General features: G+C 44.3%; 1 protein-coding gene across 1 annotated transcript; it reads left to right on the top strand.

The window, feature by feature from the left end:
* The first annotated feature begins 60,562 nt into the window (after positions 1-60,562).
* On the top strand, positions 60,563-250,720 carry NSG2 (neuronal vesicle trafficking associated 2). The gene is made up of 5 exons (XM_086931572.1): positions 60,563-60,714; positions 62,560-62,710; positions 109,586-109,705; positions 219,959-220,069; positions 246,270-250,720. The coding sequence occupies exons 2-5, from the start codon at positions 62,582-62,584 to the stop codon at positions 246,456-246,458; spliced, it is 549 nt and encodes a 182-aa protein (XP_086787698.1). The 5' UTR covers positions 60,563-60,714; positions 62,560-62,581; the 3' UTR covers positions 246,459-250,720.
* The last annotated feature ends 37,638 nt before the right edge of the window (positions 250,721-288,358 follow it).

Below are 288,358 nucleotides of genomic sequence, written 5' to 3'. Positions count from 1 at the left end.
AGCATGAGCTAAAGACATTCCTTTGATCCAGTAGGAACATAGAAAATATTTTGCACATTTATTTCCATACATTTATCAGTATCCTAATTGATTGCTAGGTGGGCATTTTTCATTCTAAACATTTCAGTAAGCAGGTATGTATAAGGTATAAGCAGGAGTACAAAGGGAACAGAGCATTGGGTCATAATTAACACAGATAGCAGGAGAGAGTAATGACTATTATCACAAACAGAATTATCAATTTTCTAGCCCTAAGCAAAACGCAAATCCTAGAACCATCTAGTAAAAACATTTTCAGGGCTCCTACGCATTTCAGTGACCATCCATTTCAATTTCAGAATAACCAACAGCACATATCTAATAAAAACATTTTCAGTAGACTTTTCCAGTGTTCCTTTTATGAGGGCTAGAACATTAATCAATGTATTCAAAAACATCCCTGGCTCCAAGGGACCAGGAGGACCACACAGGGTCATAGACATTAGGACGAGGAGCCGCTAAGGGCTGCTCCTCCTCAAAAATAGAACGTCCAAAGAGGTACATTATTATCACAAAAAAAGAAGAAGTCCTTGGTAAATTGAAGCTGCTGTACAATCAGCCAGAGGGGAGTCTTCTCCCTGTGTCCGTTTGAGCCTCACAGGCAGGCTCTTGTTGTTTCCACGGTGGAGCTGCACAACTCACAACTCAAGAATCACGGCCCAGTTTCAAGGAAAAAGTTTCTTCTTTCATAATAGGGCAATCACCCCCCCCCCCAGGGCAAATGCCCTCAGTGATCCTGTCCAGTGTCTCAGGCAGTGCATCAGTTTTCTTCACTTCAATCTAACAGGCACCAGAGACACAGCACCTGTAACCTAAACACAAGTCCTTCCCTAACTCCTATATTACTCTGATGGTGCACTGCTCTTTTGTTGGGGCCACACATTGCCTCCAGTGTGCCCAGGTATCTCTTGATCAACAAACAAAGGTGCAAACTTGCATTTACTTTGGGACCAGGATTCGGAGGCCTGATGCTAAGATCTCTGAAGCAACCCTTGTTTCAAAAGGGGTCCCCTCAAGCAAAGCCTCCTTGCCATTCTGGTCAGTCGGTGACTCTCTTTTTTTTTATATATATTTTTTTTATTCAGCTTGAAGACAAAAAATGACAGATAGTATTTAAGTTTACATGGATGTCGATATAAATAAAACATTGTAGAAATCATATATAGCTTGATACAGCCAAAAGGAAAGAAAGAGAGAGAGACAAGCAAGTACAATAAATCATTAACACAAACAATTCTTCTGTTTCAATTATTCAGCCATTGCGTAAATGGAGCCCATATTTGTGACCCCCGCCTCCTCCTGCCCCCATCAAGTACACAGCTGATTCTAAATTGTGGAGGGCTAGAATCCTTGCTCTCCAATTCGCAAAAGTGGGGGCGGCGGGATTAATCCAATCAGATGTGATACATGTACGTAATAGTGACAGGGCAAAAAATATTAGGTGCCGAAGTGTAACTTGTTCTAGCCAACGGAGCATCGATCTTACAGCCCAATATTACTAATTCAGGAGATAGGACCACAGGAATTTTAAGACTTAGGTTAATAAATGCTTGGATGTCTTGAAGGAATAAATCAAGTTTGGGGCAGGTAAAGAACATATGGACATCATTTGCTGCTACTAACCCACAACGTGGGCAGATATGACCACCCCTTCCACCCCATTTGGAAATTTTGGCGGGAGTGTAGTAAAGGTCATATAAAGCCATATAGCTTTGGGAACGTAAGCTCCCTGAGATTAGCACCGTATTTGATATAAGCATGGGCGGAAAATCCGTTTCGCTCGCGGATTTTGCGGATTTTCGGTAAATTCGCAATCCGCGAGATTCGCGAATCTCCCGCAAAATCCGCAAATCCGCGAGCAGCGGATTTTATGGCTTGCTCGCACTGTTCGCGTGAGTTCGCGGCTTCCCAGTACAACTTCGCGCCCCGCGAATAAGCGCAAAATTGCAGAAATACGATCTTAGCAAAACTGAAACTACTTACCAGGTTCAAAAGTTCAGGCTCATCATTAGTAGCCATTTCCTGTAGTGCTTCCTGAGGGGCCCCTCCAGAGTTCAGTTGCCAGTTGCAACTATTATGTGACCCTGCTCTGAACCTCAGAATAGTTACACATATGCCACAAAGGTCCTGAATTACAGCTAAGGGAGACAAGCAGGAGCCAGGCTGGAAGTTCAAATCCATTAATCAGCCCCTAACTCTGTGCTTCTGCCCCGAGTGGTCGCTCCCCTGCCTCTCCACCGTGTAGCGGTATCGTTAACCCACGCTGCTTCTACCTTTATTTAATTATCGGACCCACGCTGCTTCTGGCTTTATTTAATTATTGGACCCACGCTGATTGTGCCTTTTATTTAATTATTTGACCCACGCTGCTTGTGCCTTCTATTTAATTGTTTGACCCACGCTGCTTCTGCCTTTTAATTAACTGCTTTAAACGTCGCTGGCATATTTGCTTGTACTGCCATTCATTTACTTGTTGTATGCTCGCTAGCTTATTTGCACTGCCATTTACCGTAATTAATTGTTCAACCTCGCCGCTTGCCTGCCGGTTTCACTGTACTGAGCTGCATTGCTTCACTGTGCCTGCATTGTGTGATCCTCGCCTGCTTGCACCATCGTTTTCTTGCCAAAGTCATAGCGCGAGACCCCCCAGCGCCCTGCTCGAATCCCCCCTCCATTTTGGAGCTGTTGTTGTTGTGCTTCGTGTTGACCCTAGCCCGCCCCGCCTCCCAGCCGAGCCGCCCTCGCCCCTCCCCCTTCCCACCATCCATATATGACAGCAGCCCAAACGCGCAGCGTTCACGCGCAGCGACCGCGCCCAATCCGCGCCGAAGGTGCGCCAAAGGTAAGCCCGTCTACGCCCGTCCGCGCCTGGACCGCGCCCAGCGCCAGACCCCCTGCCCCTCGCGCTGCCCAGCCCCCCCGCGTCACCTACGATGCCGCCACCCTCCTAGCCCTCAACCCCGGCCGTCCCCCCAACTGCGTCCAAGCCGCTCCTGGACACACCCATGGACCTTTCTCCTGCTACTCCTGCAAATTTAGCGGCACCTACAACATCTCCGCTACGACCACAACACAGATTCCCGACCCCAACCACCTAAAATGCATCCTTCTCAACACCCGCTCGGTCCACAGGCACGCCATTGACCTTTGGAACCTACTAGACACCATCTCTCCTGACGTCGCCTTCCTAACGGAAACATGGATGAACGCCTCCTCCGCCCCTGACATCGCCATCGCTATCCCTGATGACTATAAGATCACACGCAAGGACCGCACCGACCATACAGGAGGTGGAATCGCTATCGTCCATAAGAAATCAATCCGCATCTCAACCAGCTCGGACGCCAACCTCGCCAACTCCGAACACCTTCACTTCCAGATCCACATCGACCCCAAGACCACACTCAGAGGCACCCTCCTCTACAGACCACCAGGACCCCGCGCAAAATTCAGTGAAGACATCACGGACTTCATCACCCCACACGCGCTCCCCTCCAAAGACTACATCCTTCTGGGAGACCTCAACTTCCACCTTGAAAAGATCAACGACCGCAACACCGCCACCCTCTTGGACAACCTAGCCAACCTCGGACTTAAACAACTGGTCACTTCCCCCACCCACATCGCAGGCCACACACTCGACCCCATCTTCACCTCCAGCAATCATGTCTCCTTCAGCCACACTACGGATCTCCTCTGGACTGACCACAGCTGCGTTCACTTCACCTACAACAAGCCGAAACCCATCATCCACCTCCAACCAACTCTACAAAGAAACTGGAACAAAATCACCACGGAGCAGATCTCCACATCGCTCCTTCAAACCTCCCCAGCCCTCTCTTCTAACGCCAACGAAGCCGCCTCCAACCTCACCCTTTGGTTATCCAACACCGCCGACACCTTAGCACCACTGAAAAAACGTCAACACAAACTTGGCATCAAGAAGGCCTCATGGTTCAACGATGACCTCAAGAAGTCCAAGAAACTGTGCCGCTCCCTTGAAAAGGCCTGGAAAAAAGACCCATCCACCAGCAACAAGGACGCCTTCAAAAGCGCCACCCGTACTCACCACCAACTGATCCGAAAAGCCAAGAAAACAGCATTCAAGGATCGACTTGACAACAACGCCCACAACAGCAAGGAACTTTTCAACATCGTCAAGGAATTTTCCAACCCCTCGGCCAACTCCAACGACATCACCCCCTCTCAAACCCTCTGCGATTCCCTAGCCTCTTTTTTCCACAACAAGATTGCTGACATCCACAACAGCTTTGACAACCAACCCGGAAGCCAACCCACCCTACCATCAGCTGACCATCTTCCCCCCGTTAACACCCTTAACGCCTGGAACCCAATCTCCACTGAGGACACCATCCGCCTGATGAATTCCATCCACTCTGGATCCCCCACAGACCCATGCCCTCACCACATCTTCAACAAAGCAGACTCCGTCATAGCTCCGCACCTCCGAGACGTCATCAACTGCTCCTTCAACTCCGCTACCTTCCCAGAAGACTGGAAACACGCTGAACTCACCGCCCTTCTGAAAAAACCAACAGCAGACCCCACCGAACTCAAAAACTACCGCCCCATCTCGCTTCTTCCATTCCCGGCCAAAGTCATCGAGAAAGCTGTCAACAACCAGCTCGCCGCCTTCCTCGAAGCCAACAAATCACTCGACCCCTCACAATCTGGCTTCCGAGCCAAACACAGCACTGAGACCGCCCTCATCGCAGCAACAGACGACATTCGAACTCTACTGGACAATGGAGACACAGTCGCCCTCATCCTCCTCGACCTCTCTGCAGCATTCGATACAGTCTGCCACAGCACCCTTTTACAACGCCTCAGAAACATCGGAATCCAAGGAAAGGCACTGGAATGGATCACCTCGTTCCTCACCGGAAGAACCCAGAGAGTCCGCCTCCCACCATTCAAGTCCGAGGCCTCTGAAATCATCTGCGGCGTACCACAAGGATCCTCTCTCAGTCCCACCCTCTTCAACGTATACATGAGCCCCCTCGCGGCCATCGCACGCCAACACAACCTCAACATCATCTCTTATGCGGATGACACTCAACTGATCCTTTCTCTCACCAATGACCCCAGCACCGCCAAAACTAACCTACACGAAGGAATGAAAGAAGTCGCCGAATGGATGAAACAAAGCCGTCTGAAACTGAACTCAGACAAAACAGAAGTCCTCATCTTAGGTAAATCCCCCTCTGCATGGGACGACTCCTGGTGGCCGGAAGCCCTCGGAAATGCACCCATCCCGACAAACCACGCACGGAACCTTAGCGTCATCCTGGATTCTTCACTCTCAATGAACAGACAAGTCAGCGCCGTATCCTCTTCCTGCTTTAACATTCTTCGCATGCTCAGAAAAACATTTCGCTGGATCCCCACCGAAACAAGAAAAACAGTCACCCACGCTCTAGTCACGAGCCGACTGGACTACGGAAACACCCTCTACGCAGGTACCACCGCTAAACTCCAGAAGAAACTACAACGAATCCAAAACGCCTCAGCCAGGCTCATATTAGACATCCCACGCAACGAACACATCTCTGGTCACCTTAAAGACCTCCACTGGCTACCCGTCAATAAGAGGATTACTTTCCGACTGCTTACCCACGCACACAAATCACTCTACGACATCGGACCAGATTGCCTCAACTCTCGACTGCCCTTCTACACCCCCTCCCGCCAACTTCGCTCTTCCAGCCAAGCCTTCGCCACTGTACCTCGCATCAACAAGACCACCATGGGAGGCAGATCCTTCTCATACCTAGCTGCCAAAACATGGAACTCACTCCCCACTTACCTTCGCCTCACCCAGAATCACCTAGCGTTCAGAAAGCAGCTTAAAACGTGGATATTTGACAAATAATCCTCCTCCCCTTCCTAAGCTCCTTGAAACCCTCTGGGTATGTAGTGCGCTATATAAATTTTATGACTTGACTTGACTTGACTATTGTCAGTTGGGGCAGGGCAGGTGTTGTAACTAATTTTGCAACAATGAAAGCACTTAGCAAGTGCAAAAGATCACTAATCAGGAAGCACTAAGGAAGCAGGTGCCAGCTAAAAAAATATTCTGTGACACATTAATCAGCCCCAAATTAATTCAGGTCACTTGAGGCAGGGAAGGTGTGCTTGCTTTGCCACAATAATGTACACTGACTGGACAACCAGAGGGTGCTGTGATGAAACAGAGGGTGGCATGGGTGGGCCAGAGGGTGGCATGAGTAGTCAGAGAGTGGCAGTGGTGACAGAGAGTGGCAGTGATGAAGAAGAGTGTCCCAAACAGGCTGGACACGTAGAAACAACAAGTTCGCGAAACTTGCGACCCGACAGGTAAGTTCGCGTTTGCGAAATTGTACAAAACCCTCGCGAACTGGCAGAAACCCGCGCGAACACACACAAAAAAAAATCCGCAAATTCGTGAGAATTCGCGGATTTTGCGAATTGCGAGTTCGCAAATCCGCAAAATTCGCGAACGCGAGATTTGCAAAATTCGCCCATGCTTAATTTGATAGCTCTAGTGCCTGGGAGATATCTAGGCCTGCCTTACCTAGCTTATTCTCCCATTTGATATTATGGAGAGATAGATCATCAGGGAGGCCTAAGAGTAAATGTTGGTAAAGTGGTCCGATTCGTGCCCGCTTCCAAATCAAGGCCTAAATGTAGGTAATAGCAAATTACAGAATGGTAAATACCGAATTTTACCGATTCGGTATTTACTATTCGGTAATTGCTATGTAGGTAAAAAATTCGGTAAAGATACCGAATCGGTAAGATTCGGTAATTACCAATTCGGTAATTACCGAATCGGTATTTGCCATTGATTCCTATGGGCCTTGAAGCCCATAGGATTCAATAGCAAATACCGATTCTCTAATTACTGAATCGGTAAAATTACCAATTTTACAAGGGGAACAGGGTGTCACTTTGACACCCTGTTGCACCCCTGTCACTGGCTTGTGTGCCATGTGACACACATACATGCCCTTAGGGCATGTCTGTGTGCCACATGGCATAGGTGTACATGCACAGATGTGCATGTACACTGGAATTCGTTATTTACCATGTAATAGTATTACATGGTAAATATCAAATCGGTAATGACCTGTGGCACTGTTTCCAGTGCTACCTACATCTGTATTTACCAATTTGGTAAATTTACTGATTCGGTATTTTACAGAATCGGTAAATTTACCGAATCAGTAATTATATCGATTCTGTGAATTAAATGCCACCTGCATGTCAATTCCCAAATACCAGGCACGTAACAGCTGAATTCGGCCGTTACCGACCGGTAATTGGCGACCTACATCGGGCCCCAAATCCATAAGTGTATTCTTAACAAACAGAGTTGGAGTTTTACTCGCAAGTTTATCTAGATAGCATTGGACCTGTAGGTATTTAAAAAATTCATGCGTATCTAGGGCAAACTTATCTTTTAGAAAAAGAAAGGAGGCCATACTCCACTCATGAGTTAAATCCCCTAAAACAGTAATACCATGCAGCCTCCAACAAATTGCGATTTGGTCTTGAAAAATGGAGGGTAGCAGTCTAGCTGCTGCAAGAGGGGTAAAAAAAACTAATGTTAGGAATTAACCATTTCCGCCGTACCTTCCTCCAAACTGAATACATAGAGACAATGACTTTGAATTGAGTTTTTTTTATAATAACTGGGTTTGAGAACCGACAGCAGAATCCCCTTGGCATCCTCTCCTAGACCGATCTAAAAAATGGAAGGTCTACAGCATGCTGGAATTACTGCTCTATCACCAAAGAGTGGTACAGCAAAGTGTTGAAGAAGGGCTGTCCAATTATAAAGCAGAAGATTAGGAACCGACCACCCTCCCCTATCCAGTGGCAATTGCATCCATTTCGCCACCCTGCGGGGCTGATGATAACCCCATAAAGACCTACTGCAAGATCTTTCTGCATGGGCAAGGCTAGACTGGGCAAACTCTAGCGGAATGGTCCTAAATATATAGAGGAACTTTGGTAAAATCAGCATTTTTAACACATTCTGCCTTCCGAACAGAGATAGGTGTAGATTATCTAATCTATGTGAAGTGGAATCAACTGTATCTATGATAGGTAAGATGTTCATGTCAGGTAACTTATCTACTGCAGCTGTAATTCTTATCCTTAAATACATTGCACTTGAAACCACTGGTGCATCAGACGAACCCATGGCAGTGGTTTGGACCACCTGGGCTTTCTGTGTGTTAAGCTTGTGGCCCGAGCAGTGGCCGTACTGTTCCGCTAAGTTCTTAATTGCAGGAAAGGAGACTGTCACATCAATTGTTAATACAATGATATCATCGGCATATGCCAAAGCTTTAAATTCATATGTATTAATCCCAACCGGGGAAAGCTCAAGTCTACTTAGAAACAGGTCTATGTACAGTGCGAATAGCATGGGCGAGCAGGGACAACCCTGCCTAGTACCCCTGCTAATTTCAAAGGGTCTGGAAACCAAGCCCGAAATAGATAGAGCTGCTTGAGGTGTAATATAAAGTGACTGCAAGGCATGAACAAAGTTTGAGAAGAACCCCTTCCAAAGCAGAACTTTCCATAGAAACCCCCAGGCAACTCTGTCAAACTCCTATTCGGCGTCTAACAGGATTGCACCAAGGGGGGATCCCGTGGTTTGAGCCCAGTCCAGAAGTGCTATAACAAGGCGGACATGGTCCGCCGTGCCCCTACCGGGAATAAACCCATGTTATCGAATAGAAACTAATGGGGATATCACTGACACTAATCTGGTAGCCAAGATCTTTGCGAAAACCTTGCTATCGGTGTTAATCAATGATATCGGACCAAATGAAGCAGGGTCCAACTCCGGTTTATCCTTTTTTTTAAAGAGAATAGTGGTCGTGTGACGCCAAGAGTCTGGTATAGAGCCCAGTTGCGCATCTCTAAGGATTGTTAAAAAGTCCTCCCGAATCTCGGACCAGAATATGATATAGAACTCCAATGGAATAGAGTCCGGGCCTGACGTCTTACCCTTGGCCAAAGAGTTCAATGCCAATTCGACCTCCTCCCATTGTATTGGTGCAGCGAGAATAGTATTCTGGTAATCTGTTACCTTGAGTATTGAGCTCATGTACAAAAGTACCGAACTCATGATCTAAATTAAAATCACTAGGTCCCTCGGTATAGAGAGAGCCGTAAAACTCAGAGAAAACATTCAGGACCACTTGTGGAGTATCGTGAATATAGCCCTGAGAGTCCTGAATCTTAACAATGCGGTTAACCAGGGCTCGCTGCAGAAGTCATTTAGCTAGTACCCTGCCTGCTTTTTCCCCAAACTCAAACATCATCGAGCGGTACTGTAGATATTTGGCAGCGAGGTCCTGCCCAAAGAATTCAAGCAAGGAAGCCTTAATGCGCGCAACTTGTCCTTGACTTTGAACTATCGCCTTAATGCGCATGTCTGTCCTTGATCGCGCTCGTGAGCTGGACCTCTGCGAGACGTAATTTGCCAATACGCTCATTAATTTGCTCTTGAATTTGCCTCTGACGGGAGAATGAGAAGCTCTTTGTCTCACCTCGAATCGCTGCCTTAAGTGTGTCCCAAACGATATTGCTAGGGGCTGACTATCTCTTAATGTTTAAAAATTCAGATTTCCAGGGTCTCATGTGATCTAGATATAATTGTTCCGATAAGAGCTTTCTCTCAAAAGTCCATGGTCTAGGAACCTTCTTGATGCAATTTAGAGTACAGCTTATAATCAACGGATTATGATCTGATATGATGAGGGGTGAAATCGAAATTAATGTGGTGTTGACGAGTTGATCAGGTAAAAATACATAATCCAAACGTACCATTTTATTGTGAGGAGCTGAAAAATATGTGTAGCCATCTAAATGCTTATGATGATAAACCAAAGATCCGCCATGCAGTGCTCCTGAATCAGAGCTTGCAGTGCCCTAAATACTCTAGGTTTCTTGCGCACATAGTTTGGCCCCTTTAAGATTAAAGTCAGCTAAAAGATTAATATTAAAATCGCCACAAATACATATGGGATGAGGCCACAGAGCAAGTTCTACATTTAAATGATGGAGGACTGTAGGATCATCCACATTCGAGCTATATACAGTGCCGCTAATCAAGGGTTTACCATTAATCAAAAGTTCAGAAATAGCCCATCGACCCCCATTATCTTGAGTGGTTCTCATACAAGATCCCATCCCTCACCTGACTAATATTGCCACCCCTCTTATCATTGAGGACTGTCGGGAGTACCCTATTAAATCGAATCCAGGAATTTTTAAATCCTCTCGATTGTTCCAGGGGACATGAGTTTCCTGTTAACACAGTACCTCTAGATGTAAATCCTGAATAACTCTAGAAAATAACGCTCTTTTCTTCCCATTATTCAGACCACAGACATTCCATGATGCTATGCGAATTTTACCCAACGCCATTTATTCTTTTGTACACAGAGATCTGATAATAACTGTAATAATCAGAATGACACTCTGAGAAAGAACATTTTTCAAGCTTATTTTTTGATGCGGCCCCAAACCACCCCCCAGCCCGGTAGCCACCCCACCCAACCCAACCCCCCCCTCAGACCACCACCACCCCCAGAAGAGACAATAGGACCAAAGTTCCCATGATGGAGGAGCTGGTAGGAGTCACTAACCCCCCCCAGAATTGCTGCCAAGTTAACCATGCTAGAGGACATGCCCTAGGATATGTCCGAAAATCTAATAAAAAGCATCACATATCAAAAACATATCATCCCCATGATAGAGCAGTGCCCCCACTAATAATTCAGAAAAAGGCGAAAACTGGCTAGAGACTAAAATCCATACAAATGTAGCTTACTAGGCTGAATCCAAAAAGGCCTCGGCCAGAATTTCTGACTCAAAAGATTTTGTCTGGCCTTGATAGATAATTTTGAGTTTGGAAGGGAAAAGTAAAAATACCTGCGCCCCTTTAGATTGAAAGGGGGCAATTCGCTGGTGGAGCTGCCACCTCCACTCAACCATAGCTGGGCAAAAATTGGCAAGCCTTCCCCGTTCTTTGTCTATCGGGTCTGGCTAGATCGTAAATCTTTTCTCTAGCTAAAAAATTTTGCAAACAAATTAAAATAGCACGGGGTCTATTGTCCGTTTGACCAGTTCGCTGTTTAGGTTTAAACGGGAACCGATGGACATGTTGTATTTCTAATTGCCAGTCCTATTCCTTAACCTCTGGAAAAGCCTCAGAGAGTATCCAATCCTTCGATCCCCTCGGGAACCCCTCAGATTCTTAGATTGTTTCTCGAGCCCTAATTTTGATGTCCGCTAATTTCCACTGGACGTCATCCCTATGGGATTGAAGTAAATCTACAGTAGTCTTCTGGGTGACCATATCGTCTTGAAGAGTGGAAATCCGAGTTTCTACTTCGACTACCCTAGTTGTAATGTCCGCACAGGTTTTAATCACTCTGTGGAGAGAGTTTTGGACCCTACGGCATGCCCCCTGTGCTCGGGCGCTTTCTTGTCGGGTCTCCTCACGGTGTGCCATTATTGTCTGGTATATGATTGTGAGTGTCATTTCCCCCAGGGATGGGCCTGAGCTGGAGTCAGAGCCATTAGTAGCATAATCAGGGGGATTACCTTGTGGCCCAGCCTGTGCCAAAAATGAATAGTCCCAATCTAGGGAGCCGTTGTTGGAATCTTGAGGTGCTTTTCGGAACGGATCTGCAGATTCATAAAATGAGTTTAAAAAAAGAAAGAAAGAAAGACATGGTGCATTGCAATTATAGAAAGATTACATAAGTTACATTACCTTAATTTTTTGTTTTAAAATACTTAATGAGAATAATGAATAAAATGAATGTATAAACTTGCATTAGCAGGGGACATGTGTACTTCACTCATAAATAGTACACCGACTTTAAACACAGGATTACAGTTCAGATAATATATGTTAGAAATACTGACGCTAATTACTAGTACAGAAAGAGTAGTAATTTAACTTTTTCAGTAGCTCAGTATATATCTTTCAGTGTCAGAAACATTTATAAAACACTCACTGGAGGATGTCATCAGTGAGGTCATCAGTTATGTCATTTGAGATGTCATCAGTGATGCCATCAGTGTATGTAATATGGGAGGTCATAAGCAGTGTTTTACAGGGGGCGTAAGTTATAATTATCCCAGGTAACTATAACTGCTGAATTTATATGGTTTTGTGCGTGTAAAATCTGAACCTAAGTACAACGTCCCTGTAACCTTTCCCTAACGAAAAATCATCATGCATTTTCCTTAGACTTCTTTAAGAAGCAGTACCGAAATAACTGCCGTGTGGAATTACACCAGATTTGTCAGGAAGCTAGATCTTGGTTCATAGATTGTGCTTTTTGTCATTTAGTGAAAATTTAGTGTACGTTTTTGATAAATTAAGGTTCACAAATATGTGTATATCTGGACAGTTGGATGTGAATGAGTCTCTCGAGAGTCTTGCTGAAGCACCAGCTTAAAAATAGACCATTCTGATAGGCCCGGAAACTTATTTCCCTTTGGCCAATTCGCTCCCATGGGAGTCAGACTCCAATGGGGTTGAGCGCTCTGATTGGCTGCCAGCAACATCAGAAAAATGTTGCTGCCAGCCATTACATGACTTTGGGAAATAGTCCCCTGTTCTGAACTTTAAAAAAAAAAATATATATATATATATATATATATATATATAAGGAGGCAGGTTAGAGATATCCTACCCCCATAGGTGCCAAGAGGGACCACCCTGTGTCCAAAATAGAGAAGAAAAAAACCCAGCAAATGTTGCTGCGGTTCAATGGAGTGCTCCCTCTGGATCAGAAAATAAAATGGTGGCCTGGGGCCACATTCTTCAATTAAGGATGGGGGGGCACAATACCCCTCTCTGAGCTCTTTTAGGCCCTTGGCACCCCACCCACTGGAGCCCAATTTACTTTTGAGGGGAAGGGGCATGCAGCACCTCTCCCTGAGCTGTGTTCAGTCCCGGGGACCCCACAATTTCACTATTTCGGGTTGGGGGCATGCAGCCCCCTCCCCAAGGCGTATTCAGCCCTGGGTACCCAATCCCCAGGGCCTACAACATTTTTTAAGGGGAGGGGGGCTATTGGGCACCCCTCCACGCACCTTTAATAGCCCTGGCGACCCCATTCTCCATTGGCATGATTTTCAAAAACAAAGGGAGGGGAGCTGCGTGGACCACTCCCTCAACCTTTAACAGCTCTGAGGACCCCATCCTCTGGGGCCTACTCACTTGCTGCGTCCCAGATAGCCAACCTCTGGCACACAGTGATTTCCCTGCCCACACCAGCATGGGCAGGGAAACTTATGCTTGCACCCGTCTGCTGCCAGTGGGTTGGAGATTTAAAAATGCAGGGGTTGAATACGGCTCGGGACGCAGGTCGTGAGTCCCCACCCCTTTGAAATAAGTTACAGCCTTGTGGGAAGGGTTTCCTGGAACAACAATAGAGTTGGGGAAGGGGTCATGCAGATTTTCCCCTCTTTAACTAAATAAATATATATATATGATGTATGTCTATACATTCCCCAAGTCACTGATCCTCGGGGTTGGTACCCAACAACCACAGTGTGTATGCAGGTGAGGCGCCTATATGAATTTCAATCACTACTTCTCTCTAGTGAAGATGTGCACTCCAGTGCATAACGGATGAAAGTGCACTCTTATTCGTAAAGAAATTTATTAATCCGGTGCACACTCCTAAATACCAACAACCTTCTTGGAGTGAGGTAGTGATTGAAATATCTATACATATCTCTCTCTCTCTCTTTCTCTCTCTCTCTCTCTCTCTCTATATATATATATATATATATATATATATATATATATATATATATATATATATATATATATATATATATATATATATATTCACTGAAAAAACATAGAAAAACCATATGTTTTAGGGGTGTTATAGTTAGTTGGACATTTCACTCGTACAGAACCATTGAAATTCCAATCCAATCCAAAAATTCTTTATTTCGGTCATTTAGACCATAAAAGATGCAATAAAAACATACAACATTAAAAGACATTCATTTATATAAACAACATTTCATAGAGATTCATTTCCTTGGGAGTCTATTCATGAGTTGGAGTAGCATTACAGTTCATATGAATATTCAGTCTTTTAATAGTTTTTTCCTTATCTGCCACATGGCCATTATGAATTTGGCAACTGCAAAGACTATGTGGGGCACAGCACTTGTTTTCAATATTCTGTACGAGTACTGGTGGCTCCTTATGCCCAAGTTCCTACATAGAGGCGCAAGCCAATATTTCCTTGGTCTATTGTAAGCTGGGCAGAAGAACAGAACATGAATTTCCTCCTCGTCATGAATATAGCACCCTGGACAGATTTTATCATCCCTCTTTGTCCATTTACAGGTAAAGGTTTTAATAGGCATGGTGCCTAACCTCCATTGGATAAACAATTTTCGTGCTAAAACAGGAAAAATAATGTCCATAAAACCTTCAAATTGATAGGAATTTTTGGAATCCAAGAATCGGTCGGTTAAAATGCCATTATTAGGTGCAGATACCAGAGTAGCTAAACTTTTCTCCTTGTATATTTCCACAAGTCTTTTACAGGAGACTCTTTGGCAGCCTTATTCAGGGACCTCCCATAACTCAGGGATTCTCAAGCGATACAGTTCTTTCTTTATAAAGGCCAACCAAGGGATTCTGTCACGCTGGTTCAAGTTCATTACATGAATGAGGTCTTGCCTATAGTGTGCGAGCTCACTTGTGGTCCAGAGCCTGTGCCAGAATCTTAGTGGCCTTTAAATCCAGATCCTCAGCTATGGAGGGGAGACCTACATCTAGTCTCAGAGGGAGCAAAAGTGTGCCACGGGGAGGGCTAGGAGACGTCTGAGGAAATTATTTTCTACACTAACAAGTTCTGTCCCTGCTTTGTGCCCCCATAGCTCACTACCATAAGAAGCGGCCGCTTTAGCCTGGGTTTTATACATTTCTACTGCCGGACTAATTGGTTTAAAAGTAGAAGTGTTTGCGACCTTCAAAATTGCCCCCGACAATTGGGACAGCTTTAGCCTGGATCTTGCTATTTGGGGTTCCCAAGATAAATTCTCGTGTATTGTTACACCCAAATACTGGAAAGTTTTCACCCTTTCCAGTCTTGCTGAACCCAGTGATGGGTTGGGTCTAGTTTTAGGGGAGGGGTTGAATATCATGAATTTGGTCTTTTCTGTATTGACCTCTAGACCATGTTGTCTACAGAAAAGGCCAAATCCATCTAGAATCCGTTGGATCCCCATTGGGGATTTGGAAAGCAGGAGGGTATCGTCGGCAAACATGATAGCCGGTACCCTCCTGCCTTCCAAAAGAGGAGCGTCATTGTCCCTAACATTGTCAAGATGGGATATGACACTGTTGACGAAGAGGCAAAACAGAGTTGGCACCAAGACACAACCCTGTCTTACCCCTCTAAGAACTGGGAACCTAGATGACAACGCTCCATCCCTCCCACACCTGACCTGTGCAAAATTGTTGGCGTGGAGCCTGACTAAGGCATGTAATAGATGGGTAGGAACACCCAGCTCCTTTAGGACCTCCCACAATTTCTTGCGGGGGACCAGGTCAAAGGCTGACCTCAGGTCCACTAACACCATGTACAGCCTCCCCCCCTCAATCCTCACAGTTTTCCAGTAAAGGAGAACGAGGCAGAAAATCTGGTCCATGGTGGACGTGTTTTTGCTGAAGCCAGCCTGGAGGGGACTCAGAATTTCATTTTCCTCCATCCAGTCTAGAAGGCGGTCCAAGAGAAGGCGGGAAAATAGATTTTGGGGGACATCTATAAGGCTGATCGGCCTGTAGTTGGCTGGGGGAAGAGGAGAAACCTTTTTGAAAATCGGCACTATCTCCGCCCCCAGCCAAGTACAGGGGATCTCCGTACCTCCCGCGATGGAATTGAAAAGAATGAGGAGGTACGGGCCCCATATCTCTGGATGATGTCTAAAGAGGTCACCGGGCAATCTGTCAAGTCCCGGGGCCTTCCCCTTCGCCAGTCTCTCTATTGCACTGACCACCTCGCCGTGGGTAAATTCCAATCCAGCTACAGTGTTGGATGTAACATCAGAGGCCACATCATTGGCAGATTCAGAGGTGTCTTGGTACAATTTGCCAAAGTGGTCTTCCCAAACAGAAGATGCAATGTTTGGCTCCACTGCAGCTTTGGGTTCACCTGTGCCAGTGTTAACCAAAGACCAAAATGTTCTAGAATCCCTCGCTTCTAACGCTAGGGAAAGGTCCTGCCATCTGTTCCAATCCCATTCCAACCTTGCCAGTGTCATCGCTTCCCTATATTTCCACCTCAGCTTGGCGACCTTACCCGTATCAGAACCTGCTTTTATTGTAGCTATTAGCTCAGACTTGATCTTTTTATAGGAAGAATTGTACCAGGTTGAGGTTCTGGTCTTTTTTTTCCGTGGGACTACCACTGGGTAGAAAACCTCGCCTAGAGCTCCCACTAGGTCTACATGGATTTGGGCCAATTTCTCGTTAAAGTCTGGTGGTCTAGGCTGGTTAATTGATTCATCCATTTCTTTTAGCGTGGGGAGTGCCAATTCATAGATTTTACTGATGCTCTCTTCTGAGTTTGCCAGTTTCCCCCATTTTACCCTACGTCTATTGGAGCTAAGAACCAGATTCCCTGGATCTTCACTGGGATTGGCGGAAAGTGACCCAACCGCAGGTGAAGGGTGCACCATATCTAACAAAAGTGCGTTGTGGTCACTGTCTGTTCTTACAATTACCCTAAAATCCTGGACCCTGGACCACAGACCAATGTCCACAAAAATATAATCCAACCTCGATTCATGGTCCTTCCTATTGAAGGTACACAATGAAGGGATGTCAGAGGGAGTGCGTCCATTACAGGCCCTTAGCACAAAATGTAATGTTAGGGACACGATTTACACTGCGAGAGGGGACCAAGATTTAGGGTGGGGGGATTGACATGGCGGAACACCCCAAAAGTCATCTTCAGCAGCAAGGGCACCATCCTTTAAACCGTCCAGTGGTTCCAAATGACAATTAAGATCTCCGCCTATCATTATCTTGAAATCAGCGGGGAGTTGACCCAGAAATGACGAAAGATCTTCTAGTGTAGGTGATTCCTTGGCCGCACTGACTGGGCAAGAGTATACATTAATAATTGCCAGATTTAAAGCATTGGGCCACTTGAGTAGAACACACTGTATGTCATGCGAGAACGTAGGTACATTCTCCGCAATACACCCAATGTTACTGGCTACCCAGACCGCCAAACCACCTGAGGGCCTCCCCTTACCACTCCACCTGGCTTTGATTTCAAAAACTGCATATCCTGCTCTACACAGGGGTTCCCTAGCCCATGTCTCTTGGAAGAGACAGATATCGCTGCTGCCTTCTAGCGAGTCCCAATCATTTGTGTGTAGTTTGTTAACAATGCCCGCCACATTCCAGGACAAAACTTTCAAGGTTTCGACCGGAAGATTTAATCCCTGCCCCCCAGGTTTCTCTAGTTCAGTGTCCGATGATGGAACTACGCGCCCTTGCAATGATGTTCCCAAGATGGATAAGACAGTGGATGTTAAGTTAGGACCAGGTGGGACTACGGATGTTAGGTTGTGACCAGGTCGACTATGGGGTAAGTTACTTGTTTGTCCCTGGGAGCTAGTAGGAGTTATGTTTTTCCCAGGGGATGCATCAATTTCTCGGATGGTGACATCAATATCGCCTACAGATTAACTAGCGATACTTCGATTACATCGTGAGGATGCACCCTTTTGAAGTCAATCGACCTGATCAAGGCAACTGAATCTGTTGGGGTGTACGTAGTTGCCATAAGCAGGGATAACATTACGGGTGGGCCTATATCTTGACCCATCAACAGCAAAACCCACCCTTGTCCAACCATCGTCCCTCCTCATAGCCAGATCACGTACATTAGGGTAGAAATATGACAAGGGAACCAATTCTATGGAGGTATTTCCTGAACTCCCAAGCCAGTTACAGATGTAGGTAGCAACCTGGGGACTCTTAAAGCTTACAATTATGCAATCCCCCACTCTTTTCTTAGCGGTATACCCAACCCATGGAACCCTTCTAACCATAAGAACTTCTCCTCTTAGATTGGGTGGTAAAGGCCTTTGTATATTTAACCAGCTGATCACCTTATTACGTAGGGAGTCGTAGGATTCGACCACGTCGTTGGAAAGCTCTGGGACCCCCATCAGAATCACAGTATAGGCTGCCGCCTCCGGGGGGAGGTTAACTGCTTTCCGTCGGTTGCTGGAACTAGCTGACCGATTTGGGCAGTTAGCTGTTTCATTTGGTGGTCTCTCCTGGCTAGGTAAGCTGGCCGTAGAGGGAAGCTTTGACCTCCTAATGGTTGGTACTGGAGGCAGTTGTCTAGGAAGGGGTACAGGAGCTGGTTGTGGCACCGGGGCTATGCTAGGGTTTTCCCGGAGGGAGCTATTGGTAGATAAGGGGCCACAGTTGTTGTAACAATAGGAGAGTAAGAAGACCCGGCATTATCCCCATGGGCTCTATGTGTGCTTACTCTTGGCCCTAGCTGATCGCCACCACTAGCACTTAGTCTTTCTATAGCTAGAAGTCTAGCCTCTATAGAGTCTAATTTGAGGGAAAGAGGATCCAAGAGGCTTTTGAAAATACCAGTGAGTGAGCAGGTGATGTGCTCTGAGGTGTTGAGAACATCCCCACCAAAAATGAAAGGGCCGGTGTAAGCGGGTATAAGAGTGCGAGGTGGGGTGCTTGCCGTTTCCAAATCGTTCCCCGTTACGGATGTTCCAGGGGCAACCAGGCTATCCTCGGTAGTGTTCACTATAGGGTCAACTTTAGCCCTTTTGGCGCCTTTGGACTTCCTAGATCTTTTCCTTTTCGGGGCAGCATCTTCTCTGTGGCCCATGTATTCAGTTAATGTAAGACCATCCCCCTGAGCCCTAGATGATACTAACTCAACAGTGGGGGGGTTCCACCTCATCAGTGTTGCGTAGTGAGTCTCTGTCCCTATATGAGTTTGATGGTGTCCTTAGCTGTTGAAGAACAGACTCTATGGTTTGGTCAATACTGTCCATGAGTGGTAAGTGCGTGGCATCAAGAAATAATGGTGACCTAGCATTAGATGATGACCCTGGTGTAGCCAGATGTGAATTTTCTATACCCTCCGCAATTTGCTTTTCCAACACAGTGAGACCCTTATTAACCACTATGTTTGCCTTAGCTAGAAAGTTATCCAAAGTACCTGAGACCATGGAAGTTGCCTTGCTTCTAGTTTCTCTAGTGGCCATTTTGTTAACTCCAAGCTTCTGGGCAGCCAGGCAAGACGGTAAAAGTACCTGGGAGTAGGGCGTTAGGGGGGTAGCCCGGTCCGGTCTCAACCGTTCTCTAACGGCCTCAGCCCGGCGCCCGCCCGCGTGCGTCCCGCGATGCGGGAGCAAAAGACTAGTATTGTACTTTCCGGACAGTGGGCGTGGAGGCGTGTTGGCGGAGCGGGAAGAGAACCCAGGTGCGGCCGATTAAGGTGTTGCTTGGCCCCCTGGTCCTCGCAGTCCCGATGCGCGCCCGTCAGAAGATCCCACTGCCTTGGTCCAGTAACTGCAGGCAGAGCGGCAAAACGGAAAAACTGCAAAGTCCCAGTGCCTCCAATGTACTTCCACGAACAGCCCAGTAATTATGCAAAAACAAGCAGCAGAGTCTGCAGCCTCGAGCGGCACCCGGGTAGCGCGGGCCGCGAGGCGCTGTTAAAGGCGTGTGGGCGGAGCGGGAAGAGAACCCAGGTGCGGCCGATTAAGGTGTTGCTTGGCCCCCTGGTCCTCACAGTCCCGCTGCGCGCCCGTCAGAAGATCCCACTGCCTTGGTCCAGTAACTGCGGGCAGAGCGGCAAAACGGCAAAACTGCAAAGCCCCAGTGCCTCCAATGTACTTCCACGAGCAGCCCAGTAATTATGCGAAAACAAGCAGCAGAGTCTGCAGCCTCGAGCGGCACCATGTCATGAATGATGTAATATGTGACATCATCAGCAGCGGATTAAAGGGCGGGCGAGTTATAGTTAGTACTACTAACTATAACGTGGGAATTTCAATGGTTTTGTACGAGTGAAATGTCCAACTAACGATAACACCCCTAAAACCTACTTTTTTTTGTGAATTTCTAAGGTTTTTTAAATGCTAATTCCTAACTATAACAGGCCTCAAACCTATGTTTTTTTCTGGGAATTTCAAAGGTTTTTTAAACGCTAATTCCTAACTATAACCTGCCTGAAACCTGTGTTTTTTTCAGTGAATTTCAAAGGTTTTGTAAATGACAATTTTTAAATATATTTATTGTTATTTTATAAAAACAAATATACTGATTTTCTAAATTTTTTTAAACTTTATTTTCAGATATTTTATTTTTTAAATTACATTATAATTACATTATACATTACATTACAAAATATACTTTCTCAGAATGAATTACTTTAGTTTAAATACTTTGCAAATAGGCAATAGACTTTTAAATACAGTAGTCACAATTGTTGCAATGGGAAACTCAATTTCATACACAATGCAACATTGAGCTCAATGTGAATTTCTAGTTAAATGTAATTAATTACTTTTTGGATTACTTTTCTAATCACATGGCTGGATCCTAAATTCAGTCCTGAGACATCACCTGTAAACAGTTGAGTAAAAGCATTTTGGTACAGTAGTGATTTTTAAGGAATTTTATTGTATTTCAAAAGATGACACCAATGTTATCCTACGGGAGGAAATTCACTTATCAGGTAAGTAGTGTTAACGTTACTTTTTCTTACTCCGTGGTGGATCCTGGTTCCAGCATGGGTGCATCTCCTGTAAACAGACGAAAGAATGCGTTTAAGTCAACAGGCAATTTTTAAGGAATATTTTTTGTTTGTGAAAATAGACACTTAGAAACTTTTCTGGTGAAAACCACACAATGGATTCCTAGGTAAGGAAATACAAGTTACTGGTAAGTAAGGTTAGAATTACTTTTCAGGATCAGTACTGGGCTCAAAGAAGCAGCACTGAGGTCACTCCTGATAACAGGCGAGTAAATCACAATTCGTAGTTCTGCTGATTTTATAAGTTCAAAAACTCCACACTTAAAAGAATTTCCAAGTGAAACCACTAAATGTTCGCCTATGGAAGGAAATTCAAGTTACTGGTAAGTATGGTTAGAATTACTTTTCATGGTCAGTGCTGGGCTAAAAGATGCAATTGCAAAAACAACAAGTGATGGACCGAATGTGGATCAATGTCACACACTCCCCCAGTCAAAAGATCTGGGCCCAAATCCATCGTTTTTTTGCACTCCACACCACCCTGGGTTAGACAATGGCGATATGCAAATCAGCTCTGACCCTGTTGCCCGATGGGAACAGTCCAGTCCGAACTACAAAAGCCATGTCCTTCCCAGAACGGAATCAAGCATCCGAGGACCGGACCGGTTTCGAGGTAACACCTCTCATCAGCCCGGCTAGCTTGACTCCAAGTGGTGTGGAGTGCCTGGGACCCACGTCTGGGCATCCCCAGCGCACTTAGGGCAGCAATTGCAAAAACAACAAGTGATGGACCGAATGTGGATCAATGTCACACACTCCCCCAGTCAAAAGATCTGGGCCCAAATCCATCGTTTTTTTGCACTCCACACCACCCTGGGTTAGACAATGGCGATATGCAAATCAGCTCTGACCCTGTTGCCCCATGGGAACAGTCCAGTCCGAACTACAAAAGCCATGTCCTTCCCAGAACGGAATCAAGCATTCGAGGACCCGACCGGTTTCGAGGTAACACCTCTCATCAGCCCGGCTAGCCTGACTCCAAGTGGTGTGGAGTGCCTGGGACCCACGTCTGGGCATCCCCAGCGCACTTAGGGCAGCAATTGCAAAAACAACAAGTGATGGACCGAATGTGGATCAATGTCACACACTCCCCCAGTCAAAAGATCTGGGCCCAAATCCATCGTTTTTTTGCACTCCACACCACCCTGGGTTAGACAATGGCGATATGCAAATCAGCTCTGACCCTGTTGCCCCATGGGAACAGTCCAGTCCGAACTACAAAAGCCATGTCCTTCCCAGAACGGAATCAAGCATCGGAGGACCGGACCGGTTTCGAGGTAACACCTCTCATCAGCCCGGCTAGCTTAACTCCAGTGGTGTGGAGTGCCTGGGACCCACGTCTGGGCATCCCCAGCGCACTTAGGGCAGCAATTGCAAAAACAACAAGTGATGGACCGAATGTGGATCAATGTCACACACTCCCCCAGTCAAAAGATCTAGGCCCAAATCCATTGTTTTTTTGCACTCCACACCACGCTGGGTTAGACAATGGCGATATGCAAATCAGCTCTGACCCTGTTGCCCCATGGGAGCAGTCCAGTCCGAACTACAAAAGCCATGTCCTTCCCAGAACGGAATCAAGCATCCGAGGACCGGACCGGTTTCGAGGTAACACCTCTCATCAGCCCGGCTAGCTTGACTCCAAGTGGTGTGGAGTGCCTGGGACCCACGTCTGGGCATCCCCAGCGCACTTAGGGCAGCAATTGCAAAAACAACAAGTGATGGACCGAATGTGGATCAATGTCACACACTCCCCCAGTCAAAAGATCTGGGCCCAAATCCATCGTTTTTTGCACTCCACACCACCCTGGGTTAGACAATGGCGATATGAAAATCAGCTCTGACCCTGTTGCCCCATGGGAACAGTCCAGTCCGAACTACAAAAGCCATGTCCTTCCCAGAACGGAATCAAGCATCCGAGGACCGGACCGGTTTCGAGGTAACACCTCTCATCAGCCCGGCTAGCTTGACTCCAAGTGGTGTGGAGTGCCTGGGACCCACGTCTGGGCATCCCCAGCGCACTTAGGGCAGCAATTGCAAACGCAACAAGTGATGGACCGAATGTGGATCAATGTCACACACTCCCCCAGTCAAAAGATCTGGGCCCAAATCCATAGTTTTTTTGCACTCCACACCACCCTGGGTTAGACAATGGCGATATGCAAATCAGCTCTGACCCTGTTGCCCCATGGGAACAGTCCAGTCCGAACCACAAAAGCCATGTCCTTCCCAGAACGGAATCAAGCATCCGAGGACCGGACCGGTTTCGAGGTAACACCTCTCATCAGCCCGGCTAGCTTGACTCCAAGTGCTGTGGAGTGCCTGGGACCCACGTCTGGGCATCCCCAGCGCACTCAGGGCAGCAATTGCAAAAACAACAAGTGATGGACCGAATGTGGATCAATGTCACACACTCCCCCAGTCAAAAGATCTGGGCCCAAATCCATCGTTTTTTTGCACTCCACACCACCCTGGGTTAGACAATGGCGATATGCAAATCAGCTCTGACCCTGTTGCCCCATGGGAACAGTCCAGTCCGAACTACAAAAGCCATGTCCTTCCCAGAACGGAATCAAGCATCCGAGGACCGGACCGGTTTCGAGGTAACACCTCTCATCAGCCCGGCTAGCTTGACTCCAAGTGGTGTGGAGTGCCTGGGACCCACGTCTGGGCATCCCCAGCGCACTTAGGGCAGCAATTGCAAAAACAACAAGTGATGGACCGAATGTGGATCAATGTCACACACTCCCCCAGTCAAAAGATCCGGGCCCAAATCCATCGTTTTTTTTCACTCCACACCACCCTGGGTTAGACAATGGCGATATGCAAATCAGCTCTGACCCTGTTGCCCCATGGGAACAGTCCAATCCGAACTACAAAAGCCATATCCTTCTCAGAACGGAATCAAGCATCCAAGGACCGGACCGGTTTCGAGGTAACACCTTTCATCAGCCCGGCTAGCTTGACTCCAAGTGGTGTGGAGTGCCTGGGACCCATGTCTGGGCATCCCCAGCGCACTTAGGGCAGCAATTGCAAAAACAAAAAGTGATGGACCGAATGTGGATCAATGTCACACACTCCCCCAGTCAAAAGATCTGGGCCCAAATCCATCGTTTTTTTGCACTCCACACCTCCCTGGGTTAGACAATGGCGATATGCAAATCAGCTCTGACCCTGTTGCCCCATGGGAACAGTCCAGTCCGAACTACAAAAGCCATGTCCTTCCCAGAACGGAATCAAGCATCCGAGGACCGGACCAGTTTCGAGGTAACACCTCTCATCAGCCCGGCTAGCTTGACTCCAAGTGGTGTGGAGTGCCTGGGACCCACGTCTAGGCATCCCCAGCGCACTTAGGGCAGCAATTGCAAAAACAACAAGTGATGGACCGAATGTGGATCAATGTCACACACTCCCCCAGTCAAAAGATCTGGGCCCAAATCCATCGTTTTTTTGCACTCCACACCACCCTGGGTTAGACAATGGCGATATGCAAATCAGCTCTGACCCTGTTGCCCCATGGGAACAGTCCAGTCCGAACTACAAAAGCCATGTCCTTCCCAGAACGGAATCAAGCATCCGAGGACCGGACCGGTTTCGAGGTAACACCTCTCATCAGCCCGGCTAGCTTGACTCCAAGTGGTGTGGAGCGCCTGGGACCCACGTCTGGGCATCCCCAGCGCACTTAGGGCAGCAATTGCAAAAACAACAAGTGATGGACCGAATGTGGATCAATGTCACACACTCCCCCAGTCAAAAGATCTGGGCCCAAATCCATGGTTTTTTTGCACTCCACAGTGCCAAAAAACGATGGATTTGGGCCCAGATCTTTTGACTGGGTTGAATGTGTGACATTGATCCACATTCGGTCCATCGCCTGTTTTGTTTGCAATTGCCGCCATAAGTGTGCTGGGGATGCTCAGACGTGGGTCCCAGGCACTCCACACCACTGGAGTCAAGCTAGCCGGGCTGATGAGAGGTGTTACCTCGAAACCGGTCCGGTCCTCGGATGCTTGATTCCGTTCTGGGAAGGACATGGCTTTTGTAGTTCGGACTGGACTGTTCCCATGGGGCACAGGGTCAGAGCTGATTTGCATATCGCCATTGTCTAACCCAGGGTGGTGTGGAGTGCAAAAAAACGATGGATTTGGGCCCAGATCTTTTGACTGGGTTGAATGTGTGACATTGATCCACATTCGGTCCATCGCCTGTTTTGTTTGCAATTGCCGCCATAAGTGTGCTGGGGATGCTCAGACATGGATCCCAGGCACTCCACACCACTGGGGTCAAGCTAGCCGGGCTGATGAGAGGTGTTACCTCGAAACCGGTCCAGTCCTCGGATGCTCGATTCCGTTCTGGGAAGGACATGGCTTTTGTAGTTCGGACTGGACTGTTCCCATGGGGCACAGGGTCAGAGCTGATTTGCATATCGCCATTGTCTAACCCAGGGTGGTGTGGAGTGCAAGAAAATGATGGATTTGGGCCCAGATCTTTTGACTGGGTTGAATGTGTGACATTGATCCACATTCGGTCCATCGCCTGTTTTGTTTGCAATTGCCGCCATAAGTGTGCTGGGGATGCTCAGACGTGGGTCCCAGGCACTCCACACCACTGGAGTCAAGCTAGCTGGGCTGATGAGAGGTGTTACCTCGAAACCGGTCCGGTCCTCGGATGCTTGATTCCGTTCTGGGAAGGACATGGCTTTTGTAGTTCGGACTGGACTGTTCCCATGGGGCACAGGGTCAGAGCTGATTTGCATATCGCCATTGTCTAACCCAGGGTGGTGTGGAGGGCAAAAAAATGATGGATTTGGGCCCAGATCTTTTGACTGGGTTGAATGTGTGACATTGATCCACATTCGGTCCATCGCCTGTTTTGTTTGCAATTGCCGCCATAAGTGTGCTGAGGATGCTCAGACGTGGGTCCCAGGCACTCCACACCACTGGAGTCAAGCTAGCCGGGCTGATGAGAGGTGTTACCTTGAAACCGGTCCGGTCCTCGGATGCTTGATTCATTTCTGGGAAGGACATGGCTTTTGTAGTTCGGACTGGACTGTTCCCATGGGGCACAGGGTCAGAGCTGATTTGCATATCGCCATTGTCTAACCCAGGGTGGTGTGGAGTGCAAAAAAACGATGGATTTGGGCCCAGATCTTTTGACTGGGTTGAATGTTAGACATTGATCCACATTCGGTCCATCGCCTGTTTTGTTTGCAATTGCCGCCATAAGTGTGCTGAGGATGCTCAGACGTGGGTCCCAGGCACTCCACACCACTGGAGTCTAGCTAGCCGGGCTGATGAGAGGTGTTACCTCGAAACCGGTCCGGTCCTCGGATGCTTGATTCCGTTCTGGGAAGGACATGGCTTTTGTAGTTCGGACTGGACTGTTCCCATGGGGCACAGGGTCAGAGCTGATTTGCATATTGCCATTGTCTAACCCAGGGTGGTGTGGAGTGCAAAAAACGATGGATTTGGGCCCAGATCTTTTGACTGGGTTGAATGTGTGACATTGATCCACATTCGGTGCATCGCCTGTTTTGTTTGCAATTGCCGCCATAAGTGTGCTGGGGATGCTCAGACGTGGGTCCCAGGCACTCCACACCACTGGAGTCAAGCTAGCCGGGCTGATGAGAGGTGTTACCTCGAAACCGGTCCGGTCCTCGCATGCTTGATTCCGTTCTGGGAAGGACATGGCTTTTGTAGTTCGGACTGGACTGTTCCCATGGGGCACAGGGTCAGAGCTGATTTGCATATCGCCATTGTCTAACCCAGGGTGGTGTGGAGTGCAAAAAAACGATGGATTTGGGCCCAGATCTTTTGACTGGGTTGAATGTGTGACATTGATCCACATTCGGTCCATCGCCTGTTTTGTTTGCAATTGCCGCCATAAGTGTGCTGGGGATGCTCAGACGTGGGTCCCAGGCACTCCACACCACTGGAGTCAAGCTAGCCGGGCTGATGAGAGGTGTTACCTCGAAACCGGTCCGGTCCTCGGATGCTTGATTCCGTTCTGGGAAGGACATGGCTTTTGTAGTTCGGACTGGACTGTTCCCATGGGGCACAGGGTCAGAGCTGATTTGCATATCGCCATTGTCTAACCCAGGGTGGTGTGGAGTGCAAAAAAACGATGGATTTGGGCCCAGATCTTTTGACTGGGTTGAATGTGTGACATTGATCCACATTCGGTCCATCGCCTGTTTTGTTTGCAATTGCCGCCATAAGTGTGCTGGGGATGCTCAGACGTGGGTCCCAGGCACTCCACACCACTGGAGTCAAGCTAGCCGGGCTGATGAGAGGTGTTACCTCAAAACCGGTCCGGTCCTCGGATGCTTGATTCCGTTCTGGGAAGGACATGGCTTTTGTAGTTCGGACTGGACTGTTCCCATGGGGCACAGGGTCAGAGCTGATTTGCATATCGCCATTGTCTAACCCAGGGTGGTGTGGAGTGCAAAAACACGATGGATTTGGGCCCAGATCTTTTGACTGGGTTGAATGTGTGACATTGATCCACATTCGGTCCATCGCCTGTTTTGTTTGCAATTGCCGGGCTAAAAGATGCAGCACTAGGTTCTCTCCTGATAACAGGTGAGTAAATCAGAATTCGTAGTTCGGCTGATTTTACAGGAATATTTGTACGTTTCAAAAATCAACACTTTTCTACTGCAAACCACACAATGGATTCCTACGGAAGAAAATACAAGTTACTGTAAGTACACTTAGAATTACTTTTCAGGGTCAGTGCTGGGCTAAAAGATGCCACACTGCGTTCTCTCCTGATAACAGGTGAGCAAATCGGAATTCGTAGTTCGGCTGATTTTACAGGAACATTTGTACAATGGTGAAGGAAGGGGGCGGGGCCTGAGGTGACATGTGTACAAACACGCTCTGTGGCGCGTTTTAAGTTGCAGGATTAAGTGCCCTTGAATCCTGAGGTCCCCTGGGGGCCAACTAACCCACCCGATACCTCTAGTATGCGACAGGGGGCTGCGATGCAGAAAGGGATCCTGAGGCCACGCCCCTTTTTACAACACTCTGCAACGCTGCTATATGTTAGTGTGTGAAAGTTTTCATAAATGGATATGTACTGCATAATTGTCTAAAGAATGCATTTGTCATATATGATGAATGCATAACTGCAGAACTATAAGGAAGTGTTGTACCATGAAACTGGAACTCTTTAGCTACAGTGTGCTCAGCTACTTCCGAAGGACACACAGATGCAACATATGCACATAAATATGTTGAAAGTCTGTTGTTACCTCTCCACTGCTGCTTAAACTGCACGCATGTGGTGGGTGATACAGGCACCCTTGCACCATGGTGTAAGAATTAAGCATGGGCGAATTTTGAGAATCTGGCGTTCGCAAATTTGCGTATTTGCGAACTCGCAATCCGCAAAATCAGCGAATTCTCGCGAATTTGCGGATTTTGTTTTGTGTTCGCAAGGGTTTCTGCCAGTTCACGAGGGTTTTGTACCAGTTCCCAATTGCGAACTTACTTGTCGGCTCGCAACGGTCGCGACTATGTTGTTTCTACATCTGGTTCATCATCACAGGTTCCCATCACCCTCTGTTTCACCACTGCCACCCTCTGTTTCACCCATGTCACCCTCGGGTACATCAATGCCACCCTCTGGTTCATCATCACTGTAGATTATGGGGGGGAAAAGCAAGCACACCTGCCCTGCTTCAACTGACATGAATTAATTTGGGGTTGATTTATTAATGTGTCACTGTTTTAAAATTCCAGTCTGGCACCTGCTTCCTTATCTGTAATTTGCTTTCTGTTGCAGTGCAACTTTTTTTCCAGGACCTTTGTGGCCTACTTGTAGCTATTCTATGAGCCTGCTGTGAGGGTCAAGTCAAGTCAAGTCAAGTCATAAAATTTGTATAGCGCACTACATACCCAGAGGGTTTCAAGGCGCTTAGGAGGAGGAGGATTATTGTCAAATATCCACGTTTTAAGCTGCTTTCTGAACGCTAGGTGGTTCTGGGTGAGGCGGAGGTAAGCGGGGAGTGAGTTCCATGTTTTAGCAGCCAGGTAAGAAAAGGATCTGCCTCCCATGGTGGTCTTGTTGATGCGAGGTACAGTGGCGAGGGCTTGGTCGGAAGAGCGTAGTTGGCGGGAGGGGGTGTAGAAGGACAGTCGAGAGTTGAGGCAGTCTGGTCCGATGTCGTAAAGTGATTTGTGTGCGTGGGTGAGCAGTCGGAAAGTGATCCTCTTATTGACGGGTAGCCAGTGGAGGTCTTTAAGGTGACCAGAGATGTGTTCGTTGCGTGGGATGTCTAGTATGAGCCTGGCTGAGGCGTTTTGGATTCGTTGGAGTTTCTTCTGGAGTTTAGCGGTGGTACCTGCGTAGAGGGTGTTTCCGTAGTCCAGTCGGCTCGTGACCAGGGCGTGAGTGACTGTTTTCCTAGTTTCGGAGGGGATCCAGCGAAATGTTTTTCTGAGCATGCGAAGAATGTTGAAGCAGGAAGAGGATACGGCGTTGACTTGTTTGTTCATTGAGAGTGAAGAGTCCAGAATGACGCCAAGGTTCCGTGCGTGGTCTGTCGGGATGGGTGCTTTTCCGAGGGCTTCCGGCCACCAGCAGAGGGGGATGTGCCTAGGATGAGGACTTCTGTTTTGTCTGAGTTCAGTTTCAGACGGCTTTGTTTCATCCATTCGGCGACTTCTTTCATTCCTTCGTGCAGGTTAGCTTTGGCGGCGCTGGGGTCATTGGTGAGGGAATGGATCAGTTGAGTGTCGTCCGCGTAAGAGATGATGTTGAGGTTGTGTTGGCGGGCGATGGCCGCGAGGGGGCTCATGTATACGTTGAAGAGGGTGGGACTGAGTGAGGATCCTTGAGGTACGCCGCAGATGACTTCAGAGGCCTCGGACTTGAATGGAGGAAGGCGGACTCTCTGGGTTCTACCGGTGAGGAACGAGGTGATCCATTCCAGTGCTTTTCCTTGGATTCCGATGTTATTGAGGCGTTGTAGAAGGGTGCTGTGGCAGACTGTATCGAATGCTGCAGAGAGGACGAGGAGGATGAGGGCGACTGTGTCTCCATTGTCCAGTAGAGTTCGAATGTCATCTGTTGCTGCGATGAGGGCGGTCTCGGTACTATGTTTTGTTCGGAAGCCAGATTGTGAGGGGTCGAGGGATTTGTTGGCTTCGAGGAAGGTGGCGAGCTGGTTGTTGACGGCTTTCTCGATGACTTTGGCCGGGAATGGAAGAAGCGAGATGGGGCGGTAATTTTTGAGTTCGGTGGGGTCCGCTGTTGGTTTTTTCAGAAGGGCGGTGAGTTCAGCGTGTTTCCAATCTTCAGGGAAGGTAGCGGAGTTGAAGGAGCAGTTGATGACGTCTCGGAGGTGCGGTGCTATGACGGAGTCTGCTTTGTTGAAGATGTGGTGATGGCATGGGTCTGTGGGGGATCCTGAGTGGATGGAGTTCATCAGGCGGATGGTGTCCTCAGTGGAGATTGGCTTCCAGTCGTTAAGGGTGTTCACGGGGGGAGGATGGATAGCAGACGGTAGGGTGGGTTGGTTTCCGGGTTGGTTGTCAAAGCTGTTGTGGATGTCTGCAATCTTGTTGTGGAAAAAAGAGGCTAGGGAGTCGCAGAGGGTTTGAGAGGGGGTGATGTCGTTGGAGTTGGCCGAGGGATTGGAAAATTCCTTGACGATGTTGAAAAGTTCCTTGCTGTTGTGAGCGTTGTTGTCGAGTCGATCCTTGAGTGCTGCTTTCTTGGCTTTTCGGATTAGTTGGTGGTGAGTGCGGGTGGCGTTTTTGAAGGCGTCCTTGGTGCTGGTGGTTGGGTCTTTTTTCCAGGCCTTTTCAAGGGAGCGCAGGAGTTTCTTGGACTTCTTGAGATCATCGTTGAACCATGAGGCCTTCTTGCTGCCAGGTTTGTTTTGATGTTTTTTTCAGAGGTGCTAAGGTGTCCGCGGTGTTGGATAACCATAGGGTAAGATTAGCGGCGGCTTCGTTGGCGTTGGAGGAGGGGGCTGGGGTGTGTTGAAGGAGCGATGCGGAGATTTGGTCCGTGGTGATTTTGTTCCAGTTCCTTTTCAAGGTAGGTTGGAGGTGGATGCTGGGTTTTGGTTTGTTGTAGTTGAAGTGAACGCATCTGTGGTCAGTCCAGATGAGGTCCGTAGTGTGGCTGAAGGAGACATGGTTGCTGGAGGTGAAGATGGGGTCGAGTGTGTGACCTGCGATGTGGGTGGGGGAAGTGACCAGTTGTTTAAGTCCGAGGTTGGTGAGGTTGTCCACGAGGGTGGCGGTGTTGCGGTCGTTGATCTTATCGAAGTGAAAGTTGAGGTCTCCCAGAAGGATGTATTCTTTGGAGGGGAGCGCGTGTGGAGTGATGAAGTCCGTGATGTCTTCACTGAATTTTGCGCGGGGTCCTGGTGGCCTGTAAAGGAGGGTGCCTCTGAGTGTGGTCTTGGGGTCGATGTGGATCTGGAAGTGAAGGTGTTCGGAATTGGCGAGGTTGGCGTCAGAGCTGGTTGAGATGCGGATAGATTTCTTATGGACTATAGCGATTCCTCCTCCTGTGTGGCTGGTGCGGTCCTTGCGTGTGATCTTATATTCATCAGGGATGGCAATGGTGATGTCTGGTGCTGAGGAAGCATTCATCCATGTTTCCGTAAGGAAGGCGATGTCCGGAGAGATGGTGTCTAGTAGGTTCCATAGGTCGATGGCGTGCCTGTGGACTGATCGGGTGTTGAGAAGGATACAATGTAGGTGGTTGGGGTCGGGTATCTGTGGTGAGGTTGTAGCGGAGATGTTGTCGGTGCCGATGAATTTGCAGGAGTAGCAGGAGAAAGGTCCATGGGTGTGTCCAGGAGCGGCTTGGACGCAGTTGGGAGCGCGACCAGGGTTAAGGGCTAGGAGGGTGGCGGCATCGTAGGTAATGCGGGAGGGCTGGGCAGCGTGAGGGGCAGGGGGTCTGGCGCTGGGCGCGGTCCAGGCGCGGACGGGCGTAGACGGGCTTACCTTTGGCGCACCTTCGGCGCGGCCGTAGCGCGTGGACGCTGCGCGTGGAGGCATTGGCCATAAATGGATGGTGGAGGGGGCGGAGCGTGGGAGGGTCAGCAGCTGGGAGGCGGTAGCGGGGAGGAGGGGCAGGGAAAACAACAACAGCAAACAAGATGGAGGTCAGAGGGGAGGCGAGGCAGGGGCAGTAGGTCGCCAGCGAAAATTAATACAATAATGCACGTTGCTGCCAGGTGGGCCAATACAGTTAAATGCAGTGCAGGGCGGGCGGCGCTACAATCACATGCGCTGAGAGCTATGAGATTATAAAAAACACTGCGCAAATTGGTGAAATGCAGGCGAGCAGATTTTAAACACAGCGCAAATTAGTCTAATGCAGGCGATACCACTAAATTAAAGAATGCAGGCGATACCGTGAAGTTGATTCAGCAGTGCGATCCCCAGGAAGATAGCAGCAGTACAGGGAGAGGAGCAAGGAGGGAGCAACCGGTCAGGAGCGAGTCCGGGCGGTCACAGGGGCTGAAAGGACGAGGTAGGTTCTGTGAACGTGGGTGGGAGGGTCAGCAGCTGGGAGGCGGTAGCGGGGAGGAGGGGCAGGGAAAACAACAACAGCAAACAAGATGGAGGTCAGAGGGGAGGCGAGGCAGGGGCAGTAGGTCACCAGCGAAAATTAATACAATAATGCACGTTGCTGCCAGGTGGGCCAATACAGTTAAATGCAGTGCAGGGCGGGCGGCGCTACAATCACATGCGCTGAGAGCTATGAGATTATAAAAACACTGCGCAAATTGGTGAAATGCAGGCGAGCAGATTTTAAACACAGCGCAAATTAGTCTAATGCAGGCGATACCACTAAATTAAAGAATGCAGGCGATACCGTGAAGTTGATTCAGCAGTGCGATCCCCAGGAAGATAGCAGCAGTACAGGGAGAGGAGCAAGGAGGGAGCAACCGGTCAGGAGCGAGTCCGGGCGGTCACAGGGGCTGAAAGGACGAGGTAGGCTCTGTGAACGTGGGTGGGAGGGTCAGCAGCTGGGAGGCGGTAGCGGGGAGGAGGGGCAGGGAAAACAACAACAGCAAACAAGATGGAGGTCAGAGGGGAGGCGAGGCAGGGGCAGTAGGTCGCCAGCGAAAATTAATACGATAATGCACGTTGCTGCCAGGTTGGCCAATACAGTTAAATGCAGTGCAGGGCGGGCGGCGCTACAATCACATGCGCTGAGAGCTATGAGATTATAAAAACACTGCGCAAATTGGTGAAATGCAGGCGAGCAGATTTTAAACACAGCGCAAATTAGTCTAATGCAGGCAATACCACTAAATTAAAGAATGCAGGCGATACCGTGAAGTTGATTCAGCAGTGCGATCCCCAGGAAGATAGCAGCAGTACAGGGAGAGGAGCAAGGAGGGAGCAACCGGTCAGGAGCGAGTCCGGGCGGTCACAGGGGCTGAAAGGACGAGGTAGGCTCTGTGAACGTGGGTGGGAGGGTCAGCAGCTGGGAGGCGGTAGCGGGGAGGAGGGGCAGGAAAAACAACAACAGCAAACAAGATGAAGGTCAGAGGGGAGGCGAGGCAGGGGCAGTAGGTCGCCAGCGAAAATTAATACAATAATGCACGTTGCTGCCAGGTGGGCCAATACAGTTAAATGCAGTGCAGGGCGGGCGGCGCTACAATCACATGCGCTGAGAGCTATGAGATTATAAAAACACTGCGCAAATTGGTGAAATGCAGGCGAGCAGATTTTAAACACAGCGCAAATTAGTCTAATGCAGGCGATACCACTAAATTAAAGAATGCAGGCGATACCGTGAAGTTGATTCAGCAGAGCGATCCCCAGGAAGATAGCAGCAGTACAGGGAGAGGAGCAAGGAGGGAGCAACCGGTCAGGAGCGAGTCCGGGCGGTCACAGGGGCTGAAAGGACGAGGTAGGCTCTGTGAACGTGGGTGGGAGGGTCAGCAGCTGGGAGGCGGTAGCGGGGAGGAGGGGCAGGGAAAACAACAACAGCAAACAAGATGGAGGTCAGAGGGGAGGCGAGGCAGGGGCAGTAGGTCGCCAGCGAAAATTAATACAATAATGCACGTTGCTGCCAGGTGGGCCAATACAGTTAAATGCAGTGCAGGGCGGGCGGCGCTACAATCACATGCGCTGAGAGCTATGAGATTATAAAAACACTGCGCAAATTGGTGAAATGCAGGCGAGCAGATTTTAAACACAGCGCAAATTAGTCTAATGCAGGCGATACCACTAAATTAAAGAATGCAGGCGATACCGTGAAGTTGATTCAGCAGTGCGATCCCCAGGAAGATAGCAGCAGTACAGGGAGAGGAGCAAGGAGGGAGCAACCGGTCAGGAGCGAGTCCGGGCGGTCACAGGGGCTGAAAGGACGAGGTAGGCTCTGTGAACGTGGGTGGGAGGGTCAGCAGCTGGGAGGCGGTAGCGGGGAGGAGGGGCAGGGAAAACAACAACAGCAAACAAGATGGAGGTCAGAGGGGAGGCGAGGCAGGGGCAGTAGGTCGCCAGCGAAAATTAATGCAATAATGCACGTTGCTGCCAGGTGGGCCAATACAGTTAAATGCAGTGCAGGGCGGGCGGCGCTACAATCACATACGCTGAGAGCTATGAGATTATAAAAACACTGCGCAAATTGGTGAAATGCAGGCGAGCAGATTTTAAACACAGCGCAAATTAGTCTAATGCAGGCGATACCACTAAATTAAAGAATGCAGGCGATACAGTGAAGTTGATTCAGCAGTGCGATCCCCCGGAAGATAGCAGCAGTACAGGGAGAGGAGCAAGGAGGGAGCAACCGGTCAGGAGCGAGTCCGGTCAGAGCAGGGTCATACAATTGTTGCAACTAGCAACTGAACTCTGGAGGGGCCCCAGTCAGGAAGCACTACAGGGAATGGTTACTATTACTAATGATGAGTTTGAACTTTTGCACCTGCTGAGTGCTTTCAGTTTTGCAAAATTCGTTTTTCTGCAGAACAGCAACTGTAATGCCCCAAACAAACGTAGGCAACTGAATTCTGGAGGGGGCCCTCAGGAAGTACTACAGGGAATGGTTACTAATGATGAGTGAACTTTTGCACCTGCTGAGTGCTTTCTGCAGAACAGCAACTGTAATGCCCCAAACAAACTTACTTATGAAAGTTGATTTCTAATCCAAAAGTGATCCAAAGAGAGTCAAAAAGCCTCAAATTCAAAAAAGTGCAGGCAAATGTCAACCTGAGGAGTTATTCTGATAAAAATCATGATTTTCAGAAGGTCTATGCTGCTTGCTAGTGGATTTCCTGTGCAGAATTGCACATTTTGTAATTTTGCGAGTGCGAGATTGTTGCTGCCCGCCGCAGCTACATGTTGGCAATTGCGAACTCTCGCGATGCGTCACCAAACTCCTGCGGGATCCCGCAGCAAGATCCAAAATGGCGCAGCACTTGCAAAATATCGAGAAAAACAACTCGGCAAACGCTGAATGACGGTAAGTGAACGCCGCACGCCGCAAAATTGTATCACCAAGAAATAAAAATCCGCTGCGTGCGAATTTGCGGATTTTCGGTAAATTTGCAAGCGTTCGCGGATTGCGAATTTACCGAAAATCCGCAAAATCCGCGAGCGGAACGGATTTTCCGCCCATGCTTAGTAAGAATATCTGTCTCGTGTAGAGTTTCTTTTTGTGCAGGAAGACACACCTTCCTGCACAAAAACAATCAGTAAAGGCATTTTTCTCCTACAATGTATACTGCTCATTGTAGCGTATATTTGAATGAAAAAAACGAGGACAAATAAAAATCCATAAGACCTTGCTTTTCGAATAACCAAAGCTGCACAAATCCCCCCCCACAAACTCCCCATGGGCCTGGAAACCCTCACGGGTGTGTAGTGCGCTCTATACATCCCTAATTGATTGATTCATACACCACCACAGTGTGTGTTTGAGTGTTATCAACAGGCCCTGCCATTCGTTTGGCTGTCTGTAACTCTTAAGGGTAGGGAAATCAAGAGTGGTACCTTCTTTAATATACACAAAATCTCTGAGATTGGTTTGGTTTGGCTTCACCTCTGAGACCTACTTTCAAGGTACTGGTGAACTACCAGTAGTTCCCAAGCTACTAGTTGGAGACCCCTGGTATGGCTAGTGAGTGGGGAATTGTAGTCCTGAAGCACAAATGTGAAGGTCATTACACCACTACATGCATAATGCATAGCACTTTAAAGCACTCCATTCCCTAAAGCCTGCCTCACTACATGAGTACATGCTTACTGAGGGAATGATTACATTAATATAAGTAAAGCCACTGAGTGAATTCTTAATTGGTTCACTTTTACTTTACTGAATGAATTACTACATGGTACAAAAAGAGTGATTTTCAAATTGCAACAGCAGTCACACTATGTATATAGATACCGACTGGGAAATTGTAGGCCTGAAGCACAAATGTGAAGGTGGTTGCACAACTACATGCATAATGCATAGGAGTTTGAAGCACTGCATACCCTAAAGCCTGGCTTACTGCAAGAGAATATATACTTATGTAACTGCAAACACATCAACTAACCAAATAAATTTCTCTCAATTTTCCAAATGGACACTGATTCATAGTGTTATTCTACACAAATAACAGTATCACTTGCAGTGTATAAAGAACGATTAAAAATATTACATAAATAAATGTATTAAAACTTGTAGTAATAGAATTAAATAAATTAATACTCAGATATAAATTAGAATACTCAAAGTTTAAAAGAGAGTATCGCTTGCACGGGATGTAGGAAAAATAGGGTTTTAGGGTAATGAAGAATATTAAAAATAGTTTTACAAAAAAAGGGAAGTTACTAGAATAATAAATCGAAAAAAAGGGAATGAATGTTAATACTCGTATTAAAAAAAAGTAACCTATAGAAATGCTTTAATAAGAAAAATGACTTTAAATAAAGCATTTTAGAAATTAAATGAAAGTTAAAAAGTATGGAAAGAGGCCCGTTTATATAAACACGTGACACATTAAAACAGTGCAAATGAGAACACCTGTCAACTGAAAAACGTGACTTGTAAGTGGGAGGAGCAATACATTGATCCCATAAACTGTTAAGTAACCAAAAAAGTATATAAATCACACCCGTGGGATAATTAGTTTTGTTTCAGGGAATCAATACGGGCGAAGAAACTACAAGCAAGATAATGATTCGGGACTGCAGAAGCATCTAGACAATATCTTTCATTTCCTCAGAGGGAACATATTGTTAATGTATATTTAAAAATACATAAAACATTATGTCCCCTCCAGAGCCGTTGGATGAATTTCGATGGAGAAAGGAAAGAATATCGAAGAGCAGTAAATTATCTTAATGGTTATATATTTTATATATTTAAGAAAGAAAGAAAAAATATTTACATGATTATAGAATGTGGTATGATTACATTTAAATAGAATATAACAAGTTCAGTAAAAATCCATTACAAGAAATATAGGGTATTTAAGGAATTACTATGTGCAAAGTAATAATTAGGAGCGATGTCATAATCTTCCATTTATCTTCCATTTCCACAGAGGGATCATATTGTTAATGTATATTTTAATTTATATTTAACTTTATGATCCTTCAACTGGAGTTGGATGACTTACAACCGAGTATTTTTTTTTTTTAGTATGCAAGTATTTCCTAATGATTGAAAAATGTAGTATAAATAAGCTTTCGAGAAAATACTTTGCAATAAAGGAGAATACTCTTTATCTTCTAGAGTGAAAATGGGTTAAAAGTATTTATATTGAGTAGTGCTTTTACCAATTTTCACTTGTGAAGAACAGGAGGATTATCTTCGCAAGCACTTTTTTTCAACAAAATAATATAATTGTGTCTTCAAATGTTAATGTGAATATTAATTCTTTCAATTTTTAAAAACGATTGTAAAATGTAATAATGACATGACATGTACATAAAAAAAGAAAGATGAAGTAGTGAGGGAGTGTTTGTCGTAGCACTTCTATTCAACTTTATTTGAAAGTAAAAAAAGTCCTAACATTTAAAAAAAGATGATAGGGCAACACTTATATAATGTAAACTTAAGAAATGAGTGCTTATGATAAAATAAAAGAAATGTGGTCCAACGCGTGATACCAATGAATGAAAAAAAATGTGCATTTAACCCATGTGATGAATATAAAAGACTCAATTAAAATATTTTGAAAACTTGTGCATTTTTATTTCAAGGATTCTTTGAAGAATTATAAATGTAATGAAAGGACAAATTATTCCACACAATACAAAATATAATAATATTTTTAAATACCTTTACAGTCAACAAACTTGTAAGCAGAGTACACAGTTTAAGTTAAAACACCCTACCACAACTAGTTTTTGAAACTCTTTGTAAAATAAAGTGTGTCACAAAATGGGCTACATACATGGTGAGTGTATCATAACGTGAAATAGAAATAACAAGCCAATCAACATTAGGATCAGGAAGGTAGACTTAACCACACAACAGCCAATAAATGTTTTTCAAAATCTGCGCAAGGAAAGGGATTGGTCTCTAATACGTCTTCTTACAATGCTTCACAACCAATCAAAAAGAGGTGTTGAAAGTTTCTCTTTTTAACATACGAGCAAATCAGATAACCTTGCAAGTACACACAGCAAGAGGCAATTATTAAAGATGACTTGCTTTCGCAAGACCCCGAAAGACTTCTTCCAGACTAAGTATGCACTTCACTGCCAGACCCCATTTAATGATTATCCAGGCTCTCAAGCCTAAACACATCACAAATCCTCTCTCATCACTTTCTCTTCTTTTTAGTGTATTGTGCGAGGCAGACTGGTGACCCTATGCCTAGAGCCCTCGAAGGCCTTGGAGACTGCCACGCCCCATGGCCAGTTGCTACCATGTCCCGGGGTGCCTATCCACAGGACACTGCTGTTTGCTATGAGAGGGCGTGAGTCTCGCGCCTTCCGCCCTCCCATAGCAAACTTAGGGCTCCATTAGGATGGCGGGCGGGCTTTGCCCGCCCGCCACCCTATCGATAAACAGGACCACCCGGCTTAAGGGCGGGGTCCCGACGCCAGCATTAGGATGTGCCCGCCACAGTGACGGGCACATCCTGCATTTCTAGCATTGTGGCGGGCGGTGCTCTCAGCACCGCCCGCCACAATGCTAGAAATGCATTTCAGCATTTGCATTAACAAAGTGGTAGGCACATCGCGGTGCCTGCCACTTTGTTAAGGCAAATGAAGGGGGGTACCACAGGTACCCCCCATGTGCAATCCCACAGGGGCCTCCCAGAGTGAAGACCGCATGCCTTTCCGTGGCGGCATCGCCACCACGGAAAGGCATCACCCTCAGCCCATCATAATATGGATGGCGGTATCTGCTTGACACCTCCACCATATTAATCATTTTCCGCCCCGGCCGCAATGCGACCGGGGCGGAAAAGTGGCGGGCGGTGTTTTGCTCCGCCGTGGTCCCCCCGCCATTCTAATATGGCAGGGGGGAATACAGGGAAGGATGGCGGGCGGATTGCCCCCACCAGGCTGGCGGTGGCTACCGCCAGCCTGGTGGGGGCAATCCGCCCGTCATCCTAATGGACCCCTTAGTTTGCATTTTGAAAGACACAACAGTGAAATCTGTTCTCAGTTTCAAAATCCAAACCAGATTGCTTTTCCACATGCAAGATAGCATCTCCCCATGCTGAAAAGCAATGCCGGCTCCCGAAGAACGCGGGAAGCCAGCGGGAGCGTGGGGGCATTGTTTCTCCCCCCACGGTCCCCAACATTTTTTATAAGACCCGGTGGATAGTGTCCCCGGGAATATTATAACTGATAGTGACTACTTTTTTACTGTAAAATTAAAAGTTGCGCACCCACCTCAGTGCAGCCCACTGGTGTGCACGCGCTGGATGCACAACTCATAATCTGTAGGGTGCGCGACTCCAGCACCTTTGGAGCACAACTTCTATGTGTTTGGGAGCCGGCAGTGCTTTTCCACATGGAGACCTACTAACATGCAGCTCGCCATGTAGAAAAGCAATCTCATTTACATTTTAAAAGAGAGAAAAGATTTCCTTGCTATGGGAGGGCGGGAGACACCCCAGGACACTGCAGGAACTGGCCCTCCCACAATATATAAAGCCCGGGCAGTGGTGGTCCCTGGGACTTTCAACCCCTTGCAGCCCCCCCCCCCCACATTCATTTTTTTTTTAGCCCCAGCAGTGCGGTCCCCTGGTGTACTCGCGCTGCATGCACAACTAATAATCTGTTGCGCTCAGCCCACCAGCATGGGGCCCTGAACCGATCGTGTGCCCTGTTGTTTCCCTGTGTCCTTGCAATTAGGGTCCAGGGGAAGCCCTCCCTCCCTGGGCATCTCAGGGATGGTGCCTGGAGGCCCACGGGAGAGAGACGCTTCCCCTAGTCCCAATTGCAAGGAGACCCATTCAGAGATACTGCCGGAGGCCCATTGTACAGGATTTTAGCACCCACATATTATTTAACTCTCAGCCCACAAGCAATTCTTACACCTATCAGGCTGGAGGTGTGAGAATTGCTTGTGGGCTGATAGTTAAAACTATAGGGGTGCTAAAATCCTGTACAATGGGCCTCCTGCGGTGTCTCTGAATGCTTTGCAAGGGGTCACTTCAATAAATTAGAGGGGCCTCATGCATTCCCTTTTGGCCCAGGGCCTTGCAAATCATAGAACCGCTCCTCCTGTACGGTGCGCGACTCCAACGCCTTTGGTGCACATGGGAACCGACATTGCTTTTCCACATGGAAACCTGCTAACATGCGGCTCGCCATGTGGAAAAGCAATCTCATTTACATTCTGAAAGAGAGGAAATATTTCCTTGCTATGGGAGAGCATGATAGATACCCCAGGACACTGCAGGAGCCAGCCCTCCCACAATACATAATACCCCGGGAAATGGTGGTCCCCGGGGCTTTGGAGACCTTACAGCCCCCCCCCAGCCATTTTTTTTGTAGCCCCAGGGGTAACGGGCCCTCGAGTGCTGCAGGATGGGGGCACGCAGTCCCCCTCCCACAATACATGAAGCCCCAGGAAGTGGTGGTCCCCGGGCTTTGGAGACCTTACAGCCCACCCCTGGCCATTTTTTTGTAGCCCTGGGGGTAACAGGATCCTCAAGTGCTCCAGGTAGGGGGTCACGCAGTCACCCTCCCACAATACATAATGCCTCGGTGGTCATGGTCTGCGCGGCTTTGGGGACCTTGGACCCCTCCCCCCACCATTTGTTTGTTTATACCCGGGGGAGTGTCAATCCCCGGGGCTGGAGAGCCCCTCTGGGCCCCCATAAAATGTAATAATTTTGCTCCCGTTATTTAGCCCCCCCAAGGTCTAATTATAAGGGTCCCCCATAAAATTTAATAATTTTGCACCTGGTATTTACTCCCCCAGGGTCTAATTATAAAAAAAGCTCTGTTATATTTTGTCAATATTACAGCAGAGTCCTCGCACCCTACACAGAGCTGCCGATTTTTTTTTTTTTATGTGGGCCCTGGGGGTCCTTCTGGGACCCCCAAGCAGGTCTAGAGAGTAAAATTATTTCTACCCTGCCCCCTTTCTCTGTTTTGCACACATATTCCACTCACTTCCTCAGCCTCGCTTCTACTGAGGCACAAAATGGCTGCCAACAGTTCCTTGTTTTGAATGTTTACAACCACTTGACAGCCAATTAGCATTGAGCGCGTGATCGGGACGGTGCGCTTATGCTACGATGCCAATCATCGCACAATCCTTGGATCCACCGCGCCCATAGATATATATGTACATTTAAATGTAATTTTCTCATAAACTACTGAACAGATTTACACCAAATAAGCAAAAGGCAGGAGTCTGAACCAAGGACTACCTCTTAGCCTGCTGGGAGTTTGACCACAGGGCCTTTGGGCAGGCCAAGCTGTGTGTCCAAACCTCTGCTGCCCACAGCCAAAGCTATGCGCCGCATGGAGTTAGCTGCCTGCAGGGAGTTGGAAGCAGGCCCTGGCTGCAACATAGGCCCTGTGGGTAACTCCACCCCATGCACAAGCAAATGCCATGCACAGCATGGGGTTGGCTGCCTATAGGGAGGAGGACACTGGGCCTGGCTGCTAGTCAGGCCCTGCAGCCAAACCCATGCCACGCACGACATAAGGCTGCATGCAGCATAAAGTTGGCTGGCTGCTGGGGGGGTTTGTGTTTGCCTCCAGGTGGGTTGGCAGGCCCTTTTGCTAACCCTCTGCTGTGAATGGCCAGAGGTCGTGCGCAGTGTGGGGTTGGCAGCCTGTAGCGGGTTTTCCACAGTGCCTGGTCGTTTCAGGGCATCTCAGGGATGGTGTCTGGAGGCCTACGGGAGAGAGACGCTTCCCCTAGTCCCAATTGCAAGGAGACCCATTCAGAGATACTGCTGGAGGCCCATTGTACAGGATTTTAGCACCCACACAGTGTTAACTCTCAGCCCACAAGCAATTCTTACACCTATCAGGCTGGAGGTGTGAGAATTGCTTGTGGGCTGATAGTTAAAACTATAGAGGCGCTAAAAAAGCCCTTGATGTATTCCAGCCACTAAGATAAAAAATAGATTAAAAGGAAATCAATACCTTGGCTTATTGCCCACCTGCCTTCTTGAAAAAAGAATATAAAAAATTAGAAAGGAAATGGAGGATAACCTAAAAAAGTCATTTTAAAATAAACTACCAGACAGCTATAAGGCATTACCATGTAAAAATGTAAAAGTCTCCGGCAGATTACTATGAAGACAAAATCAGCTAGACGTCCTATGCACCAAGGGAACTTTTTAATGTTGTTAAATCCCTTACTACTCCAAATAATGAAAGCCCCCTCCCACCCCCTATCACAGCTTGCTGCATTGGGATGGCTGCCTTTTTTAAAGAGCAAAATAACTGATATCTATTGGTCACTACAAATAATCTCTATTTTCCCACTATTGTTGTGGAAATGGACACACACAATTTCCCCCTATGTGTTTAGCATCCTTCCCCTCCATCAGCGAGAACGGCTGTCTTGCATTAATCAGCAAGGTTAATCCAGGCTTCCTACTGGACCCTACTCCTCTCCACATATTGTCTCAAGGAATGGAAGTAATTTTTCCTACTTTATTGGAACATCTCAATCTCTCTCTCTCCACTGAAGTCGTACCTTTGAAGTCAATCATGCAGTAGTTAAGCCCTTGCTAAAAAAAAACCTCACCTACACCCCACTTGTCCAGGAAATTATAGACCAATTTTCCTGCTCCCTGTGTTTGGGAAGATGTTGAAAAATATGTCAACCAAACTCTTTCGGCCTATATCAAACATCACTCAGATGGGATTCTGCCAAAACACAGCATGGAAACGGCCCGACTAAGCAGTAACGGAGGAGCGAAAAATTATGTTAATTCAGGGAGGAACCACTGCTGTCATTCTACTGGTTTTTAATTCACTACATGATACAGTTGACCATGTGATACTTACTAATAGACGGAGTGAAGCAGGAATTCAGAATCCTGCGCATAAATGGCTTACCTAATTTCTGAATGATAGATCATTCGAAATCTGTGAGCACTCCTGTTTCTCTGATGTCCTGCCACTGAAGTGTGGGGTGCCCACACTTTTTAGCATGTATTTGCTCCCTTTGGAGGATATGGTGCAGGAATTTAGACTATCAATAGTCTCTTACACCGACGACACATAACTGCTTTATCCCTCTCACCTGGTAAAAGGTCACTTTAACACCAGTTGTCCTCCTACCTAGAAAATGTGTCCAGATGGATGGTGAACTAAGCCTAAAATTGAATAGGTACAAAACAAAACAAATGATCCTTGGGAACAAACTGGCCCCTCAATCGTCGATCGATTGGCCTGAATGTTTGAGCAATCCTCTCACCCTCGCCATCCCCATAAAAAGTCTTGAAATGTGGTTAGATAATTCCCTTTCATGGATGAACTGGCAATAAAGTTTCTTGTTCCCCACTTTGGTACTCTCAGAGCGTTACATAAAATCCTAGCTCTTATCCTAAGTGTTTTCTAGAACAATTGTGGCCCAATCCTTGCTTTTGTCCCAGTTTGACTACGGCAGCTCACTTTACATAGGTTCCTCAAAATATGTCATATTGAGGCTACAGGTGGTCCACAATTCTGCTGAAAGGACTCTATAAAAGATCCCTGAATTTTCTTTGGTTAAGGAGGCTGTCGCCTCACTACATTGACATTCCATTGAAGTGAAGATAACATTCAAAACACTTTGCTTGGCATATAGAGGGGTCAACTTCAAAGGTCCCCCTATGATCAGGACTTTCTGACCCCCTACCTGCCCTCCAGGACTCTAAGGCCCACCTCAGGATGACTCCTGAAAGTTCCCAGAATTCACAAATCCCGGTAAGGTTGAAGGTCCTTCTCACATCGTTCCTATAATATGGAATTTGTTTGCCTATAGAGTTAAGAAGCCTAGACAACTAGCCTCAATTCAGAAAAATGCTAAAAGGCTTGACTCTTCCCTGATTCATTTTCTCCCTGCAGCCATTCCCCAAAGACACTTTCCGAGAAAATTGGTGTTTAAAATGACATGTTAGATTTGGTTATAATATTTTACTTTACATTTTAAAAATCTGAGAATTTCACTGAAATAAACAAAGGTTAAAGGGATGTTATAGTTAGAAGAAAATGGCAGTTAAAGTCTTACATCTTAAATTCAACTAAACACGGAAATTCACCAGTTATAGTTAACTGAAGTAACTATAACACACACCCTTGCCAGGCACTGATTATTAACTCACACATGACATCAGACATCACATGGTCTATGACATCATTGATAACATCAATGAGGCATCTGAAATGACATAATTGATGACAAAATTGGGAATTGCCAGGGAGCTAAAAAGGAACTTGGCTAGTGTTGGCGCATATGACCTTGCAAAGGATGATTTGTTGCTCAGAATAAGGGATGAAAAATGAAAGCGAGAGGGATAGGCACTTAGCGCTACAAAGAGTTAAATCACATTACATTAATGATATAGAAACAGGAATGTGTACTGAATAATATATTTGTTATGCCATTCTCTAATGGTAGAGTTGCTTTTTTATGAAATGTGGAAATATTCAATTGACTACTTTTAATTGACATTTAAGTGATCTCTTTTACAGATGAATTATTTTATATTTTCTCTTTTCTTTACCATTTTCTCACTTCCTTTTTTCTGATAACCCCGCAGATGATCATCACTAATTTATTTTAGTGTCAGCACCAAGTAGAAGAAAAAAGTTTATGGTATATCCCTCTGGAAGATAAGTTGCTAAATATGATGGCTATAACAGTGCCTTTCTGACTGGAGTATTTATAAAATTGGACTGCAGCATATGGGCTGTATGAATTGAGGTGATTGGAGCTGTGCATGGCTGCATTTACGTATGATAACTAAGTATTACTTTATGTTAAAAAAAAGCTATAAATTCACTAAAAAAACAAAGGTTATAGAACCATTATAGTTAGGCGTGATAAAAAGAACAGTTTTCGTTAAAAAAAGTATCAATTCACTGAAAAAACAAAGGTTAAAATAACGTTATAGTTAAGTGAATTTGTGAATGACAACATTAATGTTTTGAACTAAAAAACATAGAAATTCACCACTAACTCTAACTTACACCCCTGCCATGCACTGCTTCTGAGCTCACATATGATACACACATATAAGCTGCAGGTGACCTGGATAACCCACACCTGTGGAAGCTGAAAACCTTGTGCAAGGAGAGGAATCTCAGGATAGGCAACAGGGCGACCAAAGCTGATTTCCAGAGAGTACTTAGGGTTCTTAAAAAAAGCCAGGTTACCCAAAGCCACTTCTGAAAAAGAAGAAGGGGGAGAATACAACATCCCTCCATTGGAGAAAGTTGATGAAAAGAACAATTTGTCCCAAGGCAATCCTGCAAAGCCACCTTCTGTTGCTGTAAAGGGAGCACAGCCAACACCAACCAGTCTGAAAAGCCTCACAGAGAGATAGAAGAGCAAATAACAATACTGGCTCTGGAGGAAAAAACGATTGGCCCATGAGAAAAGAGAAGCGGCCCCAGAGGAGAGGAGGGGCAAGCTGGACCTAAAGCCCATAAAAGATGTTAGTAGTGAAAAAGAGGTATCTGCAGGGGTCACATGACACAAGCTTGGTCAAATGGAATTGTGCCATTTTTCGTGGTTTGGGACTACAGAGATAAGAGGTTTGCCTTCTTGGAGAGAAGATAACTCTTAGGATGAGAAAGGTGGGCACCCAGCACTAGAAACCCTTACTATAGGAGTTGTTTCTAGTCAGTGTGAGGTATAGGCTCCTAGCTATATATAAAAAATGTAGCTGGGTTTTACCCCCACATGAATGATGCCCTAGTCTGAAAATTCGGCCTAACCCCAGAGGAGTATGTGAAGAAATTAGGGGATGCCCACAAAGACTCACACCAGTCCTGGGTAGACATTGTGGATATATCAGTAAAGGCAGCAGAAGGTTGGTTAAAGGGCAATGCAGTTAAAACATATGATGGCAACAGAGCACATTTTAACTAATTGGACTTCAGCGAAGTTCTACTGGCATGTAGTAAATTCTAGGCTTTCTAGCCCAAGAGAGCTGAGTAAGAAAGCTGATGGGTAGGTATGCACTAGAATGCTCAAGAAGTCTCTGGGAGTGATCTTGAGAAATGGGGTCTGGAGCTCGACATGGGAAAGAGGGGAAGACTAATGGCAACAAGAAGGCCTGCAAAAGTCTGCCAAAGAGGTGTAGTCCTGTGACCATCCAAGTTCAAGGGGAAGGGGTATCAGGGAAATAATTTTGACCCTTCCAGGGTTGGAGTGTCAGTAGTGTAGGCACAAGAGAGGAGCTCCTATTTGTCAAAAGATTCCCCTAAAAGTAGGCAATCATCAGCAATTGCTAGTATAGGGACTGGGATGGAAGTTTGCACTGAACGGCACTTCAGGAGAGTCAAGGGAGCCTGGAGCCTAGAATAATGGTTCAGGCCCCTACCAACAAGAGGAAGTACAAAACCCCTGGAAAACCAGACTCCCAAGTTCCCAGGGCCCAGAAGGAGTCCGTTCTTGGGGGAGGGTCTGGGACCTAAAGCCGAAATGGCCCACCAGAGACCTGCTAGTGTTTGCAGAATTGCAAGGGCCAGGTGAACCCAACTGGGAGGAGTTTTGCCAAGGGGAGAAGACTTGTCCTACTCTTGAGGACCTTCAGCAGCAGGCTGGAGTTCAACAGAAAGGGGATGTTAGTAGACTCCACATGGTCTATTAGGAGGATAGTGTTTTTATAGAGAGGCAAAGGACCCCCAAACCTGAAGTAACTCAAAGACTGATAGCCCTAACAACAGTACAAGGTATTCCTTCTCAATTTGGCCCATGACATTCATTTGGCTGTGCATCTAGCGCAGACCAAGACCTGGACTAGGTTAGTCAACCATTTCTACTGGCTCCAGATGTCAGAGTAAGTGAAGGATTTCTGTCACTCCTGCTACCCCTGTCAAGTCAGTGGCAAGACAAGGGCACTGCCAAGGGGTCCATTAATTCCCCTATCTGTGGTTGGGACACTTTTTGAGAGGTTGGGGATTGATACTGTGGGTCCCCTACAGTCTCCAACTGACTGCTTCTGGCAACAGGTTCATCCCGATGGTGTTGGACCATACCACTAGATCTCCCATGTCAATACGCTTTAGAACAGTGACAGCACCCACATTGACCCGAGCCATACTTGGTGTCTTCACTGCAGTAGAGTTTCCTAAGGAAGTAGTATCGGATAAGGGACCAAACTTCATGTCTGCTTACCTGAAGGCAATGTGGGATGAGTGTAGGGCAATCTACAAGTTTACCACCCCTTATCACCCCCAGACCAATGGTTTAGGTGAGACATGTAGACACTGATGACAGCTTACCTATTGAGAGACAAATCTACAGGTTGTCTGATGAGGTAAAGGTGTTTATCAAAGATGAAGTTGCTAAGATGTGGGAGCTGGGGGTGACTGGGCCTTTTAGAACCCCTTAGTCCAGTTAGTGATGCTGGTACTCAGACCTAACACAAAAGATGAGAGACCAGAGTGAAGGGTTTGTGTTAATTACAGAGTCCTCACTGCAGTAAACAAAACTGATGATTACCCCATCCCAAGAGCTGATGAACTCATGGATAAACTTGAGGCTGCCAAATACCTGAGCACCTTTGACCTCACTTTAGGGTATTGGTAACAGAGGAAGCCTAAGAGAGGCCTGCATTGTCTACCCCAGAGGGCTACTTTTAGTTGTGTGATGGACTTTGGTGTGAGGAATGCCCTTGCCACCTTCCTATGGTTGGTGAGCAGAGTTCTGTCTGGGCTGGAGGCATTAAGTAAAGCTTATCTCGATGATATTGTTGTATTTAGCTCCACCTGGCAGGACTACCTCACTCAACAGAAGGAAGCGCTTCAGGCCGAGGGGAAGACAGGCAAGCAAGTGCCAAATATGGAATGGGACTCTTATGTACCTAAGCCGCCTTGTAGGTAGAGGCCAAGTACAATCTGACAGTGCCAAACCCGGGTCACAGCCTTTCTTGGCCTGACTGGGCACTCAAGGACGTTTGTAAAAGGGCATGGCACTATTGGACTTTGAGATAACTCACCTCTAAGAAACAGCCTAAGAACGTTATTTGGACTCTAGAGGGTCAGGAGGCATTTGACACTCAAAGAAGCAATGACCTTAGCACCTGTCCTGAAAATCATCTGACTATAGTAGAGAGTTCATTGTCCAGGCAGATGCTTCTGAACATGGGATGGGGCAGTGTTGGCAAAAGTAAATTATGAGGGCCCGGATCAATCAGTTGTTTTTATTAATAGGTGAATCCTCCCCAGACAGCAGTGTTGGACTGCAATTGAGAGGGAAGCTTTTGCTGTAGTTTGGCCCCTGAAGAAACTCAGGTGAGAGTTCAAACTGACCGCAGGCCTCTAAGGTGCCTATTGCCGATGAGAGGGAAAATCCCCAAACTGTTGAGGCTGTTCATCTCCCTTCCTACAGTTTATGAACTTTACAGTGGAACACAGGCCAGGGAATAACCATGCCGATGCATATAGCCTCTCCAGATTTTCCCTCTTAGATGATGAGACCTACCAGGGTGTGGGTTAGTGTCTTGTCACCTTTCATCTGGAGGGGACCATGTAAGAAAGTGTCTTTTTTTGTTTGAGCAAACCTCAAATGTTTCCACTGATGCTGCTGGTTCCCTGCAGATGAAGCCCCCTTACATATTCTCTGACCCCCTCAAAGTGAATATACAATTTACCAATCCCTGATTGTCTTCTTCAACTTACTGTGAGAAAAGTGGTGTATTATGTGGTGTGGTTGTCTAAGCTCACCATACAATGCACTCACAATACTGACTTACATACGGTCAGGCTCATTTGTAAAACCTGCAGCTCATACCTGAGTACATGTCGCTTCAAACAATCAGATTTAAACAAAGGACTAGTGTAAATAATTTAGAAGTGCCAAAACAATGAAATACGAATTTCACACAACGCAAAAGAAATCTGACACCAACTTATTAAAATAGATTTTGTCTTTATGAATTGTTAGACACTAAAATGAACAATATTGACTGGAGGGTTCTGGAGATATAGATTTTTAAGTAAAACGTAAATCACCATTTTTCATTAAATGTAAACAAGCGGATGGGTGGCTAATTATGCTGGACGTACCTCAGGACTGTGCCCAAAGCTCTGACCCAATGAAGAAGGGTTCCAACATCTTGGATTTGGAAAGAGAGATGTACTGTGGGATTTTTAAGTGCCAACCCCACAGGAAGTGATGCAAGAGTGGGTAGGCTAGCCCCATGGGAATTGTAGCTCCATTGTCTAAGGAGATTCTTATATTGGAAATTTTATTTTACTCTAGTTCTTTCTTTGAAATACAAAGTACTTTAAAATATTTAGAAAACAGTAACTTTCCCAGCTCAGGTGTTTTACATATGGTATATTTTGTGAGCAATAATTATGTATCTCAAAAACACACTTTTATTTTATTTAAAATGTGCATACGTTCCTTAATCAAAATACTCCATGATACTAATGGGGGTTTGTCATGATAAATATTTAATCAGGATTCCATTAATAACATGCAATTAAATAAAGTAGCATTTGCTTACGTTTACCCTCATGTACTGTCGAAAAACGTTGATCATTTAATATTTTCATGTGTCTTCTCCAATAATTTTAAAAACATACTGACAAAAATGTTGTACTTTGCCTCACAAAAGTAATGAAATGCAATTCTAAATATATTTTAAGTAATTGATTTATATATGAAAACACATATTTTATGTGGAAACAAGACTGCATGTTGTGTAAAACAAGATATTCTGCTACTTTCAGTAACTTTGTGTCATAGTGATGTTCCTTAGGTGTGACATGGGTGTTACATTGCTGCATCCAAGGTTTGAAATTGCAATGTGTATCCAATAAAAAATTCCCACAACTTACAATCTGACTAATAGCCATGTTTAACAGACTTTTTATGTAACTTAATTCATATATGGTTTGTTCAATGTTGTCTCTTTGCAGATTACAGACAGGATGTCCCTCTTATTACAAATTCCTCTCTTACTGCACTTATAATACCATTTATATAAGTTTTCAAACATTTCTGAGGCAGGGTCTTTAGGCAGTAATATCAAACAGGAATTATTCTTGTTTTCAGAAAAGAAAACCTACCTGACATAAACAGTTTAATTTAAAATAGGAATCTTTTAATTCGTTTTTTCAAAAACTAAGAGCCTGATTTAGATCTTGCTGGATGATTACTCCATCACAATGGTGATGGATATCATTTCCATCGAACTATACATCCTATAATATCCTATGGTATTTATATCTCGGCGGATAGGATATCCGTCACCGTTGTAATGGAGTAATCTGTATGCCAAGATCAAAATCAGGCCCTAAATTGGTTGCCACATGTGTATGTTCACCCCTGTGATAGTTGTATGATTTATGGCAAAACACTTTCCAGCCAACATATGGTTGATTGTTATTTGTATGCTATTTTGTGAAAAGTTGGTCAAAAATCTATACATTTTGATAATCTGTACATACTTACATAATCTGGTTGTATGCTTAGTATTATTAAAGTGGCTATACTTGTATCATAATATCAAGAGTACATATTTAGGTGGTATATTTATTATTACTATAAGATGATACGTTTATGTGGCCACATGTATACATATAAAAAAAATCATTATTGAAATGGTCTTAACTGTACTGTACTTTTTGCTGCTGCCAATAAAGCTGCCTATGGTTTACTATCCGTTTACTTCTAATCATCATATTGTATATGCTTAAATATTCAAGGCTCACACTTCCAGTTAATTGGTTGTAGGCACATCAAAAAGATGTTACCATGTAAACATTAATTCTATGGCCCTTGACCTGTCTTTTTAGTATTATTTTTGGTACTAGACTATTTGTTAAAAAAAGTAATAGAAAATGGTACACTGAACCTATGTGCGGAGTTTTACCTTTGCCTGTACAATACATATGTGTGAGGATAGGTTTTCAGTGATTGCAGAGTCTCCGCACACGTAAGTACACGTTGTTTCTCTAAACGTGGGAGGGAATGGTGAGCGGATAGAAAAAGGGGCAAACTTACTACTAAAGGGAAAGGGTTTATGGTAGAATAAAAGCAGTATCAGTATACACAGGGAAAGTTTTATATTATGACATTAATCAGCCACAAAAAAGAGTAAGCCAATTGCTATTCACAGGGGTAGGAGAAATGTAACTCAGTCTTTTCCTTATTTTCCACTGTGTTTTTTTCAAATACTACAACATTTTCACAATTGTAAGTTACTTACCTTTGTGATTTGGGGGCCATATCCTAGGTGATGTCAAATGTGTGTTGCTAGCATATGCATAAACATTATAATTAATATTTCCTTTAAAAAGAGCTAACCTATAAGATTATATAACTCTGATATCTGAATGTGAGGTACTTGTGTAATGTGAACATTTATAAAGATTTTCTTTCCCTTCCATATTTTGACATTTTCACGTTTGTTTTGCTGTTTATTTCACATATGGCTTCTTGATCAAGAAAAGCTTATGCAGGTTTGGGGGCGAATTTAGTCTCAAGAATAGATGAGGTAATGTGCCCCTTGCATAATCAAATTTGTTATGAAATTGAGCATCATTAAAGAAGTCCTAAGATCCAAAAAGGCACCAGATAAGGGAAAGTTACAACCCATGAAGGTTTATTAGTTAATTTGACAGTGTAATACAGAAAGCAAAAATAATAGTTTGTCAAAATGCATAGTAAATCAATATTGGGAATGAGCATATGGATCAATTAAATATACCAAGGGGTCTGACATTAGTCAAGTGTCAGAGCCAAATATTCTAAGCCAGAGACACATTAGGAAACATCACTGCCTAAAGGCAGGGAAAATCAGACCTGGCTCACCTCTAAAAAGAACCTTTAAATAGAAAAATGCATAGCAAAAATCAGCATAAGGTGGTTTTCTGGCAGAATATCAAGAACAAAAATATTGTGAAGCCAATATGTTGTAACAAAAATATTGAGGATAATATTATCAAGAAGGTAAGTGTAAATAGGTAAGTATAGATTTACTGGCATATTTATGAAGGTTTTGCATTGCCCTTGCACCACTCACGGGGTCACGAGAATGGTGCAAAATGTAAGTTGGATTGATCAAGCCATGCAAGGTCACCTTCCATGGCCCTACATGGCTTGATGAATCCAGAGGAATGCAACACAGTGCAAAATGTTGCTTTGTGTTACCCTGCCCTGGGAAGCCATTCCATTAGTGTAGCATGCGTGTTCTCATGCATCCAACCATGGATTTTGGTGCATTCCCAGATTTACCTACACTGGTTAAACGTGGAAATGCATCAGAATGCTAAGCCTTCCCATGGGAGGTGTAAAGAGGAGAAATGTCTTTCTTTTTCTTCATTAGTTTCTCTTTCTATATGTGCTGCATTTTGCAGCATACATAGAAACTAGAAAATGCCTGTCAGGGTTGTTTTTGTGCAGGAAGGTGTCCCTTCCTGCACAAAAACAATCCTGCTTATAACGCAGTCACCCTTGCACCATGATGCAAGGCGGCCTGCATTGGCGGTAGGCAGCATATTCTGCATCAACACTGGGAAATGACAGGAATGCGCCATATAATGTTGCGTGCTGCGCATTCCTGCCCTTTCCCTATCATGTAGCACAGCAAGATGACTTGCTGTGCTGGTTGATATTTTCATAAATATGGCTGTTATTGTTATTACCTTCACATCCATGCATCTTCAAGATATATATCTAGACTTTGTGTTTGGATTGGAGGTTTAACACCATCGCTGCTAATGGTTTTCCCCTCCTGTGCTGATTGATTGGTAAATCCCATTGTTCATGACGAGCTCAGCTCGTCATCAGCACAGCTCAACCGTGCCTCATGACGAGCTGAGCTCGTCATGAGCATCGAAGGGGTTAAGAATGCTCCCACCAGGCGTGCGCAAACACAAGTTTCCTTGCTTGCGCTGGTGCAGGCAGGGAAGCTACTGTGTCCCTGGGGCGGGATCCCTGGAAGACAGTGGGCCTGGTAGCAGTCTGGAACCGCCCGACCTTAGGTCGGCGGTTCCAACCGGGGTATTACGATGTGACAGGTCGCAAACATGCATTTAACAATGAAATCTTGTGTGGCGGGCAGAAAAGGCCCGCTACACAAGCTTCCTTTGTAAAATGCATGTTTGAAAACATTCCTGCACCCTGTGACAGACACTTCATGGTGGCCTGCCACACGGTGCAGGGTTATTTTGGTGCCCCTATAGGGGAGGGTTTAGGGGAAGGGGGCCCAGCTAAGAGCCACCAAAAACACTTTCTGACAGCCTTTCCATGTCCAAAAGGCTGACGTGAATGGGCCTTTGGAAACTGTCATCATAATCCTGATGTCAGAGCCAAGCCTGGCTCTGCTGTCATTAGAGGATTATGGTGTTTTCCGAAGCACTGACAGGCTCCTTGAGCTCATGGGAAACGCTCCAGACAGTCCCTCCGCCTGATGCCTCCATCCGCCATATCATTATGTGGCAGACGGAGATCAATGTCAGTCGGTTGTGGTCCACCCGACATCGTAATTGGGCCCAGTATGTGAGCCGATCCCATGGGATAGAGTGCCCAGAAACATAAATGACTTGGTGGGGGCACATGGCCCCTTCCCTTTTAAAACATTTATCAGCCTTTGGGAAAAGAAGTCCCTGAGGCCTTTTAAAGGCTCGGGAAGGGAGGTTGTGTGGTCCTTTCTCCTTTTTTTCAAGTGTGGCCTTGGATTGGGTTCCCTGGGGCCTCTACTGTCTAAGAGAGGCCCTGAAATTATGTAAAGTGACCCCAGGAGATGGTGTCCCTGGTGACTTTCAAGGCTTAGGTTGGGAGGCTGCATTGCCCGTCTCCCCTTTTGTGCCGTTCAATATTGGCTCGAAAAGGGGGGCTGTGTGCCCCCTTCTCTCAATTAAACAATGCGGCCCAGGGCTACCATTATTTCTTTTTTACGTTCTTGCGGAAGTCTAGCAGGATTGCAGTAAAAGATGCCATTTTAAAAAAAAAGTTTGACCTGGGGGCTAGGGCAAAATCTGATATTGCTGGCAGCCAATCAGAGCACCTACTCCTGCGGGAGGGAATTGACCCTAGGAAAATAGAGCTTCCTGGACCAATCAGAACACTTCCATTTTTTATTGGCTCTCCTGCAAGAGTCTCTTGAGCCTCCTGTGGACCCAACCATCCAGATATACAATTTTTTTGTATCTTAATTTCTCAAAAACTACTAAACGGATTTACACCAAATCACGAAAAGGACAATCTGTGGACCATGATCTAGTTTCCTACTAAGTTTGGTGTAATTCTATTTAGCAATTTTTGCTGCAGTACTTCTTAAAGATGTCTACAGAAAATGAATGGGGATTTTGCATTTTGCGACCCCCTTTTTTTCTCAGCCCCCGCTTGATAGTGTACCCCAAAACTTTCCTTGCACAAACTAATCAAAAAGTAGCACCTTTTATCAAAGTTTTGTGGAGATTCCTTAAATGGGGCTAAAGTTATTAGCAACACAAAAAATGCTTTTCCTATGGAACAGCCAACCTAACTACACCTACCCAACTGAGTAAGAGATATGTTTGTGTGTGTGCATGTGTGTGGGTGTGTGATATGCATATGGGTTAAGCATTGTAAAGATTTGCTTACTTATAGAAACATACCTTCACAAGATTTGTGTTCACGATATTCTTATGACAGTATTTTGGCTACACAATATTTTCGCTTTGATAATTTGGTCACTCACCAAATGAATATTAATACAACCTTTTTTTGAACTATTATTATTAGATGTGTCAGTACAAATCTCTTTACCTAAAAACACTGACAAATTCATATTATGATTAAGGGGCCCTGTTTCCGTTTTTACATATTTTTACAGATAAATACTGTTAGGGGGATGATCCCCGGGTACGGCTCGGGTTACGACATTTACCTATGATTAGGGGAACACCAACACCCGACAATTTTCCCTTCGAGAGAGGAACAACCAGAAACAAAGTGCATGGTAGTACATCACGTAGGTCAGCCACACCTACCACTCGTCTCTTGCCACAGCGAGGCGAGAGGGTGGAAAAAGGTGGAGCTCACCCCGGAACTAGTGGTTTACAACCACTGAAAAGGGACATTGACCAGGGAGGATGGTCTTGGACCCGAGGAGGAGTTGGGAGTCAAGTGCAGAGACGAGAGGACTGGAGAAGCGAGAAGAGGAACGAAGCCGGAGTGGAAGAAGCCGAAGACGGGAACGGAACCGAAACGGAGGAACCAGAAGACTGCTGGAGTGAAGAGTGGTGGTGTCCACCGGAGGAGGTTGTGGAGTGGCTGCAACTCAGGAGAGTTGCGGCGGGCCGGTGAGTGACTGGGCTCAAGGGGAAGCATGGGTGGACATTCGGGAGGAGGGTAGACGACTGTTGTGGGGCGGGTAGAAGGGGGTCTTGTTTTGATAACGGGCACAAACTCCCTTTATTTGAGACGGATATCCCTGCACATTCTTTTGCCTTAATTAAGTATGTTTTCTGAACCCGCTCACACGATACTTAGACAGGATTCTCCCAGCTTCCTTGAGCGTGTAAAAGGCAAAGCATTGGTCTGACAGGAACCAGCTCGCCACCTCTAAAATTCCGAGAAATGCTTGGGCGAACACATTACTTTCTAAAACGCTACAGAGAGCACATGATAACACTGATGATGGTGAAGGTGATGGGTAGAATAACTCTGATGGCTACCATTTTCTCCCTCTCCCTCTATAAGCCTCCGGTAGGAATCAACAGCGACGGACGAGCCAAGGCAGACACCGTTGAGCAGCAGTTCAGAGGAGGAAGAAGAGGAGCAGACTCTGTTCAGTTTCCCAACTAAGACAGAAGACTCATTATCCGAAGGACGAAGAGAGACCATCCCTGTAGTAAAACCTAAGAGCATCCTTCCTGGCAATAAAACTCTATCACTTAGAAAGTATATTCAGCCTCCGCGTCTGAATAGCCGACCTGCCCTCCCTCAAATACAGACAGAAATAATGTGTTTTCTGTCTGCATTTATCTTTAAAAATGGGTTAAATACAGACAATTGTGCTGCTTTTTAGTGAGTCTCCGTGCTATCTTTCATGCATTATAACCCAACTGCTGAGCAAATGGACAACAATGGAAATTAAAAAACAGGAGGAAATTTCTTTAAATAATGGCGTATGTCAATATACATTTGTGGTATAATGCTAGTATTTACCAGTGGATGTATAGTTATGTAATATTTGGTAGCTTATATAGCAAAAACAAGACAGACATCAAAGTATTTGTGTGCGTCAATCAGTTAAATATATATGGAAAAGTACAGTTTTACACCTTCATTTATATGCAGGGCACAAAATAAATATAAATAAATACAAATAAAATGGCCAAAAAAATATGGATAAATACAGACTGAATTGTTCCAAAAATAAATACCATAAAACCAGGAGCCCTAATTATGATTAGACCTACAGTGGCACAGGTGCAATATCCTTGAATTTATTACATTTAAAAAAGTAAAAAAGTCCACAAGAGTTCTTCAAGAATAGCAGTCCTACTCTAAATGATTATTCAATCATCACAATTCCACTTTTCTTTATTTATAATACAATTTCTATCGTTTTCATCTTTTTGCATTGCGAGTCTTTCAAATCCTTCATCTCATCATAAATTCAAACCTTTATGTTCTCCATCTCTTCCATTTTAACATCACATCTTTTCCTTTTATTTGATAATGTTGTTGATACACTCTTTACACACACCCACAATTTGAATCCCATTTAAAGAAAATTACCTGAAGACATTTTAGCAAATGAATGAGCTCAATTATATTTAAAGAAATAATAATTATTGGTTAATATTTTCCTAAGAAAAGCCTCCCATACTATCAAAACATTCACAAACCTACACAAAACCATTTCCAACCTGAATGAACCACACACCAACTGATTCCCATAACACACATTCTTCAAGAGCCTTTGCCTCATGCAAAATATTAGGTTATTTAGTTATTTACTTATTTAAGAGTCTTATATAGCGCTGGAAAGACCCGAAGGTATCAGATCGAGTTACAACATTTATCATGATGCAATCGGACACACATTATTTCAATAAGTAGCATTGTCTCATGTTAAATCATGTTAAGGCTTGAAGGGGCTCATAGGAGTGAATCAAAAGGTGGGCAATATACATGCCTTCTTGTTGAAGTGTCTATATTCCTCGCCCGGTGAGATTCCTGTGGCAGAGGAGTTCTGTCTCGATGGGTGGAAGCAATCAATTTGGAAGAGTTCGGGTGAAGAAGGGGTCTTTGAACTGGTTTTTGGAGTTTATGAAGAAGGGGTTAGTCCTGATATGGACTGGGATTGAGTTCCAAATTTTAGGCGCATTTCCAGAGGAGCGTGATAAGGTTTTTGTTTGTGAGTTTTGGGATGAGTAGTGTGTTAGTGCTCCTGAGATTCCTTGTCTGGCCTGCCTTTTTGAGTTTGGAAGACAGGTGGGCAGGTTTACCTGTGTGAAGAGCTTTGTGTGTGAGCCATGCAGTTCAGAAGTTGGAACACTCTTCAATTGGGAGCGCTTTTAGTTCTCTTAGAGAGGGAGAGATGTGGTTGTATTTCTTCACTCCGGTCACTATACTGGCAGCTGCATTTAGAATTGTTCTGACAGGAGCTAAGTGAGATTTTCCGGTGCCTGGGAGGGTTGCATTCCCGTAGTCCAATCTGGACAGAACCAAAGATTTTGTGGCCTGTTTAAGGTCTTTGGGAGGGATGAAGGGTTTGATTTTGTTGAGTAATTTTAGATTGTAGAATGCTTTCTTTGCAGTGCTCTTAATATGTTTGCTCATGTTTAGACGGGGGTCCAGTGTGATTCCCAGGGATTTTATAGAGTCGGCCAGGGTAAGATGGCAATTAAGAGCATTAACGGATTTTATCTATTCTGTGACTTGATGGGTCTGCTCTTTGTTGGATATGAGAAGGATTTCCTTCTTATCCTGGTTGAGTTTTAGGTGGTTCTGAGTTAGACTTCCCTTAGAGTGTCATTTAGTCTCTGTATGTCTCCAATTGACGATGTTTCTAGGTAGATCTGGGTATCGACTGCATAGAAGTGGGAGAGGATGTTGGCTTTTTTTAGTATGGCCATGAAGGGCTCCATATAGATGTTGAACAGTGATGGAGAGAGAACTGATCCATGTGGGACACCCCTGGGTATGGGGAGTAGGTCGGATGTGAACTTGATAACATTTATTTGTTGAGAACGGTTCTGTAGGAAGGAGGTAAACCATTGTAGGACCACCCCGTCCACTCCAATCCTTTCTCAGAGTGCATTTATGAGCAGTTTGTGGTCAACTGTATCGAAGGCTGCTGATAGGTCAAGCAGTATGAGTAAGCAGCATCGGTCTGCATCGACTGATTTGTAGACAGCATCTATGACATTCAGGATCGCTGTCTCTGTGCTGCATCCTTTTCTGAAGCCTGATTGGTGAGTATCCATAAGGTTGTTGCTGTCAATGGGTTGGTTAAGTTGGAGGAAAACACATCTTTCCAGGATTTTGGCTGAGAAGGGGAGATTGGAGACAGACCTGCCGTTATTGGGATTGTTTGGGTCTGTGTTCCAATGTTCTCATTGAAAAGCTTTCTATAATCAGTAATGAAAGTGCAACATCGTTGGACCCTCACAGATGACAAACTCCTTCTACTTTTGCAAGACTAATATTGAACGCAAAGCAGTCCTGTATAGTTATTGCATGCACAGCAATAAGTTCCTAATTAATTGTAGTTGGGGCTCCAACAGTGATAGAGGTCAAGCGATCCACCAAAGTAGACAATTTCCTAATTTTCACTTCAGTCTAAGCCACACGAATAAGATGAACAAAAAAAACTCCAAAATCATCCATCAGTACTTCTACAAAACCACTCTTTCCAAAGATATTTTATTGTTTTTTACAATTCAAAATAAAATAGACCTATGCTTCGATCTGTTAAGATCCATATCACTCCTTTCATCTCTTCTCATTAATAAGGTACATACATGGAAAGAGCAAAGCAAGATAGCTGTTTCCCACCCAATTGCATGGAAAGTTAAAATAGGCAATACTACCACAAACAGAAAAAATTCCTTTCAATATTGGTTCTTCACATATCAAAAGCACATCATAAATTACATAACTCAAATTACACATATTCTTACCAACAACGTTAACTGGCTCAGCACTCTGATATCCCTCACACACCATACATGTTACTCCTTTCTTTTCTTGTTCCACTCTCAGCCTAGGATGCCTTCTTGAATATCTGAATTTATATTTAGACTCTTCTTCTAATTCTGTCTCTCGTTTATTTCCAATTTCTGCTAATTCTCACCTTTTTCTCATTATACACTGTTATAAAATCACATTCCACCTCACTCAATGTGCAACACAATCGTTGTTAGTCATATAAGGATTAGGGTTAGAATGCATATTGGATCTTAAATTAGTGTCTTCTCCTAATATGTTTAGATATCCAGGAGACTAACCAATACCTCAATCCCCTCTACGAGGAGACAACCCTTTACCTAAAAGTGTCTTTAATAGCAGCCAATATGCCCCCCCCCCTTCCCCCCCACTCTCCCAGGGGATAACAGTGCCCAGAAAGACCTCTGCTGCAGGGGGGTCCTATATATTGTTTAATTAATACATTTAGCTTGCAAAGTGGTACAAATTAGTTCACCCTATCCATCATGTGCACGTCTTTTAAAATGTTTAAATTTAACTATGTTTGTATATTCGTGTATATCATGTTTAGGGTTCGGGTAAAATTTATAACAAATTTGGCCTTTGTTCCCGCGGTTTGTAAATGTCGCCAGAACTCCTCCTTGGCAATAAAGGGCACCTCGCTCTCTCGCTCTATATATGTACAAAAATTCCCACAATATTTTTGGAAGTTCACCAACGTTATCTGAACCATCTCTTCTAGAAACGCCACTGTTTTTTTTAAGTAGGCCCTGAGCCTGTGTGATTTCAGAATGCGTTTTATCAGGTCTGCCTTATGCTCTGTTTAGCTGCTGTCACCCTCAGCCTGGAACAGCAGGTGGTGCCATTGGGCAGGAAGAGGGAGCCTGGGCGGCTGCTACCGAGCGGCTGCTTTCGGCTCCTTCCCTGCTTCCCAGTCAGTAGCTCTCGGAGGACGGTGTTCAGCACCACGGACAGCAGCAGTTTGCTTCACCGCAGCATCTCCGCTCCTCTGCGCCTAGACTGACACACAGACCTCTTGACAGTAAGTCACCGCCGAGAATGTGTCTGCTTATTTTTGTCTTCGTTTATTTATCTTGTTGGCCTCGTGAACAGAAGCAGCATCCAAAGCTACGCATAGGACTTTTCGACTGCATGGTGACATAAAATAGGCTCCGGGGAGAGGGGCGCAAAGAGTTAGGGTCCCCCGGCCGCACACCGTCTTCCGAGGCCCCTTTAAACGTTGGCGAAAGTGAGATGGCTTGTGACGCGAGGGTGTGGCGGTCGCAGACACATTTTGTTGTATTTTTCTGTATACTACTTCTAACTCGCGCAGTGGCCTATCTTTACAGCACAGCGGGAACGCATGCATTTGTAGATGTTCACCTTTGTGAATAGTCTTGCTTTCTGGGCACGGTTACATGCCCTCTAGTTAATATTTTTGGAGGAACAAAATCGGATTGAAAACGCTCTGCGATGAGCTGTCGGGGGAAGGGGGGACGGGGGGTGGGGGAGAGGTGGAAGAAGAGGCGGTGGCGCAACGCAAAATACCCCCCCCCTCCCCCCCCCCCCCCCCCCCCCCCCAGAATGTGATGAGGGGCTGGTTGTCTCCAATACCTCCAAAATATTAATAGGCTTTGAGCTCGGTGGGGCCCCCTGAAGGGGTTGGGGCTCGCTAAAACGTCGAGGGGCCCCGCACCGCAGGGGCTTGTGTTACGCCCCTCCTGTGATGAGGGCGGTTTTCAGTTGGGTTTGGCGAACACATAAGACACCAAATAACGATCGGGTGTGTGGTTTGTTCATTGCATTGTATGCTATTTATGTTTGTATGTAGTTTATTGTGTTGTACAGTGATTTTTGCTTATTGCCATGTGTGTTGTGCATTGCTCTAGTGTATTACATTTTCTTCTGTAGTGCTTTGTATTTTTCATATTTTATGGTACCGAGTGATCCGCTCTGTTGTATCGTAATGTGTATTCAATTGAAATGTAATTTATATAGCGCTTACTACCCCTGAAGCAGCGTAGTGTATTGCTGTATACATTGAATTGCACTGTGTGGTGCTTGGCAATTAATTAAATTGTGCAGCATATTATATTTATGGCTTTACATTATATATGCGCATGGTTTTACAGTCTATCGTGAACTGTATTTCCTATATTATCACGATGGGGATAGTATATATAGCATTCAATAGCGGGGGTGTATTTTAGTTGGTCCCTTAAAACATATGACACTCTGCGCTTCACGATCATTGTGTTATGAATCAATTTTTATAACATATGACGCCTTTTGCTCTGCACGTAGTGCCATCGCAGAGCACGCCCTGTGCTACATTAATACTCTGGAAGTACAGATTGTATGAATATTGCTGACTTGATGGGGTCTGCTTTTAAGGGTCGGGTAAGCTGCTGACCGATCAGGCGGTCTTGCCGACAGTCCAGTATATGGTCCGGCTGAGTAGGTGAGGTTGCAACATTACCTTGGAGAGGACCACCCATACCTGGCATGCTCAGCACAATAGGCATGGCGTGACTGTGGTTAATAGCAGGTTTCATATGTATTCCCCTCTAATCTTATGCCTGCCGGCTGCTGAATGTTTCCAGGTTGTTTTTTGGATGCTGAGTGGTCACGGTCTGCTTCCTCGACTGGGTTATTTTCGAGCATAGACCCGGCTGCACTGAGTCGACCAGGCATGTTCGGCTGCGCATTAGCATGCAGCGCGCGCGGCGCTCGCGCCTCTGAGATCCGGCCGATGCCCCCGGGGCGGCAAGTGATTGACATGTACAATTGAATCGGACAGCGGCGCGCGCGAGGGAGGGCTGTTGTCGTCGGCCGTGCTCCCTCCCCTGCTCACCCATGTGTGCCTTGGCCTTTGTGTTTTCTGTAGGTCTGGAAAGCGAGGTGCCAGGATGGTGAAGCTGGGGAGCAATCTGAGCGACAAGAACTGCAAGCCGTCGTCAGTGGAGGATGGCTTCCAGACCGTGCCCCTCATCACACCCCTGGATGTAAACCACCTGCAGTTCCCGGCCCCGGAGAAGGTAAACAATGGAAGCACGCATGAGAGGCCTCTGGAGCTGAAGACAGACAAGAGACACAGAGCTAAAGATGCAAGCCAGCACACGCGTGTGACACTCAGACACACATAAGTAGACTAGACACACGGACAAAGATAGACACTGGGACAAGCACACATGCACAACCCGAAAAAATACACTAATACAGAGACGCTACTCAAACAGGCCCACACACACGCGCGCACACACACACACAAATAAAGTAACACAAACATACGGACGTACACAAAGACACCCACACATTCACCAGCACACAAAGCTGTATATACATTCAGACTGACAGTGCCTCTCTCCCTCTCTCTCTCATGCACACAGCACAACACAAGCACACGAACAAACAAAGAGAAACACACACAAACGTGCATAACACAAATCAAGATAGCCAGGCACACACACACGTGCGCACACACACACACAAATAAAGTAACTCAAACATACGCACGTACACAGACACCCACACATTCACTAGCACACAAAGCTGTATATATATTCAGACTAACAGTGCATGCCTCTCTCTTTCTTTCTCTCATGCACACAGCACAACTCAAACACACGAACAAAGAGAAAAAAAACACAAACATGCATAACACAAATCAAGATAGCCAGGCACAACCAAAGACCAGGACTCACTTGCACACGCAGATACCGACACAGACACGTTATTATGTATGTAGCTATTGGTAACTTAATTTGATTGCAAAACGCTTGTATAGTGGACTGCGAGGCGTGGTGTTGCGGTGATAATCTGGTTGTGTTATTCCCGTTCTTTACCTACCAGGAGATGGAAACAGGGTGAATGTGAACCCCGCTAGAGCCTCATCACGGTGGGGGTTTCTCTTTGTGGTGTGACACACCCAGGCCTTAGCACTCCTTTGTTGCAGATTAACAGTCAGCGGACCTGGGCGTTAAGCTACAACGAACCAGGCGTTTTAGCTCAACAACGCCTCTCTGATCTCGGCTGCCTTTTGTTCTGCACTGTATTTTCCTGGGCGCTGACATCAGCTGCAGGTTAACTAAGCGAAAGGCAACAAACAATGTTAAAATCGACCGTGCTCCCCGGAGCACCCCTGCAGCATGCAGAGTGGAGACCCTCCTCGCTTCCGGTCCCGTGGCCCGGGAGTGGGTGCAGCCTCCATCCATTCAGCCCCCTCCAGCTTCCCTCTGCTGAGTCTGTGAGGAGGAGCAATACAGATCCAAGTTGGTCCAATCAGCTGCGAGCACTTTGTTGATCCAGACCACCCGAAGTACATTTGGCGATAGATGTGAACATCTCCGATTTATGCCAGACTTTTTTTATGACGTATTTGGAAAGATATGCTCTGGAGCAAATGTGCAGATGCCAGAGGAGCACGGGCAGCCCTCAACGTTTTGAACAGGTGCAGCTCCGAGGCAGGGACTGTACCCATCCTGATGCACATGCATTCAAAACCTTTCCGAAGAGGTTCACACCTAAGTGCTGTCTAGACTAGAGAATAGTTACCTAGGCTGTGGTGAGGCTGTTCCAAATAACATTGACCTACTAGGATACTGCAATTTCTCAATACGTGGATAAACAAAGAAACAAAACAGGCCTCAGAGTGACTACAGCAGGATTTTCACGGTGCTGACATGGATTATCACCTAAGTGAGAATGGTGTCAGAGCTTGCATATTCACTCACTATCCACCTGTACATTCCGCTCAGTGAGTTAAGAATCTGGTCCAGTGCTTACAATCAGCCAGTGGATTCCAGTGCTCAGCACCTGCACTTTATTGTCAACACTGGCACTTGTGAAAGCCTGTCACATGGTGGAAATGTTTTTTTTCCCCCGGGGAACACGACAACTGATGTTTAATAATTAATTATGCATTAAAATACCCAATACCTGTCACCCTAAGCTATAAAGATATCTAGGAATGCAAGTATTAGTCATTTTAATGTATATTTAAGGTCTGAATTGTCACACTTGTATGATTGTGATAGCTAGTAGTGCTAGTACTGTTATTGATAGCACTTGTGGGAGCAATGGGCGGTGCAAGCTGCAGTGGCCTCCTAACAAGAGCCTCGGCACTTCTTTTTCGCAAAGTAAGCACTGCCCGGCCAGTCAAAAGCTTTTATTGGGCCCTGGTCAAAACTAGTTGTGGAGCTCTGACTCAGCGACCCTGGTTTCAGTCACAGCTTCCTAGCCTGTCCAAAATGTGTGACCCAGGACAATTACTAATCTTACCCTCTGCTTCCTTTTCAGTTATCATGACATTTAAAGGCAAATCGAAATAATGTAGTTCAGGAAGTGCAGTGTATAAAACCCTCTCTTGTATATGGTTTAATAGACCGTAATTTTGCTAGCTCTAGGACAGCAGTAGAGGTCTTGTACAGGAGGCACAAGATACTGACTTGCCTCTTTGTTCACTACTAAAATCTCACTTGGGGTAGAAGCGGGAGAGAATGTGACATTCAACCCAGATATGAAATGCACAATGTCTGACCAGGAAACCTGATTTCAATCCCAGCTCCCAAGCTCGATTAAACAGCGTAACCTTAGGGAATTACTTTTCTCCTCTGTGTCTTCTTTTTCATGATCACCACGTTTGAGAGCACCATGAAATAGTTCAGGATCCACACTGTGCAACACCCTCTCTTGTGTATGGTTTAATAGACCAGAACGTTGCTCCATCTATAAACATAAACGGCTTATATGGGAGGAAACACGACAACTGACTTACCTCTTTAGTCATTAATAAAATTGTCATAGCAGAAAGGGTTCACTCATTTTAATAAAGGATGCTCAGAGCAGTGATATCATCTAAGGTGGTGGTGCTAAAGGTAAATAATACAAAATACACATTTTTATCTAACATTTTTTATATCAGCTAATAATAAAGTGGTAATTACAGACATTTGAAGAATAAGGGGATGCCATTTAGAGTCAAGAGCTGTTTCCTTAAGCTTCCACAGCTCTGCCTTTCCAGACAGGATGAAACACAGATGGGGCTGAGGAGAATTATGGGGCCAGGTGATCACCGCCTCACTACTATTGCCCTATTGATGCTTGCAGTGAGACATGGGATGCCTTTGTTTTGGGAATATAGTTTGCAGCCTCAAGCTCTATACACTCCTGCTGACCACACCCAGTCATTTGAGAGTATGGTTTGGCACCATGGGTATGGTCTGTTTCATAGTACAGTCTTCAATTACAAAGACTCACCCTGGGAATTATGTTGCATACTGACAACCTGGCCAATAGACCGATACTAGGCCTGCCCCATCACCCATGCCCCCTTCTGTGACTGGCGAAGATGCCCTATGAAGCAGGGATTGTGCCACAATATTTGATGTGAGATACCTGTGTTCCTGGAAAAGACACCAGAGCCTAAAGAGGCAAATCTGAAGCACCAAAACATGTTGATGGAAAATAAATAGGTCCCCTTGCTCAGCCCACCTGCTTTTGATAATGTGGTAGCAAGGCCACAGTTGAACCATTTCTAGCTTCCCCAAATCACATTTTAATATAGGTGTGGCAGTTTAGCAAAAAGAGTGCATAAATGTACAAATAATTGACAACGTCTCATCCAAAGTAGTGAAGCCATAACTAGGAAACTGTACCACCAGTGGACACTAGGACTCTTGAATGTTTCCCAGTGCATAATATGGAATCCTCGATAAAGCATACCACATTAGGTAGGTGAGCATTCATCATCAGACATGAGTACATGAATGTATGGCAAATCTATAACAGGTTTGGGTGTTTCTTGTAGGAGTCTTGTACTTCCTTTTTCTTTATGTCTATTTACAAAAATGATGCAACAGTCCTTTAACACCTCCCACTCACTCTTCTCTGCGTTAGTTACCTATGTTGTACCTATCCTGAATGTGTGAAAGAATCGTGTGTTCTTTCTACCGCTGCTACGAGTCCATAACTTATTGTGGGGGGTGTTAGGCAAGGTGTTGCTGTGTATTTTGTTTCTTTATTGTGTTGTGAAGTTCAGTATAACACTTTCCACTCTACATTAGAAAAAAAATCCACATTGACAATGCTTGTTTGAATGCATAATGCGAGTAAAATAGTGAATCCTCACAAAATATGTGAGCAGACTTTGCTTTTGAATTTTGAAACAAACAGTTTTAGAAATGGAGTACGCAAATTTGCAAAATTTTAAAACCGAGCTTACAAGTGGCTCCATGACATCTATAACTCAGCCAGACAATTTTTTTTATTTTTTTTATTTTTTTATAAGACCTTTATTGCACACTCTTACAATAACACAGCTATTGGCCTACAACCCCCAGGGCCGGCCGCATCAAGTATTAGCGTCTGTCAACGTTATATTGGTAACACAGCCCTTCAGCCGACATCCCTGGGTTCCGGCGGCGTTGTGAGGAATGGTGTACATAGTTAATCAAAGTGTATATCGGATCATCGAAAAGACCTAAATTTTTCTGTTACAGTCTTGTCTCATAATGTATTTATATAAAACTTTGAACAAACAAACTCGTCGACATGCAACACGACAATAATCCCAGCAGGTGTAAGAGTAAAGGCACGTTTGGGATCAGAATAGACCCACAGTGTATCCAATAGAGAGACTCATCATGTAGTCAACTGTTGCCCAAAGATGTTCCCACTATTCCCACTCCCACTCCATTTCCTCGTCAGAGCCAGTATCATCGTCTTCCGGTAGAGGATCACATAGGTCACCCCTGTATGAGATCCATGAGGACCAAACCCTGTTCCATTTAAAAGGGCATGCCCTATTTACATATACTGTCCGTTCCGTAAGCATTAGTAGATCCATGTTTCTGCACCACTGCGCCACTGTGGGCTTCTCTGGGGACCCCCATTTCTGTGCTATGTCTCGTTTCGCCACCATCATGGCTAAAGTACCCCATATCAGCCCGTACCTGGATAGATCATTCGGCACCCAGATGTTTAACAGGCATTTTTGTGGCTCAGGAGTCAGTGACACCTCCAGTGTTTGTGACATTGTGTGCATCACTTGACGCCAGTAGGCGGCGATTAGTGGGCAATCCCAAAGGGTATGAAATAGTGTGCCTTCTTCCCCACAACCCCGAAGACAGTAGGGGTGCGGAACTCTGTGTAATTTATGTAGTGTGGTTCTTGTATAGTATACGCGGTGCAGGATTTTTAATTGGACTAGCTTGAGTCTGGACGAGATTCCCACCTCTCTTGGGGATGCCAGCGCCTCATTCCATTCCGTCTCATCCATGTCCCCCAGCTCGTCTACTCATTTTTCGCGCAGTTTCAGCGTAGGGTCTGGTTGGTTATTCAACAGTTTTTTATAGGTGAGGGAGGTGGCGCTGCGTTGCATATAATCAGCCAGACAATTTTGATATATTAGCCAACATCACTTTTCATGCCGGGGTTTTGATCCCATAATGAAACTGTTAAACTGTTAAAAGCAAAACTACAAGCCCCTCAATGCAACATGCTGTCGCTGAAATAGCTACATGTTGGTAATCTATGTCATGGTGCCAAAGTGCAGAGTTGTAAAATGTAAAAAAGACACATTTAGTAATGACCTTTCACCCCCTCTTCTCCGGCCCATTCTCAGGGGTTTCTGTGGTTTAGGTGGTGCGCTCACGACACCTCTCGGATATACCCTGTCTCAACAAGTGCAGCACAGACTGCAGATGCTGGCCCGCGAGGGCCGCCAGTGCAGAGGAGCTACGAGATCCTCACACACAAATGGAATTCACTAATATTTGCTTAAGTGCATCTGTCCCGAATTTGCTCCATTGCAAATCTTTGAAAACGAAGCATAAGACAGATTGAGTAAGTCTGCAATGCCCCGGGATACCTCCTGATTTGCTCTACAGAAATTCTTTATGAATCATCCTCATTGTGCGTTTGAGTGTGAAGGTCTCTGAAGGGCTTTTGTGTTTGTGCTGCATTTAGCTATGCCTTTTTCTGGCTTCCTCAATGTTTTCCTCCAGTGAACTCAGCATACTGCAAGCCCATAGGAGGCACTTGATATTTTAACAATAAATGTTCGACAACAGGGTCTAGCGCACTTTAAATGCGCCACTCCCAAACTTTATCCCAGTCCGATAGAGGGTGGCTACTCCTGCCTCATATCAGTATGTGGGAGCTCTGGCTCTGCTGGTAATAGTTTGAGTTTGTGGTAGAAACATTTTATTTCCTTTCCTTCGGAAAACTGTATACTGGTTCTTCCTTTTGTAAATTAGTTCTCTGTCCCATAACTGGGGTCTTTTGCCTATCCTCATATCTGGTATGTGTATGAGTAGTGGGTGTTTGAGCACTTCAATGTATGGAATAAATGGTGGCTGTCTATAAGGACTCTGTGTGTATGACTGCACAATGCAGTGGTCTCTGTGATATGTCCTTTGTTCATCTGTGGACATAAAATAATGCTCATTGCGATTGCTCATGCACCACCCTCCAAAACTAGAGTTACACTTTGGGTGGCAGGAGGTTTCTCATTCCTTCCATTGTTCAGAGTAGGTTCCCCAATTCAAGTGAAACTCACTTCTCCTTACGTTCCCTCTGATTGGCTGTTGACTAGCATCAGTTGTTCTCTAGCTGTACCATTCTGACTCCAACACACATCCTGGCCATGCCCAGCTCAAAGCGGCTCAGCGTGTGACTGACAGCACCCAAAGCCATTGAAATATAAGGACGAAGGGATAAGATGACTTCCTTTTTACTGGGTGAAGAATTCACGTTTCGAACAAAGCTGAGTTTTGGTTGTTCTTGACTTCCCACCTGTGCCTTAAAGGTGGGATACATCCTAGGCATCTGGACTTCATACTTTGCAAGGGCATTGAGAAGACTTTGCACAGCATTGTAGAGCAGAGGTTTGTATGCCACATAACCTTTGCTGGAGATTGTCATCCCTCAGGCAGGAGCAAAGCATGCATACCCAAAGCCCATTGCTGATGTGGCTAAGTTTGTAGAAGAGGTGTTTGCCTGACCGGTAAGGAGAGGAAAGCTCATATGATGTATCAATCGGCATTCTGGATGCCACAACAAACCAAGCAGTGGAAGAGCCACAATATCTTAAGACTTGATGGAAATTCTAATGTTGCGCGCCTCAACTTCTCACCTGTTTGTCTGAATCTGCGGCTTGGATGAATAACTATTATCGCAAGCTTAAAGCAGTCAAGATGGAGGACGTGTTTATGCACCCCCCCCCCATCAGTCTGGCCTGCTGCCTGTGCCCTTCTCTTTCATCTGGAGTTAAAAACCCTCAGTGTTTATTTTAAGAGCAATCCCTCTTTCAAACTCAGCATTAAAATGTGTTTTTTTACCAAACAATTGAGGAAAGGTACTACCATTTCGCCACGGGGACACTCATTTTATTGTGATTCATTCTGCTGTAGAGTTCAGATTAGCCTATGCTAACACCTTATATCTGGGCCTGCCAGCGTCCGCGGTTCATTTGCTACAAATGTTCTAAAATGCATCAGCAAGACTCCTGCTCAATCACATCACTCTGCTTCAATTTAAGACCATCTAAAAGTTAAGTCTAAGTCCCCATCCATAAGCAGGCTCTGTTTGGGCCCAAGAGGGGGGCAGCACAGACCACAGACTCGCTTGTTGGTGTGGAAAAGGCCGCTTTATTGGAAACAGGTGCACCATACACATTTAAGAACCCTTGGCCTCTGCCGTACAAAAGTATACCTCAATAAATAATATCCTCCTATCCTTCCCCCACCCCCTCCCCTGAACATGATCCCCCCTGCAACAATTTTAACCATAACTTGCCATTTCCTAACTTTCTTCACCTACCTAACTACGTAAACTTCTTATATTCCTACATAACTGTAACTATACATTGTTGTACCACCAATTGACCTAGGAAAAGTGCCCCCCCAAAAACAACTTGCAACACACCAGCACCTGCTCCAGCAAAAACCCGATACAAGTTTACCCCGCTGATGTACCTGTTCACAAGGAAAACCACCTAGAAGACTAGAAGAAAAAAGGAAAGTGAAACGACAATTGGAGCCCCAAAAACAGTAGGAACAAACTTAACCTAGGGAGGGAGGGCGAGACAAAACAAAACCGCTCTACCCGTCCCAGCCAGTTGACGTGTCACAAACCACCAAAATGGTGCCTCCGACACAAGATGGCCGGCCGTATAGGCGGTAGCCCAAAACCAGCCCAACCCCAGCCCAAGGAGAGCTCAAAAGAGCCCAACCAGCCCAATGGCCCTGTCTGCCCTGGCCCAAAACCCCCAGGGGTGGCAGCCCTCCCGCTGGTCGCCCGACTCACCAAAGCCCTATTAAGAACCTCTATACTTGTAGTAAAGTACATGGTCCGGAGGCTATTAAACATTTATTCCTGCAAAACCTTCTGGAGCACCCCTTGCACTCGGCCAATGTCTCCTTGTGTTGCAGTCTCAAAATGATAAAAACTCCACATGGGGTCTGTTAATTTATTTGCTTTTAGAGTGGCCTTATATTGCAATGCTCTTTCACTAGAGCTACGACCCATTTCTTATTAAGGTAAGTTTGAAAAACTAAAAAAACTGACTTTTCTAGATTTAATGTCTGACTTTGTCTTGTCCTCAAATTAGCACCAAGTTACTTGAGGGCATTTGTGTGCTTCACAAAAACAACTTTAGAGCTGCGGAGAGACTTTCCCTTTACATCTCTGGTGATTTTAAAACATCTACAACAAGGGAGATGTAGATCTTTTCTTCACACTACTACTATCAAAGTTGTCACATGTTGGCTGTAGCCATAATAGTGTTTCCAGAAATGTTTCTGCCAGCTCTCTAGTGTGGTTGATTCCTGACATATTACCGGTTGACGTCATGGCTTGAACCCCAACCCTAAAGTCCAGTATCCAGTTGAAACAGGGGAAACGTTGGAGCTCTGTGAGTGTCCCGGCTCCATGGTTCCCCCAACAGAAAGTCCTGACTCCATCCTTCTATGTTTGGGCTACAGCTCCCTAAACTTTGACACCGCACAGGATATCACAGTGAATCTTTACCCACAATTACATCTTCCCATAATCAGGAACATTGAGACCATTGGGGCTCTTAATTGGTATCAAACTGAACTCTATGCTAACTGGACATAGACTTCAGGATGGTCTGTAGCTACTTGTAACTTTTCTATGAGACTTCAGGCACCTTAAAAATGACAATTTCCTTCACTGGAATAGGATCCTTATAGATTGGATGGTGGGTTTTTAGGTGAATAAATTGTTGGATTTTAATTTTTACTCGAAAGTTAACAGTGGGCGCTTCATCCAACTGAGTTGTCCAGACGAGGATCAGATCTTCAACGTTGAATTTATTACCTGCTATATAATGTGTTATGTTGCATCTGAGATGGGGCGTAGCTTGGTCAGTACGATTGGGGGTGAGTCTCAGATTTTCCAATCACGTTGCAATATAATGCTAAAATACATTATACGACAAGCAGGACACATGAGAGGGGCTTAAGGGGTAGTGGAAAGAGAGAGGAAAGTGGATTGGTAGGAGTACTTAATGAGAGAAAACACACTAGTTTGTAAAATAACCATCATTTTTGAGGACTTCTAAAATAGAGAGAGGGAGAGATTGTGTGTGCGTTTTTTGTCTGCGTGTATGTAAACATCCGACAGACACCTCATCATACCCAACCGAAAGTGCCTGTACCCAACTACTTACCAGAAAATACATTTATGGGGAGGTGAAACACCCTAAACGCCACCCCCCCCGGAAGAGCTACGCCCCCTGTATCTGAGATTCCTATCCCTAGAGTGAGCCTCGACCTCTTCAATTCAGGATCCATTAAAGTCAAGTGCTGAAAGGGAGGAACTTGCTATTCAATTGGTCTGAATAGTATTAATGGCCCTGATACACCAGTACCACACAGCAGTGATCACACAGCACATTGCCTAGATAACCACCGACATTACCGAAAGTCCTCGCTGGGGGAGAATTGGGGCGAGGCAGGGCTTTAAGTGGGATGAAAAAACTGGAGGGTCTCTCAAAGGGGTGTGGCTAATGTAATTAAGGGTGTGGCTTAAAACACTCCAACTAAAAAACCTGTGCCTATCATAGTGTGCCGCCAGACTTGTATTTTGCTGTTTCTGTCATTGCATCTAGATATATGGTACCCCAAGTAACATCATACCTACAAGAAATCAAGACTATTGGCTTTGTCAATGGTTGTTAGTTGCATTAGATAAATAAGCAGCAACTATGGTTTGTTGCATATAATATTGAAAAAGCTTCCAATTCCTGGTGACACCACGACGATGTTGCTGCTTTCGAGTTTCAAAAAGAGAAGGGAAATCCAGAGAGAAAATGACTATCTTTAAAGGATTTCCCTTCCCCTACAAACGCTCACCTGGCATGACGTCATGTCGTAACTGCTCCACTAATGAGAAGTGAGCATGCGCACATGATGTGCCTGCTGTCCGGGAAAAAAACGGACTGCAGTTGCAGCAGGCACAAAACAGAGCCTGAAAGAGACCCGTTTCGACGCCCCCTTTAAAAAACTGACGGTGCTCAGACCCGGTGAGACCCGGCCCACTTAAAGCCCCGGGGGGGAGGGATTGTTCGATGAACTGGCAGCGTTTGTCTTTTAAAATGTTTTTTCAGTTCATCAGTAGACTGCTTTCAAGTCATATTAAAATGATGTAAAACCTAGCGCTGTTAAAGATGGCTTGTTGGCACAGCAGGTATGAAGGAGAGGCCTCGCCCATTCGTCTGGCCCACTTTGTTATTCTGCGATTTGTTACTGTCATCAATAACTCTCTATCCCATATGTTCGATTTATGTTGAGCTATTTCAATACATTCTTGCTCCTCACATCTGTCAAGCAATTTAAATGCTAATATCAGGAAGCTAATCTCACTCGCCAGCAAAGAGTTATTTTCTGTGTGGAATCATTGCAGTGGACAAAATGGCGGGCATTTCCATTCCCATTTGGGGACCGGATAGCTGTGGGGATTACACTCTGTCCTATTGTAGTAACTGACAAGTACCTCTATTAGTTTTAGTGGCGGCAGAATAACCTCGAAGTAAATGGGAAATAACACTCGGTGCTTTTGTGGAATGAAAGCTGAGTGCCCTACAAAGAGGAGATTTAATATATCAGAACGAGCACATTCAAGAAAATACAGATGACATGTTGTTACAAGAGTGTGTGACACATTGCTTCACTCTGTGGCCCTTGTGCAGATGAGCACCGGAAACCTTAACGTTACGAGACGATAAAGTCTGAATTTAGTGCATTATTCCTCTAAGTAGAACAATTGCATCTTTGTTTTGTTTCTTCCAGAGTTCTATATAGGGCGTTCTTGACCCAAAGGTTTCAGAGCACTTTACATAAGTACATGTTGCGTTATAGACGGGGACATCCATATTTTGCTTGGCAAAGGGAAATTAAGGGACTTAGGGCCATGTTATCAAGAAAGAGCGATACATTATCGCCGCTTTTATCGGCAGGAAACTGCCGCTAAAGCGGCAATAATGGGCTTGATAATATGCCCTTGTGAATTCCCATAGAAGCCCAGGTTAACACCAGAACCTAATCTTTAATGGGAATTCACAAGGTCAAATTATCAAGCCCATTATCGCCGCTTTAGCGGCAGTTTCCTGCCGATAAAAGCGGCAATAATGTATCGCCCTTTCTTGATAATATGGCCCTTATTTACAAGCCCCTTGCGCCACCGGTACGTCACTTTTTCCCCATTTTAAATGTGACGAACCAGTGGCGCAAGGGGCTTGTAAATAAGCCCCTAAGGGGCAAATTTACATGACCCTTGCGCCTTCTTGCATAGCCATTGCATCACTTTTTTTACGCAATAGCGGCGCAAATAATGTGGCAAATTTACACCGTGATGCATCTAGGGAGATGCTTCACTTAAAGCCCTGCGTCACATTATATCTACGCCAAGTATAATGTATGCAGGCTAGGCGTTCCCACACAAAAAGCCATGTAGAAATGACGCAGTGAAATTTACAACATTTCACTGCGTCAGTCTACACCTTCACTGCGTCAAAATCCGCTCGCCTGCTCAGACCAGGCGAAGGAATGAAGCATGGCTTTTTTTGTATGGGACTCATCTATTTGTTGTGGCACATTGCTGGAGTTGCGTCACTTTCATGAGCAACTCCAGCAATACGTCACTTTTGTGCCAACAGATGCATCAGTATTTCTGACGCATCAGTTAATCCTTGCACCATGGAGCACTGTATTGTAAATACAGTTGGTGGCGCAAGGAAATTTACCACTGGCGCAAGGAAATTAACGCATCCATGCAGATGCGTCAGTTCCTTGTAAATCTGCCTCTTAGTGTCTCAGGATATTTAGCGTCTTGCAGAGATTCGAACCCAGTTCCCCAGCCTCGAGGTCGACCCTTCGAGCCTTAAGGCCACATCCGTCTTCTGCATTGAACGGGGTTCTTAAAAGCTTAAAACTGTGAGGCTTTTTGATGAGCCCCTGGTGCCATCGGTGGGTCACGTTGCATGACGCAATCTGCTGAATTATATTTACAAGCACACGTAAAGCCACCCTGCGTAGCATTACATTTACTTGTAAATATCGCCCCTTTTTATGCAGCACTTTGCATGTTATGGGTGTGACATGGGTGTTGCTGTGGGTGTTCCCATGCAACACCCATGTACACTGATGCATTTCCAGATTTATGAGCAATCATAAACCTGGAAAAATGTCAGAATGCTACGCCACCCCTAGGGGTGGCATAGCGAGCCTCAAAGAGGAGGAATATTTTCATTTCTTCTAGTTTTTTCCTCTTATAATGCGTGCTGCATTCTACAGCAGGCATTGGAAGAGGACATTACCTCAATTGATTGTTTTTGTGCAGGAAGGTGGCCCTACTGTGTTGCAAGGAGGAACACAGGTGACAACTCATTAATGATTATAGTGTGGGGTGCTGAGGGTCTGAGCAGATGAGGGTGAAAGGTCACTACTGCCAAGGCAGAGCACTGCCCCCTCAAGAAACTAGTTTAGAGCTTCCATTTCCTGGGATTATGAAGCGTTCATCGTTGTGGTGCAGAGGCAGGCGCAGTGGTGTGCAGAGGGCTGTCGAGCTCCTATACACCTCTCCATGGAACAAACAAAGCAATTTGTGCCTCTAGGGTCCAGCACAAGTTATAGAGAGTGTGTTATGTATACCTCATACCTGGCTTTCTTGATGCTGTCATGGCTCAGTACTTGGGGGCAGATTTATGAAGGGCTTGCGCCACGTTTACGCCGCCGTTGCGTGACGCAACGGCGCGGAAACGTGGCGCATCCCTGCGCCCTATTTACAACGTGACGCATCTAGGAGATGCGTCACGTTGTACAGCACTGCGCCATGAGGAGGCGTTCCTGCGCAGGGGGGGCGTTCCTGCGCAGGAACGCCTCCTGAAAGTGGCTGAGTGAAATCTATGAGATTTCACTCAGTCACTTTCAGGGCAATGCTGCGTCAAAACCCTGCGCCTGCTTGAAGCAGGCGTAAGGCTTGAGGCAGCATTGAAAGAATAGGCCCCCCCAGAGCATTGCTGGAGCTGCGTCGCGCTTGCGACGCAACTCCAGCAATGCGTCACTTTTACGGCACAGATGCGTGACGCATCTGTGCCGTTTTTGCCCCATGGTGCGCCGCATCATAAATGCGGCGCACCATGGGTGGCGTAGCTGTGGCGCACTGTGGCGCACGTTAACTGGCGCATCCCTCGGGATGCGCCAGTTAACATAAATCTGCCCCTTAGTGCTGCTGGATGGAGGAGGAGGCCCCTGTCTTATACATATGTGGGTGGAATGAGGGTTTCCTGGAGGAAGTGCATACCTAAAATGAACACTGTCCGACTGCCTTGAAGTGAAAGTTGTTATCCAGGTGGAATGACCAGAGCAGGGTGGCACTACTTGGAGTTCAGGGTGATCTTCTGAAAGTGAATGGCACCAGAACTGAGAGGAGCGTCATAAAATGGCAGCGTACGACCCTCACAGTTCAGATGGTGTCAACTGCTGCATGAAGCTTGCCCAGCCTCATTGACAAGGACTCCCAGGCAAACCACTTTATACTTATTCTTACTACACAAAGATAGAGAAAGCTCAAGAACAGAAGAAACAAAAGTCTTGGGCTTTTTAGGCCTCTTCAGTACAAAGTAAGGATAACTCTGTACGAACTGCCCGGCACATCTGCAGATAGTCCTTCACATGTTCCTGTTGGAGGGGCTGGAGCAGCGTGGATCATATATGGGTGATAAGGTTGTTGAGCTGAAGAGAGGCAAGAAAGGCCTCAGTACAGGGATGAAAGTCGGCGTAGAGTTGGTCGAGCTCACGGCAGACCCTAGCCTAGTACTAAGAATATCAGTTGTGACCCTGGAAGCCCGCATGAAGATACTGACAGAGAAAGGCTGAGCGCTGGAAAACAGATTGTGATGAGACAACAACCCTATCAAACACTTGAGGGAGTAGCCAGATGCTGATGGCATTTAGTCTGTATACAGTGGCTATGGAGGAAAGAGCTGAAGGAAGGGGACACCTTTCATTATACATGAAAATGGGCATAGAGTGGGAAAAAGGCTAAAAGGGCAATGGAGTGCCTGCGAGATATTGTGGCATCAATGTTATTCTATCAATTATGAAGAACGTGCACTTAAATTGGTGAAGTTAGAGAGCTTCAGTTTGTTGTTATCGCATGAGCAGGTTTAATGTATATAACGCACCTTGATATTTAAATGGGCTCAAGGATCTAGCCAGTAGTTAAGTGTAAACTTGATGCCTTGTCCTCACCACTAAAAGCTAATTGACCTAAACTGGAACAAGGCCTATTATGTGATCTCAGAAGCTGAAATCCCTCTGTATTATCATAGCTGGGTCGATTTATAGGGACATGTCTGGTTTGAAAATAAATTGGGACAAATCAGTCCGTTTCCCTATCACAGATGTGGCCGTAGAGGACAAGACCGAGCATCCCCTGCGTAGGGCACGCAACACCACTAAATACTTTGGAGTGCACCTCCACAGAGATAAAGAGCAGGTCATTCCTTTGAACTATGGTCCTGCAATTGAATAACTCACTGCACAGATTGAGAAGTGGATAAAACTGTCCTTATCAATGGCTGGTCGCATCGCCCTCATTAAAATGAAGCTATTGCCCTGATTCCTCTATTTGTTTAACACTATACCCATATCACTCACCAATGCTTTTTTTAGTCAATTACGGGGACTGCTTATCAGACTGTAAGGGCGGGGCATAGGCCTAGAGTTTCATGGGATACTCTAACACTCCCATATAACCGAGGTGGGATTGTGGTCCCTGATCACCAACTATATTTTTTGAGTGGCACAGGCACAATTTGCTCATCATTGGTTCCATCCAGAGGCCCGGATAACCTATATGAAACCTAAACATGGTCTTGCAGCCCCCATGCCGTTAGAAGCACTGCTCCCAAAGGGTGTGCCACTAGACCCTCATGACATCCAACCCCTGTCTACCACTTGTTGGGCGTGGCACAAACTTAACATCATGTTGAGGGAAGGCAGTCTCTACTCCTCAGCCATTCCCCTATTCATTAATCTGGTTCTCCGGCTTACCTCCGAAAAGGTCGTTCAGCACACCCTCGCCAAACTAGGTCAAGACACCCTTGGTTCTTTATTCTCTAGGGCTGAGTACACACTCTCAAAGAACTGTCTACACGCCCCGAGATGACATACATGGACAATTTCATAATTGCCAGACTCCTGGGTACACTTCGCTTCACTATAGCTTCCTTCCCGTTGCCACCAACAGATTTCACTCCACTCACTCTGCTTATCTCTGATAGGGAAGGTATACATCTAGTTACTAAGCTGTACTAAGCTTGTATAGCTCTTCGACAAGTTCGGGACCATGGGGGTCTGACAGCGCTGGGAGGAAGACCTGGGGTACTCCCTGACGGATCAAGAATGGACTTTTTGTCTCGAACAAACACAAAGTCTCCCCCAATCATAGACACAACCTTCTCTGTTTCAAACACATACACAGGATGTAAATCACCCCACGTCAACTAGCCAAATTATACCCTACCAAACCCTCTAATTGCCCTAAATCTAAAACGCTAGATGCTGACTTTGCACATACGGCCTGGGCCTGTCCCCAAATACTGCCATATTGGCGGAGATATTCCAAACAATAGCAAAAATAATAGCTGCACCTCTCATCCCTTCACCAAGGCTTGGCCTGTTAGGATTGGTGAACCATATTAAGCCTTTTTTACCGTTGATTCGTAATCACTGCCTTGATGCTTGAAAAAAGGGAAATAGCGGTATATTGGGGGTTAAGCATCGACCTGCAAAGGTGGCCTGGATACGCAGCATGTCCTATTTCAGTTTGCTTACTGATATTTATTCCACGCTTCAACTTCCAACCTCACGTCCCAAGGGCGTATGGTGTCTATCGCACACACCTACAACAGGCTCATAACTCCGCCCATGCATCTGCGACAGACCCTTGTGCAACCCCTGAGAACGAAGAGAACAGAACCCTCCCCACTACTAATTGAAGCCCTAATATAGTATTAGCAACTTTTTACATATTCCTGGTGTGACCCATACCCTAGAAGATGTGTGAGAAAGCTTCATCGTCCGGACAACCAGTAAAAGTCACTTAAGATCATGTAAAGATGGAACCCTCCCCTCCTAACATTTCCCCCAAGTATTGCATTGGTATTTTTTTCTCTTTTCTCGGTTTAATTTTTGTGATGATTAGTCTTTTATATCATAATTGTTTTTTTTCCCTAATGTGAAAAGTATGATAACGTTTTCTGTCTCAATAAAACTTTAAAAAAAAGAAAACAAAATAGTTGGGTTGATTTGACATTGATTCCAATGTATCTCGTTCAAGAGATTCCAATATCTGTCCTGAGAAAAGACATCCTTGGCCTGATTTACAAAGGTAAACGTACACTTTTGTGTGTAAGTTATGATTTTTTTGCAGTCCACAAACCAACTTTACGAGTAGTATCTTTACGACAACCTATCTTTTTCTGCGTGGAGTCTCTTCCACAAGTGCGGGGACTCCGTCACGGGCGTTGTGAACGTCTTGCTTTGTCAGCCACAGCAGGGGTGGGGCACTTTATGTGCCTCTTTTCTCAGCACTAAATAATAAATCTCATAATTAACTTTGTGGAGCAATACAGCTCAATAGAAGGGTGTGCAGGAGCAAGGAAAAACAAAACATGAGTAATAAAAAAAAGGGAAAGAAGGAAAGTATATTGAATGGAAGGAAGGGTGAAGGGATGGATGGGGATGAGTAGATGGATGAATGAGTGGGTGAATGTGTGGGTAGATAGAAGAATGGGTGAATGAGTGGATAGATAGGGGGATAGACTGGTGAAAAGATGAATGATGGATGAGTGAGTGAATGGATAGGTGAATTTACAGGTGAAAGGATGGTAGAATAAAGGGATGGACGTATGATTAGGTGAGATGATGAGCGAATGTATGGCGAATGGATGACAGAGTGGACGGATGAGTGAAACAATAGCAGAGTGGATGGATGGATAGATGGTAGAGTGGATGGAAGGCACTGGCATAACGAAACTTGATGGGAGCCCCCTGCAAGGTACATGGAAGGGCCCACTCTGGACTCAATCAGGAGCTCTCCGGCCAGAGTAAGGTGCTGAGGGGTTCCCCTGGAGCTTGGGGCCCCCGCACCGTAGGACCTGTGTGGTCCTGGGTTACGCCACTGATGGAAGGATGTTGATGGATGGCAAGGTGAATGGGTGGGCGGATGAATGGCAGAGTGGATGAGTGGATGAGTGGATGGCAAGATGGATGGATGGCAGAGTGGATGGATGGATGCATGGATCAATGGCAGAAGGGATGGATTGATGTAATGGGGAAAGATTTAATAATGCATGAGAAATTAATGGATGTAAGAATGTAAAGGTGACATTGTGGATATCAGTGGGCGGATGGAAGAGTGAAAGGATGAATGGATTGATATGTGGATGGAAGAGACAGGGAAACTCTTCTAGGGAGGGCTCAGATAAATTGCTTCTCTTGCTTTGTGAGATTAGTGCTTTCGTTTCAAAGTGGGGGCTTACTTGAATTTTCTGGCTACTCCATTGGACTGCGCAGTCATAAAGATACTACTCGTAAAATGTATTTGCAAACTTTACCTCTGGGAATCAGCTCTTGTCTCTGCAGAAGAAGCTAAACAGCCTTGTTTGGGGAGTTGTAGGAGCAAGCATGTCAAGGAAAAATATAATGTCAAAAGGGTTACAGGGTTTGTGGCGAACACTGATATTTGGAGATACAGGCACATCTTAGGCAATTGCTGAAAAAGAAGGCTCACTCCAACAATAATCTTCTTCATCACTTTATTTCTTTTAAGAACAAGTCTACGACCGACCCTGGCAAAACAGGACAGCAACCGTCACACCAGACAGCAACCGCCGGTTCTCGCATCGCATATGACTTTTAACATTCCTAATACTATGACATCACTTTGACTAAACGAAATCATGTTGAATCTAGTTAAACTATATAACAATTGCTGCTCTGGGTTGCCTGGGAAACGGACGAAAAAGGTTCCTAGGCATCAAGTGATAGCAGACTCAGCCCTTTGTGGTGGCAACCTACATCATCAGATACGTGCGAATTCGATTGCGCATACTGTCTCAGAAATGTGCGAAGCTGCTGCCAGCATAATTAAGTTGCCACATTTACCCTCTTCCTTATCTTCAGCCGGGTTCAGAGCCGTTCTGAAGGAGAACTGATATATGTTAATTTTGGAGGGAGAGGGAAAGCTCATATAACTTAATGCCATTTGTGCAGATGATGTGCAAAGGGGGCGGGGGAAGTTGGGCAATGGGCAAGATTAGTTTGGGAAAGTTTCCTTAACTAGGAGGAATGAAGTAGATACATTTGACTGTGCAAGCTGATTTGAAAAGTGTTGCAAGTGGTGAATGCCTCGTGTATGTTAAAGATGTCGAATCCTCCGAAAAAAGACTTGAAAGTTAAAAGGTGAAAACCAAACCGCCTTCGCTAAAGGTGCTTCTTAATATGGCACACATTCTGCAGAAACTTTTGGACAGATAGCACTGTAGGCCGATCACAGAACTGCTTCTTGATAGATAATCTTCTGTGGGCATGCATAAATCCCCCTTAGTCATCTGTGGGTACGTCTTCAGACAGGCTGGGCGGAGAATTATACATTCCTTATTTTTTTCTTTAAACAAGAATCACTTTTCTCTATGTCTTGGGGATCAAAATGTTTCAAAAGGTTGCAATATAACAAGCAAAAAAAGGGGAGTGCAGAAGTTTGCTGACAAATTTCAGGGGGTGTCTACTTGCCTTTGTTTATTAATAAGTCACATTTTTTATTTTACAACAAAATATTACCATTACTTTTTATCATGAAATTAATAACCATAACCCGTCCTTGTCTTTTCTTGTTCAGTAATTTCATGGCCACTGACGGGTCTAGTTTATGGTTCCAGTGACTTTAAATGTTCTTCACTCTGTTGGTGACGTAAATATAAGTAACTCTAGTTTATGTTGGCTTTGGTGGGCAAACTTTTCTCTGGGGATACATTCGTCCCATGGTTCTTCTGCCCTACACTTGTATATAGGGAGCCAATGTAAAATCTTCAGTACCTGGTCATCAGTACCAAAATTGCAGTCGATGAAATCGTTGTGATTGCATCCATGTCAAAGGTAGTTGACAGTAATCCGTGGGCTGTCCCCAGTTATGTTTTTTAATGAATTTGTGGCATGTTTCTTGACGCCATTTTCCTTTAGGCATTCACCACAACATTGATTCAAAAAAACAATATGATTACATTATTAATGTCGGACATGGTTTGTGTATATCTGTTTTCAGGGACCCAGTGTCAGTGTTGCTTGGATTAATGGCATTGGCCCTCGTTGGAGAACGTTTGCTTAGTTTGTGTTGCAAGTGGGCAAAAGACCAGTCGGGTTTGTCCGGTTTGTACTTTGGTTTGCTGTGAGGGCCCTATTTCTTGTAGGTGGCAAGAGCCTAAGTAGGTCTTATGCAATCAATAGCACATTTTCAGATCTTTACTATTTTTCTGGGCTTTGAAGGGATGCTCTGTTGTATTCCAGAGCTGCGCTCCATATGTTTGAAGTGTCCCTTCCCCTTGTTTGTTAGCTTTTACTGTCTATTTGAAGAGCATGCCAGCTTAAGCGGAGCCAAGATCTTTAATGAGCACAATGTGTGGCACAAGTGTCTGAAGGCAACTGGGATGAACTTGAGCCTCACACTGATTCTACTTTAGATACAGTTGAGGACTTTGTGATGCTCACTTTGATTTCATGGAGTAATTCCCCCATGCCACATCCTAGACGATTTTTACCTATTTAGGGCCGTACTTCTTGTATAGCAACATGTCTCAGTATTTTATTTAGAAAGCTTTTAGGACCACGTTATCCTCCCACTCTTTGGTGATATGAGAAAGGTATCTTAAACTAGGTCAGAAAATGCCTTAAGATACTTTGATATTCCACGCCCTTCCTCATTACTGATAGGACTCTCTCGACAAGGGGAGCACTACATCACCTCTGCACATTAAAGCCTTGTCTCCTTAAGAAAAATTGAAGCTGGGCTGTAACCGTGACTCAGCTTGATCACAGGCCCCTCAATCGAGACCCAAGAAAATGTGGCTAGGCTCACTACACTAGACCTTTTCTTAACCAGTTTCTTCTAAAGGATTGTTCAAAATGCTAACACTACTAGAAATCATATATGCCATGTCATAAAAGTGACTGTCTTTGCACCTTCAAATTGAAGGATGCCTAATTCCAAAGATTGATTTAACATAATCTGAGCTGGAATTTATCAGATTGGTGTCTTGGGGACACTCCTAGTACAAAGCTTTACCTATTTAGCTTGCTCCAATCTTCCTCTAACTTATTCATCAAATTATAGCAGTTGTTAGCAATTCCTTCACAGCTTCCAGATATAGTAGTCTTCCCACAATTGGGTAATAGGCTCGCCAAGGTTGCTTTTTTTATGGTTGCTGGAAGTCCCTCGGCTATGATAAGAAACATGGGGTTACACTAGCCGATCCGCTAAGTGCTAAATTCAGTTTGGGACCACCAAATATAGTCCTTCAAGGTTTCAAATTAATTTTGACATTAAACCAGACATAGTAATAAAATCCAATCTAAGGTAACTTTTAGTGTAAAGGTGACTTTTGAAAGCCACTCGTTTCTTGACCCAAATAACTAGTTGCCGTTTTTGATGAACTGCAGTAGGAGTCACCTGAGACAGCCTGCTGCCCTCCTTCCAGGAGTTGTGAATGGCTTCCAGGAAATGGGAACAGAAGGCCTGTTGGTGGGGGGAGTTGTGTACCCCTCCTGAAGGGATGGTCAGAGGGCTGTGGCCACAAATGGCCAAGCTTCAAAGGGCCAGCCGTTGTGACTGGCAAATGCGAGTCTCACTTTAGCCTGCCCTCTCTCTTGTCTAGATAGACATGCTGGCCTCTCTTCCAGAGGGCGAAAGCCTGTTGCAGAACTGGTTTTCCAGGAGGAGTTTCTCATTATACTGGACACACCTCAGGGGTGTGACTTAGCTCTGACCAAGGGAAGAAAATATGTGAGCAGACAGATCCATTGTGGAATTTAGTGTCAATTCCCCAGGACTTGATGTAAGGATGGGTAGGATTGCCCATGGGAATTATACTCGGATTGATTAGGGAGTCCTCCCCACCTACAAACTCTAAACTGGCATAAAAGTCACACTTCTGGGTACCAGCTTCGGATTACTACTGGACTCAGAAAGAATAAAAGAAGGACTGCACATGCAGAACCGGTGGACCTCAGAAAGATTTAACCTGCTAAGCCAAGACAGGACTTCAGAAAGCGAGGACTGCTTCTGCTGTTAAAGTCATGGAGAGAGATCCCAAGGGCTGGACCTGCTCCCACTTGTGCCAAGGACCAGTGAGTAGACTCCAATGACTAGTTTACTAGCCTCCTGTATCTGCAAAGTGCCCAACTGACCAATTACAACTGCACTTGCCATGGACCATGCTGGTGCAGCCAGGGACATCACGTCCTAGCCCCAAAGATGTGCTCCCAGATCCTGGGCTCTTGGCTGGTGCTAGGGTGGGATCTTCCCATAAAAAGAAAAACAACTTGCAAGCCTAAAGCTCAAAGATAATGCTTTTTTGTTACAAAGAATCAGAGGTTCATTCACTACCACTACTCAGCTCTCTGTTTAATCCTTTCTGGTAAGCTGACTTCAGACTGCACCCCCTGAAAGTTTTGCCACTTTATGGAGAGCCTCAAACTGCCATAGAGAGCCAAGGCTCATACTGGATCGCTGGACTTTGTCCATCTGCTAACGTCAAGCCCAACACGAAAAAGAACACTAGATTTCTTTGTATGCAAAGGTAAAAGTCTAACCGGGACTAACCCGGCTCCTGCTTCCAACCCGCGCTCCATTGAGGTCAGCATAAAATTTTGACTTTGGTCCAGACCCTCACAATAGAGGCTCATAGACTACAGATACAAGTGAAAATCAGTGCTTTGTGAGACTTTTTGAGTAAATTGCAGTGATTTATGATTACCTTTGCAAATCATAATTATGGTTCCCTTCAATAGATTTCTGCCATTTTGGTGTCTATTTAAAGAAAAAAAATATATACTAATTTCATAAATTGGAGTCGGATATTTATTGTTGTTACGTGTTTCTTACTAGTTAACTGTTTCAGCTTATTTTCCTTTGAGTTAAACCTAACTGCTCTGCGCCACAGCTAACTTGGATTAGGCTGAGGTTTAAATCAAGGTAACCTAACTGAACATGAGACAGAATAGTGACATTATTACTGGGTAAGGGCTCACAATCTACCCTAATTAATAAACCACTTTCTCATTAGTGTCTTTAGATTGCTAGATATAATCTGGAAAGGAGAGTTTTGGTACTGTTTGAAATACAAATGGATTAGGGTTAAGCCACAGGTGCTGTGGTAGGTGATTTTTTATTCTTGTTGCTTGCCTAGAGAATGTCTGGTGCAGCCCCTTGGTTATATTAGGTTTTGGGACATCCAGTAGGAGGCTGAAATTGCCTTTAGCGTATTTCACCTCATAAGATGTCCCCAGCTAACTTTTCAGGAGGCAGAGACGCAGTGCTTAATGGGTGATACTGACTTCAAGAGAGAGTTAGTGAAGTTCTTTTCGAATTGAAGTTGATTGGCATCTTTTTAGCCTTGGAGGAGAAAAGCTGCTGCATAAATAATAGCTTTTAGAGGATTCTGGAAAACCTGAGAGTAGGGCATTGCCCCCATCATGGTAAAAACCAACAAATGCCACACTACTCTTTTAAAGTCAGAGTGGTGAATAGAAGGTTTGATTTTGTTTTAGTAGAAATACTTGAGTAATGAAGCAATTTTCATCCAGACTAATCGTTGTTTCGTGTTTCTTCACTAATGACTTTGTTATGGGGGACACTTTTTATGTTCAAACAGATTTAATTTATCAGTTCAAAAACAGTCACATGCATGTAGAACAAACTGTATTTGGGTGCAAATTTCAAGACCTGCGGGGGATATTAGAATGTATTTCTTTGTATCATTCCATACCCACTTCAACGCAGCACCTTCATTGGAGTACAGATCAGTCAGTCGACTTTAGATTCAGGAGCCAGAGAAGAACTGGTCTCGGTTTTTTACAGACAACCTTGTATGTACAATTGTGCTATGCAGAAAACTCACTAACTATAAGATTTATTTTAAGGGAAACATTTTTTAATGTGACAGTATTGACTGATGCTTTGTTCATTTGCTGGGGTTCTCAAACTGAGAAGCTGTCGGTTCAAGTGCTATGAATTCCAGAGCTAGCTCTCTCTAGAGAAAGATATGATAAAGGATTGAACTCTGACTAGTCTACAACCAGCACACTTCTATATCATCTTGATATCCAAATGATCTATGCTTGTGCATGTTAAGGTTCTATCAAAAGAAACATGGCACAAATTTAATTTTGAGGGTGGGATCCCTCAGCAGAGAGGTACACATGATTTTAGCACTTTCTGAGCAATTGGATCTGGGGTACTAAACAAATATGTTTATATCCTAGTAGAAACCTTAAAGTTGAAATATACCATCTGTTAACTTCAAATACATCAATTATTGTCACAGCCCTAAAATGAAGTGTACTAATTAAAAGTACAACAAGGGCGTTCACAAACCCGCTGTTCCCAACCTCCTAGGCCACAAATGATTCCCTCAGTTAAAGTCCTACAATTTAGCGGTCTGGTTCCATTCAAACTTTCAAATAAAATCTGGAAGATATACTCTGAGCCTTCATGTTTATAATTCAATGTCCAGCTCCTGTCTTAGTTTAATGAGGTAACTTGCAGGCCACCTAGATCGCGCTTCCAAAATAGACCCTCCAGCTTATTACAATTAAATGGGAACTTCGGAAAATATAAAGCACTATCATAGTAGGCGATTGGAATTACTTTGCTGAAAACATCCCCTTAATGAGGGAACTTCTGAGAATGTAAATGTAAATGTAAATGTAAATGTACATGTATTTATATAGCGCAAATCACAGATCCGGTTTCTAAGCGCTTGCTTAGGGAACCCGTCCTGGTATTCCCCTGTGAGATAACCCCGGCAGGGTATCCACAAGGTGAAAGCCAGGCATCCCACCGGGAGAAGCCACCTTTTGACACATTACATTTCCATCGATTGCCAATCGCTCTCAGGATGTTCCTACGCTTCATGACAAAATTATCCTTCCAGGTTAAGTTACTTCTAAACATAACACCTAAGATTTTGTAAAGTGGAATAACGTGAAATGGGCTATTATTTACTCTCCATGAACATTTAGAGATGTTTCTTCCATAAAACTTCACAGTGTTTTGTTAGTGTTTATGCCAAATTCGTTTCTTTCACAGTATTATGAAAAGCCTACAATATGTCTCCAGAGTCCTCCCACTGTCTGGTCATCATCATCATCAAAGTATCTTTGGGCCATATTATCAAGAATACGCGATAACATTATTGCCGCTTTAGCAGCAGGAAACTGCCGCTAAAGAGGCAATAAGTAGCTTGATAATATGCCCTAGAGAATTCCAATAGAAGCCCAGGTTCTGGTGTGAAGGACTTCAAACCTGGGCTTCTATTGGTATACTCTAGGGCATATTATCAAGCCCCTTATCGCTGCTTAAGCAGCAGTTTCCTGCCGCTAAAGCGGCGATAATGTTATGCCCGTTCTTGATAATATGGCCATTTATTTGGTCTGAATAAGACCAAAAAAGTGCAATAAACATTAATAAATACACATAATTTACACAATAAATAAAACATTGCAATCAATATGGCAATAAGCCACTTATATCCCCAGCTCATCTCTTTCTTGTTGAAAGTCAGATCAGGGCTTCCTGTCATACTCCCCACATTGATATGTGTGCTAAACCCAACCCGAAGTGACTGCTTCCAGTCAGGGCAATGCAACCAAGACCGGGAAATTCAGAACTCTTCAAAATGAATTGCAAGGTGAACAGATTTGCCTATGCCAAAGTTCCATCTAGCACGCATGTCGTTAGGGAAGCGTCCGTTTAATGCTTATAAATTACTTTCCCTAAGTGTATTCTGATTGCATTATCCTTTGCACATGACGTCGAGGACAGGAAAAATGTATCTGGAATATCAAATATTTCTCTTCTTTCCTCATTTAGGTCGACATCAGCAGCAGTTTCAATCACTCTCATGTTCCAATTACTTTGACTGCTGATCTTCTGCCACAAAAACAAGAACCAGTTGAAGTTAGATCACATCATATTTCCTAACCTCTCAACAAGGGGTAAATGCACACGCAACAATACAAGTGTGCAGTGAGGATCATATGTTTTACACATTGTGAATGCCGAGCAACCGCATTTTTACTCCTGACATTGGGGCCTATTAGGATGGCGGATGGATCGCCATCGCCATGCAGGCGGTGGCGATCCGTCCGCCATCCTTGCCCGTCCGCCACCTATTTCCCCCCGCCATATTACAATGGCGGGGGGACCGTGGCGGACGGGAAGACCATCCGCCGCTTTTCCGCCGCGGTCGCTTTGCGACCGCAGCGGAAAAGGTCTAATATGGTGGCAGTGTCCATCAGACACCGCCAGCCATATTAGGATGGGCTGAAGGAAATGACTTTCCGTGGCAGCAAAGCCGCCACGAAAAGGCATACGGTCCTTGCTTTGGGGGCCCGTTGCGGGCCGCCAAGGTGAAGGGGGGGGGTGGGGGGTTGCACATGGGGGGTACCTATGGTACCCTCCTGCGTTTCAGAATACAACATGGCAGGCCCCGCGCGGTGCCTGTCATGTTGTGCTTTGAAATGCACCAAATGCATTTTTGACATTGCGGCGGACGGTGCTTTCAGCACCGTCGGCCGCAATGTTAAAAATGCGGGATGCACCCGCCACTCTGGCGGGTGCATCCTAATTCGTGGCACGGTACCTCCGCCCTTGTGGCTGACGGTCCCTGCCCCGGACAGGATGCGCCATCCTAATCGACCCCTATGATCAGGCAAAAGATTGATGTTAGCACTCCGGACTGCTCCTGCCAAGACCTCTGTTGTCAAGTTCATCCTTTATCGCCAACTGTTATCCTCTGTGTGGGACAGACCCTCCATCAAGCATGCGCATAGCAGTGAAATATGTATGTTTGAAAGCCAGAATGTTCTAGCGAAGCTTTGTTCTTGGCCCTAGGTTTACCAAGCTGCCTTCCCCACTCTGCGGGTAGATCCACCCATCCATTAAGAATTGGATTATCCTGGAAGTAGAAGTAGGAGTAAGTTATCTTCAGGGTGTCTATGTTACTACTAGTCCATGGTCTCTTTCCTGTTCTTTGCACTCTCCCCACTAATCCTGAGCACGAATAAAGAACAAAGGTTGTATGCCGGGCTATTGCTTACCCCATGCATTGGGTACCAGGTGCAAGGCATGACTACATTGCTGTAATAAACTTTTCTGATCAAACCACTAATATCCACGGATATCCACAGGTTGCTAATGCAGAAAGACCTACAGAGGAGGAGTAACCGACTCCCCATAAAAATATAGATATATCCTGCTACATAGGCTAAAATACAAGATTCTGTAGATTGCAGTGTTATCTATAATACTGACAGATTATTTTAGGTTGTTTTGGACCATTAAACCATCTTGTAGGTGCATTGCATGCTGCTGATATTTTTTGTATTATACAAAGGTCACTTTAACGCACAGAGCAAAGGAAATCAGGAAAATAGGTTCTCTTATATTGCTGCAGTTTACATCTTTATTGCGACAGCGAGTTCCATTCCTGATAGAGTACATCTGCCAAGTGATCAATTTTCTTCATTTTGCGGAGTATAATGTGATATTTAAGAAGTTATGTTACATGGTTTTTACATAGCATCGAGTGTGCTTACTTGGTCTCTTCCCTCTTTGGCCTCATTTATGAGGCCTCTTGCGCTGCTGGAACATCATTATTTGTGACGTTCTATTGCGCAGGAGCCTGCTCCATATTTACGAGGCAACACTGAGCCACCTTTTTGGGGTTAATGCTGCTCTTAAATATCGTCACCTTTAACGCAGTTTTCTGTGTGAAAGGGGCATGCAATGGGTGTTGCTGGGGGCGTTCCAAGCAACATCCATGGCTTTTTGAAACTGTCCCAGATTTTCGAGAAATTGTAACTCTGAGGCAGCGCCAAAAACGTATGCCTCCTCAGGTGTAAGAGAGGCACAACGGGGCGAAATACCTTTATTTCTCCTCGTTTTTCCCTTTTTTATGTGTTTTTCATTCTGCAGCACATTTAGAAAGAGGGAAAAGCCTCTTGTGATTGTTTTTGTGTAGAAATGTTTCCCTTCCTGCATAAAAATAGTCACCCCTGCAACGCAGGCACCCTTGCACCATGGTGCAAAGGTGCCTGCGATGATGCATGGCAGCCCATTGTGCGCTAGCGCAGGGGAAAAGAACAGGAATGCACCATATCCAGGCCCAGACTGGCTATAGCGGGCACCGGGTATTCCCCCGGTGCGCCGCAAGGGTGGGGGCCGTTTTGAGTCCCTGGGGGCCGATTTTGTTACAGGGCCTGCAACAAAATCGGCCGAAAACCGGCCCTAGCAAAGCGCTCGGCGGCACCTCCAACCCCCCCCCCCCCCGAGTGGGGAGGGGGGGGGGCGAGCACTTTGCCAGGGCCCGTTTTGGTTCCCAGTCCGGCCCTGGCCATATCTGATAGATACGTTACATTCCTGCCCTTTTCTTTTGCCGTATGTCAGTGCAGCAGGAACGGCCTTCCCTACAGCAAAACCTCATACATGAGGCCCTTTATTCCTGCCCTTTTCTTTTGCCGTATGGCAGCGCAGCAGGAACGGCCTTCCCTACAGCAAAACCTCATACATGAGGCCCTTTGTTTGCAAATGTTAGTTTAAATTTGTCAGTTTTCCTAACAGAGGATCTCGCTTAGCGGGAGCTTGTTGAAACGTCCCTTGGCCCAGTAGAGTGTGGATGATGTGATCTGGAGGTGTGGATTGTCTGCATGTATGTGCTTCCTACTTGGGTAGGTTTTGTACCTTTCCAACCTAACCAGTGTATATGCTATATGCCATGGGTTGTCTCTGTGGGATGATTTGCCTTGGAAGTGCCCAGGTCCCCCAGGGAGCACAGAGCATTGGTACAAGCCACTGAAGGCAGATCCTGGAAAACTGTTTAGCCAGAGAGTACTTTACGAGCACCGGGTATTAGCTGGACATACTTGGCAGCAGGGGTGAGTAGATCACTGTGGGAAGGAGGGGATGGTCTTAAGTTCCAGGCTGCACAGTTCTGCATACAGGGACGACATTTGTCTCGTAGGAATTTGTAACATTGTTTATTTGTGCTTGTCACCAAAACATACGTCAACAGATAAAGAATAGAAAAACCATATCTCAAAATGAAGGTATTTGACAATGCACGGCTGTAAAGTGTAATCTACATATCGCTTTAAGTAGCCCGAATACTTACATTAGCAAATCTTGCTGGGATCGTCATGAAAATAAAGGTTTCTGCATTATACTGTTTTGCAGTGTGTTGCTAGGCTCGTCCACTTTTGTGATAGCAGCCCACTACGAGGTCCAGGTGCTGCAAATCTTTCTTCTTAACATGGCGGCAGAATCCTGAAGCAAAGAGTATTCCATGCCCTACGCCCTCTATGCAAAGCAGATTCACCCTAAATGGAAACTCCATCCTAAGCAAATCTAAAATACTTTACTGGTGCTTCTAGCTAGACAAATTAGGTCTTGAACTCTGCTATCCCAGTACAGGATGAGTGCTTAGATCAAGACTTTCATTAAGTTGAGGTGGGCTGTTCCACTTGAACATAATGTCTCTGTCCTCCCAGAAACCTGAGCAACCAGGCAGACGAGCACTTCCTCAGCTGTTTCTCCCTCCAACTCTTTCTTGGCTGTGGGTCTACAGGTAAATGTGGCTTTTAGAGAGAGGCCCCAGAGAGTGTTCTGAAAGAAGACATTGAAGAGGGGAGAGGAGGCAGTCTCTTACTCACCAGGGGGATCTCTCCTGTCTGTCATTATGTCTTGTGAGCAGTTTACCTTGATTTGTAACTCCGAAATGTCCTCCTTTATCTTCCTCCTTCCTTCACCTACCCCATTGCCTATGTTGCTCCCTACCTACTGGTTAGTCAGATGTCTCAGAAGACACCCTCAACATGATATTGCTGCTTGTGGAGGGATACAAGTATTTAGGAGAAGACCTGTCTATACAGGAATCTCATTTCATTGCATCCCCTGTGTCTCTTCTTGCCCTCTCTCTTGAATCCTCTTTTTATCTCTCCTGTTCTCTACTCGCTGATAAAAATAGTGGGCTACATTTACAAGCGGGCCACTCTGATGCCAAATCAGTTCCGCTCTGATGCATATCCCCTGAAGTCTACCTACCGATCCGCTGTGATGACAGGTGGTCTATCATGATGCAGGATTTTCCTGAAAATGGAGGAGTTTGCTAGTCACTGTGCACCTAGCAAGAGACCTACAGGCCTTTTGTCTATAAGCATGTGACTGGCTACAGGGAGTGGTGGGGTTTAAGAAACAAAGGTGAGATATAACCTCCGTTTTGACTCTGGGAATTGCACAGTGGTTCTTGTTCCTTTAAAGCTGCTGCTTGGAGATTGACACTTCTAGCCACAGACACACAATGAAGGGATAATTGGATTGCTTGATGTGCTCCTTGCGGCCAGTTCTCACAGCTGTCTTCTTTTATTTAGTTTAGCCTGCTGATTGGTTGACTGATTCAGGACACACCATAGCAGTAGCAAAATACAGACATATACTTTGACTTCTTTGACCCAATCAATTCGAAACTGCATTGCTTTCTTTTTAACCATATTCCCCTGAGAAATGTTTGCAGGTTGTGGCAGCAAAACACCTGGCACTGTGCCACGGCATCCCTTACATAGTAATATGTAACGTGGTCCTTTTCACTGGTCACCTTGTGTTTTTGCTCCCCTCTCTTCCACCTCAGTCAGATACTCAAGTGACTTCTGTGGCACGGACGTGGACTGGAATTCCCCTTCCGTGATGCAGCCATTCCAGTGCCACGTTCCAGTAGTCCCCGAGTGTTGCACCTGCCATGGTCTATGTCCAGGGCATAAGGGTGCTGCTGTATTATGCTAAGTCAAGTGCTTAGGTCACTGGTTCTATAACAATAAGTAGATGGAATGGATAACCACTGAGTCTGGAGAGAGTTGAGGAAGGGATCAAACCCACCCCTTCACTTCCAGAGCCACTGTGGGTACATTGTGAAGGCCAGCTAGCAAAGGCTGAGCTGTTGGGGCCTGTGGCGTCCATGGTCACCATACCAATTGTTCATCCACATTGGTCCCATAGATCTGATTAATTGCGCAATCTTCGGTCCACCTCGCCTCCCTGTTTAAGGATTCCAGAAATTTGTTGCACCAGATCCGATGACCGTGCCTTCCCTTCTGTGCTTCCAAAATGAAGGATAATATTTTCCTTCCTATTAGTTTGTGAGCAAATTATTTGAGATTTCATAAAATCTCTTCAGCATTGCAGTGGCATAGCTTTCCCTGCATCATCCCATCCCCAGTGATGCGATACATTTGGGATTTGCAGTGGGATATGCCTCAGCTGCTTCATCATCATCTCTAGATTTAAGCCCTTGAACTCTGCCACAGTGAGATACACCAGACAAACAGAGAGGAAACAGAATCCTGGACATAATCCTTCAACATACATTGCTGATTCGCAGGGACGACGGCCAGAATATCATGAACCCTTGTTTCACTCATCGTTTCGGTTGCACAAGAGAACTACCCGTTGCATCTTGGCCACAGCCTGCTATCCGTGGCAAACTTCCATCCATAGCGAACCAAGGGGACTTCTTGCAAACTCTTGGCAAACTGCAGTCTGATTCAAACTCATCGACACTGCTTAGCACAGCCACCTGCGATCCATGGGCAGCCCAGAGTGCCCACACCCGCTCTTGAAGAAAGCAAAATACTCTTGGGCACAAGTGCTTGCGCACGGTTCAAACTCATGGATGATTTCTCGGTGCCATCTACCTTAATTTTGCTCATTCACAGTTTGCAAATGGGGCACCACATATTCCTAGCACCCTCTCTACGCCCCATACTTGCAGTGTGCCACCCTGCGCCCAGAATAGAAAACCTCACAACCTTTGTTTAGTGGGCATTCCAGGTGCTGAGACTACTGTATGACAAGGGTGACCAAGAAAACCAGGCCTGCCTGCCTCAATTGTATGACACTTATCAAACCGACTACTTTTCTTCCTTCAGTGACCATTGCAGCCAGTGTCTCACACTCCCCGTACCACCATCCTTCACCATTTGCCATCCTCTCTCACAGAAGATGTCGCACAGTAACGGACACGCCTCACACATGCTGAGAGAGCAGCAAGCAGACAAAGTGTACTAATCAGGACTGAGGAAAAGCTAATAAAGGTCTAGGCCCTGGATCTGCGCAAAGTCTGCATACAAGAAAAACTGATTGAACATATGGGGAAAACATTACTATAAAAAAAAAGAAAACTGAAGGAAATTATTGAAAGTGAAAGGGTGGTGAAGGAGTATCATATTTAAGCATAGAGCACAGACTATCGAAGAGAAGTAGTGTAAGTTCGAAGTTATACTGAAGTCAAGGTAGGAGAAGACTAAAGAGATTTGAGATGTGGCAAGGGAAGAATGGGCAGATTTTCCAGGTATTTTTCATTAACTCCTGCGCCGCAGCGGGAATTCTGCTGCTGTGCGAGCGGGGCTAGGGGTGGGCGTGGCGCCGCGGTGCTCATGACGGCTCCCGGTCATCATAAATCACGGTGGGCGTATGCTCATGACGACCGGGAGCCGTCAGAACTCCGCCCACTGATTAATTCTTCCACACAGGCGGGGAATTAACAGCGCGTGGGCGGAGCGGCAATATTCGGATAGCTCCCGGCCGTCATGAGCACATGCCTACCATGACTCATGACGGCCACGAGCCGTCAAGAGCACCGATGCGGTTAAGAAGGGAACCAGCTCATGCTCGTCCTTGTGAGAGAAAGGTTGAGAGTAATTAATTTGGGTAATAGCATCACCTTTTATTAATTGCACCACGAAATGCTTAACTGCACCAAATAACAAAAGCTTTTAATATCAAGGACACTATGATAATTTGAGCTGTGATCCAGGTTTTATGCTCCTATATCACATTTTGTCTTGATATATTCCCAGACTTCAATTAAAGACTTACGGTGTGATTTAGACCTTTGCAAATGGGTTACTCCATCACAAACATGACGGATCGGATATCCCATCCTCCTTATTAAAAGAACATTGTATCCTGTGACACTTGTAATAAGGTAGACGGGTAGGCAGACAGGAGATCTGTCACCTTTGTGATGGAGTACCCGTCCGCACGAGTCTTTCACCTGATACCAGAGTTTCTATGAAATGGGAGTTTGCTGGTGAAAGACCCAGAACATGACTGGCTTTTTTAGGGGAATAGGGAATCACCAACATAGACATGAGAAGGCAGAGCAAAGTAAGAGACAAGAGCGCCTAAGAGAAGGTTATTGGCTTTCATTGTTCAGTTTCATCGTGCTAATTCTTCTCCTAATAACGGGGTATCCAAAATTAAAAACAATATGAAATGGGCTGGGAAAAAGACTGCTCTGAATTCCGCGGTCCAGTTTTATTTTGGGCGATCAATCAGAGGGAATATGAGGGAGACATTGTTCTTAAGGATGTGGTGGAAATTTTGGTGCTGGGAAACCGGAAAGCTAGACTGAACTAAATGAAAGGAAGAAAAATGAATGATTTGTCCATGGCAGACATATGTGGAAGGTTTTGTGACGTTAACCTTAGCAAAGAGAGCTGTGACAATGTGGCAAGTAAGATGAACTATATTTTGACTGCATCTCGCCATATTGGAGACAACTATTATATTTGTGTCTATCAGTGTGTTTTGGTGACAGGTGTTTAGACTGGTGTGAGGTTATCAGCTTATATGGAACTAATCATACTCCTGATGAAGCTACACTCCCGAAATATGTCGAGTGATTGATAATCTTTAGTTAATAGGTATGAAATGTGAATACATTATATAAGGACAGCAAACAGACGGTTGAAGGTAAATCGAAAAATAAAAAATACATATGGATGGAACTACACATTTCCTATTTGTGTTCCGTTACTGTGTTTTTTTAAGACAAACAGTTTCCGGTCTATTGATTGCTTCTGCAGGGCCAAGGGAGACCAAAGGAGCACCAAATAAGCTCATGAAATATATTTACGAGAGTGAGTGCTTTGACTGATACTTGTGAAACAGACAAAACCACATGCCACAGCAGAGGGGGGTTGCTGCAACGAGGCCCTATAATACATACCCCCCTCCCTTTATTGAATGTTTGCAACAGCAGTCAGTTACAGCCTTTGTAAAAAAGCTCAAACTCACTGCAGTGCAGCTTGTTAAAAGGTCTGCATCTCGATGCCGCGCTCTCCAAAACATTGTAGTCCAGATCCTAATCATGTTATTCACCTCTCTTTTGTTGGTCCTACATGTGCATTTATCTTTTTCATTTTGACTCGCTGTCGATTCTCTTTGCTCCACTGTGCACTGCAGTGGTATTGATTCAGCTTTGTGTTTTTAGACAAACATTCGTTGTCGTTCTGGCTGCTGACACTGCAGCATGCATTATAGTCCAGCCCAATGTTGTTCATTGAAGCAAAGCTATTCTCGCCTTCCGAGCCTTTGCAGGAGAGACGCACCGTGCAGAATGTGCTGTCAAATAGCCTTTACAGACGGGAATACATCTGTAGTTGAACGTCTTTGTTACACAGATAGGCCAGATTTTGAACAAAACCACCGACTATGTGAAACACGTCCGTTCAGATCATATCAGGTACACATTGATTTCGCCCTGAACATCTGATTTGGATAAGAACTTCTTGCATTAAGCTTAGACAGCTGAGCAAAGACCTCTGGAAAGACCTGGTGGGGCAGGGAAGAGTCAGACATATGCAAAGATTATGTTCATACCAGGCGTTTTCTATGATTTCTTCCATTTCTGGTCGTAGATGACGTGCTTGGACTGGTTTTGACTGGGGACGTGGCTCACAGTGCCTCAGCCAATTTGACCTGACATTTTGGAAATCTAGAATATTTTCTCAAAAAGTCTTGCAACAAAAATTTTGACTCAGGGTACGCTGAATTTCTCATGCACTGTGTAAAATGCATTTGTTGCCTTGGACGATATTTTCACTGTATGTCCAAATTCTTTAAAACCATATAAAAAAGCGAACTGAGGGCTGAGGCAAAGCACAAAAACCGCACCTGTCAATACATGTTTAGGCAAGTAATATTGCTGCAGGAAGACCTGGGAGTGCACCCCTCTCCACTCCCTATTTGGGAAATCCAAAATTAAAGCTCAACGCTTTTGAAGCAGACGCCAAGACGAACGTTACTGGCGACCGTGCCTTTCATTCGGTGACTATACAGATATGTTGCCCTTTTATCACAGGAAGTAATTGTTGACACACAAACTTTGAAAGTGAATACACATTCAGAATTTATTGTAGAGCCTTGAAGAAGTCCCTTTTGGGATGAAACGCGTCGGCTTTTGGATTGTGAATATTGGATTTTATCTGCTTGAATTATTAGTCTTTGTCAATAAAGAATACGTTTAAAAAGAAAACAAGATTACGTGGACTTGAGAAATTTCTTCAGATCATCAATAACAACTTGTGTCTAACCGACTTTGAATGTATACATAATCTCTGTGTGCGGAATTCATATTTTTCATTTCTCTTTAAAACCATGTCAACACTAATAGGAATAGATGTGGCCTAGTGGCTACGTTCGTGGCCATGCCACAATAGCAACCATTTGGTGCCCATTCACAAAATTGCAATAAACAACAAAGTGATGAAAATAATGTTTGAATTAATCTCAGCCGTTGGTAGTGTCTCGTGCTGCATTCCAGACCATTGTTTTTCACCCACTATGCCACTCTGTACAGAGATCTCCCATATGCAAATCTGTTTTCGTACTACGTAGTAGAAACAGTGCAGCCCAAGCTGCCAGGCCAGGTGCCCTCCAGATGGGAACACCAGCTATTACAAACTGGTTTTCACCTACTTAGTCCTCTTCAAGGAAGTGTATCTTGAGCCACACCGAGCACACACCCACAGCTGAGCACACCCTTTGCATTATGGTGTCTAGTGCAACAAAAGGCAAGGGGATGGAAAGAATGCTTGAATAAATCTCAATATATAAATTAGATGGTTCACTGGGGGAAGGGGAAAGGAAACAAGTAGGTAAGTCCAAGTGTGTTGAAGGCAGTCAACAAAGAGATACAAAAAATAGACTGTTGAATAGATGCATATACATTTATAAATCACAATTGAAATTAATTATATTGGTGCAGTGCATATAGTGTGAGTGTGCCCTGCAAAATTGGTGAAAATAGGGTGCGATAGACGTTTTATAAAAAGGCATGAAGCAAGAAACAATAGGATGCAAGAACTCACATATCATATGGTAATTTTTCAGGGGGTCAGAAAAACACTTCCAAACGTATGTAATTTCAGTTTGAAAACATGGTGCAGTCTATATTGAATAAAAGTAAAAAATAGACTTTTCGAACCCTATGGTTTAATTGACTGGAGCCATCATCAGGACAATTGTCAACAGACACTTAAGAAAGAAAAACCTAAAGATAAAGACAGAAAAGGAAAGTGCTGGTCACCAATTATGTGCAGAAAGTATCCTTACCAAGTGAGGCATATTCAGATAAACCAAAATAATTATTCTCCAGTATTAGGGGTGTCTTTCATAGATTCACATGCCTGAATCATTCCCCGCCGTCAAAGTGGGAGTCCCACGGTATATAAAAAGCAGTAATATGCCATTTGTACATAGCAAATAACAGTTATACCCAACCAGGAAGTAAAGTAGCCCCAGCTACAGTGGAGGAAACTTCCACATTAGTGACTATCCAAGTCATTATGTATAGACCAAACTGCAGCCAATCAGGCCACAGCTTCCACCAGAATGCTCTCCCCAGAGACCCAGGCTCTCAGATTTTTTACCGCACGTCGTGTGATAGGGAGTCTCTCTGAGCTCTGCTCAGTTTTTTCTCTACTTCTGAAAGATTTCACTTTCTAACATGTCTAAATCAAAGTCCCTGTTTAGGGCCTGTGAATCCTGCGGAAAAGCAAGGCTGTTTAAGGAGGATCCGCATACTCTCTGCATCTACTGCTTGTACCCTGATCATCAGGCTAAGGAGTGCAAGATTTGTCGCACCTTTCCTCCAAAGACCCTCAGGGACAGAGAGGGTCGCCTGCTGCTATGGATACAGCGGATTAAAGATAAGGATCACCCACTCTCTGAGGTAGGAAGTTTGGCCTCAGGGTCTTCTATGGGATCTAGAAAGAGGATGGCTGAGAGTAAGGTGACTACTCCTAAGGCTAAGGTGGCAAGACAGGCCCAGCTCACTGATGACGCTGGTGAGCCTTCTACCTCAAAAATGAAAAAATCCTCTGAGAAATCGGTGAGGCCAACAGAATCTAAAAAGACTGCGTCTTTAGTGTCACCTCAGAGGCCTGTGACCAAGGCAGCGACTACTCTGCCGTTTTCCTGTAAGGCAGCCACGGCAGTGACTTCTACTATGACTTTTTCCTCACCAAAACCTTCTATGGTGATGTCCTCAGCGTCCTCTCCAACTTATGTGCATGTCCAGGTTCGTCCCATCTCGTCGACGAAAATAGTCACACCTCTCGTCGACGAGCCTCCGTCGACGAAGCTAGTACGAGCGTCGACGACAAGCTTGCCATCGACAACAGCCTTACCGTCGACAAAGAAGACCTTGCCGTCGACGACATCATCGTTGACGAAGCTGCCGTCGACGATTCCATCGTCGACGAAGAAGACCTCGTCGACGGCCCCGTCGACGAAGTCATCGTCGACGGCCTCGTCGACGAAGAAAATAGTCCCGTCGACGGCCCCGTCGACGAAGAAAGTGGGCCCGTCGACGGTCCCCTCGTCGTCGACGACGAAGTCCATCTCGTCGACGAAGACTAAACAGCCACAGTCGTTGGCGGAACAATTATCGTCGTCGAGTACATCGTCGACGACGAAGACAAAGCCACAAGAAACAGAATTAACAATGGCACAAGAGAATCCAACAACACCAAAGCTGTCATCTTGCACAGATCTTCAAGTCTGGTCAGCAAGGAGCAATGTGATACCGCTGCCATCTCCAGCCACCACTGCGGCACTATTACAAAAGCGTTCATCACAGTCTGCATCTATGTCGCCACTAAAAATGCCAGACAGGCTCTTGGATTCTGAGGAAGATGACTCTGGTGATGAGTTATTTCAGGCAGCGGAGAGCCCATCTGATTTGCTTATACAAATAAAGGATCAGGAGGAAGAGGAGCAAGTGATACAACCGCCTAGGTTGGAGACTGAACCAACACCAGGGATGCAAATGCCAATGGAACTTTTCCAAAATTTGCAGTATATGTTGAGCGATTATTATCGCCGTTTTCCGCCTTCAGAGTCAGGCGAATCACAAATCACTTCTCCACGGCCTCGAGTAACCCCGACTCCAATGGCTACAATGACTGAAGAAGCGGAGCATGCCTGACCATCAACACCGGTGTCCTACCACCAACCGGAGGGTGAGAATACTGATGAGGAAACTCATGAAGAAGGTGAATTAGATAAAACGGACTCGTCGGAGTATGAAGATTATCAAGCTGACACACCTTCTCCAGATGAACAACCAAAAGCTGAGTCACCACCGGTGGATATTGCAAATTTCCATAGGATTATGGACAAAGCAACTAAGAGATTTCTCATTACCATGGAGGCTAAACAGGACGAATGTTTCCTGTACGACTTTAAGAGTTTGTCGCAGAGGCAAAGTTGGTCTATTCCTATTATAGACTTTATTTGGAAAGAAGGTCTAAAGATCATGGCCACACCAAATTCTTTACCTGCGGTTTTACCGCGAGTGGATAAAAAGTACAGGGCACCAACTTCTTCACCTGCTTGCCTGATCGGCCAGGCCAAGACGGAGTCAGTCATTGCGCAAGCAGCTCAAAAGAGAGCAAAGAACCCGTCATCTCAGATCTCCACTGCTACGGACAGAGATGGGAGGCGACTCGATACCATTGGGAAAAAGGTATCGACTATTGCAGCGACCACAGTTAGGGCTGCTAATTCGCTGGCAATTCTCGGCAGGTATGATAGGCAGATGTGGTCAGACATATCGCCTTACATTCAAAAACTGCCTGAACCGGACCGGACCGAAGCCACAAAAATTCTGCAGGAAGAGGAGTGTGCTTCGTCGGAGATCATTGATGCTGCAGTGGAAGTAGCAGCTACAGGATTCAGGCAGTTGGCAGGAGCTGCAGTCCTTAGAAGAGAGGGATGGTTGAAATCTACATCCTTTAGGCAGAGGTGCAAGCCAAGGTGTTGAATATGGCTTATGATGGCGAGTACCTATTCGGCTCGCATGTGGATGAGGCTTTGCAAGCCATCAAGAAAGATACAGAAACTGCACGATCGTTGGGTACTCTGCAGTACCGGAAATCTTCCTTTCGTGGTGCAAGAGGAAGAGGTAACTTCACAAATAGAGGAGGATATTACCAACAACGTTCATAAACGAACAACCAAAATAACCAGAGGTACCAGCCATATAGGCAACAATATGGCCAAAGACGAAATAATTATTCACAGCCCCAAGGGAAAACAACATATCGGGGCAGAGACAACACTAACAAAAAGTGAGGAGCACATCCTGCCACCACTTTGTCCCAGCCAGAAACAAATTGGAGGAAGAATATCCCTACATTGCTCAAAATGGTCAAAAATTACCACAGACAGATGGGTCCTGGATGTGGTTTCCAAGGGCCACATATTGGAATTTGTAAAAACCCCTCCAAATTCACCCCCAAAAGGACCGCCCCCAGCACATCTCAAAGAGCTGTTCATCCAAATCAATACAATGATTCGAAAGGGGGCAATCGAGAGAGTACCTCAACATCAGAGAGGAAAAGGTTTTTACTCTCGTTTTTTCTTGATACGCAAAAAATCGGGGGAATGGCGCCCCATCCTCGATTTGCGTGCCCTCAACAAATACATCAAAAAATTAACGTTCAGAATGTTGACACTCCAAGAGATCCTCCAGTTTCTGACAGAAGGGGACCACATGGCAACACTAGACCTTCAGGATGCTTACTTCCACGTACCCATTTTCCCCAGGCACAGGAAGTTCCTAAGGTTCAGAGTGGCTGGCAGGGATTTCCAATTCAAGGTGCTTCCTTTTGGACTACGTTCAGCCCCGAGGGTATTCACAAAGATGTTGGCACCTGTAGCGGCCCACTTACGATTACAGGGTATTCAGATATACCCATATCTGGACGACTGCCTTATCAAGGCCAATTCCTATGCCACAACAAGCAAACATGTCCAGAAATGCCTTTGCCTGCTGCAAAGCCTGGGTTTCTCAGTGAACTACGAGAAATCAGATCTGGAACCATCACAAAGGAAGTCTTTCCTAGGAGCAACGCTGGATTCCAAGCTCGCTCAGGTCTTCATTTCAAGCGAAAGACAGGAGAAGATTCAAAAGATGGCGACTGCACTCCTCAGAAAAGAGTGCGTTTCTGTTCGAAAATTCAAATCTTTCCTAGGGATGATCTCATCGTGCATCCCTCTCACTCCAAACTGTCGTCTGAGAATGAGACCCTTGCAAGAGGAACTCAGTCACCAATAGGTGCAGGTATCAGGTTCCTTCGAGGATATCATCACCTTAACGCCTCGAATGAAGAATGCAATCCTGTGGTGGAGTCAGGAACACAACCTGCAGGTGGGCTGTGCTTTCCTCGCAGAAGTCCCCAGATTCATCGTAACCACGGATGCCTCGCTAGAAGGTTGGGGCGCTCACCTTCAAGGGATGACGATCAGTGGCAAATGGGACAGACAGCAAAAGAAATGGCACATCAATTTATTGGAATTAAGGGCCATTTTCCTCGCCATGAAATCTTTTCAAGCGATACTGGAAGACTCGACAGTGTTGATTCGAACAGACAACACAACGAGCATGCATTACCTGAACAAGCGGGGGGCACAAGATCAGCCCGGTTGTCCCAGCAGGCTCAAGAGATCTGGAATTGGGCTCTGGATCACAACATCAACTTGTCAGCGGTGCATGTTCCAGGAGTAGCCAATGTGCTAGCAGATTCCCTGAGCAGATCCAAGAGCAGCACTCACGAGTGGGAACTGCATCAACCAGCGCTGGATCGGATCTTCCAGAGAGGGGGTCACCCCGATCTAGATCTATTCGCAACATATCGGAACAAGAAATGTACACAGTTTGCGAGCTGGATTCCCCACAGAGAATCTTGCGGGGATGCTCTGTCAATGAATTGGGAGAGGATATTTGCCTACGCCTTCCCGCCAATTCCATTAATTCCCAAGGTCATCAAGAAAATGAGAAGACAACCGTGTCGAATAATTTTGATTGCTCCACGGTGGCCACGACAATATTGGTTCACACAGCTTCTTCTTCTCTCAGAACGCGAACCAGTCCAACTGCCTCAAATTCCAAATCTTCTGACAATTCAAGAAGGCAGGGTATATCATCCGGACCCTCATTCTCTGAAATTATCGGCTTGGCTCCTCAACACCATGAGTTTGCACATTTAAACATTCCACAAGACTGTCAAGAAGTCCTAGCCAATGCTAGAGCGCCTTCAACGAACAAAACTTTCAAGCTTAAATGGAAGCGTTTTTGTGCTTGGTGCCAAACTATGACTTTACATCCCATGTATGCTGAACCGGAAAAGATCTTACCCTTCTTTTTGCAGTTGGCTAAATCAGGTTTGGCGCACTCAACACTTAAGGTGTTTCTAGCGGCTATAGCCCGATACCGTCAGGATGGTACGAAATCTCTACATTCCTCAAGAATAATCCAACAATTCTTTAAGGGTTTATTTCGTATGTTTCCACCAACACGTCGGCCACCTCCATCCTGGCATTTGAATATAGTACTAGCTCAGCTCATGCGCCATCCCTTTGAGCCGATCCATAAAGTTGATCTGAAGTTCATCACTTGGAAAGTCGCATTACTGCTGGCGTTAACATCAGCCAGAAGGGTTAGTGACATGCAGGCGTTCACGTCTAAACCACCTTTCTTGCAATTCACGAATGACTCTGTGATACTGCGCACCAACCCGAAGTACATGCCCAAGGTACCATCGGATTTTCATTTGAATGAGCCAGTGATACTTAAGAAATTTTTTCCGAATCCGCAGTCGCCAGCTGAGCGGACTTTACACTCTTTAGATATCAAGAGATGTCTTAAGTTTTATCTTTCAAGGACAGCTGCCATCAGGAAGACGGATCAGCTATTTGTAGCGCATGGCAGACTGAGACAAGGCTGTGCAGTGACAAAACAGACTATCGCTAGGTGGGTCTCATCAACGATAGGGCTCTGCCATCAACAAGCAGGTAAACCCTTACAGACCTTACCTAGAGCTCATTCTACGAGAGCAGTCTCTTCTTCAACTGCTTTGTTTGCTGGTGTGCCTCTCCTGCAGATCTGCAGAGCTGCAACATGGTCCAGCAGGCACACATTCACGAGGCATTACTGTCTGGATTCTTCAAGTGATACCGATGCCTCGGTGGGAAGAGCAGTCCTGCGTAATCTTTTTCAATAAGGTGAGCCTCTGATGATCTCTCCCACCTCCTCTTGCTCTTTTGACGCTTTACTATGTTATTGCATTACATTATGTTCATGCATGAAAACTGTGTAGCTTGGCGTCCAAGAGCGATGTATTGTATTACTGCTAACTACTCTGATTCAGGCATGTGAATCTATGAAAGACACCCCTAATACTGGAGAAGAACAATAGTTACTTACCTGTAATCTGTGGTTCTCCAGTATTGGTGTCTTTCATAGATTCACATGCACCCACCCACCTCCCCTCAGAGTCTCACTCAGGCTATGGATATATATATATGTATACTCAGGTACACTCCGGTGCTACAAAATCTGAGAGCCTGGGTCTCTGGGGAGAGCATTCTGGTGGGAGCTGTGGCCTGATTGGCTGCAGTTTGGTCTATACATAATGACTTGGATAGTCACTAATGTGGAAGTTTCCTCCACTGTAGCTGGGGCTACTTTACTTCCTGGTTGGGTATAACTGTTATTTGCTATGTACAAATGGCATATTACTGCTTTTTATATACCGTGGGACTCCCACTCCGACGACGGGGAATGATTCAGGCATGTGAATCTATGAAAGACACCAATACTGGAGAACCACAGATTACAGGTAAGTAACTATTGTTCATCTCGGCCACTGGCAATAGCTAAGGGCCACATTCCAGATAATCGTTTGGACAAAACCTTAAGTAGGTCAAAACTGATCTAAACCTGCATGTGTTACCATTTGCAGGGGACCAGGCCCTATAATTCCAATGATTCTGGTAACAGGTATTACTGGGCCAATCAAAATAATGATATCCATGTATGCTCTTCATCTTGAAAGTCTTTGAAAGACCAGATCCTCTATCGGAGCTAAAACCATTTCCTCTCCTTTAGGCCATAGTATTTTTCTATGATGTGCTATAAGTAGATTGCTCAGCTAGCACTTACATCAAATGTGTCAATTCAGAAGCACAGAGGATCAATGTGGGCAGAGCAAGATAGTGCACAATCCCATATTTCATCATAATTTAAATTCATGAAATAAGTACAAAATGTGAAAATAATTATTCCCCAAGATGCATCTGACCTACTGTGAGGGATTCGACTGTACAAAGAAGGGCTGAAAAAGCAAAATTTAAGGTATAGACTTCACTAGCTTTTTTTGTGAAATGATGAAAAGACAGATATGGAGGAGAGGGAGGGAATGGATGGATGCATGCCATTCTAAGAACTTTCTCACTGCTAAATATTGTGTTGTGTGTGTTTTCATGCCCACTGTTCATGTTTTCCTACATATTTTGGCTGAAGGAATGTTTGTGACCAACATTACATATAATTTGACTTGTAGGGACAGAAGAAGAACTTATTTAGTGCACTTCAGCACCCAAGGCATGGCAAGTTTTCATAGGCAGGGGCAAGAACGGAATTGGGTACTGCTTAGGAGGTGCATCTAGAGATGACTAATATAAATGCACTGCACTAGCTAAAAGATTCTTTTCAAGCCAGGACTGATATTGTGAAGGTGTTAAACCAGCCATCCTTGCCGTGGTTTTCCCTGGATTTTTGCCTCTACCTCCTGCATTTTTGACTAGGTGCTGGACTTCATTTTTGCTGGTTTAGGTACTCTGAGTACTTTACCACTGATGATCAGTGCTTAAGTGCAACTGCTTCCTGTGTAAATTGTGATTCTGATTGGTTATCCATGGTTGGCATATTTGATCTACTGGTAAGTCCCTAGTAAAGTGCACTATGTGTGCCTAGGATTTGTAAATCAAATGCTACTACTGGGCCCGGAGCACTGGTTGTGCCACCCACATGAGTAGCCCTGTAAAATTGTTTCAGGCCTGGCATTGCAGTGTCTGTGAATGCAGTTTTAACCTGCCATGTTGACCTGGCAAGTGCATCCACTTGCCAGGCCCAAACCTTCCCTTTTACTACATGTAAGGCATCACTAAGGAAGGCCCAATGTACTCCCATGGGCAGGGTGCAATGCATGTGAAAGGTAGGACATGTACTAGTGTGTTTTACATGTCCTGATTGTGAAATACTACCATTTTCGTTTTTACCTTTGGAAGGACTAGCTCTCCCATAGGCTATAATTAGAGCTACCTTGTAGCATTTTACAAGAGTAACCTTCAATTGGGAACAGCTAGAGATTTGGAGTTTAGGTTCTTTGAACTCAGAATTTAAAAATACATATGTTAGTGAAGATGGTTTTTAAATTGTATGTTTGAAAATGCCAGTTTAAGTCGGCATTTTCTTGCTTTACCATTCTTTGTGCCTCTGCCTGCTTGTGGAATCAACGTCTGGCTTATACTGACAAAGGCTGTTTGTGCATTTACTCCAGACAGTCACACAAAGGGAGCTGATGAGTGCCCTGCATATCCTGATGGGTCTTCCTGAGCTAGAGTGGTGGGAGGATCTGTCACTGATACCTGGATAGGGCTGTGTCTGCCTTTCACAATGCTGTCTCCACCCCATGTAGTGTGGCTGGATCCGCGAGGACAGAACTGGTTCTAGTAACCAAGTGATACTTTTTTGAAACCTGTTCACTTTAAAGGCTGACAGTTGTATAAGTAGTGGGGCCGTGACCCCAGAACTTTAGAACACTTCTGGACCAAGAGGAACCTCTGCCAAAGTGAAGAGTTGAAGAGCTGTGAGACGTACTGCCCCTTTGCTGTGTGTCCCTTTGCTGGGTTGGCCTGCAGTTGCCTCCTTTGGAGTGGATGAAGACTGATCTTAGCTGTGTATCCTGCTTGAGAAGATTCTCCAAGGGTTGGATGTAGAGCTTGTCTCATGTTAAGAAGTCTCAGGGACACAAAGAGTTTGCCTGCAGTATCTCTAAACTCCAGTGCTGGGAGTTCTGACCTGCCTTGCGGTCCCAACTCCAGTTCTGGGCCCTTGGAGGTTGATTTGATGCACCTGTTGCCAAAAATCCACACATGACTCTTCCAGTACCGTTTGTCCCACTGCAAGCTGCCATGTGGTTGAAAAACACATGCATCATCTTGGTGCGGCCAAAAATATCGATGCAACACCTGTCAACGGACGGAGAAACTGCTGCAGTCCGAGTCCCGAGTGCTGACTCTCTGAAATCTGAAACTCCCACTCCTACTCCAATGTAGGCCCTGCTGTGCACCTTGAAAAATAGAAGCATCACCTGTCTGTGGTCGCAGATATCAACACAGCGCCTGAATCACTGCTGCATCGACCCGCGGTGCTTGGATTTCCTCACACTTGGTACCTGTGTGCCAAATCTACTTTAATGCTGGGCCTTCAATAAGAAACCGACGCATTACCTCCCTTTGCAGTAAGAAATTGACGCATCACCTCCTCTCCATCAATAAACCAACACATCACCTCCACTACATGACAGTAATGAACCGACACATCTACTCCTCTGGAGCAAGGAACCGACACATCACCTTCTCTATGAGTAAGGAATCAACACATCACCTTGCCTGTGCTTGTTTTCATCGATGCATCCAAAAAGTTGCTAAAAACGTGACTCATCCATAGTTTTCTATGGACAAAACAGTTTTTACCTTTTAAAAGTCATATTATTTGATATCTGTATGTTTTATTTTTGTCATTTCAGTCTTGTTTTTGATTAGATAAAGATACTTTATTTTACTAAATTGGTGTGGTGTTCATTTGTAGTGTTTCACTGTGTTACTGTGTGCTTAATACAAATGCTTTACATTGCCTCTGAGATAAGCCTGACTGCTCATGCCAACCTACCAAGGGGGTGAGCAGCGGTTATTTGTGGTGTGTAACTACCTTATCCTGACTAGAAGGAAGGGTCCCTACTTGGACAGGGTATAAACCTGCCAACTAGAGACCCCCATTTCTAACAGAAGGCATGAGTGGGTTTTGCAACTGAATGTGATTACAGCTGTGGACAAGAGAATAGATGGGAATCACAAACTGAAAGGGAATCACTCAGGTAGACTCTTTTCTTAACCCCTTCGCTGCGGGGGTAATTCCCCCACAGTGCGGAGGGGGCAGGGTGGTGAGCTCGGCGCCGCGGTGCTCGTGACGAGACCAGCTCGTCATGAGTAACGGTGGAGCTGTGCTCATGACGAGCTGGTCTCGTCACAACCCCGCCCACTGATTAATTCGCCCTCACAGGCAGGGAATTAATCGCGTGTGGGCGGAGCGACGCCGTTATGACGAGTCCAGCTCGTCATGAGCACAGCTCCTCCGTGACTCATGACCAGCTGGTCTCGGCACGAGCACCGAAGGGGTTAAGGTGAAGGAGGCACTTAAGATACAACCATGTCACACTTCTGCCTGGACACCCTGGAAGAACATAATGGTTCTACCTCGCACATAACCTAGGTGATTGTGCACTGGATTTGTTACATTTTACACTTCCTATCAAATGTTACAAACTTCAGTTCAGATCCTCGTCCATGGAGAATGTCTTGCCTATCTCTAACATTCTTGATCTTGAGTTAAATATTTTTAGCGCACCAGCAGCTTTGCCAAGGTATTTCATCATTTTTTAAAGTTATTTTTTCATTGGTTTATTATAGCACAGAACTAGTTAAAATATATTTTGGCATGTTTTTGTAACCCCTGTAAGATAATATATTCACATGTGCTCATTTGCTTTTTTCGAAAATACTATAGTTGTATTCCGATTTCTTTCTCTTGAAATTATCTTCACAGTTGAATAAAATGTCCGCATACCTTTTCGTGGTTTCAGGTGGTGGTGAAGACACGGACAGAGTACCAGTCAGATCAAAAGAACAAAGGCAAACTGCGCGTCCCAAAGATTGCCGAGTTCACGGTCAGCTTCACCGATGGCGTAACAGAAAGATTAAAGGTGAATTTAAAGTGTGTCGCCCTTACTATTCTGCAGAAAAAATTAAAAATACGATCACTGAACTCTCACGAAAGTTGGACATTTGGTTGTTTCCATTAGGCTTGGTGTAGAAGCGCATTTGAGTGTTATGTTTTGCTTTGAAATTTGTATTGGACGTACTCAAAAACTGAATTGTATTTTGTTGCGGCTGTGGCAGTCTTTGTTGTTGTGGAATTCCATGCACTTTGTTTTCATGCATCCATATTTGTAAAATATGAAGAGGATAATGTGATTGGTCAGAGACAGTCACGTGAGCCTGGACGGAAAGGCTTCAGTCGGCTACAGATCGCACACTTTTTGGTCTCGCATGAAGCTTCCTCATGTGTACATTTTATTTAGAATCTTGGATTTGGAGTTTGGCGCCTGCACATCCAGTGTTATCAGCTTTGCGCCAGGGCTAAACTGACTTGTAATTAATGGTTCAATTGCGAGGCTTGTTGAAATTCACAAACCCATCTGATAATGAGAATTGTAATTTATTAGCAAAGGGCCACACTAGTAGGGAATGGTGGGATACTATGGAGCTGCCACAGCCTGCTTGATAACATTTTATTGAAACAAGCAGTAACCAGCATGTGGGTTGTGAGGTGCTATTTGCTGATATCTAGGGGCCAGGAGTGGTAAACTAGGGAGTGGGAAACGGCCTTAACAATGCGGGCTGAGCCATGCATGCCTTTTCCCTGCAAGTCGAACCACACATGTCTTAACCACGCATATGCCTTAACCACGCACATGCTTAGTTAAGGCAGTACACAGTCTAGATGCTGGAATGGGTTGGCAGGAAGAGGAAGGATCGGAAGGACGCGGTCAGGTAAGTGGGGCTGGGGTTTGGGGGCATGGGGTCGTTTTTCGGGGGGGGTATTTTTTTAGGGGTCAGGGTTATTCATAGGGCGGGGTGGGATTTTGGGGTTCAGGGCAGGAGGGTTCGGGGTAGTTATTAGTGTTAGGGGTCAGTTTGTAAGGCTCAGGGTGGGAGGTCTGGGGCCGCTGTAGTTTTTTGGGCATGGGGCAGTTACTTGGGCTCAGAGTGGGGGAAAAGGGACAGTTTTCAGAGCTAGGGCAGTTTCAGGCCTCATGGCGGGGGGCTGGGTCGGGGTAGTTTACAGATCTAGGGGAAGGCTTTTAGAGTTCAGAGCTGGAGGCTAGGGTCTGGGTAGTTTTTAGGGCATGGGGTAAATTTTTTGGGTTCGGGCAGTGAAAGGGACAGTTTTCAGGGCTGGGCTGGGGGCTTCACCACACACGTCCCTTTTCTAATCATGTCTATACCACAAAATTGTGTGGAAAAGGCTTGCATGGTAAACACACGGTCATGGCCATGGTTGATACCGTGTGGTTCAGGCATGCACTGTTGTGGCATGCGTTGTACCATCATACAACCCTAGGGAGTTGGTGGCGTGAAGCGGATGCTGACAGAGGCAAAGCTGTCATTAGTGCAGTAGATGACATCGCAACTGGGTCCAGCGATGTGAGGGTTTCACTGCACCCCAATTGTGATTGTCTTTTACCAGCCAACTGGGGAATAGTTGTTCAATTTCCTTGCATTTGGGTTCTTTGCTATGCCCATGTCTTCCATCCTAGCACCAAGCCATGGCAATCCTTTATTTCCTTGTTTTCTGTTTCAGTCCAATTCCAGGTTACTTGATATAACCCAGACAATAGGAGCACCAGTGAAAAGTAAAGCGGTGAACCAGAAGCAGTGCTTAATTTGTGCCACTGTTGTTGGTGGTGAGCACTTGATCTGATATTTTGGGGCAGGGACTAATTTCCCATCATCAGATTTTGACCGCAAGCTGGAGAAAGAAGGCAAGAGAGAAAGAAGAAAGGAAAGTAAGATAGGAAAACAGTGACAAAGGGAGGACGCAGGAGGACTTTATTTGTTTTTCTACTAAATGACTTCTTAGTAACATTCAGCTCATTTAAAACGACCCGAGGCCACAGAAATCATTTAGAGGTCAAAGATTAATCATACCAGATTTGGAGGAACGATGTTGTGTATCAGGCAACAAATCTAGCCCATTATTACAGTGTCAGTAAGTCTATCTCAGACCTGATATAATTGTGAAGATTATCAATGTCTGATTTACAGTTTCCCTAGATTATCTTTCTGTACCTTTTTTTGTTTATGTAATATATAAACATATGCATTTGTAAAGCACACGTTCACCCAGAAGGGTATCTTGGCGCTGAATAACAGATGTTTATTGTTACCCAATTTAATGGTACTCATTTTATCGACCTCACAAAGATGAACAGCTGAGTGGACGCGCCGGTATTTGAACCTGTCACCATGAAGTCTAATACAGGTCCCTATAGTGGGCACATTAGTCCACTAAGCCACCAGATCAGGCTTAAAAGAAAAAATAACATAAAAAAAGCATGCTGGACCATTTGTGGCTAAATTCGATATATTTCAACTATTTTATTTATTTATTTATTTATTTATGGAGCTTATAGAGCGCGCAGCTACCTCCGAAGGAGGTGTCCCGGCGCTAAGATTACATAACTGTCCCCATGAGGAGTAACCAAGATCATATCTCACAGAGAAAATGGGAAACGGTGAGGAGTTGATAGTTCCAAGTCCTACCGCCTAGTGAACAGCCAGGTCTTGAGTTTGCGGCGAAAGGCTGGCTCAGATTCGCAGAACCTGAGGTCAAGGGGGAGGCTATTCCAGAGCTTGGCGGCAGTGACGGTGAAAGATCTGCCGCCAGTCCGAGAAAGCCTGAATCTAGGAACCAACAGAAGACGAAGGTTATTGGATCTGAGATGTCTGGCTGAAACAGAGATCTTGAGACGCTTTTTCAGATAAAGTGGGCCAGTACCATGGATAGCCCGAAATGTCAGGATCAGAATTTTAAAATCTATGCGTCGTGAAATGGGAAGCCAATGAAGTTCTTCTCGGTAGGCTCTGACTGAAGTACGGGCAGGGATGTTACCGATGAGCCGGGCTGCCGCATTTTGGACTATTTGCAGGCGGTCAATAAGATAGTGCGGGGCACCTGCATATAGACTATTAGCATAGTCTAGATGGGTGATGATAAGGGCCTGGACTACAGTTTTGCGTGAGGATAGAGGGAGGAAGGGGAAGATTTTTCTGATCATGCGAAGTTTAGAGAAACAGGCCCCTACCACTTTGTTAACTTGGGCATTTCCGGACAAAGAGTTGTCAAAAATGAAGCCCAGGTTACGAGCTGCCTTCACGGGAGAGGGTGGGGGATTCAGAATGGTAGGCCACCAGAGGGTTGCAGGGGGGGGGGATTTTTTACTGAAAAAGAGAACCTCGGTTTTGTCGGTGTTAAGGGCAAGGTGATTGGCTGACATCCAGGAGCATATGTTACCAAGGCAGTTTCTAAAGTTGGAGAAGAGGGAGTCAGAATGGTCTCGAAAGGAAAAGATAAGCTGAGTATCGTCAGCGTAGGAGACCACCCTGACGCCCCAGGATTCAACTACCTTGGCCAGAGGAGCCACATAAGCATTAAACAGTAGAGGGCTCAAGGTAGAGCCCTGGGGCACTCCACACAGGAGGGGTTTGTCTTCGGATTCAAAAGGGTGCATCGTAACCCTTTGGGAACGGCTAGACAGGAAAGAAATAATCCAGGCCAGCACTGTCCCACCGACCCCAAGCTGCTGTAGGCGGGAGGTAAGTATTTTGTGAGAGACAGTATCAAAAGCAGCGGATAGGTCGAGGAGGACCAACATGGCCTCCTCGCCCCTATCCACTGATTCTCTGATAATTTCAGAGACTTCAAGCAGCGCAGTCTCGGTGCTATAGCCGGATCTAAAACCGGACTGAGAGTCGTGTAGCAGCTGATTTGACTCTAAGTACAGTGCCACTTGTTTCTGTACCACCTTCTCCAGTATCTTGGCAGGTTTAGGCAGGAGAGAAATAGGTCGATAGTTTCTGAAAAGCAGAGGGTCTGCACCAGGTTTTTTCAGTATGGGGACCAGCCTGGCCTGTTTCCAAACTGAGGGGAATAGACCTTGCGACAAAGAGGCATTCCAGATGGAAAGAAACGGGTTCACAAGGATAGGGGCGAGATTACCCATGATTTTGGCAGGAACTGGGTCCAGGGGGGAACCAGACTTAACGTTGCGTAATAAAGCTAACGCGAGATCAGGAGTTAGCTCGCTAAAAGAGTTGAAAGAACAAGAGGGGAGGCCAGGGCAATCATCAGGGAAATCCGGAGCCATTGCTGCAAAGGAGGAGGAGAGTTTAACTATCTTCTCTTGAAAAAAATCAGACAATCCATTGCAGAGATCTTGAGTGGGAGTAAAGAGGGATTTCAAAGCAGGAGGATTTACGAAGTCATTCACTATGGAAAAAAGAGTTTTGGAGGAATTCTGCGCCTGTTGAATCAAATTAGAAAAGTAAGCTCTCATGGACGAGCGTGTTAGTTTGTGGAACTTACTCAGGGCAGATTTGTAGGCCAATTTGGCTACAGGATCATAGTTCAATCTCCATTTACGTTCCAACTGCTTACACTTGCTCTTTTCCTCACGCAACAGAGGGGAGAACCAAGGGGCAGAAGGACGGGATCTGGAGGAAGTGACGGGGACCAGAGGGGAAACCGAGTCAAGTGCATCCGAGAGGGCCGAATTGAATCTCAATGTTTCTAAATTGAGGTCATTTAGCTGGTTAAAATGAAAATGTAGATGAGCTTCCAGGGAGTTACATGTAACTTTAGTCCATTTACGACCTTTAGCTTGATTAAGGGGGATAGGGGGAGGAGGGGAGGGGGCCGTGAAAGAAAAAGGGATAAGATAATGATCAGTCCATGTCAAAGGAGTGGGGGGGAGAGTGGAGAGGGAAGGAAGATTGGAAAAAATGAGGTCAAGGGTATGGCCTGCTATATGAGTAGGACCTGTCACTAGTTGAGGCAAGGTAAGTCCTTGTAAGGTTTCTAACAGAGAGGAGGCTAGTGTGCAGGAGGGATTATCAATATGAATATTAAAATCTCCTAAAACAGTAAAATGGGGGTGTTTGAGAGAAAAATCGGCGATGGAGTGAATCAGAGTGATAAGGGCGGAAGAGGTGACGGCCGGGGGATTATAGACCAGTATGCCTGCACAGATGGAACAAGCAGGGTCCATAATTGAAAAGGATCTTCTTCAGTACAAAAAGTTATTAGTGATATATTTCAATAAGCTTTTCTAATAGCTTTTTCAAATAGAATCTTGAAATATACTTTAAAGTTAGTGTTTATGTGGAATGTCTATCATATGTGCAATATAATATGATTCTATTGCATTCCTGTTTTCAAGGCACAAGTAAGTTATGAGGTCTGCTTTTTGTTGCTTGGAACTATGCATTATCTTCCATCCTCGGGTAAAGAACTCAGATGAATAGGTAATACTGCACCTGGTTGATACCGCACATGGCGGAATTGGTATTTACCGGGTGCAGTATCAAACATGATGATAGCCATTAAAATGAGGGTCTGAGTGGTTGGGGAGCTCTTTAGTTTCCAGCTGGAGTGTTACCTACTCAACACTTTGGGAAAGCAAGAATGCATGGTTAGTGTCACAGAGCTGAATATCCTCCGCACTAAAGCTCCTATGGAACATGGTTTAAACGTGTTAAATGTCTTAAACAGGTCCTTCCTACCAGGAAAAGGCAATTCAACAGAAACTCTTCAAGATTCCCTTCTTGAAATTAGCCAAAGGTCCTCTAATTAATCAACCTTAAGAAGGGAAGCTTATTAACAGAAATAATTAATTTCCAAGTGACAACATAGAGACTAATGTTCATCTGCTAAGTGATATAGAAGATTTACTCGCGCTAACCACACAAATAACTCGAACCATTTCATCAAACGCATGAAGTGCTTTCTGAGGTTTTCTGTGGCTTTAGGCGCTGCATTAGCCTGTCCCCTGAAGGGCCTGGGCCAATTCTGCACACAATGCTCTGCTCTCTTGATTGAATATTCCACCAGGGAACGTGGTCCTCGCATTGCCTACAAATGAGTGCTTCTTTTATAGATGTGCCATGAAGAGCACACAAGGGGGGGGGGTCGTATTACCGTTGCCATAAAATGTGTGATCCCCACAATGATTGAGTTCACTACTATGCAATGTGTGGCCAAAAAATGTAACGGAACACAGTGCAGGAGCCAAAAATGTTGTGCTGTGTTGCATGACTGGGAGGGAGAGGAGAGCGCCAGATCCATAGAGATATGGATCTCTCCTCGCATCAGAGTGCTAGGGTGTGTGCCTGAGTCTACCATATGTTTTGTACAGGAAGGATACTCTTCCTGTACAAAATACTATTAGTAGAAACATTTTAGAACATTTCGTACTTTGCATGTGTGCTGCACAATAAAAACATTTCTCCTCTTAACACCTTATTTTAAATGGCGTTAACATTTGGCACTAAACCCTTTCTACTATTGTTTGTAAATAGGGTTTTGTGTCAAATGGCGTGGGTAGCAGCATGGGAACGCCCATGTACCACTCATGTGATGCCCCCTTGACTCTAAGTAACACAAAGCAGTGCTTCGCGCCACTTTGCATTACTTTCAGGGCACTTTCCAGTGGAAAACAAGTTTTGCACTGGAAACTAAATTAGGAAAAAACTATTTTGTGCTGTTAGAATCACAAAACCTAGCGCAAAATGTTAGTAAATCTAAAACTGTGTGTGCTATAAGATTCCACTTGCTAGTAAATCTACCCCTTTATGTGTTATAAGATTCCACGGGATACGAACAGTAGGACCCCGTGTTCCACAGTGCACTGTAGGGACTTGTAAAGTCAACCCAAACTGCATTGCAAATTTGGAAATCACTGTGCTATTAAACACTCCTACAGAATGCACCAATAGTGGCAAAGTAATTTAGAGTGGGCTGTCCCAGAGTATGAGATAAGTAGTATCAGATGGCAGAATCCCTTGACTGTGATGCATGTACACCCGAAGTCAGCTAAATGAGTGAATTGCTGCTAAGCCTATAACCTGTCACTAATAAATATCATTTTATATGTCTGACATTACATAAGGTAGCTAGGTTGACTTCCCTAGATGAAAAGTGCATTGCAAATGTACTCAATGCTGTGTCATTTCTCATAAAGGTTGAAACATTAGTATGATTGTCAAGGGTGCCACAGTCTTTTACATTGTTTTGCGTTTTGGGTTATGCATTGGATTCAAATATATGAGAGATACAACTGAGAAGAAAAACAGATTGATTAGTATACACATGGTAAATCTGGTTAATTGTTTTTGCACAGTTAAGCTGCATGTCCCACATATTCACCATGGTAGGTGTAGGCCTCCTTTGCTTGAAAAGTCCTTTGTTCAACAATAAATAAGGTAAGCTATTCAGTATGCATAACCCCAACCACAAGCTGCTATATGTCTCCGCGGCCTTTTTGCTCGGCATGCAATATACAAATTTAACATAGATTCCTGCATACATACAAACAAGAAGCTCTCACCATTTGCTGTCTTTTATCTATTCCAAAGCTAGTTGCCTGTGCCACAGGTTAAAGACTAAGGGCATAGTTTAGAAATTGGCAGACTGGTTATTCAGTTTCCCCACGGTGGTGCCCTTGCTCCTCTGTTGGAAAACTAAATCCAGCGGCCTCATAGAGTATTGGGCGTGGGACTAAAGACAAGGTACCACCCTTCCTATATAGAGCAGATTGCCTGATGTTCGTTTTTCAGTCTATCACAAACAGAAATAAAACATAAACTCTCAGGGCGTAGGTGCCATTAGTGCTTTTGTTTTTCAGAAAGAAACTCCCACTTTGGGAGTTTCTTTCTGAAAAACAAAATTGTTTGTTGTGTGGTCATCAGAAACATGACAGACGCATCCTAAACTTGTTCTGCCTTCTCAGGAGTTGCTATGACTGCTTTCTTGTGAAGGCTGAAAGATCACCACAGGGCTGGCAGTGATCTCTAAACATGGCAGGCAGGAGTCCGGACTGGTCGAAGAAGGTAATGACCACTGCCCGCCATACCCTGAATCAGGCCCTAACTTCTGTAATGGTGTGCAAATGAATGAAACCCATGATTAAATATTTCCCAATGTTGGACCATGTTTCTAAACTGACTTACAGATATCTTTAATTCAGACATTAGAGACAATGAGAGGTTAGTCTTAATTTACATTGACATTGACAGAGTCGTGTCTAGTATGATCAGTTCAATGGTTTAAGTTATGGCTTGTTGACATTGAAAAAGCATGCATGAAATAATTTTACCCCAGATTCAGCTCTGTGATTTCACAGGCTAGTTTATGAACCCATTTTGAGCATAGTCTTTTGAAATTGTTTGAAGAGCAGTGGTATTACTGAGGAATGTTTTACCCAATGGTTGTGGATCCAATGATACCCCTTCTCAGACTTGTTTACACTAAATACTATTTGTGGGCCCTCCAAAAATCCAAATTATAGGATTCCATGTTTAGTTTATAGCTCTGATAACTGAATTATAGCAGCATGAAGTTTGTGAAAATCCAGGCAGTAACATCTACTACAGGTGGTCACATTTTCTTGATTTGTCCCGGCATCATTATAGGGTCAAAAATTATTTTAAGAGGGTATGTTATCACAACAGGTGTGTAGAGAGAGACTGTTGAAACACTGACTTATTTGTCAACACCCCACAACAAATATCACCTAGTGCTTGGAAAGTCCCATTTTTCAACAGATATATGGGTTTTAATATTATACCTTCAGCATTACTGATAACTGAATAAACCATAACTCACTAGTTTTAGAATAATTTTATCCTTGGCAGCCTGATAATTAATAAAACTTTAATTCAGGCCAGGCCCTTCCTTCAGAAGCCAGAGAAACAAGATCCTACATATACCATGACCACCTGGAAGAGGTGTAGAAACTATACTAGGACTACCATTTTGATTGCATTTACATGATCTATTACTGATAAAATTAAGCTATATCATTGTTTGTTACTTGTAATTAATCCTTCAAGGGAAGTTCAAAATTACCCCGCCCAGTGTTGTTTTTGTCTTTGGGGACGGCATTAATGGCAAAGATCTTTACTGTTCAGGATATGCAATGGCCTTAAAAATTTCCAAATTGGATGTGAAATTAAAATTCAATCTTTTGTATACCAGGCATTACTGATTTTAGGACCTTTTGAATCTAGTTACAGGTCCTTTGTTGTTCGAGCTACACAATTAGTGAAGAGTACAAATTGATTATCATTATTACATCGAGATGAAAGGCAGCAAATGTATTCTTAAGTAACTCTACAATATGTAGGTTACGTATTTCACTAAAAGCAAACCTGCATAAAAGATAGAAAACTCACATAAAACATTGGGCGGGTGGGTGGTGTATTCAGCACTTATTATATGAGAGAGTACAGACAGCAAAACAGAGCATCAGCTATATAATTAATTTAACCTTTACAGATCTATTCTTATATTGATATGTTTGATGTCTTCTTCTAATCCTGATCTTCACATCTTCCCCTCAAAAGCATTTCATAGATCATTTCAGGCAATGTTTTCATATGAATATTATGTTGACATCCGGAGTTTGAATATTTATCTGTGTGAAGTAACCGCAGATGCTGACCCTTCTGAAGCTAAAAGGCAAGAGAAATCATCTGAAGTAGAGCACTTAGAGAAGAATTCACTTGATCAGCTCTATTCCCCAGTTATTTCTATTCAGGATTTAACAACACAAATTCGAGGCTCTGATATTTTCAGAGCAAATGAGCAGTATTTTCTAATCATAACTCATAAATACTGTAAAATTGGTAGGTGGTTGTAGACTGTTAAAATATTAAAGTGAGCGATTCACATTTGCCCCTGAGTGAATAATTCTTCCTTGACAAATAAATAAAATGCACTACCGAACATGGCAGACCTGAAAGATTTGGCTGGTTTGTTGGATTTTGACAATATGATATTCTTTGAACCTAAGTTGTGGCTTCCTGGTGGCTGGCAGCATCGCTCAGGGTAATGGTTGGACCTAGCAGAAAAGACTATTATTGAAAAGATTCAGGTGGAGGTGTTATGCTAAATGAATGATAAACTTTTTTTTAAACCACTGCCAAACTTTCAGTTTAGTTCCAAATGGAGAAGATTATTGGCCGCAGTCACAAAGGTAAATTTGCATGCACTATATTAACTCATTTGTCAATTCACTCATGCACTTAGCAGTAAGTCACACTTATTTACTATTCACCATTTCTAAGTGTAGAGTTACACCTAAGTGTAGACTTCAGAGAATGAATTCAGGAAGGTAATTCTTATGTTACAAGTTAAATGTAACAGCACATTAACTCATTAAATTTAATTTTCATTAAATAGTTAACTAATTTTAATTCATTTATTCAATGTCTAAATAATATTTCTCAAAGAATAATTAAAAAAAATCCCACCCACACTATCATTTTAGTTTTAATCTGTATTACATTTTTTCCAAATGTTATGTGTTGCATTCATTTAAAATATTATACATTTTCTAACACAAATATAAAGGTTTAATTGTTTTTTATTTATATATTAAATTTCTGGTTACATTTTAAAATAATGAACTATATTTTTTAAATAACTATATAATTAGATATTTTTTAACATTGAACTATATATATGTGTGTGTGTATTTATCTATAACGATATATCTATAGTGATTCTATCACCATTGTGACAAAATTCTGTACGCACTCCAGATGCAGATAATCCAGGTGTTTTACATGTTTTCGTTTTTTTTAAATGTTCTAAAAGTCAAATTGTTTTATTTATTTAACATTATTTCCTATGGGGTGCTATCTTAAGTTCCTGCCAAAGTTATTTACTAAGGGAGTATGTTGCAGTGTCTGCGAGTGGCCGTGTATTGTGCTTGACTTACTCCAAGGCTGTGCTTAAGTACATTTACTACTTTTTTGTCACCTTTAGGGCTTTAGTGACTTTAGAAGAAAAGTTTGTAAATAGCTATGGCATTATTTTTTTGAGTGGGGCGTCGATAAGAACCTGTCAATCTCTAAACCTCTCCCTACCTTTCCCTAAACCACTCCCATTTTGTAAAAGAAAATTCCCCAATTTCCCACCACTTCCTCTGTCCCCCACACATTTAGTACAACATAGTAGACTTACATCTATGGAGATCTTCCCATAGAAAAGATAGAGGATGGAAGTGGAAATCGCCACCTGTTGGTCTGTCAGTTGAATTTTGTAGTAAGTTGTGCTATTATAGTACTACTTTATATATTACAATGTTTAGTATGTGAATAAGGCCCTAAGTGCTAAGAGTAGCACTGAAGCAAAATGCAACAACATGTACTACTGCATGAATAACTGCAATACCATATTGCATTGGATCATAAGAGGTTGGACTTTCACAGAAAGGATCCAATCGAATTGTGATGTTTCAGATGAACTGCAAAACCTTAACTGTAAGATCCACAATGCAAAGAGGGGCCTCAAAAAGAAGTGTGGTTTCTAAAGCCAAGAAACACATCTGAAAGTTATTACTCATTTGTTGGACTCTGCTCACACTCTATGATTTACACTGCAGCGTATCTTCAACTGATGGAAAGAAGACATTGCGTCTACTTTAACCTTATAACGTGGAGATCTGCATTTAACAACAGGACCAAAAAGAACATGCGTCTTGATAGGGTTTTCATCTTATACAAAAATCGGTGTAGACTCAAACCCAAGTCTAGGAGAGCACTCAGACTGAAGCATATTTACTGAAGTATAGTGTTGCAGCTTGGCGTCACTGTGCACTACAGGGTTTGAGAAACCATGGAAAAACTGCCTAAAGGCCGGCAAATTGTCAAGTACTTGCAGCGTAGCCTTTTTTCAATAAAGTCTTAACAAATGAGTATTAATTATTTTCACACCTTTGCATACTTTCAATGATTCCTTGTAATCAGACTGGAAATTTTTCGTTACCATGCATCCCCAACTCAACAAAGAGGAATTTTCCATTTATGTGAATCTGTGAAATATGAAAGTGTTGTGCAGTTGCCATAACAGGCTAGTACACTCTTTCTTCTTTGACAATAGATATGACATGGATTCTTATGCTTAAACTAAATCCCCTACTTTGGGCTCAAAATTCCATAACTATCCCAGTATGGACAATAGTGCTGGTCAAATGTTATTGGACTGTGGCTTTAGGAGAATTAATACCTCACTCTATAAGGGTGATAGATCAAGTACAGATTTAGGGTCTTATTTAGGGGCAGATTTATGTTGCCTGACGCATCTCTGCAAATCGGCAGAGATGCGCCAGGAAAGATACGGCACGCAAGTTTATCCTTGCGCCACCCATGATGCGCCGCATTTACAATGCGGTGCACCATGGCGCAGGAATAAACAGATGCGTGTCGCATCTAGGGCGTGAAGTTGGCGCAGTGCTGAAGTTGTGTTGCGTGCGGCACGCAACTCTAGCACTATTCCAACTTGCCCTATCTTTAACGTGGTGGGTCAAGCTTTACGACTGCTTCCAGCAGGCGCAGGGTTTTGACGCATCAGCGTTGGGAAAGTGACTCAGTGAAATCTTGTAGATTTCACTGAGTCACTTTTCAGGGGCGTTCCTGCGACGGAACGCCCCCCCTGGGTGGAAACGCCCACATGAAACCTGACGCAGGTTTTATGTGGCGCAGGGCCTTACACCGTGACGCATCTCCATAGATGTGTCACGATGTAAGTATGTCGCAACGTGGCGCAGGGTTTACGCCACCGCTGCGTCACAGAAGTGACGCAACGGCGGCGCAAAAGTGCCGCAAGTCCGACATAAATCTGCCCCTTAGTGTTTGGTAAAGGGATACCCACAAATGAGGCAGATGTTTAGGTGGATTATAGCCTATGGTATTAGTAGTACAGTGGATGGTGTATCCTTCGTCCTTTCATGGAGTATAGCAGTTCCAAACTCCAAACAAGGTCCCCAGTACACACTCTTAGGGCGTTTTTGTGTGTCTCTTCTGATTATGTACTCTTTGGCTCAGATTTACAAGATGATCACGCAGGGCAGTGCATCAGCTGCAAATGCTGCGCTGCGTGAGAAAGAAAGAGTAGGAGAGTGCCATATTTATAAAAATATTGCGCACTCCTTCCCTCTCCATAGTGCCAGTGCAGAAATGTGCTGCTGTGTGCCACAGACACACCTTTGCGCAATAGTGCAAAGGTGTCTCTGTGAGTCTAGCTTAGGTTTTCTACTGGAAGTATACCCTTCCAGTAGAAGATACTATGCTTAGACTAAATTTACACCTTTCCCCCACTTTGTTTGTGTGTTGTGCAGTGCAGCATACATGCAAAGTTGAAAAGAAAGGAGAAATGAAAGCATTTCTCCTTCATAGATCCAATTTAAAATGGGTGCTTTTTTGCTTTTTTGCCGCAAAACCCATCTACTTTTTTAAGTAAATAGGATTTTACGTCAAAAACTTTGTCTGGTTGCATGGGAACACCGATGCACCACCCATGGAATGTGCCCATGGTGCTAAGTGATCCAAAATAGTGCTTTGCGCTGCTTTGTGTTACTTTCAAGTGATTTTTACAATGCTAAACAGGTATTGCGCTGGATAGTAAATTGGTAAAAACGATTTATCGTCAATTTGCGTCACCTTTGTGATGAAAACATTGTGTAAAATCTTAGTACATATACCCCATAGTGTCCACCAACTGGCAGTACTATCCTGACAAATATACTACAGTTGGAGACATTCCTTGGACCAGATCATAAGTACAAAACTGGGCAGTGGTTGGCATTCTGTTCCTTTCTATGGAATGTATGGATATGGTCTGATTTGCTAGTTCCAACATATTTTCTTTAAGGAGCATTGGAAGAGCAGCTTATGGGTAATAGCTCCCCATCTCGATAAGGTGAATGAACTCAGTTGAGGTATGGTGGTTCTCTTGGATAAGCACGCCGTTCCAAAGGAGATATATATGCCACTCTTTCCAGCTGATAGGTCATTTATTTTAAAGTATCAATGCATCAGATTTCTTCTTTTAAACTATCAATATATGGACAAGACTACCAGAGAGGACACTGAACAGGAAATCTTACGTTCAAAACCTAAGCTATGTGAGCAGGCATGGGTTATTCTAATAAGGAACATACTTTTAATTTTTTTAACTTCATAAAACAGGATACCTATATGTGGAGATAATTAAATAAACCAGAAGCTGGGAATGTAGAATGAACTAACTATTGGGATACTAGCTTTGTAGCAGTCAAAAGGGTAACATTCCTCTGCTGCTTCTACATGTTATGTGCAGCCATTTTTTAATTTTTGTAAAATTGACAGATACATATGGCTTTGGGCTATATTTCCAACTTCCACTTGTGCTGTTATTAAATAATATTATAAAAAGCAGGGTTGATGGGCCAAGCAGTAACGTATCTCTTGTATTTCTGATTTCTATGCATGTGTGCAGGGCCGGACTGGCCGTAGTGGGCACTGGGCGTTTCCCCGGTGGGCCGCTAGGCTTGGGGTAAATTTTGGGCCCCTGGGGGGGGGGGCGTTTTTGTTACCAGGGGTCGGCAATATCGGCACCCTGTAACAAAATTGGCCGAAACTGGCATTAGCAAACAGCTCAGCCACACCCTCCCTCACCCCCAGGGGGGAAAGAGGAATTTTCCATGTATGTGAATCTGTGAAATATGAAAGTGTTGTGCAGTTGCCATAACAGGCTAGTACACATTTTCTTCTTCGACAATAGATATGACATGCATCATTTCTCCTTGCTTTTCCGACTTTGCATGCGTGCTACACTGTGCAGCATGCATACAAAGTAGGAAAAGCTTACCCTCGTGTCTAGGAATAGTATTTTGTACAGGAAGGATACCTTTCCTGTACAAAACCTATACTAGACTCACACACACACAACCTAGCTCTATGGTGCTACGGTGGTGCTTGGCAGATGGCAGCTATAATCAGTGCCGGCCCAAGGGAAAGGGGAGGAGAGAGCCATATCTTTGAAAATATGACGTTCTCTTGCTGCTTCTCTATCGCCCAACGCAAATCTGCCTCTTGGGAAGCTGCACTGCGCTGCATTGCGTGGATATTTGGTAAATCTCCCCCTGAGCACCTTATGGGTGGCACTAGCACTGTAGATGAGGGAAGGAATAAACATCAGAACTCGCCCAGTTTGCACTTTGTAGAGGTGCTTGCACTATAGCTGTACATAATGGTTTTAATGTATTTATTCAAACTTGTCACCAGCTGTTAAATAACTAGATATCAAATGACAAACACTTTATAAGTCTTTATGGCGGATGCACTATATGTAACACAGGGCATCATCTGCCTCAGATTTGCACACTGAGTACCTTGTGGGTATTATTCATACTGTGGATGAGGTCAGGAACACACTTCAGAACTGCCCAGTTTGCACTTTACAGAACTTCTGACACTTTAGCTGCACAACATGGTTTTAATGTATTTATTTAAACTTGTCGGCAGCGTCTAAAACAACCTGATGTAAGAAGATACATCCTTTTAAATGTATTTGTACTTTTCATCTTTTATGCGTATGTTATTGTATATATACTTTTATGGTCAAACTGGCCGAAATAAAGTTTCTTATTGATTAATTGATTTAAGATATACGTGCATATCTCATAATTGCCCACCAAGAAGACATCATGGTGCAACTCTATCCTCATACTGAACTTCTGTAAAAGACCACCCCAGAAGGCTAGATGAAGGTGCAAGTTACAGCAGCCGTCTCTCCCAAACTGATCTTTATTGAACATTCCATTCTGGGGAAAATTGGGGTTATTGCTACTAAACCATTTTCATTATATGGATATTATTGGTCCTTCCAAGATATAAGCGTTTGACTCAAAACCTCTGTACTATATGCACTGCCCACAGGATTATCTTACCATTGGTGCTCTTTACCTTCATCATTAGGTGGTGCCATTAACTGAAAAAAAGAAGGTTTTGATACACATCCGCTCTCCTATCCTCAGTGTTGTATTAATCATTTTAACAAGGCATCGACAGTGCCGGATTACCAAATAGGCTAAGTAGGCACCGGCCTATGGGTCACACTCCTTTTAGTGGCCCGCAGCAACAGATCAAAATAATATTGATTTGAAAGAAAATTACAATCACATTTTCTAAAATATTGTTTCCAAAAGATATAAAAAAGTGAATCAACTCAAAGAAACAAAACTTAAAGAATCTATAGAGAAAATACTGTATTCATGGAATGTACCCAATAACAACTTAAAGTACATCAACCAGAGACATCAGATTCACATAACAGATTGTCTCTTAAAAGCTCACCTTCTTCCTGTGATTTGTAAGTAGGGCTTAAAACGGACGTTTTAAACTTTTGAAGGTTGAGTTTACCGAGGCACTGCCGTTTGTGCTTGCCTGGTTGCTCAAAACAATCCTTACAAAAGGAAAAACAATACTGTTGATGGTGGGAGGTCAGTTCAATACCTTGCCAACATTGTGCAAAATATAAACAGGTATTAGCAACGTCATTTTGTTGCAAGTGTGAAATGTATTGGCTGTATTATGCTTTTGCCATTCTATACAGCCACGTCCACGACTGTTATTTTGGAACAGGATGGGGTAAAATATGACAAAATACTTGAAAGGCGTCCGTAGCAGATGTACTCACATCTAAGTTGGCCATTTTTAAAGTATTTTGTTTTATTTTAACAATTCTTGTTCACAGCTGGTCACTTGGATGAGTGCGTATTTGGGACGTCCATGTTTGAATGGATTTGTTTGAAATAAAACAACGCCTATCTGGAGATGCCTGATTGCTTCTGTTGCCATTGGTGCCCATTTGCAATGGTTAAAAAACTATTTTAAGACGGTAAGGTCGGCCGCAAGTTCTTCAAAAGAAAGAGGATAAGGGGCAAGTGGACTCTGGTGGAAGAATGGAAGAGAAAGAAATAGTACATGGGGAATAAAAGAAGCGAGGAGAGAGGGGGGGGTGAATACTCCCTGGCGCACCTGAGAGCAAGATCTGACATCAGCAGTGGAAGAAAACATCATCTATTCAGAACAACGTGCGACTGAAATGCTTGTGGGTGGGACAAACAAGAGAATAGGGAGGAAAGCCACTCAATGTGGAGCAGGGAAGTGAGAGATACAACAAAGCCATGCAGACATGAGCAAGGGGCTGACCCAAAGCCGGCTCTAAGGGGCATATTCACAAGCCCCTATCGCCACCACAACGTCACTTTCAGGGACGTTGTGGTGGCGTTAGGGGCCTTGCCTTATTCACAAGGCAAACGCCAACGTGGCTTAATGCTGCCTTGTGAATAGGCCCCCGTTCACGCTGTGTTTAGCGTGAAAGGGGCGTGCAGTGGGTGTTGTGGTGGGCGTTCCATAGCAACACCCACTGATATTTACGCTGCCCCCTATTCACAAGGGCAGCGTAAATAGGAGCTAACGCCAAACTTAAGACCAGGAAACCCTGGTCTTAAGTTGGCGATACGAGGAGAAATGCTTTATTTCTCCTTATTTTGATTTTCCATATGTGCTGCCTTGTGCAGCACACATGGAAAATGCAAAATGCCATGGTTTGTTTATGTACAGGAAGGTGCCCCTTCCTTTACATAAACAAACCTTTTTTTTTAAATGCCGTTTTGTTACTTACATGTGTGCTGCATGAAGCAGCACGCATTTAAGTTACAAACTGGCATTTTAGGTTTGTTTATGTGCAGGAAGGGACACCTTCCTGTACATAAACAAACCTCCCTGCTTGCAGACACCCTTGCGCTCTGGTGCAAGGGTGCCTGCGTTGGCGCTAAGTTGAGAAACTTAGCGCCATCGCTGGGGGAAACGCAAGGCTGCACCATGTCCTTGTGAATATGGTGCAGCCTTGCTTTTCCGAAGTGGTGGAGAGAGGCATAAAACCAAGAAGGCTAACGCCTCTCTCCGCCACTTCCTTGTGAATATCCCCCTAAGTGTATGCAGTGTATTTGAAACAATTGGTCATTCCAATAGACAGCTAAGGCTGACTGTAGCTGATGCCTAAAACAGGATAAGGTTTTGCCCAGTAATACAAGCATGTAGCATGAATCTTTTTTAGCAGGGCTGTTTGAGCGCTCATATCTTCTGGTAACAAAATTAGGCTTTGATTTAGAGGTCAGTGGACAGCGTACTACCGCGCCAAATCCACCGTCCGCAGGCCCCATTTACAGACTGCGAGACTTTAGGTATTTCATTGGCTTTGTGGATGGAATACTTTCTCTGAGGGCCCAAAGGAGTAGGAGCCTTTTGAGGAAAGCTATTGCATTGCCTACAATATTTAGGGGAATATTTACAAACCCCTTGCGTCACTTTTAACATGGGAAAAGTGATGCAAAAGTGGTGCAAGGGGCGTGTAAATCTGCACCTTAGTGTGGTATAACACATTATAATCCTGTATGTCACTGCCAGGAAAAACCAACCCGATAGGTGCTATCTGTCTTTCATGTTTCCGATGTCAATAACATTGAATCAGGCAACAATAAACATCTGTTCGGTACCAACATGCTCAATCACGTGAACGTGTGCTTTGCAACACATATATTCGCATGATGTAGTTGAGATGATGATTCGGGCGGTTAATTTGCTTTCAGTGGAGAAGCTCTATTTGGCTTGAGGGTTTATTTGCGTCTGTAGGTCATGTTGGTTTCAAAAACGATTCACAGTTCTTGGCCTCTTCATTCTGTGAGTATTTTCTGCTCCAATTATGGGTCTTCATTTATTGAGCTTTCCTGCTGGGTTTCATTTAATTTGCTCTGTCTGTGTTCTTTGCGTAACCCAATTAAGTGAATTGCAATGCAAATAATGTGGTTCAGTGTCTTCCTAGTGAGAGAAATATGTGTTTATAATTTCCCCCATCAGCGTGGCACTCACAATGAAAGCATCGTTTCCCCTGAGAGTGAAGAAGAAAGAGCAGCTTAGACATTGAACACACATTGGAAACACAAACGCCTAGAAGGTCATGCTTTGTAGGATGATGAAGAGGCAAATAGAACTGGAAGAAGGACCCCAAACAAAGATAATCTGTGCTTTATTTATATTTATATATAGATATATAAATATATTCACAGAAAAAAACATAGGTTTGACACCAGTTATAGTTAGCTGGAAATTTTACTGACATAAAACCATTGAAATTTCAACGTTATAGTTAGTTGGACTCACTATAACTTGCGCGCCTGCAATGCACTGCTGATGACGTCACATATTACATCACTCATGACATGGTCAGTTACATCACTCATGACATCACTGATGACACCATCCTGTGAATGTGTGTCTTTCTGAAAAATAAATATGTTTTATATATGTATATGTAAAGGTCGATGGAAGAATAAATGTTTAAAAAAGTGTCTAAATGGATGTTTTTTTGTAAAACAATTGATTGGTTAACTGGCTTATTAGGTGTTTCTTAGTGAATACATATATTAGCGAGTAACTTTTAAATATTGAAATATATGTATCAGTGTTTCACTTTGTGTATAAGTGGCTGCATGGGTTGGTGACTGACTCACTGTTTGTATGTGTTTTGAAGACAGCATATGTGCAGGACTGTATGGGTGGATGAGTGGTATATGTGTGTATTAGTGAGTGAATGACTGTCTTACTATTGTCTTTATCAGTAACGACATATGTTTTAATCTAGTATATGTGAGTATTGATGTATATAAGTGAGTATATGTGAGAGTAAGAGATTGTAAGAGTTCCTGTTTAAATAAGTTTGTGTTTCTATAAGTGATTGTTTAAGAGAGTAAGTATGTGTAAGTTTCCTTAGAAGTAATGTGCTAGTGTGTGTTTAGTTGTATATGCAAAAAAATGGATGTTCAATAGTTTATTTGCATGTGTGAGTAACTTTTGGATGACTGTCTGTGTGTAACAGGATGTATAGGTGTATCACTACATATGATGAGTGAGTATATGTATTAGTGACTATATAGAACTGTTGGTGAATGAGTGGATAAGTATATAGATGGTGGAATTACTGAATTGGTTGTTGTAACTGGTATGGGTATCTCCATTTTTTTGAAAATGTTAGTTTTTATTTTTGAATATGTGTTTCAAGGGTTACATTACACTGAAAGGAGGTCTGTCACTCTGTCACAAGGATGGTGTCATCAGTGATGTCATGAGTGATGTCACTGACCATGTCATGAGTGATGTAAAATGACACGTCATCAGCAGTGCAATGCAGGTGCGCAAGTTATATTGAGCCCAACTAACTATAACGTGGAAATTTCAATGGTTTTATGTCAGTAAAATTTCCAGTTAACTATAACTGGTGTCAAACCTATGGTTTTCTCAGTGAATTTAATAGGTTTTTAAAATGCTAATTCCTAACTATAACTGGTGTGAAACCTATGGTTTTTTCAGTGAATTTCATAGGTTTTTTAAATGCTAATTCCTAACTATAACTGGTGTGAAACCTATGGTTTTTTTAGTGAATTTTAAAGGTTTTTTAATAGCAAATTTCTATAGCTATGAAATGTAATATTTTTTATTATGAATCCTATATTGTATATTTATGTAATACTATTTTTTTTATGTATATTGTTCATGGTTTTTTTTTGCCCTGGAGCGCTCCCGGTGCGCGTCCCGGTGAGCGCACCGGTAAGCGCAGTCTTACGGCGTGCACCGGTGAGCGTCCCGTTAGCGCTATTGCCGCGAACGAAAACATCATCGTGACGTATCGCGTAGCCGCGTCCGCGTGATACGCACGGCGTAAACGCACCCGGAAGCACTCGAGTGCATACGATCGCGCAACGTAAGCATCCGACACGCTTATGCACCCCTGGGAGCGCCCCGGGGCGCGTAGCGTAAGCGTGTCGGGTCATGTGACCTAAAAATAACACTTTTTATTGGTTCAGGACAGTTTTGGTTTCCAAATGATGAAAGCCCTGGTCATGTGACCTGAAAATAACACTTTTCATTGGCTCAGGACAGTTTTTCTTTCCTAATGATGAAAGCCCCCACCTTTTTTCCTCATTCTCACTTTGTACTTTGAGTGAAGAAGACCTGTTGAAAGACCTCTCTGTACCTTTTTGGACTGAAAAATGGCTTCAGTAGTAGAAGCAGCAGGAGCATCTCAGTCACCACCACCACCACCACCAAGAGGACCACCACAACACCACAGTGGTGGAGATGAAAAAGAGGAGGAGGAGGAAGAGGAGGAGGAGGGGACGAGGACATTCCTGCCAGAAGATAATACCCCATATAGGCCAAAGCAGCACATTATATGGGAGTTTTTTTCCATCCCAAAGGACCAGAAGAAAGTGAATGCGCCAAGGGTTATTTTTCTAATCTGTGGCACTGAACTTTCAAGGGGGAACCCTAACAAGAAATAGTCATTTGGCAATAACACCATGATTCGCCACATACAGCGCCGGCATCCTAACAACTATGCTGCATCAGATGTCCGAGAACTGGCCAAAAACCATCCCCAATCTTCACCCAGCACCTCCAAAAGAAAGCAACCCACTCCATCGGGACCAGAGGCAAGGGAGATGGTCCCAAACATACAACCCCAGTTTGGGGAATACAAAATCAGTTGTTTTTTTGTGGTAAAACCATCACCTATGGTGAGCAAAGCATAAAGCTCATCAACCGTGCTGGTGACAACCACAATTGCCCCAAAAAACCTTAATTTTTTCCAGATTTTTTTTTGCTCCAGTTGAGCCGTTTACAATTCCCTGTTTTTTGTTTGTCCACATAAAAATAACAAAAAAAATATAAAATTGTTCATAAAAGCCAAAAAGAGTACAAAATGTTCAAAAAACACTAAAAAATACAACAACAAAAAGAAGAAAAAAACAGTTCTTTTTAGAACTACCTCCAATTTATAAAAAAAGCTACTTTTTTTTAAAACTCTGTCTTTCTTTTTCTCCCATGGTACGCTCCCCGGTACGCTCCCCAGTGCGCGTACTGGGCGCTCCCCCCACACAAATCGGAGAAAAAAAAAAATGTTGCCCCGCGGGGCGCTTTTATGGCCCCCACATCAAACCTAGGGGGTCAGGAGGGGTCTACTCTGCCCCCTTTTGGCCATTTCCCCCTTTGTTTTTGCCACCTCTTGTGTCTCGATCCTACCGAGACACAAGATGGCGGCTGCTCCGGACTGTTTGGAATGTTGACAGACACCCGAGAGCCAATCAGCTTTCCGGGCGCGAACTCGCGTAGCGCGCTGGTTCGCGTCCCGGTGCGCGTACCGGGGCGCGCTTGTAGATATATATATTTTTTTAACCTAAATTACTCAAAATCCACTGGAGCACATATCTTGAGACATAGCAAAGGCACATCAGGCTACCAGTCTCTACAATTTTGCCAAGTTTGGTGGAAATCCATTCAGCCGTTCGGGCTAAAAGTGAGTTCGACCGCCCTATGGAAATTAACATGGGGAAAACAGGTTTTGGGACCCCCCTTTTATCTCGTCCCCCGCTTGACGAATGCCCCCCAAACTTTTAGGGAAGGAGCGGAGCGCCGCCAGGCAAATTTGAGGAAATTTTCAGGCAGATTCATCAACCGGCGCCAAAGTTATTCCCAATAGAATGTTGCGAATTCCCTATTCAAAATATTCCTAACTGTAACTACCTACTGGCGACCGCCAGTAGGTAAAATATATATATATATATATATATATATATATATATATATATATATATATATATAAATGTATTAATCATCAAACGATAATCAGCACTCTCCTTGTATTATGTTGTAAGGATTTATTCAAATCATCTCTCTCTTCATTCCTACGCGTTTCCACCTTCGCAGTCTTGATCACTCAACTCATCCGTTCTGAAAGAGATACTCTGGTTCACATTTATCTGAAGCACACTCTCTCCGTAGCCAGTATGTCTCTCAGCAACCTGAGGATCCTACATGGTCCTTTATAAACTTCTATAACACACAATATATATATATATATATATATCATGCCATAATGTATCATGCCTTTACTTGTGCCCCAATCCAGTGAATGTCATGATCTTTTGTGTTTGTTTTTCTTTACTAAAACGTAATAAAACGTTCTGTCACAATGGATGGCAAAATCCAGTCTGACATCATCAAACAATAGAACCTTCTAGAATACCCATTGTTGGTGAGTGTTAGTGATGCAAAATGGGCAAATGGGCAAATAGAACAGTTTCTACAGTGGATGACCTCTTTAATTAAAGATGATTAGCTTCTTCCGTTTTCCAGAAAAGAACTTTGAACTGTATGCTGGCTACTCTAAGGTTGAAATGCAAGTCTGGATTCCAAGGGATACAAGCTTGGAAAGAAATGTCCTAAATATTCTGAAATAAAGGAGGCCCCTCTGAAAGAAGAAGGGATCTATTGATTGAAATAGCTCATACCCGAAGCAATTGTATTCAACATCCTAACGAGACATACATGAGTGAAACCAAATTGACCACCATTCTACCAATGACTCTGAACTCAGTGGCATCAGGTTCTTCACTTCCTCACTCACTTTGAGCAAAGTCTTGCCAATCTTCGGATTTCAATATCTAAGATGTATTTTTCTAATATAATAGTGTCCTACGAGATTTGATGAGGTAAATTGTGCAACCTGGATTAATGATCTATTCCAAATCAAATTAATATATCGTGGTAAATGAGATTTCTCATTTGTCCTCGACCAATATGTGCTTCGAATGATTGTGGCCTGCCTTAGAAAACAATCCATAAAACATGAGTCATATGTTCTTAAACAGAAAGGAGAGTGAGTCAGTGAAATAATTAGTCAGGAAAATGGGCATAAAGAGCTGGTAGAAATGAGACACTCTTTTCTAAGAATGAGTAGATAGAGACCATTAACACCACTTCAATGAACACTAGAGAATAATGCAACACCTCTCATAGGTTCACATTTTGAGTAGGGCTGTAATTGGATATAGAGATACCGGGGCCAGAGATATACACTCTGGTCAGTATCTTTACTGCAGTTGCCAGGGCTTTAAGTGGGCTGTGTCCCTCCGCGTCTAAACCCCAGAAGCAAATAGAAATGGGCATTGAAACGGGTGCCTATCCCTATGTTCATGTTCTTAACCTTAAAGACAAAAACACTAATTGATTTCTGTACAATTAATGTAAAAAACGTTAAGGTTATCTATGGCAGCAATTTCCTGTTGATGTTTCGGATGTTTTACTTAATCTTGCCTTTCCTAGTTGTGTTACCTATTTCCAGGATTTTGTGTTTTTCTTTTTTCGTGTGGCTTATTCTTTTTGCGTAGTGCATCCTTTTCAACAGACTCGCCTCCATGTGTGTATAATGGCCACAACAGAGTGCTCTGGAGTTGAGGCTCAAGGCAGTGTGAGTTTCTCACTGTGCCTATCAGTGGATCAAAATGGTGTTCAGAGTACATGTTCATCCAATCCTTTGCCTTTTTTTGCAGGGTGCACAGAACAATGGTCACATGTTACAATTGTGATTGTGTACAAATGTGTGTAAAGGAGGTACCAAGTATCCAAAATATTGACAAGTCAACAGTGAATAAAAATGTAGTGCTTGCAGGTGAGTGGGTTTGTTGTGTGTTTGGCAGATGGTAAAGTGAAGGAGATGCGAGGAAGTACATTCAGTAGAGAGTGAAAAGTGGGTGCTGAAGAGAAAATAAGATAAGGTGTGATATATGGAGATGTACGAGATGTAGCATGAAAAAGGGCATACACCTGACACACAGGGAATATAAGGTAACTGGAGAGATTGAGACACAATGAAGATTACTGCTTGTTAGAAGTGGGGTTTCTAGTTGGCAGAGGTATGCACCCTGTCCAGGTAGGGACCCACACTCTTGTCAGGGTAAGTGTAGTGCACACTAAAAGTTTACCTGTGCTCGCCCTCTGGTAGCTTCGGACAGGGCAGTAAGGCTAAGTTAAAGAGGCAATGTGTAAAGTGTTTGGGCACACACACAGTAACACAGTAAAAATAAAACAAAGGTACTCCACACCAGGTTATAAAAGTAGTCTATATTTTTCCGAGTAAAATAAGACCAAAATGACAAAATCCAAAATACACAAGTCAAGATAGGAATTTTTAAAGATTAAATCAAAAAATCAGTTCTTAGTAGTCAATAGCTCCAACTGAGGCTATCTGGTCACGCTTGACTCTAACAATTCCGAAAGTTCAGTCCAACCGCGATGGAGCATGGGCCAGTTACAAGAATCATGCAGATCCCCTTACAGTATCTTGGATGCGTCGGAAATTGAAGACAATGCATGGAGCAGAGGAGGTACAAGGTTATTGAAGCTTTAACACCTGGTGACGATGCGTTGCGCAGAGTAGGTGATGCGTTGGTTGCTGATGTCAGGCCTTGGTTCCCGAAGGTGAATTGGCGTCAATGATGCATCAATGTCAACAGCACGATGCATTGATTTTACTGTGTAGAAGTCGAACCGCTGGGCTGAAGGCGATGCATTGATTGAAAGCCACGCAGTGCTGGGGCTTCGTCAGAGTTGGAGCTGTATGTCACAGACTTCGGTGAAGCAGTGCTCAAGACTCATGCAGTGGGGGTTTTTTGGAGGCGCTCTGCAAAGTCGGGGCTACTTAGAATTGAGTTTTGGAATTATTGTGTTGGTTTGTTGGTTCCAGCACCAGAATCACCCCCATGGGAACAGGACTGGATCTGGCAACACTTGGCAGGGCAAGACTCACAGCAGAGGAGCGCAGGTGCTGGTAGCAGGATGCAGGTGAAGTTTTTGATGTCTTTGAGATTTCAGCAACAGGAGGTAAGCTCAGTCAAGCCCTTGGAGAACCTTAGAAAGCAGGGTGCAGAGAGTAAAGTCCAGTCCTCTCAATCCCAGGCACGAAGCAGCAGGTAGCACAATAGCTCTTCTTCCTGGCAGAATGTCCTCAGTCCAGAAGTGTTCTGCATATATGGTGTCAGAAGCCTGCAATACCTATACCCATTTTAGCCTTTGAAGTAGGGAGACTTCAAAGAAAGGTCTTTGTAGTGCACAAGACCCTGACTTTCCTGGCCCTGACTCCAGATACACTACAGGGGGTTATTCAGCTCTTTGTGAGGGGGCAGGCAAAGTTATTTCAGGTGCAAGTGTCAACTCCTCTCACCACTTTAGCTCAGGAAAACCGATCAGCCTGGTGATGGACCATCAGAATATGCAGGGCAGACCTCAGCTCCCTTTGTGTGTGACTGTCTAGAGTGAATTCACTAGCGCAACTGTCATCCAACCCAGATGTGTATGCTAGGGACAGGCAGAGGCACAGAATGGTTAAAGTAGAAAATGCCAGGTTTCTAAAAGTGGCATTTTCAGACCTGCAATTTGAAAACCAACTTCACTAAAAGATGTTTTTTTTTTTAATTTTGAGCGCAGAGACACCAAACCCCATTTTTTTATCTGCTCCCAAATGGAAGTTACACTTGTAAAGTGTTACACGGCAGCTCCAATGCTAACCTATGCTGTAGTGAAAAACAAATTCACCACCTGGACATGTAAAACTTAAAAGCACATGTCATATCTTTTAAATACACTACATCCTACTCATGGGACTACCTAGGGCCAACCTTAGGGGTACCTTACATGTAATAAAAGGGAAGGTTTGGGGCTGGTAAGCAGGCGAGCTTGCCAGGTCAACATAGCAGTTTAAAACTGCATACACAGGCTCTGCAGTGGCAGACCTGAGACAAGTTTTCAGGGCTACTCATGTGGGTTACAAAATCAATGCTGCAGGCTCATTATTGGTATTTGATTTACAGGCCCTGGGCACATGTAGTACACTGTACTAGGGACTTAAATAGAAAATCAAATATGCCAAACATGGAGAAAGCAAATTCCATTACAGTTTAGACACAGAGCACATGCACTTTAGCTCTGGTCAACAGTGGTAAAGTGCTGAGAGCACTAAAACTAGGAAAAGCGAAGTTCAGCTCACAGTCAAAAACAGGATGCCAGAAGCAAAAAGATTGTGGATAAAAGATGCCAGGTCTGACACTACACATTCCACAGACCTCAGTAATCTTTATTTACGGTCTAACAATTTTAGACCGGAAGCATTTAAAATATAAATGTGCTTACAATTACATTGTTGTTTCTCGTTTATCTTGAACAGCTAATAACTGTTGACAAAGCCAATAATCCTGGCTGGTTTTTGGTGTATTTAAGTTGTTGTAATGTAGCTGGATGCAGTAACAGAAACCTCAGATATGAACTAAAAGACCAGTTGGGTGACACACTATAGGAATTTCAGAAATATAGTTTCCATATTGAAGTCACTCCCTTTATTACATAGGTCATGCCCCTTTTAGAAAGCCCCCCACTTTTTCACCCCAATTAAATGCCTGCAAATTACTATCCTGTTTAAGTTACTGAGCTGGGAATAGGGCAAGAACATGTTTGAAGCAGAATTAATGGGACTAGTTCTACATGTTTTTGTTTTGCTTTGAATGATTCTGCTCCCATTTTCATGCACAGGAGCAGGGTCGGAGCCTACAAGGGAATCCGGCAGTCGCAGATAGGCTGGCCTCACAGGGTAATGTTTGGGCTGGTTTTTTTGGGCTATTTTTGGGCTGTTTTATGGTCTGCTGGGCCAGGGTTTAAGACTGACTTTTCTGAAATTAAAAACAACGTTGCTTGCAGCAAGCTCAAATCCATGCAGTCTTTCCTACCTTGCAAAACACTTATATTGCGTTTGTTTACAAGTTCAAAACTGCCCCAATTCGCTAACAGTGGCCACTTTTTTAGCTTGTTTATTCACAAATGGGGGCCACTTTTATTTTGGTGCCCAGGACTATTTTCTGTCGCAGTCCAACCCTGCACAGGAGGGTAAAAATGTGCAAGAATGCAGAGAGTAAAACTTGGAATCAGGTGTGGCCATATGCCCCCACGCTGGATATTGCTTTCCTTAACTCAGAATGGACTCCAAAATGTTGTGTTGGTCTTTCAACATCTACTATTCAGTAATGGTTCGAAAAATATTCCCTTTTACATAATGTGAGGTAGGCGAGAAGACTTCCTCGTAGACAACGAACAGGTGTTGTAGTCTTTAGAGGTATTTCTTCTAGAACAGTGGTTTCCAACATAGAATGACGTGGAGCAGATACATGACAGATTTATCCAGTAATACTACAGGTTTACTCTTTTACGTACGCTCCACTCTTTTGGAATTGGCCTGGAAACATCCGACCCCATATTAGTAAAATGCATAGAGGGCAGAGTACTTGCTATTTGTACTAACTCTATTTTAGTAAATTCACTGAATTTTATTATTTTTCTCCCCTTTAGGGGAACATTCATAAAGCCATGTAGAGTACGAAAAAGAGTAAACTGATGTATTACTTTATCTATTCCAAAATGTCTTTGTGAATTGACTTTAATTAATTTAAAAGGAAAGTATTTACTCTGCAAGTGTTTATGCTGAAAAGTTGGCACTGTTTCACCCCTCCTGGACCTCTGTTGGACTCCCATGTTCTAGAGAATTTTTGACAGCTACAGTGAGGCTACTGGAGGTGATACCCACAGTGATTTGCACCATGGAAAATTTGATTAGTTCTGCTTGTAATGCCCACAATTCCACACCTTTCACTAGCCCCATCTTAGGGGCCTATGTAAAGCCCCTAACGCCACTGGAGCCTCACTTGTTCTGATGCGCCTGTCGTGTTGCGCAATTCCCCATATTTACGAGGTGGCACTAAGCAACTTAACTTGGCTTAATGCCACCTTGTAAATATGCCCCTTTCTGCCGCAGACTGCTGCAACAAAGGGGCAGGCAATGGGCGTTGTTGTGTACGTTCCACCGCAACACCCATTGGTTGTTGATGCTGCCCCAGATTTGCAAGGCTGGGGCAGCACCAAAACTAAGGCCAGGTAATACCTGGGCTTAGAATGACGATTGGAGGAGAAATTATTAATTAATCGTTTTTGGCATTATTGATTATTTATGTCCAGGAAGGTGTCCCTCCCTGAACATAAACAATCGACTTTCAGCACAGGTACCCTTGCAACATGGTGCAAGGGTGCCTGCGTTGGCGATCGGCAGCTTTTTTAGCAGCAGCGCTAGGGGAAACAAGCGGTGTGCCATATTTTTGTAAAAACGGTGCATACCTGTGTTTTGAAAATGTCACAGCACGGCATTGCCAATTTTTAACGTAACACTGCGCTCCGGCATTGTCATGTAAATATCCCCCACTGTGCCACAATTTCAGAAAAAGAAGTACATTCTTTGGGATTTTGAGGCTTGCCGGAGATTTATCCTGCCCGCATCCGCAATAAAGCATCTTGGTTCATTTTAATGATTTATGTTTTATTGTAATTACTACGTCGCCCCAGGATGTCGGTAAGTTATGCAGTGGCAGGTCCTGCGCGTGTGTGTTTTATGCAATTATTCCTGCTGCTTTTCAGTAATGAAAATACCTGTTTCCATGGCAACTTTCTTGCCACATGACATATCTGTTATTTAGGAGACAGAGGGCATCGTCTGCATGCAATCTGAGCAAGTTATCTGGTGTGGGAGGGAGAAAGGAAGGACAAAAAGCGCATAAATCACTGGGAGGGGAGGTCTAAATCGGGAGCCAGGCTGCTGCACCAGTGGCTGAATTTGCCGCATATTTTCAGGAGGAGAAAAGTGGCCTTGGAAAACTGAGTAGGAGATTCCAGACATCCTCTCGTCCAAATTACCACCCAACTTTTCACCTCAATGTATGCATAAACATTTTACAAGGAAGAGCAATCGTTATTCGATGGAAATCTTGAATTAATCTCACCCACTGGTGATTACGGTGGGTCATCTTGAAGGTCATGTTCGCTGTAGCAATAATGAAAGCGACTAACCATATGCAAATTACTCTAGGTCCCACCCCCGAAGGGGAGTCAAACCTTAACTGCTAGTCTGTCCCAGCTCTGCACGGTAACACAAGCAAACATAGGCATGTTTTACCTTATTGGACCTCATTATGGAGTGCCAGCTTGTGTTTGAAGGGAATCATGAACTGGCAGCTCTATCACATTTAGGATCACCTACTGAGATGAACAAACAGCGATAAGTGGAATTCTTGACTTAGTCTCGGCCTTTAACTAGTCTAAGCCACATTCCAGCCCATCATTTCCTGGATTCGCTGTGTCATTGACAGCATTTTATGCAATACTCCCTAGAGTCAACACTTGCTCATGGTAAGGTGGCTTGGTTGTCAATCTCTGTTTCCTGCTCTTTATTGGTGGCTCTCCTTTTTATTCTGTGTTTGTCCTTCCCCTGGAGCATAGCGCCTTTACCTTTGCTTTTGACTGGGTATGGTGTAGTCTTCCACAGTAGAATTGTTTGCATATAGGAACTTTTTTTGTTTTTTTAGTTTAGCCCTCCGTGGGAGGGCATGGTCCCTCTCCTGCTTCTCTATCCTCTCTGTGAGGATGTATATTCGCTCTCCTTGCCCCTTCCTTGCTTGCTGCAGGTCTCACCTCACTGTTCTCCCATAATATCATAACACTTCCACTTTCCTCCTGTCACTGCCTCCTCATTGGTTTTAGCATTTTGGCCTCCAGTACCTTACCTTTGGGAAATTGCTTCCTACTTTCTCGCACCCTCATCATCGCTCCACCAGAACTTTCTAATGCTGCAGACTGTGTGATATGCTTTTGAAAAAAGTGAGTGCAAAATGGCAACACTGTTAGCATAAGAGCAGCGCTGGCTGCTGCACATCTTTGGTGAGTCCTGATGCTCCCTCTGACCAACTCCAAGGCATAGCAGAGATTGGCATCAGCCATTTTTGTATGGCACATTGGAAAAAAAGAGAAAAGTACATTCCATCAAAATATTAATTATTAATACTATTTTAAAGTATGAAGATCGATAGTCAGGATTTAAATCTTTGGAGCTGGTCCAGAGTTTAGTGGAGAGGGTTCTCCATCTCAATAGCAATGGAGTAACCGCTCTGCCAATCAGAAGTTCGTCTGCTTGATTTACACTCGGGTGGACCCTAAGGGGCTTATTTATGAGCCCTTGCATCACTTTTGCGCCGCCGGTGAGTCACTTTTTGTGACGCACCAGCCGGGTAAAATATGTGCCATGTTGCGTCATATTTACAAAGTGAAGCATCTAGGTAGATGTGTCACTTTATAAACCCCTGCGCCACATTATACTTGCGCCACGTATAATGTATGCAGGGTGGGGGTTCTGATGCAAGTAAGCCTCGTAGAAGTGAAGCAGTGAAATCTATGAGATTTCACTGATTCACTTCTAGTACGCAAATGCGTCAATATCTTACTCCTGCCTCACAGTAGGCTTAAGACTGACGCAGGCACATTTGAAATGGGACTTACCCATGTGAAATTACCCATTGATGGAGTTGTGTCACTTTCGCGGCACACTCCAGCAAATCGTCATTTTTGCGCCTACAGATACGTCAGAAATACTGACGTATATGTAACTCCTTGCGGCATGATGCATCATACTGTAAATATGACGCATCCAGTATGTCGCAAGGAGAGCGCAATGAAAAGTGACGCATCACTGTTTTCACGCAGCGATGCGTCACTTTTCATAAATGAGGCCCTAAGTATATTAGCGATGGAGCCTACTCCATCGGCTGCTGACGTACTCCACTATTGGCCTGACAGAGTAAATGCCAGTGGAGTTTCAGCGATTTTACCGCCAACCCGATTTAGAGAGGCCGAACAAATGTCTAGTTTTTACCATTCCTTAAGACCGTTAATAACCTCACAGTAAGGGAAGTAAAACTATTTAAAGGACTCCCACACCATTGGAGAAACCGGCAATGGTGTTTAGGTCTTAAGTTTTTTAAAAACAAGTTAAAAGTTTGATTGTTGTCTGTCATATTTGACGGAGCCATCTGTCAAACTTTTTAACTCGTTGCCATAGACTGCCATGACAGCGTTTGGTGGCAGTCACTAGAGATGTCTTTTGGGCCAGCAGACATCTCTTAATTCATTGGGAATGGGGACTACATCAGGGCGGCTCATTATTTCACTCCTTTCACCTGATATAGTGCAATCCATACAACTATCTCTAGATCAGGCCCTTTGTATTTAATTGTTATGCCACACACTGGATCAGACGTCCACCCACCCTGTTTTACACCACCCTATATGTAGTCTTCTCAAGTATCCTGTCAGAGCCAGAAGTCCGTGTTCCGCCACTTCAAGACCCCTGCTCGGGCTGGGGCTCATTTATCGGCAACCATGGCACTCAAAGTGCATCTGCAAGGAGGAACGGCGGTGGGAGGTTGGGAGAGTCACACTACTCTGGGGACCGGGCTGACGATGACACACCAGGGTCTGCACGACCTTGGCCACCACAGCATCAAGTATATCCAGGTGGGTCTCAGCACTGCAGCACTCTTCTAGGCACTCGACTGAACACAGCCCACTGAATTTCCTGAGCGTCTTTAAAGAAATGGAACTGTGGAGTATCCACAGTGTACACTCCTACGTTCATAGCGTCTCTATGTGTACATTAACATTTGCCTCTTAGTGCCAGACCTTTGCCAAGGAACAGCCTGCTTGCTACTGCACAATCAGCAGTCTATTGCACATCTCCAAGTGCTTTCATCTAACTTCCCAACATCTACTCTGTCCACCTTATAGAAGGGGATGCAGTGTTGTGCAGACAAGTCCTACTTGCTGAAGGCTATATTGCATGTTAATAAGGAGCCAGGAAACCGGCTCTGTTTTGTAGACTCCGACTCCCAGGTTGGACTGCTTCAATCACCCGCAGCTTCCACATATACTGTTCACTCATATGATCTGGACCGTAGATGAGAAAATAATTCAACGTAATTCTATAAAGCATAGTGTAACGCGAGACAAAATACTTCAATATGCGGATATGTGATCATAATGCTTTAATAAACTATCTGAAGGTATAATAATGGTTCTCCGCCTAGATAAACAGGAAACATTCATAACCTGCAAGAAAAGTACATTCATATTTCGTAACAATCACCGACCAACGCAGCCCAAGCAAGCCCCAGTCGAAGCTGTCAGATAGCAGTCCCACGTGATGTATCACTCAGTGTTGGATGAACACAGCGATAGGCAAGCTCCAATGGCACTTCTAGAGACCATAATTACACTTCATATTGCGACCTGTTGTGATGAACTGGCACTCATGGGCAGACTAGAATCCAAGGGGCAGACAAAGGGCCGAGAAGAAACCAACAAGCATTGACAAGGCCAGTAGGATGCACCTTTGGGATCAATTAGCTTAGCCAATTGATTTTGGCTGGTGCAGCATATTAAAAAAAATGATAACAATAATAATAGTAAATGGGGCAGCGAGGTCATGTCATTCCACTGACACGCGTATGCGCCAGTTTCTTTAATTTTTATCTACCGATTGGCAAATAAGAAGATGAAGAAAGCACCAATGAAACTGGGACTTCAGGTGTTGGAGGTGCGTGGTGGGTAACGGAGGAACGGATGGGGTAGGGTAAAGCCAGCACACTGACAGCTGGATGGAGAAGCACGAGGAGAAAACATCAAACAAGCACGCAAGCAAGAGAGAGCAACATGGAGTGTGAGATGGGGAGAGGAACACGTGAGCGAGACAGAACTGCGCGGGTGGAGAAAAGCACATGGATTAGAGATTACAACTCGGAGTGGGATAGAGGCTCACAATGGAGACAGATTGAAAACACATGCACGTGGGGAGTGCTTCATCAGAAAGAAATGAGACAGAGCAGAAAGGGGAGAAACCCTTACGAATGAGACAGAGCAGCACAGAGTGGGGAGAAACAAATGAGGGAGACAGCTGGAACACCCAGGCACTCCTGTTGATTACTTAACATGAACAAAAAAGTAGTTCCCTAAAAGTGAATAGCAGAGAATTTACACCAGGGAAGGGATAAACACAAGATGGTCAAGGCAAGCCCAAAACTGCTAAATAGTTCTTAAACCTTTTCATGCTTTTTGTTTTTTGGTCTTAGGGTGGGTGTGCATTATGTTTGTGGTGTGCTGTGTCATACTGTATCATGTGTGAGGTAACCTTGCTCTGCTTCTGCCATTATTGTTCATGTCAAAGTATGCTAGGGAATTTGGTGTTTTTTTTTTATTTGATGTGAACCACAACTGTATTTTACACTAGTTACCACTGTTGGTGCAATATAAAGCTGTTAGCTAAATGCTTTTCACTGTGCAATACATTGGAATTTTAATAACCAGCAACAAGAACAAAATTTGTACCACTTGGATTGGAGCATGGAACCTATCAGTTCTCTGTGTTGTGGCAGCAGACACACTAACACACAGGGCAGAGTAAGTCTCTTTCATGCAGCAAATATTATGCTTCTCGGGGTTAGGCACCTAAGTTCTTATTTTTGGTATTCCATTATAAACTATTAAAAACTGAAAGGAGAGACTTGATTTCATTCTCGTCCACACACGCAACAGTAGAGAGACTTAAAAATGATGGCCATTACATATAACGCCCCTGCTTTCCATCTTGCAGTGATTTTCTCAGAAGATCATTGCCTTGTCAACTAGATCTAGGTTTAAAATGTCCCACACAAGTGAAAGATTCACATGCCATAAATCATAGACGAAGAGTTTATGTTGATTGTGTATATGCAAATAGATAATGATGTTAAATGACTGCTAACTTAAGACCAGTGGTGTCCAACATTGGCCCATTTGAGCTGAGTCCTTGTCAAATGTTTATGAAAGACACGTGAAAAATATGCATACTATGAATTGAAACATGACTCCTTTACATGACTAGTCTTGTAACTACAAACCTGGAATGACTCCAGTTATCTGGACCACATGTGACAAGCACCAGTTATACTAAGCTTCACTTTTACAGACACTGATAAAGCAAATGATGAGACCCCCTCCCTCCCCCACGAACCCATGTCCTATGTTAATTACATCTTTCGTGGTCCTGGCTATTGTGTGTATGTGGCAAACCACCTTCTTCATATAAACTAACCTCATTGAACGTATTTCCACTTTCCGTAAGACAGATAATGTACATGTTTACTAAGTGTTATAGCATGTGATACTTTATAGGTTTTATATGGTCCTTCCAGAGACTTGTCATTGACACCTGCAAGCTCCAAATCAACTGCCAGTCTGAACTTACCCCTCCTTAACTTTACAAAGAGGCAAAGGGCATTTGCTTTAGCAATGCTTGTTTGCATCAGTGGGCTGCCCCAGACTGGAAACTAAATTGAGCCATGGCAAAAATGTTCATATCAGCCTGCACTGCAGGAGGTTGTGACTAGTCATGACAGCCAATCCTGTTCTAAAATTAGCACCCTTGTCTGCAAGCTACCCGGGAAATGCCAGAATGACCGAATGGCCCATCTGGCTCTGTCAGTGTACCACTACTGTATGGACCAATCATATGCAGATCAGTGTTGTTCTCACCCCAAAAAGTACACACCAGCCCAAATTGCTGCTCCGCCTCTTCTCTTCTTGGCAACAGAGCAACCCTAGGCATTTTTCGACCTGGTTGGACTGCATCACTTAGAAGCACCATAAGTCTTGTGGCAGAGTGAGCCATCAGTTACCTGGGATAGGGAGGAAAGAAGGCTAAAAACATAGAAAGCAGGGCAACAGAATATCTATAGCTGCAGCTAGTTCGGCACCAGTGTCTGATTTTGCTGCAAACTTTCAGGATACAAAGTCAATTACTGATGAGTTTCAGCTATTGAAAACAAAGTTGGATATTTCTAGCAGCTGCTATCCGATCCTCCAATGTATTACATATCCCCTCATTTGTTACTTATTCGTAGGTGTCTTTGACAATTGAGAAAACAAAAGCTCACCATTCATTGGGTTAATTCCTCACCCAATGCCATCAAAGGCACTGTCAGAAGTCCTGACTTTCCAGCCGCAAATCACCCATTTCAGATGTGTTAGTCTAATTAGTTCAAGGAAGGCAAAATAAGACTACCACACCCAGAATGCACTTGCCTATTACAAAAAAGCCAAGGTGCTATAAACAATGTCCATAATAACCCGGAGGCAGGTGCCCACCCCACATACGGAACGTCTGTTTGAGACTAGGGCATAGGACATAAATCAAAAACAGCCCAGCAGACTGACTGATTATGAATATGAAGCTATTGCACACGTTTTGGGAAAAATAAAGGCGTTTCCAGAATACTTTGAAGAGACCTGTTTTTAAGTAATTGGGAGTCTGTTAGGCCCTCTGGTTGTGGCAACATAGTTGCCTGCTGATTGGGAGGCATGTCTGTTGAACTTGACCAACCGAATCCATCTTCTTATTATTTTTTTAAAAGAGCCCACCGCCAGCGATAATGAATGCTGGTGTTACTGAATATCAACCTGAGTAGTCTTACTTTCACCTCCTGCCCCCTCACTTCCGCCCTCACACACTCCCTATCTTTTTATCTCACTCTTGCAGGTTTCTCACTGTTCCCCAGTGTTTCTCCTCTTCCTTCTTTCTCACTTTTCTGCCTTTCCCTCTCTTTCTCGGGGTCGGGCATACCACGTGCAACACCGTCACCGACATAAAATATTCGGAATATTCAGAATGGCGTTATCGTTACAGGAATTTATGAGATGTCAATTTTCGGCTGCATTCATGTCATTTAGCACCACTTGGCACCTATAAACATGTCTTCCATTAATTGCATCTATATCAGGCAGATGTGCCGGATTTCGGCACAAGTAACTGGAAAAAAACAGAAACGCATCTTAAAATAGCGCAGTCCGTTTACTTGTGTCAAAGCTAAGCATAATTTAGCAGCTATTCAAGCGTGACCAGATAACTGTGACTTTGCAACCATGTGCTGTAAAGTTATTTAATCATCTCCTCGAGTGAAGCATTCTCACGGCATTTAAGTAAGATGGCGGCCCTCTTAGCTCTGCCGCCGAGAGCAGCTTTCATGGCATTCCACTGAATGGCCAATTAGCTCCCAATTGCTTTCTTTGGCTTCAAACCTTTCCTAGTTCCACAAAATTCTTCCCATATTAACTCTTATTTGTTTTAACTATAAAGCAAAATCTCTCAAACTGGCAAGTGTTAAACCTTACTAAAGCCCGGCTCATAAAGCCCTAGAAACTAATATTGCCTTTCAGACCTCAGGGGCGGCTCTAGGCTCATGGCGGCCCTGGGCAGGGAGCGTAGGTAGGGGGCCCCGGAAGAGGAGGTCCGGGCGGGGAGGAGTGCGGAGGCCAGTGAAGAGAGGGCGGTCAGGGTGTTTGGAAGTGGAACAGAGCCAGAGGCCGCCAAATCCCTGCTAGGGGCCGCCACGCAAATATGTATCCATCCTCAGAGGATTATTATATTAAGGATATATATTGGCGTGGTGGCCCCTGGGGTTTGTTAGCCCTGTGCAGGTGCACAGCTTGCACATGCCTAAGGCCGCCCCTGCAGACCTTCATAGACAGGTGAAACTTCTCCCACTCATTGCTCACCTGCATTTATCTGGGATCACAGGGGTAAGCAAAGATATCATCATGACCATTAATTGGCATTGCCACTTAATTATTTAGAATTTTGACTCACAGCAGGAGAATTATTAAAAAACGCAATTTATAGTGATGCAAGGTTCACTACTTGTTTGTTTAGGTGTGTGACAGCTATTAGTTTGTGAAATTTCTGGAAACTTCACGAAATTACGCTTTTAATGCAATCCCTGATATGCGGGTAATGATGGGTGCTACCAGGAGTAGCCTGATTTGAGTAGTAAATGCCTCTTTGGGAGACATTTTGTGCACAAGCAGTCTCATAAGAGTGAAAATTACATAGAATCATGGAATGTGGCGATTCGAGCATTTTCCTGAACGTCATGTGACACGAAATTCATGAATTTCACAAGCATATAATTGACATTTCTCCCACTTCAACCACAAAACTTGAGGCACCTCTAACACGAGCAGAGTTCCAGAATATTGGAAAAGCAGTTGCAATGCCCCTAAGCAAATCACCTAACAAATCAGTTTCTTATGGTATGTTACATGGTACAGGTGGGCGGGCCAACCAATTAACAGGGAGAGCAGAGCCGAGCCAAGGGTCTGTCTGGGCTCTAATAGCCCATGGACGAACCGAGCCCTGAAAGTGTTTGGCACGTAAATTGTTCAACAAAAACCCATATGAAAATATGGTAGACTTCAAAATGAAAAAAAACTTTAGGGCATATTTACAAAGAAGTGACGGAGCACAGCTTTAGACTTCGTGGCTTAACGCTGCGCTCGCCACTTCTGAACACAGGGTGTTTTCAACAACACAGTGCAGCCCTGCGTTCCCCCCTACGTTCGCGCAAAATTTAGCATCCTAGTGCCAACTCAGGCACCCTTGCACTGTGCTGCAAGGGTGCCTGCGTTGTGGGGAATGATTGTCTATGCCCAGGAAGGTGTAGAAGCATTTAAACTTATTATATCAGAATCTATTACTAAATTGAGTGGCATTTGTTAAAAGTTCGTTTTTAAACATTAACTTACAACTATTCATGTTTCCACACCCCTTCCATGCCAATAATAAATTAAGAGGCAAGTCAGTTATCATGTGCACCCTATATGTTGCCCAAATTCGTACATGGAGGAACATCATTGTCTTTTTAAATCAGACACAGAGAGGTGCTTTTATAGCACTCGTCCCAAGCTCAAACATTTCAAAGTGCTCTCATGTGCAATAAGGAACAAGCATTGGCATAGCCAATAGGTCACACATTTGGAACCTTATAAGTGTTTAGCCATGCAACAGTTGGTGTTGTTGCACCAAGGATATTCTGCTGCATAGCTAAATACTTATGGGGTCCAAAAAGCGAGACCTATTGGCTATGCCAATACTTGTTTGTTTTTGTTGCTGTTTTGTTGAAGTTGCCAGATCTACAATAGTTGAACATGGTTTTTGTTAATAGTTCTTTGCATCAAATGAACTTGTTTTCATTGCTCTGAATGTTGTTTCCATTCTGGTTGTAGGAAGCCGTAATTCCCGGGGGTGTGGGGGCTGCCTAGCTGTGCGCTTGCACCAAACTTTGCAAATGAGAAAAAGCCTGGTTCAGTGTGCAGTGTGGAGTGAGTGAGCCCCAGGCAGCATGAGTCACTCACACAGGAGTTCATGCACTGAACCTGCATACTCAGCATGGTTTGAGGAAACTCGACCCACTCCCTCCCAGACATCGAACACATATTTTCCAAAAAACTCTGAGAAGAACCTGCCTGCTTCACTGATGGCTGGTGGTGGGTGTGCCCTGTGAAAGAGTGCACTGACGGCTGGTGGTGTGTGTGCCTGGTAAAAGCGTGCATTGATGGCTGGTAGTGTGTGTGCCTGGTGAAAGCGTGCACTGACGGCTGGTGGTGTGTGCCTGGTGGAAGCGTGCACTGACGGCTGGTCGTGTGTGTGCCTGGTGGAAGTGTGCACTGACGGCTGGTGGGGTGTGTGCCTGGTGGAAGCGTGCACTGACGGCTGGTGGTGTGTGTACCTGGTGAAAGCGTGCACTGACGGCTGGTGGTGTGTTTTCCCGGTGAAAGCGTGCACCGATGGCTGGTGGGGTGTGTGTGCCTGGTGAAAGCATGCACTGACGGCTGTTGGTGTGTGCCTGGTGGAAGCATGCACCAATGACTGGTAGTGTGTGACGGCTGGTAGTGTGTGTGCCTGGTGAAAGTGTGCACTGATAGCTGGTGGTGTGCATGCCTGGTAGAAGTGTGCACTGATGGCTGGTGGTGTAGGTGCCCGGTGAAACCGAGCACTGACGGCTGGTGGTGTGTGTGCCCGTTGAAAGAGTGCACTGACATCTTGTGGTGTGAGTGTGCCCGGTGGAAACGTGCACTGACATCTTGTGGTGTGTGTGCCCGGTGGAAACGTGCACTGACAGGCTGGTGGTGTGTGTGCATGGTGGACGCGTGCACTGACGGCTGGTGATGTTTGTGCCTGGAGGAAGTGTGCAGTGACGGCTGGTGGTGTGTGTGCCTGGTAGAAGCGTGCACTGATGGCTGTTGGTGTGTGTGCCTGGTGGAAGCGTGCACTGATGGCTGGTGGTGTGTGCGCCCGGTGAAAGTGTGCACCGACAGCTGGTGGGGTGTGTGTGCCTGGTGAAAGCGTGCACTGATGGCTGGTGGTGTGTGCCTGGTGGAAGCATGCACATACGACTGGTAGTGTGTGAGGGCTGGTAGTGTGTGTGGGCCTGGTGAAAGTGTGCACTGACAGCTGGTGGTGTGTGTGCCTGGTGGAAGCGTGCACTGACAGCTGGTGGTGTGTGCGCCTGGTGGAAGTGTGCACTGACGGCTGCTGGTGTGTGTACCCATTGAAAGCTTGCACTGATGGTGTGTTTGCCTGGTGGAAGCGTGCACTGACAGCTAGTGGTGTGTGCCTGGTGGAAGCAGGCACTGACGGCTGGTAGTGTGTGTGCCTGGTGAAAGTGTGCACTGACGGCTGGTGGTGTGTGTGCCTGGTGGAAGCGTGCACTGACGGCTGGTGGTGTGTGTGCCCGGTGAAAACGTGCACTGACGGCTGGTGGTGTGTGTGCCCGGTGAAAGCGTGCACTGACGTCTGATGGTGTGTGTGCCTGGTGAAAATGTGCACTGACGGCTGGTGGTGTGTGTTCCTGGTGGAACCGTGCACTGACGGCTGGTGGTGTGTGTGCCTGGTGGAAGCGTCCACTGACGGCTGGTGGTGTGTATGCCTGGTGGAAGCGTGCACTGACGGATGGTGGTGTGTGTGCCTTGTAGCACCGTGCACCGACGGCTGGTGGTGTGTGTGCCTGGTGGAAGCGTGCACTGACGGCTAGTGGTGTGTGTGCCTGGTGAAAGCGTGCACTGACGACTGATGGTGTGTGTGCCTGGTGGAAGCGGGAGCATTCACAGTGATAGAAGACACAAATGAAACTGACAAAGAGGAGGGGGAGGAGGAGGAGGGAAGGGGAATGCGAGCAGAGGATCATGATTCACAGCTAGAAGACACAAATGAAACTGACCAGGAGGGGGAAAAGGGAGGGGGTAGTACAAGCAGAGGAGCCTGATTATATCAATAAAACCACTGATGGCAGCTGTGCACGAGCTCATGAACGCATGCTGTAGGCCAGCAAAAGCCTCTGGTGGCACTTTTAAAGCCACTTACTAAATGTCTTGAAGACCAGCGCATGCGCTGTCTCAGGCGAGACCTAAAAAAGGAAGCACTGTGAAATAAAATATGTGCCTAGGGGCACACAGTTTGGTCCAGCAGGGAAGATTCTTACGTTTTCTGATTTCACAATGTGTCATTCAGCCACTAGATGGGTATCTATTTCCCTCGCCTGTTTTATATGCATCCTTGCACCATGGGGCAAGGGTGCCTGCACTGGCGCATGGCTGCAGTTTGTGCGATAGGCGCAGGGGAAGCACAGAGATGCGGCATATTCTTGTAAATATGTCGCATCTCTGTGCTTTCCAAACTAACGTAGCACAGCGCACCGTGCTGCGTTAGTTTGTTGTAAATCTGCCCCATAGTGTTTACTGATAATTGCCACTTGTATAGCGGACAATCTGCCGTTCACATGGCGTGCATCACCTTTCGGTATTCTGGGTAAAACCACCCAGATGTCTCCTTCTTAGACTGGTGATTGATTCGGTTTTGTGCAGGGATAGGGTCAGTAAGGTATGTATTTTAATTTTAGCACAGGCGCTCATGGCGTTTGAAATGTGTCCTCGGACGAATTTCAGTTTTATGTATGGCGGTAGGAAAGAACAGCATGTCTAACTGACTAATAAATAAACCGTAACTACAAACAAAAAAGAATCTCCCGCTTACTTTTGAAAAACAGTACATTTCTGAGAAGGGGAGCGCAGCGTGACACTCGTGTGCAAAAATACTCGTAGGATTAGAATGCCTGGATGAAAGAAACATAATTTTAGCGCCCCCCCTCCAGGGTGAAACCATTTGAGAGGGTCTGTCAGAAGGCTTCAAGTTGGAGACAGCCAAAAGAAACAATGTATTGTATGAACAGTCTTGCTCTTGGAACTCTGAAATGTGCCTCATAGTCCGCAAGTAGGGCAGTCATGAAGAGGTACTGACGGCAGAGATCAGTATGCACCCTTTAGCTGAAAACCCACGCATTTTCAGTAGATGCAGAGATTAAGCAAACCACGCACATCACAGAGCCGCCGGCCTCGCACTGTAGGTAGAAATGTTGTCTAATCTGCACTAAAAAAATAAAAAAAAGATTGGCAAAGCCAATTGGTGTGGGTTCCATGCAGGGGCAGCTCCTCAACTAGAGCGGAGGAGCGTCGCCCCCACTGCTTTCTCGCAGTGCGAGAAGCAGAAACATAAAGTGGTAATAACTACCTTTTATTTTTCTCCTTCTCGCACTGCGAGAAAGCAGAAGGGTTTGGCTTTGGGCAGATGGGTGGGCAGGGCTGCTCTGCGCGCAGGGCTGGGCAGGAGTGGTGTGCCCACTCCTGAGGGTGCAATGACTGTTTGGTCGGCCCTCTGGGACCTCCCAAACCAGTCATGCGCACGCTGCCCTTTCTCCATGCAGCCTACATGGAGAAAATGGCCTCCCCGTAAACCCCTGGCTGGGAGGCATCCCCACCAATCACAACGCTACCATTGCAGTGTTGTGATTGGCTTAGGGGAGGGGAGGGAGGTGCCTGCTTCCTGTTCCTGCTGGAGGAAGGAGTGCAGGAGCAGGAGCTGAGAAAACGCGGTACCCGTCCGGCGGGCAGGTATGCTTATTTTATTTATTATTAAATTTACCTCCAAATCCCCTCCCCACGCGCCCCTCCCTGTGTGACCCCTTGCCCCCACCCCCGAATAATGCTGGCAGCGACTGGTTCTATGGGCTAACACATGCACTTTTAGCACCTTTAAAGTGACATACATTGAAGGGAGCCAACAGAGAGGGCTATAGTTGTAAAATAGTCCCTCCTGTAGTTCAATGCAAGTACTCTAGTGGAGGTGGGAGGATTTACCCCAACAGTCAGTGGCATTAAATTAGAAATGAATACTCCATTGGGAAATGTAAAAAAATATATGATTGATAAAGATTCCAGCCAAAAGATGAAAGAGGCTGATTGACGAAAGCCAAGCATTGAAAGAGGTGGCCCGTAAGCTCACTCTAAGTATATTGTTAGCAATAGGTCTGTTTGACAGCTGCTCTATCAAAGATCATATCTAACTAATATTGTTAGCAATATACAATAGGCAGAGCAAAATAAGAATGATACAAAAAATTTAGGGCGCTATTTACAAAAGCCATTTTACAATACCTGAAGTAGTATTACTTTGCATACTCTAAAATACTATTCACAAACTTGTGGTTGGAAGTTTCTGCCTTCACCTTACCTGTCTTTTCTGTCTGGAGACCTGTGCTGCAGGTGCAGAGCTCTCCACACACAGAGGAATGTGGGAAGGACAAGAGATGAGGAGGGGAATAATTTCTAATAAATTGGTGGGATTTCATGAAATTAAAGAAGGGGTTTAAGTAGGGGCATGCCAATACAAACACACACACACACAAATGATTAACAATATTTATTTCAATTCAATATGTACACACCAACATCTACTGCCGTTGTACTACTGCCAAAACATACTTAATTGAACTCCAGTCAAGCTTTGGAGTAAGGCAGCCACTACACATGGACAACCCTTGGCACAGGGGTACACTCCCATAGAAATCAGTGAAGACAGAGATTAACGTCAAAACACAGACAATTCCTAGCAAAACATATAAAATGAATTAAATATATTAAATTATAATTTCAATGTTAGAATACATTTTTAACGATAAATTGTTTATAATAGTGTACAATTTTTAGTTTTTAGCCATTAAAATACATCTTAATTTAATTTAATTGTATACCATTTAAATTAAATGGTAAGCTTAAATACATTAATTTAAAATACTATTGACATTAACATTGAGATTTAACATAAAACATCTCAACTAAGCTTGTGATACATTCAATACAACTATACTTTGTGGGGCAATTAACATTGTAATTAACATTAATTAATGTATAAAATATCATTAAAATAGGCAATGTGGTTAGAAAATGGTCTTTTTATATTTTGTTAATTAAATCAATACTTTTTTAGGGTTTATTTAAGTTCTTTTTATTTTCGCTAATACATTCTATATGAAGACAGCCACCCCAGTGGCAGAGATATTTCCAAACACCTGGAACATTACTAATAGTATCTTTACAATTGTCAGTGGTAAATTCAGTTGTAGGAGTCTCTAGCCCCTCATTGAGCCTGCACTAGGCAAAGATCTATGCATCGAAATAGTCGTTTCGATCCATGAGGAGATCTTCACCTAGTTATGGGTGATGATCTGTGTAGAGATCTCCACGTGTAAACATACATTTGTTTATTGGGCCCTTAGGCTTTTTTAGAGATACTGGTATATAGGGCCTTAATATGATGCCGGTCGGACAAAACGTCTGACCGTCACAGCCGTGATCTGATTCCGACCGCCGAGGCTTGGAAAGTTCCCCACTCTGTGTTACGATTCAGCTGCTGAATCCACAGCGGTTTCATCTACGGCGGTGCACATACCTCCAAATGTGTCGCTGCAAGCGCATGCAAACTCACAGGAAATGTGATATGTACACATATGATTGACATATGTGGGGATATGCTTTGTGCTGCATGTACCCCATTGCTGGAGTGTGGCAATCTGTGCCCAGTCCAGTCAATGCGGATACATGTCACCTACTGACTTATCTGTATTCCGGTGCCCACAGGGTCATAGTCTTCGGGGTTCAGCTGCTGCACTGTAGGGGGGACCTGGAGAAAGGGATCCACGCTGGAGACTGTTGGTGAGAAACTGATTTGAATGAGTATGCACCCCAATGTCGAGACAGCGGGTCCAACCACCACTGTCAGCTCGTCGTAAAGGCACATGGTAATCCAGACGGCAGTCGGAACTCCCTGTATAGCTCTGTCTGCCACCATCTCAGCGGTCGGAGAAAGGCTTTCGGAGTCGGTGGTCTATAAGCGGTCGGTTTGAGTACACAATGCATGCATCGTAATCCAACAGTTGGAGTGACTGTTTCTGACAAGACCAAGGCGGCCTGATTGCCTTCGACACTCTAGAGGAAGCCAATCCAACTAGCATTGTACTAAGACCCATAGTGATATGTTAGCTCTAAAATGCACTTCCTTCCGCAACGCCACCTGGCTCTAAGAAAAACACAATTTGAAACTTATTTTGAGTCTTTGGATGTTTTATGAAATTAACTTTGTTTTTGTTGGTGCAACCTCGAAAGGAAATGGATTTGAAAAATGAGGATCCAGACTAGGAACGAGCAACCTTTGAAGAGGATCAGACCAAAAAGATATTGGTTGCAAAAATATGGAGTTGAGAGCATCACATATGTTCACCAAGAGAATATTTGAGGGTTTTTCTATTAGGGACAAGGGAGCTTTTGGTACTTGTAGTATTCATCATAATTATTATATTTCACAGCATACAATGCAATTTAAATTATGTCTAGGATACAATGAGCTAATAAATCAAATGGACACATATGTTCACCCCTAGAAAGATGAGCAATATAGCTGCCAAGATCTAATCACTTTACCTTGAGTTTTCTCACAGCTCACAAAAAATGAGCGATTTATTCTTCTCAGATATCATACTGGCTAAGAAGTGCAACCTTCATAGACGTGCATAGCTTCTCATGGCCACAATAAAGAAAGCAAAGCTCTGAGTGATGGAGAAATATTGGATCTGCTATACTTATGGCCGTCTTTGACCACAGCTTCTGCAATGCACCTGAGCCAATTCTTTTCCCTGTGCAAAATGTACTTATCTGACACAGTACAATGAGGACATTTGTGAGGGTTTGTAGTAATCCTACCTCACTAATATTCCTTGTGAGTACTTGCAAAATGCATTAATGAAAGTCTCCAAATTACAGTTGACCTCCATTTCTGGATTCACTTTTGCAGTGTACTGGCATTGCAACCAAAGGTGCATTGCCAATAAAATGGTATAAGGTAAAAAAACATTAGAGTGAGCATGCAGCGGACCATGGGGTGTTGTCTGCTCCTGTTGATGGGTGAAGCTATCAACCGCTGTGTAGACAGCTGCGGCCCGTGCAGGTAAGGGCATTGGGGCCCATTTTCCCTCATCGGCGTCTGTCGAAATCCCCCCCCCATCCGGCCCCACTGCCCCACTGCTCTTAGCTGCATGGGCTGCACCTGAGAGCAGATATGGTCCTTCAAACAATGTTTCCACTTTGCAAACGGGTTGTAGAATAACAAAAACAACAACCTTTCAGTGTTTTTCGTGACCACCAGCGCAGTTACAAATTACTGATACATTTCCTTTTAATGGCCCAATTTTATTGCAGTTGGCAAGTAATTGCATTGTGTATTTTGTAAGCTAAAGTGACAAATGGGTTTGTAATGAGCTTCAGATCATTACAATTTGGGCTTTTTAATTTGCAAAGTCTACCCCTTTAGACAGCACAATATTGCAAATCGAAACCTTATAAAACATGCAGCCCCTTGATCAGTAGCTGTTCCCAGGCTGCAGGAGGCAAAACATCTCCCACAGGAGAAGGGAGTCCTCAAAGCCCCTCTGGTAGTCATTAGCCACAGCCAGTGGCGTAACGAAACTTGAGGGGGCCCCCCTGCAAATCACGTGGAGGGGGCCCCCCCCCGGCGGCCCGGCCCGGCCCACCACCTACCACTTTGCCCTACCACCGAGTAATCTAGTATATGTTGATTTGAAACCTCCAACATTTAAATAAAATGCCTCTATATTGTCTTTCTCTAAGTTCTAATGGGAAATACTCTGAACATACAAGCTATGACATTTGTAACAATACTGTCAAAAGCAGATTATTTAATTGAGGCAGCAATCAGAAGTTGTCGCGTCAACACCTCAGCTCCACGCTGGCATGTGCTGGGCCCAGGCAGTGTCACAATCCAGGGAGGGGAGCCACTAAAGCAGAGGGTGCAGCAGGTGCAGGTAGACGGGGTTGCTGCTAGTTCTGTCTGCTTGATTTGCTAGATTCTCTGGTGCAAGGCGAAAGGAAGTCAAACCCCATGTCAGATAAATAACATCAATCCAAATAATAATATGGAAAGAGAAAGTGCTGGGGCCACCTGCATGCCTCGTCAAATACTGAAAAAATCCACACAAAATGTGAAACATGATAACTCACCGCACCTTAAGGAACATATGGCACAACATGTAAGCGCTCTGATACCTAATTTAGTTTGGGTCAAGTTTGCGCTATATAAAACTCTGCAAAAAACACAAAACAAAAAAAACTATCTGCTTATACGGTATTCCGCATAAATTCACTTGCTGAAGCAGTCTGCAGGCAGAAGCCCTACGAGGAGAGCGAGCGAGCACGAGAGCAAGAGCGAGACTGACTGCCAACTGGTCAGTTATGTGTTGCTGTAGGTTTCTTGATCTGTGTGCAATGGCTTTTCAACACGTTTACTCCTAAATCCTTAATAAGGGTTGGGGGTTCCACTGTTGTTCTAGCGCCAGGACACCTTATTCATATTTGCCTGGCTTCTCTACCTGCATATTAGGATATGTTTGCCATGCTGGCCAGGTACCACACTGAGGTAAAGTCTGACATTGACATTTGAAGTGATCTGCAGGCCAGAAGTTCTCATTCCTGCCATACTGATGATAGAGTTCAGTCTTTCCGAGGACGGTGAATTGAGTGCGATTACACTTTGCTATGGTAACGCCATTATTTAAAGCAATTAGAAAGGACAGATGTGTGGCATGAAGTGCTATATAAATTCAAGTTATTGTTATTTTCAATAAGTGCCTAGATGTTGTGTGTCGGTATACACCATTTATGTCAAACTTTTTAATTTTGTCAGTGGTTGTTATTATGGAAGATGAAGCTCATCTGATATCAATTGTTAAGTAATAAACATATAAACCACCGACAATCGTCCGTCATGTAATTGCAGTTGCAATGTCACACATGCCACCCAGAGTCCATGTAAAATGCATGCTACTTCACAGCATAATTCTGAAGCACAAAAGACAGCCGATAGGCATTCTCGTGCACACATGGCACTGTACCTGTAGTGCATTTGACAAATTTCCTCCCACTCATAAATTCCAGCTCTACACTAAAATTTTCATTGCTTCTCTCTTCTCTCCATGGGTTGTAAACAGTGGTGGAAGTGGGAGAGATCGGCAGGGCACGGCGTGCCCCCGCTTCTTTAATTACATAGATTCCATTCCCCTACTTTTTTTATTTTGAACATGCGCCCCTGGATGGCAGAAAACGCCAAGGCCTACAGATAATGCTCGGCATTTGTGGCAGTTTGGGGAAGGGCAAGCGGGCAAAGAAGGAAAATTACTTGTCTTTTCCTTCTTGCCCAGAGAATACAACAACAGTTTCCACTTCTGCTCTGCCCCTTCAGCTGCCCCCTCTATCTTTCTTCCTCTTATTCCCTCTCTTTCTGTCTAGCAGCTCCTCTTCCCTTTTGAAAACTGTGACTTGAAGAAACAATTCTCTCCCTCTTTCAACTTTTCTTCATTTGTTCCCCTTTGAAATGGATCCAAAACAGAAAAAAACACTTTTGCTGGAAATGTTGTTTTGTTCAGACATTTTTCTATTCCAAAGTATAGCCCCTGGAATAAAAGTACTAAAATATAAAAAAAAAATAAAGAACTAAATAAAGCAAGACAGAGTGGTAGCAAAGTGGCCAGACTGATTATATTCACACCCAAATACATTAGCGCAGAGTTTGCAAGTGAAGCGCTGGGCACAGTTGGGTTGTAGTTGAAGGCAGTGCGAGTTTCTCTCAGTGGGGCAGTATGGTGTTCAGTGGGGGAGAGGATGTGGCACTATGGTCAGAGCTGCCGAATTTTGAACTGGGGACCCAGGCTCAGCCTTCATGACCAGTTCACCAGACCACTATCCTGAGGTCTCATGCTAACTTTAGAAGGCCCTGCTAGACCTTAAAAGCCCTGGTGTATTAGCACCAGCAAGTGGATGCTAGAGGTGGCAAGTGCGGGTTAACCTTGAAGGCTTGCCCACCACAATCCATACTGAAGTTCACCTCCAGTCTTGCTGGCAGGCCTATGAAGCAGCACACCCAAGAGTAACAGTGACTGTCACTGAGGTCACAGGACCCTTGAGAAGGGCCGGCTCTAGGGTGGTGGGACCAGTGTGACAGCACTGGGCTCTGACTTTGGGTGGGGTGTCTGTTTGCATGTATGTTTTATGCTTTTAGAAGAGCTTGCTGCCTCCTTCCTGGCCTCCAGCAATTTTCTGCAACAATAAAAATGTCATGATGACTCCGGTGATTAATGTTCTTCCTAGAGAGAGATTGGAGTTTTGTCTAGTGGAAGTTTTGACTCATGGAAAGGTAGCACAGTGGGTTAATGTGAATGCTGCAAAGAACATGTACCATGCAGATCACAAAGTGCACGTAATATAAGTAGGTCAGTGGGTTACTGCTTCTGTCACAGATCCTTTTGTTACTTGTAGTTTATAAGTTAAAATCCTAACATAGAACAGTGAGCTATTAACTGTCTACTGAGAGGCGCATACAAACTGCAAGGTATAAATTAGAGCGTTTTTATTTTTTCTTCCCCAGTCTTTGATTATCCTAATGTTGCAAAAAGTGTTCTTTTGGGTAGAAATCAATTCTGATTATTAAAGAGATCCTCCAATCATGGTATTACGTTTTAAATTCTAGGTTTGTGTTTCTCCAGACCAATTACTATTAAACTATACTGCCTACTAAGATGGTTGTCATGTGACTCCTACACCTTGTAATCCTTAGTCTTATGTAATATTTTCTATGCAGTGATTTACACACATATAATTGATTGTCTCTGTGTAATGTGTGTGATGTAAAGTGCTCTGACACCCTGCACTGGTATGAGTGGCGCTGTAAATCAAATTAAATGCACCCGAGAGAGTGTGTGGTATGGAGACTTGATGGGCACTGCTAAAGGATGGTAATGAGGGAATCCATGGTGGAGGTAGTCACTGGGGGCACTAACAAACATTGTTGCACACAGTGCCACCAGCGCTAAAAATGTCCCTGCCCTTCCACGCATTGGTACTTCCATTGGCCTCGTTTCAGCGGTAGAAGATGCAACTCACCAGCGATCGGTAATTTAGGGTTTGCACACACACCAAACTAAGTTTGAAAACTTCACAGTCTCTCTGCTTCATTCACAAGCACTTTTAACATATGCTGCCTGCTTTGGGGCCACTGTAATTATGCAACAAAGGAGGATAAAATGATACTGCAATGTTGACTAAATTATGCAGTAAAATGGCTGCAGCTTAATGCAGTATACTTTCTGATATTTTAATTTTTTGACATATGTACACATGCTAACAATCTCTGGAAAGATTTTGCCTCATTAGTACCAGTGTAACATACAAATGCAGCAGTGAGAAAGGTGATCAGTCCACCTTTGCAAAGGGCCGCCCACGTCGCAGCAACACAAGTCACATTTTTTAGTAACTTTTGAACCGTTTGAGCTAAAAACTATTTATTAGTTAAAATTGTCAGATTATGCAGCAGATCTTGTATTATGTAGAAAATATGGTAAAGCCATAATTTTAAAGAAAATATTTGCAAATTAGGATATTTTGCCATTCATGTTTGAACTGCTCTTGTGGAAAAAGGGAGAAGTGCTGATGACAGAAACTCCATGGCTCAGAGACAAATGGCTTGTGCTTCCACTTTTAGGTGTATTTAGGACATACTGTGATTGGAAACATATCCCACTTTGAGAATGTGTTTTAATGTCAATAACTCATATTAAACCTTCAGTAATCATGTGTATCCTTTGGTTGAATTAAATAACATAATAAGCTGTAACTGGACAGTGAAATGCAAAACAAATACTAAAAATTGGTATATTTTGCGCATTTAGGCCACACATCTGTCTGCCCACTGATCCAATCTTCGGGTTATTCCCGCCCTCTGATTTTGTGCCCACAGTTCCCCTGCTTTTTCCCCACACTGGTTGTAAATAAAAAAAGAGCGCACAACTTATCCTCTGATTGGAGGAAAAATAACCAGGTTGTACTTTAACTCCACATCATTTTTTTCCACAAACAAAAAGATGACCACGTAAAACGTTGCATACATTTCCCTGGGTACAAGGACCTGTTTATTTGAGCAAAGGCGCAATGTTGCCATCATCTTAATATACAGATAGGAATGCACTCACATCAGACGCTTTAGGAGGAGTTTAAAAGTCACCTAATAGTCCTGCACCTGCATAAAGCACTCAGTCTGAGGCGTGTCTACTATGATCTACTATATCCTTGCAGTGCACAGAGGATGTGTTAATCCTACCAGTTTCTTTAATAGTGCATTGAAAAGTGCGAAACGAAACAAAAAATCCACAACGCTGCATTGAGGTGGGAGCAACAAATTAGTCACTGCTTCTGTAAGAGAGCAGTTTGTTTTGGGTATTAAATATCTATTGGAGCACAAAAATACCACTGATTAAAAGTCTCATTAACATACATTTGAAACCACTGTATGCAGCTTCGAGCGAAATAGTTTATAGATTGCAGTATGTGTTTTATGTACATTCAAAACTTTATTATGGACTCACAAAAATCCACAGTAGTCGGCATAAAACCAATGCAAGTTCTACGTCATTACACTTACTCAGCAAACGTCAGCGGGTGATCAGCAATCAGCATGAATCGAGTGTGGCATGCTGCGCGCTAATTAATGATGAGGCTGCTGGCTCAATGAGAGGTCCCTGCATGCACGCAACCGTCCCCCCCCCCCCCCCCCGCCCCCCCAACGCAGGGGCCTGTATTACTTACTCCCTGGGCCGCCTACACTATGTTTAACTTTTACAAACACGTCACTCACCTGACCTGCGGGCTGGGACTGGCGCCTGGCCTGCAGCTTCAGAGGCAGGCAAGAGCGCCGCGGGCAGCAGAAGGTAGGGCAAGGCAAGCCAGCCAGCAGGGGCTATTAGTAATAATGTAAATTATGGCCGGTCACGGTGACGGACGGTGACCGGTCCTGCCTTCTCCGTCTCTGGCGTGGTGTGGCTGGGTCGAGGGTCCTAGGATGTCTCACCTCACACGTGCACTTTTAATTGTGCGTGCTCCGCAATGCGCATGACAATTTTTGGCATTGGTCACAAGCCCCACCCTGAAGAGCGCGCAGACTCGGAGACAACTAACTGCGCGCCCCCACATCAAGTCCATTTAATTAATAAAGCTCCTCAGAGCCCCGGCCTGGGCCCCGCCCGTGCGGTGCTTGCACCATATAACTAATGAAGAGCCTTGGAGGCCCATCCGGGGCCCACCCAGGCGTGTGTGCGCATCATTTAATTTATCAAGAGGCCGGGCGTGCGCACGTGTTTCGGCCTGCTCCGGATGTTGCGTAAGTTTCTCCCTTTACTATCAGAGGAGCACAGGAAGGTCACAGTGCAGGCGATAATTGGCTCGCGTATTGACTATGCGAACATTCTCTATCTTGGCCTGCCGGAATATCTGCTTCAACGGCTACAGGTGGTCCAGAACTCGGCAGCACGGGCTATCTTTGGACTATCCCGCCGTGCTAGAGCCTCGGGCCTCCTGCAGGTACTGCACTGGCTTCCCATCCGGAAGCGGATAATCTTTAAGGCCTTGACGTTGGCGCATAAGGCTTTGCATACCACCGGAGCGAAATACCTTCAAAAAAGGCTGGCTTTTTATCATCCAGCCAGGTCCTTGAGGTCAGGGTCCTTGTACCTTGCCAATGTTCCTCGTGTCAAAAGGGCACGTATTGGAGGCCGTTCCTTCAGATTGTTAGCCCCCCAGCTCTGGAACATGTTGCCAGTGGCGCTACGCAGCACGTCTAACCTACTGGCTTTTAGGAAAGGGCTCAAAACTTGGCTTTTCACCTCTTAGCTGCGTCCTGGGTTTTGTTTTTCTTTCTTTTCTGGATCTTCCGTTTTTTATCTCTCTTCTCTCTTGTTGTGTTATGAGATAGGTGTGCAACCAAAGCGCCTGGACACTCTCTGAGTAGCCGTGCGCTATACAAAAAAACCAGCATAACATAACATAACATAACATAACATAATGAAGAGGCTTGCGAGTGAGGGGCCGCCGAGGGGGCCCCTGGAGCACAGAGGCCCCCCCGCAATGCAGGGGCTGCGGGGGCCTGTGTTAAGTTCAATATTTTTAGGTTTGATGTTAGCCAAGTCTTTTTGATTTTACTAAAATGATTTTCAATATCAATGCTGTTACACGACCTGATTCTGTTATATGGATTAACTTCATACTTTTTAATAATTGTTTTGTTTTCGCTATGACAACTTTAAAGACTTTATTTCTTCATGTATTTTTGTATTTTGAATGTGTTCTATTGATTTCATTTTCTTTTTATGGCAGATGTCGAATAAAGGTTTACTGACTGATATACATAAATTACTTTCTTGCAGAGGCTTTCAGAAAGTCCTGTTATTCATCCATTGTTTTGTCATTATGTGATTCACATTTTACATCTGCCCACTGCAACAATGGGTTGTAGGTCAGTCGACTTCAACCATTGGCTAAATTCACTGTGAGTCATAGCATTCTTCTGTTTCAAAAGAGTTCCCTTTAGTGTAAGGGACTACTATGGCAATGCATGCTTCTTGAGACCAAAAATATTAAATTTGCCTATAGGCCATGATTTGTTTACATAGGCGAGGTGGGGGGGGGGGTCTTATCGCTTCCCCAACACTAAAGTTTTACAAAGACCTAGACAAAGCAAAGCAAGCATTGATAAATTATTCTGGTTCCAAAATCAATAAACCATACAAACCTTGCTTTTAGTTTATCACCACAAAAGACTGTAAAAGTCTCCTGTGAGAGGTATAGTTACAACCCTAAAATAAATTATTGCATTTGAACACATTCTCCATAATAGGCTTGTCTGACATTTTATCCGGGAATTGCATCTACCTTTTTATTATCCACAGTCATTCAATAATATTCACTAGAGCGTGACAGATCGGCATGTGTTCACCCTTCATTTAACATGCCTGTGCAGTGGATACCGTCCTTGTACTGCATCCATGGAAAAAGGGTTTGGGGTAGCACATTTACCTGGGATCCAGGGAAACACAAAGTATCAGTGGTGCATAGGGTGCCCATGTATCAAAATAGGCAATTGCAATTCTATCATTTTTAAGGAATCACAATTATAGAATCGCAATTGCCTATGCATGTAGGAATCACAAAATGTTTTGCTATTCCTACACATTCCTTAATTGTGACTCGCAAATTGCTTTGCATTCAAACAGGAAGGGGTGGGAGCACACTGCTGACCTCCCAGCACAGTTCGCCCCTTGGCATTATGGTAAATGCAGTTTGTAGTGCATGCTTACTTGGTATTTTGCTGGAGTGTTCCACCAAAATTGGTGCAGGTTAGTGCTGTACATCTCTAGACACATGTGTTTCTGGATTATATCCTTCATCAGTAGGGATAATCAAAAAATGATTTTCATCTGGGGTGGCTGAGCAGGCTGCCACAATTCTTACAGGTCTCAGTACCTCTCACAGGCGCACAGGTGCATCTCCACAAGCTCGTCAGCTCAATGGCTCAAGGGAGCCTTTTCAAACAGGAAGGGGTGGGAGCACACTGCTGACCTCCCAGCACAGTTCACCCCTTTTCATTATGGTAAATGCAGTTTGTAGTGGAGATGCACCTGTGCGAGGTACTGAGCCTTGGAAGAATTGTGGCAACCGCGGTCGATAGGGGAGTACCTGCCGGGGCGGTGATGTGGGGAGGAGGAGGGGCAGGGTGGGGGTTAGTAATGTATGGATACTGGAGGTTTGCAGGTAAGTAAACATTTAAATAAATCAAACGAATTTCGTGGCGCGCACTGCATTGCATTTGGGGATGCAGTGCGCACAACGAAATTCGTTTGATTTATTTAAATGTTTACTTACCTGCAAACCTCCAGTATCCATACATTACTAACCCCCACCCTGCCCCTCCCACTCCCCACGTCACCGCCCCGACAGGTACTCCCCTACCGACCGCGCCTGAATTGTGGCAGCCTGCTCAGCCACCCCAGATGAAAATCGTTTTTTAGTTTCTCTCTACTGATGAAGAATATAATCCAGAAACACATGTGTCTAGAGATGTACAGCACTAACCTGCACCAACTTTGGTGGAACACTCCAGCAAAATACCAAGTAAGCATAGACTACAAACTGCATTAACCATAATGCTAAGGGGTGAACTGTGCTGGGAGGTCAGCAGTGTGCTCCCACCGCTTCCTGTTTGAAAAGGCTTCGCATTCAATCCTATGGTCTAGAGCCCCATAGGAATGAATGGTAATTGCATGCACAATTTGCAAGTACCCAATAGGTAATCACAACTTACGCATGCAATTTCAAGGGTGCCAAAAGTACATCCTGTCGCACCCCTGAAATTTCCATTTTACTAGATGTTGCGCATGCACATGCCGCAAGGGCATGTGTGTGTAACATGGGACTTTGAAAAATGCACTATAGTGCATTTTCAAAATAATTTGCGATTCCTTAAATGCAATCGCAATTTAAGAAATCGCAATTTTGCGATTACTTAAATTGCGATTTTTTAATTTGGAATGATGCATTCCAAATGCAAAAATACAGGTCGCAATTCTGCGAATCTGCCCGTTTGCGACCGGTTTTTAGGTTGATGCATGTGGCCCTAGTTCATTTTTCTTTGACGCATGAATTTTACATAATGTGGAGGTCCAGACTCTTTAAAACACTATATCTAACTTTAAACTGTAAAGCACATCTAAGCTCCCTTGACTTGCTAACTTACAAGGCGATGTTGATGGAATCACTGCAGTAATACAAATTCAAGGCCACCCACTGAAGTATTCATGAAAAAACATACCTTTTCTTTATTCATCATAACTGGAGAACAATTTGCTCTTTGCTTGATCGCTCAGTAAGCCTGTGCCTTTCTCAAAAGTAGCCAGCCTGAAGATATCACATGATTAAATACCCAAAGGCGTATATCTACATTACTCAGTGGTGGTCACTACTGGGTAGTTATAATTCGGTTAGCTGTTCCATAGGAAAAGTGTTTTTTGTGTTGCTAATAACCTTGGCCCTGTTTGACGCATCTCCATAAAACTTTCCAAAAGGTGCCACATTTTTACTATTTTGTGCTATAAAAACTGTGTAATCATGGTTAAGTCAGAGTTTTCATTGAAAAGTCGTTTTTGTTTTCTTAATAATTTTGCCATCATTCCATGAATTTGTGTGAAACTTTCCCAAAAAGATAATTGGATTTGGGTTCAACATGGCAAGTTGGGCGGAGGTCAATCAGGATGGGAGGAGGGAGTTGAATGGGAGAGTCCAAAAATGTAAATTTCCTATTTTAACTTCCATAGCATTGTTTGCTCCTCGCTACAGAAAGAAATGTCTGGCCAGAATTACACCCAACTTATCATGAAAGTAGAATTTTATTCAAAGAACTCCCTTTCCTTAGTTTGGTGTAAACCTGGTCAGTAGTGTCACTGAAATAAATGTTACCAAAATGTGAAGAGGGCTAGAAAGGGTTAAAAGGTTAGAGATATCTGGGCCGTTAGTTTGAGCCTGATCTATGAACCTGGGTTCTGCAAACCCAAATGTAAAAACTAAAGGCATGTGATTGAATGAGGGAGCTTCTATTATTGGTTCTGGGTTTCTGGACACACAGCTGAGCCTGTGCACCTAATGTTTTGATTGGCTGGCTAAAACTCTGAAAAATATGTTGTGACCACCATTGCAGAATGCATGGCTTCACCTTTCTCTGTAAAAAAATAAACGAATCAAGAAACCATAATGGGGGAAGAGGACCATCTCCTGACAACTTGCTCAAATAGGAAAGCCATGGAGCCCCTCTGGGGTCAACATATTAGAAGAAGTAAATTGTTCCACAATGATTGCAGAGCATGAGGTAGGGATCGTGGACCAGCATTGAGACTCTGAGGATTGTGAACTCTATATAACGGTCCACAAACACTGACTCAGGGTTCATAAAGCCCTGTACAGGGGCTCTTTGGATGTTATAGGGACCCTTGATGGGATGGTTTTTATGGACCCAAAACTGGGTTAGCAGACTAGCAGGTGGTACAACAAGGGTTCACAGGTATCAATGGGTTCACAAATCCACATTGGGGTTTGGAAACATCTCCTCAAAAAATTAATTTAATGGGACAATTAATAAAACAAAATGGAAAAAAATGATAATAAAGAGGGTCAGCCCCTACTTGACAGCCTGAAGGCTGTGCAGGGTTGGCAAATGTATTATTTTGAAGAAGTGCTGAGTCAGAAACTCGTAGGCTATCCAGGCATAGTAATGCTTCAAGGGGAGAACCTACTCACACATCATCCTAAAAGTGGCTGAATGTTTCATCTGTGTCAGCACATTTCGCCATGCAACCAACACGGTAACTAAAATCATAAAGTCACTCCGGACATTATTAAAATAGTAGAATCATTTGTGATCCCCTGTTTCCCTACTTATTCACTTTCAGAAGAGGCAAGGACATCATGTCTTATAGTCCAGTGGGTGCTGGGGTCTCCAAAGAATTACAGGACATTTTAAATGTGGCAATTGGACTATCTGTCCCCTGCCCAGCTATACAAAGTCAAAAAGCAATACAAAGCTATTCCAACATGGTAGAATAGCATACATATTGCAGTGTTTTTCTAACTGCAAAGCTAATAACGAAATATATGTAATTTAGTGTCCATCTAACTACATATAAATTGGACAGACTATAAAAAGAGGCAAATCCAGATTCATACAAAACCTTAGTTGCATCAGATGAGATTACCAATGCCCCACTAGTCACATGGCAGGGTAGGTGTGAATGTAAATACTCAACGGCTCAGCACAATAGATGAATGGATTCATTCCATTATGTTATAGACTTATATTCATCCAATAGAGCGCAACACCAGTCAGGCCGGTTGTAGCTCTACCGATAGTCTTGAATAAATTTCAAGTAGGAATTTATGTCTGTTAAGCAATACATTGTGAGCCAAATTTTGGCCATTTCTTTACTGTGCTGGGCTAGCATTGGCTGTTTGGTATTTACAGTGTCTGTCCATGAAGAATACAGGTTCTGGGATCGTTTTTGGGATGACTATTATTTTTTTTTAAATTTATTTATAAAGTTTTATATAGCACGAACTTGACCCAAGAGGGTATCAGAGCGCTTTACATTTAGGATCGTTGCATTACAAGTTACATCAGTTACAAGAATATAGAAAGGTACAGTACACATAAACAATGTTTCAATAATTCTTAGGAGGGAGGGGAGGAAGGAGTAAAAGCGGGGAGACGAGGAGGAACAATGCCCAATGACCGGCTGGGTAGGTGACGGTCAAGGGGGAAAACCAGGGCCAGACTCCTCATTAGCTGTCAAGCAGCTCCACCGGTCATCAGCCATATTGCTCAGGTTTCAGCATTCAGGAAAAAACAGCATTTAGTTCATTTGAATTTGTGAAGGTTATATAGCGCTATCTAGACCCAGAGGTTTCAGAATGTGCAACCAGGAGAACGTAGCATTAGAAGGTACATCAAAAGGATTAGAAAGCGCTGGCTAGACCCGTAGGTATCAGAGCGCTATAGCAGAGGAACATTGTGTTACAAATTACATCAGTTACAATAGCGTAGTAAGGTACAGTAAACAAACAAAGCGGTTGAGAGAATTGATAGGAAAGGAGGGGAGGAAGGAGCCATAGCAGGGAGATGAGGAAGAACTGTGTCCAATGTCCGGAGAGACAAATAGAGAGGGAAAGGGGAGAGGTGGAGTGAGGAGGGAGAGGACAAGGGGGAAAACGGAAAAGAGATAAAGGGAAAGTCAGCCCAAAGACCGAGTGGGTAGGTGACAGCCAGGGAGATAATCCAAGGCCAGTCTCCTCAATAGCTCTCTTGAAAGCTCCAACAGTCATTGGTCAGAAAAATGGAGTACCCAGCTTTTTCTGCTTCTTTCTTATTGATGCTTCGATTATAAATGTATTACCTGCTCAGATGGGTTTATTTCTCAGTTGAGATTATGTACAAATGACTACTCTTATTGGGCTCATGGGTTTTCAATAACACTGTTGTTTCACGTTTGTAGGACTTTTTATAAAGTTAACTCCGAAACCAATGTCAATCCAAGGTATTTATACAGAGACTCAACATGACAAACTAGAAGGAACTTTTAAAACTTAAGAACATGGGCTAGAGAAAGTTCTATGGTGCCAGTTGTCACAGCAAAATATGTCTAAAGGGCTGATTACAATGCCATTGGAAACGGCTCCGACCCTCTGTCGGAGCCGTTTCTACGTCATCTTAATCAGCAATTTGGATTAATTTCCAACCGACCCATTTGGATGGAGCCGGTCAGAAATGAATCCAAACGGGATTTCTGAATGGCTTCCGACGGGCTTGGGAGCCCGTCTGCCATTCGGAAAGACTCCTGTAATGCTAAGGGCGGCTCTTCAACCTGAGGAATTACAATGTCGTATTCCGACAGCCTTTCTGTGCCGGCCTTTCTGACATAGAAAGGCGGTTGGAAGTCGACCTTGGGGGCCCCCAGCAGGACCCCATGGGTGCAAAGCCTCCAGATGGTAGCCAAAGGCCCCCTGTTGATCCCTGCACCCCATGGCAGGCACCTTGAGGTGGCTTCCACGGGGTGCAGGGATGAACTGCACCTGTTCTCTTTAAAATGAGAGCATGCATTTAAATGTATGCTCCCATTGTAAAGAATAGGACTGCAACCGGACTGTGTTTGGTCGCATCCTAATTGCTGGGTTGGGACAGCGGACAGGAGGTCAGTTGGTCCCAGTTCCCATTTGATGTCGGACGTACTCTGGGCCAATCAAAATTGGGTCCTAAGCTGGAATTTTTAGAACTAATTATTCTCAATAGGAGAAATTTTATGTACATAAGTGAGGGTAAACCCACTAAAATCCCCATCAAAAACCTTTTGCTATGTCTGTGAGAGACCTACACTCCCTTTTTAGGTCTCGTCTGAGACAGCACATGTGCTGCTGCGTGCAAGATTTATTTGTTAACCTAAAACATAAAATAAAAATGGCTTAGAGCTTGCCCATTACTTCCCATTGTTTTGCTTTGTCATCACTCTTATTTCTTTGCTTTTTATTGGTCAAGATGTGCCAGTTACAGTTTCTCTTTGTTCGTTTGTTCCTTCCATAGAGTATGGACCAAGTATGTCTTTCTATCTGCAGCCAGTGTACTTTCACTGGTCTCATACTTCTGAGAGTCTTTTCTAAAATTTAAAATGTAGAACTCGGTCAAAGTGAACACCTTTACAGGTTGTCTCCCCTTCTCCTCCATACTGTTCATGTTTTTGCATTTTTTCCTGACCTTCTGCATTGTTGCTTTGTTTGTTTCCACCTCCCAATGTCATTGCTTGCCCTGTTTCCCCTCCCATCTCCGGCAAAGTTGCTTAAGCCGTTCCAATCAGGCTCATCACGTCATTGCTTCACCTATATCTCGACGCACCTCGCATTGCTGCCCCCGTTGTCCCTGCCCCCTTCCCACCATTTATTTATTTATTCATAATGTTTTATACAGCGTGTTGCTTGCCCTATTACCCAAAACACTCTCCCATTGTTGATTGCCCCTTCCCCACCCCGTCCTACCAGAAAACGAGTCTTGTGACATGGCCAACTCTGGCTGTGTCATAGCACTTTTATCCTAAATATTGGTAAAGCCAATAGGTCTCCCCTATGCAAGATTCTTACCTAGGTGAGACCTACAGACAAACCCAATAGGTCTCACCTATGCAGTATGGCTGGAAAAAAGCACTATGACATCTCGGCAAACTTGCGCTGTTGTACAACAGGGCAACAAAAAAACTATTGCCAATAGATCTTGCATAGTTGGATGTATAATCTTAGCCAATGCTTCCCTTCACCAGGTTTATCATGATATTTTCACTCGGCAATTGATATTGATTTGAAAAACTGTTATTCATTTAATTTAAAACAAGGAAGAGGCCTCCAACCAGTTAGGCCACTGTGCCCGGCCCGGCAAAAGAAACTGCTTTATTTTACTCCCGTTTCAATGAGCTGGTTCAGAGGTCAGCATTCGAAAGCATATATGTTTTGGCAGAGGTCAGCGGAAGTATATAAGACTGGTTCCAATCCTCACTATGATCCTGATTCACAAAGGGCCTCCGTACCTGTAGCGGAATCCCTGATTTCATTGGAGAATCTCCACACTCCGGCGGGATCTCCGCAATGAGAATTCTCACTACGGAGACTCCCCCATGGCTGAGGGGCCTCCCTACTTGTGTTCAGAGGGCCTTTGTGAATCAGGTCCTTTGTCTTTCATTGTATCTTCTATTAACCCCTGAGAAAGAAACAGAATTGCATGACATCCAAAAGCATGTTAACTTTTTCAAATTGTGGTATTCACTTGACTTTTAAGTTACGCTCAGAAGGCTTGGCTGATTTGCCTGTCAGTGGGAGATATGGGTGCTGTGGAGGAAACAGTGCTTGTAGAGGCTTCCATGATATGCCAGGAGCAGGAAGCCCAATAAAAGATACAGCAAAACAAACTAAACTTGAAGATGCGGGTGATTCACAATGCGCTTAACACCATCTTACTTTCGGATATACTATTTTGCTTGTTTCTAAAGTATGTGGTTGAGACGGTTAAGGGAGTGGTATGTTCAAGCACAGTCTTGGCAAATGATTTTTGTTGTTGCAGTTTTATATAGAGTGTGAACTCGACCTGAAGGTATTAGAGTGCTTTACCTGAGCAACAGTTATGTTACACATGGACACATTCATTTTTGGTAGGCACTGGGAGATTACGCGATTTGCCCACCGTACCAGGATGTTGAGTCAACGCTGAGACTCAAACCTGGTTCCCCTGTTCCAGCTCTGACATAAATGCCACATCCACTCTTGTTACATTATATATCCTGCTGACCCCCTTGACACCTGTTACAACAATGGTGGTATGGAGCGACTCATTCGCAACGAAAAATTGGGCTCTTTCCTAAAGGAAGAAACATGGTCGCCACCTTGAAAATCAAACCTGTGCACAAATTTCACCCGCCTGCAAACAAGTCTATCAGAGAAATGTGTGTTCTCGAACGGAAAAGTGCATGGCTGGTTGCCCGTGGCACTGCAATATTCCTTCAAGACTGAATTCCCAAACAGATTGTGTCTAGGCTCTGCAGATTGTTGTGGACATGCCCTGCTACAATAACCCGTAGGGATTCTGACGGTAACTATGGCAAAGCGAAGGAGATTTTGTCCAGCCATCTATGCCCAGTAAATTGACAGCCATAAGCTTATCCACAACACTTGCATTAACACAAACAGGCCCAGCAATAACTATGCACTACATTCACCACTGTGGTGGCCTGATAATGGCGCCAAACCATCACCAACGTATCTCAGAACCCATCTTGAAACCAGTATGAATTGTACTCAATATCTCTGCCTGGGGCAGGGGGAAAGGGGTGCTCTAATTGCCTCACTCATGCTGGCTTCTGAAGCTACTCAACTAACAAAGTACTACGTCCAGCAGCTTCTGTCCTACCGCAACGCAATGCAATAAATCTTGGACCTTCTCTGGACCACCCTCCATGGACCGCCCTCCGTCCCTTCCTCTGAGCCCCTTGACCAGCAGAGGTGTCCCAGGTTGTACCTGGACTGTTCCGGGACCCTCCTCCACCATGATTGGTAATTCAGTCGCGATACATCGCCACTGCTATAGAAATTACAGTAACCTGTTCCTGATGATGGCCTACACACTTCAACAGGCCGAAACGCCGTTGACTTTTACAGCGGAAATGTTGCCGCTATTTCTTAAGGATACCCAGTTTGATTTCCTTTGTATATATCATAATTTATTGTTTGGGTATCCCAACTAACTAAATCTCACCATCATTTGTGTTTGTTTGTTGTGCCCCTTCCTGTCGCTGTACATACTTTCTCACGTGTCACTTGCGCGTCACCATTTTCACGAGCACTTGTGCACAGTATCCCACCGGTTGCATGTCATTCAATGTAACACAGTGCTACCCTTACATATGTTTGAATATATGAAGTTAAATATGACAAATATATGCATTTACTAAACTCTATTCTATGTTTTCAAAACATTTCTCCTCTCCCTGGTTTCTCCTTCCGCTCCCAGCGGTTGATTGTGCTCCTTTAACTAATACCCTTAAAGACATTGTTGTATGTTACAATTGCATTGATGTCATGCATAGCTATGGTGATGTGGCAATAAAGTATTGCACAGGAAGTGACCCGCCCGGTCTGGCAAGTACATAATAAATAGCTCCATGACATTTGGGACTTCTTTGGCCAGCCAACCGTCTTTTTGTATAGGGTATCACTTTGGATTGGGAATTTGTAGGCGCACATTTCACATTTGGAATAGGAAATGTTAAACTTATCAATAGTATAGTGCTGCGTTTTAGTGCACGGCTATAATGCTAGGACAGCTTGAAAGTGCCAAAAAAGACATGCAGACTATTTGGCAGCTGTGCTGAAAATGCTGTGGCCACAGTGAGGGCAGAATATATAACACTGCCTGTTTCCAAAGGCACAAAACAGTTACAGTGAGGGAGGCGCAAGGGTGAACCCTTGCTGTAATGTAGACCACTTAGGGAATAGTAGAAGCAGGCACCATCTCTTCACAGTCACTGCAGAGGCCGGTTGAAATCAGTAGCGTAGCAAGAATGCCACGGGCCCTGGGGCAAGCAAGGATAATGGCCCAATTGACTGCTGCTGGGGTAATAAAGTGCAGTAATTATTAGGGTTCAAAGGGCACCTTGATCTCTGGACCGCTGCTCCTGCTGCACCAATGGTAGCTACACCCCTGGCTGGTGTGTGGTGAATTAGACCTCATGACCCCCGTGCCTTCCACTGCCCCCTACTGCAGTCTTCCAATGCCTGCTAGGACCAGTGCTGTCGGAACACATAGGCACGCTGGGTGGTTGGCCGGGGGGCCCCAAGAGTATTGGAGTCTCCATGCTAATCTATGCATAGACAATTTACGTTTTTATTCCTGTGAGTGGTTGTGTAGGCAGGGCCTAGTGCTCTGCTTCGCCCGGGGGCCTATAATACTGTTGAGATGGCCCTTGCTAAGACAGCCTCGGATTTCCCTTGGCGATAGAACAGTCCATCTCTGAATCACTGCCACAACCTATGTGCACTGGACATATCACATTAAGATGACAAATTCAGACGTTTAAAGCCCTGTGGTTCGCTTTCTTCACACCTGACAGGGCACAGAAGGCCGCTAATGCGAGGCAAATTCCAGTAGGACATCGACGGAAAATATGAGTACAAAGCATTACCCTCGCCCCAGGGGTGTCATCCGAAGAGACAGCGAAAGTAATCCGTAAAAAATGTGACAATGGTGTCTGAAGTATCTAATGCAGATAAATTAGCTAAGCCAAGGAGAAGATCCACTGCACAGATGTGTAAGACCTGAAGATCCCGGAATTGTCTCGCAGAGGTTCTTCTAGTGCTTCATCCTTTGAAGGTTGCTTCAGTGATGTCATCTAGCTGCGGTGTAGTAATTATTAGCATTATCACCATCTAAAGATTAATTGCTTCTAGAATGTACCATTCATGTGCCTAAATGTCTAATGTTTAGTTAGAATGTGGGAGAAGGATATATCTTGTTTTATTTTTTTTAATTGGTCCAAATGTTGGAAGATATGAAGCTTAGGCTAAGTCAGGCAGAGTCATTTGAAAATTTTCCTCAAGACCACATCTCGCCTAGTGCGGCGATGCTTTAAGCTGACAGTGACAGAGAGGATGGCAAAGCATAATTCGTGACAAAGATTAGCACAGAGGGGTGCGTGTCCGGAACTTTTGAATAACATTTAAATACAAAAATTGGGATCCTAAATGAAAATGCATCTGAATTTAAAGAAACAACGCTTTTATGTCTGGTTGGATACAAATGACTTAAATGTACTTCATTCTTTAATTGGGTATCCGCAGCTCTTCCCCCTTACCGAGAGGCTACTGGCGGGATGCCACAGAAAGCGGGGAACGCCACAGATACCATGTTAAACTTCAAGCGTGTGCTCTACCAAAGCTTTATGAATAAAACGTATGCAGAAAGATATCAGGACTGGCATCCGCCATACCCAAGCCTTGGTCATGCTAGGCCAACTGTGCATTTTGGAGTAGTCGAGGGCTGCAGGGTCAATTCAGGAAGCCTATTTTGTTAGGAATTCTTTATTTCTGTAAGGACATCTGACTACTTCAGGGTTTGGCTACGCTTTTGAAAACCTCACAAATAAATTAAAGAAAACCATGTTTCAAAGGCCTAACGCTTCTCATCTGGTTCAGACGTTGTTGCTGTGGAACAATAACCAGTGTTGAAGAATTGAAGCTCTTCCCTGTGGCCCATGCACCATTCGGCTGCAAGCGGCAGGTCTGCGCCTAAGGAAGGAAGGACACGATTTTTGGTTCCTCTTGGGCAAGTTCACAGGAAGTCTCATGTTCCTTTTCCTTCACTGCTGATCACAGATTTTGCCCTCATGTCACCACCTTTACAAATCCTTCAGACTGTTCAAGAATGCGCCTGAAAACTCTTTGCTGTTCTTTACAAACTACTTTTCTTGAGCCTTGTGGAATTTGAACATTGCCAAGACATGGTTCAATATTTTTATGAAACAACAAAAAGAGGTGAGTTCTATGCTTGCAAATATTTCAGCCCCTGGCAGTTATTCAGGCTGCATTGTGGTCCATCATTTTTTTTACCCACTGTACCTCTTAAGAAAAGGAGCAACCACATGCAAATCAGTGTTGGTTCTGCTCTAACAGGAACAGTCCATTCCAAATTACAAGGTGAGAAACCTTCTAAGTAGAGAGATGCCATTGGCTAAGAATTCTGCCTGCATTCCATCTACTTTTTGTTGTTTTAATGTGACTCCCCAATCACCACTGTATGCCCAGAAGTGAGTCCGGTAATCTCTGTGCTGTAGGATGCAAAATGCACGGCTCTGATGAGGACCAACATAGCTGAAACCAGTCTGGGGCTGCATAACTTCGATTTTACAGCGTTTGTCAGCCAAAATCTAGAAGGGGGAGCAAAAATAGTGGGAGGGGCTAATTTGTTGATATTCTATTAATATTGATCAGGCAGGGAATCTTTTCTCGCCCTTTTGCAAGGGGGTAAGACAAGGCTGCATCTTAGCCCTACTTTTATTTACACTCAATATTAATAACCTAGGCCTTGCTCTGACTTCAGCTTGCAAAGACATCCCATGAGCAGGGTCACAGGCCATCCCAGCACTTTCATACATAGACGATGCCGTGTTGCTAGCTAGGCCTGCGGTGGGGCTTCAGCGACTTCCTAACTCTTTTTTGGGTTTTATGAAGACCCTGAATCCGGCTCCAAACTAAGACAAGTCCCATACTATGGTGATAGGACCTAGAAATAAAGGCTACAGGAAAATAATTATTGTGGGGACTGAAATAACCATGGTGGATACTGGATACTTTTTTTCAACTTTGGAGTTTTATTTGATGGTAAAGGTAATTGGGCCCTGCTTAGAAAGACAAAAAGGAATGTTATGGCCAGATCAGTGGTGTAGAAAGGTGGGAGGTGCTCTGCCCCAGGCAGGATGAATTTAGAGGGCGGTGGCCTCCCCTGCTCTTACCTGCCAGCAATCATTAGCAACACCCTCCACTCTTCAATGCGGGGCAAAAACGCAGGGACCGCTACCGACGGCCACAGGGCTAGCTGCACCACTGGGCCAGATCGGTAGCATCCGTCTCAGTAGCATCCGTCCTTGATTTTGCTAGCCGACTGGGTGCTAAACCCCATATAAGAGTTTGTCAATCTAAATGTGTCTCATTCGCACGCGAAGGGAGCTACATCTGGGAATATAAAGAGGCCAGAGACTTGCAGACAGTTGTGAATAAATTCCATAGACGATGCCTTTCTGTTCCACAATCTACCATGTCACATATTATCCATGAATAGCTGAGTATGGGGGTATATCTTGGACCTCTTCGCTCTATGTCCCTATTGAGGTGGTTTGGAATCTGGATAAACCCTAAATTAGAATTACATCCATCAATCATTAGGGACTGTCCATCTCTGGAAAGGGCTAACTCGATCCTGTGGGACGGTCAGAGCTATTAATATCTCCAGAAGGGATTAGAAAGGAGAATCTAGGCTGGATCAAAAAGCACTTTCTCTCCGTTGCCCAAGCCGAGAGAGAAGCATGTGAGCTTATTCTTAGTATGTACCCATATCTTATTAAAAACATGCCCCTAAACAAAACCCTATTTAACTGTGGTCATAAAGGCCTACCAATGCTTTTTGCTACCTAACGAGATTCAGGCTAAAGCTAGTCCACTGGTCACTGGCAGACAAACGGGGGTGGAATAAAGTTTATATTATGAGTCCACGCAGTTGTGTATGCTTTCCAGAGCAAGATTCTATGCACTTTATCATGCTTTGTGACCACTTCAGTGACTTAAGTCAATGATTCATTTTTTCGTTGCTAGCAGGGAAACAATCTGTACAAGTAAGGACAGCTTTTTTATATTTCAGATGGTGCCTATATACTCAAGTCTGTTTTAATGTGGCTAGATGGGGGTTGTAAGAAGCAGAAAGCAACAACTTGAATTGCCCTAGGATGTGGTGGAACACTAATACCGTTTGTGATTTTAATACATTTTAAAGAGCGAATCGGCTTTTATGGTTATTATGCGTTACACTTTATGAGATCAAGCCTTTTTTAATGTGCCTGTAACTTTTATGGCTTTAATTAACCAAATAAAGTATATTTGATTGATAGATTGATAACAGTATGTTCTAAATAGGCTCTGATAATGCCAGTAGATGGAATTAGAAAAAAATAGACAGAGGAAAAGCATATGAAAGCAAGTGAAATCAAGCCAAATGTGAATAAGTTGACTCTAAACTGATTAGCATAGTGGTGATAGGAAGGTGTACAAGGGGGGGGGGGGCAGCATTACCACTAACTTTCCAAAATCCTCTTGTAACATAATTGAATTTTGCAGGTCCAGAGAGTCACCTCTGATCTAGGAGAGCCTGAGAAAGAGCTCAGATCACGGGATTTGCTGCCCTTGTGTACCCTCACCCCAGGCCGCCATTGATCTGAGGTTTTCTCATGAGCTAGGATTAACATGTGAATATATTAGCTATCTTAGTTTCCTAAATAATTCCATTTTGTTACTTTGCTGTGAGGGCTTATACTGACTTGCTCTATTGCTATATAGTTCAATTCAATGAAGAAAGTTTAGCATGAGAAAAGTGGCAGCCGCTACTTAACGGGGGTAGTGGGGCAGGGGGGAGGAGGGTGGGGGTATATGAAAAAAAACACTTACCTGCTACCTGGCTGCAGCCTCTTAGCCCTCTTCGGCTCTTCAGTTGACTCCAGGAACACGAACCAGGAAGCACACAGGCTCCAGACTCCCCTACCCAATCACAAAACTGCATTACAGTAGCATTGTGCTTGGTCCGACGCCCAGCGAGAGACTGGGAGGCTGTGCAAGTTCCACACACAGACTGTACAATACAGCGAGTGGAGGACATGCAAAGTAGGCATGACTGGCAACCCCAATTAGCCAGCTGGCAAAACTGTCATGCGCACTTAGAGTGTGCTAACCACTTCTACCCCTGGTCCCTTCTCTGACCAGCCGAGCCCCACCTAAGCAGAAACAGAAAAATAAAATGCTAATAACTTTGAATTTTATTTTTCCTTTTTAAACTGCTCGCAGAGCAGTGGGTGCAACGCTCCTCCGCTTAGCCGAGGAGCTGCCGCTGCCTAAGAAGTGCAGGTGTTGTTGTTTGCAATAGAGCAATTTTTGTTTCCCCAAAACAGAAAATTTCACGTGCATTTTATCATCAGTCTTGTATCAATTACACAAGGTTAAGTGCATGCATTTGGGAGACCATGATTGTAGGTGATATTTTATATTCTCATTCAAAAAATAGTGACTTCCTTTTTAAATGTAACAACGGAAGACTCAAAAAGAGAATCAATAATTTGCAAAACCACAGGTCTCACATTGTTGACCTTTTGGCTATGCCAATGCTTTTTGCTGATGCTATGCAGAATTAGTAAAAAAAAACAAAATGCTGCAGGTCGGGAACTAACACAAGAAGAGGAAGCAAGTCATCCAATCGGATACAAGGTAATGAGAGGAACAGTAAAGCCAACCAATGGCAGGAGTCTGATTTCAGTAAATACACAAATAAGTTATTGTGGGTCTAAGAAAATCTGTTGAATTGAGCCTGACCATCAAAGGAATATAGCAAAAGAAGAAAGAAAGAAAAAACAATCAAGTACCACAGGATATCTCCACAATTGTAAAGGTACCCATCAGATTTGAACATTCAAACACTCCCTTTTAGTTCCAGCCCTTTTTTAGCTGTCGTTTTTCGAAGATTATTGTGGGCAATACCAGTGTTTTGAGTAGGTTGTTGGGTCAGGCAGTTGTTTGCTATTCGTTGGCTTTCTTGTCAATGTCATTTGCTTGCTTCTTATTCAGTGGCTTTCCACCCTCTTTGACTGTTTTCAACCCCAGAGCATAGCTTCTTTACCATCCTTTTGATTGGATGCCTTTATCATGCCAATGGTCACATTCAGGCAATTACTTTATTTTGTTTTTACCACTCCCTGTGTGTTTTTTCTAACAAAGTTATGTGTTACGTCCTCTCTCAAATACTCACTTCCGTGATCTCTGTGCTGCTCATCCCCCTGCCTCCTTCCACGCAGCATGCTCTTGCTGCAACCGTTGCTCCCAATATGGATTTTTTTTTTCACTCCCCTGTCACCCACACCAAGCTTATCCATTGCTTTCCCCGCCGCAGCCGTCCCACAAATGTTTTTTTTTAATTACACCTAGCGACATAGCTCCTCTGTTGATCCTCCTTCTGCAGGTCAGAGCTATTTCCATTGCATTGCATTTAACTGCTTTACCGTTGCTCCCTTGTCACAGCAATCATGCTTTACTTTTTAGGGATATTTTTCTGGAGCACCGGGAATTTGTGATTTGTTTCCAGGCCTCTCTTTTCTTGAAAGATGTTTTCATGCACATTTATTTACTTTTTTTAATTTAGTGCTCAAAGATGAGTTTGGAATGGTGGATAGAAACAATCCAACATGACAGCTGCATCATGAAGTATGTACGTACGATGATGCATGTTTGTAGTTCAACACACTGGGCCACCATAGCACCATTACACCTACACATGCCTGCATGGTGATACATGCAAACATATATATCATGTTTTTTCTTTTTTGCCAATGTTGTTCAGCATTGCCAAACAGGTATTTTTTCATTCTGTTGATTCGGATTAGCAATAGCAAAAAGCAAACAATCCTGCATTGGGAAAATCAAAGGGTTGGACCAATTTGCTTTGGCAAAGTTCGTTTGGTCTTCTCTCCAATTTCCCAGAATCTAAGGTTTTTTTCTGAGACTCTGATACGAGTATAAAACCACAGACACACCAGTAATTAGGGACTGCCTCCTTATAATTCAGCAATTTCATTGGATACTATATTTCCTTCATAAAGTTTTGGTTGTGGCCAAGATCAGCTCTGACCTGCCTAAGGAGAAGGCGCCATGAGTCACATTGTAGGTGGTCCGTTTATCGGTTGGTAGGGGTGTTCTTTCATATCAAGACCCTTGTCAAAGAGCTCATTTGCCCCAATCTACCATGGAGAGGACAAAGTTTTGTTACCAAAACACCTTACTTTTCTTGCCCATTTAGAAGACAGCTCATACCTTGACAAATATTTGTAACTTATTCTGTCCTCATTTCTCCTTTGCATTGTGGTCAATATGGTTTTTCTCCATGTAACTCCAAAACTGCAAGTACTAAATCAAAGAACAAACAGACCTGGATGAGGTCCCCTTACCTTACATAAGGAAACGTCTCAGTGCTGATAGAAATGCTTCGTCATACAAATTACCTAGGGCACACTCTAGGAAGAAGGTCTTCGACTTAGAAGGCCTTCACCATCCAGAATTTACCCTGAAATAAAACAGACCAGACAGAAGTCCACAGCCCATTTTCCATCTTTGAATTTGGTGTAATGGAAAAAGATTTATATGCATGACTGACCTCGGCTGATTCTTTCGAACCACCTACAGTAGCAGGGGTGGTTAGTGGCACTCCTGTGGGATTTGTTCTCTCCTTCATCCCACTAACTGCTGTGACACTCAGGGAGGGGGTGTTTCTTTTATACCTTTCTGGCCATCTAAATGTAGTCAGGAATGGTGTCAGGGTTTTCAGTGAAGCGTCAGGGAAATTTGAATTTTGCTATATTAGATGTTCCAAATATATTGAAAAATGACAGATCTAGGTTTTTCTCAGTAATTCGGGGCCACCTCTATGTGGTTCCCCAAGGCTCCTGCTTTACTGCACTTTATGACAGCACCAGCCCTAAACACAGTGAGACTCTGGTAGAGAAAGAAATGTGTGGTGGGCATCACTTCTGCCATTGAGGAGGCAGGCTCAGTGGGAGAGCCATCTTGTATTGAATGGGCTGGAGCCCCTTTGGGCAGGAGAAGAACTTGCCAACAGGTTCTGTGGGTCAATTTTCAAAAGTCTTTAGCCTTTCTGCAGGCTGAGTGTTCGCACTTAGCGATAAAATCTCTCTCACCTTTCTCATTCATCTTCTCTCTCTTTGCTCGCTTTCTTCTCTGTCTTTCTTCTCTCTTGCTCACAAAGCACTGGCTGTACTTGAGGAATTATCTGAAGCAGATGAATTAACTAAAAGAGGTGCCCTCAATGGTCTTAGAGTTCAAAACAGGTCTCCAAAGCCTTCAGCCCACCGGGGAAATGCCTAGTGGAATAAACAGGCAGTCCAGCAATATTTCTGAAATTAAAATTAATTTAGTCTTCAAACAGTAGCTCCTGCTTTTTTATAGCACAAACAGGTTGTGAGAACACCCTTTCCTCTCTTGTGCTCTATCAGCTGTAGCCTTCTGGTGGGCTTTGCTGGTTCTGGCAGGGGAGCAGTTTACGTGTGAAACTATTTTTGCTAACGAATGGATGACAGCAATTTTGGGGAGTTTGGAAGATATTTTAGAGGGTGTCTGGAGGAAGCAGAGTCACTCAATCTTAATTGAATGTACTTAAACTCAATTAGCTTGGAGCAAATTGCTTTGAATATAGAGTTCGAAGCTAATGATTTACCAAAAACGAATGGTATTTTAAGTACCCATTCACAAGCCACTTCGTTCGATATTCATGAATTCTTGGTCTCATTAGCTGTGTCTTAAGTTGCCTTTCTCTTCCCTAGACAGAAAGGGACCTAGTCACAAAGGCATTATGGAGTAGGTAAAATACCATGCCTTGGTGATTTGACTCCTAAACTTCTAAAATGGGAATCAAGTTGGACTATTCAGGGATTATTCTAATACAACTAGTACATACAGAAATAACTGTACTCTCTTTGTACTCACACTAATAGGGAGCTGGACATTTAGGGACAGATTCACAAAAGCATGGATAGCATGTAAAAGAGTACTCCTGTATTGTTGCTTCAGACTGATAAATGCTTTTGTGAATCGGTCCCTTAGTTACTGATGGCGGATACATACCTCCAAACCTCCAAGCCTCCAAATATGCACATTTCTCTTCATTATACAATACCGCACTCTCAACTAAACTTTTATCATTGAGTTTAATTGGATAGAAATAATAGTTAAGTTGTGACCAACAAACACTAAGGGCCAGTTGTACGAAATCACGTGATTGAGATTTCGTAATAGCAAATTTTAGCAATTCTCTATTAGGAAATCTCAAACTGCGATGTACAAAAGTGTGTTTGACACTGTTAGCGATTCGCAGTGGGTCGCAAATGGACCTGCCTCATCAATATTCATGAGGTGGATCGCAATTTGAGACCCATTGTGAACGGCTACATTCACAGGGATGGTGGCCTGCTGGAGTCAGCCGACCACAATGTCTGTGATTGGCAATTATTTTATATAATACAGCCCTGTTTTCCTTGAAGGAAAACGGGATGCAATATAAAAATGAAAAGCTACCCTTTTAGCAAATTTTAGCAATTTGCTATTAGGAAAGCTCACACTGCGATCTACAAAAGTGTGTTTGACACTGTTAGCGAATCGCAGTGGGTGCCTCATCAATATTCATGAGGAAGATCGCACTTTGCGACCGATTGTGAATGGCTACAATCACAGGGATGGTGGCCTGCTGGGATGGTGGCCTGCTGAGGTCAGCAGACCAAAATGTCAGTGATTGCTTTTTAAAAAAAAGCAATTATTTTATTCCTTGAAGGAAAACGGGATGCAATATAAAAATGAAAAGCTACCCTTTCATTTTTTAAGAATAGGCAGTGGTCTGTGAGACCACTACCTGCTCTTAAAAAACTCTTGGCAACCACATTCACAAAGGGGAAGGTGTCCCCTGTGGACCCCTTCCAGTTTGCAAATGGCTTACCTTGATCTTGAAGTCGGTGATAACTGCAAATGTTTTACAACCTCAGTCCCGGTTGAAAAACATTCATACATACAAATGCTATTTGGGAATAGGAAGAGACGCCCTTGGCATGCCCCTTACTAATACTGAATCGCAAAAGTAAAATGCGATTTGGTAAGAAGTGACAGAGTCACATTTTGACTCTGTACATGGCCAAATGTATTTTACTGGTCGCAAACGGTCCGACCGGTAAAACGCTTCGTACATCTGTGCCAAAAACTATTATAGAATTTCAATTTTTATTTGTCCTCAAAAATATTAATTCTTGAAATAATACTTGTGTATTTGATATGTATAGAAACAGAAACATCTGATATATGATTCTGTCATATTGAGCAAATAAGCTATTAAAGAACGATTTCAAGAATTTACATTTGGTCGGACAATAACAAATACAATTCTATTCTTCGTGTATTGCTTGATTGAATGTGTGAACCGCAAGCAGGAAGACTCGTACTCGATGCTGAATATGGCAAGATACACAAGTGGGGTAAGTGGTAACTTGATGCTTTTATGCCGGGCTGATACTCCTGAACCCCAAACATTTTGTTTGCAGCACATACATTATATATTTTCATCATATACTCCCTCAAGCACAGTGCCTGCTGGTGCACAGAGGGGCTCTATCTCCAGCACACTAGCAGACAAAGGATGCTGCTCAGCAGCTGCTGAATGAAAACACAGCTGGGTAGACTGTGAGACAGTGTTTTCAGGCGCATTGCCAGAGCGCGGGCCATTGCTCCAGCTCACCCATCTGCAGGCTGCCGAGAACTCCTCACAGCAGTCTGCAGGTGGGTGTCTGGATTGGTCATGTGTGAGGGCCATAGTTTCCCAGTTGGTATCACGCCCCTTACAACCTATAGTAGACCCACATGCATGGCCTGGATCCATTCCGCAAACTTTGAGAAGCTGGGATTCAGCAGGGGTGGGATCAAGGAGAGGATGGTCTGATAAGGTGAAAATCACTGCAGTCCAGAAAAGGCACAAGCTCTCTTCCCTGGACTGAATCAACTATTGCTATCTGTTTGCCCACTGGCACTCATTTTTGGGGACTTATTTTTCCTCATCTGACTATGACCCAGTGTAAGAGAGAGAAACAAATTTAAAGGGGAAAGGAGGAGGAAGAGAAAGATATAAGAAATGCGATAAAGAGAGGAAGCAGGCTGAAAAAGAACCCGCAAGAGTGACACAAAGAAGCAGGGAGTGCCTGTTGGTTGGTGAAAGAATCATAATGTGGAATCAAGACTGTTGAATCTTGATATTCTGTGCCTCTGATATTTTTAGCACCAGCCACTGGCTTTAAAGCTTGGGCCCCAGAATGTTTTTTTCTTCACAAATTAAGCACTGAATGACCTGAACTTCAATATATCCTCCAGGTTCATGCAACATGCTTACTTCATTGCCCTAGACAGGAGATATATTTGGGTTGCAGATTTCTATTGAGCAGGTCATTTTTGTATTTTACTAGAAGTGGAGAGAGTCTTGTTATGCTAGCTCCTAGGGTTCTATCGGTGGAATTCACCGGACGAGAATGTTTGGGATCTGCTTTTTACGTGTGGTGTTAGCCTAGACCTTTTTGTTAAAAAAAATATGTACACTATATTTATTTAAGAAAGCCAGCTTTCTCCATCCATTGGTCTCTCGGTGTGTTATCCAAATATTACTTCCATCCTCTAAAGCAAACATCATAAGACAGGAGGTCATCCCACTTTAGCCATTTAATAACTCTACTTTGAGTGGCTGCATTTTGCTCTATCACAAGAAACACACCCTCACACAAACTATTTCCTTTCTGGGCCAATGTTTTTGTTTTTAATATATTACTTTGATGTTGCCTTTGTGTCTACAGTCTGATGTGACAGTGGTCGCTTTAACCAGATGTGTGCACAGGCTGTGTCCATGCTTTATCAGTTTCTGTATCCTTCCAATAGTGTTGTAAATTCCTTTTGGGAAAGTCGTTTGTTAATCTGACTTTCTCAAATAATCAAAGGATACTCCAAAAGGAATATCACAGCATAACAGATTGCGTCCATTTGAAACTGTTCTGTATTAAGTTAACAAAAGCTTCAATATTACACATTTGAATTCATAAGTGGACAATTCTACAAAACACGTTGTTTTCTCTTTAACCAATGGTTCCTTCATAAACATTTCCCAGGGAGAAAATCTTTATTGTGTTTAGTTTACAGCACTGGGAACACTATTTTGTATTCATTCTTTCTTTCTTCCTTTGTTTCTTTTCATTTTCTCTTTCCTTTTTTCTTTTACTCCTTCCTTCTTTCTTTTCTTTCATTCTTTCTTCCCTTTTTTCTTTCAGTACCCCTTTCTTTCTTTCCTCTCTTCTTTAATTCATTTTTTCTTGCTTTCCTTTTATATTCTTTAGTCCTTATTTCTTGCTTTCCTCATCTTTCATTCCTTTTTTCTTTCCTTCTTACCTTTCTGCTTTCCTTTTTCTCTTATTATTTCATTCCTTTCTTTTTTTGTTCAGTCTTTTATTCCTTCCTTCCTTTTTTGTTTCATTCTTTTTTCTTTTATGGTCTATATTTTTCTTTCATTCCTTCTTTCCTCCTTTTTTCTTGCTTTCTTTTTCTTTCATTGCCTCTTTCCTTCTTTGTTTTTGCTTTTTCATTTCTTCTTTCCTTCATCTTGCTTTCTTTCTTGCCTTCTTTATTTCCCTCATTCCTCCTTTTTTCATTCCTTCTTTCCTTCCTCTGTCTTGTATTCTGTCTTTAGCTTCTTTCCTGCTTTTTTTCTGTCTTTGTTTTATTTATTTTTCTCTTACTCTCTTGCCTTTTCTCTTACCTTCATTCCTTCTTCTTGCTTTCATTCCTTCTGTCTTGCTTTCCTTCCTTTTTTTGCTTTTCTTACTCTCTCTTTCTTTTTCTTTCTCTTGTTCTCTTTCTCCCTTTATTTCTCTTTCATTTTCTCTTGCTCATGCCCCCCCTCTCTCTCTTTCCTTCATTTCTCCCTAATTTCTTTCTTTCTTTCCTCTCAAAGGAAAGAGGTTGGTAGCCAATGGTATAACAATTGGCTTTTTTAGGTATGTGTCAGCCAGAACTTTTTGATTTTACTAACATTATGTATATGACATAGTTACTTATAAGGAATTTTAGCCACACTTCCCCCATTTGTCTGTGGTTTGCTATTCACATTTCCTCCAATCCACTTTAGCATTGGTCAAGGGGCAACTTGTCAGCCCACTTTAGCCATTGGCTGTCTTCACTATGGGTTAAAGCATGCTGTTCTTTTAAAAGGAGCTCCTCCTCACACAAAGTAGTTCTCTTCAATGCCAGGGAGTACTATGTTAATGTGTGCTTTTTTGAGACTAAAAACCATGTTTGCCTTTGGTCAATTTTTTTTAGCTTCCCAAACAATACATTTTTGCAAAACGATGTACGAAAAAAACAAGAATTGCCAAAGACAGGCATATAACACCAACACTATTGGCTTTGCCAATGCTTGCTTGTTTTTAGATTGTCGCATTTAGACGCGTTTTGTGAATAAACAAATATTTTCCGTTTGATTTATGCTGTTCTTATGCCTGTACAAGTTATTTAGGAAACACTGTCACCTGTATCTATCTCATAGAGTTTAGAGAAAGAAGAAACATGAATGATGTTGAACGTTCTAATGCAAAGCAGCAGAGAAAATGCCCAAAGAAGAGAAGTGACCAGAATGAATGAATGAATTTAGATGGCAGAATGAATGCATTTGATTATATAGTGCCAATAGTAAACTGAAATGCCAAGAAGCAACCACAAAGGTTTTCCGCTAAGCTTGAGTAGAAACATCAAACACATTGGAACTCATTTGACGGCTTTGCTATACTTCAAATATGAACTATCAAGGTTGTCCACATATATTTGCAAAGAAAACTCAATACACTTCTTTGTAATTTCGAGTTTGTCTTCTACTGGGTCAGAAGAGGTCAATTTAATTCAAGAACTTGTAATAATTCTCACTGTGGCCCAAATTAATCAGTATTTGCATAGTGCAACACAACAAGACAACTTGCTACACTGCATTAAATAGAGACGGCAGGTCATATTTACTAATATATGGCACATTATTGCTCTCCCTCTCCACGCTGTCGCACTGCATGCTTCGTAGTGCCAACACGGGCACCCTTGTGCCATAGTGCAAGGGTACCTGTGTTGCAGGCAGTATTGTTTTTATGCAGGAAGAGATATGTTTTTCTCTTACTACATGAGCTGCAATATACAGCACACTTACAAAGAGGAAAATCAAGGAGAAATAGATGTTACCTAATTGCGCATCCTTCAGGAAGGCACACAATTTGGGACACATTCCCAGGCTTATTTTATTTGGTACATTTGGGAATGTGTCACATGTGGATGTGTGGGAACACCCATGGTCCAGCCATGTAACGCCTTCCTGGCACAGAGTAGCGCAAGGCAGTGTCTTGCACTGCTTGCATTACTCCATATTTATTGAGCCATGCAGGGCCACGCAAGGTGGCTTTGCGTGGCCTGGTAAATCTGACTTAAGGATTAGGTTGCACTTGCATCACCTTCTGTGACTCAAGGGCAGAGCGATACAATGATAAATCTGGCCCTGTATTTCTAACGTGTCTTGTCCGTGGTTATTGAATCGCCTCTGAGCTCTCATTCCCTCCATTGACTTAGATTGGATTATTCCTATTCATCTTACTTTTCTAGCATTGTCACTGATCCCAGTCTGTGGACCCTGGGCCGCAGGGGTCACTCCTGTCAGCTGGCATTTACAGTTCCTCATTTTACGGTCCAGAGACTCTTTCAAACACATCAATAGGTGCAGGGAGCTTGAGGCCGCAATCAGACCTTGATCAGACATCAGCTTGTTGGTATCTTCTGGCACCCACCTGAAAAGTAGCTACCTCAAGATGCTTAGCATGGAGATAAAAAGGCAGAGCAAAGGGGCAGCTTCATAATTATCCCCATCGTGGAATGAAATATGACTTCAAAGATCAGATATTACACTGATAAGGTTTAAATGACTGGGATGCCTTAGAGGGCTCGAAGAGAGGGCCTGGAAAGGTGCTTTCGTGCAAAGTTGCCCATCTGATTTCTAGAGCTGTTGAAAGATGGGATCGCTGCAGAAGATTACTTCCCCTCACTCGCCCACCAGGTCCCTGCAGGGGCAAAACAACTGTCAGAAACATTTGGAGACATTTTGTGCTGTGCATCCATGATGCGTGCATGGGCTTAGGAAGAGGTTTCGACAAGCAGGCTCCAGACACGAAGAGATGGGGAGTGGATGAGAGCAAAACTTGTTTGAAGATAAAAGACTTCCTCTAGAGCCTGGATTTTGTGTTTTTAGGTCTCGCCTAAAGGCTGCTATAGCTCTAGCTCTATCCTCAAGTTTTATTTTTTTAATACACTCTATAGTTATAGTTAGGGTTTCCCAGAGATAGGAATTCCTCAGAATTTTGTCCCTTAATGACGTTACACCCATTTGCCGTCGCAGACCTATTGCACCTGTTAGATTGGTGGAGGATTGAAAGATTTACTGCGTTTGGCCAAGTGGGTGCAAAGAAAAAAGGGGGCCCTAAAACACACTTGAAATCCAATGCATTTCACATAGACATAGCACAAAAAAGGTCAGTCACATTTGAATGAATTTCATGCCCTAAGGTAATTATAACTGCTACCACGCCATGCAGTTTGAATGTTGAAGTGATAATAACAATAATGTAATAGACAATGTAATGAGTGATGCAATGTGGGGTAACTATCAGTGCATGGCGTGGGCACGAGTTAGAGTTACTTGAGATATATATAATTTTAACTGCTGAATTCCTGTCTTTTTTTGTTTAAAACGGTGTATTGCTACTAAACATTTCAACTAACTATAATGTACTTTAACCTTTGTTTTTTTCAGTGAAGTTCTAGGTTTTATTCACGTAAAGTAACATTTTATTACCATACATGGTACCAGCTCCCAAAGACAGCTAACTTCACGCTGTGAGGTTGGCCGCAGGCAGCCAACCGCAAGCTGTGCATGACTCTTCGTTGTTCACGGTGTAGGGTTGGCCTACAGCCAACTCTCGGTAGATAGCCACCCGTAGGCAGCCAAACTGACACCACCCATGGCCTTTTGTCATGCGTGGGCTGAGGGCCTGGCTTGATGTCTGGTACTGCAACCAACTCCCCACAGGCAGCTAACCCCACGCTGAGCACGGTCAAAGGCCATGTGCAGCAGGAGGTTACCACAGAGCTTGGCTTGCCACTAGGCCCTGTGGCCACCTCCCAGCAGGCTGCCAACCCTACGCCATGGACAGCCTCTGGCGTGTACAGACTTGGGTTGGCCTTCAGACCACAGGGACGCTATCCCCCGGGGCCAAGGCATATTTATTAGGGGAAGGCGGTCATGCAGCCCCACTCCCAAGCCTTAATTGGCACCAGGGGCCAAATGCAATTATACATGGGAGGGGATTATGTGGCCCACCTCCCAAAGCTTGTTTGAGCCCTGGGGACCCAATCTTCCCAGGTCAAATTTAATAAAAAACGAAAGAGAGGGCATGCAGCACCCCTCCCCATGCATTATTAGGCCCGGGCGACCCCATACCCCATGCTGTGTGATTAATAAAGAGAGAAGAGCAGATACCCACCCTCCTGAGCCTAATTAGGTCCTGCGCCGTAATGTAATTAAAAGGGAAGTGCGGACCCATTTCCTAAACCTTTATAGATCCTGGGGACCCCATCTACCCGTGGCCGTGCCTTATTTAAAAAGGCAAGGGGTTGCATTGCCCCCCTCCCCGGGCCCTTTTAGGCCCTTGGGACTCCAACCCATGGGTTTAAATATAATACAAAAGGAGAGACGGGAACATGCAGCCACCCTTTCCTAGTCCATCTTGAGCTCCAGGGCCTCCATCCATCAAGGCCAAATTCTATGGGGAAGAAGGCATGTGGCCCCCCTTTCTGATGCGTCTTGGGCTCCGGGGACCCCATCCCAAGGGCAAAATGTAATAAAATAGGGGAGGGGTGTTCGGCCACACTCCCTGAGCCTTTGCAGGCCCCGGGCACCCCATCCACTGGGACCATGACTTATTTAGAAGGGGAGGTGGCCCCTTCCCAAGCCTTATTTGGCCCTGGGGATCCCACATCCCAGGGCCAAATATATTGAAAAAGGAGATGGAGGTCTCCTGGCCCCCCTTCCTGAGCATTCTCCGGCCCCGGGAACCCCTTACCCCCTAGCCATCTATATTTTTTAAGGGGAGGGGACCATGTGGCCCAACTCCCCAAATCCTCATTAGGCCCTGTGGCCCCTTTCCCCAGAGCTGTATTTATTTTAAAGCGGAGAGGGACTGAGTGGCCCTGCACCCAGACCTTCATTAGGTCCTGGGAACCATATCCCCCAAGACCTTATTTTGTTTAAAGGGGAGGTTCCCCCCTCCTCAAGCATGTTATCGCCCTGGTACCCAATCTGCCAGGAGCATATATATATATATGTATATATATATATATATATATATATATATATATATATATATATATATATATATACATATATATATATATATTGAAAGGGGAAAAGTGAATTTTGCCATATGGTTCCCTTACCATGGAGCTAGGTTCTTGGCATCACAAGGTCATCGAACCCTGTCCAATGGACCACAAACCCACGAAAGTATCTTGAATCTATGCCAGAACTGTTGTGTGGTTTGCTGAGCTGGAACAAAATTCCTGGACCTCAGGGAAGGTCCAGTATGTGTACGCGAGTCAGTAGAGGCTTGTGAACTCTAATGGACGACGTGCAAACTCTCAACCATTTCCTTAAAAAAAATCACACAAATATAATCTATCCATTCACCTGCTCCCTCCAGAGTGACTTCTCCATTTTAGTAGCATGCTCGTCTGTTGCAGTGGCAAATTTCAGGATCTCACTCATTTCCATTCTTTTGTATAGCAAAGAATGGCAGACTGCCTCTTTAAGACATTTTATTCAGGTACAGGATTTGTATAACATTCGATAAAGTAGCAATTAAAAGACCACATTTTGCCTGTAGGTTTCGCATTGCCAGATATATATATCTCCCTTCTTAGAAGGGATACAGGGATTGTCACTATTTGAGATTAACCCAGAGAGATTCATGTCCACAATTAAAGAAACCCCACAAGTCTACTTTTTACTTGTATTTATGCAGCAGTAAGTCCTACCCTCTTACACCATTTAAAGTTTCACCAACTAAAGGTCCCTGGACGCTATGAGCTTAATTTCACAGAGTCGCTCACAGATTACATTTGGCAGGATGCATTTTGCCTTAATTAGAACAGATGCCAGCATCACACAATGTCCCTGATTGTACTCTGTCCTACTTAGTGCAGATGTGGTCATATGACTATCTTTGCCAGATTTCACTCACTTCAGACGCGACAACAGGACATGTTTTAAAATACAATCTCCCTTATCCTCTACTGATGTCAACTAAGCATACACTTTCCCCTAGACCAGCATTGGAGAGTCACCTCTGACTGCTTGAAGAAGGATGTATTTACCTCTACAGATGGGCATTCAGAGCATAGACTTCCTTTAGTTTCTGAATATTCAGAGCAGGGGCTTCATTTTCAGCTGGGCCCTTCATTAGCAGTTGGACACATTAACACTGATGCAAGCATGTGAGCATGGCCGGCCTTAGACATGAGCAGGATGAGTGACTGCACTAAGTGTCCCCGGAACCTGGATCACCAGCTCCAAAGTCGGCAGCTCTGGCCGTTAGGCCACATCGTCTCCTTGTCACAAATGACATCAAGATGGGACATGGTTGTTTTCTTTAGTCTCTCCTGCTCTACAGGGGAAGTTTTCTTTGTGCTGATTATTATAATTTTAGGTCTGGCATTAACCAAGACCGTTTGATTTGAGTACAATTACATATTCAAGATACTTGTATACATGGGCTTGGCCCCAGCCCTTTCAGTAAATTGGTCAGTTTTTTGTTTCTTTCACCGTTTTCATCTGTTCGCTGCAGCATGCAGCATGGGGCAGGGAGTCAGCCCACTTCAGCCATTAGCTGACTTTACTGACAATTATGGTATTCTGCTCTTTCATAAGGTGAACATCTGCACACAAGGTAGTTCCTTACAGTGTAAGGAATTAATATGCCAGGGAGTGCTTTTGCAGACCAAAAACGTTTTACTTTTTTCCCATTTAAAAAAAATAAATAAATGAAGTGGACCTCAAAAGCTTCCACAACGTTAAAAAAATAAATAAATAAATAAATAAAGCAAGCTTTGACAAAGTGAAAAGGCAGGCAGTCAATGCCGGATCGATTGGCTTTGCAAATGCTAGTTTATTATGACGTCTTGTTTTGAATAGTGCATCTGTGATGTACAATGAATGCGTCTCTTTTTTTAAACATCTCAAAGCTGTCAACTTCATTTTCACAATGATGGCTGCTTGTTTGACATGCAGAAAGATCTTGTTCATGTAGATCTGCATTGCTCAAGTAGGACTGCAAACATCTACTACCATTGTGCCCAATAAGCTGTATGCTTCCATCAAACAATAAATCAAAAAATCTGCTTTAGCAAACCAGCTGTTTGGGAGCCATTTTATAAGTAGTAAAATGCAAAGCAATGAAGACTTTACAGAGATTAGAAGTTGTTTTTTAAAAGTGTAAATACTTAGGGTCAGATGTAGGAATATCTAGTCTCAAAATACTGATTAAATAGAATTTGTGCAAGCAGTAAAGATTTTTAAAGACTGATCTACTCAATAAAAGCATTGTTTCCTAAAAATCCGAATAAAGGGTTGCAATCTGACCTACCTCATGAATATTAATGAGGAAGGTCACAAATTGTGACTCTCCATGATTGGATGCTATCACAAAGATGGTGGCCTGCTGGGGTCAGCACACAATTATGTTCCTAATTGCCTTTCAATAAAGTAAACTTATTTTTTTAATGCAGACCATTTTCTTAAAGGAAACCGACTTCATTTGAATGGAAAGTTTACTTTTTTGTTTGTTTAAGAGTTGCCAGTGGTCCCGTGGACCAGTACCTACTTTCAACAAACTTTCTTTCCCAATTAACCCCTTCCTTTTTCTGAATACATTTTTCACCTCCTTTCAGTATTCGGTAGGGACACATGGAACATACCCCTTCCAGTTTCTGAATATGTAGCCATTCAAAATCCCACTTTAGGAATCATAAAACCTTTTCTGACTCCTAAAAAAGGGATTTGTACACAAGAAATAGCCTTAAAACAGTCCAACTGGAGTATTTGCGTCTATTAAAATTCCTAGTACATCTGGCCCTTAATTCTGTCCTAATATTTGTGTTCGCATTACAAGAGTTGTCCTCTGTCCGTGTAGCGGCAGTGCGTATTGTTGTGCGTGCAATGGACACCAGCACTCATTTTTGGGGGTCTGGACTTGTTTGTCATCATCAAACTTTTGTCCAGAGCAAGTGACAGTGAAAGACAAAAAAGGGACAAAGAAGGAGGATGAGAAAAACAGAAAATAATGACAAAGGGAGACAACCGGGAGGAAGAACATGCTAAAATGCGATAAAAAGACATGAAGTGTTGGCTCGTGTAAAAAAAAGATTAGGTCGTCTTGGGATTCTGTAACCATGTGTGTGGCAGCACTGGAGAGGGGCTCCTAAGAATACTTGGGGCCCTTGCAATAGAAAAAGAATTAACCAAATCTGAACTGGGGCTAAATGCAGCCTCTGGATTCACACTGTGAGGCTCACAAATACTAGACAGTACATAAAACGATCATGTTAGGCAGGGTAGCTCATTAACTCATCCATTCTGATGTTACTAATTGTGAGTTTATAATGACTTAATTAAAACTACAAGTGCAAGACAAATGCAGTATGGTGAACAGGACGGGGAGAGCTGCCAAGATGCCACTCAGGACAGATGGCTCTTTGTCAGGTGTGAACAGGATGAAATGCTCACACCTGATGAAGAACAACATACGATCTCCGACAGTACATTCTTAATGGCTGGTTGTGAGAAATATTTCTCTCCTTTATGACCAACCCAGATGGCGAGTGAGTAATAATAGGAAATCAAGGGGCATATTACCTACAAACAGCGATATTTATCGCTAAGTAGGGTTAGCGGCAAAATTATTATAGCCGCGCTTCACCGATTTTTATCGCTGAGATAACTTGCTATTAGCAAGGTTTATCTCAAAAGCAGGCGAAATGCGTGAATATCGATGACAATACAGCGATATTCACGCATTGGCGTGAAACAGCTCTTAGCCATGGTATCCACCTCCCCTTGGATAACATGGCTAAGAACTGGTATTAGTAGGCGTTAGCTTTTGGAGATATTTCCATCGCTTCACCCTGTTGTATGTAATAGGCGATAGCGATGTTAGCGACTGTTTTCAGTCGCGAACATTTTGGCACGTCCACTTTGCATGTCATTAGCGATAATTATCGATGTCATGCAAAGCGGGCCCCAAAATGCTCGCTATCGCCTACAAGCTGTTGCTAACTGGTGTTAGCGACAGCTTGGTATTTGGGCGATAACATTTTCGCCGCTTTACCGGGAAAAAGTCCAGCTAAAGCGGTGAAAAGGCCCTTGGTAATATGCCCCCAAGTTTTTTGGTGGCTCAAGGCACGATATTACCACCTCATACACTCTTTATTTTGTTCTAGACAACAGCACTCTGCTCGTTGAAACCTGTAGTCTCACACACATGGGAACAGTACAAAGAATAGCCACAGTAAGCAAAGTGATGTTAGCTAAAATGAAAGCTGGCTTAAGATGCTACACAACATATGGGCTTGTCGGCAACACAAAAAGCTTTTGGCCAGATTTATCATCATTTTATACAGCACAACGCAGCAGCGCAGCAAGGCAACATGCGGTGTCAAATGGAGAGGGCAGAAATGTGCCATATATATGAAGATATAGCGCATTCTTGCTCTCTCGCTGCACAGGTGCACTCAGTGCAGCCTAGTGCCAACGCAGGCACCCTTGGGTCATCGTGCAATAGTGCCTGCTTTGCATGCAGCATTGTTTTTGTGCAGGAAGGGATACTGCTCTGCACAAAAAACAATCCTTAGAGGTGCTTTCTAGCACACTTAGAAAGAGGAAACAACGAGGAGAAATAAAAATATTTCTTCTCGTTGCGCCTTTGTCTGGGAAGCGTACAATTTTGATGCAATACTGGGTTTACCAGTCTTGGTAGATCTGGGAATGCACCAAAATCCATGGATTTATGCGTGGGAGCTCCCATGCTCCACCCATGGAATGCCATATCAGGGCAGAGGAATGCAAAGCAGTGATTTGCACTGCCCGGCGCAACTCCAGATCTACCAAGCAATGCAGGGCTATGCAAGGTGGCTTTGCGTTGCTTGGTAAATCTGATTTAAGGATTACGTTACCCTTGCAACACCATGCGTGACGCAAGGGCAATGCAGCTGGGCCCTTGGGTCTAATGTACTTTCCTTTCTGCTAACATTTCATGTCAGTTTATCAACCATACCAGTTTTAAGTGGGCCTGTTAAAAATGTTAATTGTGCTGCATAATTTGATACATTTCAGGAACCTCGTGTTACACTTGTTATGTGAAATTCCTGAAATTATGTCATTACGCTATGCTGCATAATTGCATGCAATTCGCAGAACAGTTTTTACAATGAACCCTCAGGAACAACGAGAACGACGGTCGGCATGGGATTGGCTGTTGATTGTGCCACTTGTACTTTCAGTCTTTTTTAGCATTAAATGCATCTTCATGTGGAAAATTGATGCCCTGATGCATTTCACGCTAAAATATAGCCCTAGTGATTGCTTTGCATTCAGTATAATTACATGTAATTACATGTAATTTCACTTAATTTTTCTGAAACGTTTCAGAATTACATGACAGCAAATTACGCAAATGTTGCACACCCCTAGTTTTAACCCATTCCGTGCTAGTGACACCACTCCGTCACGAGCCACGGGCGCGCTGTGCTCATGACGGAGTGGTTCCGTCACGCCGCCGCCGCTCCACCCATATCGGCATCAATGAGCGGGAGGGGCCGTGACGGAACCACTCCGTCATGAGCACAGCACGCCCGTCGCTCGTGACGGAGTGGTTCCGTCACAAGCATGGCGGCGCCGCACGAGAACCCTCCTCCCAGCGCTGCAGCGGAATTACCGCCGCGGTCAAGGGGTTAAAGAGCTTATAGGCTCTTTTTCTAATCAATTTCTTCACATGTAGATTAGTACTGTGCTGCAGCAGTGAAGTTGTTTATTATTACCTTTTTAGATAAAAGCGAATTCAACACAAGGCATCTGGTATGTGTATATTATTTGCTCTAGGGACGAAGAATAATGGCATGAAAATATCGTGTATGAGAACCTAGAGTGACTAGTGTGAAGGATGTGACAGAAAAGTTCGATTTGTAAAATTCTGATTTAAAATGGGTCATAACCTAACCCACCTCTTGAATATGTATGAGCTAGATCGCAAATGACTCACTCCAAATGTTGGCCATCTCAGGTATGGTGGCCTAGTACGGTCAGCAGACTACCATGACTGTGTTTGCCTTTTCGTAAAATAAGGTTATTTTTCCACAAGGAAACTTCTTTGTGTTTAAAAAAACAGGAAATACCTGCGTTGCGTGCAGGATTGTTTTTATGCAGGAAGGGACATCTTCCTGCACATCCCACCACTTTCAAAGATCATGTCCGCACCCTAACCTAGGTGGTTTCAAAAATAGTAATTTTTCTGTGTTGTGTTATACTAATCATGCAGTTTTTACAGAACTTCAGGGATATTTAGTATTACGGTGTCTTCAGGGTGAAGGCCATGTGAAACCACTTTCTGAGGACATTTAGGGTCAAAGGTAATATGATGTTACTTCCGCTACTCCTGGCGTTTTGATAAAGTGATGCCCATTAAAGTGCATGAGCAGTGAACTTCTAGTTTATTTCCAAACTAACCAATCAGCATTGTTAATACAAAGCGATTCCACATAATCTCTTGTGGTTAGTTTCATGACCCTGCAATCTCAATTGTGACTTTATCTGATTTCAATGATGAGAGAGCCCTGTGCCTGCGAGTAGAGGCTGGCCTTTGTTCCTCCCTTCCCCTGAAGTCAAATAGAATTCCTCTGGTGAATCATGGCAGAGGCAAGGCCAGTGGCGGCCGCTACTTAAGGGGGGTGATGGACCGGAAGGGTGGAGGTTGTGTGGGGTAAAATATATATTTTTTAAAACACATACATGCATGCTGGCCGCCGCCTCTAGATCCTCTTCGGCTCCTCAGTCGACCCCAGTAGCAGGAAGCAGGAACCAGGAAGCACACTGCTTTCCTGACTCTCCAATCCAAAAACAACGCTGCCTCCCAGGCGCGTTGTGATTTGTCTGAGCGCCGTGGTTCGGAGCTCAGAGAGGGATTGGGTGGCTGTGAATGTTCTCCACCCAGGCAGTGCAATAATGCCGGTGGAGAACATGTAAAGTGCGCATGATTGTTTGACCGGCCCAAGACGACAGGCCAAAGCGTCATGCGTACTTAGAGTGTGCTTACCACTCCTTCCCCTGGCCCCTGCTCTAGCCAGTCCTGGCCCTCCCGTACCTAAGCAGAAACAGAAAAATACAATGATAATAACACTGAGTTATTATCATTTTATATATCCTTTTTAAACTGCCTTAGCGGAGGAGCCACATCTGGACATCAGTCCTATAATTAAAATGAAGGTAGCTGGTGTATCCTGGTTCTACTGACCATAAAGGACCATGCGGACCGGCCCAATGTCAGAAATTCCACTAAGACCTTCACATGGGAGTCACTTATGAAACGGAGTTACCTCCATTCAGCGCAAATCCACATAGAGCAAAGTGATTTAGAGTCCACCAAATTATTCTCTGAACAAATCTAATATAGAAAGAAAATGTTATTCAGTATAATTAGAGATTTGTTATTTTCCATAAAAATTACATACACTGTTAAATATTTGGAATTACAACCTAGAAATATATATTTGTTTCACCAGAGGTTTTAAAACAAATTGCCTGAAGATTGTTCTGCCTAATTGGCTCATCATATAGACCAGACGAAAGTCTAGGAAGAAGAAAAGCACTTTGTGCTTATAAAAAAGCCTTGCAGATGAAAGGAGCCTTAATTCACTGTAATAACATGTTTGAAAGGTGCTCTATTCATAAAGATGAAATGGCCCCGAGAAAGATCACGTGTCGGGACATACTGTCCTTGACAGTTGGCCTCTACACTGTTGAAAAGCACTGTCCATATTCAGAAGAAAATGAGGTGTGAGGCAGCTATAAGGGCGTCAGCCCTCAGCAGCGTTCTAAAATGAAGGCTTAGAAAAATCAAAATGCTCAGAGGTTTCCCAAAGTGCTGATAGAATCCCTAAATTCCTATTATTTTTTTCATTTTGTTTGTTCAAAAATACATTGTAGATGCCCTAAACTCAGCAGGTGCAGAGGGATAATAATTAGCATCAACTAGAGTATTGACACCAAATCATAAAATAAAAAGCGGTATGCCTTAATGGGAAAAAGACGAGTATTACACCAGAGAGAATACCTTAAATAGTATTGAAACGATTTAACGCTGAAATAGAAATGATGCAGCTGATTTCCTCTTGGCTCCTTCTCAATTAAAATCTTGCCTGGCCTATTGTCTCCTCCCCTGAGCAGAGCATGTTGTGTGAGCAGCCCATCTCCAACAAAACCGCAGTACTGCGTTATCCTTTTCCTTCCTCCATTTCAGAACTGGAGTCTGTTGGCCTTCTAAGGTCTCCAGTTACCTAATGCTCTGTGACTACTCTCGAGTCAGTGACTCTCCATTACTCTTCCTTCAAAGCTGTATCTATTTACTTTCACTCCTGGAGCCAGCGATTCTAATGACGTAATCGGATAAACATATGAAAAAAAAATTACCTGTCCGCTGGCCGGGCCGAGTCCCGCGTTTTTACAGCTCCAGTTCCTGCTTCTGTTCTCCTCTCCTGCCTCCGGCAGGAACAGGAAGCAGGCAGCCTGCCTCCCCTCCACTAAGCCAATCACAATTCTGCAATGGCAGCGTTGTGATTGGCGGGGACACCGCCCAGCCAGGTGCCTATGAGGAGGTCTTTTTTTCCATGTAGGCTGCATTGCAGCCTGCATGGAGAAAGGGCAGCGTGTGCTTGACTGGTTTGGGCGGTCACAGAGGGCTAACCAAACCAGTCATGCTCACTAAGGAGTGGGCACACCACTCCTCCCCTGCCCAGCCCTGCACGTAAAGCAGCTCTGCCCACCTGCCCGCAACCAAACACTTCTGCTTTCTCGCAGTGCGAGAAGCAGAAACATAAAATGGTAGTTTTACCATTTTATGTTTCTGCTTCTCGCACTGCGAGGAACCATTGGGGTGACACTCCTCCGCCCTAGTGGAGGAGCCGCCGCCGCTGAAAGAAATAAGGGAGACCACAATAGTTTAAACAGGACCATAAAGCTTGGTATGTTTTTTATGTAAAGGTAGTTATATCAGCACTACATTACATAAATTGCTATAGTAACCCAAAAGTATAATGTGCACAAACGTGCTCATGGAAAGGTGAAAGAGCGAGTGACATGTGAAAAGGTGAAGCAACAGCGAAAACGGCGCAAGGAACAATTTAAGTGATGGTTGCAAAACAGTCTGTAAGACATTTAAACGAAGGTTTAACTGTTTTCAGAAACCACAATAACGCCTAGAGATGCCCTGAATAGTCAACAGCGTTTTGACCTGTACAATTTCAGGTCATCATCAGGACCGGGTTACTGAGATTCAGCCAGTGCTGAGGTGGTGGTAGCAGGGAATTGCTGTAGTAAGGGTGAGTCAATCAAGGAAGGCCAATAAGTTGTCCGTGAGGGGTTGCGCCAGCTTCGTTAAAATGATGGGTACACGGATAATCAACCGACTGGTGATCCAGTCGGGTAATTGTAGCAATCTTGGGGCAAAATTAATTGGATCTCAGTGGGTGGAAATGGAGTGAAACTGGTCCGCGGCTTGTGAGAAGTCTGGAGATCCATCCGAGGTGGGATAAAGCCAGGTCTCCGGAAGCCAGTATTAGACAGGAAATGGAGGATTAGTGAATCAACCAACGCAGTGTTCACGGTCGCAGCCTGGAGCGCAGTGGCCACATTCAGAACTGCCCTTCCTTTTAGCCACTTAATTCTAGTAATACTATAAAATGAGCAGTTGTATACAAGGCACCTATTAAGGAATTTGATTTGTCATTCTATCGGTGTACTTGTGTTTAAAATAAGTCCATTTCAAAACATTAAAATATTTAGCCGAGCTAAACATTATACCTACATTCCATTTATACAACATATAGGCAATTTTGTCTGAACATTTCAGGCCATCTTCTTATGTATGAATCTCACTGCAAACAAATATCTACTAAGACCAAAACGTATATGAGGGGATGTGTCGCTTTTCAGTGCTCTTAGGGCTTCCTCAAATTTCCGAAAGCCAATATTCCTTCAAAGTGGGTGAATACATTTAATATTAATGTACCACAATATTCTTGTGCTCAATATTCAAGCGTACAATCACTTATAAAGGGTAAAGTAGGTCTTTATCACCAATGACCATCAGGAGGGAGTGGAGGGAGATGTTAATGTGCACTAACGATAAAGCTCTCAGCATGAGTCCAAGGTGAGACATACAAAGAGGAGGATAAATCACAATATAGGGTGCCAACCAGGCGAAGTAGGAACTGCTCCCAATGCAGAGGCAGGGGCATAGCTTCGAGGGGCTGTTTGGGGTGTTACAGTCTCCTTAATAAATGTATTTTCTGATAGGTAGTTGGGTACAGGCTCTTTCATTTGCGTATGATGAAGTGTCCGTCGGATGTTTACATACCCACAGAAAAAAATGCACTCACAATCTTTTATTTACTAGAGAAGTGGCAAAGCGTGGCACTAGCCTCCTTGGCTTAACACCACACTCCCCCACTTATTAAACGAAGGGCTGCACCATATTTACAACAATATAGTACAGCTCTGCATTCCCCCCCAACGCTTCCGCAAAATTTAACAGCCTAGCGCCAACTCAGGCCCCCTGGCACCATCGGGTGTCTGCGTTGTCTGCGTTGCAGGGAAAGAGTGTTTATGTGCAGGAAGGTGTCCCTTTCTATGTGTGCTGCTCAACGCAGCACACATAGAAACAGCAAAAACGAGGAGAAATGAAACATTTCTCCTTGTTGCGCCTGTTTAAGACCAGGTTTTCCCCAGTGTTAATTTTAGCACTGCCCTTGTAAATATGGGGCAGCATCAAAATCAATGGGTGTTGCAGTGGAACAGCCACCGTATCACCCATTGCTCACCCCTTTCTCGCTAAGCATAGGGTGAAAGGGAGCCTTATTTAGAAGGCAGGGTTAAGCCACATTAAGTGACTTAATGCTGCCTTGTAAATAAGGCGAAGCACATCTCGCCACAGGAATGTCACCAAAAGTGACGTCCCTGTGGCGATAGGGACTTGTAAATATACTCCTTAGTACTCTTATCAATTCGCATTCCTCTGCCTTTCCACTGCCCATTAAGCCCCTCTCATGCGTCCTGCTTGTCATATAATGTATTTTAGCATCATATGCCAACGTGATGGTTGGAAAATCTGAAGCTCAGTCCCCTCCAATCTTACAGATAAGCTACGCCCCTGTGCAAATGAGAATGGTATTAAATATTATGCAGCCTGAGGTCTACTAAGACTATTATACATCTCAGCACCTTCATTGGCTACTTTGAGAGTGTAGGTACAGTTCTTGAAGAGACATACTTTTGTGCTGTGTGAAGGGTGGAGCTGGTCTGTAGAGATTACAAAATGTAATGAGTTTCAAGCTGAGACTTATTTTCGAAGCCAAATGGCCTTTTTGAGAGTTGGCGGAGAAGGTGCTCCACCAAAAACATGTTGCAGTACCCTGTCGGCCAAACTCACGGATCCCCCGCTCAATTTCGAGTGGGAGGAGAAGCTATTTATCCGACAGTGGAACATGCACTTGCTTTGCTGATGCAAACCTCTGACCAAAGGCCTGGCAGCCATTTGGCTGTCAGTTAATGACGTCAGACCATCATCCCATAGAGAACAGACATTTTGACACCATTTTTTCCTCTACAGTACTGCCAGCGAAAGTTCGGAGGTCTAAAAAAGGAGAACGGATTAATGGCTCCACTGTGTCAGGGCCTTTATTTTTTAAACCAGAAAGCTTTGCTATGCAGACACATTAAGGGGGTTATTATGATTGCGGTTTTTCCGCATCCTCGGGGCCGGCGGAAGCCACCGCCGGCCCCGAAGATGCGGAAAAACCGCAGCGGACTGACCAAAGACCCACCGCCAGATTAGGATGGCTGGTGGGTCCTGGTTTCCGTCCGCAGCTTTTCCGCCGCGGTCGGATTACAACCGCGGCGGAAAAGCTCTAATATGGTGACGGTGTCTTCCAGACATCGTCCACCATATTAGGATGGCCAGTAAATTATGCTTTTCCGCGGCGGGTTTTCCGCCGTGGAAAAGCATATGGAACTTCACTGCGGGGGCCCGTTGCGGGCCCCCTAGGTGAAGGGGGGGTGGGGGGTGCACATGGGGGGTACCTATGGTACCCCCCTGCATTTGCATGCAGAAAGCGGCAGGCACCGCGCGGTGCCTGCCTCTTTTTGCATGCAAATGCAATGTGTGCATTTTTAACATTGCCGCGGGTGCAGCTTGAAGCTGCACCCGCCACAATGTTAAAAATAGAGGATGTGACCGCCAGGGTGGCGGTCACATCCTAATTGCACAGGAGGGAACTCCGCATGCCATGCGGAGGTTCTCTCCTGCTCTGGGGTCGCGGACGGACGCAAGTCCGTCCGCGATCCTAATCGACCCCTTAATGTGGTGAATTTGACAAAGCTAATTTGGCACCAGCTTAGGCATGGAGATCTAGCCTGCCTAGGAGAAAGCTCTAAATATGTGTGGACTGCTGCCATAAACCCAGAGAACTATTTCTCTCTCACCGATTCTCCGCCTATGGCGTGCATGCTTTGCACAATACTGCTACCTCGTTTTAATAGCGAAATTACTCATCTCCAAGTGGTCCCTGCTGCGATATTTGTATTCCTGTTTTCATTTGTGAAGCATGTCCATCAAAACTGCTGCTCGTAAGGAGACTATTTATTGGCACACAGCTTGTACATGATACCAATGAGCTTACCAAGTCTTAGAGGCTGGTTTTCAATTTGCTGATAACTGGAAAGCCTCCATTGTAGGAGGGAACTCTATGTACCTGGTAGAATCCACTGGCTGCATTTCATCCATTCAAGGGATAAAATGGTGGAGGACATGAAGCGGGTAGACGCTACACTGTATCTAGACTTCCCTCCAGAAAATGGAGGATTTACAGGTATCACCAAATTCTAAATAAGGCCATTCGCCAATGGTGATTCTGGCAGCCGAGGTCAGGACCTTGAGCTGTGATGGATTTAGGGTGGATGACAGTGACTGCGTTGCTATCCAGTCCGAGTAGATCTATGCCTCATCCAGTGCTTCATTTATTATTGTTATAAAATAAGTGGAGGGCGTGAGCTTTTTGCTTACAAGCCCGCCTCCGGTGCTGCTGAATGCCCAAGTTGCACACCTTATCACAGTCAAACGAGAGTCAAAGATGCCCTGACCCAATGAGGAGATCTTTTCCCTCTGAGACAAATCACATTCTTACACGTCAGGGTTATAGCTCCACCCATTGCACGTGGGTTGATGCAAGAATCAGCTTTGTCATTGTCTCTAATGAATGAATGCTTTTATAAAGCACCAGAGACCACAAAATGGCACCTATGTGCTGGAACTGGCTTTTATAAATAGCCAGTACTGCAGAGATTTCGATGCATTCTTGAATGGCAGAATTACGGCTTTACTGCTGAGGCTTTCTCTAAGTGTGACCCAGTTACACGGGGAATTGTGGAAAGGGCACTGCCACCGGTTATTTTGACCCTGCAAACCTATATTCAGTCTTTCAGCCTGCATTTATTCAGCCTTACATGTTTAAACCTTAGCTATTTGTTATCCATTCAGTGAAGATTCCCAAAGAACACCTCTGCTTCTCTTCCTATCTGATCCTGGGAAACACAATTCACCTCATGTGTGCCATCTACATTACTCAAGCTCGGCACTTATTTCCAGCAGGATTTCTGGTAGACGTTAACTATGGAACTTAAACAGGACTTCGGACAAACAAGATCCCTGTGGGACCAGTGCCCTTTCACTGTCAGGGTATAGCGGACTCCTGCCCAACAACAGATCTTCCCTGCCTAGTGCATAAAACAGATTGTATCCAATCTCCATCGTGTTTGATACCGACACCTTGCTATCCTCTGGATGACTTTGAGATCCAGGATACTGAATGCCGCTGATGAGTCCAATAACTCTGAGTAACCCGGTCAATGTTATAGATGCTGGTTTACACATCTTGTAAATCTGTTTCAGTGGCCCTCAATGGATGGGACACAGGTTATTTGTTACCAAGTATTGGGCTCTGCAAGAATCCTTTGTTGAGTTGTTGTGATTTTCATTAGCACCTTCTGCAGTTATGGAACTTTGGAGATAGTGGTAGCTGTGGTGCCCTGCGTCACGTATAAATCCGTGGTAGCTACATTATTCTGGATCTCCATGCAGTCAGTGGATTTGTTGGCACTTACCAAGCGCGCCAATGGCCCTGGTGCATTGTAGGGAAATGGGACCACTTACCCTTATTTGTGTAATAGACGACAGACATGATTCAAGTAAAATAGGCCCCTCGTTCCTCTGGGTCTTGGTGCCATTTCACTACTGCAGCTGATCCCCCCTGAGGGGGGTTTGGGGCAGAGGATACATTTTTGTGTGTGATAGAGTGTTGTGCAATGATTTGTTGGAGGGAATTTATAGATCCTTCCTCCTTGTTTGTAGCTCGTCCCAGATGACAAAGCTCCTCTTTAGTTGTATGAAAGTGCAGTGCAATCGTCTGGCCAAAACTGCTCATTTCCACTTGTAGAACATCTCAAAAATTGGTCTATTGTTTGAAAAGCAATACCACTGGGCTGCGATTTGAATCATCATCATGGAGAAAGCCCACTAGTGCCTGCACGCTCACCATCAAAGCTAAAGAGACCACATAGCCAATCTTAAATCTATCTATAACAGAGCTGTGAGAATCACAACAGATCGAAGGGAAATTGACCTTCTATTCAAGGACAGACGCAAACTCAATTGGGTCATTATTGACAAATGGATCACGTGATCCGGCTTTCTCTAATGCTGGACTTGGCTCATCACGGTGCCCCAGATCAGATGATGAAGCGGAACACAATATGCAGGATAGTTAGCTCTAAGAGATGCTGGAAACAAAAGCTGGTCTGCCCAGGAACACCTCTGTGGTTCTTCAAGCTTCCAAAAAAGATCCCTGAAATTATAGAAAAGAGCTAGTTTACTACTGTCGAACTGAGCTGTTTCAGGGGAGATCATGCAGATGGCACTTGCTGTGCGATTTATTTCTTTTTGCTAATCAGCCTTAATTATTATTAATTACGTGTTAGCACATTGTAACCTTATGGAGTGGGGCTTTTAGGAGGTTTATAAATCAAACAAAGACACTGGAGGCTGGAAGGGAATCACAGGAGCGTATGACTTGGATGTATCTAGATCATCTCCGCCCCTGGGTTTGCGCCACACTTCTCTAGCACACCATGTTTTCTGCAAAGCTGAGGGGTCGAACGTTCTCACGAGCTTCTCCAAGATACCTAATAATAGCTAGACCGTCCAGTAACCATTTTTTTTCTAATTGACTTTTTAAAGGTTTTCCTTTCTTTGCTGTGTTTGTACACCATACTTTATGCTTTTATGTTATACCGTCGTGTTGTCCTACCCCATGTTCCCAGGTGGGTGGGAACAAGGTAACAGAGGCTGTAGCACAGTAGGTTGTTGCTAGGGCTATGCTTACAGCCCATGTTTGAGGTTTCTTATAGTGTTAACGTAGCCAAAGGTCCAAGAGAGTTGTACGAACGAACCAGACCACACTTCACATTTCTTCCTTTTCCGGCACACATGGAGTTTGAGTGGGTGGTGGTAATGCAGTCGGCATCTATGCATTTATTTTTCCCTTCTCCAGCACAGACGTTAATGCTAGACAGTCTCCACGTTAGTGCATGGGCTGCAGGCAGCAGAGCTCGGCAGTATATGTTATGTTATAGGCTGATTTGTATCGCGCACTGTTAGGCGAGACTGTCCTGGTGCGTAGAGGAAACAATGGCAGCGTAAGCCAGTAGTCTAGAAAGCTTGTTTAAACAGATGTGTTTCTAGTAGTTTTTTTAAAAATGGTTAGATCCGTCGTATGCCATAATTGGTTTGGCAGGCTGTTCCACATAATGGCCGCTCTGACAGCTAAGGATTGGCCCCCAAGGCGAGTTTTCCGAAACCTAGGGACAACCAGGTTATTAAGTGCAGCCGAGCGTAATTGTCGCGGTGGCTGGTAGAGTTTAAACCTGGCCCTCAAGTAGGCTGGACAGGGTCCATGGAGAGCTTTGTGAGTCAGGACTAAGGCCTTATAACATACTCTTTGGGTCACCGGAAGCCAATGAAGTTCGCATAGTTGTTTGCGGACACTTAGTCTCCTAGGGATGTCAAAAAGGAGCCTAACCGCCGCTTTTTGTACCACCTGCAGTTTTCCTAAGAGAAACGCCGGGGAGCCAACATACAAAGCATTGGCATAATCCAATCGTGAAAGTATGAGAGCTCTGGCCACAGCCTCTTTAGCTGCTCTAGGGAGGAGAGGGAAGAATTTCCTTAGGGTTGTAAGGGTGCCAAAGCATGTTCCCGCTAATTTTTTGATCTGCTCTCGGAAACACATATCGACCCCAAACCAAATCCCTAAATTCTTGGCTATCCCACAGTCACCAGTTGGACAAGGAAAGCCTGTGGGCCATAATGATTCTTTAAAAGCTGTCGGGAATTGTTCGTAAAGAAGTATTTCGGATTTCTCCTCATTACATTTCAGGCTGGGCTGGGCCAGCCAGGCAAAAACAGACGACAGACAGTGCTGAGCTTTCCTAGTCTGTAGATCATTACCTTTCCAGGTAAAGAGAAGTTGGGTGTCATCGGCGTAGGCCATGGTTTTGGCACCCAGACTTTCTGCCAGGAAGATCAGGGGGGTCATATATATGTTAAAAAGCAGGGGGCTGAGTGTTGAGCCCTGAGGGACCCCAGTTTCCACTTTGTTGTCGGATGTGTGGAATGGAGGCAACCATACTTGTTGGAAGCGGTCTTTAAGAAACGATTCCACCCATCTTAATGCCGTGTCTGCGATGCCGATGTCCGACAGCCTGGAGAGAAGCTGGAGATGGGGCACCGTGTCGAATGCGGCAGAGAGGTCCAATAAAATCAGAGCCGCTCTACCGCCCCCATCTAGGCATTCTTTGATGGCCTCCGAGACCTCAACAAGCGCCGTCTCGGTGCTAAAAGATGATCTAAAGCCAGATTGAGCCGGGTGCAGGGCCCCTGAAGCCTCCACAAACTTCTCAAGCTGTCTGAACGCCACCTTCTCGCAGACTTTCGCCAAAGCAGGGAGAAGGGAAATGGGGCGATAGGTCGAGGGGAGCAGTGGATCAGCCGTAGGCTTTTTGATTAGAGGAAGGAGTTTAGCATGTTTCCACTGAGAAGGCATTATGCCAGACTGCAGTGAATCATTAATCAAGGTCACTACTATAGGAGCGATTATGTCAGTGACTCCTGTCCTGTTTCCAAGGCCTGCTATGAGCAGCACAGACACTAGCTCAGGGATTTTTTTAGTTAATGTATGTGCTGCACACGGAAAAAAGAAACACCTAGAGTATCTTCTACAGTATGGGCTCATGATACGACAGATGGTTTCTCATGTTTCAAACTCGGCTTTACAAGCCACTATGTTACAAAAAATAGGGTCACCCAAAAAAAAGGCACTGGGACCTGGGTATATAATTATACAGAGAGAAAAGGGTCCCAGAACGTTAGTACAAATTAAAAAAGATATACAAAGAACTTTTTCTTTTAGAGAACACAATGTTGTTTAATCACATAGTGTTCAGGAACATATTAATGTACATTAGCATTTATGCATTATTTTTCAAAAGTTTGAAGTGCCCAATGGTAAGGTAGAGGGTAGGGTAGTGCAGTGGTTGGAGATGGTGATAAATAGGAATGTGACATACAATACAGCATACTTGATATTATGCGAAATAGGTTTGAAAAAGGCTTCCCAGGGGAGTCAAACAAGAAAACATCAAATGTTACAATTATTTATATGACCATACTTTCTGAAAATTGCGTAGTAATCACACATGTGATAGAAGTTGGTCTAAAGGTAATGGTCTACGTTTCGACCCAATACAAAGGTAGGGTCAGTGTCCCTTACAAAGCGGGTCTTCTTCAGGACGAGGACGGGGGAGGGGCACGCTCCTAAAAGGAATAGGTATACAAACACATAATTAGATATGTCCCTGTTAGGGATCCAAAATACCTCTAAAAGGGCATGGCGACTATATCATAAAACTGTTGCCACTAGGCGTCAAATCAAGACAATTGTTGTAGGGAGGACTAAGACACTAGGCGCCAAATTTAAACTATTACTGCGGGGAGGACTAAGACATACGGGATCTCAGTTGTCTGAAAATGAATGTAGGAGATACTTACACAAAACAACTAAATCCAGTCGCTTCCTGGTTAGTTTAGGGTGCTGGGTCCGAGCGGGAGATATACTCCTCTAGAAAAATTAACAGAAAACACATTCAGACTGCGGAAGGGCATACGGGCCGATATGGAGGGCAACCGGTCAAAAGGTTTACCTGTCAACTCCAGTATCAGCGGAAAGTCGGGCTAGGCTTCGACAAAACGGTCAGAAGTACCGAGTGAGCCTGAGTAAATAAATAGACAAAAAAGCAGGGGAGCCGAAGTTAGCATGCAGGAAAAATGGCTCGGTATTATTATTCAGCCACAGCACAACGGGTTTGGAAAAAAACAAGAGAAATACCTGGTATTGGGGTTCAACAACTCCGTGGGGGCTCCGACCTGCCGGCATGGGAACTCTGTGTGAGTGAAACCGGGTCGGGCAGGCAGTTAAAAATAAAAAATGAAAAATTAAAGCGTTCTGCGTGTGACGTCAGGCGCTGTAGAAATGGAAGGCAGACTGGGCTGACGTTACCATAGTAACCAAAGTAACAGGACGGAGTCCCGCGTTCGGGGGGAGTATGTGATAGACTGTTTGAAAATAGTTTTAAAATTGGAAATGGTCATTATTACAAAACAAGTGGCTTTACAACTGGAAGATGCGTCACGTTGTTAATACCCCGCAGCATGGCGCTGGCTTTGTGCCGCCGCTGCGTCACAAAAGTGCCGCAACGGCAGCGTAAAAGAGGCACAAGGGGCTTGTAAATCTGCCCCTAAAGTATTTTAATGAAAAAACAGTGTACCATAAATGTAGTGTACGGTATAACTGAAAGCACCCTTAAAAGGCATATTTGTTGTGTGGGGCCCTCTATGATGACAAGTGATACAGTCTGTTCTCTTCTCTTCAGAAGCAGAAGTGGCCTCACTTTTATTCAGGTGGGTGCCTCTTTCAGAGACCCCCTCCTTTGTTTCTTTCTTTTCATAATACTTAACACTCTGAAGCAGTGTTTTGCGAAAAGGCGCAATACTCAAATAAGGGCCTCTCTTTTTTAATTCTTTTGAATGCCCGGGCCGATTTTTTATCCCAATCCAACCCTGCTTCCCTTCCCTCTTCCTTCTTCCCTACCTTTCTTGCTTCCTTCTTCCTCCTCTACTATGCTTTATTTCAGGTTGTCTCACACACTTAAATTGCTTTCAATAACAGTACCCTTGCTTTTATATGTTAATTTTAACTGCATGGTGTTGGATAAAGTTTGGACAGTATTTATGCTTGTCATTCAGACTGACAGGATAACTTCAAGCTTGTAGAAGAATTTGGGATAGACATACACCAGCAGATACTGAGTGTGATGCAGGTCTTGAAGCTGTGTACAACACCCCTCCAAGGGATGGCCTTAGTGTAACAGCCTGTGCTTGGTGAGGATGGTCAGGAGTGAGCGGCATCTACCGATACTTGAAAGTGAACCACTGTGACTGCATGGAGGGGATGTGTGTGTGTTCATTTAAAATGCAGCTTCAAGAGTGTCCCACCTTATAAGTACATAAGGGCAGGGCTGGACTGGGAACCAAAACCGGCCCTGGCAAAGTGCTCAGCCAGCCCCCCCGAGGGGTTGGGGGTGCGACCGCGCTTTTTTGCCAGGGCCGGTTTTCGGACGATTTTGTTACGATTATGCTGCAAAAACGGCCCTGTAACAAAAACGGCCCCCAGGGCCCCAAAACCGGTCCCCACCCATGCGGCCCACCGGGGGATTGCCCGGTGCCCGCAACGGCCAGTCCGGGCCTGCATAAGGGGCAGATTTACAAGCCCCTTGCGCCACTTTTGCATCACTTTTCCCATGTTAAAAGTGATGCAAAAGTGGTGTAAGTGGCTTGTAAATCTGCCCCATAGTGTTCTGACAGAGAGCCGTAAGAGCCCACCTGGAGCAAAGGCGCTTGTAATCCTATATGTTGTTGCTTCTGCTGGTGGCATGGCTTGCATGGCCTTCTTGGATGCAAAGAAAACAGCATCCTTTTCTCCTGGGGTCATAATAACCAACAGCCATAACTAGGGTGTAGTGTGCCCTCACACCTCTGGGGCTGGGTGCTACTGCACTTGCTGAACTAATGAGAGCTCCGCTCTGGGCTACTATATATAATGTTGTATCTTCTGCCCACGTTGCTTGCTTTGGTAATGTACCCATCCAAGAGCCATGTTGTTGTGTACCGTCCAGAGATATGCTGCCATCGAGGTACTGGTTCGCTGTAAGGCTTCTTGGTAGGCTACTTAAATAAATGCATAGGGGCACATTTATCAAAAAATCACGCAGCGCAGCAAGCCACATTGCTGCGCTGCACTTTTTGAGAAGGAAAGGGCAGGAGAGCACTGTATTTAACATTATACGGCACATTCCTGTCTTTTCCCTGCCCTGGCACACAATGTGCTGACTACTGCCAAAGCAGGCAACCTCTCACCATGGTGCAACGTTGCCTGTGTTGTACACAGGATTAGTTTTGTGAAGGATGAGACAGCTTCCTGCAAAAAACAATCCTTTGAGGCCAGGGGCGATACAAAGGCCCCCACAACCCCCTGCAGTGCAGTGGACCCACTAGCTCCAGGGGCCCCCTCAGCACAGTACACTGGCCTGAGAGCTCCCTAGTAATTCCAGAAGGGGGCCCCTCCTTGATATTTGCAGGGAGGACCCCTCAAGTTTCGTTACGCCACTGTCTGAGGCATTTTCCGCTTTCTATGTGTGCTGCAATGTGCAATTTTGCAGCACACATAGAAAGAGGAAGTAATGTGGAGAAATAAAGATATTTCTCCTCATTACGGCTCACCTGGGGAGGCGTAGCATTTTGATGCACTCCCAGGTCTTCTAGTAATGGTAAATCTGGGAATGCACCAAAATCCATGTGGGGATGCTTGGGAACAACCTCACTTCACCCATTGATGCTCCATGGGGCAGAGTAATGCAATGCAGTGATTCACGCTGTGTTGCATTACTCTAGAGTTATCAAGCCATGCCAGGCTACTCAAGGCGGCCTTGCGTGGCTTGACAAATCTTACTTAGTAGTTACATTGCCCTTGTACCCCATTGTGTGGCGCAACGGTGATGCAACCGCTTAGTAAATATGCTCCATGGTTTATATACTTAGGGCTGGACTAATGAGGTGAAACTGCATTTTCCTATGCACCACATGTGTGGATCTCAGACGTGGAAGTGGAGCCCCACATAGGATTAATGACAATTAGTTTTTTATAGAGTACTTGCTGGCACAGACTTACAGCTTCGTGGAACTATGAATGACTGTTGTTACTATTCCAGACTCATTGATGCTTCCTCCACCTCGGAAAGATAAGGGGTTGCGTTAATTTTAGCATTCTTACTGGAATAACTGCCTATTGCTTCTCTTGATGTGTTTATGCTGAAATTTTGCTATTTAGGGGTTCCTTTGTTTCTTTGTTTGTATTTTGTAATCTTACACATTCTCATGATTATTTTACACTTTTTTGCCATTTGCACAGTTACTGATGTATGTTGTAATATCGAGTGACAAAATAACACCCTACAACAATATCCAGTGCAGAATATCTAATATCAATACATCGCCAAAGTGTATATAGTGAAGTGTCGACCTTTTTTATCTTAGCTTCATATCTACATACCTAGATATATATATATACAGCAACGTAGTAGTCATCTGAAGCTACTGTTATATAATGACCTAGATAATATAGTGGTAGTCAATATTCTGCACTAGACGCTGTTCCAGGCCAGTATCCTGAATTCAATGTTGCAGGAGATGATCAGTCAGGACTGGTGCCGGGGCAAAGAGGCAGGGAGGAGAGAAGTGGGGTATCCAACAATAACACCACCAAAAAAAAAAAAACTTTCCTCAATGCCCACCACAACACCACATCACAGCTCTTCTGGCTGCACTGCAACACAGGCTCCCAGACTCCCCTGAGGCCAATTCTAAAGTTGCTCTCATGTTGCTGGCAGCATGATAGCCATGCCAGGATTGACCTGAGCACCCTCGATTTGTGCTTCCAGAGAGACTGGGAGCCTGTGCCTGCTGTCTCCAACCCGGCAATGCAGCTCGTGTTGGAGACAGCTCAGTGCGCATGTCGGTTTGGTCTTCCTAAGATGCACCTACCACTCCTCCTCCATGACAATCATGAATTAGGCTCCACCCCCAAGACTCGGCCAGGAAAAGAAAAAGAAAACGATAATAAACCTGCTTTATTATCATTTTATTTTTCAAGTTTTGTAGCTGCTGCTGCTGGCAGGGAGGGAAGCCATAGCGGAGGAGCCACCGCTGAGGACGATATTAATAATCTATATTGTGGTAGAGCAGCCCGCTACCCTGGGTGAAAGCTGTACTTTATAAACATGAATAATAAATAACACAATCCCTTAGTATTCTGAAGGCTTATACACAAGTCTGCAGAAGGCTATCCTCCCGGCTTCCAACACAGATGGTTGGATTCCTGTGGTGAAATAGGGTCTCTATTGGAAAAGTTAGACATTGTGATGAGGTGTAACAGTGCCAAACAGCACTGAGTCCCTAGAAACAGTCAAAGGGTTGCAGTCACACAGCAAGATGCATTATTGAGACAACCCTGGAGCCAGTACTTAATTTGTAATAGAGTAAGTTACCGGGTCCAAAGATGTGTGCAGGTTCCCATGGCGAGTGCTGTTGGATGACGGCTTGCAGAATACCTTGACTGCACAACCCTGATTCCCTCTCATGCCTCTTTAATCCACCACCAGACACTCCGTTACTTTATCTCACTTTTGCAGGTTCCTCTTTTCTCCCTTTGACAAGTTTTTTTTCCAATTTTCATTCCCCCCTTCTTTCCCCTTATTTTGCTCTCTTGTGCAGGGTCAAAGTCTGAAGAGAAAAACATAAATGCAGGTCTCCCAAAAATGTGTGCCGGTGAGCCCCACCTGCAGCCACCTGGTCTAATTAAACATTGCCTGGAGCTCCAACTCTGGGGGCCTCATTTATGGAACCTGTTGCATCGCTGCAGTGAAAACAGAGATGCGACAGTTTTCACTGCACCCTCTTTCAACTCTATGGATGCTCCTTATTTAATGTACGGCACCCAATGTCACAAGGAGTATTTCTGACGAATCTGTAGGAACAGTAACAACGAATTGCTGGAGTGTGTCTCAAAAGTGACGCATCTCCAGCAATGGGTCATTACACATGGGCAAGTCCCCATGTTAAATGTGCCTGCATCAGTCTTACGCCTGCTGTGAGGCAGGCCTAAGATTTTGGCACAGTGGCATCCTAGAAGTGGCGCAGAGAAATCCGATAGATTTCAAAGCGCCACTTCTACAAGGCTTTTTGCGAGAAATGCCCTCCCAGTATACATTATTCCTGACACAGGTATAAAGTAGCGCAGGGCTTCACAAGGTGACACATCTGATTAGAGGTGTCACTTTGTAATTAGGGTGGTACATGGCTCATTTTTTACACCGCCAGTGCATCACAAAAAGTGATGCAACAGAGATGCAAAAGTGTCGCACGGCCCTGGGTGCATTGCTGCCTCTGAGTACTGCACCAAATCATTCATGAATTACTGGAGCTCTCAGCAGTGGCGTCTAGCAAAATGTTAGGTTCCCCTTGCAGGATGTAATGCAGGGCCCTGAGTCTCCCATATCTCATAGATAAAGCCCCCCCGCAACACAGGGCCTGCATTATGCCTCTGACTCTGTGCAATAGTTCACAGGAGTGAGACTGCAGCAAAGCACATGGAATGCAGTGGTGTTATGAAACCAGTGGCTTTACAAAGATGTTATCTGAAACACAGATATACTATTTTCTGTGAGGCGTCAGATGTAGGCAGCTGCTGCATCAAAGCCTCCCTGCAATCAGCTCTTCTGCCCCCTATTATAACATACTAGGAGGAAACTAGTGCTCAATGTGTGCTGAAGGTGGCAAGTGGTGAGCACTGACACTCATATTGTGGTACTGTGACTTAATTTCCATCATCAGGTTTTCACCCAGAGCAAAAGGCACAAAAAGAGCTTACTATGCATAGAAATCATACCTAATGAGGTCAGTGCATACTACTGGACTGGAGGGCTGATTGCAGGGAGAATGTTGTACCGTTGTTTCAAAGTGTACATGGAAATCTTTTTTAAATATCTTGCAGTTTCTCTTCATGTTATCTTCATGCCAAGCCACAACGTCAATGCCCGATGCAGACTGGGTAAAAAACCTTCCAGACCAGCCCTGCAATGGAATCCCAGTGAGGGACCTTATCGACCCCCACCAGCAGCCATGTAGCTCACTCTGCCCTAACCCTACTAGCCTCTCAGAGACCCCAGACTATATGTCACTTTACAGACTCTCCCCGGAGATTCATCTTCATGGAGCAACATTTGGCAATGGCAGTGACCGGCCATTTTGCGAAGTAGTTTGGGAGCGCATGACTTCTGCCCTTGAAACTGTTCCTTGTGCAAATAAGAAAATCTACTCCATGTGCAAATGCGGAAATCTGCACCAATTCTTAAAAAAAGAAACCATGAAAGGTGATGAGTATTTTTTTGAGCACCCGCCACTGGTAATCAGCTCCATTTCATAAAGCATTACAGCAACAGCTTGAAAAAGTTTAGGTACTTGTCTTTGCCTACTGCTGCCACTGCAGATGGACAACAACCATATGCAAATCAGGACTGGTCGTGCTGCAATAGGAATATCCCAGCCTGAAGGAAAAGGAAGACAAGCAACCCCAGTTCAATTTCAACACAGTTGGGCCTCATCAGTGTGGTGCAGCTTGGGACCCATGGCACAGCGAGAAATAGAGCCATATCTGGGGATGCTAGCCACAGTTAGGGAATCATTTTAAACAAGGAAGGTTACTGGGTGGAATGGTAGTAAAAGTCCCCAGCACTGGCAAAGTCAGGACAGCACTCCAGATCATCATCTCTTTTTAACTCTTGCATTACTCCAGGCTCCCTAGCAAATATTGGCAATTCAGTCTTGATCTTCCTCCAATAAGAACAGTCTAGACTGAATTGCCAAGCGGATTCAGGTATCTGCGAACATTAATATGTATTTTTTAATGATAATAATGGTGATTGGGATTATTGTATGATAATTGTTTTTATTATATATCACTTTAGTAGAGAGCCTGACATAAAATCAGGTGTTTCACATTTTGTGCTTTGCCCTGTTGAAGAAAAAAGGATGTATGATGTTACAATGCATACTTTTACCACGCATGCCTTTACAACGCGGTATTTACAACGAATACCTTTACAACGCATAGTGCTTTGGGGTGCAGGATAGTGAATAGTTTAATTTACTATTCCAACTCCAATCCCTGTGGACACTAGGGAAGGCATTGGATAGTAAATTAAACTTATTCCCTATCCTAGAGCGCCCCCCAGCGCAATGCGTTGTAATGGTTGTCGTTATAAATACCGTGTTGTAAAGGCACTGCGTTGTAAAAGTTGCGTCGTAAAGGATGTTTCCCAAGAAAAAAGGCAGCAACTTTCAAATGTTTCTTTTTACTGTTCCTGTTCAAGCGATTTTGTTTCCCTGAGGGTTGGTGTGATGCACGTTGTCTGCTGCCATATTGCTGATTTGTTAGAGGTTCTTGAAATGTTCACTGACATGCATATCCTTTGCTGTCAAAGCTGTGCCTCCTGGGAGGGAGGGAGCAGCTCCGCTATGCAGCGTGTGCCACAAACCCTGTTCAGCCCCAGTCAGCACAATGGGCGGGGTGGTAGGCCCATGCAGGTCTCAATGCAGCGTGTGCCACAAACCCTGTTCAACCCCAGTCAGCGGCACGTGGCCTCAGGACCGTCATCCAGTTACCACCGGCAGAGGGGTATGTGACGTAGTCAGCCCCTTATATTTGCGGGGTCACATGGCGTGTGACGCCTGTGCTGGGTGGGTGTGGTGTGTGCAAACCTGCCCTCAGGGAGTGGCTGTGACATGCTGACAATTAGACCAGTGACCTGCAGACCACCAGCGAGTACGCCTGCGACGGGTAGCAATGAGGCACCCCCTGGGAGCGTGAACGGAGTGCTCTAGCTTGCCATACACCGGAACAGCGCAGGGCTTGCAAAAATGACTTGTGGGCACTGGCCGTGGTTCAGTCCATTTCCGGACAAGAAAGTGGCTGATGTGTGTGTCCCTGTTATGGTGTCCACGGGACACGTGACACAAATTGCTATGTAGCACCCTCTGACTGGCACCCCACAGGATGAGCATCATTGACGCAAGGGAAATCACTATCCCTACATTCATCCTCACATACATACATGAATGATGAAAGACATGACACAGCAGTGTGTCACTGGATGTTTTTTGCACATCCAGTGCAGTTCCGCGGCTGGAGCGGTACAGGGCACTGCCAAATACACTACACTATATGGGCCAGTGGAGGGCCAGCCAGAGTCCATCCGTGGAAGACAAGTACTGTGGAAGAGGAGGGATGCAGTCTGCAGTCTGGTTGCCGTGTCATTGGTCATCAAATAGAATGTGATGGTCCAGGTCGTTGTCCAAGGTGAGTGCATCTGAGGGAATCGGGGGTCAGTGAAACGTCATGAGGGTATGTGCGGGACCAAACCAGGAACCAGCTGGTGGCAGAAATAAATGCTACTGAGTCCTTCTGATCACATGCCCTTCAATGTCCTCGTCCCTGTATGTGTGCCCTGCCCCATCTGTGGGGGTTGATGTACCGGCTGCGGCACTGGGTGCCACCGACACCTCAGGTGCCCGAGGTGGATTGGCTGCTGCACTGTGTGCCACTGACACATCAGGTGCCGGAGGTGGATTGTCGGCCGCACTTTGTGCCACTGACACATCAGGTGCCGGAGTGGTTAGGCCTGCCACACAGGGAGGCATAGACACACCAGTGGGTGGAGATGTGGAAGGTGTGGGGGCAGCAGCATTCAACATCGCCATGCCTTGTGGCAGCAATGCCATGATGAGGATCTGCAGGGCATGGTTGATCCCAGCTACATACAGTGGCTGCCATCCTTTCTGGCTCTATTCGCACCATGTCCTCCATGAGCTTCCGCATGTGTGGCAGCTCACGGCTGGTATCACTGGAGCCACTCTGAGTGGACAGGTGTTTTTCTCTCCACGTCTTGACTCCAACAAGTTCAATCAGGGCTCGTTGGAGACCATGGAGCGCGGTTACACACCCAAGGATGGCATCAAGTTTGGGTGCCATGTTGCCGAAGCCCAACTGCACCTGCTCTGCTCTGCGGTCTCTCTCTGGCACGCCAGCACACGGTGTTGGAAGGCCATGTGTTGTTCCTGGGGGTCTTGGGGGAGTGCCAGGCTGAGGGTGCCTCCTGCTGTGTGGTTTGAGTATTGGGTGGGGTCTCCTCGATGTAGCTAGGCTGCCCTGATCCTGGAGGTGAGTGACGGATGAGGTCAATGATGTGTTGGAGGGCTTGGGTGTCGAAGCTGGTATTGTCCTCTTCGTCATCAGTGAAGAGTGGCTGGGACTGCTCTGCAGGAGGTGTTGACGGTGCCCCTGCGATGTGAAGGGGAGATGGTGTATTACAATGTGTCCACTTGTATGTAGCCGCATGGTACATACTGACATTCAGACAACATGGCATTGTACATTGTGGCAGTCTGTAGATCAGGCCAAGGACCCAGAGTCATGTGGGTGTGCACTGTGCACTGCTTGATTGTGCATGTGTGCCATTGTGGCCATCACCACCCGTTCCCCCAGTACCTGGTGGTCACTCACTCTGTTGCGGTTGTGTCCAATCCCCCGACTCCGGCCACAGTCTCCACACTGATGACTGTCGACGCCAGCTCCTCCATGTCATCCAGCTCGAGCTGTGGCGCTGGGCCCCCACTTCCAGTCTGCGTTGCTGCCTTCTGGTTGGCGGAGAGTTTCTCCTTGGTCTGCGCTTGATGTCATTCCATCACCTCTTGACCTCGTCCATTGTCCTCTTGTGCTCCCCGACGGTATTCACCTTGTCCAAGATGTCCCGCCATATTCCATTTTTGGTGCCCAATGACACGTAGGAGGTGACGAACAGTTGTTGATGGTGTTCCATTACCTCCGTGACTATGATCCTGTTTGCCTGCGGACTGAACTTCGTCTTCTTCATCTTCTTGTCCTTGCCCTTCCCTGTCCCTGAGGTCCCAGGCTTAGTCGTCCGGGGTGCTTGTCCAGGGTGCTTGTGGGGTTGCGCTCGTCTTCTGCGCCTGCCCTGGCAGCCTCCATGGTGCTTGGGTGTTGGTCAGTTTGTGTTTGGGTGTTTTTTTCTACTTTTATGGTGATTTTTCCCCCCTGTGTTGCAGGCCTGGTGCTGCTTATTGCTGGTTTCCTCATCGGGCTTTGGCCCATCGCAGGTTTTTTGGTGTTGTGGTTTGTGTTTATGTCTCCATCAAGGTGGTTGTATCGCGGACATTGTCCGCGGTTTCGGCAGACTATTGCATGCTTCCGCCGTGTTGTCAATTCCACGTTGACACGGGGTTATTTTCTCGTGATAGGCTGCGATGTTGGAAGTTGTGTTACGCTACTCTTGCCTTTAGAAATTCATTCAATGACTACTGTGTTAGTAAAATACTGTTCATTATTTCTATTGAGCACAGCCAGTCGTGGTTGATGTAAGGGTTGGGACACACACCATCACACTGTGGTCTTTAGCAATGTTCACACATGTAAATTCCTTCCTGTCAAGGGAAACCAAATGCATCAAAATGACAAGCCCACAAAGGAAAAACGTCTGCAATTATAGAGCCCCTTTGAGACATATTTTACCTTACCCTTAAAATTGCATTGCATTTTATAGACTGACTTTTGTGCAGATTTTTTCGTTGGAAACATTAAAGATAAATAGGTGGCAGTTTTCCAATAAAAGATTGCATGTGTCTGGAAGATGTGGCGAATTCCTTTAATAAATGTCTGGATCTTGGAGGTGTGGTTGACATATATTCACGGAAGTGGTTCTTTGGGGTAGTTCATTACAGGAAATTTGATTTTGTGTTGTTTAGTACTGACACACAGATTGCCAACCTAGTTATTTGTGGAAGCACAGACTTGTAGGCAGGAAAGGCCAAGTCTGCTCTCCCAGCGGCCCTGCGGGAGCGAACGAAATGGCAGGCAGAAGATGCAATTTTTTTTGTTTTTCTGTGTGGATGAGAGAAACGTATGGGAACATAAAACCCTCAGAGCATTCGATGTGCTCTTTGCCTCCTAATTGGGCTGAAGACGGAAAAGGCGCCATGTGACTGGAGGCCTCCCTGAGCAGAAAGCAGGGGAGACGGGTCTGGGGAAAAAGTGCTCACTTAATTATGATACTTAGTTGTTCTAAGCACTCTGCAGGACTGGAGGGGGAAGGCGATTAATTATGATCAATGTTTGATCACGGGGGATTGCGGGAGAGAGAGTGGCCTCCTAATTGCCATATTTTGTTCTTGCAGGTCACGATCCTCATCAGCCTGGCCCTGGCCTTCCTCGCCTGCATAGTGTTCCTCGTGGTTTACAAAGCCTTCACCTACGACCACAGCTGCCCAGATGGATTTGTTTACAAGGTAGGTGCAATAGTTACAAAGACCTGTGGATCAGTTACAAGCTTTGTGGCCTATGCCTTTAGGGACGCTGGGCCCAATGGAAACTTCAATTGATGCCTTGTTTGGCTGGACAGCAGAAGGCTCTGGTAAAAGAAAGGCTCCTTGTGGACAGGGAGAAAGAATAGTCAAGGCGCTTGACACGGTTTCAATTATTCGCTATGTGCCTATTTCTTCCTCTATAGGGATGGAACCGTATTTAACTTGGGTAGTGAACCCAGAGCATGGGTTTTATCTTACACACCTACGACTTAACACAGTTACATTTTTATTAGCATTTCCCATGACAGGCCCTTGGTTTGCTACACTTCTGCGTTGCCAGTGTGATGCTGCTTCAACCCAAACCACGACGCACATTATGCTCTTTTACATATTATACCACACTTTAAGATCTCGATTTTTACGCCCCATTAAGAAGGGTTTTTTTTTAAAGCCTGTTCACCCCTAGAACCTTTTTCTCTGTTTTGAATTATATTTCCTCTGCACTTAAGTTGTGGAAAAATACGCCTCATAGTTATAGTTTAGCTACAATGTTACTCCAAATTTCAGTTTTCATTAATATTTTCTGATTTACTGTTCGCATTAATATTTTTTAGTAACCTGCCCTTTAACCAAATGGATTTGAATTTGTTATATCTGTTTATATATATGACTGACTTGGCTCTTAATTAAGCCAACACCTGTTCACATTAACCGGCTTGTTTTATAGTTTTAAAATAGAAAGGTTACCTCGGTTTCCTCGATCGCATGATACAAATGCACACGCTTGAAACACAGGTGTTAATCATTCAACCTGGGGACAATCCACCACAGTAAATTGCAGGAGCATACACTGAAAACTTTAATTTGCATACATTTAATTTCACACTTCTAGGATTTGTACAAGTCTCATAATAGTCAGGAATCAACGTGAATGAGTATGTTTGCATTTTGTAGATTTCCCTCTTCAAGTGTTTGCGAAGAATCCTCCAATGAGAGCAGTAGCAACTTTAGAACAAAATGTTTACTTGGAGAGAATGATAAATGCATAGAAAACCTCCTAACAGAAGTGGTGTGGGTAAAATGCAAATGGACAAAGTAGGGCAATATCACTGAGAAGGCCAGGACACAGCAAAAGTCTACATAGGGGTTGAGTTTCAGAAGTCTTGTAAGTGGTTTGTGGCTACTTCTCAAAATGAAATAATTTCCCCACATATATTCTCTAAAGTGTCCCGGTTCCTACCACAGGTAAGTATCTCTCAATCAACTGTGAAGCATTCCTAGGCACTAGGCCTGGTCGAGCACCAAGATGGTGGCCTGACAGTGAAGCTCCAGAGCTACAGCGCAGATGAAGCTGCCCAGAGACGCATAAGCGTGGCCAACTTACTCCCTAAGAGCAGCGCCAGTTGGCTGAAGCTTGCAGGCATGCGGGGAGAGCAGTGGGGGCGGTGAGAGCGCCCCGTAAAATCTGAAGCGGCTGCCTCTCGACGGCGGCCAGATGCGGTCATCAGAGGCCCCCGATGTCCGGGGTTGTGTTCGACCCTGAGGGCAGGGCTGCCGTCGCCAAGAGCGGTCAAGGGAGTCAATCGAGCCCAGGGAGCCGCAGCCATTCCCATTGTGGCCGCGAGGGACCAGCATTCCTTAGATCCTGTACCGGGATGTGGCGGTGAGATTAGCGCGTGGGTGCGGAGCCTCCCCTCCTTCCCCATAGATCGAATATGCGTTTTGAGTGAGGAGGGCACAGCACACGGATTGCGGGTGGGATCAGCTCCCTGTATGTCCCTAATGGGGATGATGGACACTTACGGAGGACCCACGGGGAGTTGTACACTCACGTGACCCTCTTTCTGCAGGTGCAAAGATGGAGTGCAACACCTGGAGGCACTGCAATACAGTAGAAGAGGAGCCATGATTATGATTGGAGGGGCTGGTGAGGCGAAGTGCTGAACGTGTTTGCAACCCACACCCATAATTTTGAACGGTGGAGCGGTGGAGTTTGAGGATGCCCGTGCATTGGGCCTCACAATATTGTCTAGCTCAGATATGTTGTTCTTCATTTCACACTAGCTCCCGATTGTTCAACATGGGTCGGAGTGACCCTAAGCAACGTCAGCTCACTTTTGAGGCTTCCAAGACCCTAGGAAGGAGGGGTAGGGACGAAGCGCCACATGCTGATCCCCCTGAGATGGCTGATCCCCCGGGAGCTGGCGGCGCAGCGTTGGAGGGAAACGCTGCCATCATGGCCGAATTGCGTGCTGGCTTTAAGACCATAGATGCTCGTTTTGACAAACTGGGTGCACGGATGGTTGGCATGCATGGCTGACTGGAGGAGCATGAGGTTCACTTAGAAGCTGCTGAGAAACGCATCTCTGATAGTGAGGACTTGCAAGCCGCATTGGTTAAACACCTAGACTGTACAGGACGCCTGCTGAAAATGACAGCGGCAAAGGCGTAGGATATTGAAGCGCCATCGTGTTGTACCAATTTATGAATTGCGGGGATCGCCGAGACCATTAACACCAGCTCCATGGCGGGGTATGTGTAACGGTTATTGTCGTACCTCTTTGGCAGACTCTTTTTCTAATACATTTGTGGTGGAGCAGGCTCATCGGTCCCTGGCCCCCTATGTCTGTTTCTGGCCCACCCCCTTCTTATCATTGCACGATTGTTCAATTACCATGATAGAGATGTTGCTTTGAAAATGGACCGGCAGGTGGAAAATCTGCAGTATCAGGGAATGACTTTCTCGCTCTACCCAGACTTCACACCAATGGTGCAGGAGGCCCGGCGTAACTTCCAAGATATCAAAAGGAACTAACGGAACCAGAACACCATGTTGTACCCAGTGAAGCTCCGTGTTCAGCTTAATGTCAAAAATATTATTTTTGTCACACTTGAGGAGGAAGCTGACTTGAAATAGCGATGGTGTGAGTGGAGAGGGGACAGCAGGAGTTCCTCGCTTCAACTATTGGCGCAGACAAATTTATTGAGGACATAGATAGCTTGATGGCTCACGGGCCCCTGGTTCCGACGGCCTCACAGGTGCATTTTATAAGGCTTATAAGGTGCAGCTTGTCTCACAATTACTAGAGGTTTATGCTGAAGCGTTAAAATCTGGAGAGCTGCCCCTCACAATGCGTGAGGCAATAGTAACTTTACTCTTGAAGCCGGGAAAGCCGTCCAACAACTGTACCTCTTACAGGCCACTGTCCCTGTTAAACCAGGATAGTAATATAGGGCCAGATGTAGGTATCCCTTTACCGGTCGGAAACGGCAGAAAATACCGATTTTCGGCTGTTTCCGACCGGTAAAGGGCGATGGAGATATAGGGGCAAAAAAAACGTACATTTTCGGTAATTTTACAATTACAGAATGGGTAAATTTACCGATTCTGTACATTTTACCGATTCGGTAAATTTACCATTCGGTAAAAATACCGAAAATGTATTTTGTGATGTAGGTAGCACTTCTAACAGTGCTACAGGGCCTTTAGAATTCGGTATTTACCATGCAATACAATTGCATGGTAAATTACGAATTCTCGTGTACATGCACATCTGGGCATGTACACCTGTGCCATGTGGCACACAGACATGCCACGTGGCGCAAAAGCCAGTTACAGGGGTGCAACAGGGTGTCAAAGTGACACCCTGTCCCCCTTAGCAATTCGGTATTTGCTATTGAATCCTATGGGCTTCAAGGCCCATAGGATTTAATAGCAAATACCGATTCGGTATTTACCGAATCGGTAAATACCGAATTTTACCGATTCGGTAAAAAATACCGAATTTTTACCTACATCTCATTTACCGATTCATAAATACCGAATCAGTAAAATTCGGTATTTATGAATCGGTAAATGAGATTTACCTACATCTGGCCCATAGTTGCTAAAGTATTGGCCATGAGTATTTCGCTCATTATTGGGAAGATTATATCCCCTTTCCAGTCAGGATTCATGGCGAACTGGTCAACGTCCGTAAATCTACGTACACTGTTTGCAGTCATCAATCAGATTAACCCTGAGATTCCTGCTGCAACAATATTATTAGATGCAGAGAAAGCATTTGATTCCCTTGAGTGGGAGATCTCACACGCAGAGTTAAGCAAACTTGGCTTCCCTCAAAATTTACGGTCCTTGGACAGCCTTCTATACACCAATCTATTTGCACAACTATGTATAAATGGGGTATTATCTAAAATGTTTACGTTATCTCAGGGCACCAGGCAGGGCTGCCCACTTTCACCTCTAAATGTTATCATTGTGATGGACCCATTGGTGTGGCATCTGCAGGAACGGCACCCTCAGCGGGGAATAGGATTTCCTCAGGACCCCTTACTCACATCATCATATGCAGACGACATCCTTCTATTCGTCCAGGAGCCGGCCCTAAATCTTCCTCATATTATGAGAGGTGGTGCGGTTTGGCCCCTTCTCTGGGCCGGTCATAAATTGGAAAAAATAAGAAATATTCCCCCAAACAGATGCCACCATTCCATTTACATTGGAATTCCTGCTGCGTTGGTGCGATGATCCCGCTAGATACCTTGGGCGTGGACTCAGGAGAAGGCCGGCCGAGATCCATACCTTGCAAACCATAAGCTGGGCTTGGGAGCGTCTGCGCAGGTACCTGGGAGCTGAACCTTGTACTCTCCACATTTGTCGTTCTAAACAGTCCCTGGATAGCACCCACGAATGAAACACTGATGCAGCGGGCTCTTAACCGCTGTCAAATTCAGGGGCGGACACTTCTGCACGGTGGCGGACTTGACTGGGGATCATGATGTAACCATGTTAGACCCTTTTCTAGTACACAAAACGGGAATGGTACTGATCACTGCACTATATCCTGAGAAAGAGAGCCTGTAGCTTTCTCCCCACTAACAACAATTATTACCGCGCCAGATGGCGCGCACTTAGTGCCCAATTGTATCGGCAAGCACAGGCACTCCGACCAATAATCGGTGTTGGAGCCCGCACAGCCTGGGAGAGAGACATAGAGCAGCCCATGACTGAAAAGATGTGGTCCTACTGTTACGAACAGACACGTCTAGTGTCAAATAATTATAGACATAAACTCTTGGGGCCTCATTTATGAGAAATGACGCATCGCTGCGTGAAAGCAGCGATGCGTCATTTCTCAGTGCGCACTCCTTGCGACATGATTGATGCGTCATATTTACATTATGACGCATCATGTCGCAAGGAGTTACAGATACGTCAGTATTTCTGACGTATCCGTAAGCGCAAAAGTGACGCATTGCTGGAGTGTGTCACAAAAGTGACGCAACTCCAGCAATGCGTCCTTTCACATGGGGAAAGCCCCATGTGAAAGGGCTTGCGTCAGTCTTACACCTGCTGTGAGGCAGGCGCAAGATTTTGACGCAACAGCATCCTAAAAGTGACGCAGTGAAATCTCATAGATTTCACTGCGTCACTATTACGAGGCTTTTTGCGGGGGAACGCCCCCTCTGCATACATTATACCTGACGCAGGTATAATGTGGCGCAGGGGTTTAAAAAGTGACGCATCTACTTTTTTAATATGGCGCAACAAGGCGCATTTTTTACGCCGCTGGTGCGTCACAAAAAGTGACGCACCGGCGGCGCAAAACTGACACAAGGCCTCATAAATAGGGGCCTTGCCCTTTAAGTACCTACATAGACTCCATGTTACCCCTGTGCTGCTTGCAAGGATGGACTGTGCAAAATCGGATTGCTGCCAGAGATGTGCGATGGTGCATGCTGACTTCATTCATTTGGCATGGAATTGACCAGCGGTGCTGGGCTATTGGGGGGCTGTGTTTGGACATCTTGAGCAAATGGTTGAGATTGAACTCTCACATGCACTCTTGCTGGCCCTACTGGGGCATGTGCTCCCGTTGAGTCTGGGGATGAGGCATTGCACTGCAATTGCGCTAATGCTAGCTAAAAGACAGATTTCTCTGGGACCTTGCCGCCTCTGGTAGGGACCTGGCTCTGAGACATGATGTACGGTGAAACGATTAGTGATGTATATGCATTCTTGTTACCGCTTGCTTCCTGCCCCAAAAACATTTGGCAGCCACTCCGTTCCTATTTACTTTCGCACCCGGAGCTTACTGACTAAAATGTATCGAATGCTGATGTGGTTGTTGGATTAGCCGACCGCTCCTGTTAATCGGGATTACCTAACTGTTTCTGTTACATGGGCCTGTATTGTTGTTTCACAGTTAATGATTATGGAACTGCTACTGCTGTGTGTGGCTAATTTTTGTCCTTATCCATCAAAGATTGGTTCATGTTATCCACACTGCAGTCCTGAATAAGTTCAATGTAGATATGTGGTACACAGCCCCTGCAGTGTAAAATCTGGCACTAGCATATCCACCACCTATCATGGCACCACTCCAACTGCACCACTCGCATTCCTTACAGAACACTCATCAACTTCCACATTCTAGACCCTTCACGAGGTGCCACATAATATACATATTACAGGACATGCCACAGTACCAACATTGCATTTATGATTAAGGTATAGCACTGCTCATTTCAAACAATGATACAACTGTTAGTATAAATGTACCTAAAATGAAACACTATCTTCTCATGTATGAATATCTGCAAGCAGCAGTAATCTGAAAAAAACACAAAAAAGCAAAGTGCTTGCCCTAGGTTAAAATATGAAAAAAATCAAGAAAACAGATATTGTCCTCTCCTTTTAACTTTACTGGCTGAATAAGGAATAAGGAAAATGTTCATACTTCAATTTAGTATAAGTGAAAGAGATTGATCAAAGTGTGGTATTTCAGCAAAGCTAACAAGCTTCGAAAAAAACCAACAGCCTTGCTTTGACATTGCTGGTCTGCTCCCCATAATAGTTGTGCGATGTGAAAAGAAATGCAGTACAAGCCTTTGCAAAGCCAATATCAGCAGGTAGTCATCTTGGAACATTATTCTGAATACTCTCAAATTGCCGATCATGTTGTGTCAAGGTTAAATGTGAAAGTCATCTTAGAATCGTATAACAACATTGTTCGACGTTTCAAGATGACCAAAACATTACATCTTAACTCACAATAATTGCCATTTTGTAATTATTCAAAGCAATGTTTCCTGATGACTGCCTACTGTTATTAGATTTTCCAATACTTGTGCCATGATTCAAAAAGCGTTAGCATAGCTTAAAGTGATAGCTATGGGTGACAGGCAGTGGTGTCAGCATGGGAGGCAATGCGAGAGAGAGAGAGAGCGAGAGAGAGATGCAGGAGAAGGAAGAGAGAGAGAGCAAGAGAGTGAGATGCAGGAGAAGAGAGAGAGCCATGGAAAGAGCAGGAGAGAGAGGGAGAGCGAGAGACTCAGAGGAGTAGGAGTGAACTGTTACCACCCAAGGATTGGCAAAACACAGGTATTAACCCAAACCCCCCAACTTATCGCTTGGACCCTCAAAATCTTAATGGAGCTTGACAGACCAGATGGACTTTTGCCACCGTGTTGGGAATGGAGAAAGGGCAAAAGTAAAAGTCATACATATCATCAACTGTTAAGTTCAATATGTTCAGTCAATGACACAAAGTTGAAGAAGTTTCCAAAACCTTTATTTATCATTTAGGGAAATTGGTATGGTTTCTCATCTTTATTCCAATACGACCAAATGTACAGAAATATAAAGAAAAGGGTTGATTAGTGACAGCATAAATCAAACTGAGTGTTCCATAAAGGAATTGTGTCAATACACTAGCTAAAGAAGCCTAACCAACCCTAATAGAGATCCCATGAAGAATTCCTTCTAGAAAAGATCAAGATTTTCAGAGCGTAGATAAAGTCTGGAAAATCCCATAAAGGGTCACTCTGGAAATTCAGCTGAGATTCCAACAGCTGCAGTAGCAACCATTAAAATAAATCAGTGATAGAGGAATGGTTGTTGCAGTATCATTGATCAAGAAGAGTCGGAATGAAGAAGGGTAAAGTCACCTTTGGCAGTAGCTTTCAGCAACTAGGAGCAAGGGAAATGCTGTTTAGGATGGTTAAGAATGGAGTCTATCAAAGTAGAGTCAAAAAGGGGGTCTCAGTAAAAGTCCAAAAGTTCTCATCTCCTCTCTGTGTAGGAACACTCAATTATAGTATAAAAATGCACAACAATGTAACGAAAATTAGTAGGTGTATGATACTTTTAGCGAATAGAAACCGCTCATGTAATGGTGTCGTCGACATCCGCTGCTTGTTCTCCGGATTCCCAGAGTAAACATTCACTCCGGTATATAGTAAATTCAATGTTGCAAATATGGAAAAATGGAGGAAAGTTGTCATGAGAACCTTCTTATCTAAGCTATTAGCTACAATCAATTTTCTATTGTTTATACAAACAGCGTAACAAATGCAATGAAACATACATAAAATATATCTGAATTATTCTTTGGTCTAACAGTCTATTCATTATAAATACACAGCAAAGTTCACTATTAAAGCAGGATGATCTAACATGGTGTGATGAAGCAAAAGAACATAATCTTGAAGTCAGCACATTCTTTAGTACGATGCTGGAGCTACGCAAAATATTATAAATAAATGTTTATTTAGCAGTGAGCAAGAGCTGAAAGAGGAATGGTATAGGCCTAGTTACAGAAGCACATTAGAAATGATAGCCTACTACATGTTTCCTTGATGTTATTTTTCCTACACGTTTAAAGCTAGCATATTTCTCCTATGTATGATTTACATATGCATTTTTTTAGCTGAGTTTAATTGCATTCTAAAGAGATTTCTACACGTTTAAAGTGGGCACATTTTCCTGTGTGTTATTTTTTTCATACAAAATGTTTTCTACAAAGTTTTAAATGTGTTCTATGGTGAAATTCTAGTGTGGTGTGCATGTCGAAATTTGATTTTAAAGTTTTATTTCTTAGACTTTGCAATGTGGGTAGCATTGCAGTACATGCTTTGGCGAAGATAGTAGCAGCAGGTAGCTATCTTGGAACATTATTATGAATACTTCCAAATTGCCCATCATCTTGTATGTAGGTGCAATGCGAAAGCCATCTTAGAATCGTATAACAGATTTGTTAGACAGTTTCAAGAAGACCATCACATTACATCTCAATGCACAATGATTGCCATTTCGGAATTATATAACCCAATGTTTCAAGATGACTGCCTACTGCTATAAGCTATGCGAATACTTGTTCCATGATTCCAAAAGCATTGGCAAACCTTATGGTGACAGCTGTGAGTGACAGGCAGCAGTGTCAGCAGGGGAGGCAATAGGAGACAGAGAGATCAATAGATAGATAGATAAATAGATAGATAGATAGATAGATAGATAGATAGATAGATAGATAGATAGATAGATAGATAGATAGATAGAGAGAGACCCAGAGGGGTAGGAGCGCTCTGTGTTTTATAATAACTCCTAATCTGTTTTCTCTATCAGTTTGGCCCTTCAGTTCATGCTTCACGAATGGAGATGCTGGTTTGCCATTTGATGCTGCAAGCTCAAAAAGGCAATGCAATTTTTCTTTGCTAATGAAAAAGACAGAGGATTTAGTATAACTTTCTTTAATACAATGCAATTTGTTGATAGGAGCAAAAGGCTCCAAATAGCAAAAGGGTGGATTTGATAGGAATTCCTGCCCTAAAGCTGGAATTAGAAGGGTGGAGAAAGTGCTGCACTTCCACAAATAAACTCAGCAGGCCACTGACATGTTTCTCCAGAATCTTGGAAAACATATGTTACAGGGAAATAGGGCAGAAATTTATTCGACAATTAACTCCCCACCCTTCTTCAAGCGCCTTGAGACCCTCTGGGTATGTAGCGCGCTATACAAATCTTTTGACTTGACTTGACTTGACTTAAACAGACAAGTGAAACAGATGTTTTTGTCTTCACACCCTTCTGGGGGATATTCAAAATAGATTTTCTGTAAACACCTCTTCCATCAATGACTTTTCTTCAAGAGATGTGTCCCTGCCGTTATTTTTGTACCATCATTGAAACCAGCAGTGATCTTCTTAGGACGGCTGGAACTGGGGGATTCTTAACTGGAAAGTGCATGGACCACCTGTTAGTATATATTCATAAACTGGTATTGCAGAGAAATTTCCTGAAAACTTGTCATTCTCTGGTACCCAGTGCTACATAATACTTTATACACATATGTCTAAAACATGCAGAATTCCCTACATACACCCACTTTTTATTCTTCCTTAACGTTCTGTGAATGTATGCCATCCTAACATACTAAAATTGACTTCGAGCCAAACAAGTGCTTAATTTGAGCCAGTGTTCACCAGTGGGTCTTCCTGGCATTCATTTTTGCAGACAAGCACTTATTTTTCCTTACCAGATATTGACTGAGAGCAAGAAAGTTAAAAACACACAAAAGGAAAGAAGGAGGTGAGAAAGATCAAAAAAACATCACAACGAGAGAAAACAGTAGCAAGATAAAGGGGCTGGGGGAGCCTGATAGTGGATTAAAGAGGCGTGAGGTGCATTCAAGATTAAGCAGCATAAATATTTGTCCCACTGAATTCTAATAGGACTGGCCGTAGGCTTCTAATCAGAGCCTTGGTCACCAACACTTATTCTTTTATTATTTCACAAATTAACACTACTCAAAGGAAATACATCAGAAACCCTCACTCCATTATTGTTGACCTCATATTTAACTCTAATATTCACATATCCTCAAATCATTTCTTTATTGAAAGAATATACAACCATAGCAAACAACTATCACTCTTGGACCACGTTTAAATTCAATGTTGGCTTATGGAGGCCGTGGAAGAAAGCTTACCGGCCACTGTAAAACGCTTAGGCTGTTCTTTGCCACCTGCACCCTGGTTTAATGAGAAGTTAAAACTACTTGAGAAGAGACAATGCAAAGTCCCAGAAAGGCTTTCGAGAAACTCCTCCACAGAAGACACCAAAATCAACTATAGAGCAGCATTAAAAAAATATTATGGGCTCTATAAATCTGCTCGAGCTGCTTTTCATTCAACTAAAATTCTAAGAGCTCAACCAGCTCTAAAACACTTTTTAAAGTGGTCAGGGAAATATCTGACCCCTGCAATTTGCCTCCTTGTACTGCCCTTTCTCAAACTTAATCCGAGGAGCTTGCCATCTTCTTTATTCAAAAAGTGGAAAATATCCACTCTCAATTGATTATCAACTGCACACAGGAAGGATAATGAATGATACTGTTGTTACTACTGACATTCAGAACCTTTCTCTTGTTGCTAGTCAGTGCTCTTGGACCACTGTCATTCAGTTATCGAAGTTTAGTAGATGGTCCCCTTAGACATTGCATCTTTGAAATCTATCCTTCAGTCTATCAAGTCCGGCTCCCGCCTGGATCCTTCGTCACCTCATGTCCTCAGCCAGCTGAATCTTAACCTGTTATCAATATTTATGGATCTTCTTAATGCTTCACTTTTGGAAGGGTCTGTCCCTCAGAAGTGGACACATGCTACAACCCTTGCTCTTCTGAAAAAAGTGAATTTGGACCCGACCAATCTATCAAATTTCTGCCCTATTTCCCTGTAACATATGTTTTCCAAGATTCTGGAGAAACATGTCAGTGGCCTGCTGAGTTTATTTTGTGGAAGTGCAGCACTTTCTCCACCCTTCTAATTCCAGCTTTAGGGCAGGAATTCCTATCAAATCCACCCTTTTGTGGGAAACTGAGCTTCTAAGGCAGCACCTAGATGAGGAAGAAGTAACTGTGCTCATCTCATTAGACCTTAGAGTGGCCTTTAATACCGTGTCGCATTCCATTCTGGTGGAAAAACTGATGTCACTTGACCTTGATGGCTTAGGTCTGGAGTGATTTCGATCTTTCCTTAAAGACTGGTGTTTTCTTCCACGGTCAGGTCTCACTCACAAACACTTTCCTCTGGATTCCCGCAAGGCTCTGTGCTCAGCCTGATTCTGTTTCACATCTACATCCACACTCTGGCAGATAAGGTAGAGAGCAGTGGCTCGTTCCTTTTATTCCTATGCAGATGACACCTAGATCATCTCCACTCTGTTATCTAATTATGGCTCCTCTGATCTCAGTTTGCGCTTTAATTGCATTTCCTCTTGGATGAATAACAACTCACTCAGGCACAATGGGGACATAACTGAGATCATGATTTTGGGCAAGAACCCTGCTCTCTGGGAACCACAATATTGGCCTACTTCTACTATAGGTGCTTGGCCCACACCATCATCAATGGGCAAGTACTTGGGCTTCCTTATGGATCACATGTGATCTATGAAGTCGCAAGTGGCAAGGTGACAGCCACTTGTTTTGCAGTGCTCAAATGGCTTATCATCTCCAGACTAGATTATGGAAATGTGTTGTATCTGGGAGCCGACAAAGCTACTATCCATCGGCTTCAGCTAGTGCAGAATGCTGCTGCTATGCTTCTCTATTGCTTTCCATAATCTGCCTCAGTCTTGAATCTTCTTCACAAGCTTCACTGGTTTATGATTCTGGATCATATCAAACTCAAAGCGCTATGCTATAAGTTCAAGATAAAAACTGGTTCTGGACCTAACTATGTTCAGGATCAGGTACTCCCTTATCATCCTCTCGCTCTCTGAGATCCTCGTATCGGACCTTGTTTACAGTTCCTAAGTTCTGTTTGTCTCGTATGAAGGGGCGCTCTTTTTCTTATTTCGGCCCAAAACAGTGGAACTCTCTTCCAGATTCCCTGAGAAACTACCCCTCTCTTTTTGCTTTTCGCAAGGGCCTGGAAACCTGGCTTTTCTGAATCTGCTTATTCAGCTCTCTGCATCTTGGAAACCCCTTGGGGTAGCTGTGCGCATTATAAGTTTCAATAACATAACATATACATTCTGTAGCTTATAACGTAATTATTTATTTACCCGCAGAAACTTTAAGCTGCACTTTGCCATGACTACACTTACAAATCTTAAAAATGGAACAAAATAGGAAGGGAATCTGACATGATTTGCTTTGAAACAATGTATGTTATATTATAATTCCTTATTATATTTCATTGTTTAAATCCTTCCTTTTCCTTACACTTATATCAAAAGAACCATTATTACGTTTGAAGAACTTTGTTCCCTTCTCAGTGCTATGTTAGTGTCAGAAATTAGAGTCCCAAAAAACTGTTAGTGCTCAGTTATTTCCTCTTTGGGTTTATGTGAAGGGAGATAACAAGTAAGCTTATGTTTACCATAATTCAAGTGTTCTTTAAATGACTAATGTAAGGAGTAGTTTGGTGTGTAATATCATGCGCTCTGCTACATTTAAAGCATCAGATGGAACACAGAAACCTAACTTTCAGCCATCTTGTTTTTCTCACTAATACTTTGCGTAAACTCAGTTTATTTATGTGCATGGCACGTTTTGCCTGGGAATATTCAGAATAGATGTTGCACATACAGCACTTCCTTTGATGACGTCACTTCTTAAGACAGTCCCATGCAGTAGCTTTCATCCAGTTATTAAAACCACCGTTGATCAACCTAGGAAGGTTGGGGCCAGCTGACTCAGTGTGCTCCGACCACCTATTTGTATATGTTTTTTAAATGGGCTTTGCAGACGAAAGGCTTCAATACTTTTTATTCTCTGAAGTCCTGTGCCGCACGATTCTTTAAATAGTTATGTTTTAAATATACTCAATTCCCTACCGGTGTTGGCAAAATAGGAGGGGTGAGTGGGGCGGAGAGTGATGTGAAGGTAGAATGAGACAACAGAGTATGCATGTGAGAGAGTGATAGAAGGGGAAAGGGGAAGGCCAGGACAGTCCCTCTTTTTGAGTGCTAAGCTGAAAAGCCACAGAAAAATACAAAAAAGTAGTCCTCTGACATCAATAGCGGAAGGATACATTCACCCAATAATAAGCAGGCCTAGTCCTAAATGCCCCAGGAGTGGGGAAAAAACAAGACTAGGGAGGAAAGCTATGTAATCAGGAGGAGGGAATTTACATACACAAGAAAGTAATTTAATAATGGATCTGTGCAAATCAAAAAGCATGCGCATATTATATGTTGCAGCATAGATTACAACGTTGCCTGTAGCGACACCGCACAAATTGACAAATTAGGAACAATCCTTTATAGATAAGGCAAATTTGTCCCATTTTCTTCAGAGGAGAGGTGCATCTGGAATGGCATTTACATTGGCCTGTTACTGGAGTACATTTAAGGATATTTCCAAATTGGCAGACACAAAACAATTTACGAACGGTGTATAAATAAAAGGAAAAAAGCCAAAAATGTGGCCATTAGTTAGGCATCACAATCAAGGAAACCTCCCAAACAGATCACACAATTTAAAGCACCTGGGAATGCTTTTTGACTCTGTGCATTCTTTTGTTACTTATATAAATGCAGTAGGGAAGCATATCAACCAGCAGGTCTTGTTCTTGTGGAAAACTGCTACGACTCCACACAACCACAAAAGACTGGGGAACATCCTTTATAACGCGGATGTTACACCGCAGTTCCCTTACGACGCAACTTTTACAATGCAAGTTGTAACAACGAATTGCGCTGGGGGGTGCTCCAGGATACTAAATAGTTTCATTTACTATCCAACTCCTTGTCTACTATCCACGGGGACTGGAGTTGGAATAGTAAATTAAACTATTCACTATCCAGCCCCCAACAACGCAAGTCGTGGTAACGACTTGCGTTGTAAAACATGCATCGTAAAGTACTGTGATGTAAGACATCGCGTTGTAACGACATACATCCCAAAAGACTTGTTGAAGGTATGTCTGCAGAGGCGGCTCCTCAATCCACGGAGGAGTGTCACCCCACTAAAATACCCCCAGAGACGAAAAATAAAATGGTAATGAAGTTAATTCAATAGCATTTTATTTTTCATTACTCCGTGCCGAACGGAGTGTCATGACGAGGTAGGCCCTGCTGAATGGCAGCAGCATCATGGAGGAGGGTGGGCTTTGCACTTGTTTAAAGTGCACATGTCTCTTTGGCCAGCCATCTTGCGGCGCCAGACACGCGCACTTTAGACCTTTCCAGGCCTGTAAGTACAGACCTCAAGTGCACTGTGGAGCACCGAGGCAGGCCACTTCCTACAATCAGGGCACCGCTCTTATGCTGGTTAACAGCATGAGAGCACGCCAGGATTGGCTTGGGAGCCAGCCTCGGGGAGAGAAGACAATTGAGGACATCGTACTTTGTTGCAGGAAGATAAGTGTTTTACTTAATATTTTTTTTTTGTGCCACCTGCCCCACCACCCTTGGGACATGCCTGCCGCCAATGCATGTCTGGCCTATTGAAACATAAAGGACCCCAGGCTCTTGGAAGAAACTAATAGATAGAATGCAAAGGGTTCAAAACCAGGCAATTAGAATGTATTTCAACCTTCAAAGACGCAGGTGTGTAAATCCTGCCATATAAACTGTTACGTGACTCTCTGGACATGCAAAGATCGATTCCAGGTCATTCACACATCTTACTGGAGGAGAGAGGAGAATACCTTCCCCACCATGCACCTTCCAGGAATATGTGATAGTCGAAAGCACATATGAGCACCTACGACCCTTTAAACAACACATAGGGGGATCTCAGGGATTTATGATACCTGTTCTGTATAACTATTGAACCCTTGCCTTGGACTGGAGCCCCACCTGGGGCTGTATTATACATAGGGGCATATTTAAAAGCAACTTGTGCCACCAGAGCATCACTTTTTTTGATTCTCCGGTTGCGCAGTGTGCTGGCCCATATTTGCAAGGTCACGCAAAGCCACCCTGCATGGCTTTCTATGGCCTTGTAAATATGGCCTCCTTTCATCCATTACTCTGTGTGAAAGGGATGTTCCATGGGTTTTGCTGTTGGTGTTCCCATGCAACACCCATGAATCCTGATGCATTCCAAGATTTACAAGGTTTTGTAAACCCTGAGAATGGGTCAGATTGTAATGTTAGATTCTCCTAGGGCCATATGTGGGTAGCCCATTTGCGATCGCATATGCTGAAATTTGCAGAATTTCAGCGTTTGCGATCGCAATTCGGGCAGTGTGCTATGTAGCACACAAAAACCCACACGCAAAATAAGGAATCGCAATATTTGCAATTCCTTATTTTGCTATTGCATTTAAGGAATCCCACATTGTGATTCCTCAAATGCAATGTAGGAAGCACCCAAGTTGTGTGAATTTGGCTTAAGGAATCGCAAATTACCACCAACTTCAGGTTGGTGGTAATTTGCGATTTCTTTGAAAAATTCACTTTTTTGCATTTTTCAAAGTGCTGTGTGGCGCACATACATGCCCGTAGGGCATGTATGTGTGCCACATGTGCACACATGTTTATTTCAGGGGTCCCAAAGGGTGTCCTTTTGACACCCTGGCACCCTTGAAATTGCATTCTCAATTTGCGATTCTCTAATTGAGAATCACAAATTGAGAATGTCTTCCCATTCATTCCTATGGGCCTTCTAGTCGATAGGAATGAATGGGAAAGTATTCCGTATTTGCAAATCTCAATTTGTGATTTGCAAATAAGGAAAAAGTGGGATGTGCTAAATATTTTGCTACTTCTACCTACATTGCGTTTTGCGATTCTCTAATTGCGATTCCCTAAAAATCGCAATTTGAGAATCGCAAAACACATATTACCTACATATGGCCCCTAGTGTTGTCCCCTTACTATGTGTGCTGCATTCTGCAGCACACGCAGGAGGACAATGCCATCAATTAATTTCTTTGTGAAGGAAGGTGTCCCTTCCTGCACAAAAACTATCATCCCTGCAATGCAGGCACCCTTGCACTATGGTGCCTGTGTTGGCTCTAGGCAGCCTATTGTGCACCAGTGCACAGGAAAGCACAGTGATGCGTCGTATTGTTGTAAATATGACACATCCCTGCACTTTCCTTACAACGCAGCTGGGCGCAGCAAGATGGCTTGCAGCACCGCGTTGCGTCATTACCTTGTCAATATGCCCAACAGTGCCTTGGGGAGCAGTGGGCGTTCGTGTCTGCTTTTTTTGTCCCTGGGACACTTTGGCATTACAGTCGGGCCATAGAAGATTGCACAGACCCTTCTGATATACTAAAAGTGCTGACTCACATGTAGCACCAGCACTATCTTCAGAGGGAGGTTCTGCCGTTGCATGGGGCTGTGGCCCCAAACAAATGAGGGAATCACTTTGCCTCTGTGCCCGTGCTGTATTGCAGACGTAGAGTCAAGCATGCCTTGAGCAAGTGCATTGAAGGTGCGACACAAAAAAGATTACACTATCAGTGTGCCTACCGAGTGAATCCCTCTAGAGAGAGGAAAGGGTGTCTCAAGGACCCTCCAGACATCCCCCTGCAGGCATGTGCATTGACTCCCTGCACCTGCCTGCAGGGGATCTCACTCCTCTCTTTATCTGCAGGCAGCACAGTAAACACAGAGCGGCTCAGAAGCAACCTCTCAATATTCTCCTGAATGCGCTTGCCTGGAGGCAGCCCGAGTTTGTGGCTGCCCTAGGGGCAGCACATTCATTAGAGTAGGACGCAGTGTCCCTGTTTGCCCCTGGCACACCTGCTTAAAGGTGCAGCGTGACGCAAACAATGACAGTGCTTCCTATATGTAATATGCAGCCAAATGCATCAAGCTATTTAGGAATCGCAAACGGTGCGATTCGGTAAAATCGGCCGTTTGCGATTCCTAAATACCTTTTTACTATGCATCAAGCATTTTTGGAAAAATCGCTATTTTTAGCGAATTCCAAAAATGCGATTGCTCTTAAGGAATCGCAAATTTGCGATTCCTTAAAAGCAATGCATGATTAATTTTAAAATTGCGAATTCGCAATTAGGGGGGGGCAAATTACCACGAGGGTGAACCTGGTGGTAATTTGCGAAAACGGCTTAACCCTTTCCATGCGGCCGGGATTCTGCGCCTGTGCGGCAGAATCGCGAGTGGGCGGGTTCATGACGGCCCCCAGCCGTCATTAGCACACGAGCACCGTAGTGCATGACGGCTGGGGGCCGTCATCAGCATGGAAGGGGTTAAAATGCTCAAATTAGCATTTTAAACACTGTCATGTTACAGACACACATGTCCTTAGGACATGTGTGTGTGAAACATCCATTTTAAAATACATTTCAGGGGTGCAGGGGGGGTTCTTTGGACCCCCCCTTGCACTCATGGAATGCATTAACATTTTGCGAATTCCAATTTGCGAATTCGCAATTCCCATTGATTCCTATGGGCCTTTTGGCCCATAGGAATCAATGGGAATTGCGAAATCGCAAATTGAATTCGCATAATATTTGCGATTCGGTAAAAATTGCGATTTTTACCGAATCGCAAATTTTATGCAATTTTATTCATGCATCCCGTTTTGCGATTCCTTATTTGCGATTCCCTAAAAATCGCAAATAAGGAATCGCAAAAACGGACTTTGATGCATGTGGCCCATGGTCCCAGACACACTTCAAGAGCAACCTAAAAATTGAGCTTTTTAAAGTTGGCTTGAATGATTTAATTGCAGATCTGTGGTTAATATAGAAGAATGGCATGCAGCTTCCCAGGTTTCCGAGCTGCACACTATTTCTGCACACTGAGTGACTGTAAGGAGAACCAGCTCAGTATAAAACTGCTAATAAATACCTACAAATATGCATTTTTTGGGGGTGCTGCCACCTTTTACATGGCCACACCACGGAAAGCCCACTTTCCTGCAATTACAACTGTAACCAATTTGCAGTGGAGGGGAATTGTCCACAGACGTATGACCCACCTACGAGGTACAAGGTCCACTGACGTTGATAATGTCTGTCAGGATCATGAAGTTTGTAGGCGCAAATCTTTTTTTGTGGATGTGTAAACTCCACCTGCTTGCGCAAATAACCGCGAGATCATCCAAATAGATGCAGAGGCCTCGCTTATTCTAAACCATTTAAATCGTTTGCAAAAGCTTGTGCATAGGGAAACCCAAAGTTTAATGTTCCCATTTTCCATCAAATGTACCATATTCATTGAAGGTGCCAATAGTATACTTGACCGGTCTTAGCCGCAGGCAAAATATAATTTTTTTAGATGGCACTGCATTATGAACCTGTCTGCATCTCTCCTTCCTTTGCTTAAGATTTCATTAGCGAACAATCATTAGCAGAAATGTGTTTCTCAGTAAGACAGCTGCCGCCAATCATCTTCCTGGGATGTCAAATCATTAGCAGCGCTGGCTTAGCAGGGCTCTCTTTTGTGCTTTGGGAAAAGAGAGATGACAAGTCATTCTTGATGGTTGTGGCTACCCTAAGAAAAGGTCTGAACCCCTGGCAGTTTCTTAATTTGCGAGAGCTGCTTGGCATTGTGGAGTGAATGCAGTAGGATTCTGCACAGAGAAATTAATGGAAATGCAATGTTATGTCTATAGAGCATCCAAGAGACCTTAATATGTAGAGTGTGTTATCTAAAGGGAATCTCTCCATCTATCCAGACAGCTGAGCATTGCTGAACAAGGTATCAAAACCAAACATGGCAGATATTGTTGTTCTATCAAAATATAGCCCTGAACATGCATAGTATTCAAGTCCCACTCAAGGTAGGTGTGTTTGTGAAATGTGCCACAAACACATTTTAAAGAAATGGCTAATACCCAGAATTCCACTTTTGCATTGGTCTACCAAGAATCATTATCCTCTCTAGAAAATGTGACTCCCCCAGTAGGGGCTATATCCTTTGATGTGCCCAAGTTGCGACCTGTTTGCTCTTTCCATCTGTTGGCAAAGAATGCTGCCTATCTCAACAATGTTGTTGAAATTCTGACTCAACAATGGTTATCCCAAAAGGTCCTTGTATTTAGGTCTCCCCTATAGACTGCTTTAGCTGTCTATCAGAGACCTCATGGTCCAATATACATACATACTGTAGATAAGAGTGGCCTTTTGTCAACCCCTTTCAGTCATTGACAGCTGACTTTTTCGCACTGGCTACGTGGGATGAACTGGATGGAGTGGGGTTTTCTATATCTTAATCGTCGGGTGTAATCCTTAAATAAACGTAGCCATTGGTCATGTGGACTTTTGTTCGTCGGCACCGAGAAGTTAAAAGGAACAATCATTTACATCAAAACCATAAAAATTATAAAATCGTGAAAGACTTAAGTACAGTCAATAAAGATAATTAGTGTGAGATGGTTATGGGTTTAGCAATATTTTTTTTGTTTAACTATTTATTCAATAAGTCTTAGTCTTTTAAGAATCAGCATCAGAAATGAATATTATCCAATAATCATTATTTCACTGTAAGGAAGAAAACAATATTTGTAAGCATATCAGATAAAATTGTAATAATGCAGCAAGCATGCCCCATGAAGGAATTTTCATAATCTAAATTAAATTAGTCTGGATTTGCTTTAAAATAAGATGTTAGTTCAGTAATCCAATAAAGAGCTTTGATGAGAGAATGAATGCATAAGCATAAAGCCTTTGCGCTTCAAATAGAAGTATTAAGTTGGAAAATATTCTCAGCTATAAATCAGTAAACATCTAATAAAATCTGGAATAGGCTCAAAAGCATTCTCCCAATGAACAGAGATTTGGTCTCAAGCATCTCAGAGATGGTTCCTCAGAGAATGCGAGTGATAGTTGCCTTCTTCTACTCTAGGAACTCGCACTAATATAAACACACACAATTGTAGATGGAAACTTGTGGTGCTCTAAATGACTAAATCTGTGTTGGGGGGATAACATCGGTAAAGCCAATAGGTGGACACAATAAAGCAAATACAAGACCTATTAGCTTTGCCAATGCTTGTTAATAATGCATTTCTAATTACATTCCAGACTTCCTATCAGTGACAAGTCATCAGCTTGGAAGTTGCCCTGCATCATAATTATATCAGCAGTGGGAAGAAACTTGCAGTGTCGTGGATTGGCTATTTTAAAATGCAGCACCTAAAAATACCATTGTGTGTAGTAGTAAACAGTTTGCTGGCCTAGAAAACACACAAGATCCATTACAGGGAGGGAAAAGAAAGGTTACATCCCAGTATTTCACGGAGATATCGTAGATGAGGTTAATTTGAGTAATCACTGAGGTTTGCATAGTAGATGTGGGTACACATGGAAACCTATAAATGTCAGAGAAGTCCTTGTGACTTTGTAAATCAGCAAATGCTGGTAAAAATGTCCAGATCATTATTGGATTTAAGCATTTATACTGAATCAGGCTAGTAGCGAACACGTTCCCTATCGATGTATTAATAACAAGATGCAACTACCCAAAGAAGGTTTTGATTGTAATAGTCACAATTCTAATCAAATGTTCAAAGCAACATGGCCGAAGGGAAGTACAATTGATCATAACAGATAAAATAATATTATTTTGTTTGTGTTACAATAAATTTCTAATTTAGGAGACCTGCAGTACTTATGTTTTTTACCCAAAACACGTTTTGCCCTGTACTCAGCACGCTGGCCTGGGCTTTTTCAAGGCTGTCACGAGTAAGGCAGAAACAAACATATGGCTGCAAGTGCTGATAACCTAATAGCAGCAGAAGTGAAATGCCCTCTAGGGAGGTTTAACAATAACCGAGCAGCAGCGTTTTGTATCGATTGTAATTTTAACCTCTGGCTTTATCGATGCCTATAAAAAGCGCATTGCAATAATCTAGCCGTGAGAGGATGAGGGCAACTACTACTGGCTTCTTCAGATCTTGGGGGATAAAAGGAAATCTCTTCCTAAGAAGCTTCAATACAAAGAAGCAGGAAGAGGTTACACTGTTGATCTGGCCTGCAAAGTTAAGCTGGTCATCAAAAATAACCCCAAGGTTCTTAACTTTGTTAGATGGAACAGGACATTCACCTGCCTCTGTCGGCCACCATGTTGCGTTCCATAAGGATGGCCCATTGCCAAACTCCATCACCTCGGTCTTATCAGTATTGATCTTGAGATAGTTACGACTCATCCATCTCATGAGATGAATCAGACAGGCATGGAAATTGACAGCAGTGGCCTCAGACTGTTTGGATACATAGATGACAATATGTGAATCGCCGGCATAAGAAACCAGCGAAAAACCATGCTCTTTATTAATTGTAGCAAGTGGAGCGACGTATACCTTGAAAAGTGTGGGTGACAGTGCAGAACCCTGCGTCACTCCACATGGTATGCAGAATGATTCAGATTGCTAATTTTCCCAATGTATACTCTGCTGCCTGGAAGCCAGAAATGAAGAAAGAAGGAACAGCGCCAATTCCCCAATCCCCACCGCTCTCAGCCGTCTAACTAACACCCGTGTGATTCACGGTGTCAAATGCTGCCAAGATAACTAAGAGAATGAGGATGCTCAGTCCCCTTCATCCACCTGCCTGCAAATTTTCTCCGTTGCCTTGATCAGGGCAGTCTTGGCTTGGTCGAGTGACATGACCAGAAGCCATGCTGACTAGAGTCAAGCCGATTGTTAGTGTCTAGATAGTGCATAAGCTCCTCCTTTACCGCCCTTTCGAGGATTTTAGCTGTAATTGGCAGACAGGAGATGGGTAGATAATTCTTCACTTTCGTAGGATCTAGAGTAGGTTTTTTAAAAATTGGTCTTAGGCAGGCAGTTTTCTAAACCGATGGGTATGTCCCCGACTCAAGCACTTGGTTCAAGAGAGGGGTTAGATATGAACTGATCATCCCGGAAGCCAGATGCAGGACCTTTGGTGGACATGGGTCTTTTGGTGATCCAGATTTAGTAGAAAGTAAAATTGTATTCGCCTCAATTGAGGTGAGGGTGCTAAAACTAGTTAATTGGCACTGAGATGCTATTTCATCCAGTACTAAGTCAGGGTCATTTTCCACAGACTTCATGCTATTGTGGAGAACATCATAGATTAGTTGCACCTTGGCCTGAAAAACAATTGCCATTTTATTGCAAACGGCTTGGTCTGGTTTATATAAACTGGCCTGTTGGGGCTAAGATAGCACTCGGAGGGTTTTCAAAAGCTCCTTAGAGGAGTTCGTAGCCGCCTCAATTCTTGCGCTATAGTATGTATTTTTCGCTTTTATAATAGCCTCTTTATAGGATTTGAGTGCTATGTTGTATGCAGGCTTATGTTCTGTGCTATAGTCGGCCCTCCAAATGCGCTCAATTCTTCTACACATAGCTTTTAAGCTCTGGTCCATACCAAGGCGACATCACCGGGGATCTTTTTACTTTAATAATTCTTTCGGGTACCACCTGGTTAACCGCTGTAGCAATCCAGTTATTAAACTGGATAGCCGCCTCTTTGTTATCCATGACCCGCACAGGAGGGTAGATGTTTAACCACATCGCTGCTGTGGTTATTTTTCCCCTGTGCTGGAAATTGCCATTTTGCTGGTGTCATGACGAGCTCAGCTCGTCATCAGCACAGCTCAACTGTGCCTCATGACGAGCTGAGCTCGTCATGAGCATGGAAGGGGTTAAAGCCTGCTCAAGTTCTGAACCTTGGACTTTATTCCATGATCTACTTTTTAAACTAGCCACTTAATTTGTAATGGAATCATTTGTTTTGATAATGTTGATATTAAAATATACCCATCGTGTACAAAAGAAGAACCAACTAGGCCGATGGCATAGGCCATTTGCTACTGTATCAATCATCACCAATAAAGAGGAAGGTATGTATATAACACTTATCCTCATACTGTAGAAAATGATTCTGATAAATACCAGCTCTTAGCAAGGAGGATTGCTTAGAACACCACTGTGGACCTCATCATGAATACATTGTGCTGATGCTTGCAATAAAATTTACACGCCACAACCCAAACAAATGTTGTTGCCTACCATACGAAATGATTGACAGTGGAATCTCAAATTCTCTCATTTCTTGGGAAGACAAAACTGTCGCTGCCTGTACTAAGGACTTAGCCCACAGTTACGTCTGGTTGCCAGGTCTAGACAACAATGTAAAACATAGATCTAATTTTAATGTGTTTTTTTCTCCCACAAAATTCCAAAGTAAGTGCAGCACAGTCAATATGCATGGCCCACTCTTTTCTATAGCAATATAAACATAGATTTTGAGACTACTCCATGGTTACTTCTTCTTAGTAGATTTTCCTGCAAGAAACTGCAGACTTTCATCCCTGCATTCACATTTACTGGATGTAAACAATTTTTCCAAGGATCACCTGTCCCTCAAAGGGATGGGGATACTTTAAAGAATTGTTTTTAAATCTATGGAATGACAACAAATGGAGCACCCTGTGTCTCCATAGATCACAGTCTGCTCCTAACCAAACCCACCATCACAATTCACAATTTGGATTTAGCCTTATGGTGACCACTTCCACTTTGAGAACAATTACCACCCCTTGTAGAGAATAGATAACTGATCAGTAATATCCACCCCAATTCTGGTTACAAACAATTGAAAAATTGCATACTGAATCACAAATAGGAGAGGGAAACCCCTTTCATGCCCTCTCCTATTTGTGATTGGATTTGGTAGAAGGCACTGTGTGCAACAGAAAATACTGCTGTGCCACATTCTTTTGCCGTCCTGAAGCCTGTGATTTTTTTTCAATAGCATACTGTATTCACAGATCCCATCATTCTTTGGCTATTAAGTTTGTTGGTAAAGTATCTATGTGCTGCCTTGTGGCCTCTTCCCATCACTGAGTTGGGCTCTCAAATTCCTCCAGTCAGGTGGCTGGTGGCTCCCAGGCTGAAGGCAAGGCTAAGAGATTTAGTAGGAAGGCTTTTTTAAGGAAAGTACATGATCTTTCTGGCAAGGGGATAAAATATCATATGCTCATGGGCAGCCTCTTAAAAGGCCTTTATGAAGTGGCTCATTTTCAAGCACTTCTTGGTGGGTGTTCCGGAAAATGCCCTTAACATAGAGTTCCAGCCATTTCAGAGATAGAATCTGACCACATTACTAATTTTCCTATATGTTTGCAATTCTTAAATTTGGGGTAGTAAGTAGACCTAGTGGTATTGGGTCTCGCTTTGTGGCAGGGTAGGGCTAGCGTTTGCAAGTACACCAGGTCCGATGCCTTATTAGCTTTGCAAATGGTACAGAGGAGGGAGTTGTATTTCACCACATCAAGGTTAATAATATCGACCTACAGTCATATTTCCATCCATTACATCATCTACCTCTACATCGCTAGAGGTATAACATTACTATTTTTAACTCCACCTCTATGCGCCTTGGGGGGTATGTATAAGGGGAGCTAAGTAGAAGTGATACACTTACCTTGCAATGTAGTGGTAGGTCAGTGTAGGTAAAGTAATATATTTGGCACACAGTATATTGCATGGAATATAGTCACCCGCACCACACACTTTTCTTCACCAGGCATGTCTGTGTTTTTCCCCAGCCCTACTAATTAGTGCACGAAGGAAGAGCAGAAGAGTGAGCCTTATCATTAAAAAGAACGAATATCAGTTATATCCTAGCAACCTGACTCTGACACTTACACTCCTACCGTATAGTAAGACTTAGCACCAGGAGTAGTGGTGTCAGAGGACTGTCGCTGGGAATATTGATTCCTAAATATTAATGAGACAGAATATTGTTACAACAATATCAAACAACAAGATATCCAAAGGTAAGTGAATAGAGGGAGGTAAGGATTTGCTATTTGTAACTACATCTATGTACTTTGATGGTGTAAATATCACCAAGGTTTATATATGAATAGTTAGGTTTAGAAAATGGATAGAAACTTACTTTACGGTATAGTTCTTATAGGTATAAATCTAGATAATAGCAAAATAATCATTACACTATGCTAGTTTGCCAATCTACATCAATACAGCATCTTCACAGGTCTGCATCACACCATGACAAAGTGGATCAGATCTGATCTTACCTGTCTGCTTATTCTTACCTAATGTGTCAAACAGAGTGTAGTGCCGACCATGAAGGATGTAAGGTGGTACCCTTGAGTATCTGTAGGAAGCTGCAGCCCTCATCTGTAGAAATGGACTACATTAGGGTTGGGAGCAAACAAACATTCCAGTCCGCTCTTGCAAGGAGATATTACAAACAATGTGGGGATGTTTGAATCAGGCAAGACGCAGTACGCCTGTCCCTTAATGTCCACACTAGAAATAGGGTTTTCAGAAGCTCCTACCAAATCTTAATCGAATGTTTGCTAATAATTTGTGTGCTTGCTACATGTTACTGTTTCAGGGCCTGTCAAGGGAAGAAGGAACATTGTTAAAGTAGAAAAGAGCATTTATATGATTTTTGTGAAGATGAATACTTATTGCTAACAGATTCCCACCCTTTCCCTTCACAGCATAAGCGTTGTATCCCAGCTTCTTTGGATGCCTATTACTCAGCACAGGATTCCAACTCCCGGGGAAGATTCTACACCGTTATAAGCCACTACAGCATGGCCAAGCAAACCAGCTCTCGGTCTGTATCTCCATGGCTGCCTGGTGGATCTCCTAACCACGAGGTGAAGGGCAAGACTGAAGGCCACTGAGAATCTCCATCTTTCCCTAAACCCCTCCCCCACCAAGAGGGATGGCCTGCTCTGAAAGTGTTGGCCCTCGTTCCGAGAAGCTGCTGTGCCGACGGCTGCGACGGAAAACTGCGGGAGCCATTTTTCAAATCTATATTTCTTTCCGTGCATTGTTCTTCTTGTTGATTTGTAACCGAGTCCAGCTCTTGTACAAAGGCATGTTTGATGTTGAGTGTGAGATTGCATTGTAAAGAACAAACCGGCACAAACAAAAGCGTATTCTAAAGACTCAATGGCTTGACAGCCTCATTCAAGCAGCAGAGTCCAGGTCACATTCAAAATTCATGTTCCACATCTTGTAAGCTGTCTTTGGGGACACGGCCAGACTAGATAAAAGGAGGAGAAGAGTTGTTCAGCTTACGTTTGATTGCACGCAAGACTGCACACCAGCCGCTCACAACTCAACCAGCCATTCGGCACTTTGTAGGACTGAAAATTGCTTTTCAAATTGTACTCTCTCTCGTTGACATGTTCGTGGTTGAGTGTCATAGATGACATCACCTTCTGGGAATCTCTTTTCTCCCTTTTAGATGGTTATTCCACAAACAACATTGGTTCATGACTGCTCTTATTAGGGCATTTTCTAAGGAGGTAGACAACCAACAAGGGAGCTAATTTTTTTAATCTACTTGTGATGCTGTCCAAAGTTGTCGCATGTGCACAGTTGTTGCCCCTACCCTCTGGAACAAATTGCCATTTTATGTCAGAGGTTGTCCTGATTATAATAAATTTAGGAAAGCACTAAAAACAGTTCTGTTTTAGATTCAGTTTTAAGCTTGTTTTACTGACTTTCCGCCGAGATACCCTTGAGGGGGTGATTCGTGCACATTATCAAATTAATTAATTCATTCATACATCCTGTTCAACAGAGCCTCACATAGAGGAGGTTTGATTTAATCAGAGTTCACCTGCAGTAAGGCTCCAATGATTCTCCATCAGCGATAGTCTTTCGTTTCCCCCTTGTCTTTGAAAGGTTCACCCATATCTCTCTCTTTCATACCCTCGATCCTGTCTGCAGTGTGATCAGCAGGCTATCCATTGATTCTCCTTTAGAGCCAATCAGGGATAATCTTACTCCTTTCCCTTGTCTTTGAAAGGATCCTTCTTATTTCACTGTCGATCCCGCCTGCAGGGTGAGCACCACGTTTCCCAGTGAGTGGGAGGCTGTGTTGAAACTCTGAGCCACGGTTTGCCCCAGCATCTCTTTCCAATAGAGAAAACACCAGAAAGGTGCAAAAGATTTAGCAATTTGCAGTGCAACAAAAAGATGATCGAGGAGAGAGAAGAAAAAAAAAAGTCACCAAAGTAAATGATAATGTCCATAGTTCAAGGGACCATTAGTGATGCATACACGTTAATTTATGTGACATATGTGATAATGCATTTTGTCAGCCTTTTGGTTGAAGTCCTGACAATGAAATCGGCTTGGTTTGTGGAGCGTGCATTTTCAATCATCTTTCAGTGGCTAGGTTTGTGTTTTTTCTTTTACATTTTCAACTATAAAAAAATCTGGATACGGGACACTGTGGTTTGTTTAGTTTTAGTGACTACTGAAAAGCTTTCGAAGAATCGACTTTTAGGGTATAATGTAGTATTTATTGCTTTTCAGTAATGTTCGAGCAAAGTTTTCTCTCCCTCCCCCACGCACACATGCACTGAGGCGAACTGTGAGATAGTGTTATAACTTATATCTAAAAAAAATGTCGAGCATACGAATGGACCAGATGCACATTCTTGTGTTCGAATTCTGTGCAGATGGTTATATTTTCTGTCATGTCGCTAAAGGAGAGAAGAAACGATTTACTCTAAATTCATAAGATATGGAATCAAATTTAGATTTTTTAAATGATTGGGGTCATTGATTGGAATGAAATGCAAGCTGCTCAATTTCACACTAACTATATGCATGGAAACATATTAGATATGTTGATTAATATTCATAATAAATTAAAAATATTTTCGAAATATTGTGGTTTAAAGCTGCTGCTAGAATAATTTTGTATAGCAGACACATGTTGAGATTGTATAGATTTTGACTAGAACCACCAGCTACTTATTGAATCAGAACACACTCATTGAGAAGGACCTGCGAGGCTGCCTAAACGTACCGATCAAAAGCTTCGGACCGTGCAGTGGACGGAATATTAGTTCTCGACTTACTGGTTATATTACATGATAATATTTGATATGTATTCAGTGTTATTTGCCCAGTGTTTAAAGGCCGGAGGTTTTTATTTGTGGCATTTTCAAAAGCTGCACAGTCACAACAAAATCATTCATTTTGAAAAGAACAGTTATTTAATTCAGTGAATACATTTGGCATGAGTACATTTGTCTGGTCTTAGAAAGCCACAATAGAGAGACATAAGTTTGTATTGTCTTATGATGGGCTAAGCAAGAAGAGAGATCAATACTCATACACAGAGATAGAGTTTTGAGATCAAAGTCAAAGGACAGATTTCTGTGGTTTTAGCAGGCTTCATCTTTAAAGGTTAAAAGAGATCTTACTGTCAGAGGAGGGAGCTGCCATTTTGAGGGATGTTAAGTTTTAAAATGGAGTCTGTCCTCATGGTTTGACAGGACTATTGTTTTCAATTGCGCATCTGACAAATCATCAGTTTTCGACCTTGGTTAATCGGGGGAAAGCAGATCTCACGCCCTACACTTGGTCAAGGAATTTCAAGTTGTGAGTCAAATCCCATGTTACCAGGTGGAGGGAGGCTGTGTGTTCCAAATCAGAGGCCTATTTCACATACTAAAAGGAGGCACGTTTAGAGACCTGTGGAGGATAAAGTCCCATGGCCTGTATTCTGAGCTAGCAAGTATTTGAGGTGATGTAGAAGCAATAGCTAAATTAGGAAATGAAGAGCCAAAATGTTCACATATAGCTCCTTAAAGTTTAGGTACCTTTTTAGGCTCATAGTACAGTAGTAATAATACTAAAGAGTGCCTTGTCCGAGGAGATACGTTTTACTTCTAGTATTGGAAAATAGTACACTTTTCAGTGCTTGAAGAGCATCTTATTCTCTAAGTTACACGCCAATTTGACAAGGTAAGACTAGAGACACAGCTTCTCTATAGAGCTATGTGCAGTTAAAAAAATCCAGGGGGCATATTATCAAGACAGGCGATAAAATTATCACCATTTTAGCGGCAGAAAACTGCAGCTAAAATGCAGATAATGGGCTTGATAATATGCTCTATGGAATTCCAATTGAAGCCCATGTTAGATGTCCTTCACATTTAACATGGGCTCAATTAGAATTCCATAAAGCATAATATCAAGCCCATTATTGCCAATTTAGCTGCAGTTTTCTGCTGCTAAAACTGCGATAATTTTATCGCCTGTCTTGATTATATGCCCCCAGGTCCTCTAGTGCAATCCATACCTCCAATAACTGGAGTCTACATTTCACTATGTCAGTTTCTTTGTGTTAGAGCAGAGTTTTCAAACCTTTCCACGGATATGACCCCATTTCCAATTAGTAACGCTACTCTAGCATGTGGTGAGACACCCCATCAACCTCAGTTTTAAACCCTAAATTGTTTTATTCTTTTAACTGACTTATCCAATTGATCTCATTAGGAAACTCCACCGCATTCTTCTGCCAAATCCATCAAGAACTTGACACCTAGGTCCCAAAAACCATGTTTTTGGGAATTTTGATAAAGCTCTAGTATGTAGGGAACTCCTAACTGCAAAGTAGGAGTGCCTTGGCTAATATCTCACAATCAACAGAGGTCTCCAAGTAAAATGTTAGCAAGGCGCAGCATCTTTAGTTTGAATCTGTGGTTTTTCAATTCACTGTCGAACAGAGATTAGCGAGAGGAGAGCCAGTCTACCCTTTTTCAGTTGTCTGGTCGCATTTCTGGGTGAAAAGCCCATGTCTAACAGGATCCCCACACTGGACTCTTTGCCATTGAAGTCACACAATGCCATAAAAGCCAACATGAGCACGGCAATTATCTGGAGTAGCTCAAATCATAGTGCCAAATACTGTTGTCCTTTGATTTACTGTTTCATGTCTCGCCTGTAAATTCATGATCACTGGAAATGTATAAACGAGTTGAGAACAAAAATAAGAAAATGCAGCCCCCTGAACAGTTTCTTATCTTGTGGTGTACATTTTGTCAGTAGGTATCAAAAGCTCAAGTACTTCTTTTGGTGTAACTAGACTTTTTTTCTGACAGGACCAAAATAAAGCTAGATGTGTCTGATGGTCTTGAATGTCCTACATTTATTTTAAATCTGGTGGGTCAACCAAGGAGCATGCAGCAAGAGCGGCAGAGGTAACAGAGAGAGATAAGAGTAAATCTTAAGCATTGTGGGTTTCTACAACTTGTTATTATGCAATTGCTGTCAATTCAATTACTGAAAGAAAGTTATATCCTTATTCCTAATGTCACACCTATTGATTATTCTATTATTTGCAGGTAACCAAGCACACTCGTTGGGAAGGGCTTAAAATCTTTGAACATTTAAGAATACTTACAGTGCTGTGTATTTTGGCTGTGCTGTATAGTGAAAATATTTACCTTCATAGTTTTAGTGCAGAGAACTCACAAAGTCTGGTTTGCAATCGTTTACTAGCGTTTTGTTGCTCTTTCTATAAGCTTGCACTGTAGCACGAGGCATGCTTGTGTGTTTGCTCGAACATGACTTGGTAACTTACCAGTAATCATCATTATTCTGAATTATAATCTTCCTTGTTACGGTCCTTGCATATAGAAAATTGTCCTTCCCACGCACAGCATTCACGCATAAGATGAATCACCATCTCATACCCCTCTCAGTATGGCCATCCCTGGAAGAACTCACTCTGTGACACAGATAGGATGGGTTGAGCCAGAACACTTCTGACATTACAAAGCTACCTATTGACCTAAGCAATGTTCCTCTTTCTATGTAGGAGGGACTTGAAATAACATAATACTGTGACAAGGAAGACTGTGATGAGGAGTAATGAGAAATGAATGTGTGAAGAGAAGCCCAAGTGGCAGCTGCAGCACAAATCTCTTCTACAGAAGAGCCTTTGAATGCTACCCAAGAAGAAGCTACTCCTCTGGTGGAGCACCCCAAAACAATTTTAGGTAAGGGCACATCTTCTTGCTGGTATGCTAATGAGATGAGAGTTCGCATTCAACAACTGAAATTAGCATTGTAGGACGATGGCCTTTGTTTGCAACTCCAAACATTACAAACAAAAAGTCTACTATTCTGATAGATTCTGTTCCCTCTAGGTACATAGACAGTGCCCAATGCAGGTCTAAGGAATGCCATGGGTTTTCCTGGTCCATGGATGAAGAGGGGAAAAAAGTAATGGAGAACAATATGCGGAGACCGATGAAAAAAGGAGAATCTGAAGTAAAACAGATGAATCTGGACATAGACCCACATTTTGCATGAAAAATATAAATTAATAAATCTTGAGACAAAAGACTCCAATTTACCTCAATTGTCTATCAAGTGTCACAACAACGAGAAAGAATACTATCAGAATCATAAAGCTCAAAAAAATGGATGATAGATGTTCAAAAGCAGACTCTTGTAGCATGTTCCAGAGAAAAAGTGGATCTTATGAAGAGACAGGAGCATGAAAAACAGGTCTCCTCAAGTGAAACTTTTTTAGTAACTGGGAAACCCAAGTATCAAACTGAGAAACGGAAGGGCCTCTACTTGCCTTAATGGCTGTCCACTGGCTGAGTAATGTGGATACCGTCAGACCCAACAAAAAAAACATCACTAAAAAATTCCAAGATGTCCCCCCTTTATACAAAAGGGATAGATTCCTCACTGAACACGAGTTGGAACAATTTCTTATATCTCTTAAATGTTTAGGGTATCCTTTCTGCTACAACCTTGCTTTGAGAGGGAAGGCAATCATAAGGCCTCTGAGTCATTGCATCTACCCTCCATGCATTCTGGCATGGACGAAGGGAACAGAACTTGGGAAGGAGAACATCTTGTGAGCATCAGATATAGCACCTGTTTCAGAAGTGTCCACAGGTTTAGGATACTCCTCCCCGAAGGACCATTCATTTTTCTTTTGGTAATGGGCTCTAAAACTCACAGCAGAGCTTCCTGCATTGCCCATTTGCCAAGCAGCCGGACCATGGTATTTGCTACATCCCGTTGTACTGTTACCATATTGACACCAGGTGAAGCGGTCCTGTTTAAAGTTCAATAATAATATGCCCTGACCTAGAAGTCCAAACCAAAAAAGCTCTTTTCCCCCAGAAAAGGGAAGGGGCTGGAACAGCAGCTACCTCCTAGTCACCCAGAGGAGGAGGTAGCTTGCTCCATTATTTGGTTTTACAAGAAAGAATTGGGACTCTGTCCCGAATCAATCAATTGAACTGCGAATTTAGCTGGGGAAGTCTAAAGCATCCTGCAAGGAAAGCATAATGAAATAATAAAATTGTATTGAAAATAACAAAACTTTGACTTATCTTATCTTCTAGGTAAAAGCATATCAAAAGACAGAAAACAAAACAGGAAGTGTACCAGCTCAGACCCTCCTATATATATCACAGGGTGTGATCTTCCTGTGGCGGCCATATTAGGAGGAGCACTAGTTAGTGATTTATTTCACATGGGTATATGCTGTGCGTGAGAGGGATAACGCTCTTTATGTAAGGACTGTGACAAGGAAGATGGACTAGGTAGGTAATAAGTTTCAAGGCAACAAAGTGATCTGCTGTTTTTAGTTCACTTGGTATTATGTCCATAGTAGTTGTACTCCTCTGTGTATTTTTGCTTTCTGGGTATTCCAGGTAAAGCAAACAAAATTAAAACCTGGTTGAGAATACTTAATAATTGTTTTGCCGCCATTATTGGGGATTGTTTCAGCCCTGATCGAAGAGGCGCTCTATTGTTTGTTACCTGTGGGTAGAGATACAAGATGGTATAGTGGTAATGATTGTAACCTGTGTGTGAGGTGGAGGAGGATGAAGAATTGAAGTTTTACAATAGGCTGTTCAGAGAAGGTGTTCACAAATGGACACACCTCCAAGTGAGGTCCGTGCCCGTTTGCTCATTGCTAATTATTCCTCATGCCTTCTATACCCACATAACTTTATGTTGCAGTACTTCCATTCATGAAATTCTAGCAGCCACGTTTCCATGAATCCCTCCCTATTTGTTCAAGTCACCTGAGAGCATCAATATCTTAATATACTGTCTCTCTAAGAGTGCAGCCTTTCTTTTCTGCTCCTAAATAATCTCCAGAATACTGACAGGGAACAGAAATGCACCCACTGCTGGTCTATGTCAGTCACCATTTTTGACAGCCTTCTAGCCACTGTTTTGTTATTGAACAGACATCCTCTATTGTTTAATGCTTTAGAACCCAACTCCATGCTGCCTGGCTTAGTTATATGTTTTAGGTCTGGGATTTGACAGTGCAGCTGTTAAACAGACCTGCCACATACAACCACTTCTTTCTTTAACCAGCTTCTTTCCACAATTGGCTTGAGACTTTCTCAATCACATCTGTGCTTAGTGCAGTGGAGTGTTCTTCTAAAACCTAATGCTATTGGTTGATTGGATGCCTGGTTCTGTCTTGATTGGAGTGCTTGCATTGAACTGCACGAGGTGTTACCTACAACTATAGTCCTCTCTGTCCACTCCTAGTTGCCAGCAGCCACTGCAGGTAAGAGCGGTGGGGCCAGCTGGTGGGGAGCGGGGGATTTCGTCGGATGATGACGGGGGCAACCCAATTATTTATTTAATTTTCCTCATCATCGTCCGTCGAATCACCCCCTCCCCCCCCCCCAGCCCGCCCTACTGTCCCACCGCTCTTACCTGCATGGACCGCAACTGCTTGCTTCCTCACATGTGTCTTGCTGTAGTGTGGGAACACTGCATGCGTTAGCTCATGAAACCCAGATCTAGTCACTTAGGCAGTTCTTGATTATGTAGACTAGAACTGAAGACATTTCTGAAATGTAAATAGTTTGCGTTCATGGCTCTCGCTTGAAATGTTCTCTGATTGCAAATCTGAAAAAGTCAGATGTGTGTGAGTTGACCCTTGTTGAATTCACAAAAGAAACCGACGTTTGGACGAATTAGACAAAGTTTTAAATTATGGTATCGAAAGTATACTTACGATGCTTCTGACAATTTAAAAAACAACTATTTCGTTTTTTAAGACATATCAGAAATAAAAACGTTTTGGGAGACTTTCTCCTTCTCAAGCTGAATTTCAGCTTTCTGGGGACACATTAGATAGGTGAATCCAGCGTGCCTTTTTTGGGAAAAATGGGGAATAGGTTCAAACTCAACCCTACTTTAAGAACAACTCATCCAATCTATAGCAATATGCAGTCTTTAGGGAAGCCCACATTGAAGTATCTTTGAATCGCTATCTAATTATCTTCCCAATCATTAAAGCTAAATTACAGCTGCAAGTTACCCTTTTGTTTCATTGTTTGTGCAGATGGGCCTTATTGATCCTTTCAGGCTATTTAAACAACCCCTGCTTCTAATTCTAACGATTTTAGGATGACCAATAATGAAGCAGTGCTCAAGCTTCGAAACTAATCAGTTGGATGCCCAAGGACGTCATACGAGTTGCAATCTCAGTGGGCAATGCCTTGTCCTATACTTCAGCATTAGATTTCCATTTCAATATGTCCAATGGGCTGCTTTCTGGGAGTAGTAAGCTATTAAGAAATAAAGGGAAACAGCCTTTAACATGAAGTCTTCACTACAACAGAACCTTTACCACACATGCGTACCTTTACCGCACCTGCCTTCAAAACGCTGGTCCATTTAAAAAAACAAAAACAATTCTGAAGTTATTTTAAAAAAAGGGTTTAGGTGCATGTAGTAGTAAAGGGAGGTAAGGGTAATTAAAAGGTTTTGGGGTGGGCAGTGGTAAAGGGAGGCAAGGGTAATTTTAGGGTTTAGGGGTGGGGAGTGGTAAAAGGAGGTAAAGGTAATTTTAGGGTTTAGGGTTGGGGAGTGCTAAAGGGAGGTCAGGGTAATTGTAGGGTTGGGGAGTGCTGAAAGAGAGGTTAGGGTAATTTTAGGGTTTAGGGGTGTGCATTGGTAAAGGGAGGTAAAGGGAATTTTAGAGTTAAGTGGTGGGCAGTGGTGAAGGGAGGTAAGTGTAATGTTAGGGTTTGTGGTGGGTTGTGGTAAAGAGAGGTGCAGGTAATTTTAGGGTTTAGGGGTGGGTAGTATTAGAGGGAGATTGGGAGCATATTAAAACATATGGACTTGGGGGTGTTCCCCAAATAAAGAAAAAAATATCAATCTCTCTCTCTCTCGATATATATGTATATATATATATATATACTCACAAACATATATATATATATATATATATATATATATATACACACACGCACACACACACAGACATGCATGGTTTGGGGGGGTTCCCCATCATAAAAATATACATTAAGTTATATTTACCTTACATAAACTTACCATGCAGAGTAAAGTCATGATTGGTAAACACATTTGTGGTAAAGACATCGGCGTGGTGAAGGCTGGTTGGAAAAGGTATGCTTGGTAATTGCATGTGTTGTTATGTCTTCCATTCAGAAACAATCATTGGCATAGTTTTTAAAGCCTATTTAAAAATGGGCTTCAGAAGCAGCTCTCTTGTGGAATATTGGTGCAATGAAAGCGCTAGTGAGGTCTGAGTGGCAATGTCTTGGCCCTTCAGTTCTGCCTCCGGGCACTGAGGTAGGTTAGCTTTATGGCATGATGAGGAAAGGCAAAATGATGCCACTCACAGGAAAGAAACCATTAGCTGAAGTGGGTTGACCCAATGCTCTATGCTTTAAACTGGGCTGGGCGGAAGCAAAATGTGAACGACACAATGACAGATCAATCAATGAAGAAGGGGCAGACACCCCCACTGAGTATATAATATGCATTCGTAAAATTATGTATATATATATATATATATATATATATATATATATATATATATATATATATATATATATATATATATATATATATATATCATGAACTCCGTGTCGCACAAGCACGCGCTGCTTCCTCAGTCGGCAAACAGGACACCGGACACGGACCTCGAGGTGTTGCAAACTCTTTATTCAGCAGAAAGTGTCACAGACGTTTCGGCTTAACGGAGCCTTGTTCACTTCTGCCCTGGCCTCCAGGGCTTCAGCCCCCCTCCTCCCCCATCCTGTGTCTCAGCCCGGGCTGCTGCAGTGCATCGCGATCCTGGGGCCTCGGCTGGGCAGTGTATTAAGTCTTATCTCCAGCCGAGTTTTTCACAGGTCTTTAAAGACCATTAGCATCCTTACATGCCTTTGTTAACTGATTACCAAAGCTTAGTTTTTTTATGGTTCCAGTACCCCCTGTGCCCCCACTCTGCCTATTCCTTACATTTGTATTTTTACACTTACTGCTGTAGTGTGAGAATGCATTCAATGAAAATAAATATAAAGTTGGGTTCCCAAAAGAAACATGCCTGCTATGTGTTTAAAGATCCTGCGGAGACCTGCTCTTGACACTAAATTGAGTTATAAATAAAAAAGTATGTATTAATTAGTTATGTGACTTTTCTGTCTTTATTCTCTTTAATTATTAGTCATGGATCATCGAGGCATCCCTAGACCACAATTAAAAGTGCTTTCTATTTATATTTGCTGTTCTAAGTATTCACAGATAAGTACAAAAAATACAGCTGTAGGTGACTGCTTATTTCTGGGCCATCAAAATAATGAGCTGGTAACCCTAATCGTTAGACTGGAAGTTTGTTGCAGGATCAGCACATTATTTATTTCCTCCACCCTCGAACCCTGATTAATGCCATTATAGCAATAGTTTAACTTATATCTGAAACCCTACGCTTCAAGTTTCTGGGAATGCACCCTGCTTTCAGACTACTCACTTCTCATTCTCGCCTTCACTTTCACGTTCACCCTGCACTCCCAGCGATCACAATGCACTCATAGCGTTCACCATGCACTCACAGCGATCACCATGCACTCATACTGATCACCATGCATTCATACTGATCACCATGCACTCACACCATTCACCCGCTCACCCTGCACTCACAGTGATCACAATCCACTCACACTGATCACAGTGCACTCACACTGATCGCCATGCACTCAAAACATTCACCCACTCACTCTGCACTCACACTGATCACCATACACTCACAACATTCACCCGCTCACCCTGCTCTCACAGTGATCACTCTGCACTAAAAATGTGCTTCCATTGTTCACTCTGTACCTCACCCTGCAGTCACACGAGCACACTTCTCATCCTGCACTCATGTGACACTTTACTCACCTGTCCCCCCCTCACAGCTCAATCTGTAGCTCACTCAAACAAGGCCATCACTAACCATGCACTAATTCGTCCCACTCTGCAGTTACAGCCGAACCCAAATTCATATGGTCACCTCACTCACCCTGCAGTCACTCCTTTTACCCTACTCTCACACTGTTGCATTGCTCACCGTGCAGTCACATGGGCACTCTTGTCACCCACACAGTGCAGAAGGTTAAAGTGCCTCGTACAAAGAAGATGTACCATGCACATCACAGAACTGAGTGTAAGTAAACGATGAGTAGCGCTATAAAAATATGAAATGTTTGTCAGACAGGTGCTACAGAGAGATGAGGTGTATTGTTGGTGAGTGGTAGTGAGGGAATTCATGGAGAAGGTGGAAAGAAAGTTGCACCGTGTGCAACCAGTGCTAGGGCCAGCCCTGGCTGGGAGTGTTAACCCCCCCCCCCCCCGAAGTTCAGGTCTAGTGAATCCCCTGCTTCTGCCTATTATTATTTATATTTGTAGTGCGCTACTGTTACCAAAAGGTGTCATGGGGCTAATAACCATCTGCCTGCAATGTGAGAGAGGGATCCGGGGTTGGGAGAGGAGAGAAGAGAGGGATGGAAGGAAGGGGGTGAGAGGAAAGGGGCATGGGTAAACTGCTTAACTCTGCACAAGACCGCCAGGGTTTGAAGGGACCCTTGCTGCTCCCGGCCATGGCCAGGTGTGCTTCTAATGTGGCAGCGCGTATTCCTGTGGATTGGGAGGCCCTTCACAGAGGTTGACTAGACATCTTTCTGATGTTAATTGCTGTATTTTGGTTATAAACTGGTACTGATGGGGTGAAATCTTTCCTCAGTATTACTGTGTTTAAAAAAATTCTAAATAATAAAGCAATACTACCCCAAAATACGCAGCATCACAAAACATTATTTACATTTTCTACTCACACAATTTAGTCAAGCCTGTTGCATAATTTGGTCCTCACCTTCCTCATAACCTAGAGGTTTAGATATTTTTGTCAGGAGGGGGTCCTTACGCTTGAAAATGTTGACAGGGGGGTCTCGGCATCCAAAAGTTTGAAGAACTCTGAAGTAAAGTATCACCCCACCATTAGTGAAGTGACATGAATGGGTAGGGAAAAAACCGTTGCTGATAAATCTATTATTAATATTTTCTCTCTTTTATTTGCGAAAGCTTATGGTACACTAGTGAGACTTTTGTGTACTTTTTTTATAACCCTGTTTTAAAAAATGCCTCTGGGCATATGTATTTTCACTAGCTTGAATGCTCTTTAATTCTGCAAGCATCTGAACATTGCTATTAATTTCTCTCCTGACTTAATAGATTGGCTAATACCCATTGCAACCTCGCTAACTTTACTTTATGGTGTGCCATTACCGTCACATCATTTGCATTTCCATCTCATTGAGAGCCACTTCCTGTGCCACTCCCAATTGCTGACACATGGCCACTATCAGTAAGAGAGCTCTGCGGTCTGTCTGCTTGCCCCTTCTAAGAAACTGGAAAATTAATTGAGTGGGATGAGAACTCACCTCAAATATTAAGCACAAAGCTCACCAGGGTGAACCACCAAAGTCACTAAATAAACCGGTGCCCTAAGCCAGACCGCTTTGTGCTGTCTGGTAGCTTGGCACAAAGCAGCCAGGCTTAAATCAGAGGCAATGTTACAAGTATTTATGCATTACTCGAAGTGGTAATTAAGTGAAAACCCAACATGAGAAGCATCCCAAACTAATTTAGAAAAATAAAGTACAGTTTAATAAATATAATGACCCCATAACAACAACAAGTAGAACTGGAGATAACACCAAAAAACACAAAGCGTCGTTATCGGGTCGTGCTAGATTAGTTCAAAGTCAAAAGTTAAGGCTGACTGCAATGGTGCATGGGTTTGATACAGGGACCAGGTTGGTCAAGGTGGTAGTTTACCTTTGACTAATCAACTTTTATGGAGAAAATATTTTGTTGAAGGGTCACCAGTGACAAGCTCTAAGCTGGATCCGAAGCAGGACTCAACAACAACATACTGCTCAAGAGCGGGCTCCTTGTGGGGTTGTCGATGAAGGTGGGTATGTCCAAGAGGGTGAAGACAAAGTCCATGCCTAGGAAGGCTTTAACATTGATGGGATGCTGCTGGGCATGAGTCTCTATGAACCAATGAAAAGAAATAGAGACCCCCTGAAAAAAGATTGTGGTTCCAATGGTAGTGAACAATACAACAATGCAATGAAAACCCCTTGGTAACCAATGGAATATTATAAAGTTACACAATAGAGGCCATGTGTGAACATGATATTTGTGGTATTTATTATTGTATTTTATTTTTTTGTAGACTAAATATTTGTATTATTTATTATTATCTCATTGGACAGAAAAAACAATTACAATATTTATCCTGTATAGGGTATAAGTTAATTAAATATTTTTATCGAAAAAGCACAACACATCAAATATATATGAAAAGATCCGCAACAATCTAATAAACTAATAAAGCTGAGAATTGAACTTTACAGCGTAAGGGGCAGGAAACACACAAATAAATACATATAATACATCACCAATAAAGTGCAAACACGTAACATATCATATACAACATTTAAAATTAAAAAAATATATATATATATACAAATTAAAATTGTAATATGATATGACTCAAATAATATTTTCTTTCTAATAATTGCAATTCATCTGTTGCATAATACATCAACAACTGTTATCACGCTTTCGGTGCGAACCCACACCTTCTTCAGGAATATCCACAAATGAAGATGTTGTGCAAAAATCCTGTAAATATACCACATGTTCAGACAAGGCCGTACTGAAATATTATGATATATTAATGACTAAAAGATAGCTCAGTGAAAATTAGATAATAGAGGTCAATGTCATTACTTTGAGAAAACAATTAAGAGTAAATAAAAAGCCAAGATAGGCCCAGCTGTGGAAGGATATAAATTTAAATTTCCACCCAAAGCAATAGATACCCAAGAAGCAGAGAATAAAATAGATAAAGATAGTTATTCATGTGTAGCTATGAAGAAATAAAAGAAAGATGTAGTGCTGTGTATTCCAAAAGAGGAAAGACAAAATGAGTAATAGCTCGTGCAGAATTATTTTGAAATATCTTTTTCGTTTTTTGAAACACATCTGTGTCACTTCAAATGGTTGAAAGATCTGCTAACTTACCCTCAAATCCCTGGCTACAGTAAGTTGTTTTTTAAATTAATATAAGAGCAAATAGCAAAAGATGCAATGGATTTGATTCGTAATAAGTCTGCAAGCGTCTCATAAGTTTTAGGGACCTGAAGTAAACCCTCGTAGAGTAGATATAGAATATCCTACCTCTATGACAATGGGTCCAGTATGCTAGGATGGGGTATCAGACTTAAAGTCAATTAAAAGTGCCCCGAAAGCTCACAGTGGATTTCAGAGAAATTCCTGCTGATAATGCAGAAATCTAGACAGAGAGTAATGATTTATGTTAAAGCAGAGGCTGTAATGTTGAAACTAGACATTTTCTGTGGTGTTTCAAAGTCAAACTAACAAAAGCTCGCTGTACCACCCAAGCACAAATAAACGGTGTTAGGATAGAAAAATGCTAACAAGAGGGCTGGATTTGAAGCAGACTGGTGTAAAAATACAGGAAAAATTAACTTGTGATAACAATTTTCATCTCATGTTGTATGAATAAGGAATGTGATTTAACCCTTTAAGTGCTGCTGTCGGCCGTTGGATGTCGCGAGCACTACCTGTCCGTTTTGCGGCAGTGCCGCACTGCCGCAAAATCACAGCTGCGGCAAACGGGTTAAACATTATTTTAGGCCTGGCTGATGAAGGGTAATGCCCTGAAACCAGTTCCAGGATGCTGGTTTCTGGTCCAGGGAGGACCTAGCTTGGCAGTTTGGGCTGGACTGTTCCCACAAGGAACAGGGTCAAGACCAATTTGCACATAAACTGGTAATGGCATGAGTAGCCAAAAAAACCAAAAAACAATGGATTTAGGCCAAGATCTCTGTACTGGGTTGAATGTTTGACATTGTTCAGCATTCTGTCCATCAACTGTTCTTTTAGCATTTGTCTGCCTGAGTGGGAGGGGTGTGCCCAGATGTGGGTCCCTTGCTCTCCAGGTCACTGGAGTCAAACTAGCCTGGCTGATGAGGGGTGAAACCCCGAAACCGTTTCCGGTGCAGGGATAGCCTGTCATTTGGGCTAGACTGTTCTTATGAGGAGCAGGGTCAAGAGTGATTTGCATATGGCTGGGTTTAAACTGTAATGGCATGGGGAGCCAAAACTCAGATCTCGGGTGAATGTAAGCATTCTGTCCATCAGCTGTTTTTTTTGCAACTGTTCTGCGAGTGCAGGCACACCCACAGCTGCCCTTTTCTCCAGGGGGGTGTAAGACATATAGGGGCAGATTTATGTTGCCTGACGCATCTCTGCAAATCGGCAAAGATGCGCCAGGAAAGATACGGCATGCAAGTTTATCCTTGCGCCACCCATGATGCGCCGCATTTACAATGTCGGCAATTGCAAAGACGTGGGTCCCAGGCACTCCACACCACTGGAGTCAAGCTAGCTGGGCTGATGAGAGGTGTTACCTCGAAACCGGTCCGGTCCTCGGATGCTTGATTCCGTTCTAGGAAGGACATGGCTTTTGTAGTTCGGACTGGACTGTTCCCATGGGGCACAGGGTCAGAGCTGATTTGCATATCGCCATTGTCTAACCCAGGGTGGTGTGGAGTGCAAAAAAACGATGGGTTTGGGCCCAGATCTTTGGACTGGGGTGAGTGTGTGACATTGATCCACATTCGGTCCATCACCTGTTGTGTTTGCATTTACAATGTGGCGCACCATGGCGCAGGAATAAACAGATGCGTGTCGCATCTAGGGCGTAAAGTTGGCGCAGTGCTGAAGTTGTGTTGCGTGCAGCACGCAACTCCAGCACTATTCCAACTTGCCCTATCTCTAACGTGGTGCGTCAAACCTTACGCCTGCTTCAACATCAGTGTTGGGAAAGTGACTCAGTGAAATCTTGTAGATTTCACTGAGTCACTTTTCCGGGGCATTCCTGCGACGGAACGCCCCCCCCCGTGTGGAAACACCCACATGAAACCTGACGCAGGTTTCATGTGGCGCAGGGCCTTACACCGTGACGCATCTCCATAGATGCATTACGATGTAAGTATGTCGCAACGTGTCGCAGGGTTTATGCCGCCGCTGCATCACAGAAGTGACGCAACGGCGGCGCAAAAGTGCCGCAAGTTCGACATAAATCTGCCCCTTAGTGTTTTAGTGATGGTAAACTCCTTCTAGTTGATAGATGAGTAGCCCCATTAAGTTGACTTGCAACAGACTTAGGAGCTCACTGAGCTACATTACTTGACTTGTGTTGCATTGTTATTGCTTTGATCCCTCGAACTGAACCTAACACGCATCGCTCATGAGAAACAGGTGCATTCGGGCAAATTCCCTGGTATCTGAGCCTGTGATGCGCAAGTTAAACAGTGGGCACATCGACCCACAGTGCTATCGTATTCAGATCCTACCTGTGGCCCACCGCTTACACATACATCTGTGTAGCAAGTTCAATAAGCCAAGAACCTTTTTTGTTTTTTTTAACTGGACTTTCAATGTTATTTTAAGCTTAGATAAAATTTGCTGCAAAAGGCGCATGAATTCTCTGAAACATATAATTTGGAACTGCAACCTTTTACCTGCCATATACATCAGTCCATTGGGCCACTTTACAGGGGTAGGAAATGTGCCCCGAACAGCTCTACAGCAAGCAGGCACACCAATAACCAATTCCGCCATTTTCCAGGATTGAAACATGTGACCTGCAGATGTCACAGCAATACCCACACATAAGCCCACTTGTACATTTCATTGCATTAATTCACTAAGCCAACTGGTTTTCGCCACCCCTAAGGAAGCTTCAAATTTCGCTCATTCCCTGCCCGCCCAGACAGTTTCTAGTCAGTCCTCCTAAAAAGGCACCCTCCCCATTGTCACACGCACCTACGAACACAAGTGCTGCGTCCTGCAGGCCTGTTGGGCATGGTGGTGCAATCCCCTCTCCTGTCCGCTACAAGCGAATATTAGAAGGGGGATCTCAGCAGCCCCTAAACCCCATCTATACTCCTGTCCAAACTACGAATGCACAGCCTCGTAGGCACCAGTCTTCTCATCACCATAGCCACGCCAGCATCCGGCCCTTTACATAGCACCTTGTGGGAACCTAAAGGCCTCTCCGAGCATTATGGACAAAAAGAAATAAAACATTTTAATCCTAGGATAAAAATCCATCTGATAAAGATGATGTACGTTAATAGGATGATTTAAATAGTGCTGACACATTGAGAAAGGAAATGTGTAAACTACAGTTCACCTATTAGGCGCTATGTGAAAAAAAGAACAAAAACAGAGCGCTTTCAGTTTCCAGTAGGCAGGGGTTGCCTTTACGGTTTGTGAAAAGTGCGAAGAATGGGACAAGCCTGACAGCCATTGCCATAAAGTTTAGACCACGAGGTCAACGGCAACAGACCTGTTTTAGAAGTCACAAACATCGCTTCTCGAGGCAGTAAATATGTGTGGTTCTCTTATTGGCTTAAGCAGGTGGAAGCATGACTTCATTTTATAAACGTGAATATAGTGCCAAAAGAAACCCATTCAGCAAGCCACGCTTAAAAAAAACCTTGAAAATCAACCTCTTTTTTTAAAGACTAGCAGCCCGCCCCAGCGTTGCCTGGGGCAGAAGGGGGCTGGGGGCAGCATTTCAGGCTTGCGTGCACTCCCGCTCCGGCCCCCGCCCGCTACGACATTGTCTGTGTCCCGGACAATGTTGTGGCGGGCGGGGGCCGGGGCGAGAGTGCACGCAAGCCTGAAACGCTGCCCCAGACCCTGAGCCTTACCGCAGTTGTTCCGGCCAAATCTCCCGCACCGTCTCCCTCCCGTCCTGTGTCCCAGAGCCTTACCTGAGCCGCCGCTCCTCCCCGAGCTCCTCACTTCACCGCCGCTCCTCCTCGCAAGCCTGAAATGCTGCCCCAGACCCTGAGCCTTACCGCAGTTGTTCTGGGCCAACCTCCCGCACCGGCTCCCTCCCGTCCCGTGTCCCAGAGCCTTACCTGAGCCGCCGCTCCTCCCCGAGCTCCTCACTTCACTGCCGCTCCTCCTCGTCATCACGTACGTTGCGGCCAGCGCTATGTCGTGGCCGTCAGCATCGCGGCCGGCGCTACTTTCAGGGCACTACTTTTTTTTTAAAGTTATATTTTTAAATTTACGTTTTATTTTTATTTTCTATAACCTATGTCCATCTGCACACCCGGAGGATTACAACAATGTATTGGGTGTGTAGATTGGCCCTGTGGTTCCCGAGTTTACCTTGCCAAAAGGTTTGTGTTCTCTCTTTATAATAGTAGTATAGATAATAAATGTATGTTGTGTGCTCACCATTTAATTCATACAGAGACTTGCTTGCTCCGCTGAGTGAGGGGGGCCCTTTAGCAGCCCCCCCCCCCCCCCCCACAAAACAGGGGCTGCGGGGCCTGAGTTACTCCCCTGAGTAAAGGAGGACACCAAGGCAGGGTAAAGAGAAACAACAGAGATTAAACGAGTTAGGAGGATTAGATATACCAGTGGTGGAGGAAGAGATATTTGGTTAGACATAAAGATACGGGGGCAAAAAGAATAGATAGGATAAAAAGAAGAGATTGAGTAGAGGTGGGGTCCGACAGGGCTCTCAGCAATAAAGGGAACAATAGATGAGAATGGGGGGAAGGCATGGTGGTGTTAGAAGATAAGAGAGGAACGCTCAGTCCCCTTTTGAAACCTCTAAGGCTCATGTTTAATCCACTTTTCAACTACTCTACGGAAGCTAAGAGGGGCTTAAAAGTGGGACTAGAAGGAGAACAAGCACTGGCAAGGCCGACAAGTCTGGCTTCCATTTAAATCATGGCTAATCATTACTAAAAAAAAAAACACCTTAAGATGGTTGTTTTCCAAACACAATGCAGCTATTGGATAAAGAATTTAATGTGTGATGATTCTTTGTACGTTATGTACATAAAATAGTCGGCCAAGCATTGCAATGAAAGCACTTCATAAGAGGTGCATACACCAAAGACAAACCCAAAGCTAAAAGCATGAAGTGAGACATTGATTTATTGCACTGGGCGAAGCCAAAGCCACTTAATATATACTTTAAAGCATTGTTAGCAACAGTGGCGGCTGGCATCTACTGAGGGTGGAGGGCGGACAAACAAAAGAAAAAGAAATTAAAATAGATAATTCATTGAGCTGCGCTATGAAGCCAGACCTTACCAAAGGGGATACTGAAGCTTCTATCAAGTTGGATACAACACCTTGGAAATACCATTAATTTTGAACAATGCACAAAACAGCTTTCCTAAAAATGTTTCTCCAGAGGGCTTCTGGAAGTTACTCAATGACTTGACGATGTAGGGTATACTACTCTGTGCACTGAGAGTTATTAAATCTATTCTACCACAGAATAATTTGAAATGAAATACGCTCAACTTCCTAAAGGGGCATCGTCAATAACCTCAGTACTGCTACACGTTAAGGGCTTAACGTGTATCTTAAGCCCTTGATCACGTTAATAAAGACCTACAGGTTAAAAACTATCAACTACGCGGACGACACCCAGCTCATTCTCTCTTGGGAGGGAGAAGACTCTATCCCCTTAACATCATTTCACGACTGCCTAAGAGAGACGGCTGGGTGGTTGCATAAAAACTCCCTGCAATTTAACTCCTCCAAAACTGAGGTTCTGTTTTGTGCTGGTAACAGAATACCTCGCCCGTTCCCGAGCGATTTCTGGCCTCCGGAAACACCGGACAAACCACAGCCAGTCACCTCGGTCCGCAACCTGGGGGCCATGCTTAGTAACAAGCTGAGTATGGAAACCCAGGTTGCAAAAACAGTGGGGACTTGCTCCGCCCTTTTGCGTTCCCTGCGCAAAATTATGCCACTCCTTCCCGCACAAGCTCGGGCATTGATAGTCAGGTGCACTATTCTTAGTCGCCTCGACTATTGTAACGCGTTGTTACTTGAGTCTCCAGCCGTGCTGTTGGATCGACTCCAAAGAATTCAGTCGGCCGCTGCCAAGCTAGCTCTTGGCTGGACCAGGAGATCCTCTGCCACAGCGGCCTTTACCGAGCTACACTGGCTACCTCTGAAGCAGCGTGTGGCATTCAAGGCCCTTTGCCTTGTCTTTAAGGCTCTGCATGGAGTCGGGCCCAGACCTCTGCAAGCCTTGTTCTCTTGGTACACCCCTAACAGAACCCTTCGCTCTGCCTCAGCCTGTCTGGTAAAAGTTCCTAGATACAACAAAGTCAGAACTGGGGGCAGATCTTTCAGAGTCGCAGCGGCTAAATTGTGGAACAGTCTGCCCTTTGACATTCGCCAAATATCACAACTCCTCCCCTTTCGGAAACGTATCAAGACCTGGCTATTTCCCTAACTCTATTCGCCTGCTACTCGTTCTTGTTCCCCTCAGTTAAAGAGTATTCTCCAGCGCCAGGAAACCTGCAAGGTGTTAGCCGCGCTATAAAAATACTTTAAATAAAATAAATAAATGATGCGTTTCGTCCCCATCTGGGACATCATCAGGGCTGTGAACAATGAAAAAGAACATACAATCACTATACAATAGTATTTCTCAATAAAATCAAAATACATTCATTTTTAGCTGCTACTGCCCGTAGCATACATTCCTATTAATGTTATCAATACAAAACATATGCATATTCTGCCTATTAAACCTCATAAGAGGTGCATACCTGCGTCAGCAGAGGAGGCGGAGCTCCGAGCTCCTTTTGTTAAGGGCTTTTGAATTCTGCTCGAAAAATTCCTTAGTGCGCGAGTTTTTTGAGTGTTTTTTTTTATTCAAATCATGTGCTGTTTTCAGTCGGCTCTGTATTGGCATTAAGTACAAAGTCAACAGCTGATGCGTTTCGTCCCCATCTGGGACATCATCAGGGCTGTGAACAATGAAAAAGAACATACAATCACTATACAATAGTATTTCTCAATAAAATCAAAATACATTCATTTTTAGCTGCTACTGCCCGTAGCATACATTCCTATTAATGTTATCAATACAAAACATATGTATATTCTGCCTATTAAACCTCATAAGAGGTGCATACACCAAAGATAAACCCAAACTAAAAGCATGAAGTGAGACATTGATTTATTGCACTGGGCGAAGCTAAAGCCACTTAATATATACTTTAAAGCATTGTTAGCAACAGTAGCGACTGGCATCTACTGAGGGTGGAGGGTGGACAAACAAAAGAAAAAAAATTAAAAACACTTACCGGAAGATGACAGCGCAGTTTTTCTCACTCTGACCCCGTCTCCTCAGACTGCAGTGCAGTCCCCAGCAACCACCCTCAACCAATCCTGGCCTGCTCACGTGCTGTTAACCAGCATGTGAGCAGTGCCCTGATTGGTGAGAGCAGCCTCTATCGGTGCTGCTGCAGGTACTGGATGTCTGCACTTGCTCTCAACATAGCTGTCATAAGACAGTTGGGCTGAGAAGTTTAAAGTGCATGTGTGTGGCTGGCCGTCTCAAGATGACTAGCCAAAGACACATGCGCATTTTAAACAAGTGCAAATTCAGGCCACTGCCCACCACTCATCCCTGCTCACTCAGCAGGCCCGCCCCGTCTTGACTCTCAGTTCAGGATGGGATGACAAAAAATAAAAGAGTAATCAATTACCATTTTATTTTTTATCTCTGGGGCTTTGGGGGGCACCTAAGTGGGGCGACTCTCCTCTGATCCAATGGAGGAGCCGCGCCTGGATAGCAATAGATAATTCATAGAACTGCGCTATGAAGCCAGACCTTACCAAAGGGGATACTGAAGCTTCTATCAAGTTGGATACAACACCTAGGAAATTCCATTAATTTTGAACAATGCACGAAACAGCTTTCCTAAAAATGTTTCTCCAGAGGGCTTCTGGCAGTTAGCCTTCATCTAGATGATATACTTCCGCATAACTTTCATTTTCACAAATAAATCCTGGCCAGAAAATCTTAGTCATGAAAGTTTGAGAATTTGTTCCAATGTAGTGATTCCAGAAAGATGGTCACCCACGCACTCATCACCAGCAGACTTGACTACTTCAACACACTCTACACCGGCTTCACCCAGGAACAGCTCAAGAAACTACAGAACGTTCAAAACGCCACAGCCAGACTGGTCCTTGACATCCCCCACCACATCACGCAACACCTCCGACAACTCCACTGACTCCCAGTCAACAAGAGAATCACCTTCAAGCTTCTCACACATGCCTACGAAGGACCAGCATACCTGAGCCACTGCCTCGCATTCCCAGTCCCTGCCAGACAACTCCGTTCCAGCCAACTCGCCCTAGCCTCTCTTTCCAGGATCCACAAAACCAGAGCCAGAAGAAGTTTATTCTCCTACCTCAGCGCCAAGACCTGGAACACTCTGACCATCCACCTCAGGCAATGCGCGTCGCTTACCCAATTCAAGAAGGACCTCAAGACCTGGCTTTTTGAATGATCCTCCATCCAGAGAGACCACAGTCCGCCCCACCTAGCGCCTTGAGACCCTCACTGGTGAGTAGCTGCGCCTTATAAGCCCCTGATTGATTGGTTGATTAATTGATTTAGTGCCCAAAATTAATGCAGCTGGAAAGCAGGCGTTAAAAGGAGAAATGTTGTCATTTCTCCTTGCTTTTCTGACTTTGCATGCGTGCTGCACTGTGCAGCACATATACAAAGTAGGAAAACCTTTGAAGTGTGTCTACGCATGGTATTTTGTACTGGAAGGGCACCCGTCCAGTACAAAACCTATGGTAGACTCAGACCCGCACCCTAGCACTAGGGCGCTAAGTTGGGTGCCTGGCGCACAGCTGCTGAAATCAGTGCTGGCGCTAGGGAGAGGGGAGAAGAGTGCTATGTCTCTGTAAATAGGGTGTTCTCCTGTTCTGTTCCTTCACGCAATGCAGCCAGACCTCTTTGGGTGCTTCGCTCTGCGTTATCTGACAGCTGTAAGAATCTGAGCCCCAAGTTTAAAGGTATCTTCATTTCTCCTTCACCTTCAGAACTCCAGCAAGGTTATTTTGGGGGTGCAGCAGCATCGCCCCGGATCCCCGCACCCCTATTTCAGGGCCTATGCCCCTAGAACAGCTGTTTTCACACGTTCCAAAAATTACGAGAGTAGAACTTCCATCAGTGTATTGCAAAAAGTGCTAGGAACAGTCCACAATTGCTGACTATCCCATTCCTGGCCTGTGAATTCTACATTTTATGACTGACAGTGTCCAATTTGGAAAAGTAACATAATTAATAAATTCTACAAATACATTTTTGCGGAAGCCCACCACAGGTACGCTGCCGAATGCCAACACTGCCTGATCTTGATTTTGCCACCATGACTACTCCACCATCGTATACGTTCTGTCTGTTTATCTCTATCCGGTTTTCAATTACTTTCTTTTACCCTTTCTCGGTGCTTCCCTATCTTCATCTTCTTCCTTTTCTGCCTTTCTGTTGCTTTGCATCAGTTTGATGTTAAAAATAAGTGGGGTGAGCACCTCCAGCCACCACTGGCACAATTGACGCGCTGTAACTTTGACAACGTGCTGTGAAGAATCGAGCCCCATTTGACTTCCGCAAAGGTGACGTGGGCGATGTGAGACCTTATGGCGGGGGCGCTTGAGTCGCGCCATTGATGGGTCAGTGTTATAAAGTGCACACTGAGCCAAGCCCTAGGGGATTTCCTTAGCGAGACGGAAATAATGCAGCATGGCCTACATTTCTGTACCCAGGAGGCTGCTCTGATGCTAATCGATTTGATGTGCAGAAAATGTCCAGGACCAAAATATGTGTGAAATTGAAAAGACGTGCACGGGGAGCAGGGATAATGAATTATTGATAGAGACTTGACTTCAGTCAAGGTTTCAAAGAATGAAAATTTACACAGGACCATAAAAAATGGCAAAATTTTCTTTAAGCGTGTTTCTTGCTTCCAAGTGAAGGAAGACGAACTACCGTGAAAGGCCTCAGAAGGGACTTCCTTTTCGGAGAGAAATGTAGCAGGGCCATTGACAGGTGGCAGTGGCCTATTTGATTGCCTCTTAAATACCATCCTAAGAATTTTTGAGGTGCTTTATAAGATGGATTTTGGGGCCCACTGCTCGGAGCAGCTTCAAATATATTTGCCTTTTTAAGCGAATGCAAGCGCTTGTTTTGCCAAATAATATTGAATGGTACCTTAAACTTCCAGAAACAGATGCCCACAAATATACCTAAAAGCTCTAGCTGCCCCGTGTCTGCCTGCCAAATAATTCGACAATACCTTTGAACAAGCATTGATAAAGTCATTGTTGTTTTGGCTGGGATCTAGGGCCCTTATTTATGAGGCCTTGCGTCAGTTTTGCGCCGCCGGTGCGTCACTTTTTGTGACGCACCAGCGGCGTACAAAATGCGCCTTTTTGCGCCATATTTAAAAAGTGACGCATCTAGGTAGATGCGTCACTTTTAAACCCCTGCGCCACATTATACCTGCGCCAGGTATAATGTATGCAGAGGGGGCGTTCCCCCGCAAAAAGCCTCGTAATAGTGACGCAGTGAAATCTATGAGATTTCACTGCGTCACTTTTAGGACGCTGTTGCGTCAAAATCTTGCGCCTGCCTCACAGCAGGCGTAAGACTGACGCAAGCCCTTTCACATGGGGCTTTCCCCATGTGAAAGGACGCATTGCTGGAGTTGCGTCACTTTTGTGACACACTCCAGCAATGCGTCACTTTTGCGCTTACAGATACGTCAGAAATACTGACGTATCTGTAACTCCTTGCGACATGATGCGTCATACATTAAATATGATGCATCAGGAATGTCGCAAGGAGTGCGCAGTGAAAAGTGACGCATCGCTGTTTTCACGCAGCGATGCGTCACTTCTCATAAATGAGGCCCTAGATCTTTTTGTTAAGCATCAACATTTTATATGGAATTCAGGGCCTGATTTACGACGGTACTTAGGTGCAGTACATATATGAGTGCGGAGTCCCTGCATCGTGGCGGAGTCTCTGCACTCAGGGCGGAATCTCCGCGCTGCAGTTCTCAGCGGAGAATCCGTCCTAAGCATGGACACTGCGACACAAGTGCACTAGTAACCTTTCCACAAGTAAGTACCTCACACTTATGGCGGAGTCTCCACACTCAGGATGGAATCTTTGCAATTGGGGCGGAGCTCAGCGGAGAATCCACCCCAAGTGTGGCTACTGCTCCACAAGTGCCCTAGTAAATTTACTACACGTAAGTACCCCACACCTATGGTGGAGCCTCCACACTAGGGGTGGAATCTTCGCAATCGGGCGGAATCTCAACACTGCAGTTCTCAGTGTGGTGATTCTGCCCAGAGTACAAAGACTCCGCACTCTTAACTTTACTGCACATAAGTACCTTTGGGAATCGGGCCCAAAGTGTCAAGAAGTCAGCGTCAAAGTGCAGGAAAGATATGGCAAGGGTGACTTGGTGGATATTTCGTGGACCAGTGCATAACTTTAAACCAAGACAAATGTACAAGCTGCTTGAAATTGTACTATTATTTCCAAGACATTTATAATCACAAATAAAATCCACCCCACAACTGGCATTTAATGTTGCAGCAGCATAAATCACAGCACTGATCTGAGGATTTTTCACCATTCCATCTGCTGAAATCGAATTATGTGAAATAAACAGAGAAATGAGGTGGAGAGGGTTGATGTAGAGAGAGGACACAGAAAGATGTAAAGAGATGTCATATATAGAGAGATAGAATGAGAGACAGTGGGGTGAGGTAATGAGAGATTAAAGGCCTAATTATAAATTTAGGCGGTGTGGGAGTGGGTGGCACGCCATAGCTGGCTCCTGCACAGCCAAACCTCACCGCTGCTCGTTCCCCAGATCACAAGTAAAATACTGGTCTCGGACAGCGGGCGGCAGTCCTGAGGCCGTACAGTTTAAAGGCTCATATGAAAGCGTTAAAATGAAACACCGCGGGACCCCAGTGCACGTTCCTGCGTAGCATGGACTGTGCAGTCGAAGTCATGCAGGAATGGGGTCCATGTACCCAGGGGGGCAGAACATGTGCCCCGCTGCATGCACCCCAGTGCACTGGGACAACAGGGGGCCTTGTAGGGACCCCTTTTTTCCTAACCACCAGCTGTTTCATGTAGTAAGAACCTCCATGAGTCTGCTGGCGGTGAGGAAAGTCGTTATATGGTTGCGGTGCTGTAGGGCACCACCAAGAACATTACGGCCCTCAGACCAATGCGGCTGTGCTATACGCCGGACCAACCGCTTGGGTTGTAATCCGGCGGTGCAGTGGTGGCTGGACCAGCCAAAATTACTCCTCTTACTTAAATGTCATCTCTCAACTGCTTGAGACCAGGCAAACAAAAACTCTATTGCTTTGAATCTGAAGGGTATACCATTAGAGTGTCTGTCCAAGAAAATTGTGTTTGCTGTTGTTGCCCTCCAGTACAAACTTGATGGCTTTTATTGCTTGTCTCATATTTACATCCTTAAATCCTAGAGAGGATAAATGGCACAAAATATAACTTTACATTTTCTGCTTTTCTATCTACAGTTATACATACACCACCTCACTTATTCATACAGATACTTACTCTCTTATACAATCAATAACACAAGCACGCACTCATCCATACTGCCACAATCACTCACTCTCACATATAGTCACTTATATTCTCCAGCACTCACATATACTGCCATGTACATATGTAGTTACTCACACATAAACCACTGAGACATCCATTCACCCACCAATGCAGCCTTATACACACTGACTCACCCATACAGACCCTCACAGATGCACTCATGAACCCATACACCACTGAATCACCCATTCACACATCCATGCAGGGAGTCCCATACCCCCACCCACCCACACAGACACTCAGGCACCCATACATGTACTCAGACAACTAATCAGTAACCCATATAGACACTCATTTAGCTACTCACCAACCCATGCAGTCACGTACACATCAACTGACAAATTGATACAGACATTCACACAGATTAGTCATTCACCCTTGCATTCAATAGGACACGTTTAAACACTTACTTATACAGTCAGTCACGCACCCACTAAATCATCCATTCCGACACTCATACACCCACTCATTCTTCAATACACCTTGGTGTGTATATATATATAACATTCTTAAACATTTCACAAACACACAGTCACTGGATGATGTCATCAGTGATGTCATTTGAGATGTAATCAGTGATGTCACTAACCATGTCATGAGTAATGTAATATGTGACATCATCAGCAGTGCATTGCGGGGGCATGAGTTATAGTTAGCTCAAATAACTATAATGGCCAAATTTCTCTGGTTTTGTACGAATGAAATGTCAGCCTAGCTATAACGTCCCTGAAACCTATGGTTTTTTCAGTGAATTTCTATGTTTTTTTAAATGCTAATTTCTACCTTTAAAGTTCATGAAATCTATGTTTTTTTCACTGAATTTCAAAGGTTTTTAAAATGCTAATTACTAACTATGGCCCAGATGTAGGAACCCTAATACCGGTCGGTAACGGCCGGAATTACCGAATTTCCCCCTATTACTGATTCGGTAATTACCGATTCGGTATTTACCGAACCAGTATTTACCAAATCGGAAATTCCCATTCATTCCTATGGGCCTCCAGGCCCATAGGAATGAATGGGAATTACTGAATTAGTATTTACCAATTCTTAATTACCGAATCTTACCGATTCTGTAATTTTTACTGAAAAATGATCTACATCCCATTTATCTATTCTTAAATACCAAATTGGTAAAATTCGGTATTTAAGAATAGGTAAATTGAGATTACCTACATCTGGCCCTTTAACATTCCAGAAACCTATGGTTTTTCACTGAATTTCAAAGATTTTTAAAATGCTAATTTCTAACTATAACGTAGTAGTCGCGTTTGTAGAGTAGTGCAGAAAGGGGACTGGGCCTCCGACCAGCGCTCAGGAATTCCGCTGCATAGGACTTACAGGAGGTACCAGGAGGGCTTCTTGGCCACCAAAGTCCCTCAGGAGTAAAGAGGACTTCATCCCCAATCCGTAGTGTGTGAGGAGGCGCGTTTGCAGAGTGGTGGAGAAGGTGGGCATGGCCTCCAAAGACCTCTTAGCAATACCACTGTGTGGTACTTACTGGAGGTATCAGGAGGGTAGTTGGCCCCCAGGGAGAAGGCCACCCTTCCTTTGCCTAGTTTTGGCCACAGGGGCCCCGTCCTGGCCTCACGTTGGTGACGGCGGGTGGAGCCCCAAAGCCCCATGGTCAATGTCGGCTCCCTGCCTCCTGCGGGAGCCGGCATTACTTTTGGACAAGGCGAGCTGCTAACATGCAGCTCCCCTTGTCCAATAGCAATTCTGATTTGCTTCATGGAAACAAAAGCAGTTTTTCGGCTCTCGCTTTCATGAAGTGAATCAGAAGTTTGCAATGACAGGGCGGAAGCAGTGCTCCCATCCTGCAATTGCAAAACTGCAATGTCTCAGGGGTAGGCACCCCAGGACATTGCTGGAGCCGGCCCTGGGAGGTGGCGGTCCCCACGGCCATGGGGGCTTCAAAAGGGGTGCCGCGCAGCCCCCCTCTCAACTTGAACATAGCCCTGGGGAGGTGATGGACAGCTGTAATTAAAAAAAAATTCCGGCGGATTCCTCCGAAAAAAAAAAAATGAAGCATGGGCTCCCATGATTCATTTTAGGCCAGGTCCCAGGGGCAACGAGGAAAATATATGCGGGCCCCCACAGCCGCCACCTCGGCCACCTCCCCGGGGCATGATTAATAGTACGCAGGGGCACGCGCCCCCACAGCCCTTGGGACCTCCGCCTCCCTGGGACTTTTTGAAATAAAATGCATGGGGGGATTCCTGCTCACACACTCCCTCAGGGACCGCAACCTACCCAGGGCATAACTAAATTCAGTGGGGGGGGGCATGTGGAACCCCTGCCCTGGGGACTGCCACTTCCCCCGGGCTTTAATATCAATAAGTTCAGGGGGCCTTGCGGCCCTCCCCCACAGCCGTGGGGACTGCCACCTCCCTGGGTCTTTAAATACAGTGCCAGGGACTGCCACCTCCCCTGGCTATAAAATAAATGAGTGCGGGGGACCACGTACACCCCCCACAACCCGAGGGACCACCACCTACCCGGCTTCACAGCCCCCTCCTAGAAACAACATGGCCTTGGGGATTGCCACCCCCCAGGATTGGCTCCTGATATGTCCAGGTGTGCCAACCCCCAGGGTTGGCGCACCTGGACATTACCGCTCCCACCAAGCCCTAGCAACCTGTGCTCGCTTTGAGCTAGCAAGAGCATTTGCTCATGCGTGCTCAAAGCCGACCACAATTTCTTTGACAGAGAGGGAGCTGCATGTTAGCAGTTCCCTCTGTGTCAAAGGAATGCTGGCTTCTGCAGGTGGCAGGGAGCACTGTCCCACAACCATGTCATGAGTGATGTAATATGTGAGGTCATAAGCAGTGCACTGAGGTCACAAGCAGTGCATTGCGGGGGCGTCAGTTAAAGTTAGCTTAGGTAACTATAACGGATGAATTTCACTGGATTTGTACGAGTAAAATCTGGACCTAACTATAACGTCCCTTCTGGTGGCGTTCTCTTTCACCAGCAACGTACTTTTAATTCATGCTATTTTGGAAATGCAAAACCTCACGGGATGATGGACGGAGTGTTGAACATTGCAAGCACTCACCCCCAGTCAACTGATCTGGGTTTAATCCATCATCATTCATTATCTCACTCCGCCACACCAGTGCAGACATGGCCATATGCAAATCAGACTGACCCTGTGCCTCATGATAACAATCCAGCCCGAATTGCCAAGCCATGTCTTCCCTGGACTGGAAATAAGCATCCTGGGACAGGTTTCTGGCTAATCAGCCGTCATCAGCCAGGCTAGCTTGAATCCAGTGGCAAAGTGAGCAAGGGACCCACGTCAGGTCATACCCTGCCAACTTATGGCGAACAAAACAAAACCAAAGGGTATTGTCACTTTCTCAGCCAGGTAGAGGGGAAAGAATGGGAAAAGTATCCTTTTTATGTTCCTACATGTCCCAGAATGCCTGGATAGTGGTCTGTCTTCTATGTTCTTCACCCTCTTCCACTTCCTTCATTTCCCATATATGCTCCTCCCTGTAGTTAGTTCGGTGCTTGTCACCAGTGTTCTTTACTGAAGCCGAGTCACAGGGAGAAGATTGCATTCAGCGTCTCATTCCGCCGCTATGGGTTCCGAGGACTGCCTGAGAGACCTGCTAGCCTATGAAGAGAAACAAGGGTATTGTGGAGCACGCTATTTGAAATAGTTCACGAGCGCGCTTGAGCGCTGCCGTGAACTCTGACTTTGAACGTGGCATAGGAATCCCGGCGCGGGTCACGCTGGAGCGCTGCAAACTGCGGCAAGAACAAGTCCGTGAAACCTTTATTTTTTCTTTTTGTTTATTTTGGTTCATGTGTCAGGATTACCTACAGGCTCCTGCAACGACCCTCAGTAGTAACGCTAGTGAAGCAACTAGTGTATTTATGGAAAAGCACTTATCCTTCACCTGCCATTGTTTTTGTGGTTAAAGAAACAATCACAAATTATTTTTAATTACTTCACGGAGCCGTTGAGAGGCTCAGATTCATTTCATATTCTCTGGGCATTAAAGTGTTGTGGATTACTCTGTTGCTGAAATCACTGAACCTGTCTATGCACAAAGTAAAGACAGAGTTACAGGAAGATGCCTGCAGTTAAGTAGATATCTACTTAACATTATTTTGTCATCATGTCTCTGACTGAGGCAATAGAGATTCTGAACTATTGAAACCAGAACTCCTTTTTTTTCTTTACTTTATTTTTTCCTTTTTTGTACCTTTATTTCTCAAGATGTTAGCGGAAGCCGACATAGTGAGTTGGTCATCATAACATTCAAATAGTATATCCTTGCATGTAGGGCGAAGGGGGGAGAACTCATATCTGTTTATTGTGTCTCTTATGCAGGGAACAGGATGCAGACATAGAGTGTGGCCTACACCCCTATCGACTCTTGCAGTAGAGGGTTTCTGGCTGCTGCAGTGTTATGTTTTGTTTCTCCCTTTTTACCCCTTCCCCTTTTGAGGTCATATCTGTGGAGTGTGTACTTACTGCTCGCAGGTAGTGCCGCATGTAGGGAAGAGGTGAACTAGCATCATCATCGCTCCTGCTGTACCCAGCTTTTCAAGGTTAGTCAACTAGACTCTGAATGTGCCAGAGTGACAAGCCCATGGTTACATACAGCCCAAGCGATGGATACAAATACAATACTAACCTCTGTATTAGAAACCCTGACAGCTTTACGAATGGAGGTAGATGCCTTTAGATGAGAGAACCAGGAAATGAGAAACAAGATGGGTACCCTTCGTCGTGAGGTTGCAGGTTTATCCCGAGCAAGTCCTACCAGTTCTAGTGGGGCTCATTATATTAGGGACTATACATTGCCTCCACCTACACATTCCAGTTCCGCATCACTACAGGGAGGGCAAGGCACTTTTACTATTCAGGTCATTCAGCCCGTACAATTGCCTTTGGCCCCTCCCGAGAGGTTCTTAGGGGACCCTAAGAAGTTCGGCACGTTCCTAGGGCAGTGTAAACTGCATTTTATGTGCAAACCTACTGTATTTCCTAATTACCAGGCAAAGACAGCTTTTATGATGTCCTACCTGGGAGGAAATGCGGCGAGCTGGTCTTTTCCTCTCATAGAGAGAAACGACCCTGTGCTATCTAATTTTGCTGATTTCTGTGACGAAATGCGCAAATTATTTGATAGTAAGGCACATATGCTCTCTTGAGATAAAGAACTTATAATGCTCAAACAGGGCTTGCAAGACCTTTTGACTTACATTACTAATTTTAATCGTCTTGTTATCGAAACAGATTGGCCTGCTGAAAAAAGAATCTCCTTGTATTATCAAGGGTTGAGAGGAGAGTTAAAAGACGTCTTGGCCCAGGTTGTGCATATGCCAACCACATGCGAAGAACTAATAGATCTTACTGTGCAGTTGGATCACCGGCTATAAGAACGGAAGGGGGACAAACAACGATTTGAAGTTCGGTATCCAACATCCAGACCAAGAGCCGTAACTGAAGGATCTTCTTCCTCGAATGACAGTACCGAACCTATGCAGATAGGTGGTGTGCGGGGACCTTTGAGTTTAGAGGAAAGAAACTGAAGATGCAGCCAAAAACTATCCATGTACTGTGGAAAGGCTGGTCATTTCATCAAGGATTTTAAATCAAAGACCAAGGCCACATTCAAGGATGAAAAGAGTGCTAAAACCATTCCCGTGGTGGAGTACCCCTCTAGTGCGTCGGGAAACGATTATGCTCAGACAAGTTAGAGACCCCTTGTTTGAGCCAGGAGGAGGTCGAAGAGGTCTTCACTCAGTAGCAAATACCGTGCAGCCTTCAGTGCCCCACACAAATTTGTGTGTCAGGCTAAAGTGGGCAGGAGTGACGCCGGTGATGGTGCATGCTATGGTGGATTCAGGGGCGACTGGTAATTTTATCGATCAACAATACGCACAGAAGCTGGGAGTTCCGTACATAAGGAAAGAGATGCCCGAACCGGTAAAGGCAATGGATGGTTCAGATCTGACGTCAGGGCCGGTATATTTTCATACACGCCAACTCATCATGCAAGTAGGACAGAAACACCACGAACACATACACTTTGACCTTATAGACGCTCCACAATTTAAGCTGATTTTGGGTATGCCAAGGCTGACGCAACATGATCCTGTAATCCAATGGGCGGCTCGTACGGTTACCCTTAGCTCTGCTTATTGTCTTGACCACTGTACTCCGGACCGAGTACAGGAACAGTTCCAGAAGGACAATCCTGTGGTCATGCTAGCTAGTGGAGGAAGGGAGTTGAGTATTTGTACAGTTTCCACGCTTCCAGAGGCCTATACACAGTACCAGGATGTATTCAGTGAAAAGGAAGCCAATAAACTGCACCCACACAGGGATTATGATTGCGTAATAGAGTTGGATCCAGGTGCGAGCATTCCTTGCAGTCGGATATATGCCCTCACGGAGGCAGAGACTACCTACTTGCAGCAATACTTGAAGAAGCTCTTAGAGTCCGGATTCATTCGTCCTTCTACCTCCCCCGCGTCCTCGCCTCAGTTTTATATCCCAAAACACGAAGGGGGTTTGAGGGCTTGTATTGACTACAGAGCCATCAACAGGGTGACAAAAAAGAACAGGTACCCTCTTCCTCTGATACCAGTCCTGCTGGACCACTTGAAAGATGCCAAAATATTAACCAAACTGGATTTCAGAGGTGCGTATCACCTGGTACGTGTACGAAGAGGGTACGAGTGGAAAACTGCCTTTCGCACAAAATTCGGGCTCTACGAATATCAGGTCATGCCCTTCGGCCTCTGTAATGCCCCCGCCGCATTTCAATTTTTTATGGATCAGGTATTAGGAGGCCTGTTGGACGTTTCATGCATCGTTTACATAGACGACATTTTGATTTATTACGCCACACAAGAAGAACACATCAGGCATGTAACTGCAGTGTTAGAGCGCCTGAAGACGCACAATTTATTTGCCAAGCTGGAGAAATGTCTGTTTCACGCTACAGAAGTAGAGTTCCTGGGGTACGTCATTGGACCTAATGGTTTACGCATGGACCAGAAGAAAATACCAGCTATCATCCAATGGGAATCCCCTTCATGCGTAAAAGCCTTACAGAGTTTTTTAGGCTTTGCAAACTCCTACAGAAGGTTCATTAAGGAGTTCTCCATGATTATCCAACCTTTAACTCACCTCCTCAGGAAAGGGGCTGTTTTTCAGTGGACGGATTCTGCTGAACAAGCCTTTCAAACTTTGAAGGAATGCTTCACAACAGCCCCCATCTTAAGTCATCCGGAGGCCAGTCAGCCTTTTGTAATGGAAACGGATGCATCTTATTACGCCTTCGGAGGTATTCTTTCGCAAAGAAACCCTGATACAGGACAGCTTCATTGGGTCGCATATTATTCTAGGAAATTGTCAGCTTGCGAAACCAACTATAGCATCACGGACAAAGAATTATTGGCAATAGAAAGGGCCTGTGAGGAGTGGAGGCATCATCTCCTAGGGGCCAGACACATAGTGGAAATATACACTGACCACCGGAATCTACTCTTTTTAAAGAGTGCGAGAGCCTTAACACCTAGACAGCTACGATGGTCCTTGTTCTTCTCTGACTTTGATTTTGTGATCAAATACCGGCCGGGCCCACAAAAACGGCAAAGCTGACGCTCTTTCAAGACCCGCGCCCATGCCCGAGAACAACCCTTCAGCTGCTGAAGAACCACCTGTCACCCTCCAAAAAGCTTCTTTTGCACCAAACATCATGGCTATAACAAACACATCAGATTTTCTGAAACAAAGTAGAGGAAAAAGCTGGACTGTTCTGGACAAACAGGCCTGGATCGCGAAGAAACCATAGCAGCGATCGTTAAAAACCTGTTTACTATTCCAAGACAAACAGCTTTACGTACCGGATGCATCCTTACGGATACAAGCTTTACAATGGACTCATGATTCCTCCTTGAGTGGCCATCTGGGTGTTCAGAAAACGTTACAGGCTGTATCTAGATACTTCTGGTGGGAAACATTACGTAAAGATGCAGAAGACTATGTTTCCAAATATCCCATTTGCACACAGGCTAAAGCACAGCATCAATGAAGTAGTGGACTGTTACGACCCATACCCATACCTCCTTTTCCTTGGCACACCGTGTCTATGGACTTTATAGTTGAAATGCTGCACAGTTTCGGTAACAATACTATACTTATAGTTATCGACCATTTGACCAAAATGGGCCATTTTGTAGCCTTGACCAAGTTGCCCACATCTGGAGAATTGGCCACGGTATTCCTACAACAAGTGGTACGATTACATGGTATTCCTTCTGTCCTTATGACAGACAGGAGAACACAATTTACTTCAAGGTTTTGGAAGGCTCTGTGTGATATCATGAAGATAGATGCTCGTCTGTCGACGAGTTACCATCCCCAGACAGACAGTAAAACAGAGAGGCTCAAGCAGACTTTAGAGCAATACTTACAGTGTTTTACCCTACAGCAGGGAGATGAATGGAGAACGCTTTTGTTTACGGCTGAGTTCGCAGACAACAACGTTACCCATTCTTCTCTAGGTTGTTCGCCCTTCTTTTGTCTCAATGGGTATCATCCCAATTTACTACCATTTGAGCAACCAGGGCTTTCTAACCATCCCACCATTCAGGGACATCATGCACACCTCAAATCAGTCTTACAGAATGCTAAGGTGCATTTAGAGGCAGCCAGAAACCGTGATAAAATGCAAGCAGACAAGAGAAGAACCCCAGAACCGGACTACAAACTCGGTGACAGGGTGTGGTTGAACACCAAACATTTGAAATTCAAGGGTAGCACACGGCTGAAGCCTAAATTCGTGGGTCCTTATTCCATTGTTGCTATAATCAACCCAGTGGCCATGAAATTAAAACTCCCTTCCTCCTGGCACAGACACCCTGTGTTCCATGTATCTCTGTTGAAACCATGTCTACCTGGAACTAGAGCATTAGGAAGACCTCATCCAGTGGAAGTGGAGGGGGGTGGAGTACGAGGTCCAGTCAATCCTAGATTCCAAAAGAGTACGGGGTCGTGTGCATTACCTGATAGACTGGAAAGGGTATGGACCTGAGGAACGCTCCTGGCAGCCGAGCACCAACTTTAATTGTCCAGGGCTTCTGAGGCGGTTCCACGCACTGTTCCCTCTTAAACCTGGTGGACCGCTGAGACGTCGGTCGTTAAGAGGGGGTTCTGTCACGTTCTCAGCCAGGTAGGGGGAAAGAATGGGAAAAAATATCCTTTTTATTTTCCTACATGTGCCAGAATGCCTGGATAGTGGTCTGTCTTCTATGTTCTTCACCCTCTTCCCCTTCCTTCATTTCCCAAATATATGCTCCTGCCTGTAGTTACTTCGGTGCTTGTCACCAGTGTTCTTTACTGAAGCCGAGTTACAGGGAGAAGATTGCATGCAGCGTCTCATTCCGCCCGCTGTGGGTTCCGAGGACTGCCTGAGAGACCTGCTGGCCTCTGAAGAGAAACAAGGGTATTGTGGAACACGCTATTTGAAATAGTTCACGAGCGCGCTCGAGCGCTGCCGTAAACTGTGACATTGAACGCGGCATAGGAAGCCCGGCGCGGGTCGCGCTGCGAACTTTTCTTTTTGTTTCTTTTGGTTCATGTGTCATGATTACCTACAGGCTCCTGCAACAACCCTCAGTTGTAACTCTAGTGAAGCAACTAGTGTATTTACGGAAAAGCACTTATCTTTCACCTGCCATTGTTTCTGTGGTTAAAGAAACAATCACAAATTATTTTTAATTACTTCACGGAGCCGTTGAGAGGCTCGGATTCATTTCATATTCTCTGGGCATTAGAGTGTTGTGGATTACTCTGTTGCTGAAATCACTGAACCTGTCAATGCACAAAGTAAAGAAAGAGTTACAGGAAGATGCCTGCAGTTAAGTAGATATCTACTTAACATTATTTTTTCATCATGTCTCTGGCTGAGGCAATAGAGATTCTGAACTATTGAAACCAGAACTCCTTTTCTTTTCTTTACTTTATTATTATATTTTTTTGTGCCCTTATTTCTCAGAATGTTAGCGGCAGCCGACATAGTGAGTTGGTCATCATAACATTCAAATAGTATATCCTTGAATGTAGGGCGAAGAGGGGAGTATGAAGCAAAGGTAAAAACTCGGGCAAATTATAATAAAATATCTGGCAAAGTAAGATACAATAGGAGAAAAAACACAAGGAGAAAAAACACAACGTACTATGATAGCATGAGGAATTTAATTATACTTATAAAAATTGATGTGAACATATTCAATGATACAGATTTTTCTAAAATTCTTTAAAAAAAACAATTTTTCAGTCAAAATAATGTACAATATTCAGGGAAATGTTAAAGCATTGGTAGTTCCCAGAATTGGTAGAAGAAGCAGATGTCTGTCTGTCTGATGGTTTCTGGCTGCCGCAGTGTTATGTTTTGTTTCTCCCTTTTTACCCCTTCCCCTTTTGACGTCATATCTGTGGAGTGTGTACTTACCGCTCGCAGGTAGTGCGGCATATAGGGAAGGGGTGAACTAGCATCATCATCGCTCCTGCTGTACCCGGCTTTTCAAGGTTAGTCAACCAGACTCTGAATGTGACAGGGATGATGGACAGAGTGTTGAACATTGCAAGCACTCACCCCCAGTCAACTGATCTGGGCTTAATCCATCATCATTCTTTAACTCACTCCGCCACCCCAATTCAGACATGGCCATATGCTAATCAGTCTGACCCTGTTCCTCATGGGTCCCGTGATCTCCAAGCCACTGGAGTCAAGCTATCCTGGCGGAGGAGGGCTGAAAATATGAAACCGGTCCGAGGATGCTTGTTTCCAGTCCAGAGAGGACCTGGCCTGGCAGTTCGGGCTGGACTGTTCCCAGTGGGTGCAGGGTCAAGACTGATTTGCATATGGCTGGGTCCAAATGCATGGTGAGCAAAAGAACGATGGATTTAGGCCCAGATCTCTGTACTGGGGTGAATGTACGACATTGTTCTGCATTCTGTCCATCAACTGTTGTTTTTGCATTTGTCACCCCAAGTGGGAAGGGTATGCCCAGACGTGGGTCCCGTGCTCTCCATGCCACTGGAATCAAGCTATCCTGGCTGAAGAAGGGTGAAACCCCGAAACCGGTCCTAGGATGCTTGTTTCGAGTCCAGGAAGGACCTGGCTTGGCAGTTCAAGCTGGACAGTACCCATGATGCACAGGGTCAAGACTGATTTGCATATGGCTAGGTTCAAACTGGAACGGCATGGTGAGCAAAAAAACGATGGATTTAGGCCCAGATCTCTTTACCGGGGTGAATGTATGACTTTGTTCTGCATTCTGTCCATCAAATGTTGTTTTTGATTTTGGATATGCAGCAGAGACATATATAAAATGCGTTTTGACTGGTAATCAGTGGTCCTATTAAGAATAGGGTGCATCGTCCCACTCTATGCTGCTGTGCTCCCTTAACTGTGTGAGGCAGGTGCAGACGCAGACTGGGTCAGTGCGTCAGTACACCCTATAACACTCAAAGTGCTGTTCAGAGTGCAAGCGCAAACTTGTGTTCATTAGTGAAATGTGGAATGACAATTTGAAGTCACTGATCTGCCTTTCCCTGCAGAGACCTGCCCTCAATTTGAAAGCAAGGCAGTGATCTCTCAGAGGCAGGCCTAGTGAGTGACTGTACCTGCCAGCAGGAGAATTCCTGGAGCGGATCTGAAGTTTCTTCTTTTCTTCCAAGGGGGGCTCCCTATGTGGTGCACAGCCATTGTGTCTCCTAACAGTTTCTCTGCTACTGACTCTGCATCTGTAATACGGCATGAGCACACCGGTAAGGGGGTTGCCTCATTTGCATGGGGCTATGCTTGTGATTTCTCAGACATATATTTTGTGCCAGTACAAAGGAGCACAAACACCTACAGCCATTTATGTAATGCCAAAGACCTGTGAGGGGGCAGCCACTAGCATAAGACCCATTGCAACCCTGGGGACCTTTCTATAATACCCCTCTAGTCTTAATATTCCATGTCATTATCTTAGGTGTTTGATTGTTCGTGTGATATTCAGGGCAACTGGAATTTCTAGTCAACAAAGATCTAAATACGGGGGCAAGGTTAACTATATTGTGCATTAAGGAAGGGCAAATTATGCTGCAATTACTTGGTACATCCTTCAATTAAAAACCGCACAGCTGAACACTATTGTACTTGTAATACTAAGGGCCCAATTCACAAAGGTAAATATGAATGTGTATATTTACTCACTTAGGTACTACTGTACCTAAGTGATATTGCACACTTCGTTGCAATACATCATTTACGAGTGTCGAGATTTACCTAGGTGAATATTTACATGTCTCCATCATCTCAAATCAGGGGCTGGAGCTTCCTACAGAAGGAATTACAAATGTAAATGTAATACTACTATTTTTGTATGCTTAGGGGCCTAATCTCAAACTGCACTTCGTACTACAAAAAGTAGTAATACAGTAGTTTTACTCATACAATAAAAGGGGCTTCTTACAAAAAAATTCAGGGGCATATTAGCAAGAATCTCATTAAAATTATCGCGGCAGAATGAGGTAATAGAAATTTTCAGGTAGTCTATGTGTCCCCCACTCGCACCCTATCCATGCACCCACGTTCCATGTATGTCGTGTAACTTCTGTTCTGTACTTGCTAGAAAGACGCATATGGATTTGCGTCCATCCTTAACATATCAGCTATCCAGTCATGCATAAAAATCCCGTTCATTAGGCTTCTTTGCCTATGGTGCCAACGTCTTTATATGGTACACCTTTACGTTTTCTCCATGTTTCCTGGCCCAGTCAAGCTAGGCCCTTAACGAAGCTCCAAGTTCATTTCTGTCTCTGAAAGCTGCAGTTTAGGTATGCATCCCTGACCTCTACCTTACATCCTGCACAGACGAGTGGTGCCCGGCTCGGCCTGCTTGCCTGCCAACACGTTATTTTGCCTACAGTTATCTGTTCAGCCTCCGCGAAAACACATTCCAGTCTAGTGAAATAGGTAAACATATTCCCGGCTGCAGAGCAAAGGGCCCTGCCTTCCTGTCTCCATGCAAGTAATTTACTGCTCCCGTTACCATGGTAGGCCCATGGCCCCCGCACTCTACATGAAGATTCATATGCACGCACTAGCATTCAGTGATGAACGGCCTCTGCCCGAGAGACCTTTTACTTCGGACACTACATCCTCCAAACATGAGATACCAGATATGCTATAAGTGCAGGTCGTTCTGACAGCCCAGATATCAGTCTCCTCTACTCGTGCAAAAGTCAAAGCCCCCAGTTCTCCCCAGTTACACGTCATGCTCAGTTGCGCGCGCATCTAGGTCAGAAGTTTCTGCCGACTCTGCAACTTCACTAAGAATCCACCCACTTGTGACGTTTTATGTGACGTTTCTCTGACATGTCAAGTGCACGCCCATGTGTACGCCCTCTTACACGCCTCCTGTTACGCACATGTGTTCTTATCTCTCTCTTCTCACCTGTTACGCCTACTGCATTTGAATCAAGTATACTGTTTTACTATATATAATGTGTACTGTTAATAAAAAGTTGAATATCCCTTCCTGAACCTTCGTGGTGATGGAACTCGATGTCCATACCTCGAGGTATTATTTTCATTAAAGCCCGTATGACTCAGATTCCACGGACTCTGCCTCTCATTACTTGAGCTATCCTTTTACTTGTAATTGTATGGAAAAATGATACGGTAATTTTATTTACCACATAATTTGGCGCCCGAACAGGGACCCCCCCTTCCCCACTCGCCGGCGATGTCCCGCAGGCCTTGACCCCTTCTGCAGCAGCGACGGAACCAGTGCACTTCTGCGGGTTTTCCTGCTATTCTCCCTCGGGCCTATGGAGGAGACGGTGACTGCGACCCAGCATCCAGACGAGGCGGTGAGGAATGCGGTGAATCCCGACCAGAGCCCCTAGTCGAGAGAGCAAAGTCCGAGGTATCCAGGGGCCCACCTGTTCCGAAGCGCATGCGTAGGAGAATCGTCACCTGACGCAGTCCAGTCCAGGCCAGTTTCCGAGGCCTTCAGTTTCTGCTTCCCGGTGAGTACCGTCATTGGGAACGCATCTAGACGGGTTCATTAATTTGTGCCCGGTCAAGACAGGTCTGGGTACACAGACCTGGTCCGGACGTGTTTACTTAGGTAGATGCGACAACACGTGTCTCTTTATGGGACCGGTCTGTACTGTTCTAGCAGTGCATCTAGTAATGCAGTGCATCTAGTAATTCATCCAGTATTCTAGAATCTTGAGAATTTTCCAGTATTGTGTTTTCATGTACTAGGTAGTAACTGTTCGAAAATGTTTTAATGTGTTTCATGTTGTGGTATGAATGATTGTTTTCTATTCATTACTGTGTTTTTAGTGTTCACGTTCAATTCAGTCTCGACATGCCACTTTTTTCGAAATTACGTCAGATAGGAACTAGGAAAGGGATACTCGAAGAAGCAGTTCCCGTCCCGCCTAGGGACACTCCTGGACATTTTATGTATAATAAGCATGGCTTAGATGCCATACTGTACCTAGATTTGTGGGTGGACTACACCAAGGGTCTGGAAGAGAAGTATAGATGGCCTGTCTCAGGGACATGGGATGCTGAACGCATCATGAGAGTAGAAGAAGCATTGTGGAAGAAGAAAGCCAGACAATCCCAGAAAAATGCCATAGAATTATGGCGTAAAGAAGCTCATAGAAGAAATGAGAAAGAAATCAGGAAAGCAGAGAGAAGTAGAGAAGAATCCGAAAAAGCTAGAGAAAAGGAGTCACTAGAAGAAGGAGAACGAGTCAGAATAGAACAACAAGACAGACAAAGAAACGCC

This window comes from Lissotriton vulgaris, chromosome 7, assembly GCF_964263255.1.
Source record: "Lissotriton vulgaris chromosome 7, aLisVul1.2, whole genome shotgun sequence".
In the NCBI taxonomy this organism is placed as follows: domain Eukaryota; kingdom Metazoa; phylum Chordata; class Amphibia; order Caudata; family Salamandridae; genus Lissotriton; species Lissotriton vulgaris.
This window is presented reverse-complemented; position numbering and strand designations above follow the sequence as displayed.

What these genes read in the sequence shown, in the direction of transcription:
- NSG2 (XM_086931572.1), top strand. Translation starts at nt 62,582, where the DNA reads ATGGTGAAGCTGGGGAGCAATCTGAGCGACAAGAACTGCAAGCCGTCG. An exon ending in AGTTCCCGGCCCCGGAGAAG is followed by an intron (nt 62,711 to 109,585) that starts GTAAACAATGGA and finishes TCGTGGTTTCAG; the next exon opens with GTGGTGGTGAAGACACGGAC. An exon ending in CAGATGGATTTGTTTACAAG is followed by an intron (nt 220,070 to 246,269) that starts GTAGGTGCAATA and finishes TTCCCTTCACAG; the next exon opens with CATAAGCGTTGTATCCCAGC.